This window comes from Neopsephotus bourkii, unplaced genomic scaffold (genome assembly GCF_033783945.1).
Source record: "Neopsephotus bourkii isolate Nb327-2 ecotype Australia unplaced genomic scaffold, CSIRO-AGI_Nbou_v1 NB_549, whole genome shotgun sequence".
Taxonomy (NCBI): Eukaryota; Metazoa; Chordata; class Aves; order Psittaciformes; family Psittacidae; genus Neopsephotus; species Neopsephotus bourkii.
Window position 1 is genome coordinate 752,348 of NW_026901050.1, and position 253,782 is coordinate 1,006,129.

The 253,782-nt window shown below is 41.0% G+C and overlaps 3 protein-coding genes across 6 annotated transcripts; all 3 read left to right on the forward strand.

The window, feature by feature from the left end:
* The first annotated feature begins 544 nt into the window (after positions 1-544).
* On the forward strand, positions 545-167,006 carry CHN2 (chimerin 2). 3 transcript variants are annotated; one of them, XM_061351016.1, is made up of 13 exons: positions 545-1,286; positions 72,154-72,192; positions 79,479-79,534; positions 94,968-94,999; positions 98,051-98,164; positions 100,152-100,437; positions 141,761-141,838; positions 148,519-148,603; positions 151,020-151,193; positions 152,912-152,989; positions 159,751-159,888; positions 161,471-161,576; positions 165,161-167,006. In XM_061351016.1, the coding sequence occupies exons 1-13, from the start codon at positions 1,238-1,240 to the stop codon at positions 165,330-165,332; spliced, it is 1,407 nt and encodes a 468-aa protein (XP_061207000.1). In that variant the 5' UTR covers positions 545-1,237; the 3' UTR covers positions 165,333-167,006. The 3 variants fall into 3 exon arrangements, with proteins under 3 accessions (XP_061207000.1, XP_061207001.1, XP_061207002.1); XM_061351017.1 differs by lacking the exon at positions 545-1,286 and adding an exon at positions 69,138-69,177; XM_061351018.1 differs by lacking the exons at positions 545-1,286; positions 72,154-72,192 and adding an exon at positions 75,573-75,591.
* Positions 167,007-173,969: 6,963 nt separating this feature from the next.
* PRR15 (proline rich 15) lies at positions 173,970-175,022 on the forward strand. Its single transcript, XM_061351023.1, has 2 exons — positions 173,970-174,150; positions 174,597-175,022. Exon 2 carries the CDS (start codon positions 174,606-174,608, stop codon positions 174,978-174,980), a length of 375 nt encoding a protein of 124 aa, XP_061207007.1. The 5' UTR covers positions 173,970-174,150; positions 174,597-174,605; the 3' UTR covers positions 174,981-175,022.
* Positions 175,023-226,509: 51,487 nt separating this feature from the next.
* WIPF3 (WAS/WASL interacting protein family member 3) lies at positions 226,510-252,544 on the forward strand. Of its 2 annotated transcripts, XM_061351019.1 has the most exons (8): positions 226,510-226,743; positions 231,032-231,173; positions 244,482-244,614; positions 245,235-245,363; positions 246,842-247,576; positions 249,087-249,233; positions 249,904-250,005; positions 250,953-252,544. In XM_061351019.1, exons 2-8 carry the CDS (start codon positions 231,087-231,089, stop codon positions 250,991-250,993), a joined length of 1,374 nt encoding a protein of 457 aa, XP_061207003.1. In that variant the 5' UTR covers positions 226,510-226,743; positions 231,032-231,086; the 3' UTR covers positions 250,994-252,544. The 2 variants fall into 2 exon arrangements, with proteins under 2 accessions (XP_061207003.1, XP_061207005.1); XM_061351021.1 differs by lacking the exons at positions 226,510-226,743; positions 231,032-231,173 and adding an exon at positions 240,407-243,716.
* The last annotated feature ends 1,238 nt before the right edge of the window (positions 252,545-253,782 follow it).

The window sequence follows — 253,782 nt, forward strand, 5'->3', positions numbered from 1 at the left end:
ACGGAGGCTTTGGCTGGTGATAAAGCACTGTGAAAGGAGCACGAAGGACAGTCAACAGGAGGAAGCCTCCAAGTGATGCTTTCTCCGCTCTTTCTCTTTTCCCACTTGCCCATTACGACGCGGGGCAGTGGCCCAGGCTGTCACAAATCCCCTCTGCACGCTGGCAGCCTGCCCGGAGGGTTCCCTCCCAATTCCCCCAGAGCCGCCAGGCCCCGGAACACTGCAGAAGGGGATAGCGGGGTTGAACCTACCTGTGGCCGGACCGGGGCCCCGCAGCGCACCTGGCGGGGGGTTGGTGTTGGCCTGTTTATTTAAGAAAACAGGAAGGAGGGAGGTGAAAAAATAAAGGACAGAAAAGTGGAGGTGGGAACGTGTTAGGTGGAAGAGGAGACCCGCGAGAAAGGAGGGCAACCCGCTAGGGGAAGGCGGTGGACAAAGGGCGGCGAGGGGCAAAGCCCTGCCCCAGGTGTGAGGCCGCGGTCCAGCCGTAGCTGAGCGGTACCGGGAGTCTCCGGGGGTATTGCCTTAGGGGCCAGGGAGTGGGAGCGGAGCCGAGCGCGGAGCCCACACTGCGGCACCGCCGAGGGGGGCGCCGGGACGAGGCGCTCAACAGGCGCTGCCACCCCGCCGGGACGGGCGCCGGTACATGGCAGGAGCCGCGCTCGCCGGCAGCCCCGTGCCAGGCGGCGGCGGCCGGAAAGGGGCTTGGCAGCGGCTTGGCAGGGCTCGCCCGCGCGGGACCCACCCTGCCCGCTGAGCCAGGGCCGGCAGCCCGGCCGGCAGCGCCGCCGCTTCCTTTGTGTGCGTGAGGGGAGCTGCGGCGGGCGGCGGCAGCGGGTCTCCCCGGCGGGCTGTCAGCGCTGCCCGCGAGGAGGCGGGGAAGGGACGGAAGGGAAGGGAGGAGGCGAGGGAAGGCGCTGGCAGGGCGGCTCTCCCTGCCCCGTCACAAGGTGAGCCCCGCTCGCCAGGCGCACAGAGGCAGCGGGAGCGCCGCGGGGCCCTTTCCCTGACCTGCCGAGCGGCTTCGCCCAGCCCCGGAGAGCAGCCGGTAGCGCCTCGGCGGGGCGCCGCCGCCACCCGCTCCCCGGTGGCGCGGGGAGCCCAGCGCGGGCTGCAGCGGCGGCTCGGCGCGGCGCGGCGCAGCTCCGGCACTTTGCGATGGGCTGGCGGCAGCGGCGGCCGGACAGCAGCGGCGGCCGACGCGGTGCTCGCAGCTAAGAGGCAAGGAGGAGGGACCATGGCAGCATCCAGTAACTCCAGTCTGTCCGGCTCGTCGGTTTCCTCCGGTAAGTTTCTCCGGAGGGCGCCGCATTTCCCCCCCTCCCTCCATTTTAGCAGGGAGCTACCTGTCTGCAGAGCTGCTCGCTGTCCCGCCTGCCCCTGCCAGGAGCCAGGACAGCCGGGAAGGGAGAGGCGACGTGGGGCCCGGCTCCCCTCCCCGCTGTGCCTTTGTGTGGGGAGGGAGCTAAGGGACCCCCTCGCCGGGAAAGCAGCATCCCTCCCGGCTCGGGAAGGGGCGCGCCCGCGGCTCCGCGGCCGGCACGTTACTGGGAGCGCCCGCCTCGAGGGTTGGGTGGCAGAGGGTGTTAAGAGACCACCTCGCCCTGCTGACGGGTGTCCTCTGCCGCGGTCCCCAAGGAACAGAAACGGCTCCGCATCGCTCCTCGGCGAGGGTTCTTGCGCGGGCCACTCGGTTGCCCCGCCGGTCAGGGGCTACCCGACGTGCCCCTTGGGGAGCATCGTGGCACACGGGGGGATTCTGGTACTGGAATGCCATCTTACTGCAGTACTGGGAACGATGAAATTCCCTGTCCGGGTACATAAATGCTCCAGGTGAAAAACTACCCCATGGTTTCTGCCACGGGGGCCGTGCGCGGGTTGTGCCACCTCTGGGTTTTGGGGTGCTGTGATGGGAGGTAGCGTGCGGCGTCTTCCTGCCCCTCCGGCTCTGCTGCGGACCTGCAGGAAGACAGAAAAGTTACGGTGCATTTCTAGGCAAGGCAGCCTGAAATTGAAAGCAGTGATAGAACGGTACCACCGGCTGCTGCTTAGCTCACGAGCAGTTATTTTGATATTTAAATTAGGAGAAATTGGCAGAGAGGAATACTATCCTGGCATTTTAGTGGGCTGACGGAGTAAATAGAAGGATGAACAACTTTGGGGTTCAAGGGATTTGTGACTCAGTGTTTTATTTGAGGTGCCAGATTGAGAATTTGTAAGAGTGCTTCTAAAACACAGCAATATGTGCTGTGAAAAGTAGGCAAGCTCCTTTGACTATCAATACAACTGTAGGAAAATAGAAATACATTTAAAAGGCAATGAGCAACTATGTTGTTTTGGGTTTTATTTAAAGATGGTGTATGTGACTTACATAACTTACTCTATTCTATGTCACTGTTCCAGCGTGCAGCACTTGCAGCCAGATCCAAACAAATAACTGGGTCCTAAAAGTAAATATTTATTCCAATTCTTTTAAAAAAATACAAACATTGTAAGCCCTGATTGCTTTAACTAGAAAGCACTTGAAAGAAGTAGGCATGAGAAATTCTGCCCTGTGTTCACGTTCACAATGCAAGAGTTGCAAGACCAGAATGAAAACAAGGAAGAGACAACCCAGCTCAATACTTTGCTAGTTAAGATACTCATTAAGGCAATGGGATTTTCATTTTATGGATCATTTGTATATTTTTACATCTAAGTTAGGTGATGAAACCAGAAACAACCCTAAAAGCCTAGACAGGATCCTGAGTCTCTCTTCCTTGGTGCTCTACCTATTAAGCTGCAGAAGCACGTTGCTCCATGCATAACTCCCTTGCTCCATGGATCTCAAGATCTTTCTTGCATACTGTTGCAGCGTCTGGAGAAGGGATGCTGAGTGCACACCATTGAATTCCCTCTGGCTCTACTTAATCTAGGTTCCAAGATCTGCCTCCAGAACTGACAGATGTGTCTCCTTTGCAGTCTTGGTTCAAATGCCTGAACTGCAGTGAAGGGTGGGAGCTGAGGCACATCCTTGGTATGAGCAGTGGATATTGGCTAACTCCAGATGGCCTCCTGCTCAGCAGGTAAATTTAGCACCAAACTTAACATCTAGCCAAGGAACTGAGCTCTGGGTTTTAGATGTAGATACTTAAAAGTCAGGGGTTTGGACACTTGACAGTACCCTGTGTTGTGTGAAGCCCTTAGCTACAGGCAGAAGCACTTCATGGTTTATCTTTTGTTTTGTATTTTTGCAAGGATGAGCACAGCTGAGCCTTGGCCCATGCTTGGGGCTCTTTGATGCCACAGTAATACAACTAATAAATATTGTCAAGTGCTTCATAAAATAACTGAGTGCCCTTGGCACTTACAACCTTGGAGTGGGTTTTGTTTTGGTTCCAGTGCATTCAGTCTGTATTTCTTCTATGCACATCCTAATCAAAAGTTAAATTTGCTGCAGCATGATGAAGTTTCCAGTGTTAGCAGACACACCATATCTGACTGTGTCCAGATGTATTTTGTCTGTCTGTGGTTTCAGTTCTCAGAACTTGGCAAGTCTTGCAGCATATTGTTTACATAATCTAACCAAACAGTCTTGCTGTTAGATTTAATTTGGTAGAATTTATATGTATGTTTAACTTACCAGTATGATGACTTCTAAATAGTCTAAGTATTTCTATTCCACAGAATAGGGAATGTTGTAGTACCACAATACATTTTACGGAAATACCACAATATGGAAAAGGAAGTGAAGTTTGTGGTTGATAGCAAACTACCACGCTGTAGAACTCAGATCTATCATTGACTGATGCTTGGCCTTGATCAAGCTGTGTAATGTATTGCCAGATCTTTTTCCCATCTTTAAGAGCAGTTTAGCATTTGTCCGTGCACAGAACAAATTTGGGTTCACTTCCTGTGTGTGACCACAAGTTGGACTGATGGGTACATTCTGGCCCATCTGAACACAATGTAATGCAGAGCATCTCTAGGTTCCTTCTGTTCACATCAAGTGCTTGATTAGCCTCTATTGCCTGTATAGAAAGGCAAGGGTTAACTAGAATCTGTCTTACAAGGAGTAAGGTTTGTTGTTGTAGTGAAAATTAGAGTTTGAGTGGCAGATGGGAATTTTTATTCACTTTTTTAAAGGGATGACTTCTCTATCTCTTACCCACCTTTCTTAAAATACTGATAGTTCTCCTGCCTTAGACAGTGTCCATCTCTACTCTTCTTTACAGCTGAGTACAGATGTGTTGTAGGAACAATGTAGTCACATTAGACGCAGGAGGGGGGTAAGTCAGCTCATGAATGCTGACTGCTGAAGCCTGAGAGTGTGTTACTGCAGACAACCGTTTGCAGTGTAGTGTTTCTGTTTCAATTCTTGCCAACTCATGTCAATGAGGAAAAAAAGATAAACGGTTCAAATATATTTAATGTGAGGAAGCTGCGCAGGAACTTTTTTGGTGTAGATGTTCTGCTTGCCCACTTACGTTTCCATAAATGTGCAAGTGGGATTTATAGTCTTTGCTTGATCTTTTGTCTGTACCAGAATTTGGTTCTGTTCTGGAGCAGTCATTTATAAGCACTGCCTGCACAGTGACAAGGCACTGTGGTTAGCTGTAGCTGTCGCACAGCTAATGTGCATGGAAAGCTATGACTTCAGCTATCAGGTAATGGTAAAGCAAGTGTTCGTACTTAGGCATTTGTTGCTCCTTTACCCGTCTGTCCTTCAGAGCTTGTGTCTGTGGTCTGTATACTCATTTCAACAGCCATTGGGAGGCTCCTAATTATAGGTTCAATAATATTGGGTGTTTGTGAAGGGCTCCATCTAACAGGAGCCTATGAAGGATGTTTTTCAGTAAGCTAGCATTCACTGGTAACAAAATCTACAGGAGAGGCATGGGTATTTGTACTGTATTACTTCATATATAGCTCTCTGCTTTTGGTGATAAAACTTAAGCTGCTCTGACTACCAACGGTCGTGTTTGAAGGTGGCTGGGGGAGAAAGGTATACTGCGCTGAGGGAAGAAAGTGGTCACGATAAGCAGTTAAATTAAGTATGTTTCTTTGGACCTTGGGTAAATCTGCACAGCATACGAAGTGCTGAAATTATAATTACTTCCATTGGGAATTCCACTTTACTTTCCTGTAATCTCTTCTATAGCACATGCCCAGGTGATCTATTAGTTGTATTTCTTGCAAGCACCTAAATTTTGTTCTTCTCCCTAGGCGATTAAGCCATAAGCAGCATTTTTTATTTCTCTCCTATCCTCTGAAGAGGGCTGTACATGTTTCTAAGTTTTTCTTCATGCTGCTTTCTCTTTATCATAGACATATTACCTCGATGCTCCCCATCTTAATATTGACCCTTATTCTCCCTCATTCTGATCTTTCTTTTTTTAAACTTTTTGCTGTTGTTGTTGAAACTTTTCAGTTTTTTCCTGGCAAACAATTCACCTCCCCTGATTCGTCACTAGCTGCCTCCAGTTTCCTCCACCCAGTAGCCAAATACTGATTGTACATGACTGATGAACTTGAGGCTCTGCTTTCTGGAATGTAAATACAGGCTTGAGCGGAAAGACCTTTGTGGATGTCCCTGCTCTACTTCTCTAAGGAGATTTTTATGGAGCAAATGATCCTAAGTAAGGTCATAAAGCACATTTTCCATGGGAAAATGGAGGGATCAGGCCCAGTCAGCATGGATTCATGAAGGGCAGGTCCTACTTGACCAACCTGATCTCCTTCTACCATAAGGTGACCTGCCTGGTTGATGAAGGAAGGGCTGTGGACGTTGTCTATTTGGGTTTAAGTAAAGCATTTGACAGTCTCCCACAGTTTTCTCCTGAAGAAACTGGCTGTTCATGGCCTGGAAAGGTGGATTCCTTGCTGAATTGGAAACTGGCTGGATGGCTGAACCCAAAGAGTGGTGGTAAATGGTATCACATCCAGTTGGCAACAGGTCACTACTGGTGTCCCTCAGGGCTTGGTGTTTGGGCCAGTGTTGTTTAATATCTTCATTGATGATCTGGATGAGAGGATTGAGTGCACCCCTGGTAAATTTGTGGATGATGCCAAGTTGGCTGGGAGTGTTGATCTGCTGAAGGATGGGGAGTCTCTGCAGGGGGATCTGGACAGGCTGGATAGATGGGATGTGGCCAGTGGTATAAGGTTTAACAAGGCAAAGTGCTGGGTCCTGCATTTGGACCGCAATAACCCCATGCAATGCTCCAGGCTTAGGGAAGAGTGGGTGAAAAGGTGCTTGGTGGAAAAGGCTCTGGTGGTGCTGACTGATGGCTGCTGAATACAAACCAGCTTGTGCCCAGACAGCTGGGAAGGCTAAGAGCATGCTGGCCTGTATCAGCAACAGTGTGGCCACCAGGGCCAGGCCAGTGATCATCCCCCTGTATTCAGCATTGGTGAGGTCGCACCTCAAATCCTGCTTTCAGTTCTGGGCCCCTCGCTACAAGAAAGACATTGAGGTGCTGGAGCAGGTCCAGAGAAGGGCAATGGATCTGCTGAAGGGTCTGGAGAACAAGTGTGATGAGGAAGAGCTGAGGGAACTGGGATTGTTTAAGCTGGAGAAGAGAAGGCTCATTATATGCTATAACTACCTAAAAAGAGGTTGTACTGAGATGTGGGTTAGTCTCTTCTCCTAAGGAACAAGTGATGAGACAAGAGGTGATGGCTTCAAGCTGCACCAGGGAAGGTTTAGACTGGATATTAGGAAAAACTTATTCATGGAGAGGGTGATAAGGCATTGGAACAGGCTGCCCAGGGAAGTGGTGGAATCACCATCCCTGGAAGTCTTCAAAAACTGTGTAGATGCAGCCCTCAGTGACTTGGTTTAGGGTTAGGGGTAGGGTTAGGCTAGTCCTGGGTTAATGATTGGACTTGATGATCTTAAACATCTTTTCCAACCTAGTTTATTCTATGATTCTGTGAAAAAAAATCAGCATGCTTCTCAGCTGGGCTCCACACAGCAGTATTCCTAGGCATCGAACATCTCTGCCTCTGTGCAGTTGTGCCATCTAAAGCCAGTATGAAGTGGCCAAAACTTCTGTGCTGTGAGATTGATAACACTAGGACAGTTTGGATGTCCCTAAGACCCAAGGCAAAAGTGTGTAAATGTATGTGCCAGTACTCTATTATCTTGTGTGCTCTGTAAGCTCCAGAGATAAATTTGCAGGTTTTAGGCTGAAAGGATAGCTCTGCACTTTTCTGCTTCCTGCCTGAACTGGTGGTTCTGCATGTGCTGTGTGCATTTCAAGTAATACCTGTTATTAGACCAGATGATAGATTTGAAATGCATAGGCAATTGCTGCTACAGGCCTGGAGGAGGATTTGTGTGTCTTGTCAAGGTTTTTTTACTTTTCAGCTGTGTCTGCTGCTCTAATAAAAGATACCACTTCTCCCCACATTCTCCTCCTTTTGTAAACTCAGATACCTGAGTAGTGGTATTCCATAGCAGTGTAGAAGACTGCTGTAAATTCATTTAAATAAATCACCAGTTATTGATGATTATTTCTTTTTAATTGAAAATCAAACCCTGGTTTTCTGTCCTAAAGCTCAGGGGAAAAGGCCTTTAAGTATCATTGAAGCAGTGATCCTCGTTTAAATAAGAATGAATTTTATAGCTAAAAAACTAATTCCTGTAATAAATTGAAAGGCAACAAAGTGTTGGGTTTTTTTTAATTAAACGAACAAAGACATCTTGTTTATGTTGTTTAAAGGCAGCATAATTCTCATCTGCATGTTTTCACACACACTCTGTATTTCACGAAGGGTGAAAAAATGCTTACTGAGGGAAGAAGAAAAATCTTTGATGGTTCCAGTAACTTAACAAGGTCAAAATAAAATATTAAAGGCTCATGACTGTCTAGGGGTCATGAAGGTGCTATGATGTGAAATAGACAGATGTATTGTAAAAATGAAAGTCAACATAGGCTGATTTTAATTAAGATGCAAGGAAGTGAAAAGAAATGAAATTACTATTGTACACAGATTCAGAGAGATTCTAATTGGGGAAAAAGATTAGTAAATGAAAATAGATGTTTATTCTCAATGATTTAATAGAAATAGTGGTATGAAAATGGCACATGAAAGCTCTTTATATAATGCTGCCATTATGCTGATAAGGTGCTACTTTTGATTTTTTTCAAAGAGCAATAAGAGTTCTTTATATTTCTGTTCCTCATGCCAAGCTTCTGTTCTTGGTCTAAATTAAAGCTGAAGTCTTTTGTACTTAGTGATTATAAAAGACTCGCCATTCTTATTAAAAATAATAAAAATTCAAAAAGGGAAAAAGGCCAAAGTACCCCATTTGGATGTAGTGATTGGTTCAACAGTTAGTTACTAAATGTGTAGGCTGTGATTACTGAGAATAAAACAGCCTGGAAACAGGTACAATGCAAGTCTGCATCACTATTTAGCTTATATTGGTACTCTGTAAAGCACGTGTCTTATTATTCTTGCAGATCAGCTTGTCTCAAAGACATATGTGGAGGATCAGGCAGTCTTTCATGCTGTCAGGATGATGACCTTTCTGGATACCAGTTCAACTGACAAGTTCTTGCCTTCTGTCTGATGGTTCTAAGGAGGCTTAGATATGCCAAATGCTGGGCATCTGTAGGCAAAAATAATTGAGTATTGTGCAAAGTCCTCTTGTATGCCTATGCTCGTGGCGTTTTACATCTTTTACATGATAATAATTTGGCTATTGTGGTACATAGATAAGTTTTAAACCTGGTGTTTTAGGCAAAGAATGTTGCTTTGGTTTTTTTTAAGTTGCTTTGTTTATGTGCATACCTTTGGCTAAAGAGCAACAGTGAGTGGATTCGCCTCACTTGCAACATTGAGTGCTGGCAGAAGGTGTTCCCATGCTGGGGAGCCAGTCTGTTGTCACTTGCTCTTCTTTTCTACCAAAAGAAGAGACACTTAGGAGATTAAATATTTGGAGAACTGTGTGTTAAGGAATGGCACATTAATATTGCATGAAAAAGCTTTTGTTATAGGGAAATGCAGCAGGATTTATACCAGAAGCTATAAATCCTTAGTTCTGTATATATCACATTCTTTACAGGTGTAGTCACAGTTTGTCTAAGAATTATATAAAGTAGCTAGTGTAAATGTGTAGTTTTAACTGCGATGAATAATGACCCATTCTTGCTGTCTCTTTCTGACCTTTGATTATGAGAATGTAAATTTGAATTTTATATTTGGAGGTGGTTATTACCAACTATGAATCATGAGCAATTCAGCAATAATAGTTTCACCACCCTGTTTTACTCAGCAATAATCCAAATCCCAGGGCTGGAGGGTGAGTGTATCCTGGTAGAAGGAAACTGATGTTGCAATAGTGTCCTTGTAACATAAACGTGCTTTAAAGTTTGCTGAGGAATAGGTTGGAACTTGACACCACAGGCTGATGTGTTTGGTAAGGTAAGGAGAGATTAAAGGGTTTTTTAAATTCAGAAGAATGTGCAAGTGTCGCACGCCTTGCTTCTGGTGTTATTGATCAATAATATCGACCAAGGTCATCACAAAAGAATTAGTTCCGTAAATAAGACATCTGTTCTGAGAATATCTTCATCAGGCAGTCCGATTCCCCCAAGACAAGGTGTCTCCAGTATGGTATTATTACTGACAGAGTAGAAAGTATTAGGTGGGCCCTTACTTATCATCAGTAAATCATGTGTCACCCGCTGCAACCTGTGTGTCATGTCACATTTCTCAGCTTCCTCTCACAGGCTTATCATGTAGCTGTTCTTCCCCTTTCTCCTCACCTTTGTGTTGGTAGTTGCCCTGGTTTCAGCTCTAACAGTTATTTTTTTCCTCCTTCCTAGTAGCTGCAGCATTGCTGTGTTTGGCTTTAGTCTGAGAACAATGCTGGTAACACACCAATGTTTTAGTTGTTGCTCAGTAGTGCTTACCCTGATCAAGGACTTTTCAGTCTCTCATGCTCTGTCAGTGAGGAGGGGCACAAGAAGCTGGGAGGAAGCAGAGACAGGACACCTAACCCAAACTAGCCAAAGGGGTATTCCATGCCACAGCACGTCATGCCCAGTATATAAACTGTGGGGAGTTACCCAGAAGGGATGGATGGCTGCTTGGGTTGGGCTGGGTATCAGTCGACAGGTGGTGAGCAATTGCATTGTGCATCACTTGTGTTTACTGAGGTTTTTTTCTTTCCCCTTTCAGTTTTTTATTATCTCCCCTTGTTATTTCCCTTATCATTATTATTATTAGTAGTAGTAGTAGTTTTATATTATTCTTGAGTTGTTGGATTGTTCTTATCTCAACCCATGGGGATTACATTCTTCCAGTTCTTCTCCACATCCTGTTCGGAGCAGAGGGAAAGGAGAGGTGGGTGTGAGCGAACAGCCTCGTGGTTCTGAGTTACCAGCTGGGCTTAAACCATGGCTTCTGTTTCAAACATTGCTTGTAGCTTTTAGAAAACCCAGCATGTTATGAAGTGAATTTGTGGTGTTAGCTTTTGATTTCATCAAAGAAGAAAACTGAATGTTAGAAGAGATGGGGACCTCGATTTGTAAATGAGGTTCAGTTGTTGAGCAGATGTTTAATTGCTAAAAAATTTTCTTATCTTGACAGATCAGTTGGTTAAATGTTTGGCTTCATGTTATGGCAAGGAAAAAATGGCAAGTACACATCATGTACGGGCATACTGGGCATAACCACTGCAAAAGCAGGGTAGGCAGAAGTTCCTGGTTGAAGATGGTTCTTCTGCTCCAGCAACATGTAGTGTGCCAGAGGGCCTGCTGTGTGTTCATAAGCAGAAAAAGTCCAACAGCTTTTTCAGCATTAAGTTTTCCATGACATGGAGTATCTGTTGTAGTATTTTTGTACTGCATGAAGCTGCACTGATTATGCCTTAATTCCCCAATAAATTACATCAAAGTGCCTAAATGAAAGAGAGGATGAGTGTATCATGACAGACCCAGACAGATCCTTCATTTCAATCTTTTCCAGGGCATCTGTATGGTTTCTGTTAAAGGCATTAGCATTTTTTTGTGTGTGTGGCTGAGCCCTACCTACCTTTGTGTGCAGGTAGCACTATACTATTTCTGCATATTACACAGTGCTGTGGTCCCACAGATGGTGGCAGCCCTTATATCTCCCATTTCAAAGCGCTTCTACTGTGTAATGAGCATGTGTAACTTAATAGTGACCCATACCCTATCCTGGCCAGGAGTTTAGGGTTAGTTACTTCCTAGAACATAGACATACAGAAACTGTGGATCTTGCTGGCATGGAAAATAAGGGATGCTAGTGGCTGATGCAAGCTATTAGTATGTTTAGATAATTTTACAGGAGGAAGATCCATCCCTGCTGTTAACACACAGTCATATCACCTCTGTCTGAAATCCCTGAGCCATATGTAGGCTGGGAAGCTGGTGAAATATATATGCTATATGCTTGTTGTGTCCTTTTGCACTTTAGGTATCCACTGATAGTCACTGTGTGAGATAATCTACCGACTTGATATGTCTTTGCTGTACTTACTGGTAGAGCTGGCAGAGTTACTGCTGGGGCAGCACACTGTGACTTACAGGTCCTGCTTTCTATAGCCAAGAGCTCCTAAAAGAGAGCAAAAAATTGGGGTTGGTTTGAAATATGGGATGTTGACATTGTGTGTTGCAGGTTAAAAACAAAAAACCCACACCTGTGTCACAAGGAGACCTGATAGGAAGATTTTTCTAATAGCATGCTGTATAGATCAGTGTATAGATTTGTCTCAAATTCTCATTATTCCTTTGATTGAAAAGCTCCTTCTCTTTTGCTTTATGGACATCTGACCCAGCTTGATTTATTATCTGGCTACAGCTGGATCACATTTCATTTTTTTTATTCCAATATTAAGGCTAGCCATTAATGAACTTTCAAGAGCTGGGCCACAGTTTTTCTTATGAGGTTCCTCAAAGTTCCAAGACTTAGGCCTTTACAAAAAGCTGAATGTTGCCATCAAACTTGTGTAATGCACAGAAGTGTCATAAACCTGATTTAATTATTTGCAAAAGATTTTGTTTTTTTTTTAAGTGCAGCACCCTTTATCAGTGCAAGGTATTAAGGCCTGACCCTTCGAGCTGCTTGGTACCTTCTGTTCCCACTGCATTGAGGTAGTAAATCAGCCACTTGCAGGACTGAGCAGTTGCTTGTCTGAATGTTTTTATGCAGTTTCCATTAAAGCAACATCTGCTGTTAGGATGGGGCAAATTCTGATAGGCTACATAGTAAACCTCTCCTCCTCCAAGTACTGATATATAAAGTATTTAATATTCAGTGTATTTACATCATTCATATATATACATATGAGAATATATATACACACATGAGAATATATATATATATAAAAATTTCAAATCATTGGTGTTAAATTTCCAAGGATTATGTACAAGTCTTAAATTATACCTAATTTGTATAAATGCCTGCTTCTGGAGACAGCATACTTTTCATAACTCCTGATCTCCTGCCAGGCAAAGCATGATGATGGACAGCTTTTAGCATCATGCTGTGATAGCTCTGTATTTGTTTTATTTTGCAATCTGAATCATGTAGTTAGATGGCTTTATGTTGATGAACTTATTTACTGAAAGAATATTAAACCCTTTGACATCTTAACAAAAACGGAAAGACAAATTTTGGTTCTAAGCTTCCTCGTGCTCATTTGTGTCTAACATATTGGTGTATGTTGGAAATTTTGCTGAAGTTTAGAGAATAATGGTAAATAATGGCTTAAATAGAACTGGCTGTCATGGATGAAACTTAAGTGCTCCTGAGTGAATGCTTGAGGCTGGGAGACAATGTAAGCTATGGAAATAGTGATTGACAGACGTGCTTTTTCTCCCCTTCCATTATGACACTAAAAACAGCATTAAATAGGTAAATCATCAAGAAATAAAACAGATGAACTGGAGGATGGAGGTAAGTAGATGTCAGATTGGTAAGAATTTACAAAATTATGTAGACAAGAAAAAGAGATGTTTTTATTCAGGTTATATAATGGGAAGAATACAGGATCCTGAACTCTATTTCCAAAGTATGTTGCAGTATCAGACTGTTATTTAATAGAGGGAGAATTTGATAGGGTTTTTAATGCTGAACCTCTGGTCATTTTGGTAGTAGATGAACATGTCTAAGCATGTGCAAGAGAAAAGCTTAAGGTCTGATACAAAATGTTGAATGTTGGGCTCATCTGGTGTTTCTGAGTGAGTGCACAAGCAGGGGAGCTCTAAGGCATACCTGAAAGCATCAGTCACTGTCCATGAAAAATTAGGTAATAACTGTATTTGCTCCTATTGAACCAACAGTTGGCTGTCAAAGTGAAGAAGTATCCTTATGCTGCAGTAGCATTTTAGGGACACACATGATACAGTATGATTTCTAGGATAGGAGGTTTCAGGGGTTTATGGAACTCTGAGAGCTGTGTTTCCATCGACACAGTGCCTGGAGTGACCAGTATGGTGCCTTTCCATATTACTCAACTCCTGCCTGAGTGATTTCTCCTGCAATTTGAACAAATATCATGAATGTAACACAAAGAGGTTCTCTGGGCATGCTGTTGGGTAGCATTGCTTGGTAGTGTGCTATTGTGCATTGGTAAACAGGTGTTTTATTTCCTTTCAGAAGTGATGGATTAGTTCATTCAATAAGCTTCAAGAAAGAAAACCCAAGAAATTTCCTCTGAAATCCATTAAATTGCCTTATACCATTGATTTTAAAAATAAACCTGGAAAAGTTAAGTTTAAGTGCAAAACCAAAGAGTTAAGTGTATTATTTTTAATGATTAATGTAACAGTAAATCTTTAAGCATTGACAACTTAAGAAATCAGCATATACTTTGTGGTTTAATCTTGAAATACAAAATTTGGCAGATGTCCTCAGGTTATATGTTGGCTTTTTTGCTCATAAAAATAAAAAAAAAGCCAACAAAAGTCTAAGGAGCTATAATGGAGAAAAAAAATGTTCAGACATGGAAACATTGTGGAATAGTTATTCTGGAACAGCTATTCCTGAACACTATTCAGTTAAGTTATAGTAATATATATCACTGACTCGAAAGATGTAGAAATATAGCATTAATTGCCCTCATTTGTCAAGTGATGCTAAGCTCCTCTCTTTCTTTTTTTTCCTTTCTGCTTGATGTATTCTTGAAAGCTCATTTCTCCCTTTTTCTCAGAGACATAATGCATTCTTGACATCAGAAACTGTTGTGTCTCAACCCTTCATACCCCATATTGGGTGCCAGAAAGGACTGTCATGGTTTAACCCCAGTCAGTAGCTAAGTACCATGCAGTCTCTCACTCACTTTGTGTCCCCTCCCCAGGTGGGATGAGGAGAGGATAGGAAGAAGGTAAAAGCCAAGGGTTGAGATAAGAACAGTTTCATAATTCAAATGAAGTAAAATATAATAATAATAGAAGTAATAACAACAGCAATAATAATAATAATAGGAAAGAAGAGAGAAGGAGGAATAAAATTCAGGAAACACAAGTGAGGCACAATTGCTCACTGAGCACTGACTGATACCCAGCCTGACCCAAGCAGCGACTGGTCCCTTCTGGGTGACTCCTTGCAGTTTGTATACTAATCATGATGTGCTGTGGTATGGAATACCCCTTTGGCTAGTCCAGATCAGGTGCTCTGTCTCTGCTTCCTCCCAGCTTCTTGTGCCCCTCCTCACTGGCAGGAAAAAGTCCTTGATTTAGAGTAAGCACTACTGCACAACAACTACTGCACAACAACTACTGCACAACAACTACTTCACAACAACTGCTTCACAACTACTTCACAACTGGTGTGTTATCAACATTATTCTCACGCTAAATCCAGAACATGGCACTGTGCCAGCGACTAGGAAGAAAATTAACTGTATCCCAGCTAAAACCAGAACAGGAACTTAAACCTGAACCCACCATTTTCAAGGTTTTTTCCTTCTTGTATTTAGTTTTGTGTTGTTCAGGTGGAGCTGATCCTAGGATGGTTAAACTGTAAAAGGGTAAACCAACATGAAGACAAACATGATTCATTTCTAAACTTTGCTAAACAGAACAGGTTGTTATTAGTTAGAAGCATTCATCTCACACATGTAAGAGGTGCAGTCAGGTCTGGAGGTCTACTTTGCTGAATGTTGTTGAACAGGATATTATAATTACTGTTGTTCATTTCTGCTGACACACATTTATAGAGAGATTGCATGGAAAGGCCACAGGGAGGTTGGTAACTATATTAATACAGAATAATAGGCAGCTTGGGCCCCAAAAATCTCATAACTTGAAGAATGCTAGAGCATGAGTGAGTGTAAAATACAGTCAAGACGGTGAAAAATTGGCACACTGCTATTAATTACATGTATCAAAACGTATATTTTAAAGAAAATAACAGGAACAAGAATGTTTAGGAAAATAGCAGGAATTTGCCCCCCACCCCCTAAGAACTGTTTCTCCTTTAATTCTGTTAACTTAGAGAGAAGAGACACATTGTCTTCAAAGAATTGCTGCAGAGGGCTTTGGCTCATGAAAGCCTTTTCTGTCTTGTATTTGTTTCAGACCTTTTGATCTCTTTTGGTTTGATGAGTATGTGTCATCACTTGGTATTACAGTCGCTTCCTCTTGCTCAGATATGACAGTAATAAATATATTCACTGAAAAGTGCAATTTAAAATGTATATTATTCACAGTTACTGGCAAGTACAGCAGCCTAAATGGTGCAAATGAGGGGGAGGCTGGTTCAGGTGGATTTTTTTTTAAACTAATTGATCTGTCTTATCAATATGCATAATAAGCTTATCAAAACAGACTTTTCAAAAATTAAGGAAGAAAAAACTCAATATAGAATGATTGTGAGTGTAATTGAGGAGTGTAATTTACTTTCACTTTACAGGAAAAGGCTTTCAGCTTCACCCCTTAAGCAGCTTTAGAAAACTACACATTGACTCCTGGCAGTAGTGTATTGATCGAAAGCATCCAAAGTGCCTAGAAAACATAAGTGTACACAATTTCATCTGAAAGGCATGTGTTTTATAGAAAGAAACTCCATCACTCTCTAGGGTTTGAAAGAAGTATGTTAACTTCAAAAGTACGGGATATACTATATAATAAAGAGCTTAATAATAGCATGATTAAAAAAAATAATTCTCTACATACTTAACTAATCTTCACAGCATCTGTTTAATAAATGGGAAGAAATTAGGCAGAAAAATGGAACAACTCAGCTTCTACCAGGGACTAAAATTAAAATCGACATGGAGTAAAAGGAAAAGATTTTTCCGGAAGCATTCTCAGCTGGGGAATGAATTGAGGTGCCCCCTGGACCTCATTGGGAACTTTGCCCCATGTAAGAGACATACTTAGGATTATTTTTTTTCCCCTTAGTATTGTTTACCTTATTTTTGTTTTATATAATACTGTGTCACGAAGTTGTCTTGGACGTTTTTGGTTATTTTTGTAAAATTAGTTTAGGACATGCTTTGTCTCAGTAAAATTTAGGTTTCTTTTTGGTTTTTTCCTTTCTCATATATATACACTCTCTTCCTCCAAATGTAAAGCTTTGCTACGCTTAGGCTTGTGATTAGGTAGACTTACAATTAAACCACTTAAGTAACGACAAGTAATGTCAATGATATGAACAGTCTTATCCTGGATTTGTGTTCTGACAGTTTCTTAGTCTTACACAGACTTTCCTCATCCTTGATGATCAGACTGTTCCCTAGTAAACATTTCAGAACAGATTTATTCACTGCTATGTACTTGAAGAAGTTGGTGCTGTTCATTTCTGGGATTTCAAACGAGCACCATTTGGAATAGCAGCTGCTGAGGTAACAATTTGGACGTGTCCCCTGCCACCCTTGAAAGGAGAAGCATCGTGGGCGCACAAAACCTTTCCAAAATATCAGCGACATGAAAGCCTGAAAGCATTTGCATATTTTATTTTAACAGATTTTTTCCCACCATGAATGTTTTTGTCGCTTGCAGATACTGAGTCTGACTGTGTGATGTCAAGCAGGAATGACTGGGGGATTTTTTGTCTATCTAAGCCTCCTGTAAGTGCATGAGCAAGGGCATTTTCTTTCTGATTACCTGCCAGGTTGTGACAAACTTAAAGAAATATGATCTTATGGGTTAGACTCGGTCGTCAGCTTGGTTTACTGTAGCCTGTGATTTATCGGAGCCTGCAGCCCATGTAATGGGAGATGCCAGCTCTCATTTGAGGGAGCTTTACAAAAGAATGAGAAACTCGCCTTCAGGCCTGGACCAGCTATCTGAAATACTGAGAGAGTTGTATAGTGAGGCTATTAACTTGAAGCCAAACCAGATTTTAGGCTAGTCTGTCTTCATCTCGCTCTCACTGCTCCTCCAAGACAGCCAAAACTCCACCCTTCTGTCTAGTAAACACATCGGTCTTTGTAACCCTAAGGAACCAAACTTTGGGGAAATTTAGCTGGGTCCCACCATCAGAGGATCTTGCTTTAAGTTTTCTGTGAGAACTTAAATTCTAGAGCTAGTTGACCTATCAGAGCAGTGTAAAGTTCCCATTAGTGCAAATAGGAATCAAAACAAATGTGCTACTAAATGTCCAAATCTATAGTATTTACTGTTGTGCTTATATTGTCAGGGATAATTTTTCTTTGGACAGGCCTAGTAAGAGGAAAATAGAAATCAGCCTTACAATGGTACAAGTAGGAGGAGGCTACATCTTACCCTTAGCACCACTTTCTTGTAACATCGTGCTGGTTCTGGTCCTTGTTTTCCCCTGCCTTTGGAAACAGTAGAATAAATGTAGCAGAAGGTAGGTGAGCTGAAAAAGTATGCAGGGGAACAAACAGTATTCCTTTAAGGTGACTGTGGCCATTACATTTTCCCTTTTCTTGGTCACTTTGCAAGATACTTGCATGTGCTGGGCAGCTGGCTAAAGCATGCTCCCAGAACAGTGGCCTGAGCATGTTTGTATAGGAAGAGCTGTACAGAACTGGTCATAAGCTTAGCTATAGCCCCCTGTCTTCCTCTCACCTGCAACCAACATCAGGTCTCCTGATGAGAAGAGAGTGTAAGAATAGGACAAATGTGTGGACAAATGCAGAATATTCTGTTGGCATCCAGAAATCTGTGGCTTGGGAGCTTCCTGACATGAAGAGCTGGACTCTTGAGTTTAACAGATTCTTCTATTTAATTTCATTAATTTGGTTAGTTGTTCTGTGGTTCCTGTGTAAACTCGAACATCCTGTTTCAAAGAGCTCCAGAGTTTGAATGTGTTATGGAAAAAAAGTACCTTTTTCACTTGCTTTTTAGATTAATTTCATACGCCCTACCTCTATTATTGGAAGAAATAGAGAATATTAATTTTTTATACGTGTGTGAAATCTTAAGTGGCATAGAGCCCTCCATCACAGTGTCAGTCAACTCTTTTCCAACCTGAAGATTTGCCAAGAGGCAGTTGCTTGACCGATGTTTGTATGGGCTAGCCAACATATCTTTGGTCATCCACATTATCTTCTATTAGTCTTTTCCAGTCCTCATGTACTCCTATAAAAACAGATCAGAAATGAAAGCAGTCATCAAGGAATCTATGCATCTTGTACTTTATTGCACTGGAATTTGGGTGTTTTTGTTTTGTTCTCTGTTCCTTAATTCTGCTTTTTTTCATGGTATTTTCAAGCTTTTATGAAAGCTGTGTTCACTTGCCTAATACAACATTATCAGGTGTCTGCTGATATTGTTCTTTTTAATAGTTTCTACCAATTTGCCCAGTGCAGATGTCAGGCTATCTGAAATTTCTTGGCTTTCCCTTGGGGCCGTTTATAAAGCTGGCATGATGTCAGCTATTTTGCAGTCCTCTGATACTGAGGTAGCTTTAAAAGAGTCAGTCATGCTGCTTTTTCATCTATGAGCTCCTTAAGAACACTTTTATAAGTATCATCTGATCTGTACAAATTGTCGTCATTCAGATGTTCATTCTGCAGCTTTGTCCACTGAAACCTCTGTTTGAAATGGATGATCCAAGCAGTCCCTCGTAAAGAAATGTACTGATGTGGCAGCTTCTCCAGCCTTTAAGTTCTTTGTATGCAGAGCTCAAAATACTGGATTATTTTCTGCTGTAAGTGCTGCTTTTATCCCTTGATCATTTATAAGCCAGATTGGCAGGCTTTGCATCTGTACATGGAAAAGGGGTTGTTAATTCTTATGTCTTCTGCTAGTCATTTCTCAGGCTGTCTTTTGGCTTGCCTCGTTGTGGTTTGAGTTTGCTTTAGTTTTGGTTTTAGTTATTTATTTACTTAACCTGCAGTAGGTCATGAGTCTTTCTACTTCCTTCATTTAGACATGACTCCAGCTTTCAGAAGGATGTTGCCTTGCTTCTGATAACCTCTTGCACCCTGCTGTTCAGCTATGCTTCCTCTTCCACTTTCTTAAATCCTTTTTTGCTGTGTGGCATGTATTTGCTCTCAGCCCCCAGTGTGGTATCTCTATTTACCATACTGCCTGGGAAGGTTTAACTCTCTTAGCTTCCCCATTTAGATAGCTTCCTTTTAGCAAGATTTAATGTATCCTCCAGGGTGACTTAAAAATCAGATTTTGAAGGTTTTATCAGTCCTGTCAAAATTTCGTAGTATGTGTATCAACACTACCTACAGTTACAAACCCATTAAAAATGTCCAAACTGTAAAAACTATGTGTGAATGTGTAAGCACGTGTGTCTGTTCATCACAGATAGGGAGTAGATAATCATTCTTGACAGGAAGAATAATTCTAAATGTAGAACCTAGGCAGTCAAAGCTGTTTTTTGTTTGTTTTTATCAGGCTCTAAGCTAGCAGAAACTGTCCCTTCAGCTGCAATGACACCATCTCCAGACCCTGTAACTGCCTGGGAGCCAGCCAAGCTGCCTTTGCACCCAAGGAATCTGGAAAGTGAGGTCTCAAGGGTTTGAGCTATTGTGGTTTAGAGTTTGGATCTAGATGTTTTAGAAAGATAACTTACACAGTTAGACACTTTTTTTTTTTAAGAGCCAAAGTAGGCAAACTTTATTCCTGGAAGAAGCTGGAGCACTCCCCTAAAATTGTCTGTGTCACAGCCGACTGTGATAGATCCAGCTGAGGAGTCAGTAAGTGTTAATGAAGGGCCTTAATAAGTGTGGACTGATGTGGTCTAAACAAGCTTAGTAAAGTCCTGTCACTCAGCTGTGGTATTGTTTTTAATGAAAAAGCTTTTTAGTCAGAAAATGTAAGGGTAATTGGATTGCATCATAGGGCATCACTGACACTGCTGCTTAAAGGGAATTAAAACTGAGCGGGATTGGTGGTTTTTAAATATTGTAATAAAAGAAGGTAAAAGAATTTTAGAGAAGATGAAACAACGAAAAGACATTCTAGCTTTAGACCAAAATGATGCCGTTTGTTTGAATTTATTAGAGTCAGTATACATATATATGTACACAAAAGCTGTCATATTACCCAGCCATTAATCTTGATCTGACCTGTTCCAGGCAAGAAGAATTGTGCTCCGAGAACTTTTTTATTTAAACTTCAAACGTCAGCTCTTTTTATGATAATACAATATTTTTCTGTGCTGTCTTTCTGAACCTTCTTCTATGTGTTTGAAATTTACACCATTGAGCTTTATCTGAAAGTGAATTTATTTTTAGACCTTGCAAAGGAACAGTTCAGCTGCATCAGTAAGATGCAAAGACTGAATGGCCTGGAAATACTGCTCTTTGAGGAGCACCTCTTCTTGGCTGGTCACGCTTGATTTCAGTTTGCCCATGACATGAACAGGTACAGGGTGTGTGCCAAAGTCCTGGCTTGGTTTCAGGTTGTTTAGAGTTTATTAATATTTGTAATATGAGTTTTAAGGTGAGTGGCTCTATGTTAATTGGGTAAGGAAAAGCTTGCACTGAAATCTGTTCCTGTTAATGGCTAGGGAGCTAGGGTTCCCAGAAGCAGCAGAGGCGCCACCCCAGAGGCTTTAGTCTGACTGGGATTATGTGTTCTCACCTCTCCCTTTCCTGCGGCATATCCCTGGGGAGTATGTTCCTCCTGAGTGCACCTGCCCCTCTTTGTGTGGCTTTCCTCTGCTTTAGCAAGCCCAGCACCCTCGCCCACCATTTCCATTGTGCTCACGGTAATCCCCAGTGCTAGAGAAGATGTGTAGGAAAACAGAGAGAGGGTTTAATAAGCCTGATTTAGAGTAAAGGGCGAAGAACCAGGCGGCAGCTTGAACAGACTGAATGGCTTGCTGCTGCTGGAGAGTGGGGTGTCCCAGCCTGCTGCCTGCTCCGGGTCCCTGCTTGTGCTGCCGCCACACGCAGCTCTGGCACTCATCTCGTCCTTCTGTGAGGTGGCAGCTGGCACTGTTTGAGAGACAGGGCTGAAAGAAAAGCAGAAATCTCATTCTAGCATTTGCTTAGCAAGGTTCTGCTCTCCTCATCTCAGTAGGTATCACCCCAAACCTGAACTTTTCTTTCCCTTAAAGTACATGGCATGTCGATCACCTCTTACAGCTTTGCTGCTCAGAGGTGTTCCAAAGTGCCCATGCCTTTCTCTTCAGCTCCTCCTCTTGCTGCCCCTCGGTCACAACTGTAAAATCTTTTGGTGCCTGTCTCGTTCCTTTCATGTAGGAAGCAGTGCTCATTTCATTAACTGTACATGGATTTTGTTAGTATCTGAGCCATTCTTACCTTTTGATAAAGCATCTGTGGATATTTTATTTTAGCACAGCTGACCATACTGGGAGCTTTCTGAGAAAAAAGGACAATAATCCGGTATTGCAAGCAAAACAAAAATGATGCTAAGGAGAGCTTATTACCAAATTACGAGAAGCCATAAAATTCCAAAGTTGAGAGTCTAGGTGCACATTTTCATGGGCTGCTGTCGACATCAATACTAAAATGTAATTGTCAAGCATATGATGAAATGATTCTTTAAAAAAATAAAATATAATTGCAGTCTGTGCTTACAATGTTGGAGCGTCTCTGAAACACTGTGTTTAATTACGTATGTGAGCTGGAGCTCGACTGTTTAGATGAAATGTGCTTATTGAACAGAGATAGCAATACCCTATGCCTAAGGATTATAAGAAAAAGGGAAGAGGGGAGAAGTGTACTCGTAAATGAACATTTCAGAGTCCTATTTTGCTGTTTACATGGAAAGACTTATTTGTCTCTTCTAAGGATGCCGTCTTTTTTCTATCATATTTTCCCCATTCTTTGAAACAGTGGACTGGAAACAGCTATGTTCTGTGACCTATTGTATTAACTTGGGCTACTGCCAAGAAAACTTTTCTGCCTGGAGAAACAGTGCCAATTTTCAGGTTCAATATTTCATCCTACCTGGGTTATAAAAAGACAGTGAATTTCTGTGCAGCTGATGGCTTGTCTTTCCTATTCGATAAAGCAGTTACTAGCAACCGGTTAATTATTAATCCTTGGATTCAGAGTTTTCTGATTGTTTTGCTTTCTTTTTTTAACCCAAGCTGTCCTCTTGAGCAGCTCTAGATAAATAACATCTACAGATGATGAAATATTGCACAGCTGAAACTAAGATAACCTTAAAACCAGGTTATTTTAGGAAACAAATTCCTGTAACTTAAACATGTTCTACAGGTTTTTTTAATCTGTCAATAACTCAGTAAGTTTAAATTTTCAGATGCACGATCTTAAGTGACATGATAAAAAATAAAGAATATGAAATTTTTATTTACATGAAACTTTGGTCCCATTGAATCTTGGGAAACAGCTCATTATACATTAAATAGCTGTGTGGGGAATTTCAGAGATGACACAGATGTTAATTTAAGCTTTTTGGGAAAACAGTTCGAAAAACATAAAACTTCTAAATCTTTGCAACAGGCAGTAAATGCCCATTATACTTAAATATCTGGAACCTTTTTGGTGGAACAGTAGAAAAGCTTTGGAGAGCAGTAAAAGTGGAATTGGCTCCATAGTTCAGAATATTAGATCCTGCAAATGCTCAATAACAGATAATGAGCATAAGTGAGAAATCCAACCAGGAGTGTAAAGAGAGGCTCATTCTTGCAATGAGCTCCATATGGATAGACATTTCTGCCTTTGCAGAGCATCACTTTTATCAGCAGGTCCCCACATAGTGCATGGATCAACCGTGTAGAGCTGATTGCATCATCAAAATGGAGCGACAGCATGTCTCAACCAGTTGGCTAAATGTTGTGTGGTATTCTTGGATCATGAGGATAAAGCCTGTGATTACTTTGTTTTCCATAAGCTGTTTCAATAGCGTGTTTCATCCAGCTATTCTTACAGTCTTTATTTGCTGTCTGGGATAACACAGGCATAGGCTTTGGTTGGATTGAAACCACATACTTCTAATAGGAATTTCTGGGGAAATTTCAGGTGGACAACTTGGAGGATGGGGACTAAAATAACAAATTCTGTGAATAGAGGGTCATCTGAACCCTGTTTACCCTGAGCCATCTAAACCATGCAAACTACTCACTGCCATGACACCAGGTCCCAGTTACATCCTGTGGAAACCACAGCTGTAATGCTCCAGTTGCTGTCCCTGTCTGCCTTCCGCTCACATAGGGGCGTATATTTTTCCCTTTATCCAATGCCCTGCAGCCCTCTCTGTTTTCTTCCACCTCCTCCCAAAACTTTAAGCTGCTTCTTTCAGTACCCTCTATATTTTGGGGCTTAGTTGGACAAAAGCCTGTCCTTTATTAGTTTCTAGTTATACGTGCTCTTACTCACTGGTCAGGAACGGTGTGTTTACCCATCAGGTAAGCAAAAGGGGCATCTGTCCACCTTCAGAATGATGTCTCTGGTGAGGTTCTTCCCTCTAACACAGTTGGGTTGAAGCTTTTGAGTTCTCTGGGTCTTTCACTGAGTCTCTGCCTAGGTGTGTAAATTCATCAAACCTAGTGGAACTTTATGTCTTTAAGATCTTTCACTCTCTACTAAACTGGGTGACAAGTTACGGTAAGTCTCACTTGCCTGTGAGAAAAGCAGGGACTGTCATTTTGTAACTGGTACCAAGTTGAAACTCAGCTTTCTAGAGATGTGAAACCTGGTTTATTATGTCTTTATGAGTGACTGAATGTGATCGCTTTCAGTCTGATTAGTTACATACATTGAAAAAAGGGGGGATAAAATGTATCCATTAGAATTTGAAGTATGTCTGGCTGGGTTGGACAGGGCCTTGGGTGATGTGGTTTAGTGTGAGCCATCCCTACCCATGGCAGGGGGGTTGGAACTAGATAATCTTAAGGTCCTTTCCAACCCTAACTGTTCTATGGTTCTGTGAATTAATATCAGTGTTAAAGTCAGTGAATAAAGCACTGAGAAACTTCATATTCCTGTGACTTTAAGTCAGAATTTTTCCAGTTCATCTTGAGGCTTACCCTAGCGATAATAAAGTGTCTATATTTTAGATAGATCAAAATTAAAGTATTTATAATTTAAAGTACCTTTGAATTATATCTGTTTACCAAAGTGATTGGTTGTTAAAGCCGTCCATTCATCCCCAAGAGAGTGCCAGTTTTGAGGCCAGGTCAGACACTACTAGCTGGTTTGATTGATGATGCTGATACCTTGTGTTCATGGAAGGCATTTAATTAGTCAGAAAATTAAGGCACTTCACTGCCTCAAATACATTAGAAGAAGAATTTGGGTTAACTGCTGCCAAAGCCTTACACCACACAGCGAGGTCAAGTCGACAGAGGAAGTTAGGAAGCATCTACTGCTGCAAAGGAGTCTGTAGCTGACCGGGCTGCAAGCACCCCAGGGGGAACTCAGTACCAATACTGAAGTCAATGCCACCACTGGTGTAAAATGAACCATCCAGTGTGCTGGTTTATGGCTTTCTCCAAAAACTGCCACAGACAACATGTGGACTTTGCACACTGTGCTGCAAGATCAGGTCAGTGCAAATCCAGAAGATGATGTTATTGTTACCCTTAAACTGAGGGCCTTGAACACAGACTTGGCACTTATTACAGGGGTTTTGTGAGCAGCTGTGATTATCATCAAAGTCTATCACACGGTAGCTATGTTTTAAGACTAGAGAATGCACTGACTTAAATGGTGGAGGTAGAATCTGCCACATTTTTCTGTCTAGACATGCTTTTAGTTTCAGTGTCTTGAAATAACAGAACATAGATTTGTAAAAGTTGTAACACAGCAGATAGTGTCTTGATATCATGGTGGGAAGTAACTGTATTTGATCATGACAGGAACACAAGAAACCAGAACCTGGTAGCTGATGCTAATGCATGGACTGACGCCTTCTTCACCCACAGCAAAGCTGTGTTTTTACTTCTTAGTTGTAAGATACATTTGAATGATAAATATGGGCAATGAAGCTCCCAGTTACTGTTTTGCATACATTTCTTAACTCTTAATACTTTGCAAATGCACTCAGAGCATGAAGAGTGATTTATAAAATATTAGACTTTGACCATTATAAGATTTACGTTCAATAAAAATGTCATTCAGTCTCCAAGCTGAAAAAGGTACAGAGAGATGATGGTTGCATTTTACAATACCATTTGTTTGCATCCCAGTCAATGATTGTTGCAAGGCTGAGGTAAGTTTCACACATTAGTTTTTCCTTTTGCAGATGTTAAGAGGACCATACCTGACAAACACAGGTTCAAACTGCTAATAAGAATTATAATCTGTCTCAAGGGACAATTTCTGTTAAGAACCAGGATTTCTGCAAAACAGAGTGAGCGACGTTTAAAACTTCTTCACTGGAGATGTTAGAAGCAAGATGGGATCAGTCCTTCCAAGCGTTGCAAGCTGGGAGGCGAAGTGTCAGTCTCCCCAGGTAACAAGTGATAGGACAGGAGAAAATGGCCTCAAGTTGTGCCAGGGGCAGTTTATACTGGCTATTATGAAAACTTTCTCCACCTAAAGGGCTGTCAAGTGTTGGAACAGGCTGCCCAGGGAAGTGGTGGAATCACCATCCCTGGAGGTATTTAAAATATGTGTAGATGTGGTGCTTAGGGACATGGTTTAGCAGTGGAATTGGCAGTGCTTGGTTAATGGTTGGACGTGATGATTTTTAAAGGTCTTTTCCACCCTAAATGATTCTATGTAATGTATTCCTGAGAGGTATTATTTGTTCTGAAAACAATTTGATGTACATTAGTTAGGATTTTTCGTTCCTCTTCCTACCCCCACTCCTCCCCCCAGTTTCTGTAAAGCACTCTGGAAGTTTTCACTAACAACTTCTGTCGTCTTAACTGACATATGGAGAAGTCACGATGTTGGCATGAAGTTATCTCCCAGTAATAGTGCTAGCAGCGTGTTATTTTGCAGCATTGTTTAAAACAGGAAACTGGTTTTGTGTTTTGCCTGTAATTTCAGCTTTTCTCAATGTTTGTTTTTCGATTCATAATGTTAATATTGACAGTTTCTTTTGCATTCTAAAATGCCTAATAAAAGGGATAATGATGCCATGAAATATTTCTTTATGATCTTGGGGGGGGGGTAATTTCGTCTTCTTTATGTGTCTATAATGAATTCTCTGTGGCTGATATTGGAGAATAGCTATTCTAGGAAAAATTGCAATATAGTAATGCCAACTTTTTATGTCTGAAAGCCTTAAGGTTCCATGTGTATTTTTTCTAGATAATTCTTTGCAGTTTTCTATTAGTGCTAACATGAAGAACTGTCTTAGCTCCGTAACAATGAAATTGGTGCTTCTCTGTTAACACAGAAAGCTAAAGTGTCAGTTTGGGTCAAATCCTGAGCTCAAGGCAGGAAAAAGGGAGTGGTATTTCCACATCCTTGCTTGTTTTCTGATTTACAGTATGAGCAAATTTGGTCTGGGAAGTAACTGAGTATAAAAACTTTAAAGTCCTTTTAAATAATAACAGCCAACATTTCATAGCAAATTTTGGATAAAATCCTGGTGCTGTTGAAGTCAGCATTAAAAGTTCCATTGGCTTGAGCAGAACCAGGATTTCACATGCAGTGTTCGAAGCACCGTTAAGACATGGATTGATTCCCTGTTACCCTGTCTAAAAGAGGTATCATTGATTTTAATCTGCAGACCAAGACTGCAAGATGAAATAACTTGGTCCTTCCTTCACAGAGGGTCTTTTAGCCCTAGGACAGTAATTTGGGGTTTCCTTGATCTCAACAGTCAGTTCATGCCTGGCACCATCTTTTACAGAACATTTTTGCACAGTATCCCTGCATGCTAATTTGATACTCAGTTCTTTGGTCTTGTTTTTGCTTGCCCATCTTTTTATTAACCATTTCCTTTATCTTGTGCTTCTCTAGTATTTTTTTTTCCCCTGGTTAATTTACAGTGGTTCTATTTCTGGCCATCAGATTTCCTCTCCTCCTTTTATGGTTATAACAGAGAACGCTTGTAAATCATCCTTCAGACTGCATGCACTGGCTGCCTTCTTGCTGCAGTTGTGAGCAGCTCTACCCCATCACTATTATGCACTGACATTTAGCAGATCTGTTGCTGTTGTTCCAGAAGTACTATTTTCTTTGCATTTTTAAATTGTTTCAAAATAACTTTACTAGCCTTCAGTGTATCTTCATAAACTTAATAGATGCATTCTAATATGTGTAAATATTTGTTGAAGTGTTTGGAAACAATCTGTACAAGCCTAATTTTTATATTACTGCCGCTTGCAGACAAGTCAGCTGGGTGATGTAGAATTCAGTTATCTGCCCTGGATTGTATATTATATTCTACACAAAAACTTACATTACTTTCATAACAAAGACATCATTTGAACAATGGTAGACATGTCTGTTGTATCCAACATCTTATGCTGTGCTTTTGGAAGCAAATAATATGCTATCTTTTTAAATTTCCTATTCATTTCCCCAGTCTGTTCCTTGCTGTACTTGTTCTCAGTTTAATGCTGGCTTTTTTCCCCTATCAAATGAGATCTTTTGAAGTACCTTGGCATGTACTGTGATTTAATAGTCATTAGCTGGGTTTTCTCTATGGACAAAGAAAAGCTGGCACAGCCAGAATTCCCAGGATCCCTCTCTCCTTTCTCTTCTCCCCCTGAGCCTCAGGTTCTGGCTTTTTAATAGCTGGGGTCTCGTCCATGTTCCCTGGTATTTGACGTGAGAGTTCATCACTCTGTAAAAGACAGTACTAGTTTCTTTAAGAGCTGTATTCAATGATTTTGTAGCAGCGTCAGATGGCTCAGGGTAAGTGAGCTGAATCCGAGTCTGAGCACAAATTATCATAGATAAAGCACACTTGCTACGGTTGGTAGTCCTTACTGTTTTGTTTTTCACATGTACAGCGAAGTTATGCTGAAATTTGCAAGTTTAATTCTTTGTAACAAAATGTTAAAATGTGGCAGCTTGGTAAGTGAATTTCCACTTGCTTTCTGCTAAGCATAATAATCAGGTTTGGCCCAAACTGAAACTTTTTTCCCTTTTTTCTGCATTTTGATCTGGGACAAATCCAAAATCCACTGAGTATATCTCTCTCTCTTGATTTTGGTTCGGAAGGCATCAGGCTTTGCCAAGAGCAGTGATTTTTTCATTTTATTTTTTTTTTATCAAGTTGCAATGCAAGAGGTGACAACATCTTTGGAACAAATAATTCTGTGAGATTTCTGCTAATGCGGTGGCAGGTGGTTTTCGGAGTTATCACCTTTCCTAGCACCTTGGCTTGCTCTTGCTGCCAAAGCAGTTGCTTGATCCGTGCCTAAACTCTAGTATAAAGCTTGCCACTGTATCCAAACTACTGCTTCTCAGTGTACCTTTGCCTGTGTTATCACATCACAATTGATCTCTCATATTTCCAAAGTGCAGGGAAGGGGAGAGGAGGAACTGCTATCAGTGTGACCAGCTTAATTCAGTATATGCTCAATAATGCATTCTGTGACTGTAGCAGGCTATTTATTTTAAATGTTATTATGGTTGTTCATGGAGGCATAGCTGAAATACTAACTTCAGCATTATTAAGTGTTAATAGTTGTAATTATTATTAAATGCTAATAGTTGCAAAAAAATGGTAAGCACTTGCTGGCTGTATAATTTTTTTACTGGGAGGATAGTATGCATCAGTATTATTTCCTATGTGTTTGAATAATCCATAGGTTGCTCTAACTAAAAGAATAGGAATAGATGTTTGCAACCTAAGTATGCCTAGGGGAATGCCAGTATTCCTCCAGAAATTTTGCACATGTATCCAGACAGACTCAAACTCTAATATTCATTGATTCTTCAGGTCCCTGAAATATTGACTGATACGTAACAGAAGATAGTAGGGTTTGTTCAGAAATCTTGAGTATTTATTTAAATCTGAGAGTGCTTGATTCTGTGAGTAATTATTGAAATCCAAGTGTCCTTGGTTTTTTTTATGGAGGAATTCAGCATTACTAGAAAACCATTGACATCAGCTCTCACTCTTCCTGCATTGTGCCTGCATTGTGAACAGGCCAGATGGTGCTTTGCTGCATGTGAGCACAGCAATAATTGCAGTTCTTAAAGAGAATGACTACATTTTGCAGCATGACACCAATTTTAGATGAAAATGAGGCCTGGTGTATTGACAGACACAAGCGGAGTGAAGCCATGCCCCACAGAGGGGGAGTGGACTTGCTTGCTGGCTATTCCCTCCTATTATTCCTTATGTTCATTAACAAATTTCTATGTAAATTAGGGCTGTTTGAAGAGATGTTTGTGTGAGGTGAAGTTGCAGAAATTATTTCCCATCCTCGCCAAGGCTGTGTGTTTCTGACAAATTTCTTATAGTATTATGAAAAGGTGTTAAACATAATAGATAAAAAAGTCTGTGCTTTGAAATAAAAAGGTTTGATTGGTAGGACTGGAGATCATTTTGCTGCCACTTACCCTTTATCACTTAGTCAAAAATGTTTGTTTCTTAACTCTACACAAAGTTGTTTCTAGTCTCCAAATAATTTGACCAACTTTACTGTTAGGTGCATTTCCACTGTCCTACTCTGCCAGAAATCTCATTCGTCTCCTGGTCTGCTCAGAAATTAGTAAGCATCCATTTTTGCCTCCCTAGCTTGCTCTTCACTTTCCACTTTATCCCTCTTGCCAGGATGCCTTTTCTCCTCTCTCCCTTCTGCTTGAAATCATAGTGTTCAGCTGCACGGTCCCTCTGCCTCCCCTGGCCTCTCTTGAGGTCCCAGACCTGGCCTTTGTGGATGGGAAGGGAGGAAATGTTGGAGATAGGTTGTCAGTTTTAGCAGACCTTAATAGGAAAGGGATGGAGAACTGGGGAGGGGAAGGGGACTGGGGTGGGAGAAGGTTGCTAGGGATTAAGATTCCATCTGCCACTCTGTCATCTCTCCTTACCCTGGTCCTGGGCTGCCAGGGCTCCCCTTCTTTTCTGCTGTTGAAAAGAAGGAAGAAAGCATGGGCTTTTGTTTGTTTAAAAGTACAAAAGAAAGAGGGAATTAAGCTCATTAGGCCTTCCTTATTAGTCACTATTGACTGTGGGGAGTAAGCTTGAGTAAATGGAGGCTTGCAAAAAAGGGTAAAATCATTCAATAGCAGCAGTTAAGGGGAAGCTGAAAGTCTGTCTTTTCCACAGATTTGAAAAATAATCAAAGTAGATGATTTTACATCAGAGTATCAAAATTAAAATCTGACATATGAACAATTAATTGTATCACCAGTTGCTTGTTTCCCTCTTACTGATTGTCAAAAGAATCAAAATGCTTTTGAAACAAGTTTGAGTCATGCTTGGGTTGGCTTTGTAGTATGCGTTACAGACTGAGATTGTATATTGCAGTATGAATTCTAAGAGTAAATGTCTTCCTTTATGTGAGTGCTCTGAAGTAATATATATGAATACATATATCTGAAGTACATGTGTTTAGTAGGATGTTGCTTTATTTGAGAGCCAAGTTTCTGTTTTCTTGCTCCTGGCTTTATCTTTGAGCAATGCTGTGATAGAAAATAGACCCAATTCTGTGTTATCTGCTCTGATTAAAAAAAAAAATAAATCTTGATTTTAATCATAGAAAAAGAATTCCTATTGACAAATTACTGGGTTGACCATACTTAGAAATTGGATGGGTACTGAGGGTGCTTGTTAACATAATCTTTATGATACAGAATGCCTTGATGCAGGACATAAGTGATTTGTTAGGATATTTTGGATGTACCAAATAGGCAGCATTTGACAATGAAATGGTACAGGTTTTCAGACAAATGCAGAAAACAGGTATAGGTAGCCTGAAAATTCACAGGCAAACTGCTCACACCTGTTACTGCTGCTGTTTTGGCAGCTGCTGCTGCTAGTGACCACTGTGCAAACTGAAGATATTAACAGGAAGAATTGTCTTGGGAAAGCAGTATTTAGTACATTCTTAGCACATTAACATGTTTGATGAATACAAGTGATGTAGCAACCAGAGTGATGTATTACTAGCTTTCCTCTGCCCCTCACCATGCCTACATGCACAGGATGACAAGTCCATGAGTGTTTGAAGGGATGGGAACACCTTCAAACCACAATCCCTCTGTTTGCCCTGGCCATTAGATTAGAAAAGTGACTGTGCAGCTTATACAATCTCAAGCAGCAACTCATGTAGGCCTGGTACGATGCCCAGCAAGTACAAGAGTCGTGATGCTGGGTCACCATCACTAATAGCTCTAGTGCTGTCATTCTGTGTCTGATGGTGTCTTACAAGCTGCTGGCAAGATTTTCTCTGGTGTGTATGTGGGAGCCTTATTTCCATAAAAAATTCTGTTAACCTGGGATGGCAGTGGCAGGTCTCTTGCAAGTAGGAGATGTAAAAAAAGAAAATGGGCACTAGATTTCGTCCCATAGGCAGCATTATGTTTTTCCTCTTATTTTGAAACTAATCACTTTTAAAAATTTAATATGAGTTAATTGGCTCTGATATTCTTTGAAATTATGAGCATGAGTGCGGATCATTAGTATGTCTCTATGAGCTTTATTGTATTTTTACACAATTTGCTTGTTTCTGAAGGAACCAGTTTTAGTGAAAACATTTTCACACAGGGCTTCAAGACAGATGAGAGAAAACAGACAGTTGTTTACAGTACTTGTAACAACACCTTCACTGATATGTCTCATTTTTTAGTATCCTTTTATGTACATGTCTAAAATTAAATTAGGTCTCCATTACTAAAATTAGAGTCATTGGATTAGAAGTGCTTTTTTTTCTGATCCTTAACTGAATGAAAGGAGCTTCTTTTGATAAAACTATAATAGAATTAAATGCTCTACAGCTCATCTCCTGAAATCTTATGGATGCAGTATTAACTTTATTATATGCACCAGACTGAAAACACCTTAAAAGGTGGGACAGAATTACCTTAACAGGCAAATAAGGTTTATCTGAATAGGAAAGATTATGCATTCATTCCCAGTATTACCCTCACATACTGGATTTTATTTTTTGGGGGGGGGGGGGGGCTAGCCTTTCCTCTGTGTGTCACAAACAGAACTCCTATTGTGTTCAACACAAGTTTTGCTTGTTTGAGGCAACATGCTTGTCATAAACTTTAGTGGATTACACTGGTACTTACTACAAAGCTTGTGCGTATTTTTACTAGCTGGGGCCACAGCATTCAGTATCACTGAGCTCTAGAATCTTAAGGGCTTCAGGAATAAATCTACTTCTCAGCACTACTGCTCAATATATGCAGTTCATATGATAAAGTATTTGCATGTTTCTAAAATGCTTTCTTTTCCAATCCATAAATTATTCATAAATGAATCACAGACAGGTTCTTCTCTTCTGAGGTTTCTGGATCGGAGATATTGACTGAGTCTTTAGTAGAAATGGTGTAGGGGAAGAGCAACTATCCCAAAAGCATATATGCCTTTAACTGGTTTGAGTTTGAGGGTTGAACAGAAACATCAGAAAACAGTATTCAAACTTCACATTTTGCTATGAGATATGTACTGTTAGCTGGCAAGCAATTATTCTAGTATTGAAAACCAGTTTCCTCTTACTTAAAACAACAATAAATGGCTAAGTTTTCCCATGACTTAAAAGTAGCGAGACCAAATGCCTTCAGAGCAGTTTAGTGTAGCTTACTTTTAGGAATCTGTCAAGGTTGTTACAGACTGTGAGTTCATTTGGTGTGAAATGGACTCTTTATGAGGCCTTCTGTCTGCAGCTGGGAGACCCCTGCAAAAGTGACCTTTTTTTGAGCTCTTTGTCTCACAGTCTATGCTAGTCCCATGCTCTGAGGTTATTGAGGGGCTGTGATGGTGTAGCAGAACATAGAATGGAAAGGGCTTCTCTTTGGAAACAACTTATTTCCTTATCTATGGGTAATGGCATGGGACCACTGTTGGTCCCAGTGGAGTTTCATCTGGACAAGGTATGTTCAAAAAGTTCCTGAGTTCTCCCCACTTTTTACAAATGGGAGAGCACTGCTGTGGAGTGCCAGACCTCACTTCTAAACTATTCATCTAATCCTGCCAGAGAGCTAGGGATCAAGCTAAGAGGACTACCCTTATATGTAGATAAGCCTATTATGTAGCTGTATCTGCCAAATTCTGCATGTCCCTTAACATTCGAAAACTGAAAGAGAATAAAAAGTCATTTTATTGACACCATTTCAATTGGTGAATATTTGTTGGGTTGTGAAATTTATACATCTTTGAATTTATCTGTAAGCTTGTCTTTGAGAAACACAAGTGTAGTCAGCATTCGCTCTTCTCAGAAACGAAGTGGCATAGGAGGGAAAGCTGGTGTTTACATTTCTTTCCTAAATTGGATCTTTTATTCATGAAGAAATTTTCTGACTGCGCTGAGGTTACTTTAGCATGATGCAATGTATTCTGTAATGTGGGGAAGTCTCTTTTATGTCTGATGTGTCACTTCAGAAACAGAACTGGAGAGGAGTATCTTTGAAAAATGCTAAGGTGATACTTGCAGGTTATGTGACCTTCTTTTATTAGTGCCTGTTCAAGCTGATATATCTTGTATGTCAGCAGTTCTCAAACTTACCTATTCTTGACTCTTTCCTGCCTTCCGGCCTTGAAGTGCAGGTGCAGACTGTGTAATGGTGTCAGTCTCCTATGGAAGAAGCCCAGAAGAGAGCAAGGAGCAGGAGCTTTGAGATAAAGGCCTCATTTGCAGCAGGATAAGTGAGCCATGACCCGCTGACCAGGAGCAAGTGGGGCTGTAGAAGTCATGCTTCAGAGATTACATAAAGGAAGTCTTCAGGAGGGCTGGTGAGAACACACTTGTAGTGGAAAATGTGTTTAACGTGAAAAGCAGGCAGACCTAAACATAGCTCAATCAAGTGTAGCACTCGGATTGTGTAGGTGGAGTGTAGTTTTAGACTGAGTCTGTCTTATTCTAATTTTACATATGGTTTTAATAAATAAGCTAGGTTATGGTTTAAAGCTTAGGCAAACTGCTAATAACAGAAAGTGAAGTTGTTCCTATCATTTCTTTTTAGGTTGGAAGACTCTTGAAGTGGTAAAGGCTAGTCAAGTTCACAGAGGGGGATGTGACTGGAAGCATTTCCTTCTGTGCAGTGAAGCACTGAACTGAAGAGGAAGTGTTTGAAGGGTGGATAAATGTGTGCGTGTATATTTAGCCAAAACCTCCGTGACAGAGGGAAGCAGGGACTGGAAGGATTGCCAGGATCTTTGCACACAGCAGTGGTGGTGGAGGAGTCAGCTGCCTAGAATAGGTAGCACTCAGACTTCTGTCCAGGGAACAGAACTTCTGTACTGAGAGTAGGGTCTGACATTAAAAAAAAAATCTTTTATGTACCCAGAGGCATTTAAACATCAGTACAAATTAACAATTTAAATAGTACTATTTTTCACTTATATGTCGTAAAGCTAGCAAAGCTTTTGCAAATACAGCATTTTAACTGACCTGCAAAATCTGTGAGGTCTGTAGCATTACACTTGCTTTTCTCAGTCACTGAGGGACATAGGCTCATAGAATCAACTAGGTTGGAAGACCTTTAAGATCGTAAGTCCAACCTTTACCCCACAACTGCAAAGTCCACCACTAAAGCATACCACTGAGGGCCTCATCTGCATGGTTTGTGAACACTTCCAGGGATGGTGATTCCACAACTTTCCTGGGCAGCCTGTTCCAATGCCGGACTACCCTCTTTTTGAAGAAATTTTTCCTAACATCCAGTCTAAACCTCCCCTGGTGCAGCTTGAGGCTGTTACCTCTTGTCCTATCACTTGTTACCTGGGAGAAGAGACCAGCCATCTCCTCTCTCCATCCTCCTTTCAGATAGTTGTAGAGAGGAATAACATCCCCCGAGCCTCCTTTTCTCCACACTAAACAACCCCAGTTCCTCATTGGACTTATTCTCCAGACCCTTTACCATCTTCATTGCCCTTCTCCGGATCTGCTCCAGCAATGTCTTCGAGGTGAGGGGCCCAGAACTGAACACAGGATTTGAGGTGCAGCCTCACCAGTGCTGAGTACAGGGGGATGATCACTGCCCTCATCCTGCTGGCCACATTATTGCTGATACAAGCCAGGATGCTGCTGGCCTTGGCTGCGTAGGCAGAAGCTGGCTCATGTTCAGTGCCTGTCAATCAGCACCCCCAGGTCCTTTTCCACCAAACAACTTTCTGGCCATTCCTCCGCAAATATGTAATTGATCAATGTTATTATGATCAGTTTTTGAGGGAAATGAGTGTTGGAGCTGCAGGAGGAATTTAAAATCCAAATTCAATTTTGTTAATTCGGGTATATAAATAGGGCTTCCCAAGACAAAGGGGTTGAAAAGGTAGCCTGTGAACTTAAAAACGCTGTTTACAAATATAGCATTCTGTTTATTATATATGGAATAAATTTATAAAGAAAACTTTCTGACTTGTTGGGTTGTTTATTTGAGGGGAAAAAAGCTCACTAGCTTCTAAGGAAATGCAGTGTTTCTGGAATGCTTGGTTCAGCATATATGAAACTGTTTTTCAAGAAATTCATGCCACTTAACTCCATTAAAAGAAATCTGAGCATCTGGCGGTGTACTAGCAAATCTGTAGTGCATTTCTCTTCAAAATGCAGCTGAACGCAATCTTCCCCCTGATATGTGTGATGAGTATGTGGTAGCTGTATCACCTATTTCTACATTACTCATTTTGACAGATTAACTTTTTGATGTGAATTTTCTGTGGAAGGAGTCTTTTTGTAAACATGTCCTTAATAAATTAGAAGTTGACTAACAGGCACTGATGACTAAATTACAAGGTAGAAAATACTAATATGACAAGAATTCACACACCTTAAGAGTGATTGGAGTTTGTCATCTGTTTGCATATGTTGCTGTTAGCAGCAAACCAGCCAAAGAACAAACAATCCATCTCCTAAGTATATTTTTGCTAGTTTCCAGAGTAAGTGATGTCAAGTGAAGAACTGCACAGTTCTGTTTTCTAAAAGCAGCTTTGCCCTCACATAGGAAAAAATCCCATTTAATGTAATTGATATATCACAAAAGCAAAACCCCCAATATATATATGTGTATATATATATATATATCCATCAGTATTTTTGTTAGTTCTTGTTATTTGGATTTTAAGTCATTTGTTGTTTTTCAAGTATCATTTACCCCATATGTAGATTGTTTCCTCTCTTACAGCACCAAGCACATATATATATGCTAAAGGCAATATTTGACATATAAAAATTAATGTAAGAATAAAAAAAACTTAAACCAGCAAGTTAAACCAGGGCTCAAAAAAATGCAAAGGGATGACAGGGTGTTGCATTGCACTTCAGAAAGCAAAGAGGTTTGGCTTTTTGTTTGTTTTTTTTCCTTTAATAATGAACATATGTCAGACAAGGCTTTTTTCCTGTTAAAACCTATAGTAGGATTAGCAGGAAAGGTGGTGCCATTCGAGCAATGTATATGCTAATTTCTGGGCACTTGAAGTTTATTCCTTTTTCCTCTTTGCTGTGTCTTCTCAGTTGATTAGTAATAAATTACTTTTAAGCCACGGCACAGGGGACTATGGCACAGAATAAAATGCAGGGTTGACAGGCTCATTTATTGGCTTAGCACACAAACATGTTGGGCATATTGCCATTAGTCATCTTGAGTTTGGAGTTCAGATTAAAGAGATGCTTGTCAATGCATTTCTAAAAGGATGCGCTATTCATTTCCATAACGATGTTGGTGGTGATGGCATGCTCAGTAGAAGCTATGAAGAAATTGGAACTTTCTCTTTGTTCTTTTTTTGACATGGGATATATGGTTTACGCAAACTAGGTCCTATGGTATTAAAATTAATGAATAATTGTATATTGTTTTCTAGCTAGAAGCCAGTAGAAAGCACACTTTTCAAAACACCCAGCTCTGCCCAGGCTTTATTGAGTGCATTACTGAGGGGGACATACGATATGTTGAGCCTCATCTGAATGGGCTTTCTGTGGCCACAACTGGTCATAATAGGATGAGGAAACTGGTATGCTGAGGAAGTACTGGGCCCCTGTAGATGACACCATCTGTCCATCATCCTTAGTGCTCTCCTTTTAGAGATGGGCAGAGTCAATGAATTGTTATTGAATGATGACCCTGAGTAAGCCTTGACTAGGTGACAGTATCAGAGAAGTTCCATAATAATTCCCAAAATGTATGTAAATGTATGTCATAGGGGAGAATCTGAAGCCCCAGAAAATTTATTTCATCCTCTTCCCCCAACCTCAAGAGAAAATGTTCTAGCTCCTTTTCTGTCCTGTTTGCCAGCATCAAGTGTTCTGACCATCCTGCAGAAGTTTTTATGGTCAGTGGCAGGAAATGGTGATGCCATCAGAAAGCATTTAGTATGTGCTCTTTCAGGAAAAAAAAGACCAAAACTTTAATATCTCAGAAGAAAGATTTCTTGCCAAGGGAGAGGAAGGAATGGCTGTAGATAGACTGAGATAGACTGAGGAGGAAGAATCCTCATAAAACCCCCACAGTGTTTTGTTAAGAGTTAAAAGGTCTGATTCAGCAGCTTCTCAGTGGCCACAAGGCTCACCTGGAGTTTACCTTTGGGGCCTTAAATATTGTTGTGAGTTAGAGCTGAGCAGGCTTGTATATGCACTTTACCTGACCTGTGTACCGTAGATTATACTTTATCAGTTTTATTTGACTTGCAAAAAACCCCTGGCTACATGAAGTAAACTTATTAATACACTTTCAAATATATAAAATTAATTCTGTCAAAATCAAACTCTCTTTAGGTAAAATTCTTTGTGAAGTCTTTTTTCAAACTGTTTGAAAATCATATCAAATTCTTTCTTCTCCTGATCTTTGTATTTAGCACTTTGTATCTTAGTTTATTTGTTTTCATGTCAACATTTGACTACTACTGAGCCCACAAAAATTTTCAACTAACAAAATTAGTTTTTTCTAATAATGAAAGCTTTTTTTTTCCTCCCCTGTAGAAGCACATAATCAAATATTGATTCTACAAAACCAACTACAAATTTCCATGGGAGCTTGAATCTGAAGAATTCCCAATACAGAGAATGGAAATCAGGTGCAGACAGATCAATGTGATTCCTGTTTGTAGGTATTTATACAAGTAACAGGAACTAGGCTATGCTAATAAGCAAGTCAGCCTTTGAAGTACAAAGCATATGCAAATGTGTTAGCCAAAATTTGGAGCTTGGAATGTAATTGAGTAAGCAGGAGAAATACTAAAGAGGCAGAAAAGTTAGAGGACTATGGCCCACTTTCCAAGTGGAGTTTATTAAGTTTTCTGAAGTCCATCTCTATGTCCCAAATCTTTTTTCATTCTTCTGATTGTAATTTCAGTTGATAAGCAATATTGTAAGCTATTGGAGTTCATGGATAGTTGTTTTGCATGTTAATGCTCATACATTCTTCCTGCTGTTTATGTAAATAAGGGACTTTTGCATTTACCTTTGCATTACTTAGATCTTAACAAGCACAGCATTTCTACATTTTTAGGAATGCTTAAACATCTAATTTTGCTCCTTAATTTCTCTTAACTTCTTTCCAGCAGCAGCACTGAGCCAATATGCTCACTAGCTTTAAGGGGAATTTAAAGGGAAAGGCTGGTACAAACCTAGGGGTATGGAGAAATGAAAGATGAACATATGGAGTCTGAATATTAGGAAAACGGAAAAAATTACTTGTGAATGGATGTAGAAGAATACACCAATAGAGTAGAAAAAAAGCAAAAATAGCAGGGCAAGAAGTGGAATTTTGGACAGAAAGGAGTAAATGAAATTAAAGAAGAAACTTACTATTTTAGTGGTAGGAAGCTGGTATTTACTTTCAAAGCATCCCAAGCCCATGCTGTTTTTTTTCTGTTTGTTCGGGGGCTTTCTGCGTTTTAGTTTTCCTTTAAAATCTACAAGTGCTTTGGCTGAAAGTTGTATGTTTCCTTGTGCCCAAATCTGAAGTTTTAGGGAACATGCTGCAGGAGGTAGTTGCAGAGCAGCCCTGCTCCCATAAATAATGGAAGTTAATGAAGGTGAATGCTCTGTAATGTGGGATAGAGTTCATTGTTCACTATCCAGAAGATGAAAGAAGTTATTCTGGAAAAACAATGTTTGTAATACGCAAACCCACTAATGGTGTTGTTCACATAAAAAGCTGTTGCAGCTGTAGACTGTGTATGTGTAAAACCAAAGATTGGGTTTGAAGTAGCATTCTGACAGCAGTACCAGACTGGGTCAGAATAGGTGCTCGAGTGCTGACATACTGATTCAGGTTTCTTTAGTGCTTTGGCCCATTCACTGCTGATAGAATTTAGTGACAGATTTTAAAGCAACATTTGACTGCAGTGAAGGGAATGGCTGAGGAGCTATGCCTTTGATATATTAGTCACCTTAGTTTTGCAAGACTGTTGATGACAAAATAGTGGTGTTTTGTTTTACGCTATAAAGTTTAAAGTTTCTTATAACACATATGGGGAGGAAAAAAAAGGAAAAGAAAAAGATAACAATAATAGCACCGTATCCAAGAGGAAACGGAATACCTTGGCCCTTCTCAAGATGATCGCTATTTCTTGTTAAAAAGCAGGAAGATTTCAAAACAAATTTGAAAGCATGGATTAGGATGTGTGTCCCATGTGCATATCTCCTACTTGTTTAGCAGGATAATATATAATACTAGTAATAGTATATATAGTAGTAATTGTACAATGCAAATTGCAGATTGCAGTCTAAAGGGAGAATCCTCCATATGAAACGAATCTTCAAAGACATATTCAATTTACTGAAATTCTAATTATGAGATTAAAATCTTTTTTAGCTCCAGAGGAGTCAAATGTTCCAAATTCATAATTTTTCGAAAGACTTAAATAGGTATAGAAATCATATAAAACCAGAAACCTCAGGTAGTAGAAAACCATAAATTTTTAATAACATAGAGAGTAATTTACAAAACAGTGTAATCCAAGAGAGCTACTTTGGCTTTGGTATTTATTGCTAAAAATCTGCTTTGACTTCTGCATCGTGGAAAAGTTCTTGGCATTTCCTACTGGTTCTTGCTTAGCGTGGGTCACAGAAGTAGCTGGTGAAGCCCAACAGGAAATGATCATGTGCAGCCCTGCATGCTTTAACTCTCCTCATAAGTTTTGTTTGCATCCTGTTTTTTAAGGTTAATGCTTAAATGTCTCACAGGAAAACAGAACTGGGAAGATGCAGTATTTTAACTTCACTTAAAAATATTTTAACATGGACGTCTCTTTTGGGACTGGCGATGGTTTTGACTAGCCCTCTCTTACAGTCTAATGTTTAATGTTTTACTGTCATACTGCCCAGAGTGTTCGATCTGGGATTAGGAACCTTGTGAGATAATCACTGCATAAACCACCATTTACTGCTTCCAAAAGCCTAATTCGTTCTTAATCTGTATCCTGTGTTATACCAAAGACTTTAGTTGGCAGAAATGATTGTCAGACTTCAGGATATTAAAACGCCATCTTTAAAGATTGCCCTTTATATGCAATTTCTTGCTGCCATTTGCACTCTGCTCAGCAAAACCACCTTGCTGTGAACTGTACAGTGTGGCTTAAGTCAGTGACAATTTTTTCTGCTGAAGAAAGAGATTATTTAGCGACTTCTGTAGGTTTTTCAATAATGTGACTGAAACCAAAGAATATGTTGAGATTTCTGGTCATATGCACAATATGCATATTATTCCCCCATGGAAAACATGATTTTTGTGTGTTAAGATGCTATTTAGAAATGGCTCCTGTGTTTTCTGTGTTGCCAGCAGTGACTGTATATAGCAGCAGGAGGTTTGGGAGTGCAGGGAATACACATCAGAAGCATCCTGCATAGGTCTTATTGCAAAAAAAAAGTCTGTAAAACATTGAATCAGATCTCCACTGACAAAAGGTCAAGATAAGTTGTAATCATTGTCTAGACAGAGGTTATTAGAGCATTGTGGACCCTGGGGCACTCGAGAAGTCTCTATGCTGAAGCAGCCTTCCCTTATGTGGTCTAGCTCGACCTACAGTTGTTGAAGAGATGAGCAGTTGAGATGGGAGCCAGTGGGATGTGAAGAAGAGTTTGTCTTGTTTTGGAAAGGAGATGATTCTAGAGACATTGCAAAGAAGTAGCACTGCATGAGCACTGCTTGGATAGGAGAATAAACAGAAAGTGTCTGCAGCTTTTTGAACTTAATTAGTAGAGTGGTGGGTGACACAGGGAAATGGACAAAAGTACAGAGCAATGACAGTTTAAGAGACAAGGAGTTTTACATTTCAAAACAGAAAGGTCCTTTCTAAAGATTAACTGCCTTTTAGGACCTGTTAGAACTGGGTGTGTTAAAGACTCTATCTTTCTTTTAACTAAGAAAGACCTGAATATTTTATACAGTAGCATACATTTGCATGCTATGAAAAATGGGTTTTGTTACATGTATTTCAGACAAATGCCTTAAGGAATGAGGCAAGTATCATCAACGTCAATATTAATATTAAGCTACATTTATTATTAAGCTTTATTTATTAATTACATTTATTATTATTATTATCAATATTAATATTAAGCTACATTTTCATCAGGGAAGGGCTGCTAATAGAAGGTTAAAATGACAATTTAGAACTTTTTAGTAAGAATTCAGAATTCATCACATAGATCATACTCCACGTGTTGCAAGAAAGATAGTTCAGTGTATACTGCCATAATTAAAAACTGTGCAGAAAGAAACTGTGGTTGCCTATCTCTGAGCAGATGCCTTAGCACCACTCCCAGCTTGATCAGGCATTCCAGATTCAATAATCCAACTTGGAACAGTTTGGCACAGACTCATCCTGTGTTTAGGGATGATTTACTGATGGATTTGCTTACTGTTTTGGGATATGTGAAGCCGTAATAGTGTAACTACCATGGGTCTCTTGCACAAGGTACCAAGACAATGACAAATTCACTATTTGCTATTAAGTAATTTCTTTCTAAGGTTTTTTTTTTTTTTTAAGCAGCATTTTATTAAGCTGCTATAAACTTAGTTTCTTTTATTGGACATAAGAAGTGGAAATAAATGCTTCATTCTTGGTTTAAAAATTAAAATCTAATGTGTGATCTACATTATAATAATTTGCCAAAACTGGGTCACACAAATTCTGTTTTACTCCTTCATATGGTGTTACTGCAGGAGTTAAGTTTTTGTTTCCATGCTTGCAATGCAGTCAGGAGCACACTTTTTATAATAGATTCACTTCTAGTTCCATGTGCCTGTGCAACTGTCATTTACATGTCAGTCAAATACATGTAATTTATTCTCTAATGCCTAATATAAGGAAGCAAGACATGACTTTAAGAGATCAGAAGTGTGAAGTGTTATGAAATAACCAACCCAGAGATACTAATTGTATTTCTTTATATCATGTTTCCTATATTTTTTGTTTATGCTACACATGAGTTTTTTTGATAGGAAGCTTGATTCTGAAAGCAGTAGAGCGTATCAACAACAAAATAATTCTTTTAAAAGGAACCATAAAGGCTGATAGTCTCAAATTTTACCTGCATGTTTTTTGTTTACTTTATGGGTTTGATGCTAGTCTAGACCTGCCCCTAATGCTGCTAGCTTCAAAGCTTCTTAGGTACAAGAGGAGCCTCCCTCTGCCTTTTTTTCCCCTGGCACTGTGGGTGTTTGAAGCTGCTCTTTGTTTTCAGTCTGTAACAGCATAATCTTAGTCTGCATAAAACACAGCTATTCAAGTTCTTTCAACTCTGTGTAGTAATCACATTTACGAGAATGTTGTTAGGATTATAGTCAAAATGTTCATTGACAGTGTAAGAGAATGTTGTTACCTTACCTGTAACTTTCAAATCACCTTTCTTTGAGAGACTTGAATAGTGGAGAGTGTTTCCAGTAATTCAAAATGCCTGAAATGCAGGGTTGAAAAGAATCAAAGCCAAATACAGAATGCATTTTGAAGACGGTAATTGAGTATACTTTGATAGCATGAAACATCCAAGGTGAGGCAGTTGGTGAGCTAGTGAGGCAGTGAGTGAATCTGTTGCACAGGTATTTTGAATAAGCAATTGAACTTTTAGGGTTATAGAATCATAGACTAGCTAGAGTTGGAAAGGACCTTAAGATCATCTAGCTCCAAACCCACTGCCATGCCCAGAGATACCTCACACTAGACTATGCTGCCCAAGGCTGTGTCCAATGCAGTGAAGAACTGTGCTAAGCACTGAATATATGTGGGGATTTTCCCTTAACAAAAAGGAGATGAAAATTTGACATAAAGCAGTGACTTCAAGAACAACTGACGATTAATGTATCCTGATTTTAGGTGAACAGCTTGATGCTCTGAGTATACTTGGCTGGAAGTCTCTGAAGTGATAAAGTTAGGACTCAGAATCTATTTTGAACAGGGATGAAATCACAGCTAACATCAAATTTCCAGGGCTAAGTCCTTCATAGTTGAGAAATATGAACAATTAGCATTATGCTGATGCTGATAGGAAGAGAGAACCTGTAGAATAGAATGCTTCATTTATAATGCTTTATACCTGAACACAAGTATTTACATGTATTTTGCTAAGTAAACAATTATGCTTTATAATGCAAGCTTTTGGTGAAAGATTTGCATGTTGCTTTTCCTTTTATTTCGTTCCAAGTTTTAATTAGTTCTTAAATGTCTTTTAGTGTCTGATTCAGAGAGGCTGTTCTGTCATAGGATGTTGACTTCGAGTGTGATAAGAATCACTTGCTGTTAATAATAAGGTGTAGGCTAGATATTATGTAGAATACCATTTAAATTGATATTTATTTACTGTATCTTCACTGCCCAAGCAAAAATAAATAAATAATAAGGAAGGAACCTAGCAATTTCTAACCATGAGTAACATGGCTGGATGGTTAATTGCAAGCTTGGGCATGAATATGCAAAGGCGGAGATGATTCACAATTGCAGGAATAAAAGGACAATGAATGAAGTTTTTGGCTAGATGTACAGTTATGCCAGTGAGGTCTGGCACCAGAGAGAATGAATATAATACTTCCTTGATTGAGCAATCATGATGATCAAGAACGAGTTGTTCCATGAACAGAACTGTAATGAAACCTGGTTTCATATGGGCTTGTAACATACCCACTGAGCTGCATGACTTCACCTCCTCACCGTGTGCTTTACCCCAATATCTGCCGCTGCAGTACTTGTGGTCTTCAGTGCTCCTTTGCCGCAAAGCAATCTCCTGTGCTCTTCCTCCACCCCTCATGCTTCTTTAACTGCCAGCTAGGCTGGAGGCAGTATACATTGTTTTTAAATTTAATAAACCAAATTCTTAAATCCCTGCTTTGGCCTTTTTCACATGGGTAAGTCGCAAATTTTACCGTCGTTCTTGAGAATGCAGCTGGCAGAATGTAAGGCTAACCTTAAGACACTAGTTGGGAGAAAAACATTGAGATATTCAATGTCTGACTTCAGACTGATATTTTGCAGCTTGAAACCATATTTCATATCAGTTGGACTGTAGGATCTCAGTGGCTTTTAAAACTGTGTAGTCCTTAAGATGCAAAGAGGCTCTTGACTAACTCCTGATTAACTCCCACCAATTTAGGAGAAAAATGAAGATTTATCCTTTCTACCAATTATATATTTGGTGAGCATTTAGGTTTTACTGCTTCTTTGGTAACTTGTTTCCTTCACTACACAGTTGGTTAAGAAAGTTCTTCTAATATGCCTGTATTGGATAATAGGAGTGGTGCACTCTTGTGGTTTTGTGACCATGAGGATTTGCAAAATGCTCATTTGCAGGGTGACAGAGTACTAAGATGAATCTGGACAATCTTCTTGCACAACATGTTTTTAGCTGCAGTAGTACTTCACAGTAAATCTATCATTAAAAGTATGGCTCTGGCATTATTTGCTGTTATTTCAGTGCAGTATAATTGCATTTCTCTTTCCCCCTGGTTTTGCTCTATATGCTCCATGACAGTTAAATTGCTTATTGAGTGTCAATGAACTCTGATAGGTTTGGGGTTTTTTTTTGTGGCTTTTCAAATAGCCTGAGCAATGAAAAGAGCTGGAACAAAGCAGGATATTGGCCCTAGTTTTGCTTCTTTGCTGATTTTCTTCAGATTTTTTTTTTTTATTTTAGTATGAAACAGGTTTTAATGTGGTGATCCAAATAAGTTTGGAAAGTAATAAGACATTTACCACAAAATACTTGTGAGGAATAAAGACTGAACTGGGTTTATGACTGTTTGGGTTATAGAGAAATGAAGCTTTGATCAGTAATCTTGAAGCAGACAAAATTGCTGCTGATTTCTTTCATGGCTATATGTAATGAGGAAGACAGGACAGTGGAATGGAGCTCATCTGGACAATCTGAGCCAATCCAAAAGCCCCCTGAAGTAGTTTCTACTTTAAAGGAAGCTCTCTGACTGACTGTGTCAGAATGGGCTACAGTGTCGCAGGAAGCAGGGAATGGGGCTTTTTTGAAGGGTCATGGTGAAAAAGCTTGAGAGAGGCTTTGGCAAGTTGAGCTCATAAACTCTGAGAAAAAGTAAGTAGGGCAGTAACCATCAGAAGCAGACTTGTGGTATGTGTGTCACTGACGAAATTTGTACTAGAGTACTGAGTCAGTCCTCATATCCTTTGAAAAGGAATCTGTAAAGGATAGCAGCAAATGAGACAGACACCAGCATGGTATGAGGCCTGGGTAATGAATGCATCTTATGCAGTGTGAAAAACACATCAGGCTCACTTGATCAAGAAGGAGTCTGAAGGAGAGCTTGATTACAGTGTACAAATTCCTCCACAGAGAGGAGATAGGGAGTGCTAAAGGCTGTTTTTAATTTAGTGAGAAATGAGTAATAGTCAGAAACAGAAACCAGATAAAGTAGAAGTAAAGTACTCAGTTTAATGTGAGAAAGCACAAATGAGTGAGGGAGATGGTGCAGACTAGCCCTTGATTTCTTTCAGTCAACACTGGATGCTTTTCAAAAAGGTGCATTTTCATAAAACATTAGTGAAAATAAGGGTGTGATATATATGACATTATATAGTCTCAGGCCTGGTGTCCTGTGAAATTTAGTAAAATGGCCAGATCCCTTTGGCTGAAGACAGTAATATAGGGGTTAATGCACAAGAAGCCTTTATGTAAGTAAAGGTGCCTGTTTTACACTCTGTCCTATTTCACTGCTGAAATACTTCAGCGGTTAAGTTATGGTGAGAGTTAGATAAAAACTTATTTCAGAGTAACAGTTTCTGTCTGTCTTTTAAACCTCTCACCATCTCACAACACTTATTTGTAGAGCAGCATTACTAATTAGTATACATGTGATAGCGAAAGCACTGGTAAGCAAACAGTGCTGAAGAGCCAAGAGAGGAAAGGTAAAATACCAATTGATTTGCAATTCACAATAATTACTTGCTTTTTTAAAAATTGAACAAATGGCAGTGGCCTTGTGTGTGTGATGCTATTTTCCTCTAAGTTTATGGCTGTAAGAGTATCTCAGGATTGGAGAAGCAGGAGCAGGAGGAAGATCGGCTTTTCAAAAGCATTAGACAAAAATACTGCAAACCGTATTTTAGGGTTACATGCTTACACAGTTCATACTGATGGTTGTTAGACCAACCAACTGCAAGAACTTTTTGAAATTTCACTAGTCTGATTTTATTTTCTTCTGAAGGAGGTTTTCAGAAAAGATTATAGGACCTTGAGGTGTAAATGGATAAAATTTACTGTACTATTTTTAGGAGTGAGGAAGCTTCTTCAGTAGCTGTGCTGAGGTCAGAGTGATTTTTTTAAATGTAATTTAACTTTTTGTCACTGGTATGTTTTTTTCTTGCTTAGCTGTGTGGCCTTTTCCTTGCTTCAAAAGGAGCTGCAAGGAAGTGTCAGTTGAGGGAGTACAGCTAATGCCTGTTAGGAGGGGAGCATAGGTTGGCATACAAAATCCCTGGACATTAGGACCCCCCCCAGAAAGATCTGAGTGCTGCAATTAAAAGCAGAGCTGTATTTTTATACGCAGCTTCAGTTCTGATAAGTGCTAAGTACCCTCAATTTTAACCGTAGTCAATTCTGAAAATGATCAGTCATGGGAGCAATTCATGGTCTTACATGTTCTGGACACTGTACATTGTTATGCTTTTAATGACATTTAGTCTGTGTCTTGACCTCTACCCCTTGCACACTAATCTCTACAAAAAGGGCTAAAAGGCTGCTCTATTTAATACAAAGCACATAGCAAAAAGCACTTAAATGGGTCTGAAAGAAGAGAGCTGTCAGTAATACATGGGATTTGATTCAAGATCAGGTACAATGCTCTAGTATTTTATTTTTCTCTATTTCTTTCTTCCTCCAGATGTTGCACTGTGTTAAGTGCCAAGTGAAGCAGCAAGTTATTGTTATTGCTTTAGCCATCCTAACCAATTAAAGCTAAGTTTGGGTCAGGAATGTGAATAAGCTTCTCTTTCCTTCCCTGTCATTAGCGGGTCTTTGACCGCTGAATGGGTTTTTAGGAGAGTTATGCATTTTCCTTTTGTTTTCCTCCCTGGTGGAGCAGAATGACCTACAGGCTGGTGAACTTTATTTCACTGAAGTGTTCCTCTTGGAAAATGAAAGGAAAGCTATGCCACAAATCTGTCCCCAGTTATCTAGCCTGAAGAAAGGCCTATGTTAAGGCTTTTGCGGGATCTAATGGGTGGTGTGGCAGTTCCTTTTGGCTAAAGCCATCTTTGTGATGGTAGCCCGACCTTCTGCAGACCTGGGAATGGATAGAACATATTCAGTAAATGAAAGGAAAATGTGAAATTCATTTAAGGAAAAAAAAATTCTGGTATCAAAATCAGTGTTGCGATTTCTCATTTAGTGTCACTCTGTTCAACTTTGTTGAAGCATGTGCCCACTAAAAATTCACTTCCTCATGAAGGGAACTTCTTAAACTCAGGATTTAGAAACTAAAACAGTGATTTCCTGTCTCTCTGTCAGAAGAAATAATTTTAATTATTTACCATTCTGTTCCCATTTCCTACCTTTGTTTTAAAAAATGGCTGAAAGAATTCTTAGTTGAAATAAGTACTGATACAGATAACTTTTGAGCAGAGGTACACAACAGCCAACATCCAATTTATAAAACACAGATAGTGGGGCTTTTGGGGGTTTTCTTTATGGTAGGTATGTTAAATTCCTTTGGCGTGTTTTGTGGAGATCCCAATATTAATAGGAATTTTGACTGTATAGCAACAACAAAATATGCAGCAAAATTTTATATTATGGGTTGGAAATTAATTTCCTGTGGTAATTTCACATAAATTAGAACTCTTGGGGGGCAAATTTTGCACTCCCCTGAAATCAGTTTGATGTGTGTGTTTTCATCCAGGGATTGAAATTGACCCCATGAGATCTTTTCTCTGAGCTTATTCTCTTAATTCATGTGGGCAATAGGATTCAGTTGTAGACAACTGAAAGCGCAGCCTTATTCTGAGCTGTATAGATAAAGTCGTGCATATGCATATATGTGTTGTGCATCTGCTTTGTGCACAGACACGTTCAGAACCTCTTTATAACCTTGCATGAGAAATTCTTGACTTCAGAATAATTGCCCTTTCAAAATTTAGTTAAGCAATATGTTTCCTAATATTTCTCTTTTATATTATCTCCTAGCACTCAGTCACATAGGAGATTCTGTGCTGTAGAGGTAGAGATGAAAATCCCCTCAAAACCTTCCCCATGGCAGACCACTTGTCATACTGTTCTGGAATGACTTTTTTCCCTATGGTAGGAGTGGGAAGATGCAGCTGCCTTTTGGGGAGGGGAAGGGAGCAAAAGAGGGGGTTTATTCCATCCATCTTACACTGGACTGAAACACATCTGGAAATATCTCTCTAGACTGATTATTAAAGTATCCTAAATGACTAGCTGAGAGTAGATGCACAACTTCTAGATGGCTAAGTTGAAACAAATCCCTAGAAACATTTCATTATGCCTTCTCTGACTGGGCTCAGTCTTTGCACAGTGCAAAGCCTGATGGAATGATCAAACCAGTCTGTGTCAGCAGCTTACCAGTAACTAGTGGATTTGTGTCCAGATGTTCCAAAGCACAGGTATGTCTTAGCTGTGGCAGAGCCTGTATCAGATTAATCTCTTTTAAGTATAAAAGACAAACCAATCTGACCCATCATTTCTGTGGCAGATTCCAGCAGAAGAAGATAATGTTGATTTTATCTTCTTTGGGAAGAATGTACCAAGCACTGCATCCCATGGTATCCCTGACTTATTCTTCGTGGCTTTTGACAGGCTTTCTGTCACTGTATTATCTCTGCCAGTGCCACACCATTAGAAGCTATTAGCTAAAGTTTAGGCTGTTCTTGCCTCTTCATCCACTATCATGACACCATTGCACTTTGTATACCTATGTGCATTGGATCTTGACTAATCAGATAACTGGATCTTGTTAATCAGCTTCTAAATTGCATTTATAGGAGACTTCTGGCTGAGATGTTAAGACTGTGTTCAGCATAGTTGCCATTTCTGCTTGAATGAAGTGTGATAAATTTTGAACTTCAAATCTGATGAGTTTTCACTGTTTGTGAAATGTGATGTGTGCCAGTGAGCTGGACCTGCCTGTTTGGCTGGAAATCAGGAAAATAAGAGGACAAGATATGAAACTTTAGAGCCACTGCTGGGAGGTGTGGAAGGTATACAGTTCTTGGCATGCTCAGGGAGCAATCCTGGCAGAAGCTAAGAAGCGTGCAGCTACTTATATAGCAGCTATTGCCAACACTGAAACATGTTGCAGCTGTTTTTCCAGCCCGTCCTCAATTGCTTATCATGTCTGGCTTGCTGGAAGTAACCATTTTCTCAGATCTTCCCACAGATATGCTTGTTTAAGATGTTTCCTGACCTTGTTCCATCCGAAACAAGCTTGGTTAATTTATGCTGCTTTAAAAACAGAGCTTTGTTTAACCCTATTTGCTGTACTTGGGGAGCTAAGACATCTGGCAGGAGGGCTGTGCAAGGGAACTGGGCAATAATCTTTTCTTTGAATCATAGAATAATTGGTTGGAAGGGGCCTGTGGAGTTCATGGCTTTGTCCACATTAGTTTAGAAAACCTGTTCCACTGCTGCCCAGAGAGATGGATTCTTTTGAATGGAATTTTGTTTAATTGTGTTTGTCCAATCTGAACCATCCAAGCTGTAGTTTGCGATGTTTGCCACTTGTTGCATTGTCTGCTACTACCAAGAAGAGTTTGGGTCTGTCATCACTCCAGCTGCTCTTTAAGCAATTGTAGGCTCCTGTTAGTTTGCCTTTTCACCTTCTTCTTGCCACACTAACAAAGCCCAGCTCCTTTAACCTCTCATTGTAGGTAATGTGCCTTTTCCTATGGTGCTTGTATTATTTGTAAAGAAAGCATGCTGTTGATTTGTATCTGTGAGACCCCACTTGGATTACTGTTTGCAGTTCTTGTGTACTGAACGTTAAGAAGGACATGGAAGTGTTGGAGCAAGTCCAGAGGAGGGCCATGAGAATAATAATGGGGCTGAAGCACCTCGTGTATGAAGACGGGCTGAGAAAGCTGTGGCTGTTCAGCATGGAGAAGAGAAGAAGCCTTCCAGTAGATGAAGGGAGCCTACTAGGATGCTGGAGAGGGACTCTTCATCAAGGACTGTAGTGATAGGACAAGGGGTGGTGGGTTCAAACTTAAACAGGGGAAGTTCAGGTTAGATATAAGGAAGAAGTTCTTTACTGTGAGGGTGGTGAGTCACTGGAACAGGTTGCCCAAGGCAGTTTGAATGCTCCATCCCTGGCAGTGTTGAAGGCCAGGTTGGACAGAGCCTTGGGCAACATGGTCTAGTGGAAGGCATCACTACCCATGGCAGGGGGGTTGGAACTTGATGATCTTAAGGTCCTTTCTAACCCTAACTATTCTATGATTCTATGACCCCCAGGTCATTTCAGCAAGGCTGCTACAAAACCAGTCAATTCTTAGCCTTCAGTGACATATGGAGTTAGTATGCCTCAGAGACCAAACTTTGCACTTCTTGTTGAACATCAACAAGCTTCTGTTGTCCCAGTCCTCATTTTATAAAGGTCATTCTGGAATATCTCCGGGAGGTGTTAAGCTAAATGGTAATTTACTATCCCCCGCAAAGTTGCTGAGGGGACTGTCTTATCACTCAAATAGTTGATGAAGGTAATGAGCAATAGCAGCTTGCTATTGATTTTGGGGTACTCTACTCATTGCCATCTGCAAAGCAGTTATACAGCCATCGATTATTACCCTTCAGGACTGGCAATCCAACCAACCAATTTTCAACTGACCTAAGAGCTTATTCTAGCTCTTACTTCCTCAACTCCCAAATGAGTATGAGAGGGTCATAGTGTGAAGAACCCCAGTAAGTCAGGGTATACTGCATCCACCTCTCTCATCCACATAGCAGGTAATTTTGTTAGAGCAGTCAGCTCAGTCAGGCACTGGTTTTGATTGTCTTCTTGTCCTTCATGTGTCTGGAAGTGGACTCCAAGGAGCATGTTCCCTGCTGTCATGGTTTAAGCCGAGGTGGTAACTCAAAACCATGCAGCCATTTTCTCACCCACCCTCCAGCCCCCTGCCTTCCCTCCCATTTCAGGAAGGTTGGAGAGGAGAATCAAAAGAATGTAAACCCCATGGGTTGAGATAAGAACAGTCCAATAACTGAAGTATAATATAAAAGGACTATTACTACTACTAATAATCATAAGGGAGATAACATGGGGAGAGAATATAAAACTAAAAGGGAAAAGAAAAAACCCAACAACAAACACAAGTGATGCACAATACAATTGCTCACCACCCATGAACTGAAACCCATGCCAACCTGAGCAGTGTTATGGACCCCAGTTTCTATGCTGGGCATGACATGCTTAACCCTTTGGCTAGTTTGGGTCAGGTGTCCTGTCTCTGCTTTCTCCCAGCTTCTTGTGCCCCTCCTCATTAGCAGAGTATGAGGGACTGAAAAGTCCTTGATCAGGGTAAGCACTACTGAGCAACAACTAAAGCATCGGTGTGTTGTCAGCATTGTTCTCAGACTAAAGCCAAATACAGCGCTTCACCAGCTATTAGGAAGGATTAAAATAACTGTTACATATGAAACCAGGGTACCTGTCCTGTCCAGGGACAGGCCTGGCTCACTCGCTTGGTCCTCCTTCTTGCCTTTCTCAAAAGAAGCGTACTGTCAGAGTTTTTCCAACTGCTGGGGACTTACCCTGTTTGTGTGCATTTTTTCGCACATAATGGCTAGATAATCACATTAGCCAACTCTTTGGCACCCTTGGATGAATGCCATCCAGCCCTAGGTAATTCAATAAATATGTATAGTTTTAATGATGAGTCCATACCCAGTTACTTCCCAACTGTCAACTGCCCATCCTTTTCCCAAACTGTAGAGTTACATGCAGAGTTCTAGAAGCAGTCCTTTCCAAACTGCCTGTCAGTGGGTTGTCTGTCCCATTGATCTCTGGACCTGCATTTTGACTGAACTTCCTTTTGCTGCTGGCATTGCTTGCAGAAGCTCTTCTTGTTTCCCTTTGCATAGGTGGCTAATTAAGCTGTAGCTGGCCTTTGACCTTCCTGATGTTATCCCCTAGTGACCAAGCACTAAGTTCCTTCTCTGTTGCCTTTTTAACCAGCAGAACTACTTGGAGAGGATATGTATCTGAAGCTTGCATCTTCCAGCTTCCCCTAGCACAGGGAAGCTGGAATTGCAGACAGTATTTCCGTCGCTCTCCCCCCAGGGCAGAGGAGTGCCTGCTAGAGATACCATCTTAATATTTACATCATTTCAGTCACCTGCTTTTGCACACATGTAGCAGGTCATGAGAAACTATTACCTTCCATATCCCTGGTGGCTATTTACAGTATGACTAATTTATCTTACCAGGCACTCTATTATAAATACGTACTGTATTAGGATACTGGTGTAAAATGCCATGTTGTTCAGAAGAATTGCTCTGGTTCAACATAATGTTTTTACGGTTATACTACAGTGTTACTGCTTTTGAATTCAGTGCAGTTAAAGCATCATAAAATTGAAATATAGGATGTGAACCTGTCTGCAGCTTGCGTATTTTTCACTTCAGAGACCAAATAATGGCAGCTGGCTGCATTCTGTATTTTATAGTTAAGAAAAAGCAATTTGTATGTAAGACTTTCCCTGTGGTTATTCCTTGTGAGTACTAATGTATGCCATAGGATTGTTTATGTCCAAAGCACTCCAGAGTCAATAGGTATGATGTAGCTCTGATGGTGTCATGTGGGAAGGAGCCCCCTTTGGCTTGGTAGTCCTCTCCCTCTTCCCCTGAGCCAGTGTTGTTGGTCATTGTTGGAAATAATGTGTTGGGGGAAACGGGCACTTGGTCTTCCTTTGCTATTGACACTTTTTTGTTATTATGACTTTTATATCTTGATACTTTAAATTTTCTCTTATACATATTTAGTTCAAGTGAATGTGTTTTATAGTACATTTTATTAGTAAGTGGAATTTGTCGATAGGAAGGATAAATAAATAATGCTGTGAAAGCTTTTTCAAATCAAACTTTCAGCACATCTGTTTGTTTTGTAATGCATTAATGGCAGCACACATGCCCACTATTTCATGAATAGTATTTTTTATTCAAGCTGAAATAGCTTATTTCTGGGTTAGTTTCTAGTACCACAAAGTAACAAAAGAGCGGTTGACTTAGACCTTAATTCAGTTTACTCAGTGAGACATCAGTGTGCAAGGTCTGCTGCACAATTGCGTTTCAGAATTATGTTTCTTTTAAGAAGACATCTCAAAGGTCACAAGAGACACTTCTCGAAAGATTTTCAATAGCAGCTTGTTTGCAAGATGAAATTCCAAATTGGTAAATGAATAATGAATAGAGCTGGAATTGAATATATAACAATAACTTCTGGAAGTGGGTGAGGCAAACATGACCTAGTGCAGTTTGACCAAGAAAAAAAGAGTACACAACTTGCAATCGGAAGAGATACCTGAACCGTGCAGCTGTTTGAAATTTGTTTTTTTCCTGGATAATTCCATTTGTCCCACCATACTTGGAATTTTCTTTTCTTTTTTTTGGTTTTGTTTTGTTTTGTTTTTCCTCTGGTAACTTTTGTCTCAGTACTTCAGTTACTTCCTGCACTTATCTGCTTCTTTGCCGACTTAGGGAGTACTTTGTTATTCATGAGGAGCTAAATCAGTCATCACTTTCTCATGTCATCTTGCATTGCATCAGCTTCCTTTTTCAGATGAAATGGATGGGTGTAGCTCTCTGAAGTCTAGCAGAGCTGTTTGCTGGCAGTGGTTGCTCAATAGGAGCTTAAACATTTAAACATTGCAGTTAATTTATGTTTATCCATGCAGTGCAAGGCTTGGGGTTTAAGCACCATTGAAGTAAATGGGCATTTTTACTGCAATGGTGATGTACCATTATCCCTACAGTCATAATTGTAAAGATTTGCATTTTCAGTGGAGCTGGGTAAGGATTAAGAGCATAAGCAGGAGAGAGGTGGGTTGTAGAGATATAACTGAGAGCATAATTTGTCCTGCCAGCATCCTATAATTGCTAATAATGCCTTAGAAGAAGTAAAATAACTTGGGATTTTTGTTGGCAAGATTGCCAATTAATTTGTTTACTAGTGGGTTGAAGGAATGGTATATGGAGTATGAGAGCTGCCATGTAGCAAAAAATACCTTAACATTTCAGGTTTACTTTTCAATCTGGAGCTACATTCAGGTTTGAGTAGAACTGAAATTCTAATGAAACAGAAAAACAGACTTTCTCCCATGCACTGTATGGTCTGCTCCACTTTGATTTAGTTCCCCAATGGCGTAAGAGTCCACTACCTATGTTAATCCATTAATATTCATTGGGTGGATCAGTATGGCACTGTTAGAGCCAATAAATTTTGGTTTGGTTTAAAATCAGAGATGATATTTTATACATTATGTTAGCATACAATTTTTATTAGCATATCAGACTGTGAAAGAGTGATGCATTGCAGTAAAAAGCCAAGTATGTCAAGTTAATTGCTATTCTATTAAGTAGAAGTGGTGGTTCCAGCTTATAAGAGTGGAGAGAAATGTTTGGCTAATGAAAAGAGTGCTCAGAGTGATAATAACTGTTTGATGTAGTGAAGCTGCTGGCTGAAAACACCTCAGCGGTCAGAAGTGAAGGCCCTCAGAAGCAGGTGGTGAGATGAGACTAGTCCAGCATGCAGAAGCACTTGTGGGATGAGCCCAAGAGGCAGCAGTGCCCGCCGAGGCCCCATTGCACTACTCAAACTAAAGCAAGCAATAATCAGCCGCCAAGATAAAACATTCAACAGCAGGTTTGTCTGACCTGACCTGACCTGCTCTTTTTGTCCGTAACAGGTAGTGTGAGAGAGCAGCAACCACATTAAAGCACTGGGTTAGAGGGTAGCTGGTAGGTGCACGTATGATCCAGCAAATTGCTGGAGCTGTGCTCTGCCAGCATGCTGCCAGCCTGCTTGGGCAAGCAGCATTTCTCACAGGGGCCACAGTGAGGGCAGGGAATTAAGGCAGGCTGTTTTCTTGGCTGCTTTCCTTCTCTCCTGCTTAGACTCCCTGCTTTGGGATAGGTGTGGAGCCATCACTTTTTGGGACATGCCACCAAGTGCAAGCACAGCCACATAAGTTTCTTCTTGTTTTCCTTCTGCACACACTACAGCTTCATAGTTCCTTCTGCATGGAGAGGTTGCAGCTGAAATCACAGTGGAGGGCAGGAATTCAGCTTCCACTGCCTGCTACAGAGATCTCTGTTTGGAAATGTTGAAGGAAAGCTCCTGAGACTCGTTTTGACTGAAAACTAAACAGCAGTTTTCTTCCCCTTACCCTTCTTCAGAGATGCTCTCAACAGCTGCCGCTGATTTCTGTGTCCCCTGGTAGATCACTGCAGCACTACAGGGCAGTTTTTGCTGGATTAGAAATATGTACTCCACTGAACTCTGCGCTGAAGATTGGATTTGTTTACTTCTATCTCTCTGTCTTCCTACCTTGTCTCTGCTTTGTTCCAGCACACAGGGCTGCTTGATTTTGAAATGTGCTCTGTTATTTGAGGCAGCAGAAGTATTTGTAGTTCATTTTATGATGATGTCTAAAGGTCAGTTTTGAACTGAGATTCTGCTGCTGCACAAAGTTCAGGGCAGGGTGGCTTCATCCCCAGGAAAGCTCAGAGAGCCTGAGAGAAAGACTGTGCTGCTTTTCTCCATCGTATAGGGATGGAGAGTAAAACAGGGAGCATTGGGAAGAGCTAGAAATTAACCTCCATGTCTGACTTTTAAGTACTGTCCTTTAATTACAAACCCATCCTTTATAATTTTCAGATGTCAGTGTTCTCAATCAGTATGTCCCTGAGCTGTGTCAGAGCATCCATGGTTTACTTTCATGTAGGTAAAGATTCAGGGTTCAGTTCTGAAGTAAGGTTATCTTCACAACATTTATGGATGAAGGAACTGGACTTAAACTGGATCTGAGTTTAAAAGTGTTTGATACTGCTTCTAGCCTCAGACTGTGGTAGGTTTTTAGCTTAGCTTTTAAAGAGGCTTTTACTAGTGCCTTTTTTCACCATTAAGTAAATACTTAAGATGAAGCTAAATACTTACTTCAGTGATTATCAGAATCTGTGTTCATCCAGGGTAGTCTGGGGAATATATTTCTGTAGTTCTGTAGGTCATCTTAATCTTTACTGAATTAGCAGTCCATGTAAATTCTGTCATAGGAGAATACTTCTGTAGATCTGGTCATGGGTGCCAAGACTGAGTGCCATTTCAGTGGCAAGAGTTCTGGGCTGTAAGGGATAAATCAGAGTGTCTGGCTCTGTCTACTGTTACATGGTGCATGAATAAAATTATAATAATTGATAAATGTAAGTTCTTCATACTTCAGTGTAGAATATATTCTAATCATTGGTACTGATCTGTTAACACCATGCCACTTGGATTTCTGAGCCTACGGTGCTTATATATAATTCTGGACAGCTTGTTGGCTGAAATAAATCACTCCCACCCTACTGAAATCAATGGAGCAATTGTAAGCTTAATAAATCAATGTTTGGCACACTCTGATATAAAAATCTTTATTGAATTAGAATATCATGGGGGTTTCACTCCGTTGTAGACTGCCTTCATTTTCTACCTCCTAGGCGGTATTTCCTTAGTGCTGATTATGCTACTTTATTCCCACTTACACTCACAGAATCACAGAATCATTAGGGTTGATCTGGAGATCATCCGGTCCAACCCCCTTGCCAAGGCAGGGCCGCCTAGAGCAGGTTACAGAGGAACGTGTCCTGCAGAGGGAGACTGCACCACCCCCCTGGGCAGCCTGTTCCAGTGCTCTGCCATCCTCAGTGCAAAGAAGTTCTCCTCATGTTGAGGTGAAACTTCTTGTGATCTATTTTATGGCCATTGCTCTTCATCCTGCCACTGGCCACCACAGAGTCTGGCACCATCCTTCTGGCACCCACCTTTGAGATATTGGTCTGCATTAATGAGATCCCTTCTCAGACTCCTTTCAACTAAATAGGCCCAGCTCCCATAATCTCTCCTTATAAGAGAGATGCTCCAGACCCCAATCATCCTTGTGGCCTCTGCTGGACCCTCTCCAGTAGCTCTGTGTCTTTCTTCACTTTTTGATTAATTTAAAGCTAATACATATTTTGTAGCCCTTCTTAATTAAACCGTGCAAGTATTTGTCAGCTATTGTTCAGAAGACAATAAAGATAGTAATTTAGATGCAGAATAAGTGGTGCAGGAATGTAGCACACCAGTCTAGGATATGCAAAACGTAGTACGCCTACAGCAGCAGCAGCAGTCAGGGAACAGCTATGAAATCCCAGCTGGATCTGGTGCAAAAAGACACCTGTACTTTGAAGGACACTGTAAGTTAAAGTTGATCCTATTTTAAGTGAAATTGTAAGAGTTTCAAGGCTTTCTTCAGAGCTGACATCAAACTGTTCTGGCACCTAATCAGTCATCTCTTCCATTGTTATAAAACCAATGGAGCATTTTCAAGTGAGTGTTTTGACATTAGCACTTGTACAGGGCTCTCCTGCTATATTAAAAGCACCTGCAATGCATCTCTTGGGGAGGTGTGATTTGCAGCATGAAGCACAACCTCACGTTGACTTTTTGTCAGTGCTTTTGCGCACGGCCACTGGTTGGTTAGATGGAAGCTCACATTTCACAGCTCCTTTTAGCCAAGGGTTATGTCATCGTAAATTGTCTGCAGCAGAACTTGGCATTCTCCTGAATTTCACTGTCTAATGGCACCAATCATGTGTATTGTGGACTTCATCAGATACACATGACTGCTCTCAAATCTGGCCTCCTCACTTCGGTGGGGACTGAGTTTTGGACCCTAATGAGCGAGAAGCTGGGAGGAAATGTGATTCTTCTAGGCAATAAATTAGTTTCAGAAAAGAAGCATTTCTCTATTGAAAATGTTTACCACTTGGGGACTTCGGACCAGACTTTGCACAGCAGTGGTGAAAGCAGATTGGCATTGGATAAAATGATGCACTGAAAACAAACTGCTGAGCAAAAGGATATAGGCGTATCTTTGAAAATACAGTTAAGTCAGGTGCTGTTCTCTGGTGCACCGTAAGCAAGGAAGGATATGCTCAGGGTGAGCTGCAGTTTGCTTTAGAATAATACACTCTGGTAGAAATAAGTTATTACAAAACTTTAATCTAGAATAATGTTATTCTTTATGTGATGTGCCACTTCAGTAAAAATTTAACATAAATATATTAAGGTTGTTTTCTCTTATGGTCTCAGAAGGAGCTAAATCTCCACCGATTTTCTCAACATTTACAAGCAAAGCTTCCTAATGTATTAATAAATCAGCCAAAGTTATCCCTAGTGTGTTTTAGTGATGCTCCATGGTTTTAAAATTAGTTTCACTTCTTTTTAATTCCATCTTGTTCTGTTTTCTAACTATCTTTGTGCAACATTCAGATAAAACTGTTCTCTTAATAGCTGGGAGGATGCTGTGACTGGTACTTATGACTCTGACATGGATAGCCCTCCTGCTACCCTTTTGCTTTGCCTTTTATCTGTTGGATGCTTGCCGCACACTATAATCACAAGCACTTTTAGGTCAGCAACTGCTGTGTTTTATTTTTAAACTGTACTTGTTAGCAGTTGGACATAGCACCAAACCTGATTTGGGGTTCTAAACGCGGCCATAATGTGAATATTTAATGATAATAAAATGCTTTGCTTCTGCCTCATTTGGACTTCCACCTGATCTGACTAAACAATCAGCAGTTAGTAGGCAGTTCTCAACGAAATTTTATTACTCTATAAAAGTGTTTAAATTTCAATAGCCTTTTATTTAAGATGCATAAGCATTTTTCCAACATTTGGTCTGTTAGGCAAAGTATATGCTGTGAAAGAAGCATTTATTGCTCACTTATAAAAATAAAATATAATATTGGTAAGTTAGCTGGAAGCCTGTATATATTCTAAAGTGATGACAAGGTAAGATAAGCAGTAGAGCTAAGCCAAAATTGCTCTAGAGGTCTTTCTGAATAGCTGTCAGTTTTATGTTCTCCTAACACAATAATGGGCACTCCCAGGAGGTGGGAGTCTCATGGGATAATTATTCTTCTGAGGTTTAGACTGGTTTTGCTATGCCTTTTCCACAGATGGGTAAGACTGCCTTATAATTATTCTCCTCCTCTTTCAGTAGATTTTTCAAATGTAGAAATTAATAGAATTAATTTTGTATACATGCACTGTACTTACATTAGCTAGCATATTAATGAGTTTCAAGCTATATTGAATGCTATCAGATGGCAATAGTAAGTGGTCCAGTTAAGCTTTTATCTTACAAATTGGATTTAACTTTCACTATGCTTGCCTTCTGAGATGTGTTTCTTTTTAATATTCAGGTCTATTTTCTGCTCTCATAAGCAAGTATATTTAATCTCTCAGCCTGGTTTACCTTTAACTATTCTTGAAAATAACAAGCACAAGCAGTAAGAGTTTAAAATAAGTGTACATTTCATAATTGTTGAAGATTTTTATAGTTCCTGGTGTACGAAGCTGACACAGTTGCTCACTGTCTCTCTGTGAGCATCAAATAATGTTGATGAAATGAAGCAAAAACTTGGCAAGAACTCAGCTTTATTGGGGGTGGCTTGTAGTGCAGCACACTGGCTTAGTCATTAGTTACAAACCTTAAGTGTTGCCAATAAACCCACAGACAACCAGCAACCTCAGCCTCAGGATTCTCAAGGAAATCTATGTTTTGGGAGGTGTAGCTACTAGAATGATCTGACAAGCTCTGACAGGCTTTCCTGTATCATATACAAACATATTGGAAAAGCAGGAAGATCTTAAATAAATGTTTCACGTGAATCAATGTCTTTACAAGGTTAAGTATGCGTCCTAGTTCTGAAGGTTTGGAGATGAGAGCATTAGCTCATCTTTTTACCCAGCTTTCGTGTCTTCCAAGATGGGAGAAGAACTGAAGAGTAGTGGTTGATACTGAGACTTGCAGTTCTTGCTCAGCACAAACCCTTCCCTTTAGCCTAAAAAAATTGGATCATATAGCTTTGGAGATTTGCCAGATCTTTCCAGAGGAAAGGCTTGAAGTTGTTTTGTTCTTCCTTATCTGTGTTCTAAAGTAACATTAGTCAGTTTTGAGTCTCAGAGCATGTAGACACACGTTCTTTCTTTGGGAGTCATTTTTGACTTGAACATGAACCTTGTTTTGTTAGATGAGGACTGGTGTGTTATCAGAGGAACAAAGCTCTCCTTGGATTCATTACTAGGAAGCAATTGATGGAAAGCTTTTATTTTCTGTCCATAGTTATTGATCCGCCAGCATACTGGTACCTCCATACATGCCCTGTGAACTGAGGCACAGGAATTAAATGGCTCCTATAATTCTGCAGTGCTTTTAGTCAGGTTTCATTGTCAAGGCCATGATTATGTCACAGCATTTAAAGAATTGACTCATTTGCTGTTTAAAGAGGAGGCTGTGCTAGGTCATAAAATAGGCTGCTGATTTTAGCCCACAGAAAAAGATCAGGATATCTGATGTCTCAACTTTTTGTCTTTCAGAGTATAAATCGCAGTAAAAAGTGTGCTTGCTTACTGATATTGTGCAGAATATTGGTTATTGTTTAACTGCTGGAAGCTTAAAGCAAATGTATTTGCTAAGCTTTTGATGGCTATTGCTTCTTTTCTCTGTGTCTCTGCCATGAAATATATTAAATATTATTGTGCCAAAACCATAACCTTATTCATAATTAATTGACATTACACAAAGTGTTTTAGTGGAATGAGTTAGAGGGTTTGTTCAAAATTCTGGCACCTGTGTGTATCTATCTGTAAAAATAACTCCTAGGAAGATGGTATTTTTTCCTTAACATACCAATTGTTTCATCACTGATATGATGGATGAGCTTTTAAATACTGGCTCGACTGTCTTCTGAGTGCATCTGCAAGATAAGTAGCATAAGAAACAAACCTGTGATTTCTACAAGGGTGAAAAAAAAAAATCCAGAAAAGTTACAGGAAAAAAAAGGGTGCTTTCCTTTTCCTTTGTTATTTATGTAAGAAAAACCAGCCTCTCTCTGATAATGTAGAAGCAAAATCCATGTTTACATGGGAATTGCTGCTTTCACTGTATTTGATTTACTTACCACACATAAAGAAGCTTTGTGTGTTATGAGACACTTAAATCTGTTATTATTGTGTTGTATGCATTTTAAAAATTGCAGAGTAGGAAATCAGGATATTAGCCAGGCTGTAGTCGCATTTTCCCCTACACCTCAGTGTGACTAAATTCTGTTCTCACACTCAGTGCCACTGGAGGCACTCCTACAGCTGTCCTATGAGCACTGGTTTGGATTTGTTTTGATGATGAAAATATTAGAGAACGATGGGATTTGCCTTATATGACATGCCATTAACCAGTGGATCTCTAGGGAAAATGCCATCAGCGTTGCCAGTTGCAAAGTGAAATTGTCACTCACGCCCAGGCATCGGGTTGTTTTGCACAGCCCTGTTGGTTAGTTTGATAAAACTTGTGGAAGACATAAGTGTATTTTAAGTTTTATAGTGTCATACATGGTATTTTGCAAATATATGGTACTGTAAGAACTCATTATCAACTGTAAAAACACTAGGCTGCATTAAAAAGCTCTTGGAAGAGTTACAGACTTCCACTGAGCAATTAAATTTCCTCCTGAGTAAGGAAACAATACACAAACCATATTCTTCTGAGGAGAAATAGTCCATGATTGTTTTCTGGTGATTTTAAATATTGATAGTAACTCTTTTATTGCTAAGATTGCAGGGAGGAAAGTGTAGTTACATAGGCATAAGGCATTACAAGACATAATCTTGTCAGCATAAACATACTATTATAGGACCGAATTTTAGATCCAAAATAACAGCTGTAGGAACAACAATAGTTGGTGAGCAGTTAAATGGTTGGTGGTGGTATATTAGAAGATGCTTGTGAAATGTTTGTCCATTTCTACAACACAGTTAAACAGAAAGTGGGTCACTCAGTAATAGCTGATATTGATTAATCAAAACTAACTTTTAAAAAGAGATAAACTGAAGATCCAAGAAGCTTCACATAAAATAATAATTCAAGTGGCATGGAATGGAATTTACACACTTAAAACTGTTCACCAAAGAAGGTAATTAAAAGAAAAATAACATGGTTTTGTAATAGAGGAAGTAGACAGATAGAGTACTGTCTCTTATCCTAGGAGAGCCCTGATTATTCAGAGTTTTATCAGAGAGCTGTGGGAATGATGAGTATGTTTTGCAGGTGGGTGGTGTTTTTCCTGTTTTTCATGTTTTAATGTATAGAAGCAAATACTGCAGCAATACTACAGGACCTGTAAAGGAAGCCAAAGAAAGGTCTAATTATTTGCTAAACTTCTATTCTCCTGCAGGTCATTATGCTTGCACTGGATGGCAGAGTAGTTCTCATCTCTTATGTCTGAGGCTTGAAATTGTGTTTAGGCTGCAGAGTTCAGTAAGGTCCCCAGTGTATGTGAGTAGCCCCTGTGCTGAGTACAACACATTTTGTGATTTTTATACGTTACCAATGTAAATTATCTGAATCACACGATGAGTGAGATGAACTACCATGTTTCCACTTGCTTCAGTTAGGCTACAGTTTCAGCCTTTAAAAGTACTTCTATTTCTATATCCAGAGAAGAGCAAATGTGGGGCTAGATAGGGAAGATCAAAATGATCTCTGAAAAGCTGTAGAACAGCCTCCATAGTCAACTGCAGGACTAGGACCACACCATACCCTTGGATAGTCAAAAGGAAACACTTGTGCCCTTGCTTAGAGGGATGATAAAATGACACATGTCAAAAATAACAGAGTTACCAAAAGCAACGATTTGGATTTTGCTGAAGGTTAATAAGTTTTCAGGGAATATGCTGGCTCCTTTGACAAGCCAGATAAACAGGCATCATGTCAATGTGTGAGTGCATTTCTGGAACAGGGAATGTGCTGACACTGCTTCAATGTAAATACTCTAATTGAAATACTTCATGGTGACCCTTTTAATGCCATATTTTTTGGCATTATTATGGTTATTTCAGTCCCATGCTTTTTCATACAATGCCTGGACTGCTCCACTGAGTACAGGGATCATTGACTAGAGGTTTAAGGGAGGGGATTAGAATGCAATAAGCAAATGACTGGAAATGCATTGCCACATTCTGCACAGTCATAAAATAGCTGAGCTGTTCTCTTATATGCCATCTGATTATCTGGTCTTGATTTTTAGCCAGGAACTAGCTGGTCCTTAGTTAGAAGCTAAAGTATATCTGTATAAGATAGGAGGTCTGCTAATGTGATGCGATTTAATTTATGTCATGTGTTTATTCCTACCAAAGAAATGTCAATTTCTGAGTCATGCAGAGCCCTGATTGTGTCATTTTAATGTCTTGATACTTCTGGTTTATAGATCTAAAACATGAAAATGTGAAAATAACTGTTACAGTTTAATTACACTGACATTAGTATTAAAATGGAGAATGATAGCAAGCATTGGGGTGTAATTTTTAGTGACCAGATTAAATTTAATGGCAGCTATTAATTTAAACAGATTTTTGTCAATCAAACATAAAGGAGATTTTTTTTTTATATTTTTATTGTCTACTTTTCTGGTTTTTAGACATAAACCTTTAATGACTTGCATGAGGAAATTCTTCATTGTTGTTCCATGAATAAAATATTTCAAAGCACCTAAATCATGGGGGCTTTTAAATGCCATCCAAGATCAAATAGATTCAGTGGGATTCAGCATTAAAAAGGAGCTACCTGGCTAAGATTAGGCAGTGGGAATACCCGTGTGCACTATGAAATCTTACATAGTTCCCAAGAAATATGTCAAGCATTGGGAATATCTGCATCAGCTTGCTTAGACGCCTATCACATTCTTTGCTCATTGGAAGAGCTTATTTAGTTCTATTTCTTGAGCCCCACACAGTAGCCCTAAGAAAGTTTAGTCTCCTAAAGAGACATCTAAAACTGGAATTGTACAAAATACCTTCCCCTCTTACACTTCTCCTATTGCGATTAAGAACCCTGTTATTCGTTCTCTACATTTCTAAATTTTGAACAGTATTTTCAACACTTTTAAATCTGTGCAAAATAAGCAGATTTATTAGTTAAGTGTGATATTGCTCCAAATGGATGGTCTTATCTAGCTGAAAAGCACTTACAAACTGCAGAACATGGGTCCTTAAGGTTTTATTCTAGAAGTTTAGCCATGGATTCAAATGATGTCTCCTGTTATCTGTTGGAAGAGGTCCCTAATAATTCACATATTTCACAGATGTATTTTATTTGATACCTGGTAATTCTTCTAAATTATTAGATTTACTTATTTGCATGGTCTTTCATCTGCACTGTAGTAAACGAACAGTATGTGTGGACTGACCACCTGCCTATTAGTGGAAAGATACGCTTTAGAAACAGGAAGCAAAAGCAGGAGAGAGTAATTTGTAAAGACTCTGATCTGTAGAACAGACTAAATGAGCTACCTTTACACCAGTATCTTCTAATAGAAAGTTTATGGTAGGCAAAAGCAAAAGATACAAAGTAGCTGTCAATTTATATTGTGGTTATTAAAAGCTTACTGTTTCAGTCTAATTGCTGTGCAAGAGAGAACTCCAGCCCTTTTGTGAGCATTTTTTGACATTTTAAATTACACAATATTGCAGGGTTGTTTTTTTTTTAAAAAAGAGAATATCATAGTGGGAAGCACCCATCATCTGAATTAATTCACCAACTATAAACTGTGTTGCAAATAAACAACTTGATCATTTCGTTTCTGTGCCTTATGCTGGAAGTTGAAGTGTCTCATTAAAACAAGAGCTGAATTCTCATTCCATATTTTAGCTGTCCCTGTACTGATGATGAGAAAGTTCAGCAATAGAACTGGCAACTACAGGCTCCTCCGTGGGCAACTGTGCGCTCTGAATGAAACATTAAACAGAGCTTTTGACACACTGAAATGTTTCAACAGCTTCATCTCTAATTATTATCTGCAAGAGAATTAATTTTGCTCTTCAAAGGAGCAGTGACTTTTCAGGAGTTAGAGAGGGGTGCTCATCTGACAGTTTGATTATTTGCGACTTAAAAAATAAGAGCGTTCTTTCTCAAAGTGTAGTCAGATGTGCCTGCAAGGACAGTTACTTTATGTAGTGGTAGTAATCATAACGCCCAAACATATATACCAAGTGACAATCAAACCTAGAAAAAAGTGACTGTTTCAAACAGTTTGCAAAACGACTGCAACATGAGATAGCTGTGTATGCATATGTATTAATTGGTGACAGGGCAAAATAAATGAAAATATCCACTCTTCATCCACAAGGTTAGCCATTAGGGGTTCAGATAAGATGAAAATGAGCTTCTATAATTGGTAAGTTTTAAGCACAGAGTGGAAATTAAATAATGCAGTGATGTTTAATGTGTTGAAGTAGAACTGACCTTATCAAAGAAGCCCCCTTATTACTCTTTCACTCTAATCTCCATACACTAACATATGCTGAGGACCACCCAGCTAGAAAATTGCTTGTCAGAAAAGGACCTGGGGGCCCTGGTGTACACCAGGCTGCAGATGAGCCAGCAGTGTGCCCTTCCCTCAAAGAAGGATGATGGCATCTTAGACTGCATTAGGGGGAGTGTTGCCAGCAGGATGAGGGAGGTGATCCTTACCCTCTACTCAGCACTGGTGAGGCCATACCTGGAGTTCTGTGTCCACTTCAGGGCTCCTCAGTACAAAAGGTATGGACATGCTGAAGGGTCCTGTAAAGGGCCACTAAAGTGATGCAGGGATTGAAGCATCTCTCCTATGAAGAAAGGCTGAGAGAGCTGAGATTGTTCAGCTTTGAGATGGGAAGGCTCAGGGAAGTCTTATCAAAGTGTATAAATACCTGAAGAGAGGATGCAAAGAAGTCAGAGCTAGCCTGTGCCCAGTGACATGGCAAATGGCGATGGGCACAAAAACGAAACACAGGAGGCTCTGTGTGAACATCAGGAAACATTTCTTTGCTGTGAGGGTGACTGAACACTGACTCAGGTTGCTCTCGGAGGTTATGGAGTCTCCATCCTTGGAGATAGTAAAAAGCCATTTGGACACAGTCCTGGGCAGCCTGCTGTAGGTGACCCTGCTTGAGCAGGGGGATTGGACCAGGTAACTGCCAGAGGTGCCTTTCAGCCTCACCCATTCTGTGATTCTGTGATGTCTGTTCCCAATATCATCAATTGTATACTGTAATTCTGGCTGTATGAAGAAAAATATAAGAATATTATATATGCCTAAAGAGTACAAACACTTCATCATTCACATGTCCTTTTACTGAACAGTTATATGTTATTATTATATATGTAATAATATATAAATTAAAAATTGAATTAATAATATACTTAAATATTTTGGAAGCAAAACTATAAATATGAAACTGTATATAGTAAAACTGAAAAATATCTTTAAAGGAAATACACAAAAGGCATTTGAATACTAATAATTATTAGTCTTGGTCCTGAAAATAACAATAGAAGATAAAAAAATTAGTAACTAGGCTTGTTCATCCTGTGTATTATTTATCTGCACACTGCCAGTAAGCCAACTGGCTTTTCCTCATACACAGGTGTCTTTTCTTGCACATGTAGGTCATAGTTTTAAAAGAAGTTGTTACTGGAAAGGAAGTCTGAACTTCACACAATGGTGGCAGGGCATCCAAACTGCAGCAGTTCTTCCAAGGTGAGCTGCAGAATAGATTTTAGAAACCTTTAGGAAGAACAAAGGCAAAAAACCCGAAAAAATCTTTTCCTCTTTCACAGTGGCTATGAAGAAATTGGCAAAGAATGGTGGTCCCCCTTTGGTAGCTGTCCTGCTACTAGTCCACATAACTCTCTACTAGGACAGAAATCATTGATACTTAGAATATCTAGAACTGGGCATGGCATATAGGTACAGTATGTGTATTTGTTACTGTTCCACTTAGAAATCGCTTTTATAAATTGGAAATATTTGATTCACGTGACATAATCTGTGATCCTTCCTGTAAAACAGTTTCTTTTTTCCTCTTAGCAGTCTTGGTAGTGAAAAGAGTCAAAGTTTTAGCTTAGTTGATATCTTACTAGACCTGCTTTAGCTAGGTCAGTGCTATCAGAACAGCAAGCGTTGACATTACATCATCATCTTCACAAAGTACAAGGAAGTAGTAAAAAGCAATTCAGTCATTCCAGTGTCTTTCACAACTACATCCAGAAAGGTGTCACTTTGGTACAGTGCCAGGCACAGTGAAGAACAAGGTTTGAAGTCCATGGATAACTTAACTTACTATATAATTAATGCAAGCATATTTCTCAGAAATTGCTTAAGAATTTCTCTGAGTAATGCATTAACCATTTACCATCCATTATTTAAAGAAATGCTGTCTTCTGTCTTCATGTTTCTTTAAAAAAATATCTTATGTAGTTTTACTTTTTATCTGGATGCTTAAATCTTTGCCAGCTTTTCGTACTCCCTTTACTGTAGTCTTTTTACACTTATTCAGCTTTACTGTGCTCCATCAGCTTTATGGAAATATTTTATTCCTAAAATGCTTTTCATCCTCTACTATGTGAAGAGTAAAGCAAATAAAGTGAAGAGCTAACCTGCTTTTCCTTACTCCCACTTCCAGTTCCAGTTGGCTTGACATTTTTCTCCAGTATCTTTTCATGTCAATTATGCACGCAGTGAGAAACCTTCTGGTAGCTGTAATATTACCCAAGAGTCAGCATTCACCATTCTTTGTGCCTTTCTGTTGATCACGCAACTAATTTCTAGTTACTTTTTTGGTCTAATAAATACTAACCTTCTCAACTTTCAGTTAACAGGATCACCTGTACTATTATTTGTGGAATTCTGTCATGGTTTTTTGCCAGTTCTAGTCTTTCCAGTGAGTACTCCTTTTTCTAAGGTCATTTCTGATACAGTATTGGTAAGAGTCAAAATAATATAAAAGACCTAAACTAGACATTCTGTAGTTCTTTTTGGTGGATCTCTCTAGACGTAGACATAGATGGCCCTTGGACATTTTGTTGAGTTTTTCGGAACTGATACTCATTTTGTGCTCTGAATTTCTCCTTTGACAACTGCTTTCAACCTCAGCTGTCTCAGTTTCTGAATTTAGACAGGAAGTCACTGACAAAAGCGTGAACCCTTCAAGAAAACAGCAATTGAAGAGACCCTGTCTTATCACCTGAGAGTCCTTCAGTGAACCCTTTTGCCCATGCTGCCAATCACAGTTGTGCTAGGTATTATGATCAAAGTTTGTACTAAGAATATCATTTAATGAGAGATTGATTGTGGGCATTTGTCATTTTTGCCAAGTCTGACTGATTTGTTAGTTAATTGATAGATTTTTGCTAAATGGCTTCAAAACTGAGGTCTGAGACCATTGCCATGTGCAGGACTGCAGGCAGAAGCTGTGGGAGTTCAGGTGTCACATAGTAACTGATCCAACCACCCAAACTATTATTGGCAACTTCTGTGAACCTGCTGTGTTAAACCTTGTGGTAGAGAGTGAAGTGTGATTTAATGAGTAGAGCTAGCGTATAGTAAGAGAGGACTAATAAAAAAAAGAAGCAAAACAGAAATCCCAGAAAAGGGCAAATAATAGTAAACCAGTCTGCTAAAGCAGGATTTGCCTCATGTGACCTCTGATTTAGGAAGGGCAGGAGTTTAGTCTAATCTAGTCCAGTCAGGGAGTCTTAAGGTTGTATCATTCAAGGAGGAGACTCAGTGTATTTCTGTGGTGACTCAGACATGGTAATTGCTGTTCTGAAGCTAATTTCCATGCCAACGGCCATGTAGAATGGCATCTTTGACTGTACATGTCCCATGCGTAGACAGGCCCAGTGTCCTCCTTCCACAAGGAGCAAGAGGTCTGTATCAGGGCTCCATTAAACATCTTCCTGATTCTTAAGCACAACCTCTGTCTCTAGGTTGTACTTAAACTAATTACCCTATGGATGCAATGAAGTGTCATGAATGATAGCTTGACGATAAACAGTATTATACTATTACTTCTATGGGTTTTCTTTTCCCTGTGATTTAGGGTCATGTTATCAGTTGAAGGGATTGCAGAGGAGGTTGCAGGGTGAATGTGGAGCCAGTGACCCATGGTTTTCCTCTAAGTGTGCTGCCCTTAAGAATGATTTTAACTATTGAGGAATTGTTCTGTGTGTTCTTCCCTGGGCTGACAGATTCATAACCATGACAGATCTAACATAGTCATTGGGAGTTTTGTATGACTGTTTCCTGGATGATTGTTCTCCACCTAGGCTGCAGTGTTTCCACACTACCAGTCAGTCTCAAGTTAATGAAGCACTTTATGGCCACTTGTAGATCAGCTTGCACTGTTCAATTTACTGTGCTCTTTCTAAAAATTCAAAAGACTAAAGCAACCACTGACACCTGTTCGGTTTTCCTTGTTTCTCCCACTATTATTTTCTTTTCTGAAGTCACGAGTGTAGATAATTGGATATTTGCATTATATCAATGTTTCTCCTATTGGAAAAAATCTATTGTGAACAAGCAAATCCAGAAATTCTCTTGCAGAAGTGTGACAGAGGAATTTAATACACAATATTATGGTGTTATGGTAAATATATGTGGAGCAACAGATGTATAGGGAGGAAAAAAAAAGTAATATATTACCATTATAATGTGAGAAGAGAAAAAAATTAGTCAGCTTTTGCATGAATAAATTTCACTGGTCTCATGAATAGCTTCATATTAATTTAAAATATTCCTTCTGTATAATGAACATACAAGCTAATTACTCTGGGATTGCCACAGTACAGTATAACTCTGTCGGTCTGGGAGTGCTCTGAATTTTGCCAAAGTTGTGAAGTGTATACAGTTGAAACTGGAATTGAATGGATTTCCAAATCAACATATTTGCAAAGTGTCACAGGGTATTATTCCAGGCAGTAACTGTGACCATTGCTTGATTTACCCTCCTTTAAAACAATTGAGTTAAAAGTGGTAGATGGTGGTTACTGATTAACGTTTGTAGTAAACAGACTTTTGCAGGGATATATTTAAAGCGGTTGTGTGTATATAAATAGACAAGGAGCATGAACCATGCAACTATAATTGAATTACATTAGCATAACTTAAGTAGAAGTTCAGTAAATACCAAACACCTTAATTAACTTGCACAGTATTAGGAGGTTAATGACATAACCCCCGTAAATGACTCTTCAAAGTGTTTGGCAACATGGCAGTTCAGAGCCAAACTAGTACCCAGTACCCCACCCTTAGTGGCTGGTGTGTGTTAACTCCTGCTGCTCAAGCTTGGCCTCTGCTGGGATTTCTGGAAGTTGAAGCAACAGCCTTTGTTGCAGAGAGCTGGAAAAACCTCCCTGTGGAGCAGGATCATACACTCACCATGCCCTCCAGCTGAGCCTGTCTGCTTCCCAGCCTGGAAACCCCTTTGCTTGCTGGGCTTTTAACTTGGGGAAACGGGGAGTTAGCTGAGGCTCCAGAAACTTACACTTATAAACACAGAAGCTCTATTCCCTCTGCCAAAAAATTGCCCATGAGCATCATACAACTCTTACACTAACAGGAGACACCAACTCCCTTTGTGCCTCTTCAACTGATATGGGCAGTAATTGTCTGTTTCCAGTTGCAGGGTTTGCAGCCTTTGATAACTTCTTTATTACTATTTTTGCTGATGCAGTTTCTGGAAAATGTGCCAATTACATATTCTAGTGGGTTCAAGAAGCATAATGGAATCTTGGTTTTGGAACTGTTGGGTTTGTGCATTAGCGTCCAGCCTGGGCTGTGCATCTTTTTAGCTAAGGCATATGTTATTCATTGATGCTCATTCTGAAATCTTAACAGTGGGGTTAGAAGCCTGATTGAAAAGCAGTAGTGATTTGTTGGTTTACTGTGCCAAGAAAAGTAAATAAATAATGTAGTTACTAGTCTAGGTAATTATTTTTAAAATACTGGTGAGTCAGGAAACTATATGCAAATCGGTAAGAAATTAATTGCTGTTACATTTGAATAATTTGGAAAAAGCACATTGCATCCACGGTTGAAGATTATATTTTTCTTGCACATAGGAAACAGTACTGTAAATGAGCTAGCATGTCTCTTGGGAAAGAAATGTGAATTTTGCTGACAAGCTGAGGTCTCTCAGCAGAAAAATGCATGCTGACACTTTGACCCAGTGGCCAATTGACTGATTTCTTTCCTTCTTTTTACTTCTATTTCAGATGCTGAAGAATACCAGCCTCCAATATGGAAATCGTACTGTGAGTATGCAAGAATTTTTAATAACCTTAGTACCTTAGCAAGGTGTCACTGTTAGGTCCTTTCCCTTTCTTTGTTTAGAAAAAAAAAAAGACATAAATGTACTAGGTGGTTGTAGAAGTTACTGTATGAGATAGCATCAAAACCTGAGCTTTTCTGATTCTCTGTGGAGCGAGTACAACAGGATTATGAGTGCCAGACTCTCTGGGTTGCCTTAACAAGTGTTCAAATCCTGGGTTTCATTGTTTCTCTGCTGAGATTTTCAGGAAGGATTGCAGAGGTAGAGGTTAATGCTTCATGTGTTTACTAAAGGTCAGGCTTGAGAATACTTGTCTTTTTACATGGGTCACCAGATTACTCTAAGACAATAATATTTTTGATCCCTAGCAATAGAGGCCAATTTTTGAAGTGATGGTTTACAAGTTGGAGGCACCGCTATCAGTTCTTTGAACCTTCCTGTCTGCTTTTAGAAAAATTATTTACATAGACTGCAGTGCAGAAGTGTATATTTTATGCTCTTTTTGCTTTGTTCCAAATGTATTTTCTAGTAAAGTTGCATAGATCTAAGGCAAAACGTAGGTTTTTAAAACCCTTATTAAAGATGGCCTTTTAATTTGATCATTTTATTTTAAACCCTCACTTGAAATTTAATGGAACGGTATCTTTGGGTTTTGAGTTTTTTGGTTTGGGGGTGGTGGTGGTTGCTGTTTTCAGATATAGAACGATCCTAAACAAAATTCATCTCTTTTATTGTGGCAACTTCAAATTCAATACAGTGCCATTACCAAAATGGAACTACAAAAAGACAAGGATCACAGTAGTTACATGCATGTACATGTATAATTTTAGACTGGAATAAACTTGTTGACTTCACTTATATGCACATTAAACAACCATGCTGACTTCAAAGACATAACCTCTATGTTACCCGAGAATGATATTCTGCCTTAAAATGGACTGGGATTTTTTCAACCAGTATTTGATTATACCATTGAATTATAAAAATTGCTTCTCGGAACACTGTTTTCTAGAGGCTTTTTGCTGTTATTGTTATTGAGATATTTGGAATGTATAAGTCCAAAGTCAGCAAAAGTGTATTGATTTGAGTTGGACCATTACAGGGTACTTTGCTGGGTACTTGTAAAGAAGCAGGCACTTGAGCAGGTTTTTTTTAGCAGAGAAATCTGGCTTACTCAGAATCGGTGGAAAAGCTCCCATTGACTCTGCTGAGACCAGGATTTGAAATGACAGATGTTTCCTTTTTGAAGGAAGCTTTTGTTAAAAAGCCAGGGAATAGCACAAGCCTGTACTTACCTTCTCTTAGTTGCCCCACTGGTGCAGCAGAGATCACTGGTACGCAGTGAAAAAGTTGGTTACTTTTGCCTGAGAGCTTGCACATAGTCCAAGAAAACTTTTTTAAAATTAAAAAATAAAACCCCAGAATGAACTAATAGAATATGATATATAATTTCCTGTTCAGATATACATAGGATGCCAATATTGTGGTAATGAAAAAGTATGGCCTCAGCATCTGAGCCCCATGCATGAATGACCTTGGAAAAATTGAAGCAGCTCCAAAATGCAGAAAATAGTTTAAGGTTACAGAGGTTTACTGCTGAGATTACTAAGCCACAGACATACGTTTTTCATTGCAGTATTAGGTAACGTATGCTTCTTTACTCTCCTAGAAAAATGCCACTCTGGTAAATTAATTATAGAGGTTACATCCAACTATAGCATTAGTCTATGATGTAATCTAACTGTCCTCTCCCATCACAGTTTTAGTGTATTATTTCTCTCTTAGCAGCTTGTGTTTGCTGCCTATTTAACAGTTATTTTCAGTGTATTTTAGGTAGTAACTTTACAAGTTTGATAACATACTAGTAAGACACTTTGCATATAGTTTTGATTTCTTTTTTAAGTCCTGGATAAATTTAGGTGCACTATATTGCTTTGTATTGACATCACAATCAAGGCTTCAATCCTTCTAGCTTCTCAACAAAGGCAGATTTTCCTGCTTATGCAGGCAAAATATTCAACTAAAGCGTTGCACATACCCATGGGCAAATGCCGATCAAAGTGGAACAGCTTTCAGAATCCAAGCCTTATTACCCTTTGGTATAATGTACAAGCTTGTTTCAGCTGTATTTGGAAAAGACGGACACTTCTAATTCAGAAGATCCTCACTTGCTTGTGAAGAATTGTTAGAAGGTGCATAGGTTTCATAGATTACAAGGTTTTTCAGACTTTTTCTGATACCCCTGGGACACAGAGAATGAAAGAAATGGCAAGAATGATTTTGTATTACCAGGAAGGGACTTGGGGAAGAAATCTGGAAAGGTACTAGCAGCCAGCAGTCTAGGTAGTGGATTTAATTGCATTTATACCTGAGTGACAGATCAACAAATAAATACCCAATAACAGATTTGGTTTTGTACTCTGCTGCATGTTAGGAATATCGCATGAAACGGCATTTTGCCTATTTACTATCACTGATGTATGAAAGAAAGGAAGATAAGAATCATGGACATGTGGGTTGTTAGGGCGAGCTGATCCAGCTTCCGACTCAAACCATGACTGCTGTCAGCTCTAGAGCAGAACAGCCGTGGCTTTATCTAGCTGAGTCCTGAAAACCTTCAGGGGTGGAGCCTCTGCCACCTTTGCAGGTAACCTGTTCTAGTGCTGCACTGCTCTCAGAACAGAACCAAATATCTTACCTGCTTCATGTGATGAGCAAGCAATTTGTTTGAGTGCTGAAACAGTGCAGTCATTTTGACTTCCAGCTGCAGTGTGTACGTGCTTGGGTTTTGAAGAGATGTAAAACCACTTTTTTTCTCCTTTTACCACTGTTGAGATTGGCATGTGCTAAGCAAATCGTATGTCAATGCCACTTCAATGTTTATTTGCATTATTTAAAATTGGTTCGCTGGCGTGAAGCAATGTGGCAAGGTACAGAGCATCAGCTGATGCCGTGCTTCAGCTCCTCACAAAGGTTCTCTGCCTTCTGCCCTTCACCAAATAATAGGCATAGTGTCTGAAACTCAGTTTTGCTAGAAATTAAAGCTGTATTTCAGCCAGGCACTTAGGTTCCTAATTAAGCATGTGAGTAATCCAGCAGAAATAGGACAGCTCATATTGTTCAAGCTCAGCACATGGATAAATGCCCGAAGTGAGGACAAGGAGGAAAAACTAGGGAACTCTGTGAAGTGTTCCCAGAGACAAGACAGTATGTTTCTTTGCTGCTTTATGAAAGTGATGATACGAATTTTTCCTCTCCACTGAAGCATCACTGAACACTGGTCATAGGTGAGTTAATGGAGAAAGCTTGAGTTCCTGGCACACTACAGAACGAAAAAAGTATGAAGAAATTGGTGATAGCCTTCTTCTCTGGCAGAGAAGGAGTAAGTGTTCGTTTTTGTACATCATCTGTTTGTTTCTTAGAGCAGATTTCAGAATTAGAGAGTTCTTTCTGAAACTGATTGTAGAATTTCCTTTATTTATCCCATGAGACAAGAGTCATCCTCTAGCAGGAACAAGAGATCCATATTCTAACTGGTTACTTTGCATCTCAAATTAATGTTCCCCTAGAAATTAAAAAATAAATTAAAGTTTTGTTAACTTTCTAAGTTCCCAGGTGGTTATGATACTGTGGATTCTGGCAAACTACCTGAATTATGAAACTGATAAAGATGTTAAAAGGCCAATTACATGTTACTGTGTTTTTCTATTGCAGCATATTGCTGCATTTTGGTCTCAGATTTACTGTGTAGCATTACCACACATTTCATTTGCATCTGATGTTGAACAAAAAGCTACTGCAGACTGATGCTGTTCTCCTAAGCAGCAGTTATACATTTTCTTTTTGCATGAAGTTGACTTTTTATAAGGTTAATTTTCTCAGGGCTAAAATAATAATTTATCATTATGTTCAAGCCTCGTATTTTTTATGATCAGAGTGGGTTTGTCTCTAACCTGCCTGTCAGTTCTAAATGCTGGAATAGACTGGGTCAGATGTTGATCACTGCTTACCACTGTCCTAAATAAGTGTGATTTTTTAATTATTTCCGTTAACCTTATCTTTATACATTGGATTCTGGTTTAAGGTTTTCAAGAGTGGAAGGGGGGAGACAGGAAGGCAAGGCTTGCTTGTCATTTGAGCAAGTAAATGAAGGGCCCTGGCTTTCTGAACTTCTGGCTATCCCCTGGACCCTGCTGGGGTCTCACTGATGTCAGCCAGTGCCCAGCACTTTGGCTAAAGTGTATAATGAAATCAGGCAGAGCTGCAGGATGTTCAGCACTTCTGAAAATGAGGTCATTTAATGAAGTGTCTATGCTCATTGGAACTTAGCTGTAGGGCACGTTTTTCTCAAGTCACCTTAGCCATAATATTGCACTTGTATTCATAGCCTATTAGCAGGCTTTCATACAGCAGTTATTTGAAGTAGAAACAGGAGAGAACCTTTCTAGAGAAGAACACAGCTTTTGGTAGGGTCACATTTGCTTTGCTCCTTAATACCTTTGTCTGTGAGGTACTGCCTTTTCCTAGTTTTTCTCTTAACTGCATTTTCACTGCCGTTTTATCTCTGCCACCTTTGCCTTGCTGTGTGCCTTTTCTGGGTACCTTGGTCACTGTATGCCATGTCTTTACTCTGTTGTTTGTCTCCTTGACCTGCTTGGCATCCCTTACCACAAAGGCACTGGTGGTTCTCAGTCATTTCTTCCTGCTCCCAATCTGTCTTCTCTCCCTCTGCCTAATGGTTCTGCATCTCTCTCCAGTAGTTCCACTGGGTTGTCTTTCTGTCAGTTTAATGTCTTTCAATTTAAAGCTAATATGGCCAAATCTGAATTCTTTATCTTTCCCAGGAAACCATTTCACGTTCAGGGTGTTTTCTGTGATTACCACCATTCACAATCTCAATCATGCTTGTTACTTGGGGACATTTTCTTATCCTGCACATTTAGAGTTGCATATAATTTATTATTACTATTATTTATTTGTATAGTAATAATCTTACTGCATTTTTCTCTGATGTATTTCTAAATCAGATAGATTTCTCAGTTTGGATTATTGTGCAGATTAATTACCCCTGCCTCTCTGAGAACGACAGCAACCTTTCCCAGTCTATTCAAAATACAGTTGTTAAGATGATTTGTCTTCCTTGCATTCATCACGAATCCCTGCACTGATTCATCCCACTGCATCCTATCAGCATCCAGGTTTTTGTATTTGCTTTCAAGTCTTTCATATATCTGCCCTCTCCTATTAGTCATTCCTTCCTTTGTTTTATGAAACGCTGACTCTTCTCTCCACCCTTGCTTCCCCAGTGCTATCGGCTTCAGAGATCCTTTTGGTCATTTCAGAGAGGTCTTTGCTCTTCTCATTTCTTACAAATGTAGCCCATCACAATGTGATCTTCAGACCAACTTGTTTTGCATCAGGCAATGAAGGTTATCTTAGAAACAGCTCTACTAGCTTAATTTGCTATGTCAGTTACTATTTAACAGGTTTGATTATTGAAAAAAGGATTTTTATGACGTATGGTTTTTTAATTACAATTTATATAAATAAACTGGGGAAATAGATCTTTTACTTTAAATGGGAAGCAATAATAGTCTTACAATATTTTGAATCTTTACAGTTCGTTCTCTCTACTGAAAATGTATGGGAGAAAAAAAAAAGGTACTATTTTCCTCTTGGATATGTTTAGTATTAAGCATCAGTAACCTTCTGAATCAGTGGTTATGCTGATTTCAGGCATTCAGAGCTGGACTATAAAATCATAACATTAGACTCCAGAATAATCAGGTTTAAAAGGCAATCTGTGATTTTCGAAGCAAAAAAAAAAATCACACTTTTCTTGGCAACTTTTATGGATACACAAGTCATTTGATCACAGAAAAGTAGAAGGAAGGTTTTGAATCTTAGTCACCGAATTGTAAGAGGTAAGAAAGACCACAAGTTATCAGGAAAAGTAGTGTGAGATCTGGCAATGATGAATGATCCAGGTTAAATCCAAAGCCTTAGTATGAATTCAGAACTGGATCGCATTCATATGCATTAAAACTATAGGGCATATAAGAAACCATGAACTCTTTCTGTTTCCCTCTGACAAACCAGAGATGAAGGTTGAGTTGGGAAACGGAAAGATTATGTTTTTTTCCACTTTTTCATTAGCAGAGAACAGAAGCCCCCAAAAGTTTTCACATCCGCTCAGTGACAAACCTGGGAGCAAGCTGAAGACTTCACTTTTCAAATTTCACTGCTCCTAGCCCCATTTAAAGAAAAGGTGCAGCAGGTGGGAGAAGGTGTCGAAAAGTAACACATCGTTTCAATTCATTTTATGCAACAGGGCTTCTGTGTTTGTAAAAACCTACAGGCATTTATATTCCTGCCATAATCTACCACCTTTCAGGGTATAATTTTGAGCTTCACAAACCTTGTGAAGAGCCCTGTCCTAGAAACTCGGTCTTTTAAAAGAATTCATAGGCACGACATGATCTTTCCAAACACAAGAAGGTCAGCGTACAGAAGGCCTTTCTCGAGGGAGGCAAGCCAAACCTCTGGGATTTTTACTGGAGTTACAGAGAGACAGTCTGTCTGTGCTGGAATTGATTACTGTCATTGCATGTCAGCTTCTTCTCACGACTCTGGAGTGGAAAGGAAGGAGAGGATCTCATTAAATACATGCAGTGAAGAGGCTAGGGGCCAGGATTCAGCGACTACCTCTAGCCTCAGGTCTCTCTCTTCCAGCCCTCAGAAGATTTGCAGAATTGATCCAGGGCCATTTGAATAGGGCATAATTGCTTTGAAAGGAATGTTTGCTTGCAGTCAGTAATTGCCAGCAGATCTTGAAATAAATTATGAAATTGTGGTGAACCCTTGCAAACATGCTGAACTTTTTCATGGCCTATCCAAAAAAATACTGGTGTTGCTGGTACGCAGTCTGTTCTTGAGTTGTTACAGCGTGGTATATGCAAAAGTAAGGTTTTATCCTGAGATACACCTAATAAATCTTTCTATCTGGTCTTCCCTGTTACAGAGATGTAATAACAAGTACAAAATGAGATAACACTTCTAAAAATTAAACTAGCAATCAGTTTGGTTAGTGTGCAGGTCAACAACCAATTTTCATATAAATGACTTAGCTACACTGAAATCCCTCCGTTTTCTGCCCTTTTCTTTACATTTGCATTTTCCTTTGCAGCCTCTGGCTAAAAAGACTCATCTGAATAAAAGTTTATGCGTGTTGCCATCTTCTAATGATCTGTACATTTTTGTGTTTGACAGTGTATCAGTTGCAACAAGAGGCACCACGTCCCAAGAGAATCATCTGTCCTCGGGAGGTCAGTTCTTCTTTCTCTCTACCTTGTTAAAGCTGATGAATTGTCAGCAGCATATGATTACCAAAAAATCTTTTGTATAGTCTGCGGGTAGTATTTGCTTTATTTTTTCTAAGCCATTATTTTATAGAATCATTTTTCTTACAGTTGATTAATTAAAGCAGATTAATATTTGCTAATTAGGCATGGAGGCCTCATTCTACCCCTAGAAGCCGTTTCATTAGGCAAATGCTCATTAATCATTGCTTGGTGTGCTTTTCTATATGCCAACTAAAGTTTTGTGTTTCCTTGTCAAAAGGAAGGTGGATTTTTTCCTGCAATAGGATCAGCTAGGTTGGAAAAGACCTTCAAGATCATCAAGTCCAACCATTACCCCACCACTCCTAAGTCCATCTCTAAAGCATATCACTGAGGGCCTCATCTACCCTTTTTGAACATGATACACATAGCTCCAGTTTGTTGACTGCATTCTGCTAAGGACTGTGTTCAAGTGAAAATACTGAAGTGATAGCCTTAGGGCTCGGTTCTGTCATACAAACTTTAAAGATTATAGGATATCTAGAAATTTGCAGGGCTGCAGATTTGGCTGAATCATTTTCTTTTCCTGTTTTCTTTTTCTGTATTTCTCCATTTCTACTAAGTTAAATCTGTCAATTCCTCAGCCTGCATGGCATAATAGTAATGGAAAATGTATGTAGATGTCTGCTCAATCAATAGAACTGTGATAGCTTTATCTTTTCTAATGTCAGGGACAAATTTTGTGCAAATAGACATGTAATACTAGTAATAGAAATACTAAACGCATGAACAGATTGCACAAGGTATAAAAGATGATGTGAAAGAAGATAGAAACTACGGTTCATCAGCGTGATATATAGCTCTTCTCTCAAACATCATCATGAGCTCTGACCTGCTTCCTGCACTGTGTACTTATAGAAGTGATGCCTTAGCATAGCATCTATCAAATATTAACACATACAGTCTCAAAACAGGTTTGTGTGGGGCAGAAGGTTTTGTACCAAGGCATAGGTGGTTGCTCAGGGTGGTGAAAAGGATCCATTGGAAGCCAGGAATTTAATCTGATTTTCCTTAGTCCACCAAGTGCCTTAACAAAGAGGCCATTGCATTTTTCCAAGCGCTGTCTACCAGTTGTTTTAGGGCAGGGAGGGCCCAAGTCTTCAAGCTGTCAGTTCAGGATGGTCCCAAGACATATAATGCAGGATGCTGAGAAGGACAAGCAAAACACCAGTGTGGGTAAATCCTCATGTCATCCTTTCTCCCTGTCAAAGAGAAGGCTCAGGGAGAAGGAGCTTGCTGTAGTCCTGTGGGACTTCAGTGCACATGTGCTGAAGGGGTTTTAGCAAGACCTTCCTCTCTGAAATTCTTACGCAAAACTAATGTCAGGTAGGTATCTGAGGCTGGTACTCTCTAAAGAAGAGGACATTAAGGTTTTTACCAAATGAATATCACATGACAGGTATTAAACTAGTAGTGATATAGCTCAAAATAGTTCAGGTAAATAATTTATTTCTGGTTCGGCATTACGTGAGTTTCTCAGTTTGTGTGAGATAACAATTTACCTAATATTTTATTTATATATTTCACACTGGCACTATGTTGAGGAACAATTTGTCTTGAGAAAATCTGATTAATAAGCATTAAATGCTTAGGAACCCTTGTCTACAATTTGAACTCATCTTTGTTGGGATACAAGTGACTTAGTCTGAATAAGTCTGATCCAAATTTATTTTGCTAACTCAAAGCATTTTTATCTTGCCTCCATCAGTGAAAATTTGAATCAAGGTGAAATGTGCTTTTAAGGTGGAGTAGCAGTCATATTCCTGTGCTAGAAACATGTTTATCTACACAAGTAAGTGGAGTAAATGTGAAGCTGTGAACTCTTTACCAGTGTGCTGTTCTAAACTTACTTCCTTAGATTTAGGAACATGTTAGGTACAACTGAACTTACCCTTTGCTCCCTTTGCCTGATGTTTGAAGGCCTATTCAGGTATTTTCCAAAGATCTGCAGAAAGAAGATAAGACCACATTATATTAACTAAATTAATATGTGATTGGCAAAGCAGTACATAACAAAGTAAGTTAAAAATGTCTAATTCACATAACCTGGGTTTGATTCTGACTAATAAGCCTTTTTTAGTGGCTCACCTCACTGACTGAAGAGTCCTATTTTGATTTGTTTTTATTTTATTTTATTTTTTAGTTTAATTAAACAGCTGAAAATAAGAGACTTTATTCAGGGGTACGTATATAAAGCAGTATGAACTCCCACAGATGCAGTCTTTGTTTGGGTTCATTACTTGGATTTTGAATCTTTGTGCAGCTTAACTATATGTGTTCACAACCTGATTGCTAGAAACTCAGATTAGCTGACCCAAGAGCAAAAAAACATTACAGCACTGATGATGTATTTTATTTTTACATACAGCTGGGGAGGTGGGGTGGGTGAGATGTCCTGATACCTACATTGTTCCTTGTGGTTCATATTATCAATTTTATATAAAGTAGAAATGCAGACTGGTTTTATAGAGCATCACAGATTGTTAGAGACAAAATTCAGGACCATGTTCCTATGGCATCTATTAACTTTTCCTTAGCACACAGACTGTAAGGTGTTTTGGATGTTTTGTTTTTCTTGATTCATTTGACTTCAGTGTAATCTGGTGATTGTATAGGCTTGCCTCACTAAAGATGGTGCCTTACTAATCCTAAATTTCTGCCAGTTATGTAGAAAGATAGATCTCAAAATCTAATTTTGTGTTATATATGTGAAAATGTATTAATTGGCAATATGATAGTTATTTAGTATGCAACATGATGCTCATCCAACATCTGGAGAGCAGGTGTCAGCAGGATGCGTGACTGACAGGGGAAAGATTTATCTCTCCATGTGCATATCATAGGAACTGGACTTTATGGAGGGTGTTCTCTTGTATAATTTAGGATTCAAACTGCTTCAGACAAATGTAAAGATTGCAAATAATTTAAAATCCTTCATGCTATGGCAAGATGTCTTTCATTCATGACTGCCAAATTCTGCACTGTTTGCAAGAAAATTGAAGCATCTGCTGTGAACAAAATCTGTAACACCAACAGATAAACTTGTGAAGGGTTGGAGGATTGGGTTTTTTCTCTCACCACTTGGCATTTTCATCATTCCTCAATCTTTTCCATTGCTGTCTTCCAGATTCTCTGCATTCATTTGCTTTTCCATTACCTCTCTGTTACTCCATAGTCACAGGGGTTTTAGCCTCAGATCTCTGCAGTTCCACCATCTGATTTGTGTGGATTTCTTGATTAGCTATACTTTGGAGACAGGAATCACCTCTCCTGATATGCAAACCACAAGACTAAAAGCTGGGACTGTAAATAAAACATGAGCATTTCTATCTTTGTCTCTTTGAGCTTTGCTATTATGATTTTCATTTTCCTTTTTGTTTTTCCTTTCCCCACATAAATATCTTGTCAGCAAAAGCAGGTCATTCCTGCAATGGGAATCATATTGAATGAACTGTTAGTGCTTCAGGTATCTAACGGCTTTTAATTAATCACCACTGGCAGCGGGACTAGTGTGAATATCCTACCTTCCCAATAACATTGGATTTCTGCCAATATCCTCATTTGTAACCATATTCCTTCCAGCAATGTTTTAATGATTTATTTTTTAAATAGAGAAAATTTAGTTTAAAAGCACCACTCAGATGGAGGAGTAGCTTTTAAATATTGTGCAACTGTGATGACAGGCACCAAAAAATCAGATTTGTGTTGTGAGAAATTCATATTATAGAGCATCTTTTAGGGTACATTTACAGTAATGCTGATTAAAAAAATACATTCTCAGAAAATAATTCGAGCATTCAACTTCCTGGTTTTATTCAAAAATAATATTTTAAAGGATTCTTGATTGTAAGAAACATTTCAGGAGTAGACTAATCAAAGTTAAAATATTTTTTAAAGAAATGGAGGCTTTAATGAAGTGAAAGAATTAAGGAAAGATAGTGACATTATCTGGCATATTTTTGGTTAAGCAGTTGGCTTGTTAAATATTTCCTTCAAAGAGGGAGTGAGTCTTACCCATGAGTTTTTAAATTACTTGTGTAGGGATATTCATGCCTATGAATGCTCTTCCTGTTCTGTTCCAAGCCTTAATTGCTGACAGCAATTTTTGAGGCTGGTGAGTTTGTCTGCATTAGACCTTGAATATTCCTATCAGTGCCTTGGCCAAGCCAGTGTCAGCAACGGTGAGAAGCTCGACTAAATTTCCCTAGTGTAGACAAAGCCTTAGAGCCCTAACTTATATTATTATGTAGAAAAATGTCAGTTAATTGCCTTCCTAGTCATTCTGAATTCCAAATAGGTTTTGTCAGAAGTGGTAGAAATTATTGTCTTTGCCTTTAAAGCATAAAAATTACAGTTTCTTGATTAAAAGCAAATGATAACAAAAGGGAGACTTCATTTAGAAAAAAAACCAAAACAAAACAAAACAAAAAAACAACCAAACCCACCATATATATCCATTTTTGCTTAAGTGATTGTAGGAGACTAAAATAAAGATGGCATATTCATACTGTACTGCTGAGAGTCTTTAACCATCTGGAGGGTCGGGAAATGTTTTGATCCTCTGGGTATCCATTCCCCAGATTTACAGAAACAAGTGTATAGATAGTGGCATTTCATAGAGCGTAACTGTTGAAATGGTCACTAGCAGGTTTATAATGATATTGCTATCTTGCACATTACTAACAGAGAATATACAGAATCATTGCAGGCATCCAAAACTGAAGCGCTGCAAATTATTCTTTAGCCAGTTATTCTCAAAGTTTCTTCTGAAGCATAGGATTCAAGCTAAGAACAAAGCAATTAGCAGAGTATCATGTAAACAACAGCAATATTGAAAAGTCCTTTCAAAATGCTGCTTACTTTTGTCAGCTCTTCTTTCAGTATTTGTACATATGAGAAAGCTTGTGATTAGCTAAGCTTGATCAAGGTTGGTAAAATGAAGCCTTAGTAAAATGTTTGCTGAGAGTACACCTGACTGGATAATAACTATTTAATCATTTCAGTAAGTCTTCCATGAATTCCCTTATTCTGCTCACTTAGTGACCTTTACAAGCCAAATATTTTATCTTTTCCTCTGCCCTCATCTTTCTAAGAAAGTTATCTATACTGTGGTAGTCCTAGAGAGCTGTAATAGGGCATTGAAATTGGCCATAAAATTGTTGGTGAGTAATGGGAGTAAATGGGAATTTTCATTGCACTTGTTCAAACCACTCTACTGCAGAAAGTCAGACACTACCACGAGAAGGTGTCTCTGTCAGTCCTGAGAGCTTCTCTAAGATAATTCAGAATGTTATATTATCTTTTCTGCAGAAAGAAACCTTGGAACACATAGAGTGATGCACCAAGAGATCCCATTAGCCAGCAATTAAGTGAAAATAAGTAGAATTGTTCCGAAACCTATTTTCATTAATGAAAATGTTTGTACATGTAAGACTTAATGGAGCCTATATTTTCAAATTCTTATAATATTGCTGCTTTAATTGTGTTTTTATAATCCTGACTTTATGATAGAAACAAAAAGAAACAAGGAGCACACAGCAGTAGTCTGTGGGTTACAAATGAAGCTGAAGAGCAATTTTGAATAGACATTGATAAAAGGAGGAAAGTTCTTCAGCTGAAACTCACAGTGAAATTAGAAAGCCTGGTTGCTCTGAAGAGGGCTGAAAACAGTGGAAGAGCAGGAAGTGTCTTCAGTTACATTGTTGCAGAGGACCTGTGGAATGTCAAAATGTACTGTATCCGGCATTCCTATAAACTGGCCATAGGCAGGTTTTCCTGTTAGGTTTAAAAATGTGGGGTTACACCCAATGTCATTTTAATCTTTATCTCCATAATGGATGTTGTCCCACAGAGTGCCTGAGATTTGCAGCAGTAGGTGAAAGGAAGAAGAGAATCTGGAATATTGCTTGCCCAAAATTCCTTTGTATCTATCACATCAGAGAAAGTTGTCAATGTTGTTTTTTTTCCGGGCACACTAAGTACTGACAGGAAATATCTCTCCTAGAGTCCATGAAGTGTCACCCTGCTGCAGTAGTAAGGTGGTGGAACGCTAAGAGAAAGCCACATTATTCTCATTTTAATGGTCCATTGACTACTGAAGGGAAGAGAAAGCTTCCTAATTATTCTGCAGACATGATAGTAAATATTTCATTTAAGTATATGCAGCTAAACAAAACTGGAAGACGTTTTTCTGTTCCACTTGAATTTCATCAAGTTTGATATCTAATGTCCTAGGTTATAATTTGCAAATTAGACTGGTGTTCATGTTTGTCAGAGGAATCTGGTATGAACCAGTTGGTGCGCTTATAGATCACTGTGACATGGAAAAGTTAAAGCCATCTTTTTAGAAGACAAGATGGCAACTTCTGACTAATGAGCAGAAACTGTATGTAGCTGTCTTTATTGACTGATGAACTTCCTAATTATCCCTCTGGCTTTGTTTGAAAGCTTCTTTGGGAAGCCTCACCCTTCCTCTCCATTTCCCCTTCAAAGTGGGGGATATGTGTGTGTGTGTGTGTGTGTGTCTGTGTTTGCTATTCTCCTAATTTTTTCCTTCCTTTTATCCTTGTTACATATCACTCTTTTCATCTAGTTCTTTTTATTTTGACATCATGTTGAATGTAAGTAGCTTTCAAGCCAAAATAAATGAAAGCCTGTTTCATACCTCAACCTAGATAAAGTTTATGAATACGCCTGTGTGTAGGTGAAAATGCTGTGTGCTTTTATAGATTTACATATCTGTTCCAACTTAGGACGGTATTCCTTGTGTCTGGTTCAATAATATGTAGAAGGGGATCTTACTGTCTCTGCTCCATGACTGATACTTTGTGAGGTGTCTGATGTCTTTTTTTAAGACCAGAAACAGAATATTGAGCAGTTGATGATTTTGTATTTTCTAATATGGATAAATATAGAAACTTTACATATCTATCTTGCTTCCTACACTTCTTGTATATGTATTTATATTAGCTACACACACACAGAATGATCAAACCATCCAATTGCATGTCTTTTTACACTGACACATTTTAAATACCCTGAACAAATCAGCATGTGTGTGTGTGATAGAGATGTTTTTGTGAGCAGTATGTCTTATAGTTATCAGAACAGTCAGCTTTGTTGAAATGAAAGCATCTGTAAGTTACCATATTGTTCAGCATTTGGGAAATAAATATTTTCCTACTTAGTATTTTGCAGAGGAGTTAATAGGATCTCTCCAGATTCTGGAAGATAGCTAGCACTACCAAAGGTCTCTTACTCCATTCAGACTTTGCAGATATCCTGACTTAACAGAAACATCCGTGGTTCCCAAGCACAGAGCAGAAGTATTCATAAAATCAGCAACAGGAGATAAACTGAATTAATATTGTTATTCTTCCTTGTATTTTTGCTTTCACCCTTTCCCTCTCCCTACGCAGTAATGTTCTCCTAGTGTAAAGTGGTAGTGCATCTCACCCATAATGCTACACTGAGGTTTATCCAAGGTCCTCTCCTCATTTTCCACACACTGCATCCACTCTCAGTTCTGATGGGTTGTTTCCTGATTTTCCTTCCATGCCTTCAGCTCATATTTGATTCTATAACCATTCTCCCAGCAGAACGGTTATAAACATTTGTTTGGCATTTCACAAGCAGATTCACTAGGGAACCTTGCTAAAGGGCTACATGTTTGTATCAAATAGCAGCAGTGAGCTGGTTAGGAAGCGTGACTTTCAAGGGTGCTTTAAGGTGGGTGACACAACACCAATAATTTTGTGCAGATGCATTGTGGGCTGTTGTGGCATGTGTCATAGGGATGTTTTAGTGCTTCTCACTGGTTGCAGAATTGTGAAGAGCATTTAGAGCATTGATGTGGCTTACTGCATTTATCTGCTGCTCCTGGGGATATTTTTCCTCCCATTTAAATGACTCAACACATCATCCTTGAAAAAAAGAAGAGTTTAAATGCTATATTCAAATTTTTCATCTTACATTCAAGGCAACATTGATATTCCCTCTTACATTTAATGATGCCCTTACTATGTGAATGCAAGATGCATAATAAAATAGATGACTCCTGCTTTTGCAGTTGAAGTTGTTTGAACCTGACCCTCACCCTGACTATTTAGCAGCAGCCTTCTTGATTATTTTAGCTCATGTTCAGGAGCACATTGTTTTCTTTACTAGGTGAGAAGATACCTTGCTCAGTCTTGATCTCTTCTGCTAGAGCTGAATATATACAAAAATATATTCCGGTTTAGTAGCAATAGCAGATGTCCATGTGGGGGAGTTTTCTGTTGCCTTCTGAAGTTTATAGTGTTTTGTCTGACATATTGATTATTGGCTGCTGGACAGTTTGGTCAGGGTCCTAGATAGGAAGTAAACCTGAGTTAGAAATACCCTCATAAAGGGTGTCTTAAAGCAGCAATATTGAGAGTTTGGTACAAGCAAGTGAGCAGACCCAATTCCTTTTAAATTCTTTGTTTTTAAAAATGAAATGATAGAAAAAACTTTTACTGAGTTTCAACCAGCCTGCAGGAAGTGCCACAGTAACAGCCAGAGCTGCTAAGCTTTGTATGTTTCTTTGCAATGTGTTAGCCTGTGAACAGGTCGTTATGCATTTTACCTTCTCTGTGGGTTACAGCATGCTATCAGAGCAGAGAAGCTGTGCAGCTTTGAGCAGCAGTTAATAAAAGCATTCTTTGTGTTCTTCACTTTTGTCTTTCCTTTTGTATTCTTTCTTCCCTGTAGTGAACTCCACTCCTACGATCTACCCAGTGCTCTAGATTTTACTGCAGACTATTTTGTTAGAAGATATCAAACACAATTTGGTACGTTGCTATGCCAACAGATTTAAATTGAGTTTTGTTATTTAGAGAAGCAGTGACCAGTTTATCACTTGAAGGTTCAGTTTTCTCCTCTAGAACAGTTCAGTCAATCCACTGCCTTCCCCCTGCTGCCTTCTCTCCTGAGTGCCTTAGACAAGTGGTTAGAGACATGGAATTATTGTGGTTTTGTATGTAATTTATACAACCTATTCAGTCTGCTTCCTGTTAATCCTTATTTCATGAGAGGAGTCCAGGGACAGAATAGGCTGGATCATGGTCTCTCGGGGCCAGAAGAAACTCAAGAGGTCATCATCACTGTGTCAGGAGGTACTTGCCTAGCCTCTTCTTGAAGCCTTCCAAGACTGAAGATTTCATGACCATCTCTGCTTATTTACTTACTGTTAATTGTTTTTAACACTTTCTTAAGGTCTAAACCCTATCTTCTCTTTTTTGCAGTTTAAGCCTATTACTTGTTGCTGTGTCTAGTGAGCCTCTTGAAAGTGCTTTTTTTTCCTACCTGTCTGCTACAGCCTCTCTCTTGCTTCTATTTTTTTTAGGCCAACCTATTTTCATGTCTTTCACAATTTCTAAATCCCTGCCATTTGCTCCAGTCTTTCTTGAGATGTGGTACCCAAATCCACACTCAGTGTTCCAGAGAAGGGCTTTCTGAGTGGACACTGCAAGGAGAAGATTGCTCTAAGTGTCTTGTTGACTGCAGTCTTGTTTTTATACCCTGGTATGACATTCTGGTTTTGGCAGTTTTTGCATGACAGTGTCAATGACTTATATTCATTTTATGATCTGTAAGAATGCCAGGATCCTTTTCTGTAGGAACCTGTCTAGTCATTGCCCCTCTGGTATTCTGAATGATTTTGACATCTTGCTTCTAGCTACTTTCTTGAAGGCACCATAGTGCCATGGTGGAAAGTGCATCCATTGAGTGGCTGTAATGCTGGCATCCCTGTGGCTCTGTGACTGCATGACAAAAGGAGGTACAGACTTCCAAAAGTATTCATGTCACCTTTCTATCTGGAGAGCCTTTGAAACACAGGCAGCACAGGTGGAATGTGTTCTGGGGCCTTGTGCATTGCCAGTTTCTTTCTGAGGAATGTCTTTGCTCCTCCCGCATCATGTAGCCAAGGTACATAAACATACTTGTGAAGTAAAGTTACATGTTCTGGATGGGCTTGCCAAATGAAGCCTGTCCCATCAGTCATGCTGAATGCCATTGACTGAAAATCATAGGGGAGAAGACCATCTTTTCATTCTGTGTGTACACAGGGGGTGTCTATAATTGGCCTGTCCTTGCCTGGGGAGTACAGATGTTACATTGCTGCTACTGCTACTAACAAAATTAGCAGCAAGCATTATGATATACTTTCCACAAAACCAAGAGTTGCTTCTCTTTGAAAACATTGGTGACAGAAAGCCTCATAGGTAATGGTAAGAAAGTCAAAGGCAGTAAAATAGGTAGATAAATATTTTCTTTCAGAGAGAATGTTCTCCCAATTTAAATTGCTAAAGAATGTGATGTGAAATGTGTCCTGTGTGGAGGGCAAGTTAGACATACTAATTGATCTAAGTATTTATTTCCTTAAGAAAAATTTGGAGGCAAAAAAAATACAGAAGTAATGAAATGCAACACAGTTTTTTACTTTGTTACATTTAATGGAGGCTTACAATCTTCCTTAATCCTTTTTGGTTGTTGATTGTAAACGCTAAAGTTTACAGTTGGATTATGACAATTCTGCCAAAAGCTGAATGTTTCAGACAATAAACTTCCATATAGTCTGTTTTTACCGGGCTTGTCTTGAAAGCTTCTCTTCCAGCTCTTCTATTTCTCTTTATGTCAAACTGAGCTAAAAAACAAATTTATTTCTAGTCAACTAGAATTACTGAAAAATAATTAGGATTGTTCAAAACAGAAAATACATCAGATGAAACTTCCTTTGGGAAAATGCCTCACTGCCTGCCCTAAGTGAACACACTCACATTATTAACTCTTGGATCTTGTTTCTCTGCAATTTCTGTGTACTGCAGAGAACAGAGAGCCAGGTGCAGCTACCCACCTTATTGTTTCCCTTCCCCTTTAATATACCGTTCATGGATGTGTGAAGGCAGTGGTTGAAATAGGTAGCTATACGATGTTATGCTAGGCTGGCCCTTCTGAATTACAGACAGATTGCTGTCCTAGAGGGATTTCTAAATTTTCATTCCAACATTTCTAGATTTCAGCTTTGGCCACTGCATAAGGAAATATGTCCAGTTCAATGAAGCTGAAGAGAAATTTTCTGAAATTAGGGTTATCTTATTTCTGTGGCAGAACTTAGGCAGAAAGAATTCTTCAGGGTATCCTCAAATCTTCATTACAGTGTGGCTTGGATGTCAGTGCTTGTGATGAAAATCTATCACATTAGGGGATGCTCACCTCCTGCCTGCATGATTCCCAGTAGTTTTGTGATGAGTTATCTTTCAGGGTGGTGTATGATTTAATATAATAATCTGTACATTAACAGGAGTATGTCATGCCAGGGCTAAGCCATTCTGGCCAAAAGAGGAGCCACAAATCCCATGGCATTAAAATTCAGTAAACTTCAAAATTATGTAAACGTATATATTGAATTAGCTTAGATAACTAGTGTATGTTTTGAAGAAGATTTATTTCCTTCTCAGTGTTCACTTCAAACCCCAGTTCAACTAACTCCACACCTTGAAGAATATGCTATAGCATTGTAAAAAAACACGTAGAACTAGACTAAGTGTACAAGTGAGGGGACTTTTTGGGGGTGCAAAGAGGCAATCAGGTTTGGCAGGCTGAGAGTCAAGGCTGGAGTATGTAGAGTCTCTCAAACACAGGTTTCCAAAAGCTTTTGGAGAGTGCCAGGAGAGCTGTGCTGAGTTTCATTCTCTTTGAGCATGCTTAAAGACTAGAAGTCATTGAATCATTGGCTTTGAAGAGTACTGGATTCGTAGTGATTTAGGCTGCTTCACCATACATCTTATTTCCTAATCAACTTCACTTTATTTTTCAACAGTTTTGGCATTCATTGCTATTCACAATTTGTACTACTATGAATTTCAGTAGTAATTTTCAGGGTTTTCCCCATGGTTTCTGGGACGATGGTCAGAAATGCCTGCTCTGCAACATTTTGATCTGAAATTTGCAATAAGACCTTTTTCGGAGCCAGGGAATTACCATCTCACATTTGAATTGAAAGCTGCCACTTACTTTCAGTGGAGCGAGAGAACCCATTTAATTTATCCTCTACATGGGAGTAGTAAAACCAAGCTGTGGGGGTCTTTAAGACAAAATATATTTTCACTATTATTTGCTTTATGTAATTTTTCTCAGTTTTGTACTTTGTTTATGTCTATTAGCTGAAGAGTCCTAAATGGTTCACGCCTCTGATCTCTTCCATTGCTCATTGTCTAGGGACATGGGCCAGAGTGATGGATAAAACCAGCTGGTGACCTGGGAACAGTGGCCAGTGTTTGAACAAGGAAATTGTGAAGGCTATACAGAAAGTGATCAAAGCGTTCTTCATAGCCAAGATCTGTGAAAAATAACTAAGTGTATGTGTCCTCAGAATAAAGCTGGTTATTCTGGCCTCCTACCACTGGGAAACAGTCACTTTTCTACCTGTGGATTTTCTGTTCTTTCCACCGCTAAGAATTCTCTTAGGCAGATCTGCCTGACTTTGTGTGTGCAAGCCTATTTATAGCAGGAGAGAGAAAGCTAATCCCAACTGAATTGCAGTCACCTTTGCCTTCTGGGATATATAGAATTTCCCTTGAAGTTTGTACAGAGTCTGCTCCTTTGATACTTTTAAGCCCGTGCTCCATCAATAGTGCAGGCTTTTGGTTTATTTCCAAGTTCAGTCCAACATTCTGGTTTTGATCTAGAGACCCTGATGTTATTTTGATCTTTTATCTCGCTTTAACTTTGTTTCCTTGTATTTCTTCCTATTGGTGAAGTTGGTTAGGAGCAAAATGATTATTTCAGGTTAAAGGTTGCAGTGAGCACAAGAGAGGATTTTTAGATTCTGGGGCAGTTGGATGGGTTGGTGGATCTGGAGCTTCATTTTGGGAAATACTACAGTGTCTTTCTTGCATAAAGCCAAGAGCTGAAGTTGTGACTATTTTAGACACATGGATACTAAAAGATGTTGGAATAAAGGTTTCTGTTTTATGGAAGAAGATGAAGAATATGGGATTTGATGGGCTTTGTGTGGATTCTCAGAAGAGCAAATCTTTTAGCTTATGACCAGGAGGAAAAAAATGAAAATCACAGTGTTCAGGGCAATTCAGTCAGTTGCTAGAGTAATGATAAAAATTTCACAGATAAATTTCTTGGTTTGTATAAATTATGTTGTGAGAAGGATACAAAATGTGCCTCCATTTACACAAGGAGTTATTTCCAGATTGATTTTATAGTTACATATACACAATAGTGGAGAAACTTGCGCTTGTAGGTAATTTTGAGGGTGAGTGCCAGTACTGTTAATTCGTTCTGAAGTAGATCAAAAGCGTTGGGATTTATTCTCTGTACACATACGATCGAGAAAAATCTGTATTTTTAAGTAGAAGCATATTCTGAATGCTAGGTGAAAATCACACTTTATCTTCTGTGGTGTAAGGGTTTTATTTGGCTTTCTGTGGGAATGAAAGTTTATCTGTTTATTCCTTGTAACCATTTTCAACGTACTGAGTGGCCTTTTTGGTGGTCTTACTTAGCCCAACATCTGATACCCATTTTTTAATTAAGTTGACAGCTAAATATATGCTTGAGGGGTCATTAAGGTCTATCAGGAGGACAGGAATCTGACCTGCCATATATGCATATAGAAACACAGCACTTGCACTTGGCAGTTCCTCTGATTTTTGCTCTCTTCACTTCTTTGTTTGCTTTTTCCTCTTATTCCTGCCCCTCAGAGCTCAAAAATACTTGTATCAAGGTATTATTCCTAGGCAGGATTTTCAAGGGTGTGACACTGCTATTGTTAGTTGCCGTGCTGGGAAAGAAGCGCAGTCAGGACTTTATTGAACTCCCATGGGTCTTCCATTGAAGATTCTCATTATCTTGTGCAGACTTCGTTCATCTTGCTCTGTGTTGTAGCCCTAGTGACTGCAGGGTAGAAAGTCGGCTGCTCTGGTTTAGTGTACGGCGTTAGATTATTGAACCAAAAATGTAACTTCTGTGCATTTGCTATGAAGAAATACAGAAACCTTCATCAATTTGAAGTTTTTATATGTTAAATACTGTGGTATAATCAAAGCAAGAAGAAGAATGCTTGTTTCCGGTCAGATAAAATGGTGAAAACTCATTGGTTTTACACTAAAGGATGAAAGTCTTAAAGCTACAATTTTTCTACATCTGTGCCAATATGTATGAAGTAGTAATTCCATTGGTTTGTACAGCTTTACTCAGGTATGCACTCACTCAGGTGCCTTTTTTTAATAATCAGGAGACTTTATGTAAATCTTGCATTAGTTCTCTCATGCTTACGCATGAAATGCTGGCCAAAGTTGCCACTACTGACAAGCACCATAGCTGGACAGAGAGAGAGAGCATCTCTTTACAAAGACACTTTAGAGTGGATGTATTAGTGAATACACCTGAAGACCACCTGAAAACTCATTGCGGGTAGGGTGACACTACCGACAAGCACCATAGCTGGGCAGACAGACAGCATCTTTTTATAAAGACACTTAAATGGGTTGATTATATCTATGGATACGTCTGAAAACTACCGGAAAACGCGTTTGTGGTGACCAGATGTGTAACAGCAGCCTGAGCCCCGACGGCGGAGAGGAAACGTGTACCAGCCCCAGCGCAAAGGCCTGGGGCTCCCCCTGCCGGGAAGGCCTGCCTGATAGAGGGGAAGGCTGAGGAAATCCCTCACTTCTTGAGAACTTGCCTTAAAACTGGGGTCTGAGATCCGTCTCCAAGCGCCAGAAGCAGCCAGAGTTCCTCGGTAACAGCGGGACGTTCATGAATCTTGGTTCAAAGCTCTTTAAAATGTTCGGGTGTCCTTCCAGCAGCCTTAAGCATACTTTGGATCTGCCCTGCAAGTACTTGGTACTTGAAGGAATTCAAGATGAGGTCTAAATCCAGAAACCTTGTTTTTTTCCCAAGAATGGTAAACTTTTTATCCTCAGACAGTTATCTTATATAGGCAAAAAAAGGTTTTTAAGAGGCTAAAGGGAGTATAGCAAAAGTACTCTTGCTTTATAAATACTAGTTTAGCAAAACTGTAGTAAATTATTCTTTATCTGTTTGTTCAGGTTTTATACAGTAATGTGTAGTTCTATTTTTCCACCATTGATACATGTTATTCTTCCCAGAAATCCATCAATAACACTAGCTCTTGTGTTTTGATTTTTCTGCTCTACTATGTACTCATGTTCCTGTCAGAGTTTTGAATCTGCAGAGTTTTGTCACTTAGATGGGTGCAGTAATTCTCATTAGTAGCCAAACACAATTGATTTTTATGTAGTTTATTTAAAATTAAGTATGTTTTTAATTTTTTTTCCTTTGTTTCAAAATTTAGGTGGAGAACAGACCAAAGTATTACGGAAGAGAGTAAGTATTTTCCTCTTCAAAGTATGTTGGGTGTATGCAGAAGTAGTTGTTTTCTGAACAAAAAAAAAAAAGACACAATGAAGGCCTAATAAAATATTTTATATCACCTTTCACGTCAACTAGGAGTGAAATATACCAAAGCCTAATAATCTAACTGTGTTAGATAGAGTCCAGTACTGCTGCTCACAATCCTCGGACTGTGCTGCTCTGTGAGCTTGCGTGTTTATTTTGCTTTTCTCAGGGCAGTTTGGTAAAAAAAGCAATGTCTGGAATATTTCTTCCTTTTATTTTGGTTGTTGCTTAAACCTCCCATTCATCCTGCAGTGGTCCAGGGAGGAGAGAAGCGTGGCAATTTTCTCTCACCATTTCTCTTACCATTTTGTGTGACTTCCTATACATTCACCACCCTACAAGGTTGTGGAAATATGCATATGTGCTACTGCATGTGCAAATGCTATCCTCCCTGCTAAAGTTATGAGGGCCAAAATATCTAAAGAAGAGGTGTGTTTCTGTTGTGAGGAAAATAATGGACCTCTGTGCTTAGTAGTCTTCTTGCCAGTAAAACAGCTTGAAAGGGGATGGATCCTGCATTGGCATAAAAATTCGGGCAGGTGAAGTTAAAGGGCACAGCCACTGCAGGAACCACCCAGATCTGTCATTTGGCCTTTACTAGAGTAATCTGCTGAGGCCCTACCCCTTATAGCTAGCTAAATTACTTGGATTACATATTCTATTTTTCCTTCCATCACAGACACTTCATCTGTGTTTAATGATCCTTTTCTACCACCAAAAACGTCAAGAGCCAGTAGCTTTGCCCATAATTACTGAAGTTTCATTTTTAAGTATTATCTTTGACAGCAAGGATTTCAGATATAGCCACTAGAGTACCGCAGAGTTGGATAGTACCTAGCTGAGTAACCCATCACACTTCCTGAAACAGAACGTGTAAAACCATTACCACAGTCTTATCCAGGAACCTGCCTGGCTGTTGACATACTGGAGCAGCAGGGCTGGCAGGAACTGCAAGAAGTCACCTTAGTGAACCTGCCTAGGCAAGATCACATTGGTTATTATTGTTCAGAAAGATTTCAGAACCACAGAGACAGTACTCTAAAAGCAACTGACTTGGTGATCAGTAGTGCTTGGAAAGAGGATCAAGGATTTCAAGGGAAAGAAATGGAACAACCCATAATTATATTACTATATGAATCTGTGATGTGACTTCATTTTAAATAGTGCATATAGCTCTGGTCCCTCTTTATTCCTTCCTCCTCCCTCCTTTTTAGAAAGGTTATAGAAGAAATGAATGGTACAGCAAAGTGCAACAGTGGAGCAAAGGGATGCAGCTCTTAACATAGGAGGAAAATGAACAGATCTTCCTTAGTGGGTGTCCAATAGAAGGACATGCACAGTGTTCATTGCAACTGAGTGATGTGAAGGCTAAAAGCATAAAGATACCAAAGGATTTACAAGTGAGTTTCATGAAGGGTAAGGTCACAGCTGATCGTACACAACTTCTGGCTAAACCAGTGATGGATGGACAGGGATGTGAAGTGAAAGAAATATGTCACTGCTCCATGTACTCTTTCCATAAGCATTTCTTCTTGACTGCTGTCAGAGGCAGGCATCTGAGTTCAGGGGATCTTGTACCATGTACAAGCTGGTTTTATATCCTTATATAAATGTACCAAACATATCCCTGAGAAATCTTGGATTACCCAGTGGTTATCCAACCATGGTTAAACAAATTTCACAGTTGCCCCATCTATCCTGTCCCAGTGATTTCTTAAACTGATCACCAGGAGAGCTTTTTCCCTAGTATCTAACCTAAAACCTGTTATATTTTATGTTGAGCTTCTGATGGCAAATAACTTTATGCTCATTGTTTTTAACTAAAGTTACAAATTGCCATGAGTTTACTGGTAAAGACATGCTTAAATTATGTTATCTAGGGGATGCTCATTTCAATTTGGATGTGGCAATAAATGAGGGTGTCCCCACCAATACAGACAGAAAGTATGAGTTAATTTACATCATTTTGACTAGAAAGTCAAGATCACCTAAACCTAATACTTCTAACATGTATTACTTGAAAAGACATTGTAAAGAGAATGGAACAATTGCATTTGCATCCAACGTGTTTTTCTTCTCTTTCACTGCCGAGCCAGAGGCAGTGTTAGAATGTGCCACTTCATATGTTTCGTCAGAAAAGAGAAAATGCTGAAGGCCAGTATGTTTTAGTTCTATTTTTTTTCAGACAGCAGCAAAAATAGGAGCTTTCAGAACCTCTGAGGAGACCCTTGGAGACTTACCAGATAACAAAATGTGCATAGGAGTTAAGACTTAAACTGCTGTAAAGACTGCATTTGTACTTATGGAAAGATCACCACTAAATATTGATTATTGTAAGGTTAATTGTGTATCCTACGGCCTCTTTTCTTTCTTAAATAGCAATGACAGAAGAATCAGAGAAGTATTGCTTTTTTCCAGTGCTGAATGCAGAACTCACTGAAATGAAGAAAGCAGTATTTTTCTTAAGGCTACTCTGATTCTTTTACTTTAATATATGCAGAATAGAATTTCGAATAATTGTTGCCATTTTTTGTCTCATTTTCCCTTATAAATTTGAGGAAGCAATGTTAATATAAAAATAAAGCACACTGATAGTAAGAATCACCTCTCATTTTGATTTTAAGTCACCTCCATTTAAAAATACAATGTCTTCATGCCTAGTTTTCAATTTTGTTGTGTGGCCTGTAGAAAGGAAGCAAGGAAGAGGGACATAGACTGCTAGAGGAGAATAGCTGTGAAAATGTGTGTCATTTACAGAACATAATCTTTGGGTGCAGTTGAGCATTTTGCTGACTGAACCTGCATACATAGAGTAATTCTTGTTTTGTCTCAATGCTGCTGCCAATGCTGGATGGCTGTGCTGGCACTTTTAGACCATGATGCTCCACAGTGCAGAAGTTTTGAAATGGTTTCTTGGGGTGGAGGAGGAGGTGTTTCTGGTTGGTTTGTTCTATAAATCACTGAGATATCTTCCCTTAGGTTTCATGGGATCATTTCTCGGGAGCAAGCAGATGAAATACTTGCTGGTGTTGAAGGAGCATATATACTTAGAGAAAGCCAGCGGCAACCCGGCTGCTATACTCTTGCTCTCAGGTAAATGATGTTTTAATGAAGGCTTATAGTTCAAATGTAAATGTGTTTGATGGAGGGGATTATACCAGTCCCTTTTGAGCAAGGTCTATGTCCACTCTTATTTATTTCATGATATCAGAAGGATTTTACACCCTTTTGGCAGCAGTTTGACCATCACAGTACTGCAGCAATTCAGCCACTCCATCAGCGCTTGGCTAGGAAGTCCCTTTTCAGAAGCAGACTGTATTCATTTTCAAAATCTTTGCTACCTAGAGTGAGGGTTGTTAAGATGGAGCTTCTCCTTTAAAACTGAGTAAGAGATGAGTGAGAACAGAACAGGAGAGTGCGCCAGCAGATGAGACAGCCAAGTTGTCCTCTGAGCTCAGTGATGTGTTGTACACCAAAAAATTCCTGGACAGACCTGGAAAATCATGAAGTCCAGTGGCTGAGCAGCTGTCATAGGCAGCATACTGCACTTCAGTTTTCTTCCCTATCTGGTATTCAAGCTTGCTGTATACAATACAGTGTAAAGCACGGGAAGCTGCTGTTCAAAGAAATAAGTCTGCTATTCAACTGAACGAAGAATTCTGTGGGAGCCCAAACTACAACCTCACTGCCCCACACAGGTGCCCCTCCTCAAAGATACAGCCACTCTTGGCTTTAGATGTGCCATTCAAAACCTGCCCATGCAACAGTCTTAGAGCTGCTGTGGGTTAGTGGCAAGAGGACAAGCTATTCTATTGGGCTTTGACAAAACAATCTCCCTGGCAATAGTTTGCAGGTTTTGTAGCATGATTACTTCTGTAAGATATGCACAAAATAAAAGTCTGTGTATTTTATCCTTCTGCTGGAAAGCCAGAAGGAAAAATTCTTTAAGGAGTTACTCCAAGTAGCTGTGACACAGTGCTGAAACCATTCTCAGGATTTGTATTGATGTGCAGATGGTAGAGCTGGAAAAGCTGGTGAGTCATGCCAAATAAAAAGTGGTGTAAACTAAAAGCAACTTTTGTCAGCTGAAAAAGAACAAATACAATTTTTTAGAGTCTTAGCAAGAAATTTCAAAATAAAGAATAAAAAGAACTACTGAAAGATGGGGATTATGGCAAAGAGCCTGTTGTTTTGACACAACAGCATGGTTTCTAAATCCTTTTTATAGAATCAAAAACTGAATTTGATTATAAATTGGGAATTCATATGAAAACTGTGGGAAAAAAAATAAGAGGCTTAAACAGTTTTATTTGAATGCTTAACAAAGTATGCAGAGACAGGCACATTTGATGCACTATAAGGACCATTTAACTCAATGTTGTATCTTTGAATCTGTTAATCAAGAATGAGATTCCAACCTTGGTGTTATAAACTGAATGTGCTACTACAGCACTTTACTTTTTAAAACACTTTAGAAAAAAAACATAGATTACACCTGCCACGAATAGGGCCAGACTTATCCCACAGTACTTTGGGTGTTTAATCGGGCCCCTGAATTAGGAGCTCAGTCTCCCTGACTTCCTTCCAAGGGAGTGATTTGACCCTTAGGATTTGAATGACTTGCTAGAGATTCTTGTCTGTCTCTTCATTGACTGTAAATATGCCCATGGTGGTTAAGTATCCACTTTCTGCGCTTCAAAAATGTTTCTGGATGGAAGAGCCCTTAACATGGTTATACATCCAGCTATAATATCTTATCGATGCAAACATACCTTTCCAGTCACTGCAGCAGTCCCTTTAGGATTTAGATTTAAGCCACATACATCTGGGTCACATAACTTGTTGCAAGGACTTAGCCTCAGTTCTGTAGCCCAGTCCATGTGATGCAGTGAGGTTTGGGACTGGGTTTGAACTTGAGGTAGTCTCTCCACAGAGATCCAGTTGCAGCCATATGCATATTCAATATGTAATGCAGACATAGACTTGCCAGCAAAGTTAACCTCCTGAGAGTTTTGCCAGTATTAATGCTCACTCTTCCCCTCTTTTTTTTTCTTTTTTTTTTTTTTCTTGGTATTTTCAGATTTGGCAATCAGACCTTGAACTATAGGTTGTTCTATGATGGGAAGCACTTTGTTGGAGAGAAAAGATTCGAATCAATCCACGATCTGGTTACAGATGGCTTGATAACATTGTATATAGAAACAAAGGCTTCTGAGTATATTTCCAAAATGACAACAAACCCCATCTATGAACACATTGGATATGCCACTTTGCTTAGAGAAAAAGTGTCCCGGAGGCTGAGTAGAACAAAAAACGAATCAAGAAAAGCAAGTGTAATGAGTGAAGAAAATACCCCTGTTGAAAAGGTAAGTACTGAGCTTAAAATTTTGATAATTAATACCAGTCTTTCTATCAAATCTGAGACGAAAGAAATGTTTTGTCCAAAGACCTGTTTCTATTTTTCTATACTGCATTAAGTATTACTATCCCACTGAAAAGTTTGCATCCTGTTAATGCAGTCTTGGCTCCAAACTAATGTTTGACTGGAGCTTATGATGAAAGCTTTGTAATAAGTACCAAATGCAAATGTTTTCATTGTGTAAATATAGGTATGTATACCATCTAATTTAGGAACTGCATCTAAAATTTTTCACAACTTGTGTTTCTTTGTCCATGTATCCTGAAGCATATTATAGAGTAAGATGATGAAATTGGTTCCCACTGACCCTTCACCACAGCTCAAGTTTGTTATCTTTCAATTCACAGTGCAAAGCATCTCTTTTTTACCAAGTCTTTGGTGGATGGGTCTCAAACTGCAATATTGTGTGTTTTCTTTCCTTTCTTCTCATGGGTCTGAAATTGGGATATTATGTGTTTGCTTCCCTTTCTTCTCGCTCTTCTCATTTGAAGTGGGCTTTCCTTGATCTCTTTCTCTCATGCATCCATATCCCATAGCAATGTATGGGCTAGGACTTACTTACATGATCATAACTTGAGAATTTTGTGCAGTTAGCAGCCATTTGCATAAATGAAAATTCTTTTGCATAAGAGAAACAGTCTTGTAAGCAGTGACATGTGGATATTTTCATTTCCTAGGTGGTAAGGCAGTAAGAAGTGTCAAAGAAAACTTTTTTTGAGTCTGGTGTTTGTACTAAATTGACTTACTGACATCTGTAAGCATACCACTGCAGTGTTCTAGTGTTCAGTGTGCTGGCTAGCTAACTGGGAACTAGAGGTAGCTTGTATTTGGGAAGCAGGGAGTGAATTTGCTGTCATATAGTGATATTGAGCATGAAAAGACATCAGCTTTTTTGTGTGTACCCTCATTACTCTAGGACATTTTTAGCATAATTATCTGTTGGGTTCACATATCCGATTACATACTGGTTTGGATTTCTCAGTAATAAAAATTGCTTGAGTAACTGACCTGACATAGAAACCTATTCATCCTCTAATAAATTAATTCCATTAACAATGACATTTTTTAGGGAAGGCGTATTGCCACAGGGAAGTCCTTTGGAGAGTGGCACAGCAACAAGTTGGCCATTCAGGTTTTATTTCAGAATGAATCCATTGATGACAATAGGTTTTGATTCAATTGGATGGTGCTGTAATATCCAAGAGGAGCGAATGCCATTGAGACAGGCTTTGTGCTTGTTCAGTTGATTCCCGTAATTGGACTCCGGTTGATTTTGTATGTAATAGGCATCAGAAAGTGAATTTTTACTTTATTTGAGGCACAATAAAAATTAAACATGGTGCAGTGTGGCAGATACCTTTGTTTAGGTAGGAGAATGGTCCAGAGGATGTTCTGGGAAAGTTTCTTTTGTATCAAGAAAATACTGGACTGTATTGGGATGACTGTAAATATTATTACATGACTGTAGTGAAATAATGCAGTCATGATAGTTGAAAATCATGAGAAATCAGGAAAAATTTAGATTTTTTTTGTACAAGGAATGATTTCTCCGAATCAGGAAAAAACCACAGTTTCAGAATTGTGTTCAGATTTACTCACAGTTCTTGCAGTTGAGGAGCAATGGTCCTTTGTACCTCTCACGGTGCTCTGAAAGGCTTCAGAGGTGTTTTTTCTAGTACCATGTATTTCCTAGCAGATTGTGTTTTCTGTTGTGCTTGGGGTTGGATCTTGTTTTTCAGGCTGGGCAGTTCTGAGTAATTACTGTAAAAACTCTTTTACACCAAAAGAAGGCAAACTGTAGCTGAAAGGACCCCTGCCCTCTATCCTTCACCACCTCCTTTTTGTTGACATAAGGTTTTATGCAGCTATAGAGTAGGTGACACTAGAAAATGGCTCCAGATTAAAACTAACTCAGCCAGAAGAAAAAATGCCTGGATTTTCAGTCAAATCTCATATGTGATCCACCTCATATGAGTGGAAAACAGAACAATGGAGAGGGCAAGACTTTTTTCTGAAGACAGCTCAAAAAATGATGAAATGTTTGCACTTGATGTAACTTGCTGTCAATAGTGAAAATATATCCCTGGACCTCTTCAGTGATTAGACTAGATCTTTTGTTTTGTAGCTGAATGAAATTTAATTGTTTAGAGTATTACTTACCTCCAAGGTGGCTCATGGTGCTAAAGGCAGCATCGCAGGTCCTTACCCTGCAAGGATTAGTGTTCATCGAGATTTCCATATGTGAAGGCAGTTGCAGCCTGCAAGACTGGGCTGCATGACTGCACTGTTGTGTAAAAATAGCTGGCTTCAGCTAAGCCATTACACTGTTGGCAACTCTTTCTGCCTTTCTCCCACTGAGGGGAAGCAGCAGAAGGAGGAATAGCTGCTGTTTCTAACATATTTTCCTTGCCAGGAGGAGTAGAAACAATCCCAGCTACAAGAGGAGGAGGGCTAAAAAGGCAAGGTACTCTGCTCACAGGCTGAAGACCTGCTGTAGCAAATGAAGCCTTACTATTGATGCTTAGGACTCCTGATGGGTTTCTCTACTGGTAGTGGTGGTTTTCCATCAACTCATGCAAATCCATGTGATGAAAGATTATGTCAACTAAATTATTAGCACCTGAAAAAAAAAATCACCAAAATCTATATGGAAAAGCCTACTATGTCTGGTTTTGATTCTTGTGTTCCTGGGGGAAGCTCATGAGAGGTTTTAGTAGAAGACAAAGACTCAAGGGTCATCATTCGCATTTGCTCCTCACAGTAACCTCAGGCAAAGTATGGTCTGGGCTTTGGAATAAACTGGTGAAATATTGAGCATTTGTCAGCACACAGGAACAAAGGAGGATAAAGGGAATTTGATGTTTGCTTTTTATATAAACTTTAGAAGTCCTCTAGAATATAAAAATAATTTGGGCAGTGGTAGAGAGAGAGCTGTATCAGATGTTTTGCTTGAGGCCATCATGTGTTGTACAGGATTTTAGACAAAGGCCATGGTTTGCCCACAGACCAAAACCTTCACCCACTTCAATTACTCCAATAAATTTCAGACCTTTAGAAATAAGTGAATGAATATTCAGAATGACGTTTTTCTGCAAAGTGAATTCTTTGCTGCATGTGTGAAAAACCATTGAGTTTTTTTACGGTGTTTTTCCTCTGCCCAGTTGAACCACTTAAATGTCATTTTTTGATAACTGAGCTGGTTTATTTGAAAGTGCTGGCTGGAATATTTTGACTGTTTGAGAAACAATGGGAGGAAAGCCATACATGCAGGACAGAAACTTCCATTATTTCTTGCGAGGAAGGTGAGAATTCAGTGCTCTAAAGTTAAGCATCCTCTTACAGATTAGGCTTTTTACAACTGAGATTTTGTTTTATACTGAAACCAATTCCGGGGTGTGAAAGTGCAGCTGAAGGCGTTTGTCTCCTTAGCGGGTTTGTTAACACCATTCAGGGAGTCTGCTCATTCTGTCGCCTCCTACGTTGGCAGCAGATTATCCCATGTCTCAATCACTCGAGCACCGCTGCTCCCCGTCGGGTAGGTCGATGGAAGGGGGCCACCAAGGCATGGGCTGGCACAAGGGGCCAGCATTCGGACTGAGTGTCTTGGTATTGCCTCAGGTACCTGTCTGTTCCCATAATGATAATTCCTTTGAGGTTGTAATTAGTGGAGTCATGCCCATTCCAGAAGGGGGGTGTAATACAAGGGCTGGATTAAGCTGTTGTTGTTCATGCCTTTTTGTCTAACATTTTTTTGTAGTAGGCCTAAGAAAGTGTTTATGCTTTGAGATTCTTAATGCCGATGTTTCATCCAAAAGCTATTTCTGTCTGACTTTAAAGAGGTGCTAGTTTTGTAGACAGAGTCCAAATTTTAGACCAGATAATTTAACAGATCTTTAATCTGAAAGGAGCTACAGTGATTTTTAGGAATGAAGTGTTGTGAAAGAACAGCATGCTGCAAATATATTTCTTAGCAGTGTAGGCAACTGTCATTGTAACAGGATCCAGCTTCAAAAGGATTCTGGATAGAGAAACAGGGGTTTTGTGCAAAGAACATTTGAAAATGGCATGTTGTCTGCCTAGATAGTGATTTAAACTTGGGCAAGTTGTGATCACCTGCTTCGTGTTTACTCTGCTTATGGAATGCTGTACTTGGGGCAAATGAACACATACTAGAAGATGTAGGGCAGATAAGTACCTGGTACTGGTATGTATTGTAATTAATCACATTGCTGCTGAACGCAGAAGTGGAACTTGCGTAAGCAATTAATCTTCACATGTAGGGGAAAAAAATGCAGTAGTCTTGTCAGTAAAATATGTAGTTCTGGAACATTTATTGCTATCACATATCATGTTATCCCTCAACTGCTGCCCTTACTGCATCAGTGATCTTTGTGTCCCAGCAAGGAGAAAAAAATCTTCCTTTCTAATCCTATCCCAGTGAGTGTAATTTGGGAAAATACATTCAAAGAATTGAAATGTGGAAGTAAATGCAGCCTGGGCCTTCATGACTGCTTGGATTGGGTAAAAGCTGTCACGGTTGCTGATGAGAAGCTGAGAAGCCATCTCAAAGAGTTCCCTGCTCTTTCACTGTCATTCCCACTCCTGTGACCTGCCCTGTGCACTAGCACAGACACAGCATGCCTTGAGTGGGACTGGATTGCTCTGAAACTGTACCCTGTGTCAGGCAAAAGCTGTGCCCTACACTTAGTTTCTTTACTATGCTGGTCATACACAGGAGCAGTTCCTTGGTTTGGGTTGCCTTATAGCTTCTTGAGTATTCATGTTGTCATGGGGGACGTGATGAGAACGGCAGACTGGAGTTAAAGAATATCTTTGGCAGTGGTTGAGCTTAAAGTATTTGCTAAAAGGATATTCTTAACCTATCTGACAGAGTGCAAACTGTTGGTAAACACAGTAAAGATTAAGGAAGGTTTTGTCAGTGCCAGTTCTCCACTTGGATTTGGCAAAGCTCCCATCAACTTCTCTCCAAGTAGGATCAGGCTCAGTCAGTTCAAACATACATTCAAGTTGTACATGAAATATGAGTTTTCTTGGAGTGCTTTTTCTACTCCTTGATTGCAAGTACAAGCCGGAAGCAGCAAGAGGCATTTAACCATGCTGGTCTGTAAAGAATGATGTAGCAGTTTGAGCTAAACCGGATGGAGCTGTGTGTGGACTCTTCACTTAACAGCAGGACAGCACAGAAAACTGTGTTGCCGCTTGACATGGTAATCTTTATCTGTTTTGCTGGAACTCATTAAATGTTTGCATTTAAGTGCAAACAACAGGGCCCACAGTTAATACTGCATCTAGAACTAAAGACCTGACATGATAAGCATATTGCAGACTGGAAGGTTGTAGATTTCCTCAGCAGAAAATCCTCCACAAATAATAGAGAGATAAGAAAGCTATTCCTATTAAGGCAAAGGTGACAGAAAAGGAAGAATAACTTTGTTAGAAGTTGTAGTTGGTATGACTGTCCTCATTAGTCATGCTGCTCACACACAGTTTCCCACAAAAGAAAATATAGGACTTCCAGGAAAGACTGTTTTCTAACATCCTTTAATTGAAGATGTAATCTAGTTATGGAACTAAATTTTTTAAGGGCACTGCAATTTTCCTTACATCAGAAGTGCACAGGAGGCAGCCAGTTTAAAGAGAACCTCTGGTTTGGTTCGATTTTTATAAGTATTTACACTTCTACATTGTTATTCACATCATGTCTCTTTCTGAAGGCCTTTTAGCCTCATCTTACCACTCCATTTTTGTCTCTTCATTGAATTTTCTACAGGTACTGCTGTTAGCCAATGATAAAGAAATCTCCTCAGTCTTAAGTCTATTCATTATTCCTTCCATTCCGCAACTCCTCTAAACCTCTAATGATCCCATTACAGGTTGGTAGCTAGTGTTTAATTCTCTGCTGGGATGTCCATCCAGATGTTGATCATTTCCTTTCACATGAGGGCTGCAGGGCACTGCCCTGTCCCAGCAGCAGATCATGGGGTTAAGAAGATGGTGGGCAGAAACATCTGTTCCTGCAGACTCTGAACTGGATCCACACTGATGGTTCGACTTGGTGTGGTTTAGATTGCCTTCAGCTCCCTGGTTTTTGCATCATGCTTGGTCAGAACAAATTAAAGTGGCAGGGACATTAACAACCCGCCACCTTCTTTTATTAGGGGTTACAGTCTCATTCCTATATTCATAGCCACAGAATTCATAGGGGACCTCTGCCTGGCAATACTGATTTTGCCTGGAAGAGGCTCAGACACCACATGGGTAAACAGTAATAGATAAAGCCTATGCAGGAAGGTGGCCTTTATCTGCACATTTCAGCAGTGCTTGCAGTGATAAAAGGTGTGTGGCATTTTGCGGCTAGAAGCAACAAACTTATACATCAAAATGACTTTGGAAGTAATTAATTCCTTTCATCAGTCACTCAGGTTTGTTCTGCAAGAGTTGTATTCTGCACGCAGGTTACTACATGTACGTACTTAATTGTTGCATGCCCTGACATGACTACTTAACTACATATCCAGCTGTCTTCTTTAAATAACTGTTAGCAATTCAGTAGTGGATTTCATCCAGAATATTCTTTGGTGTTATACCATAGTGAGGGGGATTTTATATGAATACCGCAAATCTACCAATACATATATTTTAGTAAACAATTTTATATTTTGAAGTGACAAATACCATCTTACTGAAAATATAGCCAGCTGATCATTTTCGTTTGCCTTTCAGTGTTGGCTTTCTTTTGTATTTTCCAGTTGTGTCTCTTTATAGCTCCTTTTTTGTTTTAAAGCATCATAAATATGAAATAGGCATTATATAAGAAATAAAAATAAGAAAGCTACCAAAGTAAAATAATGGGAAGTATCTTTTCTAATTTCTTCCCTCTGGCTGTGTACGTTTGTGCACAGGGAAAGGGACACCCTTCTGTGGTTGACTGTGTCATTCTTAACTATTACCTAGTGTTTTGCCTGATCAGGCAAGGATTTCCAAGAGGAATAATTTGGGTTCATTTTTACAAGAGAATCAAGAGAAAAAGAGGTTCCATTGCAAAGTATTTGCTTACATTGCTTCCCTAAGCTGTTAGCAGCTCTCCAGGTTCCTGGTTTATGTTATGTTATTACCATCAGCTTAGGATTCATGAGTTTTGCCTTAAGCAGAAAAAGTGATATGATTATGCCTGAAGAGAGTTTGTGAGTTAGAAGCAACACTGATTTATTTGCACAGATGACATGAGGTGATGGATGTGATCTGATCCAAATGCTACTGAAATTAATGGGAAGACTCCCAGTGGTTTCACCGGGTTTTGGAGTAGGTCAGGGCACTGCTAATGGAACTGAGGTGAATATAAAGTTTGTTGCTACCAAGATGTCTCACAATGCAGTGTTTTAGAAGTGATGCAAAAACTTCATACCTGAATACTGCAACTGCAGATTGAAATTATCTCAAATGAAGAGTGTCAGATTAGTACTAAAAGTGATCTGATACACCTGAAGTACTATAGCCGTCCTAAGGCAAATGCCACTTGGCTCTTCAAGTACAGTATTGTACCTGCAGCTAGGCTCTGCTGAAAATATTGATTAATCTTTGGGGTATTTTCCTGATGTGAGCATATTAATAATTCTGATAAAGCTAAATGACTGTTGCATGAAAACCTTAGTTTGATGTATTAAAAATAAAAGCCTTATATGGTTTTGTTTTGGCTTTTATACTTTTTACATAGTTTGGTGGTATTAAATTAGTAGCATTAGGGATAGAGGTGGAGCCTTCAGCATAAACATTTCATTTGTCTAGTCACTGGAAAATGAAAACCCCTTTTTTAAGTAAAAATCTATATTTGATTGTCTCATGTGAAGTGTAGGAATAGGCACCAAAATTTTACAAACACCTCTAAACTGCTGTGTTTTATCTTGGAAGACAAGCGTTGAGAATAAGAGAGAAACTTACTTCTGTTAGAGGAGGACTTGGAGCTGGTGTCAAAAGGAAAGTGTTTAAGTAGTGACTAACATTTGTGCTTTGTGTTTTGTTTAGGAAATAATTATTTTTATTGACATGTTTGTTTAGGTCATATGTTTGCTTGGCTAATTATAAGATAAAAAATAACCTGTCCTGTGTCTTAGTGCTGGACAGGACAAGAGATGATAAGCCTGAAATACAGTGATGAACATTGCAGGCTAGCTATTAAGAGAAGAAAAAGGAAGAGCAATAAAACACTGGGATGGAGAGCTTGAAGGAGTGACAAAATCTCCTTTGTCATAAGGCATAAAAACACATTAGGAAACATCTAAAAGAAGCAGGACAGGTAGCACTGATACCTGAGGCAGGCTGGAGAAAAACCTCCTAAAGTACCTTCTAGTCCTATTTCTCCACGGTTTGCTGTGCCTGAAAAATTATTACTTGGGCTCTGATTCATCTTGTCTAGATGTATACATCCTACTAATGTAGCTAAGGAGCCATTATTTGATTTCCTGCCTTTGGACCAGGGTGCATTCCACCTTCAATTCAGAATTGCTGCTTCACTACTGACAAATTAACTGCAACCATGATCCTGATTCGGAGGTTTCCATGGAATGCTTAATGCTAGCTAAAATGCACTAAGTTTTTCAATTTCCATAGACTGCAGACCCACCAAGGAAGGTCTTGCCTGGCTTCCTATGTCTCTACACACTGACTGGCACTTGTTCCATCACCCTCAAGGATGTTATCCTTTCTGAGCATAAAACATGTATGGCATATCCACTAAGTATCTTCTTCCACACCCAGGGTGCAGTGGGTCTCACCTCTTAGGCATCTGGTCACTTGAGTGATGTCAAGTGCAGGGCCAAGCAAATATCCTCTGTTTGATCACCACGGGGAGCTGACTCAGCAGCCTGCATCCTCCCCTGCAGCTGGAATACTGGGAATCCAGGTGTGGGATGCCCTTTGGGCTGGCTCAGAAGCTATTAGTCTCAGCTGCGGGACTGGCAGAGCTGCCAGGCAGGGGAAGGCAGCAGCCTGGGCAGGGTGACAGCTAGTAATGGCCACAGTGAAGCACATGCTGTTTACAGTGTTCTCTGCTGAGGCTTGACTACAGAGGAACCAGTAGTTTTTATAACTGCTCATATTTGGAAAAGAACACACTGTGGTGTGAAAAGTACAAATTGTAACAATGGGCTTTTTCTTGTAATGTATTCTCAGCCCTGGAGAACAGTGGGACTGCTCATGGTCATCAGCGCGAGTTACAAAGAATGAATGCTGCCAGTTAGACTTGATTGCCTTTTTGATAGATTTACAAAAGTACTGAATGAAAAGAATGCAGCAGATGCAGAATAATTGGATTTTTAGCAGAGTAGTACAATGTCTCATGAAATCATACTCTTGACATTAATTCAAATCGGTTGGCGCAGGAACACAGTCACATGGACCAAAAATAGGTAGAGGAATTTCAAGCAAATAAAGATAGGCAGCAACTTGATAAGCTGGGGAAAGGTGGCTGATGAAGTACTGCAGGGACAGGAGCTTACCTTCAGATTTTTATTGATCTGTAAAAAGTGTAACGAAGACATTACCAAAAACTCCAGGCGGTTTATGCTATAATGTGACTCGGTATAGGAATGTAATCCTTAGAAATACAATCAGTGTCCATGACAGAAGCATCAAGACAGTCTCAGTTAGAAAATGTAAGAAGACAACTAATGGCTTGTTTTAAGCACGTGAAAGGAGCCAAGCCACATATGTGGAGTCTCTGTTCTGTCGAGAGCAAGGGGATTATTTATATTTAAGCCAGGTGTGCCACTATTAAGCAGGGGCTAGAGGTGAAGAAGGAGAATATTGCCGCAGATGCTGAAGAAATTGTCTCCACTGCTTGTCAAGAGCGGAGATGTTACACTTCGAAAGCCTCTTTCCGTGATTTTTTGCTTGTTCACCAGCAAAACAATAGCTATCACTGTGGTAACTCATCCCATTTTGGCAACATGTGAGCCAGGAATAAATAGTGCTTCTGCTTCCTGGAATGATTGTGCCCAGTACCTGCAGGCAGGGAGGTGCACTCCTTGCCTTATGTGCTGGTCCAGGTATCATGTGTACAAAGTGGCTTTTCTGAGATCATCAGGCATATTTGGGATCTTAACAGTGGGGTGACCCTCCTGTGTCAGTTCTTGCTGCCTTCTGCACTGCTTGCAGCAGTCTGAGGTGTGGGTTTCTCAAACAAAAAAGATGGGCTGGGAGTGTAGCTTGGCCATTTGTCAGAGTCCATCAGGAGCAAGAGGAGGAAAATACTTCTTCAATGAGAATGCTGTAGAGTGAGGGGTTTTCAGGGGAGAAGAAGGGGACAAAGGTGGAAAGGCATATCCAGATGCCTCTGCCAGATTCTATATGATCTAGACTTGCAGGGAAGAGCTTGAGAGGGATTGATCAAGATGATTTATGACTGAAATTGTCTCAATTAAACGCTAGGTGGCATATTTACTTAAGAGTTTCTAGGGACTGTATTAGGGTATCATACACTGCTGACACCCATTTATGCTTGTGTGATGAGTGTAGTTTCATGCGAACATGACCACCTGATGCCTTTTTATAACAAGCAGCATTCATCTTGTTCTTTAAAGTCTTGATATGGACACCATTGCTTATTTCAGCCTTAAAGTTATCTTTAGGCTTAAAGTCATAACTATATGAATGCATATTATTAAATGTGCAATAAGGAATAGGTGAAAATGGCAATGATCCTACAGAGTCCAGTATCAGAGGACTTGTGTAAATAGTGAGAGGGGTCAATATGCAAAGGCATAGTATGATTTACTCGTTTCACTTGTCTGAAAGGCTGAATGTAAGAATATATAATGCACTGAAAAAATCGAACTAAGAAAACCTATCATTTCTCCTTATGTGAATGCAGAACACAGCTTTTGATTTCAGAGCTGGTTTTTTTTAAGTAGTAGCATCCAGTGGTTAGGACAAAATAGCCAAAAGCAGAAAATATGCTTTTATTCCGTGTCTGTGTGACAGCTGTTAACTCAGCCAGGCTCCAGTTTTTCCATATGCTTCTGCTTCTCCATCAGTGAAAGAATAAATACAACTGTCTTACAGAAATGCCTTTTTACATGGTTCATCCTGGAGAAAACCCAGTACCACAGCCATCACCAGGGCAGAGCACTTAGTCTCTACCAAAAAAAACCCATGTTTAGTATGTCTGCTCTAAAAATTCTTCATTCTTCCTATGGATGTTTTCAGAAGACAAATAGATACTTTGGACTAACTGCAGATACTGCAAATATAATCTTCCTTAGGGCAGGAGATAATCCATGCTGCTTGTTGCACAGGTTATTGCAGCTCTCCCTGGGGGCTGTAGGTCCCCATCCACCAGCAGCCAAATTTCTGGCATGACTCCTGTCATCCAAGAGGATGACAGCTCTGCTGTAACTCATGTATGTAACTCATGTAACCCCATGACATGGTGGTTGGAAGTAGATCATCTTAAGGTCCTTTCCAACCCTAACCATTCTATGATTCTGTGTGTGGACCTCCGAGTCAACAGAATTGGTTATAGCTGCTCAGTGCAAGCTCTTACAAACAAAGCAGGGTGCGTAACAAGGGAGCTAAGTACATAGGTCTGAATTGGAATGTGCTCATTATGCCAGGGCTGAGGAGAGTGGAAAATAGACCTTGCTATGAGAACAGGATTATGGGAATAAATCCTTTCCTTGTCTGACACTGGCTGTGCCTCAGACATGCCTGTCCTCTTCAAGGGGGAAAGAAAGTCTCATTCTCTTTTCCATCCTCTCCTGACCCACAGGAAGTAGGCTGTAGCTGTTGAATTATCTGATGCCAGGGAATGTGGTGGGGCAAAAGCTGAACATCTTACAGTTTGCCTTAGGACATCAAAAATGTATCCAAAACATCTTTGCTCTGTCATCAGGAGACTCTACTCAGGTTTATACCACAGAGATGAATTTATGCCTATTTTCATTTTCAGTAGTGTCTTTTGAATCCCATATTATGTAAAGTTTTTTAAGCCTCTAATTTTCCCAGCTGTCAGGAAAATACTAGTAGACCAGTGTGTCATTCAGACAGCGAACTGAGGTCTGCTGTCCTGCACACTGGCTGGCTCCCTTGCTGCTTCTGGGCTGCATTCACAAAGCTGTGGTTTACAATATAAGTACATAGAGAGACATCTGGGCAACTCTTTAAAATAAATGAATTCCATTTATTTATGTATTTTAGGAAATAAAGGAAAAAATTATTTCCTTGTATTTCCCTCTTCCTCTCCCTTTAATTTGATTAATCCAGTCAGTACATTTTCCTAAATCCGTCTGATCTATAATGCATTGCTGAATGTCAGGCAAAGTGAATTTGCAGACAAAGCTTAAGGCACTTCCAGAATGGCTGAAAATGAAGTATACTGGCAGAGATTGGACTAAAAAGAATGTGTTTTCAAGGACATTGTTCACATCATTTGATTTCTTGTAGTTCTCAAAGAACTAGGAATTAAGGGAAAAGGCTGGATTGTGGTTTCTTTGTGGCCTGGCAGAATCCTAGTTGAATAAAGTCAAGTCATCATTTGATATAACTTACTTCTTATGAGACACTGTGTTCAGTGCAGGATGCATATAACTTCCATGTGATGCTTTGTAAGGAAATTTTCCGTGAGTGTTTTTTTAATAAGCTCTCAATTCAGTGGTTTAAGTTTCCTTCTCCACATGTGAGCAGTGTACAAGCTCTGTAGCATCTAGCCATAGACACTGAGTTTCATGAGAAAATAAAAAAATCTTATGACATTTCCTTTGTTCTATTTCTTACTAAATTTCATGTTGCAAATTTAATAAAAACAAAAATGTAGTTAGAAGTAGTTAGGGTACACATAGCCTTTTCCTCCTTTGTAGGTCACAGTGTATGCTTACAATGAAGGCATGATGCTGCCCGTGTTGAAATGTGAGCAGGCCTGCATAGCACAGGTCAAGGTATGTAGGTTTCCCATTAGAACTGCCCAGAACTAAAATGTGGACAAGTATGCTGTGATACACATCTACAGAGTCCATCCAGTGCCTTGGGGCTGTGTTGAGCCAGCCTACTGGACAGGTACAGTGTAGACAGCTCATACAGCCCTTTCAGATGGCTTGGTCGTACATCAGCTCAAGTGCAGTTCACAGAGCATGTGGGCTAGTGCTGTCACCAGGTTACCTGGAGATCTTGGTACATGCATCTTACTGGGTGACAGTCAGAGGGAGATTAAAGTGCCACACCTTAGCTCACAGATGGAGTTCAGACATCTACCACAGTGTCTTTTAAGTAGACTTTTGTAATGGGAATAAATCAGTATTTAGTTCAATTTAGTATCTAGTATCTTTCTACTGCACAAGCAGAACATCTTGCAGCAGAATTCAAAATCAGACTTGGGGACAGAGTACCATGTTGGCTAGTGTGTGAACTATCTATGGAGTACTAAATATTCGTATCTTCTCTAACTCAGGACAACCCTCTTTGGTGCAAACAGGTGGGGATGGTGAATTCGATTGTTCTGCAAATTATATTTGAGGTAGAAGATTTCAAATAAAGGTGCAGTGACTGAAATGTTAATGATTTTCCGTTTTATTGCCTATTTTAATTTTAAAACATGAGTTTAAATTCTTGAATAAAGGTAAGAATCATGACATTAATAAGAAAGAGGAGATTAAAAATTTTAGCCATCAGCAGCCTTTCTGACTGTATGTAGAATGAGTTAGCGGTTGTCAAGGTTTGCACTCTAACACCACAACCTATTTTTACCTTGCCAGGTGTTGCTAGGAATAATTTTACTTCAAAAAAATGCAAATGCTCAAGTTCTGCATCATCTCAGAAAAAACAGCACCAAATACTGTAGAATTCAGAAACAGAATAACAAAGTACTTACTGCAACAGGGGAGACGTATTTTTCACAAGACTTCAAATACAAAAATTATACTAAAAATGGCAGGGGGAAGGGAGAACATGCTTATCCCTGAAAAAGAGAAATAATCAAATAGGAAACAGTTCTATAATTATGCATGTGGGACTATGGAGCATTTTGGCTATGCACCGTGGGTAATCCTAGCTTATCTTTTTATTATTGTTGTTCTGTTCACAGTTCAGTGTATTTTCAGAAGTTATCCATGGCCTTTTGGGGAATAATTATGTTTTTCACTTGATCTGTAATTTAGTAGCTGGAGCAAGAAGACAAAAGGTTATTTGGAATCAGACCTGACAGCCAGGAAGCTGAAGTGATGACATTAGTCTGCTGCCTGACAGGTCTATGCCTCATGATTCATCTCTGTGTGTGATATAGTTAAAAAGCAAGAAACCTAGCAGAAAGGATTTTCAGCCCACACATAGGTGCAGGCAAAATATGCAATAATGAACCTCAAACTATCCGTTTTATTTTCAGCAGGATGCCTTGTTGGGGGTTTTTGGCTGGCTTCCACTGTACCTAATGAAAACAGTTGTCACACAGAGCATCAGAGGATGCCTTTCTGCTCCCAGAAAGAATGTTGTTGCTCTTTGTCCTCAGTTTTCCTTCTGTTAGCAGCACATATTCTGTTGAACTGGAGTCCAGGATTTTGAGCTGGTTTCTGCCTCACCATTTTTACATAGAGCAGTTCACCTGTCAGTGGTCATGTTGCCCAGTGTACTGAAAACCTGTTGTTTGGCATTTGCTAGCCAAAATAACTGGACGTTCTTCACTATCTGCTCTTTATCACTGTAGGGTTAAATGCTGTACCCAGCTGAATTAATGTTAGTAACCCAGCAGCTGGTGAAGTCCCCTCTCCTGGCTTCCACCACGTCTTTATCTCTGCCACCATTGCACATATGGCTTTATAGGCAGATACTTTCTTCCATTCACAGATAGGAAGGCAAAAGTGCACAGTGAGTTTAGGACAGAATTACAGCTCTGTCTTGTTTGAGAATGACATGTCACTGAGGTGGCTATGGTAAGAGGGTAGTTTTCTAAATACTTTCTCATAGTAGTTTATCTGGAATAGTAATATTGTTGCATGATGTATTTTATGTATCTGCCTTCAAAAGTCACTTTGTAAAGGAGGGGGTCTGGTGGGAGGATGTTAAGTGGGCATACTTGTACTAGTGGGACTGTCACTGAAGGCCAGGGTTGTATCTGAGCATGTGTCCATGACAAGACAAGACTAGGCCTAGTCTAGCATTGTAGTCAGGGCCAGTAAGGTGTTGCAGGCAGGGCATCCTTTTCCGTCAAACACTTTGCAGCTTTCTCACCTATGACTTTGCTAACTCCTCACGGGTGTATCTCCGGTAATGGTGCTTTAAGCTTTAACTTCCTTAGCATTGGGCCCTTCCATTCAGTCTAATTATTTGCTTTTGCAGGTCTTTACTTTTCCTCTCAAAATCAAGCTTGAGAACTTTTGGTGGTGTAATAAAGGAGTCCAGGGAACTTGTTCTGGCAAAAGAGACTGTCCAAGCCAGAAGCTGAGGAAATGTAGCCTCTCAAAAATTAAAAACATTGCTGTGGTTATATTTCATGTCTGAAGGAGACACTTCAAAACAAAGAAGTATTGCTGAATCTGAACGTGATCTGTATAAAAATGTATGTCCTACTTCAGTAACCATTTTTTTCTCTATTTTAAATCTGTGCTGCTGACTTTCTAAAAATGCAGGTGCTGTGCTGTCACTTCAGGAGAGGCTCTGCTGCTCTGGTCAAAGGGAGCAGAAATAAAACTTAGTGGGTTTTTTTCCAATATTATTTCCAGAGAAGTTATGGATGCCCCATCCCTGGCAGTGTTCAAGGCCAGGTTGGACAGGGCTCGAAGCAACCTTGTCTAGTGGAAGGTGTCCCTGCCCATGACAGGGGGGTTGGAACTAGATCTTTAAGGTGCCATCCAACCCAAACCATTCTATGATTCTACAGTCAGCCTATTCCACTGGGCAAGAGGGATAGGAGAGGCAGTGATTTGTAACTAGCCTGTATTCCTGTACTGTGTCCATCACCAGTTTTCCCCAGGGTAAGAGACATTAAATTACTGACATGACCACCCTTCAGTGAAGGGGAAACTCCAACAACAGGCCATTGCTGAAAGCAGAATAAATTCAAGTACCTGGACCTTGGCAAGCGACAACCCCAAACTGTGTCCTACTGCCTCAGCCTTTGCTTGTCTGTGGAATGACCAGACTTGATAAAAATCATAGCTGTGTTGTGGCATCTATTGTAATCCCACAGAAGAAAGAGGGTGTAGCACCAGCTCTTATCTATACCTCTTCCTATTCAATACTTGCAAATCTTCCCCACCCATTGAATACCACTCTGAAAGGCAGGAGGTCAGCCTCAGTCCTGGTTCTGCAACATAAATCTCTCGCACAGGATGAAATGGCAGATAATTTTGGCAAGAATGAGACTTGAGGTTTATCCAGATTCTGTTGCAAAGAGAAGCACGTGGTAAGAAATGAGGCTTCCTATTGCTGCTGCTAAAGAACAGAGTATTATTAATTTCTTCTGACAAGTGACATCCCTTCCAAAGAAGCAAAGAGGGAAGAAGGCAAGCTCAAAAATATGAAATAAAGATCTGTCCATTGGGAGATCTTAGTTCCATTGACTTCTCTCTTCGTTAAAGATGTAGACACATTCCTAAGCAAACTATTCAACAAAGTTGTGAATTATTAAAGATTTACAGAAATTGCCTTCTTACCTGTCTTAAGTCACCTTGAAGGCACAGGCAGAAGAGGAAAGAAGTCTTCAAATTCAGAAGAAAATTGCCATATTTTAGAAATATATACATAATATGTAATAAAGGGTTGGATCCAGCTAATATGTCATACCAAGCTATAGTATTAATTTTCAAGAACAGTCCCTTTAATACATCTAGGAATGGTAACAAATGCTCCACTTGCTATCATTTAAAGGAACAAGGTTACAAGGAAATAAAACTATTTTTGGCCCCAAATGTATAGCGTAACTATTATGTGAGTACTGAATGTCGGTAATATGTGAACGTGAAAATTACATTAAGCAAAAGAAGTTCTGTATTAAGAAACTGTTGGATCTGGCTCTCCAACAGCTTGCATCAGCTTGAGGCTGGTGTAAGACTTGCCTGCCAAAAAAAAAATCATTGCAGAATTCAAAGCATCATTTTTAGGGTCATGATATATATGTGTATATATATATATGCATACAAATTTTTTTCTTACAATAACATTTAAGGAATTCTGTGTCCATAACATTTATCTTTTTCTAGAAAAACAACCTTTTTTTAAAAAATAAAAGTGTATTCATATACACAGGTAGTCAGGGGAAAAAGACAAAAAACCGGCTGCCATTGTCAATATCGCCCTTTTTTAGCTTCCCCAGCAAGGTCATCCAGACCGTGTGTGCAAACCCCTCATTAAGTGAGTATTTTAGTATTTTGCATCAAGTGTGTTGCAATCTCAGCTTTTCCCTTATTAGCAAAGGGGGCTTTGGACATCACACTGTGTTGGCCATAGCAGGATTAATCAGAGCAACGTCAGAACAGACAGTCTCTACAAGGTTGCTCAGCCCTTGGTACCTTCTTTCAGATGTCCCAGTGGAAATGGGAGCTCTTCAGAGAATCTGGAGAGAAGAATCCCCTGGGGAGGTATATGAAAGACCTAGTACTTTGTTGAGTCTCCTTCCCTGAAGCTGAGGCTCATGAGGCAGCATGCCTGGCTGCCTCCATGCTCTTCTACTTGCAGCTTTTTTTGGAAGAGGATCATGTAAGGTAGAGGAGGAGTACAGCTGACAGCAGGGATCTGGATGAGAAGAAGGCAATTCAGAGCTGCTCCATTAAGAAAAATAAACGCGCCTGTTCTCTGGCAGCTGAATTGTCATGACTGGGAACACTGCTTTGTGCTTCTCCTCAGTCTTCCCCATGCATAGGCAGCAACCAAACATATTGAATCCCAACATACCTGGTCTTTCAAGCAGGGTCCTACACTGGGATTCTGCCTGCAAAGTTCTCAGGAGTTGCTCTGAGAAATCTTGGAGAAAATGACACTGAAGACAACTTTTGCCCCAGTCAGCAAAAGTTGCAAATTCAATTGCTACATAAAATTGTCTCTCAAAAGCACCTCCCCCCCAGTAAGAACTTTGCCTTAACACACTTAGCCTTCTTTTTAAATTCTTCAATAAAAATGTCACTTGAGAAACCAACAAACTCTTCTCCAGTCTGAGGCACCGGAGATCCTCCACCTCCCTGCTGCAATTTTTCCTTCAATTATTTTTTTTTTTCCTTTTACTTAAGCTAGCATCCTAAAAACCATTGTGTGCCACCTTTATTTTTCCTCATTATTTCCCCTCTTGCCTTCCCAGGACAAGAAAAAGACTTTCTTTTGGCTTTTTCCCACTTTATGCTTCAGAAACCCCAACACAGATACCCTGGTTTCTACCTATGGAGCACCGGTACAGCAAAGGAAAACAGTCACGTTCTGCCGCAGCACAGAAGATGCAAGAAGGACCAGCAGCAAAGGGGTTAAAGGGAGTCCCATAGCAAAGATATGCAATGCCTTGAAATTTTAAGCACTAAAATCTGTGACTATATAAGAGAATAAATCTTTGCAATTCCAGGTATTTGTGGTTGACACAAAACACTTAAAGGGGTTTGGTTTTTAATGTGAGCTCTGGAACTGGTGATATTGAATTTTCTATTAATTTATACTCTACCTTCCTGTACACCTTACTCCCACTTCGGTAGGAAGCCTAGCCATCCCTCCAGAACTTTCACATATCTCTTCCTCACCCCCATTCCTTCTCCTACCTTCTTCTCCCCTCAACTCTTCCTTTTTGCTACCTGCAATGGAGACAGAAACCATTGTTACCAGGTTGGGCAGGAGAGAGCGCAGGAGCTCACAGTGCATCTCTCACCTCCATCCAACTATGGAATTTCATGAAACTCAGTTGTCTGTTGCTCCATCAACTTCAGCTAAAATTAGCCAGCTGGTTCAGAAGACAGGGCAAGCAGCAAGACAGGTTGACATGCACTGCCACTACAATCACATTTCTATAGGCAACCAAGCTGATTTGAGGCTGATATTACCTTTTGTAAGTTCCATTGGTACGGTTTTCACACATGCTCTTTACCACCCTGTAAGTGTAAATGCAGTGATAAGAACCACCTGTTCTTCTTTCTCCCTTCACCCATCTTTGTAATACGTCTTCTGCAAAACACCTGGCTGCAGGAGCTCCTCTGTTTTCCACCACTGCCACACAGACTCCTTCTGAATGTTTTATAGAGAGCTAGCCACATACCTTGCAACTTGCATACTTACAATATCCGACAGATTGGCTTCAGGTTGCTTTAAAAAAAACCAACAGATTTTACCTTTCCCTGATGACACAGCTGTAGTTGACTGCAATTTCTACTGCTTGATGGCTGCTGGGAGATGTTGTGGCTGTGGATGAGTTGAGCACCTCGCTGATAGTGTCTGAGATCTGTTCATTTGAATCTGTGATGTGGCTGACTCCTGCCTCTCCAGAAAATGGCTGATGGTTTTGTATGGGATGGAGAAAAAAAGGTTTTACTGTGCTTGTTCTTTATGCTCTTGAATAGCATGTGGCTCCCAGCCTTCTCCTCCTGTTCGGGTGGACTGAAGGGAGGAGAGCATTTGCTGCTGTCTTTAACACCTGGGAGTAGCAGCTTTGAAAGTCGCTAAGTGCCCTTATCTTTACCCACAGAGGATAAAACAGAGAGAATCTTTTACCTTGTCCTCCTTTAGCAGATATCCCAGTGAAACTGCCCATTTTTACCTCCATCCTTCAAAGTAAAGGCTCTGGGGGGTGACAAGGGGCATCACCCTTATGTGATACAGTTAGGTCCCTAGCTGAGAAGCCCACATTGTGTCCTTACTGCAGTGGTAAGAAGGGCCTTCAGAGTGTGTCTTATCTTTGTAGCTGAGTAATCACTGTATCATTCAGGGGAACTTGTTTTGTGAATCACCTGAAGTAAATCTTTGACTTCTTTAATGAGACTGTTCCTAGTGAGTTACCGTCTTGATTGTGCAGAGGTTAATGTCTGGTTTTCTCCCTTTGAGAAAGACCCCAGAAATGCCATTTGGCTGGGAGGTTTCCACGTCACATGTCAAGCTGGCTTTTCTTCTCTGACTGCAGAAAACTGCTCAGATTAAGTTGCGGGGAAGTACAGGGTTTTGACAGAAGGTGAAAGATCGCAGCTACATCAGTTCAATGGGAATTTCTCTACATGGGGTGTTTTTCTGTTGAAAAATGCCAACCCCTCTGGAGGAGAGTCAGTTCCAACAAATGACTCACTTTAACAGAGTTAGCCTGAAGGTAGAAGAGGCTGGGCTCAGGCTGGTGCCCGCAGGGTGGTGTTTGTACCCTGTGACTCTCTCCCTCACAGGGCTTAAAAATTCTGGGTCCAAAGTCTCATCATTGTCCTGCTGTCAGCAAAAAGTAGTGAAAATTCATTGATGCCTCATGCTCATGGTGTCTCGTGACTGACCCACCCACAAAGTCATCGCCTGCTCCTGGCTGGCAGTCACTGTGCTGGCTCGTACTGCAGATGTCTGTCCTTGGGTTTTTAAGCTTTGGTCCAGTCTGGGTGATTAACCAGGTTAATGTTGGGGTCATTGGGTTTCCACGGTTCACATTTTTAGCTTGAGAAAGGGGTTCACGTTGCTGCAGAAGCCCAAAGAATTTAGGAAAAATAGTCACCATTAAAAGAGATTTGAAGGCACAAAGTATTGGAAGCTAGGGAAGGCCAAACGAAGGCTCTCCAGTACAAGCCTATGTGTGTGTTTACATGATGGTAGAGTTTTTAGTTACTCATTTGTTTGCTGTGTGGCTTCTGCCTCGTTCGGTGCGCTTTGCTCAGCATGGTTATGTAGTTAAACATTCTGCTGCCCCTGGTTTGGATTCAAGTGGTTTAAAACCAGGAAGAATTTCCAAAGTTTGCTTTCCCTGAATTACACAGCTGTAGCTGACGACAATTTCTACTGTTTCCTCTCCTTGATGACTGTTAGGTCATGGCTGTGGGTCCGTGGGTGACTGTGGGCGGCTTTGCCTTGCTCTTTATGGAAGTGAAAGGCATGTGACGAGAAGGAAAGAAGTCTACTGCAGTGATGAAACTGGTTCAAAGTTGCACAATGGGCTGGATTACATCCCTGCCCAGAGCCTTCATTTCATTTTGGCAAGTAGCTCAAACATGTTCAGAGGCTAATGAGGCTACTTCTGTTACTGAGTGCACAAATTAGATTCTGCAGGAGTATTGAGTAAATGCAGGTGAAACTAATGGGATCTGTTATCTGAATATAGAAAATAATATACCCTATTAAATGTTATTAAAAAAGAAGTGCAAGCTGCAACTCCAATTAGGTGCCAAAAAGAAGAAAAGATTTACATAACAAGTCAGACTTTTGCCAGTGAAATGGGAATAATACCAGCCTTTTGATGAGAATTGTCATGCAGCATCCAGACTACAGAGCTTCCTGATTCCCTGGAGAGCTGGGGAATGAAGCAGGGACATTGACATTCAGGTTCATTCTATGATACTATGACTTAGAAGAGAGTTTGAGAGGAACATGCATGATGAGAACTGGCTTGAAAAAAATAGGCTGTGCTCATGTAAACACAGACAGCATCGTAAGACCTTAAGGGTCAGAGCACAGCTTGAATTAAGACAGATCTCTCTTCTTTAATATTTAGTGTTGGGAAGATGAAAGAAACACTGCCCTAGAAAAATCAGTTTTAAAGTTCTGCTGGATGCTGGAATTTCACTTCAGATGTAAATAGGGACATTCCTTTCTTTGCTTATCACTTCAAAGATTTACATGCGCGATAGTGAGTAATCAGCTGTTCACTGAGTGCAAGTCAGTGTGATGGAAAAATAGCCACCAGTTTGTTCCATAAAGTCATGGGAAGAAACAAATAAAACAAATGACACAGGGAGTATTTGATGTGTTTTTAAGAACATAATGTGGCTGAATAGAGCGTTTCTTACCTCTGTGGGTAAGGCAGCGGTCTGCCAGCATTGTGGTTGCAGCAAAGTTTTTACTCACAATATTGTAATAAAAAGAAAGGAAAATGAATCAGCTTTTTCAGAAAATGCTTTGGAGGCTTTCTCCCTAGACCGAGCTCAGTTGTCACTTGCTTTTCGTCACCCAGAAGCAAGTATCTGCTCATTTCACAGATATCCTGAGTATTACTGTTAATATTTTCCCTTGTTCTTAATATCTATTTTCTATAAGAGCACCGGTGTGTACTATGCACTTTATAGACAAATAAGGAAGCGAGTTATTTTTCCTAGAAACTTGCAATCAATAGGAATTTGCCTGAAGTAGTGTAGAATGAATCTCTCTGAGCTGTATTTATTAATCTATTGCTTGTAACAATTTATCTTGCGTGCCTGGCTGTGACAGCTCTTGTTCTACAGAAACTAAGATGCAGTGGGTGATCCACAGTGGAATCAAAGCATGACCTGCAGCTGGAATGATATTTTAAGGGGAAAAAACAAATCCCCCCAAAAAAGACATTCACAGATCAATCTTCCCTGCTTCGTTTTCTTCCTGTTCAGCCTCCAAAATGTAGCCATTTCAAGCTCAGCCAAGCAGATGTTTCTTAAGCCTGCCAAATGTATATGTTAGAAGGAAATGGGAGAAGCAAAGTTCCCGGTGCTGACAGAGAACCACTGGAGAGAAGTAAATAGCAGAGAGCTCAGCACAGATGATGGGTGCTCTGAGCATCCTGTCCCTGCCAAGGAGGGTGGTGGCTGCAACCTGTGTCCTGCAGATTCTCTGGTGGGGGCTCCAGGTTTGATCCTAAACAAATGACATGTTTAGGAGCAAACCTAAACACGTTTTCAGGGCTTCACCCTGAAAGTGGGTAAAGCAAGGAAGTCTCTTGCAAAGTTTACATGAGAGAGAAAAGAATTCGCTTCTTCGCTGGCATTTTAAGTGATGTAAGACGCTACTCTTCCCTGATGGCTGAGAAGGGGTAGCTCTAATAAATTCTGCTAATTGCTGATATCATTTTAAGGGAAGATAATTTCTTTTCCTTTGATAGGCAGCTCAGGCTTTTATTTAGTGAACACACTCGCTGACAGTAAATGTATGCAGCTGCTCAAGATAGAAAGCTATTTTAATAGTATACTTCCTAGCACTGTCTTTATTTCAACAATAACATTTGAGTGGTATGCAGGAAGAGGAGCAGGTGACATGTTTTGCTTAGAATAAAAGCTTTATTTTAATTTGGCTATGAACTTCAATCCCTATAAAAAAATGTGTGCGATCTTTCTAACTGCTGTACTTTATCCCTATATATCCACTACTAAAAATACAGTTGTATGGGATGGTAATATGTAAAACTGTGATTCCAAAAGTCTAAATGTTTTGCATATTTCTGATGAAATATTGTGATAATTGTATTTTACCTGTACACATTTTAGCACAATAATGTCTGGTTTAGAGACAGACTCAGGGTACATGAGGGTGGTGTTTACTGTGCATGGCTCCAGTCGGCGTGCCGAGGCTTTGCCTCTAGTATGTTTTTCAAATATCACGAACTAATTAAATTTAGATACAGAGATGCTTCTATGCTGATATGCATGTTACATGCATATATATTGTATGTGCTTAGCATATCAAAAGGTATATATGTATGCAGCTGTATTAAAGAAAAATAGAGTAATGTTATATTACATGAGTATAATGGATTCATAAATATAAAAATGCTCCCACTGTTCTTTGGTTTCCATGCAGATTTATGGTCTATCAAATGGATTAAGGCCTCTGGTCGCTGCATAGTGAAGTAGGCAGCTGCTCAATATTTATTTTTACCTTCACTGCTGAAAAAGTAGACCCACTGCTCGTTAAATTGATCCTGGTTCTTCCAGTAAGCACAGTCTATCTATCTCCTTCAGCAGGAATCCAGGTTAGATACATTTGGAAATTTTCCAGCAACACCTAGGGTTTTTTTTCTTTTTTTTATTTTTCAGGAAATGTATGTTTGAGCCTGAAATATTTTGTTCAAAACAAAAAATATACTCCATCCAAGTGACCATATGTATTCACACATCACACCTCCAACTTCAGCACTCGCACCTCACCACTTCCTTGGATTTCTTTAGGTGTCCTCAGCCTTGGTGTAACCTGCCTGATAGATTGGCTAATTATGTTGGAAGTTAATGATCCCTGGGCCTTAGGCAGTCAGCCATTAAGCTGAGAACCCAAACCACAGTCTGGCTGGCAGATCTTCCCCAGACACGGCAGACCTGAAACTGCGTAAATTTTGCCATAGAACTCCTTCCACCAGAAGCGCACCATTTCCCCTGGGGTTTAACGTTTTGGAAAACAAAGATGAGAGATTTTACACAGAAGAAACCACCTTGCTTTTCAGCCAAGTCTAATCCACTCACACTCTTTGATAAACTATCACCTTTATCTTAATATTTGCCACTTTCCTATTATGCCATGGAATTACAGACTCTATAAGTACATATAGATGTGTATATATATATATACACACACACACACACACACTAAATTAGACAAAATATGTTGTCTGGAAGTTGGTAGATTCATGTTGTACCCAGAAGGGCAGTACTGGAATTCTTCAGATAATTCTTAGCTTGGTATTTCTTGGCTCCAATATGTTTTAGTTTGCAGTCTATTTATATACTTAGGAAGTTATTTTAAAGATTTATTTTAATGGAAAGTCTAAGAGAAGCTCATTTAGAACTGAGATACTTGTGATTTTTCAGTAGATGTTCTAAAAATAGTTTAGTTGTGTATGTGTTGTTGACAGCAGACTTTTGCAATAGCAAGGGTTGGTTCTCAGGCAGATTTGGGTTTGTTAGGGATTGCAAACTGAAGTATCAGGTTGTAAAACAATCTGCATCCCATTATAATTTTCAAGGAGAGCTCAAGACTTTTATAAAAGTTCAATAAATTGACTGGCCTTTGTTGTACACATTTCTCTCCTGAACTTGTACAGATTTATTCTCCAAAGAAATAAGGGATCTGGTTATTCTGGGACAGCAAGGAGAAAAAGCTGTGAATTAAAATGGGGTTTCTACTTCCCTCCTCCTCTTCATTTGGATGTTAATCAGAAATTCAGCACTTAAGCGAAGGAGAGACAGGATCTTTGCCTGGGGTGTAATTTATAGTGCACTTTTAAAACACACTGGTAATTTGCTGTTAGGTCCTTGCTCCAATATTTGCAATTTCTTTTTCACAGGCTTAAACATGAATGTCTTTGTCTGTTGTGGTTATGTTTCATTTCATATTTTTTTCTTGTGTGAAAAAAAGCCTTTGTTACACAGGTGGGGCAGCTTTCTAGACTGTAAGCTCTTCAGGGCAGGGAACGGTCTCTTACTCCGTGTTTGTACAGCATCGCTGTTGCCTTGGCCTGGTCAAAGGCTCAAGCTCCTGTGCACTATTGCAATGCAAATAATAAACACTACTGAAAAATAGTCTGTTAAGTCAATTGGAGTCTTGCCCAAGTATGAACACAAGGAAATTAGGTGTCAAAATCAATGCTCTCCGTTACGGGTTGTTCAGCACATAGCAACGATTTAAAACAGTAATGAGTTTCATAAATTAGCTGTGCAGCTAGTTGCTATTTTGCAGACTTTAGAAGATTTACTGATGATAAATATGATGACAGTTTCTTCTGAACAATAAATAGCAAGACTGTACACATTACCAAATAAACAAAGGAAATTTCTTCTTACTCTGTGACCCTGCCATTTAAAAAGCCCTTGAATCCTAAAGGGCTTCTGTAAATATAAATCACTGCAGAATTGCTAAAGCATACATTAAAGTATTTCTGTACTTTACTAGATTGTCTGATTATTCAATTCACTGCATGAATTACTGCATAGTTAACCACAGAAGACGTTTCATTTTTTCTAAAAAATAAAAAGAAAATAAGTTTCTGTAGTTCACCTTAGAGCATAAAAATGAAACTTTACCAATGGAATTAGCTCAGTGTTTTTCTCATTTGATGTTTCATGTGGTTATGGGACCATCTCAGCTGAATATGAGCAGAAAATGACAAGAATATCAGTAGTACGTAAAAGTGCATTAAAAATAGTGGCCTAAAAGTGTTCAGGAGGATGGACGGCCCGCTTCTAATGTCAGACAGGCAATTACAAAAGGGCAAGAAGCAGAAGGTGAAAAATGCACAGGATGAAAGTCTGTCATTATGAAATGGCAGAGATCCTGTTTAGAGCTGGTGCTGACCTGTGGAAGAGTCTTGGCAGAAAATTCATTGAATTTTTCTTCCTTTCAAGTGGAACTTTTTGTCATTCAAAAGCAAGAAATGAAAGTACTGCAGTTGTAAGTTGTCTTTGATGCACTGCTTTTGTAGGAGGAGTGTTTCGGTCATATTGCTCTGGCTGCTCAGGATAACTTTCTGATTCCCTAGCTGATCTGCCAGAATCACCACTGTTCTTCCTCACCTGTAGCCTAAACTTCCCATGACACTGGCCCATGGGAAACCATGGAGCTAATCTCCTTGCCCCTGAGTGATCTCCTTATCCCTTCTGATCTCATTTGGCGCTTAGCACTGCTATAGTTTTTGAGAAGTGATGCCTCCCCTCATCCCTTCCCTTTGCACACAGTGTGCCAAAACCTGGTACCTAGCCCTTACTGGCTAGGGGTAGAGCGCTGGAACCCAGACAGTTCTTAACTCTTCCTCTTATGAGTAAATAGATATGTTTTTCATACCATTGAGACCGTCATGGATTGGACTGCCAGGGGAAACAGCTGGGGAAAAAGCTATAATTGCTTTTTAGTGGCTTTGTTGTTTCTGAGAGCAACCACTCGTTCATTTCCAGGGGTTGGTTCTTTGTAGCAGGGGCCTCCTGGGACAGATGCTCCTCGTTGCCTCTGCCCCACAGAGTCCATGCAGTTGAGGCGATACAAAGGTGCAGGGCTTCATCTCACCGACATTCAGTGCATCACGTGGATAGAGGCAGCAGTGTGGCAGTCAGTGGCAAAGTCAAGCTCTAGTCTTGGAAGCTAATCTAGGTGATGTGATGAAGCAACCTGTAAGTCTATGGGGGATTACTGCTGCTCCTTCAAGCGCTGGTGTCTGCTTGGCGTGTGTTACTAGAGCCTGCAGCTGGGGGTATTACTACACCCTCCACTGCTCTTTGGCATTTATAAGCAGTAGTATCTAGTAAGGACATTTTGGTTTTTTAACCTGCATCTACCTGTGGATTGCAGTGGTTTTCTTTAGAAGATTTCCTTGCCACCACGGGCTGTTCCATTGCTGCTACAAGCTGCTTGCTCCTAAAAACCAAGCTAGGAACCGGTGCTAGAGCAACAACCTCTTCAGTGGTTTGAGCATTGCAGAGCAAGTGGTGCATGTCTTGTAAGGCACGTTTAGCCTGTTAACTTGCAAACAAATTTAGGATGTTGAGGTTTGGCCTGTAAAGCTTGAGGTGATTTGTGAGCTCTTGCCTGTGAAAATAACCTTTCTCTTTGTAACATTTTGCCACTGCTGAAGTTAATGAAGAAGATGAGTAAGAAAGCATAAATCCCCTCATCCTATACATCAAGAAAGTCTCCAGGTCTGGTGCCTTGCATGTGCTGTGCAGTACTGAAAGCTGTGAAACTGGGGTGCGAAGGAAATGCGGAGCACAGGGGAAATGAAAGCGACTGGCTTGCGTTCCATGCCGATCTTGTACTTCTGTTAAATTACTAAGAATGCATGTTGGCAAGTTGCAAAAAATTGCTATAAATTAAAATGAAACGAGGGCAGCGTGTAATCATGATGATGCTGATAGAAGATGGCAGGACGTTTAATGAAATCTCCCTGTATTAGAGCAATAGTAAACCAAATTGTTAAACTTCTAAAAGAAAATAGATGGTTTTAAAATGAAGTGAAAATGCATTTAAGTGATAAATTAACTTACTTTGTCTGAATGGGCAATTCAGTGCTCAGCCTATTTTTCAAAATGTAGAGCCGACAAGCTGTTATTTTTAATGTTGCAATGAAAAAAAGAAAAAGAAAAAAAAAGAAAGTTTTGTCTAATTTGGAAATGAACTTGCTGTAAGTGGAGGCAATTAATGCAGTGTGAAAATGTGCCACCAAAAAGACGTGTGGAGCTATAGGTTTCTTTCACTACAGTTTAATCTGATTTATTTGTTGTCTTGTGCTTTGGCAAGTCTTTGACTAGTTTGTGTAAACATGAGGCTTAAAATGCTGCATTGTCTACTCCTGACTGAATAAATCCTTCGTTAATGCCTTCTATATTAAGTGTGTCTGTCCCCTCCACTGGGGCTGAAGTGTGATACTTTACAAACAGCTGAGGGTCTTTCTAAGGCATTCCTTCACGGGTGCTTCTTGTCAACAGGCCTTTGCAAGGGCATGGCTGCAGTGTGGTTCCTTCTTCCTGGGATGGCTAGATTAAGTCAGTTGGAGTCCCAAGAGAGCAAAACTGAAAACAGAAGAAGGCTGTGGTTCAGATCAGCCTGCTCAGACATGAGCCTTTTGTTACTGCGTTCTTCAATCAAAACACTTCTCTGCTTGGAATTAATAACGTATTAGAGACGTGCCTTTTGTTTTAGTAGCAGAAAAGGTGTTCTCAGTGGGACTGAGGCTGTCACTGCAGACTAAAAGAGCCCTGAGGAGCAACAGGTTAACAGAAAAGAAAAGAAAGAAAAGCCCCTGTGCCTCTGTATTGAGCTGATGCAGGGGAATAGAGCTTTGCTCGGGTAGAGGATCACCTTTGAAACTAACATTTTGTGAAAGGACTGTAGTGGAGGGTTATAACAGTAACGGGTGATTTCTGCACTTTTGTTCTTACTTTGTTCTGAGTTGTGATAAAACACTCAGCTTCTCATGACTGAGCACTGAGGAAGCAGGATTAAAGGCAGAAAAATATTTAAATGACATTGACTGAAACTGTTCCAAGTGTTTTTAATGTTTTATTAACTGTTTCTAACAAAATGTTTCAAGCTGTAAGCAGAAAGCTGCTTTTCAAATATTTCAAACTTAAATGTTTCCACAGTTTAAAAAAAAAATGGAATTTGGGTCTTGGTTAGAACTTTTGGAAAAAAAATGGAATTTGGGTCTTGGTTAGAACTTTTGGAAAAAAAATGGAATTTGGGTCCTGGTTAGAACTTTTGAAAAAAAAAAGGAATTTGGGTCTTGGTTAGAACTCCCCTGTGTAAAGTTCCTGGTCTGATGAGTCATGTATTCTGTAACAAAAAACATTTCCTTGAAAAATCCCCCTCCAAGCTCAAGTGTACTGACTGATTGATAGGCTGTTCTACTCTTCACATTAGCAAAGTAAAAAATGATGATACTTTATAAAGCAAAGAGTCCTCCCTCTTTTTTTATCATAACCTCTGGTCTAACTCTATGGTGTGATGAATGCTTTCAGGTATGAATTAGTGGAAGATGTGCAGTGCATTGTTGGTTCGAGCCCTTCTAGTGTATGCTGATGCTGCCATCAGCGTTGCTGAGACAGTAAAACTCAGAGCACATTTGACTGGAGCTGTTACTTCTCTTGTCTCATCAACATCATGGTTTTCTGTACTCCTATCCGGTGGCCACAGCTGTGCAAACCCATGGGTTTGCTCCAGCAGTCTCTCAGAGATAGCTGGTTTCTACAGCTGTGCCCAAGGGGATAATCTGAACCTCACTCTGTGTGGTTACACGCAGGAAGAAGGAGGCTCAGCTTGGTTCTTTGGGCTAAACCACAGACAGTGACATCTCCCACGGATGCTGATCTGCTCTTAGGAGTAAAGCTATCCTTAATCTGAGCCTGGTTCAGCCATGGAGGCTGTGGCAGGGGCTGCGGTGTGGTGCTGTAGGGTGGCAGGTCCCAGCCCCAGCTCAGCCTGAGTGCAGGAGTATGTCTCTGCTCTTCCCAGTCACTCAAGGAAAGAAGAAATTGCTTCCTTTTTTTTCCTTAAAGGAAAACAAACAAACAAATAAAACCAAAACAAAACCCTACACAACCAAAGCCACCTTGAAGGAGCTTTTTATTCTTTGTGGAATGGGGTCATCTTCACACGGCACCATTCCTGCATATCTAGTACTGTAAGTGACATCTAGTACTGTAAGTAACATAAAGAGGGTCATAGCAGCTATATGGCCACTTTGATGAGTGTCTTCAGTGAGACATGTTGAAAAGCAAAATTCTCTGCTCTGCAGAAAAACTTTGGTACAGATGGTGCCAAGTACCATGCATACACAGAGGCCAAATTCCTCTGTCCCAAGCACTGATCAAGTAATATACTAAAGATAAAACATAAATTCAGATAAACACTAGCTGCAGAAAATACTTTAGCTGGACAAGATTGCTGTATACACAGTCCATTGAAGGTATTTGTAGTTCCCCAGAGAATTCACTGTGGAGTACCACAGTGGTTGCTGTCCTTTGTTGTCCAGAAGGGAAGAATCAAGAGTGGTTTTGTAGATCTGGCGGTGAATTCAAGGCAGAAAAGTGACTACAAAGCTAACTACTTCCAGAACTCGAACTTTGTGCTGTTTAGTTCCATTGACTGAAGTGGGGCTATGAGATACGCATGAAATGTTTTACCTACAAAATGTCTTAGCAGAATTGGTGCAACTCCTTGTGCTTCCTGTTTCCCCAACCATTTCTTATTAACTCCTCATCACAAATGAAACAAAATAAATAAGCTTTAAATCATGTTACTGCAGTTGAGCTACAGGCCTGTTTAGCAGTAGGGTACAGTATCAGTCTTGCTTTCAGAATACTTTGTGTGTGCTGCTGCTGATAGGGCAGTGTCCGTTCAGCTTGGCTTGAGAGCTGTTAAAGAATATAAATATTAGGGTGGTGGAAACAACATTCTCAAAAGCAATGTCTTGCATTCTGCAAAACACAAACTTTCTTCTTTCTGTGGGCAGAGCCAACTGCAGTTTGAGTTCATGCTGGTGGTATCCCCATAGCCCCTGTGAATTAAGTCCCAGGGGGCATAGTGATGTCATTTGCTCAGTTCTGTTTTAATCTCCTTTTTGTGCTGAGAACAGCCATCTGTCCCCCTCCAAACAATGATGGAAGCAGCTGTGCCTGGTGTGCCAGCAGGAACAAAAGCCGCTGTTTCAGACCAGAGGGCAGAGGGCTGCAGGTCATAGGGAGCTATAAGGATATCAGGGTCAAATGACACCTGTACAGAAAAATAAGACACGGATTATGCAGCCTTTATGTGTTTATTCACTAGCAGAGAAGCGGGGTCAGTCTTTGAGTTTCTCTCCTGGCCGTGGGAATGCATGTATGTTTTCAAGGCTAGCCACACTGCTACTTACCCACAGAGTAATGGAGTAACAGAACCAGCTTCAAGCAGCAGGCAAAGCAAACATGACACAAAACAGTGCTTTCAAAGAGAAAATAAACCAACTTGGATTCATTCTGGTACTTTATACAAGTTCAAAGAGTGTAATCTCAAGCGCATATCCTATAACACACTCTTGTAAAAGCACAGTGAACCATGCATTTCACGTGCAGCCTGCAGCACACAGTAGTTCCCTAGCTCCTCTGTGGGAAAAGGGAAGCTGAGTGTGGCTCAGAAGCCACATCCAGGAGAAGTTGGTTAAGCTCTGAGCTGCTTTTTCTGCATGGTAAGTTGGAGGAGGGTACATACCCCACAGGATGAAATTGCCCATTCCTGCATTTAGCTTTCTACTTTTCAACAAGTGGTACTAGTCCTGTCCCAGCTATTCTTTTTCTTTGCTGGGTCCATAAGGAGAACAGAAGCTGATAGAAACCTTTCTAAGGGGAAACATAAAATATGAGGTAAAATTCACACATATAATGAAATAGGTAATGATCATAGTTGAGTACACACCCTCCTATCTTTGCATTAACACCACACCACTTTTGTCTGCATGGATTCCTGCTCTGTTTCTAAGCAAACGTGCATTTTGGAGCCATTAGTCAGAGATATACCAGGGGTCATATTTCTTTCGGGATGACAATCTGGGATTTGACCCTGTCTCTCATGGACAGGGTGACATTCCTTGAAGCTTGATGGGACAGAAGCACATACTTCATAAGTGGGTAAGCTGTAAACACTGCATGCTCCCACCTCAGGGGAACACATTCTGGGATGCAGAGGCATTCATGGATATACAGCTTAGCTCAGACAAGCCATAAGACAGCCATGGCTGGCTCAGCACCAAAGCCAGTGATCCCTTCCATTCCACAGTTCCTCTTACGCACATGGAAAATGGTTCCCTATTGCCCTCTCTCTTTTTTTGCTACGCAGTTCATAAAGGATACTGAAATAGAAGTTCACAGACATAAAGTACAGTATTTTTGGTAAAGTACAATGGCTCAGGCTTGTTAAAAAGTATGCTTTCAAACTGAAAGCTTGTGTTCTTGTTTGCTAATTGCCTACTTTGTGTCCTCAATGACATGAATAATTCCTTTCACCGTTGATTGTCTACCTAGTTTATGTGTTTTTACAGGAAGAAGTCACAAGACGCTGCAGTAAAAGGGAACAGAAATATTACTGATGACGGAAAACACATGCCTAGATTTCTAGGTCTTTATTGTGCATTTTACCGAAAGTGTCCTGCCTGCTGAGCAGCAGTGTAACTCAGTCCCATTGTTTATAAGTTTGAAAAGCTTTAGAGTTCTTTCACACCACACAGAAACTGCCAAAACTGGGAAAAAATCCTGTTTGCTGCTTGATGCTTTGCATGCTTGATGCTCACTTGATTGCACTGTCCTCCCTTCAGATTGCTTATTATTCCCATGTCCCTGTGAGTGTTAAATGAACAGAGCATCACACCATTGAAACTCCACTCCTGAACAGTTACTGTCCAGGAACAACTGTATAGATTTCTATTGTAACAAGACAAGATGATCACTGGTTCATGAATTGCCAGTTCAAAAATTATTTGTTCTCTTTCACTTACATAAATGTCTTCTTTAGCTCACATTAAATTCCCTTGTTTTAAGGTCTCTTGAGCTGGAGCAAAACTTAGGGCACTGCTGTTGGTTCCCAAGGCTTCCACAGCATACTTTACATTCTGGCAGTTTTCTTGGTGTTGCTTTACAGCCCCCCCTGAGATCAGCTGGCTCTGCTGAGTGGTTAGTGGCTCTAAACATAAATCCCATTGCTGTCTGAGTCTGTGGTTTCTGGGAAACTTTCCTGAAGCCTGTTTTTCTCCATGTTTTGTCACAGTCTGAGGAGGGGAGGATTTTTGTTTCTCTGTATGAACAGAAACTCTGACTATGGTCCATAAGATTCAGCCTGGAGCATACGCTGCAAGGTTGAACTGGTCTCACTCTGACAGAATTTTACTCCCACCAGCACAGGGTATCAGAACTTGAAGTGAGGAAAAAAAAAAGAAATTTATGTGGTTTATTTTTTGTATGGTATTTATATTTGTTAAGTTTTACTGTGCACAGAGCAGATAGGTGGTTACTGTATTGCTTTGGGGTAATACCTGCCTGTAGGGTGTAGTAGCGTTTGAGGCAGAGAAATGAGAATTATCCTGAATATGAGGATGTAGGTGTTTGTGTACAGTGTTCCATGTGTGTGTTGAGGTGTGTAATGAGGCATACAGTCAAACATGCAGGCCTTATGCCTACCGGCTATAGCACTGGGATTTATTATCAAGCTCATTCATTTGCTGCCCTGACACGAAACAGACTTAATGCAGTTTCACAAAACATGGTCTTCAGTTTAACCCTGTGATCGAGCATGGCACCCAACCAGCTCGTTCAGTGCACAAGCAGTTATGGTTAATGACAACACCACAGAGCCAGCTGAAAGGGCCCCGAGGGCAGGACTGCTGCACTTACAGTGCTCCTAGCCCCATTCCCATCCTTTCAAGGGTGCTGCACAGCACTCGGAGGCATCACCTTTCTTACTGGGGACATTCTTGCCTTCCTCTCTCTTCCCAGACCAGGAAGTAAGCACATTAACTGCTCCAGTTCTTTCTGGTAGCTCAGCAGGTTTGGCTCTAGTTCAAGCTCTGCAGTCTCCTTGCAGGGCAATGACAGTTTTGATCAATGGCAAGCTGGCTTTCCTAAACAAAGTGCTATTTCTTCAGAAAGCAGAAGTTTCATAGCAAAAACATAAAAAGATGAAGACATCATATACATGTATAGCTTACATGGTGCTAGGCCAGCACCCACTGGGGTCTGGATAAAAACTATGATGTTTAGGATATTTTTTTAAATCTCTGTCTCTTGACTAATAGTCCCATATATTGCAGAGAGCATGAGTCACTTCCCTCCTAATTCAGGGAGGCCACTGTATATCCTATTAAGTTCATTACGTTGCTAGGCTATTTCCTCTGTGGGTGAAATGTCGAAATACTGGCTACCTATATAGTCAGCATCAGAAATCTGTATTAATTACAGACTGATTCCACTATAGTTATACTTCTTGTGCAAGTTCATCCAATGAGCCCAGATAAACCTATAGAATTACATGCAGTGTAACAAATTATACGGTAAACCAGGTATTCCATGTTACCAGAGCATGAGTCTTAGCCAGGTCTGAAGTATGGGAAGTACTGATAACCAAAACAAAATACAATTACTCTATAATTACTTATAGGTGTATTCGAAGCTGATGAAATAAATGATCCCTTATTTAATCTATACTGAATATATAATAGAAATGGAAAAAGTTTGGAGAGACATTAATCTTAGCTAATTTTTGATATCTTAAGGTAAGCTATCTGTTTCTACTTGAGTCATCTAATTTCTTTGTAAGATCCATAAGAGAGCTGCAAGGAGGCAATGTGTGCTCACCCATTTTAAACTTGATCTGTCATATAAAAGGATGAACCACTGTCTGGAGGTTTCTGTTTTTTCTCCTTTGGTTATAAAGAGAGTCTGGGTTACTGTTTTAGATCAGACATCTGCCATCCATCCATCCATCCATCCATCCATCCATCCATCCATCCATCCATCCATCCTATCCTTAAATGGCTATACTGTTAGAAAAATACTCTGTTTTATTGCCAGCAAAAGTAACTTCATTGACAGAATAGTGGGATCACTGCTGATTTTTTTACAAATACCAGGATAAAAATTGTTTGAATTTTTGTTTGCCTACGGACCAGATGTTATTATAGGCACATTGTCATTTAGAAGTGTGATAACAGAACTGATTCACATGCATTGCAGTCAACTGCCTGCTGTATCCACACAGAGACCAAGAAGTAAGTCGGAAGTAAATTCGGTGCAGTTTCCCTGAGAAAGTCCTATTTGCAGATGAAGTGGTTCCTGCCAGCCCTACCGCAGGGGACCTGGTGTGTCTCTTCTGCTGTGGCAGCCACAGTGGCAGTGGTGTCCATCTCTGCTCTCATCTGCCCTGCTTAGCATTCATGCACTCACTCTTTCATTCCTCTGCTCCCATTTGGGTCATTAATATTAAGCACAGAAGAGAGGATCATGAACTTCGCCAGGAAAATGTCATTAATAACCTTGACAAGTATGGAGATGGATTGGGAAGGATAAAAGAGAGAGTGGGAGGAAAGGAAGTCAAGGCAACCAATAGGCTAGACCTGCTGTTACCATGTTAATCTCTACAGGGTTATTTGAGGGAATTGCTGAATTAGTTCATACTATACCTAGATCCTTCCCTTAATTCTGGACTAGTTCTTCCTTGAGACTGACATTGCATTTGTAACAGAATCCGTATTTATAATAGTTCATAAAAACAAGAAATCAAAATACTATTTCAGGCATATTAAATACAGTGGTGGATGTGAAATACACAACACATTAAATGATACAGTTGCCTGACATCACGAGAGGTTTTAGTCCACCCATTATTTTTTAATTGGAGATGACTGTGTCATTGCATACCACTCAATGTAACCTCCAGTTGTTGTTCCAAAATAGACAATAGTTTATTATATTAATACACTATAAGAGGCTTACAGCAACTACTATTTTTAATAATAGTCTCGCCAGTGCATTGCTGGTTCTACAGCATTTAACGTTTTAGTTCACTACATTGTTTTGGGAAAAATAATGATGATGCATACAGAAAAATCTTTTTGAGGAGGATTTAGAATGGGGATCTGAAGTTTAAGAGAGATTATGTTTCCATTTGCTGTAGGTAAATTATGTCTTTTATCATCAGGAGGGGGGACCGAATACTCTATCAGAAAGAAGTACATATAAATGAGAGCTGGTCACTGTGAAGCTAATAAACAGTCAATCATATTGGTATAGGAGAGGTTAAAAGCCAAGGTTAAAATTTAATAACTTCAGCTGCAGAGCATTTGCTGCAGGAGTCCTCCTAAATGGGCAGTTCCTATTGCTCTGAAGTGTGTTATCCTCAAAAGGTAAGTGTGATTGGCACTGGTGGTGATGGCTCGCAAGAATGGCTCAGTGTAGATAATCTGCTGCCACAAGCACTGATGAATATTCTTGGTAGCTCCTCAGACTCATGATTTGCAGAGTATGAGGTGGTTATTAGAAAAAAGAAAGTTGAAACTCAGTGGAGGAAAAGTCAAAATCATAGTTATGTCTTAATCCATTAAAAATACAGCTATAAGTTGTTTTTAATGACAGTGTACAGTTTACTGAGCACCAGCACACCTGAAAGGAAGTTTTGTGCTGGGAACAAGAGACTGTTGGGTTTTCAGTGGGAAAGACTGGAGAAGTCCTGGCAGAAGCTTCCTGGCCCTGCTCACCTCTGCAGTCTCTGTTCACCTAATTGATGTCAAGAGCCTTCCCGCCAGAGGAAGGGTTTCTTAGGAAAGTGGGTTTTGCAAGGTCAGGTTGGCAAGCGCCACTCTGCAGGCTTTGTGCTCTGCTTCATGTACACTGCGTTTTCTGCTTGCAGTTTGTTTCCTCCCACTGTTTCAGCAGCACAGAAGCCTTTTACTGGCAGTGGGAGGCATAGGCTGGAGGCACTGTGGTATGGCAAAGGTCTTTATCTGACCAGCCTCCGCTACCATTTCCCCTCTGTGCCCTATGTTTTCCTAAGAGACAGCTTCTTCTTTGGCATTGTCTCCTGAGTACATTGTGGGAAGAGCTCGTGGGAGAAAACCGGGAAAATACCAATAGCTGGGAGATTCCTGCATCGTGTGTCATCTCCACAGTGTGTTTGCATAATCTGTCTGGCAGATTACTGAGTACACCGTGCCTGCAAGGAAACAGGCCTCTCTTTGACCTGTGACTGTATCTATGTGCAGTGTTATGTGTATATAGTTAGTGAGCAGTCACTGATTTGTCAAAATGCCTCATCATGGAGCAAACTCCTTTTTGCTTTTGGTGTTGTCCCAGGAGACATGCACACGCTGCTCCCATCTGCAATTCTTGTGCCCTTCGGCAGGTAGAGCAGTGAGCCAAGGACATGTCATTTAATACTCCTTCTCTGCCAGCCCTGGGCTGGCACAACAGTGGCTGCAGGAGAAGAGCCATTGCTCCTCCAGCATCTTTTCCTGACATGGTGATGCTGGCATGGAGGAGCCGGGCAGCATTTGAAGATCCCCCATGGCTTGCTTCCAGTGAGTTCTCAGTGCTGCCCACACAACTACAACAGAAATCGTGCCACATGTACAAAACCGAAAGCTTTTCATACTGCAATTTGTTCTTGCCTACCCCGAGGCCTTTGTTAGCAAACAAGACGCCAGTCTTTGAGGGGAGAGACAATGGTGTGGTTCAGCTCACTCTGTGAAAGCATGCTGGAAATGGCCAACAGCTGAGTCGCCCTTCTCCCCCCACTTTATTTTTATTATTCTGGTTCAGTGACATTTATTTTGCTGCAAATGCCCAATTTGCTACGCAGTGCATGTGTTTTACAGAGAGACTAGTAAATTAGAATCATACGTTATGCAGAAATCCTTTGGTCTGAAAATGCAGGCAACCCATATTTGCCTTTCAGCCTTCACTAGCTTAGACACTCAGTGACAACCAGCAAGAATATTTTTAGCCACTGGTATTCTTCTCCTTAGCTGCAGGCTAACTTGCTAACTTGATCAAGAGATGCTCTTTAAGTGAGTTGACACCATGTGCAGTAAATTTTGTATTCAGATGAAAAGATGGATAAAGGAGAGCACTGGGGTTGGTTGGCCTATGGCATCAGTACATTGGAACTGGTTGCTGCTGAGAATTTGTCATTGCTGCTGTTTACATTATATTTAGAGAGGGAAGGGGTTATATATGTGGTCCAGCTCATCTCAGTTTTACGGCAACATTTGAGACACCAAACCTGGTAGGGCTTTGTATAGAATCATGGAATGTTTTGGGTTGGAAGGGACCTTAAAGCTCATCCAGTTCCAACCCCCTGCCATGGGCAGGGACACCTTCCACTAGACCAGGTTTCTCCAAACCTGTCCAACCTGGCCTTGCACACTGCCACGGATGGGGCAGCCACAGCTTCTCTGGGCAACCTATGCCAGTGCCTCACCATCCAAAACAGGGAAGAAATTTTTCCTAATATCTAATCTCAATCTACCCTCTTCCAGTCGTATGATTAAGCTACTTAAGAGGAAGCACTCACTGTGGCTTTCTGTACACATCCTGTGTTTGCAAGGGATCCCATTAAACAGCTATCTAAACAGGGCCCAAGCAGGGCAGAAAAAGCAATCCAGGGGATAAATATAATTTCATATATGATAAACAGTAAATACTGATCTGCCTTAGTCATATGAACTGGTTTGGCTGAGTTGTCCTTGCCAAGTCTATTGAGTTTAATGCTTTTGTGTGAACACTCAGAGTTTCCATTAAGTATAGTACTGAACGTCTGATCTCAGGATGACACTGATATTCCAAAAATAGTTTAATAAATAGAAATTCCAAAATGTATCATCATAAGCCTGTAGTTTGAGTATCAAATCTGCCATGTTGCGTAATATATGTTGGTTATATAATGGGATTTTAACCAGTCTAGTGCCATAAGTGCAAATATTAGAGCATTATTAGGAAACCAACCTCTCTCTGACTTTGAATCTGTTATGCCGGAAGTCAGAGAGAAAGTAGCTTATGTATATACAAGGATTTAGATGCTACAGCTTCAGAGGTATCTTAACAACTCAGAGATAGTTTGGAGATTTTGTTCCTGGCAAATGTAAATACATTTTAAATGGTACTGGGGAAAGAAATTGGAGTGCGGTAAGAACTTCAAGCTGCTCTAAAGTATCCTTTGTGGTGGACCAAATTGAAGCCTTTGGAGACAGAGAGATCCCTAAAGCCAGCGATTCTCATTTCTTGATATACACTGAGAGAGAACTGGGGAGCAATAGTCTTTCTGCTGGAAAGCAGGTAAAGCTCCTGAGCTAGCAGAAATCAGGACTCACTAGTGGGAAGACATATGGGAAGAGCAGCAGGGATTTTATCCAGGCAGAGCAATGTTCATACATAACATCACAACCAGTTGTCACAGTGTCAGGTAACAGTGCCAAGCCCTGGGGAAAGGCCAGGCAGCAAATGCTTGGAAAGCAATGGTGTTGTATAGAAGTCCTCCCTGTCAGGGAGCAAAAGCTTTGGAGATGGGAGCACATAAAAAGAGCTGCTGTGAGTTACCTGAAAATGAAAGGAATTTAGTGTGCTATACATAGAACTAAGTGCATCATTTTATAGCCTAGAAGCTGATTTTGCAGGTTGCACAACTTCTTGAAAGCCCTAAGTAGGGCACTATATGAAATTGCATGGCCTGATGTTACTGACGGCCAACCATCTGTCCCCACGGGCTTTCAAATCAGGAAAACATCACTTTTACTAAGAGCAGGCAGTCTATATGGTGGAGTAAGTGAATTAGATGAACCTTCTGACTTTTTAGCCTGAGGTAAAAAATAGAGTCAAGTTCAACTCCGCAAGTTAGCATAAGTGAATTAAATGCTTTAATTTCACATGTTTTCTGGGTAAGTTGAAGTGGGGCAGACTCTAGAAGGCTGATATGGTCTCTAGTGTCTCTAGTTCAGACACAGTTTTCCCAGAAGCACTAGTAACTCCATACTTTGTCCTGTTGCAGCATCTCAAGCATTAGACACACATTAGAGAATTAAACCCCAGAGTGCTCTGCTGAGGAGGTAACCCCTATCTTCCTCTTATGGGTGGAGAACTGGCATACTCACTAAGGGAGCAGGAGAGGGGAGCTGGCAGGGTGGGGCCACTGAATGTGCTTCCCATGGGATGCTCAGTCTCTCCCATCTTCTGTGTCCTGGGATGGGGAGCTATCTGCCCACAAAGAAGTGAAATCAGGTGATCAGAGTAACACTAAAAGCTGTAGTGCAGACTGGTCAGGGTCCAGATTCCTCCTGTCTCAGGGCTTTAATTAGAAATCAGTTTCTCCCCCAACCCCTGCCCCCAAATCTATAGAGCACATAACCAGAGCAAAGGACAACTGCTCTTGCTACCTTGCAGACCCCGTTCTGCAAACAGGGCTGTGCACATGGGCTTCTCCAATCCATGTGAGGCTCCCCTGCTGCCTTTGCTTGGGAGCTGCACAGGGCTCAGGGGCTTCCTAACCTGCTGGGTTTTCAACTTCCCCTGACAGTGAGCTGACTGCCTGCTGCCAAGTGCACACTGAGAAAATGCTGTAGTTTAAAACATGGCATAAAAGTGCTGTTAATGCTTGGAGTGCTGCTGGATTTTTTCCCCTTGTACAGGATATGAAAAGTAAAGGGAAAAGATTTTTTAGCCCTATAAGATTAAACAGTCATCATGGTTTTAAGGGCTTAATCTGCTGGCATGCAGACTGCTGGCTGATAAGTCTGAGTGTAATTGGATGCAGCATTGGATTCATTTCTGTGGGCTTTCCTGGGGCTTTTTGTTTGTCTCTTCATTTTGAACACACTGCAGAGTTGAAGTGATCTGTCCCTGGAAATGCCTTTGGGTGTGAAGCTGTAATGTTATCATCCCCCCCCAGCCTGTATTTTGGCAGCACCTAGCTGGAGACCACTGCTCGGGGAGGGGAGGTGGGGAGGAAAGTTGCTCAGTGTATGAATTCAGGCTATTGTTCAAGGCACACATCTGCCTTAAGAAATCGCACGGCACAGGCCGTTACTTATTCAGATGCAGAAGCTCCTTCCGTCCCACAAGACAGCCCATTCAAGTCACATGCCAGAGGTCTCAGCAGAATGGGCTGCAGCTGCTTCAAATCTGCTGTCTAACATCAGAAGCAGTTGGACAAACTGTGCTGTACTGACTACAGTCAGGCTCCCCGGCGCCGAGGAAGACAGGGAAAAGATTTGGGATCCCAGCGCTATGTTCTCAGAGGATCTGTGGCTGGAAAATGAGAAAAACTGTGCTGTTGTTCACAAGTCGAAGCGAGCAAGGAAGCGCCAAGAGCTCCTGGCTGTAGCCCTGGGGGTGAAGGTGGGAGTCAAGGGGGCACTTTTGTGGCAACCTCTGAAACTCTTTGCCTATTCACAGATCACCTCCTTGGTCAGAAGAGCAGCCTTAACCCAAAACGACAACCACTTCAACTATGAAAAAGCACACAATTTTAAGGTAAGCACAACTTCCTATTTTTGGCTAAAAAGTTCTGTTTAGATGCCTCACATTTGGATTTTTACTGCGATGGGATTTTCATGCACCCATCTATATTAGCTCTGAGAAAAGTCTTGAAAAAAAATCATTCTTCTTTCTGCTTTAAGTCCCCTTGACTGCATTCTTAATATGTCTTTACATAGGCACTTAATCCAACTAACAGATTTGCTACTCATTTCACTACTTGACTGGCATTTTAGCTTTTTGCCCAGCTTCTTCTTTCTTTTTTGTTCAGAAACAAAGTACTTGATATTGATAGTTTTTATCTTAAAGTGTAACTATTTTCACATGAGAAAAGGGCCCCTTTCCAAAACCTAGCAGCTGTCAGAAGCCAGTAGCATTTTACCTGCAAGCATTTTGATTGTTTCTGTTTTCAGAAGTTGAGGGAGCTGGGGTGCTCCCCAACAATAAAGCAGAGCACAGCAGTGGTATTGTTTCCTAGCTTTTGTTCCACCACCATATGCTAAGGAAATGCTCTCAGAGTCCCACTGAGCTATAGGATCTGAGCTTGTGTTTGCTTGTCAAACTAAACCAAATAGCTGGACAAACACAGGGATGCTTAAATGGATCATGTTTTGACTGTCTTATACATACAAAATCAGATTCTTGGGGCTTTTTGCCCCAAGTGCTCTGTCTGGCATGCTGCAGCAGGGAAGTGACTCAGCTTTGGAAACAGACCTTCCAGGCAGCTTGTGCTAAAATGTTTTGCCAAAAGGACTGTGCTGGTTTCGGAGTGTGCCAGCCAGTTACTGTATCTAATGCTGTCAAATTGTGCTTTGATGCTTATCGGGATGGACACAGAGAGAGTAAGAGGCTGTAGCAAGACAAGAAAGGAATGCATCTCAGCTTTGAAACCTCAGTTTACTTAATGCTCCTTGAGGATGCTGATCTGGGTCACGGTCAGGATAATTCAACTCATTAGCAGAAAGAGAATTTTCTGGTATTTATTGTGGCCTGTCAAAAAAAAAAAAAAATAAAAGGAGAAAAAAGAGGAGAAGCACTGATTAAAATGATTTCACTGATTTCTGGTTTCGCAAAAGAGCTTCACTTCTTATTTTTTTATGTACTCCACTGTGCAGACATTTCCCTCCTCTGCAGTGCTTCTGCTGTAGTTGGTAAATCAATAATTTAATATCAGTGAGAAAAGCAAATAATAGCATCCTTCTTCTTATTCTCCCTCCTTGACTCAGTCTACTGAAAAGTCAATATTTATCTCACTGATTGGCACTGAAGGAAATAGGGGAAATACTCTGAGTTTTCTTGCTTGATTAAACCAGTTTTCATTTTTTCTGGGTTTTGCCCTCATTATCATTTAATATCAAAACTATTTTAGTTTAACGAGAAAATATTTTCTCATGACTGAGACTTTTTTCCACTTTGACCCATGCATTCTTTCCTCTTCAAAATTCCCCTGTTTTGGCTTTGATTTATAGTTGGACACGTGCCCAGTTAACTTTGCGTTTGCACAATCTAGCTGTTGTATAGTGTCTGTTCCCTTCTGTTTCAAAAGAGTCATAGTTCAACTGGAAAATCACATGATTCATGTATATATGTATTCAAAGGCTTGACAGGAGAAAATTATTGTTTTATCCTAGTAAAGGCAATAAAAACTTAGGGAAGAAACATTGTCCAGAAAGGCAAGTCAAAAGTGTTACATTTACCTAATGAACAAATACGTTCACTATGCAAATACCATTAGTTTTCCAAAGGAATATACGAAAACATGGATTAGAACAAACAAATATATTAAAAAAATCTGTAGAACAACAAATGTGGATAGAATCTTAGAGTAGAATTTTTCAGATAAACTCAAGTCTAATATCTTTAATATATTCATTACATTAAAGGGTTAAGAAATCATGAAGAGTGGCTTCATGGGTCCTGGGGCAAAATTCTTAATGGCTTTTGACAGCACTCAGGCCATGACGATATGGGATTTATCTGAAGGAGAAAGCTATTTTGCAGACATTCAATGAGTTGTCTTCCCCATTTTTAAGTGAATACTGACGTGTATTGTATCATTCATTTAACTCTGTAGGAACAAAGGTTATGCGTCAGTGTCCCTCATAATCTTGTCATAGGCAATTCTTCATGAACAGACACTTTTTAGCTCTTGTTCTTTAGTCTTAAAAATGTAGGTCACATTTTTAGCGAAGCTGATGAGACTTTTGTAGATCATAGAATAGTTGGGTTTGGAAAGGACCTTAAGATCATCAAGTTCCAACCCCCCTGCCATGGGCAGGGACACCTCACACTAAACCATGCCACCCAAGGCATACATATCATAGATCATACAGTGAAGATCCTACCTACTGCACAAGAGAAGGAACAATAGAAAGAAATAGACTCAAGGCACAAATTCAGAGCAAGGACAGTTCTCCCTCCGTCCTTTCCAAGCTAATACAAAACAAAGAGTTGGAGTTTGAAGCATGAGGGTACCACATTATGCCCCTCTGAGCATCTGCTTCCTCATTCAGCCTCTCTTCCGAATTTCAAGGTACTCGTGGCAAATGAACAAAAAAAAAAGATTAGTATCCAGACTGATTTGTTAAGCTGGGTTCATCCTGCATACAACGCAATCACATGGATTTAAGTTTGGAACTGGCGTCTGTCTGGCAGGACAACTTCGCATAAGCCAGCATAGACACACCGTAACTCAGGAAAGAAAATAAATCTCTGAAGCCCTGCTTAGAGCAAACACACCGGTATTTCTGTAACATTGTGGGCGTCAGCCTAACCGGATAAACCAGGTCCTCCTGCGCCTCATTACAGATAGGATCCAGCAGAGTCATTGGGTTGTGCTTTACCTGACAACTTCAGTGGGGTCCCAGCTGGTGGTGAGGCCAGCCTCATGCCTGAGGACAGCAGTGTGGGGTTTGGGAATGCTCCATGCATTTTGTTCTAAGCTGAGAATCCATGAGAGGGCCTCTGTGCTGAATAATACGCATTTACCACAGTATTGTGCCTGTTTGCTGATATAGTGTGGGCAAATCCCATTTGCAGGCAGGCCAGCAGAGTAAAGGCAGCTGATTACATGCAAGTCAGAAGATCTGCTGGGAGAAAGGATACTTCGGGATAAAATTCCCCTTGTGTTAATCACTGCAGATCAACACTGCTTCTGGGAAACAAAGGCTTTGGGTGAGGCATTTTTACAGACATCGTGTGTATGCATTTAGACAAAAATAACAGCAGAGTCAGCTATTCCTTGCAAACAGCTCAGGTTCAGCAGGAGTCCACAGGAGAGCACAAATGTGCATATATTCAGGTGAAAGTATGAAAAAAACTTGTTTTCTTTGGAGCCAAATAGAAAAGTTTTCAAACCCAGGTCATGTAAATAATAAAATTGTCTCAGAACCAGCACTATATAATGGCAATAAAACCCACGCATTTCAATTGAAGGCAATGTTTTAGTTTGTTTCTGCAATTTTGCTTTAAGGGATTATTCTTTTTTTCCCCAATATATCGGCATTCCTTAACTTTGGACTCAGTTTCTCTCCTCTGTGAAAATGGCTCAGACAAACTAAAAATCAACAAGATAGCACCTATGGCATGAGTGGGGAATTCTGCTATTTGGAAGCAAAAGCACCAGATGGCCAAAGGGCCAAGGTGAGAGCATGGGAAGGCAATAGGAGTCAGGAAGTGCAGTATGGGGTTTGTCCCACGGAGAACAGAGGATGAATGTGAGCAACACTTTTTCATTGAAAGAGCTGGAAAAGAGTGAAGGAGTTAGACATTGTGGAAAGAAGATAAAAGAGTGAACAAGAGAAGTACAACGTATAGTCTGAAACATCATGCTTTGGCTTACATGAAGAAATACTTCCCTGTAAATTCTTTTCAAAGTCAGAATGATGTATCAGCTGTAGCCCAAGCAGCCTGAGCCATGGTCTGTATACACAGAGAGGTCTCCTGAGACTGCAGGATGGGGTAGGGACCAGTAATAAATAGATCTTCATCGTGTTTCCAGAACACCTCAGCCCAGCCCATTTGTAATGATGTGGTTACAAAGGATGGGGCAAAATCTAAAAACCCATCTCACAGACCTAAGACCAGCTGCTTCCTCTCCTTGTTTAATATAGAAATGAGGCCAGTCTTGCAGGCAAAATTCCTATTTACCACTCAAAGTGTTGCGTGCAAGCTGTGGGCTGCGTTTGAGTGTTGTGTTCATAAGAGTCTTCCTCATTATTTCATTAAAATTAATGGCAAGCTTAAGAGATTTTTTGCACCTTTATTAAAAACTTTTGAAGATCTCCCTTTTTCAGTTACAGATAGTGAGTATTTCCCTCTTCAACTTGACCAGAAGCCACCAAGACTAGCTTTTCACAGGACATTTCAGCTGGGAACCAGCCATTTGAGCTAAAATGCAGATCAGTGAAAAACTGAAGTGCATGAATAAAGAGAGCTAAACCTTTGAGGGCCACCAAGCAGAAGGGAACAAGGGAAGGATGTGCAGTCAGCACTTCTCAGGTGGAGCCCTCAGCCAGAGCTGATGACTTTCACGTTAATGACAGCAGAGATCAAGGCATAATCAGCTGGTATTTTCTAAATATGCTGCAGTGAGATCAGCTGAAATAAGCTTTATGTATAGTGAGCAAGTAGGCCCCAAATATCCTAGCAACTGTGATGGACATTAAATGTGAAATGCAGTGGCTTTAAAAATCCTGAATGAGCGTTTACAGCTCCTCTCACAAGGCTGGCTTTCGTAAGCTGCTGCAAAGCAGAAGACAGTTAGAGAACTTCCCACAGCAGATGATTTTCACCCACAATTAAATGCAGGTGCAGACCTACTAATTATGTGGTTAACAGTCTAAAAATGGTAAAGATGCAGGCATAATTATTTGTATCCATAGTTTTGCATCCACTGAAGGTCGCATAAAGCATGTACCTGAAACTCAGGTCATCAGCTGATGGTAGGTATGAATGCTTACCCCCACAAAAAGCCATGTCTGAAAATTCATGCTACCCACCCTGAAAAATAAGATAAAATGCAAAAGAAGTATGTGTCTGTATCTATCAATCTATCTCAAACTTTACTGCAAAGTGTTCCTTCCCAGGACTACACATTTTTCTTAGGGTTAAAATACCATTTCAGAAAGTAAATATGATCAGTCAGACGTTCCAGTTTTGACCTTTTACTATCACAAGAGAGGAAGAATTATTATTGATTTAAGCTTATTCATGCAGTTCAATTATTGATTGTGAGTAGTTGGTCAGGAGTCATTTGTGGTCACACTCACATTTTTACCTTTAATCAGAAAGAGAGGTCTGTATTAAAATCATTCTTGGGGAAGGGACTCAAGAGTACAGTCTCGTATAGGTGTGATCCTGCAGACAAACGGGGCCAAAACATTAGCAAGCCAAATGCTTGGCTTACAACTTCACAAAGTTTGCCTGAAAAGGGCAATGACCATTTCTTTTAAGTCTATGAAAAGAAAAGAGCAGCTCTCCCCAGCCCAGGGGGTGGAAGTGGCCTTTCAGCCATCCACCTGACGGGTAAACAAGAGCAGAGAGAAGGAAAAGAAAGCATTAGCAACCAGAGTGCGCATGATTTATGTTTTGTTAAGCTCAGTTAAGTCTCTGGCCAGCACTAGCTCATACCATGTCCATTCACACGGGTGTAGACCTCACTATTTACTCTTGGTTTCAATGAAAATGAAATGCTTACTTTACCAGAACATGTGTCTTAAATAAAAGAGTCTCCCACTGTAGCCTTGGAAAAGCAGTGGAGTAAGCAGTGGTAGTATGTAAAACCTGGCCAGGGAGCTGTGGGTTCTGTCAGCACACAGGTCATTTTATTCCTCCTTATTTACTTATGTTTAGACTGTAGCAAAAAGTAAATTTGGTCTATTGAAAAAAAGCCTACTGACATCTTTCTGCTCTGTGAGTTCAGTTCACTCCCTAGAGTGGGGAAGAGTATCATTTGCTTTTACCACTAAAGGATTCCAGTGTGCAAAGATCATTACTCAACTGCTGCCTGGAGTGGCTGCACAAATCATTCATCCCTGGTACATATTTACAGCCATCACCTCAAGTTTTTTTCAGTGTTGGTGCATAGAAATGCACATGTGACACCATAGTCGTATTGTGTTCAAACCTGAGCAGTGCTCTTAGAACATGGGTCTCACGGCAGATCTGTGGTCACACATGGTTATGGCGAACCAAAGCATGATGCATTCAAAGGGACTTTCTGTCACTGCGTGTCCCCTACTTTCAAGTGATCAGCTGAAAAGCATTTGAGTCTCAGAAACATTCCTATTTTGTTTGAGCTACTCAGATAAAAGCACCGACTGCAGTTCCTTGGCTTATTAGTTTTACTTTTCTCTCCTTTGCCTAGTAAACCTGGTTTCCTGCCCTTTGCTATAGCTAAAATGTCAGCTAGCAGAAATGATTTGTTTTCAATGTTGTACACAGCCCAGTTCTCTGTTATGTTAAGCCTATTGAAAGATAAACTTAAAGATCAAAGCAAATTTATGTTCCCATGGTTTATTTCATCTAGACTTTGGAAAGATGTGGGCACTGTGTGCTAAAGATTTACTCCTCTCAAGTCTTCTGTTGTTTATCTGTTTCAGCTGTTCCATCTGTCAGACCATCTGCCTCCCAGTGACCCCATTTCTTCTTCTTTTCCCCTCCTGTTTGTATTACAGGTCCATACGTTTCGAGGTCCACACTGGTGTGAATACTGCGCCAACTTCATGTGGGGTCTCATCGCTCAGGGAGTGAGGTGTTCAGGTAGCCCTTCAACATCTTCTGTCATTCTCTTGAAATGCTCAGACATCTCTCCCACCCCCAGCCTGCACTCCCTGCTGGAGGCAGGGCAGGGATTACTTTACAGAACAAGGGATGAAATCCTCCTGTGTAACTTACACTGTTGTCATTTGCCCCATTAGCTGGTTTAGAAATGAAGCCACCAGTCACTGGTCACTGAGGATGACATCCTTTCGGTAGTACCTTGGTCACGTGTGTGCCTTGGTGTATTGATCTTTATTGATAACTTAAACATAAAGGATTGATCTTTATGGTCAAGTTATCCCTGAATGTCTTAAGAAACAAACCCTGGAAATGGCAGACCCACCCAGCACACTAGGCTTCGTAACTCATCATTTTGCCACCAATTGCTGAGAAGTGCCTTTGTCTGCAAAAAGACTGTCACCTGTTTCCTATTAAAATACCATGCATTGCTGCAAGCCTGAAGAATCCCACCTTGAGCGAAAGCAAAAAATGTAACCTTCATTTTCACAGAAGGAATAGTTTTCTGGTGCCACTATAACTGCATTTTAATCATGCTTTAATTATTTGAAATTTGTTTGTTCTTTTGTGGAAAATAATCATCTTGATAAAGTGCAATAATCATCACACCATGAGATTTTTGGATTCAGCAAGGAAAAGTATTCAGTGCACTGCAAATGGGGTTTCATTCTTTCTACGGACCTTCAATCCTTCCATGTCTCACCTGAACATGCTTCTGTCTTACCTCTCCCTGCCCTGACCTCCAGGCATTCCTGATTTCAAATTGGCACTGAACATATCCAATCCTAACATCTGCCTGTCTTGGGTAGAGGAGTTGGTTGTTACATAAAATTTAGACCACAGTTTGAAGGATCAAAATACCTTTTACAGATGCACAGTTTTAATAAGTGCAGTCTCAGCTACTGCTATGTCTTGTCTGCCTGTAGATGAATAATGGTAACACAAAGAATATGAGGACATTATAAAAGAGGAAGAGGAATAGTAGTTTGCTTTTCAAGCTAGTTGATCTTAAACACATGTGCAAAATCTCACCTCACTAATGCAGAGTGCTGGTTTTGTTCACATGCATAAAATATTAAACTTATGAAAAGGCTTATTTATTTAGTATGGAACATAACACTCTCCCTCATTAAATTGTAAACATTTAACTCTAAGTAGACAGATGCATTTGTATTTAACTTTACATGCTTGGAGAACAGCACTGAAAACAATAAAGGGAGGCTCCTGACTGCAGCTGCTCACATTTGTTTAGATTTCACAGAACAATAATGTATTATGCAGTAATAACTGTATGGAAAAACACACAAACACCAGTGCAATTCCATTAAATGTGTAGGTGTGTTTGTAGTGATTATATTATTTTGCTCAATTAATATTTTATAGAGAATAATACTGAAATGTGCTGCAAGGAATAGTATCATGTTTACATTTTTAATAGCTCAGGTAAGAAATCTACATGAAAAAATAGTAAGTCACTTGCTAGTGATGATACTAGTTGTGTGAAGTTATCCCAAAGGGTACTGTCAATGACGAGCATGACTGGGAAGCCATTAAATTAGGAATCAGAGTTATGTGAGATAATGTAACTCACAGTGCTAACGTTTGCTTTACTAAGGCTTATAAATCCATTTGGCTGAATATTGGAATCTATTAGAAAAATTCAATTTGTGGAGGTGAAGCAGTGATCTTTAAGTTAATAGAAACATACTAGTGTGACCAAGATTAGGATTTGACGCTGTAGTAAGATACCAAGAACCATTTGTAAAGTGAATCACTTTTTTATATTGTGCCTTTCAAAGCATTTTATATTCTTAAACTGACCTCCAGACTAAACATAGGGGACACTTTAGTCACCAGTGAAGTGATGAGACAGGGATGGGAAGGCTGCTGATGTGGCTAAGGGAACCAAAATGCAACACTGCAGGAATGGGGAAGGGAGGCGCCCCATCTCAAAGCACTGTCCCAGCCTGAGTGCTCAAGTGAATTTTGGGTCCTTCATCCATTAGCAGCACTAAGCCGCAAGCTGGCCAGCAGAAGACAATCACTACTGTGCTAATCTTATAAAAGGCTAAACTATAATACCCAGTAGTTAAGTCCCACGGGTTCAAATGCAACACCTAGAGCTATGTGTCTGGCAGTGAACTGACCCAGACAGCACAAAGGGGTGTGAGGGACATCCAAAGCTTTTACAGCTTTTCAACAGCTCTGCTGGAGCTCGCTTTACCCACCATAGGTTTTTTACAGATTCTCATGCTCATCTTTCTCATCTCCATTTTGTTTTTTCTAGTTTTGTTGACTGATGGGGAAGTTATGCCTCTTGGTTGATATGGCCCAAGGAAATAAATTCTTAAGACCTATCAGCATTAGTATTAATTAACCTTGCTAATTTTGCTTGCAGACTGTGGGTTGAACGTACATAAGCAGTGCTCCAAATACGTGCCCAACGACTGCCAACCAGACCTTAAGAGGATAAAGCGAGTCTACTGCTGTGATCTCACCACACTTGTGAAAGCCCACAATACCCAGAGGCCAATGGTTGTGGACTCATGCATTCGAGAGATTGAAGCAAGAGGTTTGTGTACTTAAGTTAAATGAATGATTAAATGAAGATGACTTAAGTGATAAGCTAAGGACAGGGTAGTGTGTTCATGCCCACTAAAGACAGGATGAAAGGATGGTTTTCTTAGTGTAGGTGATACATTGCTTTCCATTAGGTAGTAAAATTAAATCATGACATTTCATAATGCAATTTCCTGAAATGCTTTCTGAAACATGTCAAAACACGTATTATGTTATACTTCTGAAAGGGGTGAACTTTAAAGTGAACTTTAAGTTCATGTCTGTCTGTCTTTTTTCATTATTTTCTTTTAACATACCTAGGGACACTTCCAATTTCAGAGTAATCAGTTTAAATCAAATTCTTATTAATAACCTCTCCAGACATTATGGGCAAGAGAACAGAAGTGATCAGATAAGTGAGGTCGCAGGCAGTGGCATTTTGTGGTATGTCACAAACTGCACAGGGTTTCTCATGATACTCAGCTGCTGACTGATAGATACCGTAGATCAGGTGTTATGTCACAGCCAAAACTCCATCCTGTGACAGGTTTTTGGTACACAGATGAGTGGCAGATTGAAGAAATGCTATACCCCTTCCAACACAACACAGTAATGATCCCTTTGGAAAGCAAATGTCTATGTCGTGCTGCCTAAATTTTCCTGTTAGTTATAGCTTCAGCACAGGTATCCTATAATGTTGAACTCATGGCATCCCAGTAATCTGCATGGCAACATGCTGATACTAGCCGTAGGGATTTCAAAGCCATGCATCATCTACTGAAATGAATCAAAGATTTACAAGTAAATCCCCTGCACCGCTCCGTAAAGCTCTACCAGGATTATATCATCATTGCAGGAACAAATAGAATAGTTTTGACTAAAATGGAAGAGCTTCACTCCAGTGATATAGCAGGAAGCTATGTTGTATTTGAGATCTAATCACTTGTACATTTATTAAGATAAAATCTGTGGCTGCTTCGGGTTTTTTAACATCTTTAAATTTCTTTCTTTAATTGCCATAGAACTATGTAGGATACAGATTTTGTTCTTAAGAAAACAAAGTGTATTGAATCTTTTAAGTAGGTTTTCACTGTGCACAGTCACAATTAGGAGTTCTGGGTTTAAAATAAATCATGTATGTGTAACTTTGCTTGCCTTGCTCTGCCTGCTCTGCTGGGCTGCCCTGCATTTAATGTTGGTCTAGAACAATGAGGGGAGAGTTGTGCAAGTAGAAGGGACATACTGAGGTGGAGAAGAATGATATCCATCACATCTATCAATTTGTGTGGAAGTAAAAGCTGACAGCTAAACTGGGAACAAATGTGCTTATAGGGAAAGACAGTCTGTTACTTGCATTGCTATTTATTATTAAGCAACTGGTAAAAGGAAAGGCGACCTCTAAAGCGCTGTTAATTGTAGCCAAATCCAGGAAAATCTCCCATGTGAAATGAATAAATCATGATAATATCACATGCCCCACCATTAGCAAATTGCAGTATTTTCCTCTAACATAATCAACCATGTAACTAATAAAATCAGGAAGCATAAATTCTAAAATTCTTTAAAAAGTTATTTAAAATTATCTTGGTCATTCCTTAAATGCTCCAGAGTTTCACATTATAATTAATATTTTGTTGCACTTAGTAGATCTCTTGTTCTTGCTTTATTGTTTTTAAGCCTAAGTATATGTTAGTTACAGAAATGAAGTTAACCAAGAACTTTTTGTTTCAGGTTTAAAGTCCGAGGGCCTCTATAGAGTCTCTGGCTTCACTGAGCACATTGAAGATGTGAAAATGGCCTTTGATCGAGGTATACCATTTTTTAATCTTGTATGATTTTAATCTAAGCTTTCAGTCTTAGGACTTTTTAGTTCTTCTGAGGTTTATATAAGTACCATTGCAACAAAACAGGCATATAAGCATTAGTACAGAAAGCATCCTGTCTTTTCTGAGTTCTTAAATTAATCTGTAGTCCTTCTGATAAGAAGAAATCATATTTCATCATTGGAAGGAATAATTAAACAGTAAGTAATGGTAGGTGGAAGGCTAAGTGCTCAGGGGACTGGATGATTGCTCAACTCAGCAGTGCAGCCTGGGCTCCTAGTTCAGGTATGAGCCTAGATAGTACCAGGGGAAAAATTCTTAGTCCTATCTTTAGTAGATTTAGTAGTGCATTACAATACAATAATCTAGTTATGAGAACCAGGAACTTCAGCTGGAAAATCATTCTGTATGCAGCCTTGTAGAAAGCACCATACCACTGTGCATGTGATTGCATCTGCACACAAATGAGAGGAGCATTAAGGAGATTAATTGTACACCATGTTGAAAATCTAATAATTAAAACACTGCCTGATTACCATCCGAGTAGCCCTTCTGAAATTATTTAGCTCATTACACTGGTTCTGGTTATGCACACAATCTCTGCTCACGTGTAAGTACACATTTAAGTATACGTGTAAGTGGGTGCAGAGTATGGATCATCAACAGAAGCACATTTTCAAGTACATTTAAGAAGTTACATACGCTTCTCCTTTCCCATAAATAGTGTTTTCCTTCCTACTTGATTTTTTTTAGTTATTACTGTAACATGTTTAAGGAGACTGACATAGTCCAATGATCATAACCCCGTGGGATTGAGGGAGGTCCAGGTCAAGCCAGAGTGTCAGCCTGTGGGTGAGGGGACTGACCAGGAGGGTGAATGGCCAGGCACGGGTATGGCCATGGTGCAGCTGAAGACAGCTACATGTTACTCAGGCAGGGACTGGGGTCCCACAGGCAAGAGGTGGGAGAGCTCCAGGGGAGTCTGGGCAGGACCAGCAAGGTCTATGTGTGGCACATGTTACACTTACTGTGCCTGAATACTTCTTTGTTTGGAGACAGTTTGTCATGCATACATCACTCGAAATTCCAACTAGGGATTTCCAAAGTGACTGTTTTCCTGCTGTATTGAAACATCCTTTAAAAAATAATACATATTTGAAAATATCTTGGATGATGCAGTTATGAACATAAACACATATACACACATAGGCGAAAGAGATGCACACTGATATATGACTTCTGTCATGGGAAGATACATTTTGCAGATGTGCCACTTGAAGCAGTGCTTCTGAGAGGGTCACAATCCCCATAGGTCCCACTCTAGTCTCTGCAGTTAGACCTGGCCTGGCAAACCCTTTTGTTCTGTGTGTTAATTCTCCTCTAAGTATCTAACCTGAATAAACCCAAGAGAAGCACAGGTTGGAGAGGAAAGAGTTAGAAGAAAGCAAATGGAGATTTATGTCTAAGCATGACTTTAATACTGCTGCAGCTGTACTTCCTTTGCAAATGCTTTGAACCACTGGAGTCAGTTCAGTTTTACAGACAACATATCTTTTGTTATTGCCTCTACTCATGGCATAATCTGGCAATGCACACTTGAATTAGACCCACAGCAAGGAAGAAAGTGTGATTTACTGGCAAAGAAGGCAACACCTAGAAACAGAAATAGTAATGTCAGCAGCAGTATCAGATTTCCAAAGGAAAAAGACAATGGATAGATGTGGAAGCAGAAAAAGCAAGAACCAAGTTGCATACAAAGGCCGTGGGGAAAACCATTGAGCATAAGTTGATAAAAATCTGTGTCTTAATTTTCTTTAAACAGTCTCATGAGGGAAAAGGGATAAGAAAGGAGAGTGTTGCCGTGAATAATGCTAAAATCAGTGGAACAGGGTACCTTGTTATGAGAGTTGCATGACTAGAGAGCAGAAGCTCAGAACTTTCAAAACCTTGCAGTTTTGAAAATGCTTTTTTTCCCCCTGAACAGAGATGGAAAAGCAGAAAGAGTTGAGGGGTTTAGGTTTTTTTTTAGCAGGAAGGGGTTAAAGAAAGCCAAACTACGCTTTTTAATCTGACTTGAGGGCTGTGCAGATAGAAGGTGGATGTCAGCTTGCAGAAGGTTGAATTGGCAAGATGCTTCCACCCTGACAGCTCAGGGCTTGCTTCCCTCTCAGATCCAAGTTTACAGAGACAAGCACCCCCTGCTCCTTTGCATCCCAGCCCGATGGGTAGGAGGATCACTTTTCTGCTGCCTCGTTAGCCCTGCTTAGCTCTAAAAGCCAGAGCAGCAGTGAGTGGACTGTCCCAAGGATGTGGAGTATCCCAGATCTCTGAACCAGCTGACAGAGCTGGGACATTAGGGAGCTGAGAGCCAAGTAGCAGGTCTCACCTCCAGCAATTCCTGGGAGGCTTTTGCTCAAATTTCACTTTCTGCCCAGAAGGTGAATTTTCTGGGAGATTCAGAGCTGTTGTTTCCACATTCATCATGGGAAATTAACGTATTTTTTGCGAAAGTAAAAAAAAGGCAAAATAAAGGGAAAACTGTGTCTGAAATATCCAGTGGAAAATTCCTGATCAGTTCTGATTAATAGACACTGCATCAGAAATAGCTATATCTGTGGCCACGTCACTATCTCATCTCAGACATCTCTGGAGCACGCTACGTAGCAGAAGGTAAATATGTTTCAACAGAGCTTGGGATAGTTGCTGTCAAAGGAGAAGCTGAAAGCAGGGGTATGAACCAGAAAAGAGAACTCTTTTAATCTAATGGATAGTCTTGGCACAACACTAGAGGATGTACTCTGGCCAGGAATAGATTTAGTTTGACAATTGAAAGACCATTTTTAACCATCTGAAAGCAAGGCTCTGAAACAACCTTGTAATAAGAGTAGGGATAAAAACCTTAACTAGTTTTGAAATGGAAGTTGAGGGGTTTATGAGAAGGATTATATGGCGTGGTGCCTGCAATAGCAGAGCACTCTGCCATTACATAGGTCCCTCCCAGCCCATTCTTTCTGAGTCAGTCGCCAGGCACCTGGCTGGAATGCCAGTGTGCTTTTGCATCTCTGGAAATACAGCTTTTAATAAATGGGTTTCAAAATAAACAAGCAAGGAATCCTCTCATTTTAACATGCAGGGTGCACCCTTCAAATAATGCCATCAAGCTTTCTGGTTTCCCAAGCTCTTTGTCAAGCCACAGCAGCCAGAAGACAGTACGATTCAGGGATGATGCAGGGCTGACTTGGCCACAGGGTACCCACCTCTCCTACTGGTTTCATGTGCAGCTGAAGGGGCACAGTGAAGAGAAACCAGCCTTCCCTCTGACTAATTCTGCTCTGCCAAAGGGACACTCACTTGTTGCTTCCAAAGAATTATAGCAAGAACAAAAAAGCAAAGGCAGTTTTGAAAGTTAACATTGCAGGAAGAGAACGGGATCCCACATAATGTTATTTGGGCTCAATAAAGCTGTGATAGTTTTAAAACTGGGAGCTCTAAACTAGGACTCCCTTCCAAAGCCTAAGCAGTGTAAATACCCTTACTGTAAATTAGCATTAGGCTCTCTGAGGCACTGACAATGTTCCATTTTAGTGATTTTTTGTAATGAGAAGGAGGGGAATAATGTGGATTTATTTAATCTGGTGAATGTTGGTGCTGTAGAATGACAGTTGCTCTCTGTCAGCATTGTTGAGCTGTGGTGCTGTAGCATCCAGAAAACCCTCATTGTGCACTTTATCCACACAGCTGCCATTGTCACCAACGCATTCTGTCCTCTCACTTTTGTGACTGGCTGGTACAATACACTTGCTAAAAATATGATGCTGTTAAATATTACATGAGTACTTAGAGGCATCCTAACTCATACGCACTTTTTTTGCCAGTGTAGCTGAAAACCTGTCAAATGCAAGGAAAAAAAAACCCACAAAGCAGCACGTTAACATGGCAAAGGCTCTGCCATGAAAACAAAGCATTAAGGAAAAAGGAACTTATATAGAAATGTAATTCAGTATTCAGAAAGCATAGCTGAGGCTTTAAGAATGTAATACTCTGCTTTGTTCTCTAATAAAAGTATTGATATATATTTCTTTAGCATCCAAAATCAGCTGAATCTTCTAAGGAACAGAATAAAGACTTTCTTTGTCTTGAGCTGTTCAAACTTCAACATAATGCAACAAAATACGTTGAGAGTCAAAGTAACAGGGAAAGAGAAATGACAGGGTTTGAGTAGAACTACATTTGTAAAGCTGAAAATGAACAAAAAATCCAAAATTTTATAAAAATTGTATGAACATATGGTCACAACAATGGTACTGAAAATACAAATCACAATTGGAGTTACTGTACTGAAAGGTGTAAACAAATGGTTGTGTTAATGCAGAAGGTACCACGTGAAATAGACGTAGCTCATACAGTATGCTACTGCAGAAGATCCTCTGCAAAACCTGTCATGACTTTACTGACAATGAATTTCAAAGGCTTTCAATTGCTGAAACTGAAAGGGAGAAGAAAAGAAAAACTAAAATCTACCAAACTATGATTCTATGAAAATAAAAGTCCCCCTCCCCCTACATACCCACTACAGAAACATCTAGCAATATTTCAGCAGCCGCATTGTTACACTCACTTTAAAATAATCTTCACCGCATTTCCAATAGCTATATATTTGTCTCTGAAGTGAAGAGAAAAATCTCTGACTCGGGAATTAATGCATTTTTCCTGCAGTAAGCAAATATGTAAGTAAGAGGGATGCTAGAAGTACACTGTAGTTTGAAGTACCTCTAGCTGAAGTACCCCTTTAAGGAAGCTTGCTGGGCTGCTTTGTAAAGTACTAAATAAATAACACTTCCATTTAGTATACTGGTGACCTGGATAATAGATGCAACCTTCTGCTTTTCTGTATCTGTTCTGATGCAGCTGCTGGCTCCTTAGAGGTATCTGTTTTCAGTGGAGCATTTTGATGTGCTCAGTGTCCATCAATTAAATAGAGCTCTCCACACAAAGCTTTACAAGACTAATGCTACCGTGCCTGGAACGTGTGGATTAAACAAAAGATTGGGGCAGTGTAAACATCCTCCTAGGGCTTATTGATGCTGTATTAAATTAAATGCTGATGGATGTATTCAGACTGCTCAGCTGCATCAAGAAAGGCTGTTTGTTTTAAACACTTAAGCATATAATCTCCTCTTGATGAGAACATGTAGTGCTATTAGTCTTAATGAGAATTATGTGCATACATCGGACGGGACATGTCCCTTCAAGATTAATGCCATAGGTTTCTATAAAATGTCTACAATCAATATAAACTCTTTTACCCTGCTGTGAAAGTCTTTATCACTATCTTAGACACCGTCTATCAAGCATACCCACTCATCTGTCTGTATCAGGGCATGTCTACAAGTACTACTGAGAGACAAGCAAGGCGATGGGTTTACTGCATGTCAGCACCTTGGTGGTGGCAGCCAAAGCTTGTGCTTCACCTCCTGGGAGATACATAACAAACTCCTCTCTGGTGTTCAAGCAATCAGAACCTCACATCACCCTACTCACTGTATGCTCCTGATCTTCACCACCCCCTGTGAGGAAAGAGCTTATACCTTTACTTGAAAGGTGGGAAATAAGGACTACAGGGAATAACTGATGTCAAAGAAACCTGAAAAAAAGTTGGGGGTTAAATCCAAACAGCCCCAACCCCTGCCTGACCAGTGTCCTATCCCGCCTTCCTACTGGAAGGGCCAGGAAGGGAGGACAGCAGAATTTCTTGGTCTGGAGAAAAATGTGGGCATGAGGGTACTTAGGTAGCTCAGAACAGATGTAGTCATTTGAAATTGAAAAATAACAGTGATCAGCCTCACTGCTAGTTCTTGTAATGTCACTCACTGCAAGCCATGCGTTGGTCAAGGGTTTACCAGCAACACTTGTAAATGTTAAGCTCATGGGATTAAAAGTGCTTCATAATGAAGTTCTGACTGTGTTACAGTATGCGGCAAACAAAATGTATCTCTTTTCAGTTGCATAATTCATTTATTTAACTCTTCATGCATTACAAGCATCCATATTCATTTAACAAATTCTGATCCACATTTCAGAATAAATTGTACAGCTAAATGCCATAGCATGTCTATTTAAATTCAAATCCTTGCAATAAGTAAGTCAAATATTAAGAGATTAGAGGACATCCAGAAAATAAGGCAGCTTTCTTCCTAGCTAATCAGTATAGATTGGTGCAGATTTACAAGATTTGGATGTTTACTCTGACTTTACCCACTGATCTCCTGAGGATCACTGAAAATTTATGTTATTTCTCTGTGCCTCTGTTTCCCTGAGTGAAAAATGAAAAGAGTGGTTCATACTCCTGTGCATTGATCTGCAGATACAAAATACAACATCAGAACCAGTTATTGATAGCTTACTTTCAGTGAATGAGCTAAATTCAATAAATACATTATTAACACGATTTTTCATCTGACATTGAAACCTTATGTGTGAGACGGTAAACTGCAGATATTGTTGATGTAATCATCAGCCCCTCCAAAAGATGTAAGCAAATAAATTGTTTGCTAAAAGATAAAGAACCTACCATTCCTCATTCATATACAGTAAATTTTGTAGCAATATATTTTCATTTAAGCCTTCCAAATGCTATCAGGTTGTTTTTTCCTGTCAGATTGGACACAATAAATCTATATTAGAAGCCTTGCCTTGCTTCAGTCAAAATTAGCCTGGTTTCAGAAAGATTTCTTCCTCCTCTTCCAGATGGTGACAAGGCTGATATTTCTGCCAGTATTTATCCAGACATAAACATCATTGCTGGAGCACTGAAGCTATACTTCAGAGACTTACCCATTCCTGTGATCACCTACGACACCTACTCCAAGTTCATCGAGGCAGCAAGTAAGTATTGCACAGTAATTTGTACCAATCTTTAATTACATTTCCCATCCATAAAGCTGTCCATGTTAAAGAAAAGGAAGACAGGTAACAAACTGGAAGCAAGGGCATTGTTCTGTTCATTGCTTCTCTGCTATTCCCATCTTACACAAGAAACTTGCTTAATTGCTAATCAGATGGGACACCATGCAGGTTAAAAAAATGAAAAGTTAATGTAGGGTATCAAAATAACTGACCAGTTACAGAAAGTGTGGTTTCAGTACCAGTCAGTGAAGCCAAGGCATGCCCTCGGATAGGGTTTTTCTTGCAAATGACCCGAATTCTATGCCAAGAGGGAAACATCCACTGCCATTGCAAGGACTGCATCTGACACTGGGAGGATCCAGGGACTGGTGTCATGGTCACAGTTCTGGCTGACAGTGCAAGACCGAGTAATGAGTGATGGGTAAGGGTTGAGTGGACAGTGTGAGCCTTGAGTGTATGTCCCATTTCCCCACCATTTTGCCTCAAATTCTGCTCTCCAGGGCACAGCCTTCTACTTAATGATAGTCCTTAATGAAAACTCACCAGATGGATTGCATCAAACTCGGTTTATTAGCAAAAATGTCAAAGACCTGAAGTACCTAAGAAGTAAAATGCTTTCTTCTTTAAAAAAGTATCCTTAACAATTTAGAAATGGTACCCTGTGTGTCAATATGCAGCAGGAAGAGTGGTCTGTCTGTGTGACTGTGCTGCCTTGCCTTCCCCTCTGGCTTACCCCACCTGCAACCACAAGTACCTCTCTCCTGCACTGTCCTCTCCCTCCTTGACAGAGAAAATATTGTTTCTTGTCACTTGTCCAACAAAGAACTTGCCCAGAGGAAGCAGTTCCTATCATGTCAATACAACAATCTCTCAAAAACAGGATATAGAGATTCTTAATTTTCTAGAATTTTGGGGTCCTGGTGCCATTTGTATGAAAAGTCATGCAGCAAATATCTCTGACTCAGTTCACAGCTTAGGAATCTATACTTTTCATGTAAAACACTTGTAAATCCTGATCAGATTTTTAGAAAGATTGACAAACATTCTTAAACGAGCACTGATGCTTTCCCATCACTGATACCTACATATTTAAATATGGTCAGAAATCTTTGTTTATGCAGGTCCATGTCATTCCAATCTCCAGCTAAACTTACATATTGAAGCATAGTCTCCAAAGGCATATAGCCACACTCTCATCTGGTTTTGAAGCTTAATGGAAGCAATCTTACATAAGATTTTAGAGAGTCAGTTCTGGGCAGAGTATTATGAAGCACTTAACAAAGCTCAGGTATTGTACCTATACAAGCCTGTAGGTAGAGCTACACACCATAAAGATAACTATTGGGTGGTCTTTGTTGCTGGTTTCTTTGTAAAGCTTTTTTTTTTCTTTGAGGATTCTGCAGTTGCTGATAAGCTCCATGTTTATGAGTTTAATATTTATCCCTCTAAGCACACTCAATGGCTTGTAAATGACTCCATAATAATAAGTTCGCTTCCTGAAATATGGCTGTTTACAAATGGAAAGCCCTATTAACATTAATCCTGTTTGGTGTTTTAACAGAAATCTCCAATCCTGATGAACGACTAGAAGCAATACATGAAGTGTTGATGTTACTCCCTGCTGCTCACTACGAGACACTTAGATACCTAATGATTCATCTCAAAAAGTAAGTTAATTGGCATGCAGGATAATTCTTGAAGAGCTTAACAATTTTCTGCTTCGAAAGAGAGAATTACAGAAAGTGCCAATAAAGCTTCCATTACAGCACTGCCACTAGAACAATAATGTTATAAATCAGCAGACAAGCTATGTTTGTGTAAATGCATAGAAGCTATGCACATATACAGCATAGATCCTTTTGCTGGCAGATCAGTGCAAATCTTTGAAGAGTTAATTGAGTTAAAGAGTTAATTGTCGCACTTTTCTGAGACAGATAACATCTGAAAAATACTGGAATGGTAGGTACTAGATGTGCTGCAGTAAGTCACTAGATCATGCTTTGCTTCTGCTTCCCCTTACCTCCTGATTTGTCTTCTTGAATGATAACCCTAAAAGGAAAGAGCTGTCTCTTGCGAGTTGTTTGCTCACATCACAGTTAAGCCAAGAATCAAACAGGGCCCATTTTTATATGACTAGTAAAAGAAATACAGGCCCTTACCCATTGTATTTGTTTTAGTTTTAAACACACTCTGCCTCATTCACTTTACAAAGCTGCTTTAGGCATACATAACTCATACACACAGATTCATAAGACCTGTATTTCGTTTTCTGAAGTAACTTGGGAGTGTACTGCTGAGTTTTCTAAGTTTTCAGCACCCAGGAAAACTAGGAAGTGCTCCAAAGAGGATGCCCCACTTTCACTAATTTCAAGCAGAACTATTTTGCAAAACCATGCTGACTCCACTTTGCTGCTTTGGGTATTTACATGCCCCAGGAAGTCTTCTTTGTAAGCTTTCAAAAATCTAAGCTAAGTAAGGACTAGCACTGTCATCTCAAAGCAGGCCTTCATTTAAAGATGCATTGCCTAAGATGACCCTTGTCTCTGGTTAAAGTTTATAGTGCTACTTGGAATCAACAGAAAAGGGGATAAGGCAGGAATAGAATACTTACCCTTTATACAGCAAATCCTTGATCTTTGCTTAGTGGTCCCACCACTTGCAACACAGTTGCAAATTTGAAGTATTTTCTGGGTTTGATCTGCACCATTCTGCACTGTTAATGCCAACCTACAAAGAAAAAGGCCTCAAGTCACGTAAAATTTCATCAGAGAGCTTGTGTGAAGTGCATTTCATGCACAATCGGGCTCTCATTATGCAGAGACTTTTCCTCATTTTGAGTCAGCTCAGGTCATTACAACTGAGTAATTTTTCCTTTTGATGAGACATTACTGGGGCATGCTGGAACTTCTTCGGACTCTGCAGAAATGGGATGTGCAAATATAAACCCTTGTCAGCACGCACACATGGACAACTAGGGATGAACCATGTTGGCCTTTAAGAAAGCCCATGGAGGCTGCAGACTTGCACACAGAATCAGTAACAGGCAAGTATTAACTTGCCTTCCTTCTTTTTCATGAACTGCAGCAGAGGCTTTGGTTCAGCTGTTGAGCTGAGCTATGGATGAGACAGAAATAGTCCAAACAGCTGATCAAGCTTCTCTCTCAAATACCTTCAAGTCACACAAAGTTTTTCCTCTCCCAGACCATACCGTTCAGTGTCTGCAAAGAAATCAAGTTTGTTTGCTCACATCACAGCTAAGCCAAGAATCAAGCAGAGCCTACTTTTTTACACATATTAGTTCCTATAGAGAATTTGTTTGAGAGATCTGAATATGAAAGAGGAAAGTATCCTTTAGGTTCAGCCTATCCTCTTCTGTAGATTAAACATAGAGTCCCAACTCCAGCCCCATAGGGCTCTTCATGCATGGAGAAAACACATGCCCATTCAAGGAGTCTATGTAAAGACTGCAGGATCACAGCCTCTATACCAGCACTGTTTCTCAACAGAAAAGAAACTGCACTGAGTTGTTGTTAAAAGCGCGGAGAAATCCAGCAAAGGACAATGTCAGCCATGAAAATGGAGTTTGTCAGTCAATGGCTTAATTGCTTATTTTCACTTATCTCTGTGATAACCTTTTGCTCAAAACTGAAGGGAATACGATAGCACGAGCAGTCCCCCATGTGGTGAAATACGTACAGCTTCATCCACAGTGACACTGAAGTGAAGCTGTGAATCTCCGGTCTTCTCCCTATGCCAGCAAGTACTCCTGCACAGAGATGCTAGGAAGATGTATGTGGCACTGAATAGCTGTTCAACATCTGTGCTGCATACATCCACAGACAGAAAGCAGAATGTTACACATACACTTGCACAGAGGTGGAAGCCTTGGTTTGCCTTTTCTCCTTGCAAAGCTCAACCAATATATCTGTGCTAGAAGATTAGGATGCATCTGTGAGTAGGGGCACTAATGCACTTCTGTCCTGAAGGCAAAGAGGAACAACAGTGTTTTTCTGTGACAGAGCCACTCCTTGCAGAAAGCCAATAGTAGGAGCAGGACCTAGTCATCTAAAGACCTTGCAGTCAAGGGAAGACCAGATTACTTCTGGTTTCAGCCTGTTCATCCCCTTATGGAACGAGTGAATCCACTGCTGCCCAGCTTGGAATTGCCATGGCCGGGGCAGTATCAGCTGTTCCCAGGAGAGCTGGCTCCAATACCAGAAGTGGTCAACCCTGGCAGAGGAATTCCACAGAGAACTTTTGCTGGACTTAGTAATAGCAAGTATCTGGTGCAGGAGGGACAGTGACCATTCAAGGGACTGTGGCTGTGTCTACACTGCAGTGCAAAAGTGCTCTCAGAACCAAACTTGAGTGCCAAAGGCTTGCTGGGACAACACTGATGTGGCCCAGCTCTGTTACCTGGAGGAAAACCTTGAGCACACTTTCCAGCAGCCCTGACTGATTTTCCAATCAGGGCTGACTTCTCTGCAGCTTGGCCAATCCTTGGTGCTCTCTGCTCCAGTCACACAGTCTACTTATTCTTGTATTCTTACATTGTGTGACCCATGTCAGGGAACAAAACAGCGTGGACTCCTTCCTAGAAGTGCCCCTTTTTTCTGTCAAGGATTAATGGCATTTATAGCAGCCTGACTTCAGCAAGCCCCCTCTCCAAGCTGCTCCAGGATTGAACCTGGTCCTCAAGTATAACAAGTAATCACTCAGATGCTAGTTGGCCTGAGGCAGTCAGCAAGGCAGAAATGTGGGAAGGGGTAGGTTCCTGCATGCTGGAATCATGTCTGGAAGCACAGGGGGGCAATGGTAATCAATATAAAATCTGTGTTTGTATTTGGGAAGCCCACCAACACCTCTGGTGTGATGCACACCAAGCGCAAAGTGCCAGAGAGCTGCAGTCCTGTAGCATAGGGGACTGCTTCCACACATCATCATTTATACCATGATTATACTTTTCAAAAAAGCAATTGCCACTAATTCTTATACCCTAATGGTGGAAAAATCACTTAAGAGTCACATGAGGGAAGTTTCAAGGCACTGGAAATCTCAGCTCCACCATAGCTGCATTGGGCTTGCTGTGGAAACAGTCACTATAATGAATGAAAATAAAAATTGTTACTGAAAAGTGTCCTTACCTACCACTGCCTGATGTGAAGCAGGACTGCACATGAAGATGCATATATCCTTTTCTTCTGGAAGTAAACAACTCCTTACCTTTCCTTTCTTTTCCCTTGTATTTTAGGGTTACCTTGCATGAAAAGGATAATTTTATGAATGCTGAAAACCTGGGAATAGTGTTTGGGCCTACTTTAATGAGACCTCCAGAGGACAGTACCCTTGCGACGCTGAATGACATGCGGTACCAGAAGTTAATTGTGCAGATCTTAATAGAAAACGAAGATGTTCTCTTTTAGACAGGGAGAGGCAAATCTCCAAAGCCATTTGTTTCGATACAATTCGTTTGAAGGAGAAACAGTTCTTTAATTTTTTTTTAAACAGAAAGGAGAAAGTTCCTTGACTGCACTTCAATTTCTGCAAAGTTGCAGATGGATGCCAAAATGGTTAGGGAAAGCCTATGTCTCATAGACATATGCCTCTTTGTAGAAGGGAAAAAAAAAAGGTCAGAAAAAATCCTCTTATCTTGTGTCTTTTGCCTTGCCTCAGATGTATATTTGTTTTGAGAAGTTGCAAACAATTTTATTGTTAACTTATTAAGAAACACAAAACGTATTTTAATATGGCTAGAGAAGCAAAAAGGTACTTAATCAGTGTTACTTGTATACACCTATACATTTCCCTATCCACGAGACATAATTATATATGTCAATTGTGAAACAGAACCTATATTATAAAGATATTTGTACTTTACCTAGCTGAAAAAACAGCATTTTGTTTTAGCAAACTATAAATCAATGCGGTGCATTGATTATTTTCCACATAATTTTTCTTGCATTTTTGCTACGATATAATGAAAACAATTACTACTATTGCAGTATTATCCTGACATACCTCTTGTATTATGAGTTTTTTGTTTTCTTGTGTGTATTCCAGCTTTCCTTAAGTTTCTTTGCATTTAGGCACTAGCATCCTAAGACTGTACACTTTTAGTCATTTGCTGTTTCCCAAAACACACAGTATTTTCTCTCCTTTTTTTTTTTAACTCCCATGTAAAATACAGTATTGAGAATTTCTGAAAAATCCTGGTGGTAGAATCAGTTTCACATGCCAGATTTTTCTTGGATTACAGAAATATGTAAGTGAAGTGATGCTGGGACACTGGATATTTTCTGGCCTTGTTGAAAAGTTAGCACTTTTGGGGGTTCAATATGAAGGATTTGGTTTTTCTGTAAAAAGTGAGTTCTGTTTTGTCATGTTTCTGTATTTATAAATGTACAGTAAATCTGCTAAAAATGTAGGTATTTATCTTGAATGTGTTTCCCAATGATTTGTTAAAAAAAAAAAAAGGAAAAAAAAAAGTAGGAAACATGGGGGTTGGTAAATTTAATTATTACCAAATTTCACTATTTTTCGCCCCTCACACATTGACCTATGGAGTTCATAGTCTAACTGAAACTTATTCCTAATGTTACAACTGTTTCTCAGCATGAGATTTTTCTGCAAGCATAGAAACTCAACATATACTTCACTACCAAACTCAATTTTCAGTACAAAAAAATACCTAACAACCCTTCATCTTGATCATTTGTATCATATGCTTGGTAACTCAGTGATGCCATTTCCTGAATTATTTCAGGGAGCACATGTTTCTATTCAAATTGAAAAATACGTGTAACTATGATAATGCAGGGAGGTGGAGGGTATGGCTGTAAACTTGTCGTCTCCTAGAGAAATAACTAAGGGCTAGATAGATTAACCCAGATTGCAGAGTAAATGCTAAATAGTCTGAGTTCCCAATACTTCCATAGATCCTCCTGCCTTGTACAGGACTATTTGTTGTAGGTTATGTACTACTTAATACTGTCATAAAAATGATCTGGAAATGGTTTTATTTTGTGAAGTGAAATATGCTTTGTAATTTATGATAGTGTAAATGGAAGGAGAAATCCCATTAAATGTGTTAAAGAGTTCTGGTGTCTGTCGCTCTGACCACATGGCAAGCTGCCAGATGAAAATCAATCGCTAATTATGATCCTGACATTGCTGGGAACTTTCCTACTGGGAAAACTTAGAGCAGTTTTACTGAATGTCAGCAGTTCCAGACTGGCACTTGGATGCCCACACTACCACAGCCAAGCCTATGCACACATTTGTTTTGTGCGACCATCCTGAAACGCCTCTGTGTAAAACTTCAAGTGAGCGATGAATCACAGTATCAATCCAACCAATACCCCAAAATGCCATCGGAGCACTTTTCCACTCCCTTGAACACAAACATTTGTGTTCAATATTTATTGAATTGCCTATGATTTTCTTTATTTTTTCTGGTCAGTTCAATAATGAGTTGGGGTTTTTTTTAAGGCAGGAGCAGTATTTTAGAACCCTTTTATTTATTTTTTGTAGGAAGACAAGCAAGCCATTCTGCTTCTCCCTTTCCCTCTACTATGAGCATACTGGTAGCTTTGAAATGTCTCACCATCTGGGGTTTTCCACACACATCTCATCCTAAGGATTCACTGACAGTACAAACCTGTGTGTTTAAAAATACCCATGCTTAGTGTCTTCAGAGAGCAGACATTCTGATCTGTTGGACAGAGGGAAAGGTATGATTATGCATCTTCAAACACAAATATCTCATGAACTGTTCATGTTTGTCTGGCTAACTGATTTAACAATGTCCAGCATCCTCAGCAACATATTGAGCATGGAGGTGAAGGGACCTTGTCCCCTCCATACCTCATTAGTGCCACCTTGTGCTCACGCTTCATCTCATGTCAGACTTCTTGTAGCCGTCACTGCTGCGTTTGGGGCCAAGCAGGACCTCTGATATCGGATTGTCTATGTTCCAGATCCACCATTTAAAGAAATAAAAAGGCAGCAGACTTACTTCTGTAAAACTCACTGCTAAAACAGAAGAAAAAGGATATTTATGGAAGCCTATACTCCAGTACACAGGAAAAAAATTAATTACACCAAAACCTTTCCTTTGCTTCAAAGCATTCAGTTAGAGCATAACTTCTCTCACATGTGGCACTACGAGAGAGTAGTAAGAATCATTTGAGAGAGGCTCCATGAGGCTATGTTCAAGCTGATGTAACTTCCCTGCTAGGTCATTTCATCTTGAGTGGAACCAGCTCTGCTCCTCTGGAAGCAGGTGAGATACCTGCATCTGACTGCACTGGAGCCTGCCTGCAGCTCGATGTTGGGCAGTAACCTTCTTCCACTCCAGGTACTTGGTGGAGTGCTTCAGGTGCAGCAGCAGTGCCCTACTGCAGGCATCCACCCATGAATCCCACCTGCCATTCAGCTGGCCCCACCTTCTGATGTGATGGAGGCAACTCTGCACCCCCTTACAGCTCATCCTTGGAGCTGCAGGGTGAGACAACTTGACTCCATAAAGCAGAGGTGTCTTTGCCACAATTACTAAAATACACCCTGACATTAATCATTTGTAAGGTGGTAACTTCCCTGAGTGCTGAGGAAGAGCTGAAATCTCTTCCTTATACCTGTCTTTGCAAGATTCATTGCTGCTACGTTTAAATATTGCAGACCTTCCAGGGCAGCTGAGTGAAGGAATTGTTTCCTGAGAACACTACGGTGGAGACAAGGCACCATGTACTCTGTCTGACTCCAAAGTGTACTGAAAAGGCAGCTAGCAGTCAAAACCAAACAGGGAACTAACTGTTGAAGGGTTTCCCTAACTGAGACACCGATCTGGGGCTCCTCTACCCAGAGACCAGTGTTATGAAACTTAATGATCTCTCTCCTGCTGTCAAATGCCACTAGAATTAGACAAAGGACGTCGAAATTTCTGAGGAAGAATTTGCAAAACAAGAGAAACAAAGAGTGCAAGTGCAGATACTGTTTCCTCAGGAAGACTTCCTAAAAATGAAGCTACAAAGCAGACAGAGCTTTGCTCTCAACTCACCGTTCTCCAAGCTGATGTCAGATTAAGCTGCACAATGGGTCTAACAGAGCACAAAACTGAGTGAACTGGTACCACATTCATTTTATTTCTAAATAATTTTTTTTCTAAGCAAAAGGTAAGACTACACTTTGCTATACATTTAACAGACTCAAAGCTCACACAATGTTTATGCTTAATGAAGGAGACAGGGCTGCAGGGGCACTTGGCCTTAGACTCTCGGGAGGAATGTATCAGGTTTGGGATCTCTTATGAAATAAGTTGCTTGAAAGACCTGAGCTGGGCATTACTGTCAAATTTAGGATACAGGAGGGACTGTGTGTGCAGTGTTGGGCAAAACTGATTTTAGTGAGACCTTGGAGAGGTGGTGGGAGTAAACAGCTGGGCTAGAGGAAGGCTCAAAGTCACACTGTGAGGAGGTGAAAGTGAAGGTAGGTACTGAGAGTGGTTTGCAGAGTATATGGAACAGCTGTGTCTTTTATGATAAGCTCAAACACTGCACAGTGCAGTACAAATGAGACACTGTGAGATGATTAACTGTGTTTGCACAGGGCCCTGTCTGCACTCGTACCCAGAGGGAGAGCATTTTCCTAACCTGTCTAGGCTGCTGCTCTCTCCCTGTTCCTCCTACCTGAAGACAGAGAGAGCCAACAGCCTCTCCTGCTCTACCTTCAGCTGCTGGCAGCATCACACTCCGGCATGCAGAGTACAGAGGGCAAGGGTAGCCTGCTCCCCTGATGCTGCTAGTGGCGGGGGCAGAGTGGGCAGATAAGGAGATGGGGCTGGGAGGAAGGCTCACAGAAAGGTCCACAAGTGGGCATTTCAGCTGTTCAGGCTGCTCAGAGTATCACCAGCTGGAGAGGTTACATCATTTCCCCTTGATCCTGCACTCTCCCCAAATCTTGCTCTACACATGAACCTGTGTGGCCACAAATCTATTCCAATGCTCCATCACCTCTGTGGTAAAGAAGTTCTTCCTCATGTTCAGGTGGAACTTCCTGTGTTTTAGTTCACGCCCATTGTCTCTTGTGCTATCACTTGGCATCACTGAAAAGAATCTGGCCTCATCCTTTTGACACCCTCCCATCAGATACTTACACACATAGACCAGATCCCACTCTTCTCAAGGCTGAACAGGCCCAGCTCCCGTTTATTTCTTTATTGACAAGCACAGAGTCAAGGTCTGCAGAAAAGGGAGGATGATTTGAGTGCCAACAGACCCCCCTGCCAATAACCAAGAACTGATGAAAACTCTGAGTAGGAAGGTAATTCACAAACACACAAGGAGAAGAATGCCATCTAACTGGATCTTCAAAGCAGAATTATATTGCTATATCCCCTACAGCTATCTAAAGGCAATGAAGAGACTATAGGGCTCGTGTATTGATGCTCTCAATCTTATCTTCATTTTATGTTCTTTAGCTGTAGAGATTAATTCCTTGATTAAAGATCATGGCTAAGATTCAGAAAGCTGAACCTTAGGGGACTATGATTATAGCTGAATGCTCTGGGGCTTGCAGATTCAGGACATCAATGGATCTTGCATGGGGGCCATACTTTACATTATCTTTCTCTGAAGGCATGGTATTCTGGATATAATTATGCTGATGCTACAGCTAGAGCCAGGACTGGGAGTTCAAAGCCTCAAGGCCCTGGATTATTGCAGGATGTTTTAAGGACTGCAAGTAGGAAGAAAGGTTGTGCCAGCTGGAACCAGTGCTTTATAAGCTACAACAGAAATGAGAAGCTGGTTATAAGTGGAGAAGCTACTTACAACCAGTTCAGTTCACTTATAACCAGTCAGGGTTCAGTTTGCAGTAGACTTGGGGATAGCAGGATCCAAGCTCATCAAAGCTCTGCAAGGCCTGACGAGGCGAGGGTCCGAGTATTCTCTCTTTCTTGAAAGCATGAGCCATCTGTTATTCATACAAAGGTTAGAATGAGGAGTAGGGTTGGCTCCAGGACTTTAAACTGTAGATAGTGAAGAACATAAACTGCTATTGGTAATATTTGGCGATACCTTATTTTCTGTTCTACTGTATGGCAGGCATAGGTATGACCAGTGTGCATGAAGATCCATATTATTTACCACATGCTGCTGCCCAAGAACATTAAGAGATTGGGGTTCCATAGGTATGCATAACAAGGTAACAGGTTAGGTACCTAAATACTGAGGAACCTGTGTTATTACTACTGCATGCTGCCCAGTTCTCAGTATTAGGAGGGCCAGTGTCAGTACAGTTAATATATAGTGAGGTTTTCTGTTGTTACAGACATCATCTTCACAGTTAGGGTAGGGATCAGGGACAGACGTTGGAAATCTAAAGCCTAAAGAACCGAGTTGTTACTGAAGTTGCAGAAACTGCAGCATGCTGGTCTCAGTAATGATCAGCTCTGTCTCCCTATTCACTGTGTGGGTTCTCTGCTCAGGAGTGTGGATATTGGATGAATTGGGTTTTTTTACAGGGCCTGCAGAGCTAGGAATGAAGGGTACTGGTGTCAACAACCACAAATACCCATATTCTGCTCTGCTGTGGGAACAAGACCTTAGTTTTATCTTCAGATACCATGATAGAGGACCAATTTTATTAATGAGTATAGTAGCTGACTTCCATGCATTGAAAAGAGTGGATTGTTTTACCTTCCTTTTTATATCAACACTGTAAATTTATGCCTAGTGAAGGAACGCACTGAGCGCTGTTGCAGCAAGAAAAGGGCAGGACATACATTTTCACTGTCAGAGCTGTTTTCATATAAACACTAACCTTAGTGACAATCTTGCAGAACAGCATGTTGTGACTGATTCCCAGCAGTGACTTTGAAATGCAGAGCAGGTTTTGTTGTCCTTCTGCACCACCACATACACACACACAGGCAGCACCCTCCCACACGCACGTCTCACAAAGCTTTCCAACCTGCCTGTCTCTTTTCAGTAGACCCTGCTTTCAGCAGTGTCGAAAAGGACAAACCTCTCTCACTGGGAGACTCTTTGAAACAGGCTTGACTGGGAAAAAATGCACCAATTTGATGCAAGTCTGGCTTTATGTAAGCTAAGAGGTCAGGTCTATGGTAATCAAAATAATATATACAAGTAATACAGCAGTGAATGTTCTGTGTAAGCTTGTAACCAGAATGGAAGCTATAAATGTCAAACAATAACATTGTGAAAAGCATTTAAAAATAATAATTACCTTTATTTCTCTGTAAATTCCCTTTTTCCTAGGCAGTCCCCTGGAGCACAAGATGAGGAGAGATGCTGGTGCTCTCTTTCTCTACAGGTACAAATAAGTAGCAAAGGAGTAGGTCATATTCAGTAGGGGAAACCTGACCTTATGATCTGTTACTGTCCTTAGCCCAAGAAAGCCCAATGCCCTGGTGCTACGCATCTTAGAAAATATTAGTTGCATATGGGTTAGGAGGGAATGTAAAGGCTGTTTTTTCTCACTGAAAGTTACTGTTTTATTCTGTAGGACAGACTTTTTGCTGCTGCTATTAGTACAATAGACAGTTTAGAGCACTTTCAAGTGGTGTGTGCATCCATATCCAAAAGCCTTTGGGTTTGAAGAGAGCAATCTAGAGAGTAATGTAAGTGCACACCCCAGGCTCCTCTCCCTCAGTAGCCTGCAGTCACCAATTTCCTACATCTTTATGGGCTATTCAGGAAAGCTGCAAGTAGCAGAAGGTGATCTGCAGACGATGAAGGTGGAACACCACTGCTCGCAGAAACTCCTCCATGTGATCACAGACATCCCTGAGTAACTGTGTAGGTCACGGGAGGGGTGTTAGGCATCAAATGTGTGTTACAGGGCAGGGCTCTCCAAAGAACAAATCACCATTTCTAACACATGGTGTGGTACCAGCAAATCTTCCTCCTCCTTTCTGGATGAACAAAGAAAGGTAAAAACATTTGTATGGCCATATCATAGAATCATAGAACCATAGAATGTGTTGGGTTGGAAGGGACCTTAAAGATCATCTAGTTCAACACTTCTGCCAATGCCCATTAGACCAGGTTGCTCAAAGCCCCTGTGTCCAACCTGGTCTTGAACACTGCCAGGGATGGGGCAGCCACAGCTTCTCTGGGCAACCTGTGCCAGGGCCTCACCACCCACACAGTGAAGAATTTCTTCCTACTATCTAATCTAAATCTCCTCTCTTTCAGTTTAAAGCTGTTCCCCCTTGTCCTATCATTACATGCTCTTGTAAAAAGATTTCTTATAGGCCCCCTTGAGGTACTGGTAAATTGTTATAAGGTCTCCCTGAAGCCTTCTCTTCCCCAGGCTGAACATGCCCAACTCTCTCAGCCTGTCTTCATACGGGAGGTGCTCCAGCCCTTGGATCATCTTCATGGCCACCTCTGGACTTGTTCCAACAGATCCATGTCCTTTTTATGTTGGGGACACCAGAACCGCACACAATACTCCAGGTGACGTCTCATGAGAGCAGAGCAGAAGGGCAGGATCACCTCCTTCGACCTGCTGGTCACGCTCCTTTCGATGCAGCCCAGGATACGGTTGGCTTTCTGGGCTGAGCACAAACTGCCGGCTCATGTTCAGTTTCCACTCAACAACACCCCCAAGTCCTTCTCCGCAGGGCTGCTCTCAATCTATCACCACACAGAAATTCAAATCCCAATTTTGAGACAGTTCAAGTAAAGACATGATATGGCATTGCCTCTCTTAGTGGGTCAGCTACATTCTCCTTGGGTTTTTCACAGAGGCAACTGAAGACAATTCTATTTTCTCTAATGCTGTGAAACCCTCACCTGTGCACGCACAGAACGTGTCACCGTGTCAGCCACGCAGGCTGACCCCACCGCCTCCGCTGCTCAGCCCGGGGTTTCGCTATGCCCTCGCCCTCACCCACACGGAACCCCCCTCAACCCCAAACCAATCCCGGCCTCTTCACGGCCGGGCGTCCCTTTAGGGGGTCACAGACCCTCCTGCAGCCCAGCCCCGCCCCGCCCCGGAGGAGCCGCGCAGGTGAGCGGGAGCCGCCCGGGCACCGGGGCCGGCCACGCTGCCGCCCCGCCCATAGGGACGAGCCGGGGGCCGGCCGACACCTGCCGCGGCCGCAGAGCCGCCGCTCCCGCCGGCCTCTTGCGTCTTTCCCGGCCGTGGCGATGGAGCCGTAGGAGCGGCCGCGCTTCCCCGGGGGGTAAGGAGAGCGCTCCCGCAGGCGGCGGGCAGGTCAGTGTTACCTCCTGTACCTGTTGCGCCAGGAACCGGCGGGAGGGAAGGAAGAAAGGAAGGAGGGAGGGAGCGAGCGAGGCCCCATTGCAGGAGATCCACGGGGTCCCGGCGGGAGGCAGCAGCCCCAAGATACCGGACTTCGGAGTCCGCTCCTGGGGCTGGGGGGCGGTAAGCGCAGGGAGCGTGTCCCCCGGCTCGGCTCCGGGGCTTGATTTAACTGTCCGCCGCGCACGGGGAAGCGGGCAGCCCTTCAGAACCCGTCACCGGGGCTCGGCCGGGGGCACAGCCCGACATCCCCCCCCTCCTCCCCGGCTGCCGGTGCCAGACCCGCGCCTCCCCCGGAAGCGTTGCCCGCCTCTCCTGTGCTGGGTAACAGCGGCGGAGGGGCCCGGTGCGCGGCGTGCCCGAGTGCCAGCCCGCCCTCTCCCTCTTCCTCCCTGCAGGAGCCCGAGATGGCGGACAGCGCCGCGGCCACCGCCGCCCCCCGCGCCGGCGTCAAGGGCGGCTCGGCGGGGCCCTGGTGGAAGTCGCTGACCAGCAAGAAGAAGCACAAGGAAGCGGCGGCCGGGCCGCCTCCCCCCGCCGCCGCCGCCGCCAGCGAGGCCCCCGCCGAGCCCCCCAACCCCGGCGGCCGGGAGGAGCAGTCGGTCCCGTTCGGCAGCGGTGAGGCCGCGGCTGCGGGCGGCGGCAACCGGCGGAGTCTCCGCGTCTCGCACTCGGGCCGCTTCAAGGAGAGGCGGAAGGTGCGCACCTCACTGCTGGCCGACAGCCCCGACGTGTTCGACGGCGGCGGTGCCGCGGGCCATGCCGCCCAAGGGGGCGAGTAGCCCAGGAGGGTTTCGCCCCGGAACAGTCACTGGACAGGGGGCCGGAGCCCGCGGTTGCCCCACAGCCTAGGTTGGCCTCGCTTGGCCCCATTGGCAACGTGGAGCAGCCCCCCCCGGCCTGACCAAACATTGTGGGAAGCCCGGCACCTCATACGGACAAGTGAATCGCGTGCAGTGTCACGCCAACACCGCCAAGACCAAAGCCCCAGGTGACGGGATGCTGTGATTGTCTTAAAATAACACCAATAAACACCCCACTCCCTGCACTGTGGTGAGCGGACTCGAAGGTGCTATCCCAGGGCCGATGCTGGGGTCCCTTTACCTTCCCCCAGCCCTTGCCAGGAGCCAACATGCTGATGCCTCAGGCCTGTAAGCCAGCTCCTCTCGGCTCTCGGGCCGGGGAGACGCTTTGCTGCTCTCATCTCACACGCTGTCTTATCGAAGGAGGGGGAACAAAGTGCTCTTAATCTGATTTCAGGGCTGAGGATCTCTGGTGGGGGCTTCTGCCCTGCGTTCGCTGACACACCAGGAGCCCATCCTCTTTGCCATGTAGGGGTCGAAAGAGAGGTATTGTGAGGGGCAGGTGCTTCCATTGCCCATGGCCCACACCACATTGTATTTAAATATGCAAAAAGCAGGACTGTGCTGGTATTCTCCCTCTCCTTATTGTGTAATGGTAAGCGGGTTTTCAGAGGCTGGTCTCCCAATAGTTCTATTACAGAGGGAGGCAGCTTGTTGTCAAGCAATTCATGCTATTTACCTAGGGAACACATGATTTTTGCATAATGAAGAAATTGTGTGATAAAATGTAAATTCTCTTTTGGGGGATGAGGCTAGCACAGGTAGGGTTGTACTAATGTGGAAATAGGCTTGGGCACCACTGGAAATGTTCTTTACTGTTTACCATGTCCAAGGCTTGTGAAGCAAGATTAAAGATTCCCAAGATTTCTTTTGATAGCAAAATAATGTGCTTTAACTCTGGTAACTGCTTCTTTTGACAGCTCCTGGATTTTTTGACAAAGTAAACTATAAACCAGATTTGTACTGGTGGTGTGCCTTACAGAGCAAACTCTGCTAAAAACACTCAGCTATTACACATTTCTGGATAGTAGGTGATGTAGCAACAACTGACTTATTTATTTTAAATGCATTCCCAATACACTTTGTATTTTTTAGACCTTTTCTGAATGTGAGATAAGATACTCCATAGTGGCAGAGACTGAAAATCATTTCCTAGGAGTCAGGTATTACACAGTTATGATTTTGTTTGGCTGTAACTAATGATTCAAGGTCAATTAAAAATAAAAAGTGAATCAAAAGAAACACGAGCTGAGTTCCAGGTGAAAATACCAAGTAAAACAGTCACTGACAATCTGGGCAAGTGCCCTGTGGTTCAATGTGTGTGATAATACATAATGGACTTTGAAAGCTCCTGTGTGATAAAACACAACCTAGTTGGCTTAGGTACTTACTGGTCTGTCACTCAGCTGTTCCTCCAGACTCTGAAACCCAAGGACAGAGGGATGGTAGCATCAAATCTGTTTCCATGAAAGCTTTTTATCTACCTAATGTATGGACATACGCTCTTCCTATTTAGTAAAACCACAAGGTTCTGGGTCTGGACTGCCTTTTTGATGTTCCTGACTGCATGCTGACCAAGGAAAGAGCTGGGGGGTTGTGCGGGGAGCTCATAAATGTTTCTCCTTGGAGATGCTTTTCTTCCATGGAGCCTTTTCATTCAAGGGGCATCTGAAATCCTTCTGTTGAGAAGCAGCAGCTGGAGCAAATGCAGCCTCAGATGAAGTGGTGCAAGAGAGAAGGAGGGAAGTTTAAAACCTGGGAACAGAGGGAGAGATGAAGAAGAGCCTGTACTTCAGCTACAGCTAGCCTGAGGCTAGGGCAAAGGAGGTGGAAAGGGGTTGCTTTGCTGCCAGGGTTGTCATACTGCCTTTTGGAAGGCAACATTTATTTCAGGTGAACAAATCTGCCTGTGTTTATGTATTCTAGGGCCCAAAGAACCTTTGCTGTATGTGTGTATTCAAAATGGAAGAACAAGTAAGCAGATCCTGCACTGGTGCATTTCTTACTCCTGTGTTTGGTGCGACCTCTGTGTGGGTCAGATCTTCAGAGGCATGAGTGACCAGACTAGTGCTTTGCACATCTCATGCTGATGCTTTTCTGCATTTTTAATCCTACACTACTATGAAAATACAATTTCCTCTCTTCTGCACCTCCCAGTACCTCTTTCTACAGTGAACATCCATTTGCTCTTTGTAAACGTTTCAGGTTTATTAGTGGGAAGTCTTTACCAAGGCACAAGATACCTCCCAGTTCGGGTTTTGTTTGAGAAGTCTGGTATGCTGTTGAGATGGCTGCTTTTAAGTTTTTATATCAATACCAGTTAATTTGTGACTAAATATTCACTGTGTCTTAATCCTTTCATCTTGGAAATTTGGTCAGAATACCAAATCAATAAATGCACATAAAATGACTTGCAGCCATCCTCCATCTTTATCCTGACCTTGAGCTGTGGGAAGGAGACGTAATTCTATCTTCCTGCTCAGTCAAATCCTTGCTTCAATGAATTTGATAGCAGCCACTGAAAAACTAGATCCATGAGAAAATGGGCTGACTGCCTCGTCTCACTTTCCCCACCCTCCAAGCAAGGGCCACACAGCAGTATCTTTAGGTTAGTGGTGACCCGTGTACCCCAGCGAGGAGTGAGAAGCCCTGTTGGCCATAACCAGCTTGCAGTGCAGAAACAGTCCTCTTTTTTTCTCAGTCTGAGCATCAGATAAAGTTTTAATTAATCTATACACATGTAAATGAATTAAGCTGATCCCAAAAAAGATGGCATTTCATGGAGCACCTGAATTACGTATTTTTTTTAACCCTTAGAGTGGAGAAAGTTTAACCTTTCTTTTGTGTTGGGGAATACCTGCTCAGTTATAACAATAGTGCAGTTCTGTGCATTGAATTATTAAAAGCCTCTTGGCATTCTTAATATAGGTATTTTCCTCATCTCCTTTATAAAGATCATGCACCACAAAGTAAGTGTAGGAAACAGGGCAGCTGAGAAAGTAGTTGCTGTTTGTTTTGAAAAGCAAGCTGTGGCATATTGACAAAATAAATGGAAATAAGCAGACAAGGTTCAACCTCAGCTACGTCAGCTGTAGTGCAATTTTCTTAATATTATTCTAGATACTACCAAGGACTGCAGGGTTGGGGCAAAAAAATAGACATTCAGTAAATAGAGTGAACTTTTCAAATACACTTGCAAAGTATATGCCTGCTTATTCCTGCTCTTGCTAAGACTAAATATACATCTCTAAGTTAGCTGCCTGGTGAATCATTCCCTGCTATTGTAGGCTGGTCAGTCTGGACCTCAACAAAGATTATAGGGAACACTGGCAGAAAATGATCCTAAATTGGAAACGCTGGAATAAATGCCTTGAAAGCGTCAAGACTTTTAACCTCAGATGTTATGTCAGGGTATGACTTAAACTGAACTGAAAGAATGGAGAGGGGTATCCACTTGTTTGGGTTTGTTTTGTTGTTGGGTTTTTTTGTTTGTTTGTTTGGTTTTATTTCTGTTTTCACTATAGTACAGCCAATGATAATCTCATATTTGAAATATCAAGTCACCTGTCCATTAGCAAGATAGCTTCATACAAGGGCTGCAATCTGAAGGACAGAACTCCCAGCCTTAGCCTGGCCAGCACAGCAGCATGCTGCATGCTAAAGCCAGTGTTTAATTTAGCTTATTCAAGCATCTTATATTTAATTGGAAGAAAAGCTGTTTCAAGTGCAGGTACAAACTGGAAGCTCATTTTGTTGCCTTTTGGGATCCTATCTGGTAGGGCAAAAGAAAGAAAGAAACACAAACCTGGTATTTTCTAAGATGTCTTTAAAAAGCTGGGGTGAGAGAGGGTTGGTTATAGAATTATATTTGAAACCATATAATTACACCATTTTGAAAATCAAACCTTTCCCCTTCATCACTTTTATTGTAAGTTAGATGGGAGACCTGCTGGCTCTGATTTTTCATTTCAGAATAAACCAAAAGGGATAAAGTTGCTCAATTTTATAAACACCAGAAGTAATGAAGTAGTCTCTTTTTATCTGTTTTATCCTTGATGACACATCTGCAATCCACAAATAGCTCTAAGAAACAATATTTGGATGTAGTCTTCAACTAAAGCATATTGATTAGCAGCTGCAGCTTACAAAACTGACTTAGTGCCCATCCCTCTAGATAAAGCAATATAACATCAGGTAATGCGTGTCTTGGGGATAGCAAACAGTTTTCCATGATAGCTGTAAGGCATGATTTTAAATGAAAAATTTACTCTGGTGAGTAATCATCAGATTTGAACATCATGTTTCGTGTGAGTAAGAATGAGTTAGAATGTTTTTCAGGGTATTAGTTACCAGACTATCAGATGGTTTGGGATGCGTGAAGTAGGCTCGATTCTCAGGTGCAAGCCTGTATGTGCTGTGAATATTCTGCCACCTGTTTGCAATGCTTAAGGTCTTTATCCAAAGTTACTATTATGGTAGCTCCTTTTACACTAAGGAGGTAAAAAGCATGCCTCTCTGCATTACTGAAGGTAAGAACCATACCTATGTATTGTCTGTTAGAATGAAAAATGAGAGGTACCAGGCACTTGAAATTTGTTGGCTTACTCTTTTTGTTTCCTGCTGACAAGTTCATTTTGCTATCCAGGTCTTTGTTTTATCCCCAGCCTGTGAATGTGTGAGCAGATAAAGTATCCGCTCATCTCACAAGAATTGCTCAGTGATGGGAGAGTGGCCAAGGAAAAAGGAAAAGTTGTAATAGATCCATTTCTGCATGTGCTTCTGGGCACATTCCTACTCAATTTTGTCAACAGGAGCAGAACTGAGCCTTAGTCTTGATTCTGGAAACACAGCTACCTGGGAACAGAAGGAGCCTCATAGCTTGCACGTCCTTAGTTGTGTTTATCTTGGCATGCATTTTCAGTGACAGGTTTCCAAAAATCAGAGCTGGTTTACCTGTTTTAACATCATTGGGTTCAGGACTAGGAGCATGGTGTAAACTTAAAAGAGACATCCTACCAACGGTACTTCTAGAAATTACATAGCTTAGACCTCTGTGAGGAGGACAAAAATCTGTTTTCTGGTTCCTCTATTTTTTGGTTCTTTTCTTGGCATACCAATAGTAGAGCAGTCTCCTTGCTGGACCCTAAAGAAACTACAGAAGTAGAATTGATGAAATAGTCAGGCTAGCATAATACACATGAACAGCATTTTGCAATGGCATTCTCTTGAGGAAGAGACAAATCAATAACTAGACATTACACTGGGCATTTAAAGGTAGTTTAATTCTTCCTGCAAGGCTGGGAAGCTATGGTCTGTTCTCACCTGGCTAACAGTAGATATGAAAAATGCCTCTAGGTAATGTATTAGCTATTGCAGGTATTAATTCACATCTACTGAATTGGATCTGAAATGGAAAACAGTGAGAAAGTGAGGAGTCACATTAGAACAGCAAACATTGCTGACCATGATTGAAACCGCCATGAGCATTGGAAAGCTGCAGCCCCATTTTAAATGATCAGTTGAAGCACTTAAAAAATTATCTGTTTCTGTTATAGACAGATGTTTTTCCTTCATTTGTATGTTTTTATTTTACTGCTGTAATAGTTTACCACCAATTACCTTTTCAGTGAGGAATCATAATCACTATATACTATATAAACTATATACACTATATTAAATACGCTATATACTATATATGCTATATTACCTTTCTAGTTTCATTTATTGGGGTTTTTTGTTGGTTTTTTTTTTTGTGCTAAAAAACAAATTCTGCTGGTCTTGTCCCCTGTAAAACATTTGCACAAAATGATACTCCTATGACCTATGCCTAAACCTAAGCTCAAGTTAATAACAATACCTTGGAGTGGTGGAGAGCTCTGCAGAAGTGAGCTCACCACTGAAGACTGTTCCTTTCACCTTCCTGAAAAGAAGCATGCATCGCCTCTGCTTTAAAGAAAGGAAATTCAAGATACAGGGCTAAAGTAAAGCTTGTAAGTACCTGAACAGAATGATGCATGTAGTCTGAGACCATGCTATGCCAAAAGTGCCTAAGAAAACCAATCTGCAGGTGGTAGCAAGAGGTTCAAATGGACTTTCTAAGGTTTTAGATCCCTGAGAGGAACCTTTGGATATGCAGGAGTTTTAACATCATTTAAACTTAGACGTCATTGCAGAGCTATCTCCAGGATAGTGGTACTGTGCGCTGTAAACTATGGCTAGGATTTTAATGAGAACCTCAGAGACAGGCAGAAATGGAACTGTAGTTTTATTTGTAGCATTGACATCCCACTTATACACGTAGGAAAAACAATTTAGTTATAATCTGAGAAGTGTATTTGAACTAGAGGGGTTGTGTGAGTATATATCTCCCCTCATTCTGCTGCAGATTTCCAGTGTGGTCAAAGGGTCATGTTGACAAAAACGTTGAGGTGTCTGATTCTACTTGCTTCAGTGATGCCTCAGTACCTTTGTGGATCTAAGCTTCAGTAAAACCTCTTAGAAGAGGGAGCGTAGTTACACAAAACTGTCAAAACTGTACTGAGGTGAGGCAGTTATAAAGGTACATTTCTGGTTTATTTACCAAGGCAAATAGAGTTAACAACTCAAAGGAGCTGCCTAATTACACATGGGGGTTTTATTCTGTTACTTTCAGCTGTTTGCACTAAAGCAGTGTAGCTCCTCTCTCCTCTCTTCCCTGGTATATTCTTGCTTTCCAGCTGCTATTTGATCTTTGCCAGTCTTGACTCAAAATTAGTCCTTACAGAGCCTCTCAGTGAGATGGTTTCAGCTCAGCCCCGTGTAGCATTTCGGCAGAGCCATTGTTCTTTTGTCCTTTGCGTGTAGATCAGCTTTTACTGCTAAACCACTTCTTTAGAAACCCCAGTGAAATCTCCTCTTGTGCTTTTTGTCTTCGCTGAGAACAAGACCAAAGGTTGAAGATTACTTTAAGTCCTGAGGTGTGGGGAGCCCCCCATCCCTCCCTGTGTTTCGGTGTTAGTTACGGCTTTGGCCTTTACCTGTTTTGCTTTGCCGGCCAGCGTGGGCACACCCTCAGCCAGCACAATACAAACCCATTTCATTAAGAGCTATTCGAGCTCTTTTTAAAAACGTTTACTTCAACAAATGCCATGTCAAGCAGCAGTCATACGACACCTTTCCAAACCCTGCAGTCCACAGCAGAAACCAGCTATACAATTTCAACTTGCTTTTAGGTCTGAACCATCACCCTATACATCCTCAGCTTGTTCCCAAGGCTGGGGAAAGGTCACTTGCCAAGGCTTGGCAGGTCCTTTATGGAATTTGCATGCTCTGTCGTGGTTTCTGGAAGTGATACCAAGAAAAGTCTGCTCTCTGGAGACAAGCAAAACCAGCAGTACAAACTGGGCTTCCTGAGACTGATAACTTATGTATGTGAATGCCCAGTGTGCACTAGCAAGTGGAGCATTCCTAGGAGGTATCAGACACCCAGCCTTTGGTATCTGCTCGTAAGATGCCACCTGCCAATACGTGTGAAGGATTTGCATTTAGGTGTGGACCTGTGCAAATCAGCATAGCCTGTTACCTGCAGGAAGCATTTTGAAAATGCTGTCCTTCCCATCTTGCCTGGGAATAGTGGCATTGGCTGGAGCATCCCTGCACACCCCGTGTGACTCCACAATGGCGCTGTTCTGGGAAGGCTTGGAGTCTACCACACCTCTCCTGGAGCACCCTGCTAGTCCCTTGGGAGGAAGCAAGGCTTGCTAAACCAGCAAAACGGAAAGTAAAAGCTGCTGCTAGAGGAGTTAGTGCCACAGGGATTCTGGAGGAGCAGATCTTAATAAATCCTCTTTGCCAAATCAAAGCCACTTGTGCTTTGGCTTGTGGGAGCTGTGTTGCTGCTGCCTTTTGCTGTGACAGCCTCCCTGCCTGCTTTCATCTGCCTTTAAGTAGTGTGGTAATATTATCATGTGGATATGTTTGACAGATTTGGGAAGAGGTGTGGTTCACTGAAAGCTTGGCTAAAGAGCTCGGAGAGAAGTCCTTTTTATGTGATAAAATAAAACTACATTTTTAGGGAGAGTTCCCCCTCTCTAAGGTCCTTATCTGTTAATGAACCACCAGTGAAATTCTTGTGGATGAGAGCTGCGGTATCTTACCTGAAGATGCAGCTGATCTAAATGCTCTTTCAGTCCAGTAGAAGCTGTACATGTTCTGAGGGACCTTAAAACTGAGACTCATTTTCCTTGCTAATGGATTAGATCCCACCCTGTAGGAAACTTCTCACTCAAATGATTGGTTTAAGAAAGTGCATTGATAGTCCTTTTTTATTCTGATGGCAACGTAACTTCGCTGTTAGATTAGTCTTGCTGTGGTGTTTGCTCATGAGGCCAGCTGATGGCTCTGCTTTGGACAGCTGCTCTGTTACTCTGTGCTGTTTATCTTCACTCTGAATATGCCTAGAGGCTATTAAAAGTGTGCCTGAGGAGGAAAGATGCTTTGCTCTATCAGGTAGTTAGAGAAACCTGCCCATCCAACAGACTGGGAATATCTGCAGCCTCAGGTAACTCTCCTGACAGAGGTAGATTTGAGTCCCCTCAGGCATGAGGGAAACACAGTTGAGGTAGACAGGTTCCTTGATAAGTGCTTTATATGTCAGGCTAGCTATCTCAGTGCTGTTGATGGGGCTCAAAAACTATTAGGTAAATTCCAGTGAGAAAGGTCCCTGGAGAGCTATTAACACAGAAATGGGGTTATAACCCCCTGATGGGAACTTCACAAACAGAAAGCCTTGATCTCTTGTCAGAAGTGGGAGAGCATAGCAGAAGAGTTATGCTGTGTTCATCCTGTTCAAGAAATGAGAATATGAGACATGGGACTATTTGCAGTCAGTTGCTGTCAGAGGGTACTGAACTAGGTGAACTTAGGTTTGACCTGGTAAAAATCTGTCTTGTTACGGCAAAATAATAGTAAGCCTTATGAAGTTCTATGGAAGCAATGGTGCTGGCCCTTGAGCTCAGGAGGGATCCTGATCTCTGGAGCATGCCTTGATGAAAGCATGTCCCAGCAGAAAGAGAGGACACAAAAATGTCATGTCTGTCCCCAGGACTTTCACCTGAGCCCAGCATGGGAACTTTGAGGAGTCCAAGCCTGGACTGGAGTCCCAAAAGCAAAGCTCCTTAGAGAACCTGGGATTTGCTAGCAGGTCAGAAGTCATGCATTTTACTTGCACCAGAGCCAGGACCCTTTACACAAAGTACAGTAAGGTCTGCACTTGTGAGTGCTGATTCCTCTCTGGTTCAAGCCTAGCAAGCACCTTTGCAACTGCTGTGATGAGCTATATCATTGCTATTGTTTAATGTGCCTGTACTTTTGCACATCGTGTACTAATTTGTAGGCCGATAATATTCGCTAAATGCTTTTGAATGCCTCTGCATGGGAGCTGCATGAGCAGAAGGGATGGCTTTCTGCTCCTAGGGGTGAATGAGTACTTGGCAGGAGTACCTGTGCCTTTACTGGAACATGAAGTATCTTCAAAATGACTTGTCTTATTCAACAGTAAAAAGAAAGCAAGCCAGCTCCAGGCGCCCACAGGGTGACATGACATGCTGGTTTTTATAGCAGCTAAACTGTCCAATGTTCAAACAATAAAATATTCACAATTACACAGCAATAGACAATGTCCTTCCTGCTGCAGGGAGGGGCTGATGTGAAAAGCTTTTCACCCACATCCTTTGGGAGGATCTCGCATCCTCAACCTCCTTCCCAACGGAGACACCCAAGCCTGTCAGCTCCAGGAGCTTTCCTTTTGCAGTAGATGACAGCTCTTACACTCATGTACTCTTTCTAGTGACTCTCTACATTTTAAACCTACGTTCCAGGGAAAGTATTTTTTGTACCAGCTATGGTGTAACCTTATGATGGTCTGGAGTGCCCTGGTAGAAGTTTAATCTGTGAGAAGAGTGAGACTTTTACCTGTACAACCCCAGCTGCGTAAGGCTGCCCATTGCATAGTCCCTTTTGTGTGTACATAAAATGGCTTAAGATTGATCATTTCCTGAGCTGGCAATCTTGTAATTGATGGTCTCCAGCAACAGCCTCAGTTAGTCTCATGGAAACTGGCTGTCTTTCTGAACCACTGTAATGAACCCAGGGGAAAAAAGTCACTGATAATACTTTTTTTTTTTTGTCATCGCTACTTCAGGATCTGTTTTTTTAAAAAAAAAAAAGGAAAAACATTAAATCCAAGTTTTTTTTTAAAAAAGACATCGACGAGTTCCTGTGCAGCAGGAGCTGTTGCAAGCTGCCTGACTAACTTCAGGCAAGGTGATCAGACCACCGACTTTTAGTAACTACTGAGGTTTTATCCTGTATGGATTATGAATCCCAGGCTCAAGCTACTGCTCACACGAGTGTTTTCTCACCCTCTTACGCAGTTCACAATCTTTGTGTTGGGCGTTGATAATAGCTGCTGTTATTGATTCTGGCTCTCTGTCAGGAGTGATCCTGTGAGGAGGATTTAAGCTTTCCATAACATTTAAAGCTTTTGCTCTTTGATGTATTAGTCTCAACACTCACTTTGTCCTCCAAGGTTCTGAGAGGCATGCTGAAATTGCAGATTAGAACTTCAAGGGAAAATATATCCATAAGATTCCAAGAGGTTTTAATCAGGCTTTTAATTACTTTAAACGTAAATATCCTAAAGCTTTATTCATTAGGAACAGCCATATAAAAGGTAATATTTAGTGTTTGTAGGCCTTCTTTCTGACACTGATGACCCAGGTAAAGACACAGCTTTCAGAGGTTTCTAAAGCTGTCTCCTATCCACAACTAATACACTATAGGAATAGCTTAACTTAGCTTAAAATTAGAGTACTGTGTATAACTAAATCAGGAATCAGATGGACGTATAATTTTATTAGATTCCTTGGGGAGGGAGAGTTGATCTGATGTTCTTAACACTCGTGCAGAAGATGTCTGGGTGCTCAAGGCACTACTAGGGACAAACAGTTCACTCTGCCAAATGTGGCAGGAGCAGAGCTTTAAGAAATAGCACACAGGACTCTCTCCAGTTCAGTGTATCAGCCTTGTTTTGTCTTGGGCCTGGAGCAATCTCTTTGAGCACCAAAATAGTTTTTAATCCCTGCTCTGTCACCTCCTCTGGTATCTCCATTCACGTCATGTGGTGGCTGCTGTCCTCTGCTCAGCTGTATGTAGCTGCCAAGTAAGGTAAAGGTAAAAGATGCTTCGTTCTCACGCTCTCCAATTCCTGAATTTTCTACATCATCTACATTTTAATTTCCCATCTTTATATGTGAGAGGAGTTGACTCTTTCATGTGTTAACCAACTCTGCTTTTTACTGGTCTAAGAAAGCTGATCAATGGATGTCTCCCACAGTGTGTTTGCACACACTGCCAGCTCCACAGAAAGTGATGTCGGGCTGCACAAGGCCAGTATCTGATTGATAGTCTGCTTCTGAAACTACCCGAGAAGGCACCTTGAGCTAATCCCCCTTCTTTCCCCTACCCATAGCATGAGGAGTAAAGTTAAATCTTTGTGCCTTTGCTATGATTGCTGCAAATGCTGGTGACTTTGAACTGTAAATTGCACCAGGGATAAAAGGTAGGAGCAGGTCTTCCAGCAGCTAAGGAGTAGAACATAAATGCTCTGTGTTGGTTATAGATGCAGCAGGGTAATCTGCCAGAACAGAATAAGGCATGATGGTATGTCTTCAGAAGTGACATACATTATAAAACAGGTTTGGATGTGAGTATTTATGCATGTTGTATGCTCTGTGATGGGCAAGCAATCTCATTTGGTACAGTCAGAGAAAACAGCCCAATAATGAATCAGGGTAGGGTTGACAGCCTGTGTTTATTGTTTTCTGCATTATAAGCATGACTCAACACCTATTAACAAATCCTACATTGGCGTTTTAAGTAGTAATGTACTAAAGTTGATCCTGATCCATGGCTGGTGGATGAAAGAACATTTAACTTCCCAATTGAGAAAATCTCCTGAGGATGGAAAAGCTTTCTTATTGTACTGCTGATATCTAATATTCAGTGGAGTATAACCAATGGTTCCTGCTGGTCTCAGCCACTGTATAGCAACTTTGAGGTTTTTCTGCTTTTATTCTCCAAGTTTTATATGCATGAAAGTCTATATTTCCTGTTACTCCTGGAAAACACATAATTACTGGTATATACAGTGATAGCTTTATTGTGCTTTCAGACTGTGGTATCATTAGACCATAGGACTATACAGCCAAAACAATGCTTTACGTTGAGTGTGCAGCCGCCACTACGTGTATTATAAAATGATGCAGATTTGACTGCAGGAACCAGAGATGTTAAGTTTAAGAAAAGACACTTCCTTTTAATTCTGGGTGTGAAGAATGAGGCTGTAAATGTATAAAGGGCATGGGATTAAAAAGTTGTGTCTTCCACAGCAACCAGATCTAAAGAGAATGACTCCCTTGTTACTTGGGAAATAAATTATTAAATTGGACAAAAGAAATAGTCCTCTCATGGATCAATAGTCATTCAAAAGACAAAGCAAAGACATCCAAAGGGTAATGAATGGTCAGTTTCCCAAGTGCAGGAAGTGGCTCTCAGTGAAAAGGCAGTGGAGGTCAAGGTGAAAGTCTATTGATTATTCAGAAAAGGCAGAGTTTACACAACAGTCTCAAGACTTGGCAAATAAAACGGCAGATAAAAGTCAAAATCAGTGCAGTAATGGATCCAGGGAAGACAATCCTTACAATGGTAAACTCTCCAGAAGTTATAACTGTTCAGTAAAGAGCTTGAAACTGTTGTGGTGGCTATTTCAGCATGAATGCCAACTCAGTAGTCCATGGTAGTCCAGAAAGATAAATAAAATGTGAAGATTCATCAGTAAAGGAACAGAGAGCAAAACTGAAAACTGCAAGCTCATGATTTGACCACAGTCTGACTTTTTTTGAAGGCAATTCTGGTCCTTATTTGAGGGAACATGGTAAGGCTAGAAAAGGTTTAGAAAAAGGTGAAAAGATGATCAGAGGTTTGGAAAGGTTTTTGTTCAAGATGAGATTAGACAGATTTGGTTGGGAAAAAGTGCAGTAAAGAGTAACACAGCTATTCAAGATCATGAACAGCAAAGAAGGGTGAGCAGGACACCACTGTTTTCTCCCTCTATGAAAAAGCTTTGAGAAAGCTGTTTCTTTAAAGCAATCTGAATGTATTCTTCATGGCCAATGAGTTAAACTGTGAAACTCCTCATCATAGGGTGTTGTGGAAACAAAGCATATAAGTAGGTTGAGAAAAGTGTTATGAATAAATTTGCAGGTAAAAATAATCCATCAAAAACTATTAAATACAAAGATATGGGTTAGATCTCTGTCTCAGGTAGTGCTCAGCAAAATTTTTAGGGTCTGTAGAGGGTATAGTGCAGGAATATAATTGTGCACTCACTTTATTCTTCATAAACATCTGCTACTGAGTGCCACAGAGGCTGGCTACTGGCCTGGATGGACCTTTGCTCGGATCAGTGTGACTGCATGTGGGCACCATAAACCTGACTGTTTGACAGGCAAATACACTGAAATTAAGTTTATGCATCAGATAGTGCTGGATGATACATGCTATCTTATGAGAGTCCTATAAAAAGTATACAAGCAGTTTATCATTCTCTTGCAAATACATTGCAGGGAGCTATTATAAACTGGCATGATGTGCTTGTTATCTATGCTCTTATCAGACTTATCAGCACTAACTCAGTACTGTTGTATTGATGCAGATTATATTATTTTCATAACACAGGCCATGGCAGAATCTTGGCGCCAGAGCTTATGATAGTTTAAAAGGTTATTTCTCTGTTAAAGTCAAAGGGTTGCTTTGAGATCAAGGTCTTGTTACCAATCGGTCTGGTTTAACAATAAATTGAAATATGTAACATCTCAAAAGTTAAGATATGCTTAAACTGTGGGTATGAGATGCATTAGAGTTCATAGTTTTAGATGAATCCCTGAAAACAAAACATGACTTCAAAGAGCTGAGAGTTTACAAAATACTGCAAACCTGAATGAATTAATATCCTGAACCCATGTGTTAAAGAGGGCTGAGAAAAGGATTTTTTTTTTTCCATGATTATAGGGATATCCAGTCTAAGGAGTAGTTTATCTTTAATAGAGATCAACCACATTTTCACATTCACGTGGTACCATTCGTTATCTGAGGAACTCCAAGTGTTTTACAAACGTGAACTAGCTAAGACCTGATGTAGGCAGACACCAGACTAACCTCCTTTTCAGAATGAGAAGACTTCACTACGGAAAATACATGTGGTTTAAAACATTTCCCCTGGCAAAAGGCACCAAAAGTGCCTTCCTCTCATAAGGGGCAGGTGAAGACACCTTTCTTTTATGTCCATGCCTCTGCTGTGTTACATATTCACATTATTTTAATACATTGCACTTTGTAATAACAACATACCGATTATTTGCTAAAGGGATATTTGGCAGTCCAGTAGAATTCTGTGTTTTGTCACAAAAAAAACACCTTTTATAGCTGTGGTTGAGTTCAGCTGAACTTCCCTCTTTACAATCCTGTTCCTGTTGGCAAACACCACTTCTGCAATTGAATTTCCAGTGAGCTCGTGACTCACACAGTGCCGCCTTCTGCAATCCTGAGTGCTAGCTTAGAAATCACTCCTTTCTCTAGAATATTCCCTGCAGGTGGAGTTCACAAACTTGCAACAGCAAAGCCATTGTTCACTGATCAACTTACATACCCCTTTTTAAAAGGGGGGAGAGTGAGTATGGCATTTCGGGCAAGCTGGAAGCTGACATTTGAGGTGAGCAAGGCTGGTGGCTGCTGCTGCCCTTCGCTACTCTGAGCTACTGAAAATGGATGTTTGGGTTCACCTAGAGGATCAGTAACTGGAGATGTTTTAGCAAACAGGCTTTGGGGTTGGAGACGATGAATCACTCCACTTTAAACAAAAATAACCCACAAAACCAAATATCCCCATGACCAAAAGTTCAGTTTGTGCCCCTGCCAAATGCCTTGTGAATGTAAACTGTAAAGGAAGGGCAAGGAGTGAAAGCTGCAGGAGAGCATGGGAGTAAGGCTAGTCCTGGTCAGCCATATAACTTCACCTCTGCCCTGCAGAGTTTTGCAGTGTGTGGTAGGCTTCCTAGGAAATGGATGAGAAGTTTCCAAAGGAAATTAAAAGGCGGGTGAAAACAAACCTGGATCTCAACCAAGCTCAGAGCTGGCTAAAATGGTAAATTCTGCCTCTCCTTTGGCAGTTGTGGTTTTCAGGGAAAGCTGAGCTTCTCCTTGAAAATTCAGTCCTTTTGTATTACTTTTCGAGTTGAGTACCCAAGTCATGAGTCACCGCTTCTTGCATTAGCTAGTGATCAGCTCATGTCTGTGTATCTGTTTAAATGCCTTAATGTTTTCTGTGCAGTATTTTCCACAGAGTACTGAGGTATGTTTAAACATCTTCTATTTTAAATGAAGGACATTTCAATGAAGAAAATGAATAGAAGAAAGGCTCTCTCAGAGTGAGATGGAACAAAGAATTAGCCTATCTTGCTTTTCTTTTCCTTTCATGGTGACACTGCTTTATGCTCTCTGTAAAATGAAATGTGGAATTATTCATGCAAGTAGGCAAAACAATCAGAAATCAATCACAGTTTTTTTCAGGGCGTTACAAACAGCAGCCTTTAGGATTAAACATCTGTTATAAATAACGACTGATCACTTAGCTTAAAACCTTTCACATAGTCCGGAGACCAATGGCTGCCTTGCAACTGAGCTTTAAAGGATTCTTATGTAATTCTGTGCAATTTTCAACAGGTTTTAGCCACACAACTTCTGCTGTTTTCCAGGGAAATTCCCTCAGCCATTCTTGAAGTGTCCTTTCTAGGTTCCTAATCCATCCAGTTCACCTCAAATGAAGCATCCTGATGATTTGAATGAACTGAAGGAAAACAAGGGGGAGGGTAGTTGTTGATTTACAGGGATATCACCATTCAGGACCATGGGAATATGGCTGTTACGAAGAACTTTGCTTTAGTATGGAACTTACCAGGAAAGTAGTGCAAAGACTTCATACAAATGACAGGATGCGGTAGCAGAACAACTAGGGCAGCAAGAATTGCTGCAGTCTGGGTGAACTGCATTACAGAAGTAAGTCAATGAAAGTGAAGAATGACAGTAATTTACCAAAGAGTCTATATCCTTAAAGAGCATAAGATCCCTGTAATTTTACTGACAATGCATTTGATGTACTGTTCTCCAGTTCATTGCAGAGACAGCAGGAAGTCTCTTTGAAAACAAAACAAGAAAACTACAGAGAAGTAATGATGTCTTCTGTGTCAAGGCCTCTGAGTTCTTTTCTTCTTTAAGTTGTATTCTGACCCCCATCTCCAGGAATGCCATGTTGATACTTGGATTCCCTTAAACACTGTGTCTCATTTTTTACCCACCAACAGTGCCTTGAAGCTGTTGCAGAAAAAGCATTGAATCAAGAGTAGCGTGGCCTAGAAAACAATACTTCAAGTCTGTTCTGCATTGATGAGATGGCAAATGGAGCATGCACCCAGGTTTGAATCCTTCAGGCATTAATAAAGAGGGAGGGTAAGTAAAGGGAGTCTGCAGGAGGTACTTGATATGCATGAGCAGAAGCCTAGAAAGCATGATATATGAGGACAGACTGAAGAAATTATCAGGTTTTAACCTAGAATGGAAAAGAAAGAGCAGGAAACGTAATGGTCTTGAAACACCTACAAAATCGCTGCAAGAAAGAATAATCTGCTTCCTGTGTCCTTGGTAGCTAATTCAAGGAGTAGTAGGTCTTGACTACAAAAAGGGAGCTTAGATCTGACATTTTAAAAAGCAGAGCTTGGAAAGTTTGCTTTTGCCATACACAGCTTTAAGATAAGAGCCTCCCTGAAATACAGCTGACACTGCCTTAGGGCAGCAGGCTGGAGCCAGGGATCTCTTTGGATTCCTTCCAGCCTTCCAAGCAGTTGGTTGTAAAGGGAGAAATAATGGCTATTTGTCTCTACTGGCTGTTTTATGGACACAGGAGGAGCAATCCCACTGAGGAAAGAAATTTATACCAAGTTGATCTTTCCGAGAGCATTTATTGGGTCCTGGGAAACATACCGGATGACTGCAATCCCTGTATGGACCTAGGGTAATTTTGACACCAGCAAAGACCATAACCACCTTCACCATACCTGGCATGTACTACAGGAAGGTAGAGTAACACAGAGGAAAGCCTCTTTCTGGGGATGATGCAGGATCTTTCTCAGCAGTAAGATTTGTAAGGGGTTGTAGATGCCAAAACCCAGCCCTATCCAGAATGACTCTGAGGAGTGCAGCCATCTGGCCTTAGGGAAGCTGGAGCTATAAATGACTTCTGCAAAGTTCATGTTAAAGGAATTAGTGGCTTTGATGAAGAAGCAGTAGATAAAAGCTCTCTGTAAGAAGTGGCCATTGCAGGTGTTTCCAGGGTCTGGAACAAACCAGTGTGGGAGGATTCCAAATCTCACAGCAGCGTGTGTGCTTTACTCACAGTGTGCCCACAAACATTTACCTTTTCCAGCCTGAGCAGAAGCCAGTCATTTCCTAACCAAGCAAAAATGCTGTTCAGATAGTTTGCAGCTATAGAAGCCTTAAAGAGGCATGAATCAACATGAAGGAATGCCTTAGCTTAGCCCCTTGCAGCAGTCCTTGGATGTTTCCTTTACACAGTGGGCAACACAGTGCCCACCCTCAAGCTGCCCATATCTGAGGAGAAATCAAATGTTCACATTCACATCTGTCAGCAGCAAGCAGAGCCTTGGAGCAGTAAATCTGCCAACTCAGATTAGCAATTAGCAATAAAAAAATCAATTATTAAATAGCAGCAAAATCTGTAGCTGAGAAGTTTTAGATCATGGAGCAAGAACTAGCATTTACTGTCTGCACATTCAGTTCAGAGGTTCAGCTGTGGCTGGGTCTCCTTACAGCAAGATGAGGAGAGGCTCCCACTGCTTACTTGTAAACAGGTTTCACAGATTTCTCACTTGTTCATGGAAAAAGGAGAGCAGGTTAAAAGCTGCCTGGGTAAACCTATGGTGTCCTGTCTGAACACCAGAACACCGGTATCTGCAAATAAGATGAAAAAATGGAGAGGAGCTGGTTACAGTAATAGTGACAGTCCAAGGGCAAGCCAAAACTGTCAGGTTGGAGGGAGGCTTCAGAGTCCTTGAAGAAGGGAGACCTAGGTGAGGATGCGTGCTCCTCTGGGAGAACAACCTCTACAAGGAGAGCCTGCTCCCAGCTACCCTTGCTGTTGCTGGTGTGGAGCTGGTCTGGCTTGCCTCTAGGCAGAAGGATTTGGGCACTGTCTTGGTGCTTACTGAACTATACCGCTGCCCCCTTACAGCACAATGGAGACTGGGTATAGTTTCTCCCTTCCAAATGTGTTTAGATTTCAGTTTTCAGCACAGGATGGAGAAATTGCAGGGGGAAAAAAATGATCCTTAAATACATTTACTATAGAGTATGGCCTATAAGGCATAAAAAAAAGTTTATGCCCAGAAACATTCATGGAAAGACACTAGGGTTTTTATTAAAATAATTTTTGTTTTAAAAAGTACATATTTTTAGTAGTTACAACTTGACAGGTCCAGAATTCCAGTGTCAGTGGGAGATTTGCATGGTTACATTATCAGTAAAATCTCACATGAATTGGCTCTTACTTTCATGTCATTTCATGTTTTCCATCAGTGACATGGAAGAAAAAATAATTCCCAGTCTTAATGATTGCTGGAAGCTTGAGCTGATGCAAAAACTGGAGGTAGCGGGTAAAAAATGAGGAAGATATGTTATGGATAGAGACCAGTCTTGGTCTTCTGGTCACATCAGTGTGTCCAAGCAAAAATTAGTTCCTATGGAGATGACAGGGCAAGCAGACCATGAAGGGCAAGCTTTTGCAAGCTTCCAGTGGCCAAAATATCTACTATAAACCTTGATGTGTGAGCAGGAGAAAGGTGAGAATGACAGGGGAAGTCATATTGCCTCCCTCAATCCACTGGTGTAGCCACTTCTAAAAGAACATTTAGTTCATTTATCTGGTAATGATTAGAGAGAAGACTGATCATACAAGATCATACAAGAATGATTAAAGCACTGCAAAATATACCTCATAGGGTAAGACAAGAGGAGTTCAATCTATTTAGTTTGTCAAAGGAGTCACAGCATGGCAAAACTTTGATCTCAGGCTCCTTGATCTAATAGACAAAGATATAACAAGATCTGGGAAGGGATGGCAGCAAACTGAGATTATAAATAAGATGTAATTTTTTATAAAATCATTTTCAATTTTAAGCTGGTAATAGAATTATTTATGGAAAAGAGGCTCTAATTCAAACAAGAAATTGCTCATGAAAACCTCCTAATTCAGGTATATACGAAGTCAGATTCAATAACCAAAATAATCCCTCAAGCCAGATAATCTAGGGGTTACTAAGAAATTTTCCCATGACTGCTGCAGTATTATTTAATTATATGTTACAGGCATGTCAAGAGACTCAATAAAATCCAGCATTCTTGGTAGTCAGTACTACACAGCTCTGGCCCAGACAAAAGGTCTCTGCCCCAGAGGAGTCCTAAAAGGAATTATTTTATGCCCTTTTTTGCAGATTTAAGTAATTTGTCACAAATCAGACAGGAAGCTTGTGGCAGAAAATTGTTTCGGATCTACATAGACCTTAGCCCTATCTGAACTAAAATGTCATCCACACCTGACACATCCACATCCACTGTGACATCTGCGGATGCTATGTGCTCCCACAGTGAGTGTTCTTCTTCAGCTCTTTGCAGTGCCCATTTGCTACAGGAGCTCATCCCTTATGCTGCAAAATGGAGGATGCAGATGGAAAGGGGTGAGGAATACTGGCATGTGCGCATGGTTCACAGGGACGTCATCTTGACTGTTACTGATGGGTCAATACTGATGGGATTTCTGGATCAGTGTTTCTTCTTTTCATTAGAGCCTGCAGAGGACAGTCAAATAAGACTCACATAATGTGGATTAGCTGTTAACCTGTCAGTACCAGATAGAGATACAGAGTAGGGGAATGGGAAAGGCAGGTCTACGCTCCTAATGTGCACAAAGCTGAGAACACTCTCAGGATTTCTACTGCTCTGAAAGCACTGGAAGTGCAGCCCAGGAGCTACCTCTCAGCTCACTGTAACCACAACCACACTTTACTCCTGGGAGCACATTGCATCAGACTGACTGTCTAGGCTTTGGATGTACGTTGTAGGCTGCCCTATGGTCCTGGTCCCATTACCTCCCCCAGCTCTCTCTGTGTATGCTGTTCCCTGTGCATTGACCACAGTGCAAGGGGATGGAGGCAGAGGGGCTTAGTACACAGAGAGGTCACACCAGCTTGCCCCCAGAATATCCAATACATTCCCAAGGAATGGTCTTTAACCCATCCTGAGCTTATGACTGCTCCAGGTCTGTCCTCTGTGTGTGGATGGCCTGATACATAGAAGCCCTCAGCAAGGCAGGCAGAGATCCAGTGACAAGAAAGATTTTTCATGGAAAAATGAGCATTCTTCAAGAGCTGAAGGGAGCTGTTTTTTGTTGACAGCTATTCCTAAAAACACTGACTCTCCAGGTTTTAATTAGTTCCCTGTCTTCCTTGTTCTCTGCATTTACAGAAGAGGAACTGATTCTTCCCTGCCTTTGTTTTAATTTTCTTTTGTCATGCTGCATTTTCAGACTGCATTTCCAGTGAAGCCGAACAGTTTGAGCAGGGTGTTTCTGGATGGGGGAGGAAGCAAAACCCAGGATTTTCACTTAAAAAAATGGAGGCCCATTGTCAGAGAGCTCTGTATACATCCTTTGGGAACATTAAGTCTGTAGGAAAGAGCCACTCAGTTGGTGGCTATTCCTTTGGAAGGGACATCCATATGTAAGGGACATCCATATGGAGAGGACACACATACTTCATGCCTGTGTGTCATGCAACGTGGGGAAAGGAGCCCTTCTTATTTGCACTGCCCCCAAACATGCACATGAACACACATACATGTGCACCCAGACACACTATGCATTTTAAAGAGCTGGCTGGTGCTTTTGAGTATTTATGTAGCACCATCATTGCTAGTTAATGCATTGGGAATGCTGAACAGCAATTAAATAGCAATTAGTAAGCTGAACACTTTATTGTGGTCATAATTCCTTTCCATTTTGCTTAGCAAAGGCAAGAATGTCTTGGCTGCAAGCCAAGTGATTGCTCAGAAGGGTGATTATGCATTTTCACAGCATCCAGAGGGTTAAGTTTCCCAGTGAAATCCAAAAGCCATCAAGAAAGAAGAAAGTCTGTGAGATGCCTTGCACCAGTTACTACTATCCTAATGACGTGTTACATATGGACAAACATTTTGCAAACAGTCCCTGGTACAGGAGCTGCAGTCTTGTAGCTAAGGACTTTTTCTCCCCTTTTATGATATTGCTTTTTTATTGTTTCATACTTTGAACACTGTCTTATGAACTCAAAAAATTACAGCACTTATTTTCTTATCGTGTTCGGATAAGCAGTAGATGAAAGATTCTGGAGATCCAAAACCACCCTTGTCCATTTGGTCCTGTGACCTCTGCAGCACGCCCTGTGACTGCAAGAAGGCATATCACAAGCTGTTCAGCTGTAACTAAGCTGACTAAATGAAAATAAAAGAGGTAGAGGTAGCTGGGTGTGGTGCCAACCTTTGCTCATGTGCTTTTGTTTGCAGTTGGCAGAGTCCAGGTTCAATTTATTTATCTTATTCACTGAAAACCATATCTCTATATTTAGTTGTTGTCAAAAGGAAATGGGCATGTCTTGTGGCTCCTGATTGGGTTGGGAAAAGGTAGTGGTCACCTTATATTAAATCTAGGTTTTTGTCTGCAGGACTGTGGGGCCATTCAGGCCAAATGTGGAGCTCATTATTGCTGGAGTTTTTAAAGAGTCCTGAAAAACTTTAAGAGAAGGATAGCTATATATAAAAGACTTCTCCAGTCATATTTCAACATGAATCAGAATTATCCTTGAACTACAAGTACCTTTCCAACTAGAAGCAGTACGATAACTCATGCATCTATGAGATATCACTTTTGTAAACTTTCTTAAACCTGTCTCATCTAGGGATGCAAGACTGGATGCTAATTTTGTACCTAACCTACACCTAACTCTCATTTGAAAAACTTGATAGTTCAACTAGGTAAGTGAACTCAGAGTATTCAGAAGGCTCCTATATAGACAGTGGTGTTTTAAGGCTACATGTTATACTCATCATTCTGTGATTCTGTGAAGCCTGAAAACCTAATTGCTAGGCTTTGTGGAGTTATAGAATGGTTTGGGTTGAAGAGGACCTTAAAGATCGTCTAGTTCCAACCCCCTGCCATGGGCAGGGATATCTTCCAGTAGACCAGGTTGCTCAAAGACCTATCCAACCTGGCCTTGAATACCTAAAACATTTCTCCAAATCTGTGAGTTATATCTGGCTGTGTTGAAATCCCTTTGCTTCTTCTAAGTCATAATAAACTTTGCAGCTTTTGAATACTTTGGCACAGGTGACATTATAAAATGGTTTTGTTTTCAGTGTAGCCACATCTGCTGCAATGTCTTATGCTCAGAAAGCAGACTTCTAGATATTTTTTCCTTTAGAATTACTTTGCCTCTGCTGTTCAGAGGTATTAAAGTCTGACTTTCTTTAGTTGTACCGGAATTAAAAGATCAGGCATCATGCTTCCAGCCTCTATAATTTTTAAGAGGTCGCCACCCAGTGGTAAAAGAGAGTTAGTGTCATTTTTCAGCCCCTGTAGGTAGCAGCCGTGTGTGTAGAGCAAAGCTTAGAAACTACGGTGCGGATCAAAATACCACCATAATAACACATGCAAAGTAAATATTAAGGATCATGCAATCAAATGATTTTTTATTTTGGGCAGATTAATCGAGGAGGTAAACCATTTGAGATGTAGATGTCATAATTTCCATACCATGCCCTGCTATACAAGAAACAGCCCTAGGTAGGTAACTTATTATTTGAACTACTGACATTGGTTATTATGAAGGCAGGAACCTCCTGGACTCCACAACTCTTACTTATCACCATTCACAAAACTCAATAGAAATGATTGCATTAACACGTTGACTTTTTTAGCTGGCTGGGTTTCAAGTAGCTAAGTCTCTGAAAAATTAGTGTGCTATTATTTAGTCACAGTTCTTCTGGACTGATAAATGTTACTTGTAAGCTGCATGATTGCCATAGAGGTAGGATTATTTGGAGGGAGTCCTGGACAATGAGTTGGACATAAGCCAGCAGTGTGGCTTTGCAGAAAGAGTCCAGCAGTATCCTGGCCTGGAGCATCTCCCATAAGAGGAAAGGCTGAGAGAGCTTACACGTGGAGAAGAGAAGGCTTGGAGTGGGTTCTTATCAATGTGTACAGATATCTGAATGGAGGATACATAGAAGATGGAGGTCTTTTCAGTGGTGTCCAGAGACAGGACATTAAACTGGAACACAGGAGGCTCTGTCAGAACATCAGGAAACACTTTTCACAGTATCATAGAATAGTTTGGGATGGAAGAGACCTCTAAAGGTCATCTAGCCCAACCCCTGCTGTAGGCAGGAACAATTTTCTCTAGCTCAGGTTGCTACAAGCCCCATGACTGTGGACATTTCCATAGAACCACAGAATGGTTTGGGTTGGAAGGGACCTTTAAAGGTATCTAGTTCAGACATCGCTGTGATGGTGACGGAGCACTGGCACAGGCTGCCCAGGAATATTGTGGAGTCTTGATCTCTTGAGACATTCAAAATCTGTCTGGGCATGGTCCTAGGTAAGTGGCTCTAAGTGACCCTGTGTGAGTAGGAGAGCTGGGCAGATGACCTTCAGAGGTGCCTTCCAACCTCAGCCATTCTGTGACTCTGTGGTGGGATAGTGATCTGGTTTGTTTACATTTACCACACCTAGCTTACCAGAGCTATTGCTTAAAAGTTAAGTTCTTGATTCAAAAAAAAGAAGTTGTTAACTTGAAAGTGATAAAAGACGGGAGAATGGGAACTTCATAAGCTACATATCTTATGTAGCTTATGTAGTGGTTGATGTATTTTCTCCACTGAATATGACTTTTCAATTACTTCATTCATTCTTTTTGCTTGCCATTTCAAAAATGTTTTCTGTATTCTATGACAAAAGTCAGAAAAGTACACAAATCCAGCATCATGGAGTCTTCTGTAAAGCTGACATACCTCATGTCACTTTTAGGTTATGTTAATGCTTGGGATCAAAACTAGCAACTTCTTCAAAGCAAAGTCATCTTAAAATAGTATTTTTAGACCAACTTGATTCTGTGTTCCACAGTACTGCTGGAGGGCTCTGCGATCATAGGGCCTTATCTCTTTCCACATTATTTATTGATCGTAAAAGCCAATTATGCAGAAGGAAAATACGATCTTCAGGACCCTATGGTCCACATGGTATGCTCAGGTGCAGCCACAGAATTCAGTATAAGTGGTGGCCAGCTCCCAGCCCCTAGTGTTTCCCTCCTGTGTTTCTGGATTTCATGAGAATTAATTTCACCCAGGACTTTGCAGATTTTGATCTGCTACCTAACAAAAGCGAGGGTGTTTGGGATCCTGCCCTCTGTGAAATGCAGTGCTTGCATAATCATTAATCCTCTCCTGTTTAGCCCAGAGTTTTAAAATGTCACTTATACAGTGGGAGACAAGTCTCTAGTTTCACGTGATTTATTCAAGGAAAAATAAAATTGCCAGACAGCAACTTCTTTCTGGGCACTTAAACAAAGAAAGTCTTTTGTGTCTCCAGTGATCCATGAACCTTATCGCCATGAAATGTTCGTGTTGGTAATTCACTGTGGGGTGACCAACCACATACACCACCTAATGCAATCAGCTCCAAAGATGGAAAAACACACACACACACAAGATGACTTTTCCTTCATTCTCTGGAATAAAGAGCCTCCTGCAGCTCCATTGTGCCCTGTTTTGAGGCAGTGATCCAACACAGACAACCTTGGCCAGGGAATCCTGGCTTGTGTTTCAGCAAAGGCATTCTCCAAACTGCTGATACCAACAGGCTTCCTCTTGAGCAGCTGTCTCTCAGGAGCATACCCAAAGGGAATTTTACATAAAGATTGCTGCTTTGTGAAATAACTTTATCTTTCACGGCAGAATGCACACTTAAGTCCAACTCCTGGCAGTTGCATTGGAACTCAAACCTGAAAGCAAGCTCCAGCTCCAGTCACTCCCTGGGTATTAGAGCAAACTGCTCAGGATGCAGCCACTACCAGTGTCACAATCACACTGCTATGGCATAAACAATTCGTGTCCTGAACATACTGTGACAAACCTAAAATACCCAATGCTTTATCATGCATGTAGTTATACAAATGTTACTCGTAGTTGGAATTCATTAAACTGTGTAGCTAGGTATGTGTTTGCTTAAGACCTGGGAGGAACACCACAGTTGTATTTTCCTGCTTCCTGCTGCTCAAAGGAGCAGGGTGCTGTTGAAATTCGTTGTGATTCGGAGAAAACTCCAGGAACAAACTTGCCAACAAAGTTTTCAAGCTGACAAGCAGGTATTCTTTATTGCGGCGCCGGGAGACACGGGGGATAAATCCTCCTAACGTGTGTCCCCGTATTGCTATACAAGCCATCCTTATATAGTCCCTGGGCATACGTACATATTAATGAGGCTACGTATGGATTACATCATTTTCCAGAGAGTTCCCCGCATGCGTACAGAATTGTGGTGCTGGTTTCTGAGGGTCGTTTACTTCTTCCAACAGTCTTCATCACTTCTGGCAGCCTTTGAAGCACGCGCAGTAGGTGCTCATACCAGTTTAATTGGTTCGTTAGCACCAGAGACATCATAATCCTCCTATCCTCCTACTTATCAGTTAGTTTAACTGTAGCCCATCCTGGACACCTGTGGTTCCCAGATACCCCTTATCCCTGTGTCCTGTTCTTCTAGACTGTTTTTCTTAAAACTAGGCCAACTATAACGATTTATCTTGTGAGAATTCTAAGTATGTTCTCTAGCTGTACTCTATTTTTTTTTCTCTATGTATCAAGCACCTCAGTAATTTTCCATTGCTACTGTTACAAAGCCATCAAACTTAACATTACTTAAAACTACTTATACAGGTTTCTATATCCCATTTTGTGATTTTGTGCCCCTTTGTCTCAGTTGTGTACTGGGCAGGATGCAGGCCTAAAGAGTGCAGGAGATGAAAGGCTCCTCCACTCATGCATGCATACAAACCAGTGAGGATATTGTAGTGTGACACTGGTCTTGGTGCACAAGAACACTAGCTAGAAATGAATTCTAAATTGAAGGGACTAGGTCATCCTTGTTTTAGCAGAATGATGATTAGCATGTTAATTGTACTTGGTTTTAAGATGATATAGCTTAAATAGTATAAAAACTACAGGGAAACTGGGCAGCAGTAGGAAATAAAGATGTAAAGACTTCCATATCAGTGTATTATCTGTCCTCTACTCATGTAGCTGTTGCTGGACTAAACTGCCTAATTTGTGCACCTTGTAATAATTATGCCTCCAAATTTATCACACAATTGCAATTTCTTGATTAGTATAAAGCTTTACTCGGTGAAGGTACCATTGAAAGTTAATGCCTCAGTCCACTATGTGGACAGCTTATACATCAAAAGCTGCTGATGCTGACTGCCGAAGATGTGGTGTTGTCTAATCATATTTGCTAGGCTATCTTCTCAATCATATCAAGGTCCCACACACAATTTCTTTTTTTCAGTGGAAGCTCATGTGCAGGCTGCTGCCTTGACTGGTACATTGAGGAATGAACCATGGACCTTGGGGTAAACGAACCTTGAGGATCTATGTGCTGCTGCAGTTTGAGCTGAAGAGCAGCTGTGGGCTGTATAATGCCTGTGTGAATCAGCACAGATGGGATTTGTATTGCATACCATGAGGCATTTGCACTCCATCTGAGCCTAGATACCTCAAGCACATGATATTTGGCCAGGGGTTGAACAATGAACTTGTGTGTTTAAAATTCTACTGGTTTAATGAATAAAGAGCTATGAAGAACACGATCTCTTCATCTCTTCGCTTTTATTCTCATTCCTGCAGTTATTGCAATAGAAGCAGTGTCAATTTGTGACTTCTAACCTCTGTGATGTGACAAGGTTATTAATCCTTTTGTCAGCTTAAGCCATGTTGAGAGGCTGAAGCAGAAAATGAGTATCGGCTTTCTTTACCAGCATCCTCCTGTGTTTGGGTATGTGTATACTTAAGCTGTAATAATGACAACCATATTTATGTCAAACCAAACCCTTTTTCTTTTTACATACTCATACACATTAATGGAAATTTAACATATTTAGCAGAGATTTTATTTCTCTGTGTAGAAGAGTATGATGAAAATAGTCACAATTTTGGCAACTGTCTCAGAATATAAAGATCTGTTCATGGGTCTAAGTCAATGTTTGGCTGTTTCCATCTAATCTGTACAACTCTCTTGATTATAATGTGTTTATACAATTTCATTAATATTAAAGTAATGAAATAGTGCAGTAGGCCAACTGTCTTCTCTTCACAGACCCAATGCTGCAATGAACAATCTGCCAAAGAGATAAAAACTCTTACAGAAGGTAATCACCTGACCTTGCCAGTCACAATCCATGACAATGGTTACACCAGAAAAATCTCACTAATTCCTGTCTCTGTGACTGCTGTCAGTGCCAGAATTTGGGGGTTTTGACCACAGGCCAGTTTATACAGCAGCAGTGGTGGAATGATTCACACGATTGGAGTGCTGCAATGGATGGCGACAGGCTCTTCCAAAGGGATAGGCAAGGAAAAAGAGGTGGTTGGGTTGCGTTGTATGTCACGGGGTGCATTGACTGCCTGAACTCAATGTTGTGAGTGAGAAGGCTGAATGTTTGTGAGTAAAGATCAGGGAGAAGGCCAACCAAGCTGATATCCTGATAGGAGTATGTTATATACCGCCCAGTCAGGGTGAAACTACAGTTGATGTGTTCTTCACTTGCTCTTGTTCTCGTGGGGGACTTCAACCTACCTGATATCTGCTGGAAGCCAACACGTCAGAGAAGAAATAACCCAGGAGGTTCTTGGAGGATGTGGAAGATCACTTCCTAACCCAGCTGGTGAGTGAGCCAGCTAGGAGAGATGCCTGGCTAAATGTGCTGTTCACAGCAGAGAAGGACTCATGGGTGATGTGATGGCTGGAGGCCGTCATGGGCAAAGGAATCACAAAATGATTGAATTTGCAGTCCTTGGAGAAGTCAGGAAGAAGGTCAGCAAAACTTCCACCTTGGACTTCTGAAGGGTTGACTTTGGCCTGTTTAGGATGCAGAATTCCTTGGGAAACATTACTGAAGGACAAAGGGAGCCAGGAAGGCTGGACACTTCAAGAATGAAATCCTGAAGGTGCAGGTGCAGGCAATCCCTATGTGCCAAAAATCAAGCCAGTGGCGAAGAAGACCAGCCTGGCTGAATGGGGAGATAGTGCTGGAACTCAGGGTAAAAAAGAGAATTTATCACCTGTGGAAAAAGGAAGTGTTACCCTATGAAAAGTACAAGGATGTTGTTAGGTTATGTAGAAAGTTAGAAAGGGGAAGGCACAGATGAGACTAAATCTGGCCACTGCCATAAAAGATAATAAAAATTACTTTTACAAATACATTAGCAATAAAAGGAGGACCAAGGATAACTTCCATCCTCTGCTGGATACTAGGGGAAACTTAGTGAGTGAAGATGAGGAAAAGGCGAAGTTACTTAATGCTGCCTAGAGTTTGAACCCTACTGGGACTTGGATGTCAGGATTGCTTTAGTTCCACTTCTGTGTGTTAGCAGGGTAAGCCAAGGCCCCAGAAGTTGAAAACATGGATAAGAAGACATTTGTCCAAAAACAGTTCTGTTCATTGTTTTCAGACCTGTTGTGTTTCATGCTATAAGAACAAAGTGCACTCAACTGAATTCATTCCACAGGCTCCCAATGCACTGGCTTTTCCCTGAAGGTCCCCCTCACTCATGTTCCTCTCTCTCCAGGGTGCAGCTGCTTAACTACAATTGGCTATCCTAAATTGATTTCAAATCCTATTTTTTTTCCAGGAAATTCACTCACAGCCATGCTCAGCCACAGCACCCAACTTGACACCAGATTTATCACTAGGCTTACTTTATTAAGACAGGATGACAAACAGCAATGGTTTACTGTCAATCACGTAGTAGTCAGTTGTTCAGCTATCCAAATCCTATTACCCTCAAGCAGTAAGTCTCTTTTGTATACATTTATTTAGTTCCTTATACCTTAGAATCATAGAATAGTTAGGGTTGGAAAGGACCTTAAGATCATCAAGTTCCAACCCCCCTGCCATGGGCAGGGACACCTCACACTAAACCATGTCACACAAGACTCTGTCCAGCCTGGCCTTGAACACTGCCAGAGATGGGGTTATCATTCTCATGGCCTCCTCTGGACTTGCTCCAACAATGATACAAGACATTTCTTTTCATATAAACACATTTTAGACTCATGTAGCATATTGTTGGTTATTATCTTTTATCATGCCCTTTCTATATGGTTACATACTTAACCCCTAAGGAGGCACACAAGCCCCACGCCTCAGCAGTGATGGGTACTCAGATCAGGCTATGTTTCTTTGAATGCTGTAGCTGGACTTGTCCCAGTCTGCAGACACAATAACACAAGTATCTTCTGTAGATCATTCTTAGTCCCTGTATGGGCTACAGACATTCTGCTTATTTGTCTGGTATCTGAGCCCTTAGCAGTCACACTTTCCTCTTCAGTTGCACAACTGAAATAATTAGACTTGCTGTTTTCCAGCCCTTTTTTGCATTCCATTAACCTGTGCCTCACTGCGAACTCTGCATCTCTACCATTTGCAATACTAATGCACCTGATGTGTGGCCTGAAGCCCCAGCAGTGACTCCAAGGGTTGCCCCATAACCAAAGGAGGACTACACCAGTCTTGCATCTGTCAGGCTGCCTCCTGTTCTTGGGTGCATATTTCTCTCTTCATCCATCATTTTTTATGAGACCTTTGGAGTCTCAGGCATCAGCAGCCAGGTAAGATGAGAGGTCTGATATACAGCAGGAATTCATTTGGAAAGGGATTCTCTGCCTTTGTGTACAGACTTGTTTGCATCCACTCCTGTTCTTTCTTTCCTCTGTACTGAAAACCTTCCTCTAACCAGCCAATAATGTTGAGTACAGACTTCTACATAAGAGCAGAGTACGATAAGGTATCTGCAGCAACAGATGATTAAAGTGAATTAAAAAAGGAAAAATTCTGAAGGTTAAATGTATAGCAGGAGGTGATTTAATTACTTACAGGTTAGGGGGATAAAAAACCCAAACAGACGAATCAGTGCAGCTGGAATAATGACACCCAGCAGCTTCCCAGGGAAGTAAAGAGGAGAGATAAGTCCATCATGAAAGAGGCTTAAGATAACTCACATTACATTGCATTTGCTGTGGGCTAAGCCTGAACGCAGCACAGTTGCCATGGCTTAGCTGATTTGCAGTAACTTAAGCTCTCATACCTCAATCATGTGTGTGCACCCTAAGGTTGCAGAAACACACACTAGATCAGATTGGCAGAGTTCCATTAAAAATGCAGAATTAAAAACTAAGAAAGGAAAACTGGATTTGATTCAGAAACAGAGAAAACTGCTTTTTTCTCTCTTTTGTAGGTGCAGTTCAAATTTTTGCAACACCTTAACCTTACAGTAATGTGATATGTAAAAAGTGAACCACTACAAGAAGGGTGGAAGTCAATGAGGTGAAATCATGTTGTAGTTAAAATAATGTAAAACTAAACATAAATTTCAGTTTGGTGATTAACTGAATGAAAACCGGGATGTGGACATGGATATTTAGGTGAGAATCAAGAACAGGTCCATGCTTTGGGCAAAAGGAACAACATCCAGGTTTAGTGCCAGAGTCATGGAAACAAAACAGTTTTATCAGTGTCTTTCCCACAGGAGCTGTTCGTACACTTCAGATGTTCTTTGGGTCAGAAAGGAAGAAACTGTGCAGTTCACAGCACCTGTGTGAATTCCAGGGCCAGTTCCAATGACTGGAGTTAAACAAAGTGGACAGATTCAAGAGATGTTCAAATGCTTGCTGAATCAATGACCAAGGTACTCTCCTATAGTATCAGACATAAATATAATTCCTTGTTCCAAATCAGTCAAGGAAGGGATCTGAGCACCATCTTCCTGTACTCTTGAGTGAAAGCTGGATACATAGGTAGGCCCAGTACAAGCAGCAGAGACAAGAGCTCCCTGGGCAGCAGAAACCCATGGCCTTGTTTTGCACTTTGTCAAAGCCAGAGCCTGAAAACCCAGTCAGGGCTGCTGCTTAAGCCAGGGAATGAGCCATTTCAAAGTAAGTAGGTGTCATCCTCACCCATTCCTGTGGCAGCAGCGAGTCTCTCTCTCCTGAACTGTCCTCTCCACTCATCGTCACAGCTTTGCCCTTCCCCTCCCTCCCTTCCTCCTTTCCTGTGGTAGGCAGAACCTAGACCTCTTCTCCAAAGAGCAAAATTCATTTTTGCTGATGTTGCTAAGATGCCTTAAGCTGAACCCTGTGTAAGCACAACATTTTTGCATAATTAATCTCATTTTATTCCAAATTGTATATACTTTTATCAAAACTCAGAAAGACATTATTTCTTTAAAATTAGTTTTGTTTAATTCACAGAATATTTATGAACTGTAAATTAAAAAATAAACTTTTTTTGTCTTTGTTTCAAATACAAAGTTAAAAATTTGGATATCTTAAAAATGAGTGAAATAAAGGCACAATCCTTTATAAATCAGAATGAAAGGGACATACGTGACTTCAGAGGTGAGTAAAGTAAAAGATCTGTGAGAGATCACTAACGTATTAAATGCAATAGCTGTGGTAGAAGCCACATGGTGTGAAACCACTGATTTCAGCAAGTCAAAATCCCTTCTTTTTTAGTGGGGACTCCAGAACTAGCTCCCAGCTGGAGATGAGGGTGGTATTCAATATGCTGTAAAGTACTAGAAGGCAAAGAAAAAGCAGAAGTTAGCTGTTAAGGCAAAGTACCTGCCTGCTGTGTAAAAAGCAAATGGCATAACTGGTGAAGATTTGGTGACCTTGTTGCCTGGAAACAAAGTGAGTTCAGTGACCTTCTGGTTGGCTGGTGTAGACTTGGCAGCCCAGTACAACCCAGAGGTGTTGTTTGATTGCTAACTGTGTACTGCTGGCTCGTTTTCTACAGGGTCATTCTGCCCTTTGTATTGAGGCTAATTCAGCTGGTGAAAGGAGCTGCACGAAGCTGGCTGCTGCAGGGCAACTGTGGAGTTTGGCACCCAGCCTGCTGCAGACTTCTCTACAGGGAAAGGGAGCCGAAAGCTACCTGCATGGCTTCAGAGGAAGACTAGCATTCTGCAGCTCTCTGGTGCTAAACACTGAACGCCAGAATAAACAACCTGATTAGTGCTCAGCTGCTCCTCTGCACAGTGTGTCTTTGTTAATATTGGAAACTCAATTAGAAATTATTTCACCTGGGCTTGTTCTGTTTACTTATTCATTTAGGGTTTGAGCTGAAGTGCACACCATGCTTATGAGATGAGCTGATTGGGCAGTTCTGGATACTGCAACACTTTGTAAGGGAATAAATACTCTTGCATCTTTATACCGTTGCTATATCTAGGATCCTCAGATAGCCTTCTCTGAACCTACCATAAACAGCACACTCTAACCTCAGAATAAACATTTCATTTCCCAGTATTTCCTAAGAATGTGTTCAGCTTTGGCCTGTTTTAGCTCATATTTAGGTAAATTATTTATGAGAATTTATCTGTGGATGAACATAGTGACTTGATAAATATATTATCAAAAGCAAATGAAAAAGCGCAATAAAAGCACTAAATAAAGGGGAATTTGATGGCAAGTCTGTAATAGAGAAAGTGAAAAAGAAAGATCTTGCCCCAAATTCTGTTCATAGATTTTCCACCTGTGGGATTTCTACAGTTTCATAAGTTACCATCTCCTTTGCAAAAGATTATTAATCTAAGTATTCCTAAAGAGAGATTAAAGTTGCAGTGTTTAGCATGTTGCCTTCTAAGGGGCAATGGGTGTAAACTGGAGCATAGAAGGTTCCACGTTAACATCAGGAAGAACTTCTTTACTGTGAGAGTGACAGAGCACTGGAACAGGTTGCCCAGGGGGGTTGTGGAGTCTCCCACATTGGAGATATTCAAGGCCCGCCTGGACAAGTTCCTGTGTGATGTACTCTAGGTTACCCTGCTCTTGCAGGGGGGTTGGACCAGATGATCTCTTGAGGTCCCTTCCAACCCTTGGGATTCTGTGATTCTGTGAGAAGTACTAATGCTTGTGGGTATGTGGGTTAGGTTGCCACAGGTGGAGAAATCAGAGAATGAAAGCTGGGCTGTTTTCTTTGTGTTTTGTCTTCTCAAACAGGATGGTAGCAAATCTCACAACAGCAATTTTTGCTTGCCAAAGAGGGTGAGGCATCTTTGTCCGCATCAGTAAGAACTGTAGTGGGTCTCTCTCAAGCTCACAAAAACTCAAAGCAATCCTGCTGCTCCAAGTAACCACATTCCACTTGCCTTTCCATGCTTTAAGATCATTCACGACTAGACAAACCCCACGATTTTATTTTTGTCACAGTATCTAGAAAAAATTAATTGACAACTAAGCCTCTTCTGTGCCCTACAGGGGAAGTGGATGTAAATGAGAACTTAAAAAAGAGGCCTTTTACAACACTTCCAGGACAGTTACTGCAAGGCAATTGAACTCCTTCTCTTGAGAGTTTTATCCCAGATACTTAAACATCTGGCTTTTAATGAAGAATTCATTAGCACCTTAAGTCATAATTAATAATGGAAAGTGCATTGAGATTCTGAAAGAAAAACAATTGTTATTGCAAAGTATTAAACATTGAGAAAAAGAAGCAGCTCCTTGGTGGCATGTAATAGTTACAGCTCTTACTCCACAAATCACTTAAAACCACTTATAACTACTATTATTATCTATAAAAGCCCACTTGGGTTTTATGAACACTGCAGAACTGAGACAAAAAGACAGCTTTGAAAAGAATGGTGCCTTGGTCATCGTAAGTCTTTTGGCCTTAAAACTGAGATTATACCAGTCCACTAACCTAGAAAAGCATCCAAAGACTTAAGTGCAATGTATTCTAGGAAGATTTCATTTTAATTAGAACATAGCAGAATAACAGCAGCAACCTGCAGTGATATCATCAAATCAAGGCTGTTTCTATGGTAACACCACCAACTCCCAGAAATTATCCTGTCAGTTTGCCATAAATAGAAAGAAAAAAAAAGAGAAAAAAAAAAAAAGAAAGGAAAAGGATTACTGGAGAAAGAAAATGAAGAGGAGAATCCAGTCCTCTCCTTTTGATGATTATTGTCAATACGTTATCAAGTTTTATTCTGCAAAAAAAATGTAATGAGATAAAAACCTAAGTCAAATTTACACTGCTCCTGCCACACATGAGGCCTTGAACACATTTTCTGAAGCTTTTAAAGTGATTTTATGGGGAAAAAAAATAAAGCATGCAGTGCACTATTCTATACTGATCTCCATCCTTTAAGTGCTGTCTACAACATGAGTGAGCTCAAGACTGGTGTGGGAGAAATACTTTTGGTCATAGACACTTGCTGTATTTCCTCATTTCCATTTTTCTGTTAGCTCTACACTTTGAAAGTTCAGTCTGAAAGGGATACAGCTACAGAGAAAGAAAAGTAAGCAGTGAATATCACAAACAGAAGCTATTCTTTCCCTCCATACACTTACCTTATTGCTTTCATTCTGGTGCCTTCAGAAACCACACAAACATAAGGGAAACCACTCAAGTTCCTCCCAGGAATATCTGGAGGTGTCCTATCCCTTTGAGGTGCAAGTCCAGCAGCATTTCTGCACTCTGGCACTTGGCAAGCTTGTTTCTCTGGCTCTCCTCACCACTGCAACGCACTCCCTTCTATGGAGACAGTGCCCTTCCAGTGAACCAATTTTCCCCTCTCCAGCCATTCCTCCTGAAATTATCCATTATAATATTTTTGAGCCCTGGCATATCATGGCTAGTAATAGTACCTGAATGTCACATCATTACCTGTATCATTTGCTTCATGTCATTTGCTTCATATGTACTGAGACAAGGAGGCACAAAATTAAATACAAACCTTTGTAAATAAGTAGAATCAGTTCTAAGTAATGTTAAGTTTGATGGCTTTGTAACAGTAGTAATGGAAAATAACTGAGGTACATGTTTCACAGAAGGAAAAAAAATGTGTAGTCAGAGTGCAGTTAGAGAACATAATGAGAATCTTGTATAAGATAAACTGTTGTAGTTGATGTAGTTTTAGGTCTTTATGACCTTAGTACAAAAGTAAGTGTAAGAAAACAGGACAGAAAAACAGGACGTGTAGATGAAGAGCATCTGAAACTAGCAGATATCCAGGATGGGCTGCAGCTAAACTAACTGATAAGTAGAAGGACAGGATGATTATGTCTGCAGCGTTACCGAACCAATTAAGCTGGTGTAAGCATTATCTACTGTGCAGGCTTCAAAGGCTGCCAGAAGTGCTGAAGATTGTTGGAAGAAGTAAACGACCCCCAAAGACCACCACCACATTTCTGTACACATACAGGGAAACTTTCTGGAAGAATGATGTATTACATCCGCAGCCTCATGAATATGAAGGTATGTACATAATGAATATGTATGCCTAGCCACTATACAAGGACGGCTTGTTTAGCAACTGGGGGACACCCGCTAGGTGGAGCTATCACCCGTGTCTCCTGTCGCCGCAATAAAGAATACCTGATTGTCAGTTTAAACTATATTGGCGAGTTCCTGGAAATTTCTCCAAATCAGTACTGAGAAGAAAATCTCCACTTAGAAGTAGTCCATGATAATAAATTATTATTGAATTTTATCTCATTGAATGACTGAAAATAATAATGTCACTTTGAACAAAACCAGATGGTGATACTAGCAGTAACTGCTGCTGAGAATATTGACCATGAATGTGATGGTAGTCCTTCAAGTGCCATCTTTCCTCTTTAACAACTTGATTGAAAGTCCTATCTGCATATAGCACAGCAGAGGGCACTCCTTTCTTCAGGTCCCTACAATGAGTCTAGCGTACTTCAAGTGCTCTCATGAGCTGGAAGAGATAGCAACTACATTCAAAGGGGAAAATGCCTTTAAACATCTGTTAAAATGTTGATACCATCACTTGCAAAGTATATGTGTGAGCCCATTTGTTTCAACAGGACTGACGTGAATATTTTTCCTATCAGCAGCCCATAAAACATTTCAGGTTTTGGTGTTAAGTGCTGGAAAGCTGAGCAGGCATTTACTAATACATATTTAAATCTTGGTTTCAAATGAGGCTGTACCTTTCTTTAGACATAAAGGGCCAATTATTATTTCAAATAAAATCTGGAGTATTTGCAGCTTTACCCACATGGTAGTGGTGAACTAGATAGAGAAGAGGAGCGGTTCAGAGGCAGAGTATAAGGGAAGTACAATAATTCGCTAAGAAAACTCTGTGCCTGAGTTACTGTCAGGAGCAGTAAGGACTATCTGGGCACTTGTACTCAAGGTGACAAAACAGAGACTTACCCTTCTCTTTGATTATGCTTGTGCTTAAGCTGCACATGCAGTGTTAATAGCTGTGTTTGCCATGATGTAGGAGACTCTTTTTCTGTTCATCATCCCCTTCTAGGTAAACTCTGAGCTAAATCTTGTATTTGACACATCAATGCTTGAAAAAAGAAGTGTTCAGAATACTATGTTCAAAGCCCAGGATGTAGAAAAACAGTCATACTGCTTCTTTGCTATAATGTGATAGCTGAAGCAAAAGGAATTTTGTGGGAGGAAATTGTTCACAAAGATCACAAAGTACCTTTCTATTTCAAGAAAGTGGCAAAGGAAACCGTCCTCTTGAAACAGGCTATTAGTCCTTACTAATTACTATCTCCAAGTACACTCCCCCTGGTGGGGATGAAAAGGTTATACTCTGAAAAGTGAGATTCAAAAATGGTATTCTGATTCTCGCCGTATTTCACTTTTCACCCTAATTGCAGGCTAGCATCAGGCATGCTTTCAACCCATTATTCTTTACAGAGGCCTGCTAATGGTATTTCATCTACTGCCTAATTCTACAGCTTTAACATGGAAAAATTCCTTTCAAATTCAATGCCAATGGAGAGCAAAGAGTAGGTCTGCCTTTCTGCTTTTTGTTTAGCTGTTCAGTAACTGGATAAACATTAACCAGCTGGGTAGTGCAATTATAATTTTTTTAAGGTACTGTAAATGCTTGCAACAGCATATTATCTGGCAGCCTCACAAATATTAATGAATGCATTCTTGTTCCACTCACGCTATTAAGAGCGATTAAGTACTTTCACAGAGGTCATGCAGAAAATGAATGTCAGAACCAAGCACTGAAGAAAAATCCAAACCTTTTTTACTAAGAAATACTTTTAAGACATCCCACAGCACAAACAGAAATAAGAAGAAATACAATTAGCCGAGGAGTTGACATTAAGTACTAATTATTTACTATGAGCCTGAATGTATTTAGACATCATTTCCAATGAACTCAGCAAACAGCTTGCTCAACAAAATCAGGAGTAAGGGTTTAGGATTTGGATTTAAAACACTGGAAAAAAGTAAACACTGATATTCTCCTCTAGGGAAATCATCTCTACTAATTATTTGTCTGCAGCTTTCCTCAGTATTGCAGTCTCAACTGCATTTGTAAACATGGCTCCATTGTTCCGTAGCAAGCAACTCAGCCACTTCTAGGAATTTCTTACTAAAATATATTAGAGCAAAATTAAAGTTCTGAGTTATTATTAACTCTCTATGGAAAGCACAGAATTTATACAGACAACAAGGAAAAGGTCAATATTTGGAGACAAACATAAGGCAATATTGCTGTTCATACTTGGGAATGTCTCGTTAATTGTGGGGTTAGCTAAAAACTCATCAAACACAATGGCTGACACTGTTATTGCAACAGAATTTTCAGCTGTTGAAAGCTATTCAGAAGTGTAATCAAATGGCATGCTAAAAGCAAGAAACTCTTTTCTTTCTCCTCTTAAGCTTCTAAGTTTTATGCATTTTTATACAAAAAATATTTTTTACATTATGCTTAAATGCCTTGACCTATTTACAGTTTTAACATGCCGTCTGAGTACACATGTCAGATTGTTCTACTCAAAATGAGTAACGATATGCCAAATAGGAGATGTGGTTCTTCTTCCTCTGTTTGGGACACTCTTTATCTCCTCTTAAATTGCTTCATTTTCATTTTCTTGGGTTTTTTTCATTTTCTTGGGTGGGATTTTGAGGGTCTTGAAGATTACAGTACCATTAAAATGCTCTTAGTGGAGAAGGATATTTTTAAAGAGGAAAAGGTCAATTATATATTTGCTTAATTATATATTTGCTGAGAATGATTATCTAGTATTGAAAAAGTTATGAATGGGAAGAATTACCTATTTAGTAATTCTTTGAATTTGGTTTGGTTTTCTTAAATATTTGTTTGTAGTAAAAACAGACTAATCAAAATGAAGTTTCTCTTGCTACAAAGAATCACTCTCCCACCAGACACTATGGCAGGCCACCACAGGCCATTCACATCTCTCCCGCCTAATGGCTTCTTGGTATACAGAAGAGAGATTCTGTTTCCTCCTGGTTTATGTTAGGTTAGACTACACAATTGTAATATCTTAGAAATGATAGGCTCTTCATTAATTCAGCTTTCCACAGAAAGGCTAAGACCAGAAATGGAAGGCTGAAGGTCTGAGCTGGGGTTCAGCTGTGCAAAATACAGCAAGAGAATTAACTGTAGGAGAAAGATACCGAGTATAGCTGTTATGTCACTCAGCGCAGCCACTCAGAAGGTACTCTCCACATTGACCTGAGAGACACGTTCCCAACCTGTGGCAAAACCCAAAATAAGTCTTGCAATTGCTTGCAACATGGTACCAAGGAACCACAGAGTACATCACACTGGTAGCCTGCGTCTCAGACAAGATGCAGAGGTCGACCTTTTCTGAAGAAATGGATATATTGTTCAATCCATGTTAAAATGTATTTGTCAAGAGTAAAAACATAATTTCTGTATAAAAAATATTAATAATTACGCAGAAAAAAGATATGGAAAATAAATTCATATTTATGCTTTGTAAAATGTGTCAATGTTAGCTACAAATGTTTGAGGCAGGTTTTCTGTATTTGAAACACTTCAAAAAGCCTTAAACTGGTAGATAATAAAACCCAGGAAAAGCACATCCTATATATTAATTTGGGGTCAGTTTTGTCCCTGCTGCATTACCCTTCCTGTGATCTTGGATGCAGCTGTGAGGAGGAAGATTTCATATGAGAAACCAGAAGAAATGGGGGTTTCAGTGCACTAGCCTTCACAGATCTCCTTGCAGTTTGTACAGAATTTGTTGGCCTCTTCCACTATCATTGTGTGTTCCAGAAGTGCCTTCATACCAATTCAGCATTGGAAAAGGAGCACTTCTTTTCACCTATGCCTTTCAAGAATGAAACTTATAATTCCTTGGCATGCAGCCCTGTAGTAATCATTTAATAACATCTAATTCTCTACAGGTTTCTATAGCCAGCTACCACCATGCCAAGAGGCAAGTATTGTACACTTCTGTATACTAAATGTATGGAAACCGTGTACCATGGTTAAAGCTGATTATTTTAAACTAGGTCAGTGCATAAACTTTGTACCAGCTGCACAGTTGAAAGTGATCACTGTTGCACCGTACAAATTCTGCTGGCATTATGTGGACCTCATTGGGAAGTGAAAGGAAGTGAAAGAAAAGTCATAGGAACAGGACAAAACCAATTTTTTCCTGCACTTTTGCAGCTTGTTCCCCTGAAGTTCATTTTTATCTAAAGCAAAAGGTGGACAAAGTCCATTTCAGCATTAGCAATCTAACAGCAGATCTCAGCTGAGATTAATTTGCATGAACAATGAAAGCTGTTTTCAAATGTGGGGGGTTGTTGGGTTTTTTTGTGGGTTTTGGTTTTTTTTCTTTAATAAATGCTTACTGTTTTTCCCCTGGGGCACTACCTATGGCACATTTGGCTTTGCTTTGTGCTTTGGAGTTGAAACCAGCGACCAGATGGAAATGGGTTTAAAGCTCCCTGACCACTGTGGAAGCAACTGGGGCAGATACTTAGGACTGAGAATAATTTAGTCTGACAAGCAATCAGGAGGCCATTTACAGAATAATAAATCAAACTCACACCTCTGGACAAACAGGACAGAGATCCTGGTTTTATGTCCCAGAAATTGGATTTTATGTCCCTGCCCTGATGAGCAGAGGTGTCTCAGCCCATCAGTGACCTCCAACAGCCTCAGAGGCTGATGTTGCATTGTTGGGATCCCAGATAACAGTGATTTGTCCTGACTGCTTTATAATCAAGCAAGGCAATGAAAAAAATTTGATTTTACATTTCTACAACTAAGCAGGTTTTCCCAAGAAGATGGACTTGCCTCTCAGCCACCTGGAAGCACCATCCGAAGGCCACCAGGCAGACAAGAACACGCACTATGATCTTCAAGTTATTCAGCAGCATCCCCATTCCTGGGGCGTTTGCTGCATGACAAAATGGGGATGTCTCATTCTTCCAGCTGGCTGGAAGACCACTCAGCAGCAGCTCCCTCAGCCTGACAAGGAAGGCTCGCTAATGTGAGGCCTTAACATTTCCATATGCAAACTGCCTTGAAAAAATACAGAAGAAAACAGGATAGTTTTTTTCTTATCCTTTTGCAAATGCTTTTAAGTGCATAATCTGGGGCACAAGAAACAAGGGCACCCAGGCAGCTCCAAGGGCAGGCCTTCAGAAGGCTGCTGGGCAGGAGCAGTTTGGCAGGTGGATGGCCTTTGGCAGGGGGACGGGGTAGTAACACCTACCTGCCTATGAGGCAGCATTTTGGCTTCCACATGGGCTTTTAAAGACAGCCAGCTCCACCAAGGCACCTGCCTGCGGCAGGGCGTGCCAGGCAGCAGCCGGGCTTCACCCACAAGCCGAGGGTGAAGTTGGAACTTCATCAAGGGTGAAGATGGAACACGGGGCCCGAGGGTGGACGCTCTGGCAGCGCCTCCTCTCCAAGGGATAGCCCCGCGGAGGCACCGCCAGGCCCGGGGCCGTGGTGCTGCCGCCCGCGGGCGCTGTAGGGCGGCGCCGGCTCCAGGCGCTGGGGTGCTGCGGCTGCCGCCCGCCCCGGCCGGATGCGGCCGGCGGTCACCTGCCTCCCTGCGCCCTCCGCTCTCGCTCGGGCCGGTCTCTGTGTTAAAGTATTACTTAAAGAAAACACAACTGTTACTGCCCCGAGGATCGGAACCGGCTTTTTTCCCCTCAAAATCTTAAGATCCTTTCCCCCGCCTCCCAGCCAACTCCCACCTCCCCTGAGGGGAGGCAGGCGGGCGGGCTGGCGGCCGCCATACCTGGCGCCCTCTGCCCGGGGAGGAGCGCGCTGCATCGCCCCGGCCCCACGGCACCGGCCGTTGAGCAGGTGGGCACGGAGCGGCTGAGGCTGGGGCTGGGTCTGGGGCTGGGAGGGTTCCGGTGCCTGCGACCGGCCTCGCAGCAGCAGTCAGCCGGGGTGAGGGCGGGCAGGGGTCCGCGGTGGGCGAGTCGGGCCGGAGGCTGGAGCTCCGCGGGGGGCGAGACAACTCCGCGGACAAACTTGCTGCCGCTGCGGTTCGTAACCGGGCACGGCCGCGTCCCCCGGGCTCTGCTGCCCCTCCGGGCAGGGCTCTGCCCCAGGCTGCGGCGGGGGGAGGAGGGCACGGGGATACCCCCGCCTATGGGGATGCGGTTACTCAGCGGTGGAGGAAGCGTGGCTGCTGCTAGGTACGGGGAGTGCGTGGTGCTGCTCGCCGGGCTCACCAAGTGAAGGGGAACGGGCTGTTTGCAGGCGGCGGGGGATAGGAAGAACTTTTCTCCCGAGCTCTCGCCCTTGAAATAGGTGTGCTGGAATAGGTCAGCTGAGAAACCGGGGTTGTGTAATTGGAAAAGCTACTGTGTGTCAAATGCTGATATACCTGTTGCAGGGGGAATGCTGGAGAAGTGTTGGAAAGAAGTTCTTAAAGGTTTAATAGCAATTAACATGGGTAAAAATAAAGCTAAAACCTCACTTTTCCATCAGCCTGTTGGTGCTCATACGGAGAGGGAAGGAATGTGTTGGTAAAGGGTAGGTAGGAAGAGGGTTTTCTGTTATTATTCTTAGAATACGCTCTATCAAAGGTATTGCAGCGGTAGGCTATTTCACAGCATCTCTGCCCGTGCAGGGAGGAGTGGAGGAAGGGGTGTTTGTGTCCCATAAGGAGTTCAGGAGTTCTAGGAACAGGAAGGCTGCATTCAGCCATCATGCTTTTTTTCATCTGTTACCGAAAGTAACAAACTTACTTGGTAACAATCTTACTAAGTGGGATTTCTGGAAGGTAGCAAAATAAATCTGATGTGCGAGAGAAGACACTGAGATTCGCTGACACTGAGATAAAGGTCGATGATTTCAACACAGAACTATCTTGGGACAGTATGTGGCTAAAATTTACAAGTCCTTCTGCTGATTCAGGTAGTGAAACATAACTGAAATTGTGATAACAGTGATAACTGTTATAATGCATGCTGCATGATTGTTGAACTGCTTCCTCATACAATTAGTCTCTTCAGGTTCTCCATCTGTATATCCAGTACAAATGCCCGTTTATCTAACCACATGTGCTTAATCATTGTTGAAGTCTTCAATTTGCATCCTTTCTACTGAAAGACAAGCCACAGGGAAGATGATCAAGGAAATGAATACATCTTTATTCTGTGGTGGCATCTTGACCTGGGGCACTAGTTAAGTATGTGTGCATGGTATGTATATATGCATGGTATGTGTGCATGAGGATGGCTCCGTTCACTGCGTGGACCTGTGACCCAAAGCAGTGTCCCGGCTGGAATGCGCGGGCGGTGCAAACGCTGCTGCCACCCACAGCTCCTAAGGGACATTGCCGGCGTGAGGCACAAAGATTGAGTCTGCTTTGCTGTCAGCTACCAGCTTCCACGTACAAGGTAACATACCAGAAGTTCAGTGTGGGACCCTTAAAGAGGATTGTGTAAGTGCGTTTTGTTTCACTGATAGAATGCTTTGGATGTTTTGCCATAGGTGATGATGACAAAACGTGGGTTAGACTCGTAAGTTGATTCTTTTCCTGTAGAAGATCCTGGTCAAGGAATGGGGCTTAACAACCAACACACGACCCCTCTTGATGTTACAATGACACTGTTATTAAACATTTTTCAGTGTTGTCTACAACATCTTACAAAGATTTAAGCTCCAGTAGGCTAAGTGGTGTACAAAATTGCCTGAAAGTGCAGGTGTCTGTGCCAGCTTGCAATATGAAGCTTGATTCATTGATTGATTTTTAAATTAAGGATATAAATTCTGTGAAGACAGGTGTATAAATAGTTTGATCAATAGTTTGCATACAGACTTTGGTTGCTTAGGGGCAGATGCAAAGCTCAATTCATTAGCTGCAGTGCTCAAGTCATTGCTGGTTAAGATTCTGTTCCTGAAAATGATTGAGATGCACTAGAGTCTCAGATTCTATGATTGCACTGCACTGGAAAGAGTAACATATGACTGTATTTATCAAATCATATAGTATAATACAAAGGCAATTGATTCCTTTGCTTCTCTCTGTCTCCATCAGTACCTCCAAAAGGAAACACAAATAAAGATCCTGTAATATGTCAGTTTCTGTTCCTGCAGTACTTCAGGAAGGGCCATGCTGGGACTGTGTACATAATGATGGCTAAATCTGAATTCGCAGAAAGTACTTAGGTAATTGTTTTAGCAGTAAATTAAAACATGGTAGTGTCACATCACAGTAATCACACCATAAAAGTCAGCAGTATTTGCTGAATGTCTTAACAGAACGTAGCATAGATCTTAATAGATGCTGTTTATACTTTTAAAAAGTAATTTTGTTGCCTGATGAGGTTAGTATTTTGGGGAATTCTTTGTCCTCTGAAAAGAAGACCTTGAACTGAAACCAGTAACTTAGTCATAACAAATAGAAAAGTATTTGTACATTGTAAGAGATAGATGTTAAAGGCTTCAAAAGTGAATGACATGATTTACTATTTTATATTACATGTAAAATAAATATTAAGTATTAAATAGTCTGATATTAATATTTTTAAATATGTGAAGAGAAGCAGAGCAGTAAAAGGATTGGCATCAAATTTCTTTGTGTATTTGTTAGTCATAACTTGCCTATAAGAATTACATGATCTTTTCAGAAACATTTGCTTCTGTGGAAGCTTTACTCCTCAAGTAAAGACAAGTTCTGTTCAGTTATGAAAAATAGGTGAGACTGGACTAGCTCAGTTCAGCTCTTACCTTTTCCACAACTTACTGATCCTGGATGTGTGTGAGTATCTGCTGCATTATTATGTGGGTGTTTTATGCCATTCATTTTAAGGTCTAATAGTTGAGATCACAGATGAAAAATTGAAGCTGGTGATTGCTTTGGAATATGATACTGGGCTCTGTTGTGCCAGAATAAAGATTCCTCGCTTCTTACAAGTATATGTAAAAACTAATATCTAAACAAATGTAATAACTGTAATAGCCCATAAATTCTTTTTTCTACAGTCTTCAGTACTCACACAGAATTACTAGTGACTGCTATGCAGTTGTGAGGTACAGCTTTCTGGAATGCCTTTACCCCTGTTACTGTAGATCTTCTCACACAGAGTAGTTGCTCTCTTTAAAAGGCTGAAGCTTTCTGAAAATTAGCCCATAGTAGCGAAACCTTAATGTGACTTCACAGTTGCTTTTTCATCTTTGGTCATTCTGCACCAGGATTGTTCAGTGGCTTCATAGCCACACTGAATAGTGATGTAAGCAGTGCTATAGTTGCAAACAGGAAAGAAAAATGCCCTTGGGACTTCCAGATAAGATAGAAGATTGTTTTTTTTTTTTACAAAATTGTATTGAGTCTGCCCACCTTAATTTGACTTCTGAGTATTGTCAAATGGACTTACTTAGTGTTGCATACTTCATAGCTGTGAAGCTGCCTTTGGATTGCTTTGAAGGTCTGTGAAGCAACTATAGAATTTTCATAGGGTGTGAAAAGTGTGCCTTCATGCCTTGGTAATTCAGACAACAGCTGAAATGGATTTCTTTTAGACTACCAGAAATATCTCTCAAGTAAGATAGGGAGGTGGATTCTTTGCAATGACCCTGTGTCGTCTTACACCACTGTTATGAATAGATATATAACCCTCTGTGATGAGAATGGTGTCATTCTGTAGCCAGCTCAGGCAGAAGAGAGCAATGGTAACTGCCACACTATTGCTACAGTATAAGTGATAATGCAAAGTGAAAAGCAGAGGAAAACTGGACCAAAAAGTCCCTACAAGATGAAATTCACTAAACAAGAGAACAGAAAATTCCACATAAAAGCATGTGCTCAGTCATGACACTGCTCTTACAAATGTCTAAGAAACCTACCTACTGCAGCTTCTATGTGATGGATATGCTATATCCTTCATTTACACTGTTGGCAACTGCAGTGTCTGCCTCGATAAATTAAAGCATTGGCTAGAAATTACAGTGCTTCTCCTTGATTCATAAGATAGGGGTAATATGCTTCCTTCTAGATGAACAAAGTGAACTAATGGGTTTAGAGATAGTAACCCCTTTGTGTTGGTCTCTTTATGCACAGCTCTGTAAGTGACTGCTGTATCATTTAACTTTTTCTAGTTACTATATCATGTTTTACCTTCTTCATTATAAGTAACAAAAACAGAAAAAGAGGAGAGCATGATATGGTACTGGATCATAAGGGAGGTCTTGAGATCTTTTGTTCCTCTTTTGTATCCTCTTGTTTGAAAGGTATTATGTTATTGCTTTCCTAGCTGGCATAGTTTTGTGCAGTGAAAAATACACATGCACCAGCCCTACTGACAGCATGTAAAATAGCCCTAGCAGGCTTTGGGCTTATGTCCAAATCAGTTACACTTTTGTTGCATGCTAAAGAAGAAAAGAAATAACACTGTATCTGTACAAAATCTACGGAACTGCTGTGTTAGTTGAGTAGACACAAAGAAAATCATAAGGTGCAGTAAAGGCAAGCCAGGCTTACATAGACTTCTTTTTTCAGCAACCTCTTTTCAGAGGGCACGTTTACTCCTCCTGGGGATGCATGAATCACTGCAGAAATACCTGTCAAATTCTGCCTAGGATGTGGACTAAGAGTTGCTTTGATGGATCAGCTGTGTGAGTGCAAACAGCTGAACGTGTTAGTGATGTCACTTGTGTTGCTGCAGCTTGTATTTGCTGGAGTATTTTCAGAATTAAACGCTAAAGAACTGATCTCACTTCTATTAAAAATAAAGGAAAATTTAACTAAAAAAAGATGAGTTAGTCTCCACCCCCTCTGTCAATTTACTAATTTAGGGGCTAACTTCATACTGTCCCACACTAACTCAGTTGTGTACTGTGTGAGTGACAGATACAAAGCCCAACAGGGCATTTGATGCAGAATGAATGCCTTTTTTAGCCGTGAAACGACTATATAGCAGGGGAATTATGCAAAAAATGGGTTGTTCAAAATATTCTTGGATCAAGTGATCATGAGTTTACATTGACTAAACAGTGAGACTAAATGATGCACCACTACGTGGGATACTTGAGCTTGCTCTCAAGAAGCTGTACCAGGAGCTGCAAAGGCCTGGTGTAGCTGCAGAATGTGTATACTGTGGTTGCTTTGCTGCTTTCTTCTGGCCATTTTATTTTATCTGGTTGTTTTTCTCCAATATTTAAATCTTTTATACAGTCCATCAGGTGAGGCTTTGTACATTGGTGCTAATACTTCCCAGCTCCAGTCAGGATGTATCTGCCTCTTGGTACCTCCTAGAATCACATTTAATTTTTTCCAGAGCTGGATCAGCCTGGTTCTGCATCTCTTCTGTTTTTCTCAATACTAGCAACCTGTGCTGATCCTCTAGTGTCATCATGCAGAGTTACTTACTTTTGCACCATCTGCAGTGTTTTTACCCCCATCGCAGACAACTCCACCTTTAAAATTAATTGGGTCTGTTTGTCTTGCCTTCCTTGTGTCAGCAGCAGACAACAGGTGAGGTGAATGGTGAAAAGAGCAAAGTAGAGGGGGGGGGGGGAATGGAGAGACTGATAAACCACTTGAAAAGGAGAGAAAATTTCACAGAAGTAAATAAAGAAAGAAAAGGGCCTGATCCAGCATAACACTTGACACCAGAGTTGGTGGAAATGAGTGAATTCTCATCTTCCCCCCGCTTTTCTGACGGTAGCAGATACTGGCTGTGCTGGCAGTATTCCTGGGAGCTGATTTTGATCTACTTGTTGCAAGACGGAAAGTTGTAGAAAACCATTTTGCTGTTTTATATCGATGATAGACACAAACTCAAAAAAAATCTGCTATTGCCAGTTAATCCCTAGAACTACTTTCCTTCTTCAGCAGAAGTTAGTTGAGTATTTTTGGATTCTTAGTGTTAGAATTGCTTATTCTTTGTGAACAGGGATAGGTACAACCACAGTCCTCTCTGAATGTAACGACTTTCACAAAGAATTGCAACTGAAGTCCCTTGATAAGGCAAAGGGCTTAATCTTCAGTTTCATAAAACTCATATTGTTTTCTCTGAGAACATATTTTTACCACCAATTCAGAACTAGGCCTACAAACCAAAACGCCTTTTGTCAGGGATGCTTTTTATGCAGTTGTAAATGACTTTGTGATTTGTTGCTCATTCTATAAAGTGAAATCATTGTCCTGAGTAAACGGATTTAAGTTTGGAGCTTCAAAATTTTGTCCATTGCCTTTAAAAACAAGAAAGCATATTTACACTTTTATGCGCATAAGAAATTTTATAAATGTATGAGCTATGACATTTAAGGGGCAACAAGTCACTTCGCATTTTTTTTAGGACAATGAATTAGTTAATATACGAAAAATCCAATATATGGTAGCATTGTGAGGCTTCCTGAATAATATAGGGTTTTAGATACCTTTTACTTGCAAGTATGGAAGGTTTACCCTGTGTAAAGAACATCTAAGATGAAGTTATCAACTATGTAATTGAAAAGGAGCAGTAGTTTCAACAGGACTGACAGATAAAAGTATGAAAGTCAGAATGCACATTCAGAAGTTACAGTTGAATTTGTCAGGACATTAGGGATAGGATTTTTACCTTTTGAAATAGATTTGGAAGGGGAATTAAGTAATCACAACTTCACTGAAAACCAGGATCAAAGCTTCCCGTTCTTTCTTTGAGGTGAGGATTTCCCTGGCAACTTATTCCTGCAGGTCACCGGATCATCACATTTTACATCCTTTATGAAAGACAATTCTTCTTACAGCACTCAGTGACCACAACCCATGCTGGGGCATGGTGCTGATACTGCACTGTAGGGAAGAATAGTTCATGTTGAACTGACAGATTTCTTTTCCTTGCATTGCATTAGACTGTGTTTCTTAAGCTGGTAGATATTAGCCTGTTGTGGCACGCATACACATTTCTATCAATTTATATTTTACAGATGGAAAGCTATGAAAACAGGATCTCTGATGAAACATCATGTGTTTGGAAGTGAAAATGTTAGAATTGAGATATGGATTTTGAAAGTCCTGTAGTCTTCTGATGCTGATTGCAAATTTACATTTGCAAATTCTTTTCACTTGACTGGCATTTGAAAGCAGACATTTGTTGAGCTGTGTATAGCAAATATAAAAAGCTCGATACTGAATACTGCCTTGTTTGGCTTTTCTCTTTCGATGCTAGCTACTTAATTGAAAGCAAAACTTTCTTCTGTTGGGGCAATCAATTAAACAACTTTAGGAATTTCTTTGGTGGAAACCATTCTGTGTACTGGTACACTTTTCAAATATCTCTGTATTATACGAATGATATAAAGAAATATGTGAATGCCTATAAAGAAATATGTTGCTGATAATTATATGAAAACATGCCGTTTACTTCTCTGCAGAGGTTGCAAAACTTGTGTTAACTTGTAACATCAGATTGCCTTACTAAGAGAGCTCAAGTGCTGTTCACACTGGAACTCTGGAGGAGCCTGAAAGTAAACAGCCATATCCAGAATGCGGCAGCGACCTTGAACTTCCACTGAGCTGCACTTTCTTTATTTAGCCTAGGCCAATGGTTAACTTTGCTAACGACTGTATATAGAATTCACTATTGTTAATGTATCTAGCAGTGAAAGATACCTATGGATGATACGGTATATTTAAAAGAAACCCTTTGTATAAATTGTTCCCTTTTCAAAGTTATGTCTTTGTGCAAGTCCTAATTGCTTCTCATTTACCTCATTTGCCTTAGGCTCCTTAACTTCAGGTTAACACTACATTAGGCATAATATATTTCTTATTATGTGTCGTTCTTTCCTCTTCCTCCTTATTTAAAAGAGGATGACGAATTCTACTATTCTGCGCCCTTGCAGCAATTAGTCTTCTACTGCAGATCCCCATACAGCAGAGGAAGTTACACCCTGAAATAGTCATGTACAGGGACATGAAGTCATCTGTACAGCTTTGCCTCTGAAGGGAGTTTTGTCAAGACGTAGCACTTGAATTTCTAGCCTCAGCACTGTGGGGAACCCAGCAGAGATCTGCCCACAACACACATGGAAGCAAGGCGTCTCCAAATTCCTGTAATCTGTGCTAGGTCAGCCCTGGCCAATTTGTTGCAGTGTTATCAGGCTCCTGACAGAATAAGAGTCATGCTGTTTTTTTCAGGCAGAAAAGAGATGCAGCCCTTAGTTGGATTGAGCCTAGTGGAAGTAGTCCAAACCGGGGAGAATTTATATTCTTTGGCTTAAGTACAGGATACTGTTACGTGCTGGGAGGCGATCCCACAGACCCTCTGTAGACAAATGCTGCTTAAGCATTTAATCACATCTTAAATGGAGGAAGAGCCCTCAAGGTTTGTACGTTTCAACTGAATTGCAAAAAACAGATTCTGTCTTTAATTGCAGTGATGTACACAGAGACTGAGAGCAGAAATTTCTCTCTTTAAGTTGCATACAATCCAGGTACCATCTGTTAGGAAATGATGAAAGACTAGAGTTTTCTGAGTCAGCTGTAGGATTATACATGTGAATGTCTTAAAATACATATAATAAGATGGATATGTATATGAGTGTTTGCCTTTCTTCTGTAAAAGAAGGTTGTAACAGTTTAACACTTCTGCACTGTTTTTAAATCTCTCGTATACAGCAGAGATTGTAAAGGGTTTGTGGATGGGGTAGTTTTTGCAGAGAAGACTTTCTAGAAGCACTACCTTGATTTTTCCTTCTGTTCTCTAAACACAAGAAGTCATTCATACTGAAAATAGTAGAAAGAAATATAACATCCGATGCTTGAATTTATGTGGTTTAATTCTGCTATAATTAAAATATAAACTGGTTCATTCCAAACAGAAGTTTTTCCCAAGTCGTTTTCAGTTGTGCGACAGAGACAGCAGAAAACTTTATCTGTGTAACACACATCTACTCTTCTCTATTTTTTTTTCTCTTCTCTGCCTCTGCACGTGTTCTACTGTCTCCAAAAGATCTGTGATATGCTTGTTCCAGTGATTTCAGCTGTTCTTTGGTGATGTTTCACAGGAGCAAATGGGGACACAATTAAGCTCACTGTCTACTTTTCAGATTATGAAAGTTGAGCAGATGCTGTTTCTCCTGTGTAATTTTGAAATTCTTTTAGTTTTCTATTGAAATAGAAGGACTTAAAAGCTATAACTCTGAACAGGATAATTAATGGGGAAATCACACTTGATTATATAAAAGCTGATTAAAAGTTAAAACCAGATTTTGTGGTCTACTTTTTTCCTTCAGTTTTTAATTAGGAAAATAAGACCAATGTTTTAAATAAGCTTTCCTGCACACCTTTAAAATGTGTACCCCAGCCTTCTCTTTGAAGCACAAAAAGACCTGTTAATTTCCCCAAAGCTGAATTAGCTGCCTCAGAATGTGCAGTTGCAGTGATTGCAAATCCAGTAATAATGAATCCGTTATTTTGCAGTCCTTTCACCAAATTAATTAGAAGGGTTGCATTTTCAATTCCAATCATGTCGCTTTGTATTAATGGCTATGCCACTTAAAGACCTAAGGACTGTAGCCATTTAAACAAGTATGCTACTACTTAAGAAATGTTTTTGTGTATAAATGCATATTATGTGCTTTTAAATAATTGTGATTTTTTTCTCTCTCTTGTCTTTTTCCCTTGTAGACATTGAAGGTTTCATGCCTTCTCTTTCCGTGATGGATGAAGGCATTTCAGCATAGTCTTTGCAGACAGACCTGGGGTAGTTCTGCTGAGCGTCAGTGTGGAGATGTGTCAGCTGCTGCCCAAAACCTGCATTATTTCTTAGTGTGGCTCTGTGCTGCCAGCAGGACTCTGGCTTAGCTGTAAGCCCAGCACTGTGGCAGTGACACTTCAGGAGGAAACCTTTGGGGAGTGCTTGGATCAGAGCTTGTGTACATCTGGTGGCTGGGCAAGGTAAGACCAAATCTGCATAGAAGCCTAGGCAGAGGTATTGAGTTTCCCACAGGTGAATTCAGCACAGGACTGAGAGACCAGAGCATAAAGAAGAATGATCTGCACCTACTCTGCTTGTCTGTGCTCAAAATCAGAGTCTGGGTGAAGACTTTATTTAAGCCTTCAGAAATTTGGAACTAGAGTTCTACATCGAGGACTGCACTGTGGTTCTTAAACCCATCTGCTGTTCAGGCAGGCACTATGAGAAGAAGCAAGGAACAATCTGTGACACCTAAATTGCCAGTTTTAGAATTACCCTTACCAAGAGTACAAAGAGGCTGATTGTTTTGAGATCAGTTCACTGACTGATGGAATGACTTGTGAGAAGTAGAACAGCTCAAAAAGTATAACTAGTCCTTGTAAATGTACTTCTGAATTATAATTCTTCAATTCCACAAAGCTGATGCTGAGGGGTAGGAGAAACTTTTGCTTGATATAAGGTAGAGTCATCTGCAGTGGAGTGCAAATGGGATCAAACTAAGAAAAGGAGAAATTAGGCTGAATGTCAGGAAAACTGAACTATGAGACTTATTTGACTGTGAAAGAGCTTCCCAAGGGAAGTAATACAAGCCACGTTATTTGGGACACCTAAAATTAGACTTCAGAAAGCACTAAAAATAATGTACAACCTTGCTTTGGAAGGCAGGTGGACTAGAAAAGGCAGGGTTTGGGATTTTCCTGAGGGTTTTTTTTGCAATAAATTCTGCAATTGTTGGGCCTCATTCTGTTCCATGATATGGAAATCAAGGGAAGATTTACAATACTTTTTGCCTGAGAAAACTGAGGCTAAACATGCAGGCTTCTCTCCTCCACCTATTGCCAACTTTTTAAACTGTATCTTTTCATTTCTGTCCTTCAGGGATAGTTCAGACCCCTCTTCCAGTTACAAATATGTATGTTTAGAGGAGAGGAGAAAGGATCTGCGTGCCTTAAGGACCCTTCATGGCATTTCCCTCTTTTCTGGCTCTTAACAGACACTAGAACTGATCAACAGGATACTCCTATTTTGGTTTTAATTCATAGAATCATATCGTAGAACCATAGAATAGTTAGGGTTGGAAAGGACCTTAAGATCATCAAGTTCCAACCCCCCTGCCATGGGTAGGCATGACTCACACTAAACCATATCACCCAAGGCTCTGTCCAACCTGGCCTTGAACACTGCCAGGGATGGAGCATTCACAACTTCCCTGAGCAACCCATTCTAGTGCCTCACCACCCTCACAGTGAAAAACTTCTTCCTTATATCCAATCTAAACTTCCCCGTTTAAGTTTTAACCCCTTACCCCTTGTCCTGTCGCTACAGTTCCTAGTGAAGAGTCCCTCCCCAGCATCCTTGTAGGCACCATGTTCTGAAACTATTGTCTGAAATTGCCAGTCATATTTTAACTAGCAGCTTCATGGCTGAGGAGCTGGGTGTGGAGAGAAAGAAGAAGAAAGTGAAATACAGCCTTTAACCAAGGAATAGAGGCCTCCAAATAACATGTGTCGACATATTAAGAATGTTGTAGGCATCCATGATTTTCTTTAAATACCATGCAAGATAGATGCAGTAATATGAAAGAGGTTCTCCAAGCCAGTCTTACATATTCCAGTGTGTAGATTGTGCACTTATGACTAAATTTTAATACCCTTTTTATTATTATTGTAAGTTAGATTGAAGATGCCTACTTTCATCTACATACAGTCCTTCTCTGCTGTCATTGTCTGCTTCTGTGAATGACAGCACTCCTCCTTCCAAAGCTTGAACAAATAGAACCTCTCTGTGGAAAATGGTTCTTCATTGTGTAGGCATGAGATGTGATCACCTTCACACTGTAACAGTAGTTCTATAAAAGACTTAGTAATTTGTGTACACAGGACATCAAGCCTCTGAGTTTGTGATAAGAAAAAGAAAGACACATGTGCAGAGTTTTCTGAAAGCTAGTTCATTTGTAGAGAATTTGAAACAGCATGGGAGGAAAGCTATAGTGTGTCTCCAGTATTTCATTCAAGGGCTGTGTACTATAGCCCCCCAAAATGCATTCTCCTGTGGAGAAGATTCAGGGGGGTTCAGGATAGGGGATGGGAATACATGATAAAGTGAACACTACCTCTGCACTGAATTTTGGGTTGCAGATCACACAGTTTCTGTTCTGGAACTTAGGCTGGAGGCATGGGCACTGGGGCAGGGACTGGTAAGGGAGGCAGCTAGAGAAGTCATTTGGTTGTGTTTCAGACTGTGACTTCTAATTACTAAGAGCTGATTCCCATTTCCTTTCTCCCACTGCTGCTCGCCTCCAGTGTGCTGTACCTCCTGCTGCCACGCATGTGGTCTGCCACAGAAGTGTGGGTTGTATTTTTTTTTCGATTTGACTAAGAGCATATTTCCTAATCTAAACCCTTAATGAAGACAAAAGGTCTGTATTGCAGGGTAGGAAGATACTAACCAGAAACATGTTATTAGCAGGGAAGAGTCATTCTCCTTATGTCCATGTTTTTGAATGACTTGAGGAGAAGAGCTCTCTTCTGATAATAGCTTTTTGCACAGGGCGACAATGAGGGTGGAATGGTGGAGGTGCTGTGATGCCTGCTTTCTTGGAAAGCTTCATTAAGCCATTATCAAAGTGATTGTAGCCAATTCTGTTACAGATCCAGGGTGCTTTGATATGCTAGCCCTTTGCATGGCAATCTCTCAAGGGAGAAAGCAAGTGTTGCAGAGGCTCTGTGTATTTAATTTTTGATTGATCTTCCATAGAATTTTACAAGATACAGCAGAGTGGAAAATACTCAGATATTACCTGGGTGTTGTTCATGTACACTAAGTAGGAAATGGACCAGGCCGCATATATGTTTCAACTTTATTGCCTCTTCTAATCTGTCCCTAGCAAAACAGCCAAGTATTCCCCTAAAGGTTGTCTTGTCTTCTCTCCTGAAGTTCTCCAGATTTAACTGTCTCATGACTCCTGCTTACACAGGTGATTCTAAAATTTCTTGACCAAAAGGTTTCAGACAGCTGGAAAAGCACAGAGTGCCTGCTTTTAAAAAAGGAGGGATGAGGGAAATAGAGCCTGGGAACTGTGGTCCATTCAACTTGACAACAATTTCTAAGAAAACACCAAAATGAGTAACATGTTTCTAAATGCTTGGAGGAGACAAGAAAACAAATTATCATCTAAAGAGATGTATAAAGAGTAAATGTGTCAAATCAATGTAATTTCCTGCTAAGGTAAGGCCTTGCAGAAAGGAAAGAAATAGTGGATGTCATATTTTGCTTAATTGTAGGGTTTTGGCACTGTTTCACATGACATTGTGAAGAGTCTCAGAAGACAGTCATGACATGGTGGGAATAAAACTAAATGTAAAACCATGTTTGGAGCATTTATCCAAGAATCGATATCAAAATAAAAGAAGTTGTGAAGTGTGGCTTGCAGAGGGCTCTCTTTAGCACTACCTAGTACTTTTATTTGCAGTTTTACTGATGAAATACAGCAGTTGCATGTTAACTTCACAGATGACCTCAGATTGAGAGGGTATGCAGTCATCCCGGCAGCTGGGTTAGAGATGAAAATCAGTGAGTGATGCACTGTTATTCTGCAGGAGACACTTTAGGGTTAAAAAATGGATATGGCTTTTGTTGGCAGATCTGTGTCTTTTTCATCAGTGTATTACAGAAGAATTGTGAAAAGTTAACATTTAAAATGGCAGGAAAGACTCATGTGCCTCGAATTCTTGAAATGTCTGGTACTTACATGTCATTTGGTAATAGAAGCTTCAATTTGTAGAATTGTTTCTTCAGTTATTATTCTCTTTTCTTTCTTTTTAACATTGGAGCAAGTCCAGTGTACCTTACAAAGTTCCTTACTCTGCCTTTAGAACATCAAACTTCTGGCTTAAATTCAACAGAGTTTTTATTCCAGCAGAAATGTCTACATGTGATTTGTTCTCCACTGACTTGCATTTCAGGGCTATGAGGTAGATTAAGGCAAGGTGCAACAGTTAAATCTGGACAGGCTGGCATCTATGCATTTGGTATTAGTGGCAGTTGTCCAGATCTGTGAGCTTGCTCTTTAGATGAATGCTGTCATCAGATAACCATAATGAGGCTGTTCCTACTGTAGGGTTGGAAGTAGCGGAGTATGAAATTCTTCAGTCTGCTGAGAGCTAGAAATTTGGCTGATCTGCAGCTTACAGGGTATAAACACGTTCTTTTTTTTTTTTCCCTCCCTTTTTTCCTATTTCTCCTTCTCCTCTCTCCCTTCCCCTCAAGGACATAGACTTTGGCTGTATTTTTCATAACCGCTTGAAGCTAGAAATCTGAAAGGATGCCCGTGCCACCGCCACCACCACCACCACCACCTCCTCCACCACCTCCACCTCCTTCTGGAGGGCCCCCTCCACCACCGCCTCTGGTAAGACTGACTTTTCATCTCTACTAGAAAAAGCTTAGCTGTAGGAGCCCATTCAGTTCATTTATGACTGAGCATATATTGGGATGCATACTTAAAATGTTTCTACTGCTGGGGGTGCAGGATCAAAAAGTTCAGAGGTGATTGCATTAGAGTGCACATGGTGAGACTTCAGCATTTGTGAACACTTCTCCAGCCACAGGGAACTCATTTATGTATTGGTAACATGCAGGTGGTAAATGTTAATTTCTTCATCCTCTTTCTTACAGCTTCTATTAAGACTCACAGTGTTCAGCTGTAGGTGTTGCTTTTTCTAGCACATGCTGTCTTCCCGGGGATACAGCACAATATGCTTTTATACATGTGCAGGAACAATTACTGCTTGTAACAGATCATTACTTTGTTGTGTTATGAAGTAGAACATGTGCCCTGCCAACATGTTTGCTGTAAGTGGAGGATGCTCTGAGTGGAGTTTCAGGGCATTACTTTTTCCTACAATCACAACTATTGTACCTATGGTAAAACATGCTTAAGTAAGTCTTTGTATTCTGCTCTCATTTGTTCATAGCCTATATCTGCATTGAAATTCTTAGAACATTTTTGAAGTAGCGAAGCCTGGCATGGTTGTGTTTAAGATATCAAATCCTTTCTGGCTTCTTTTTTTCATACGTTTTTGTGTCACTGCTGTACTACTTGTGGTAAACATTAGTCCCTGTAGCAAAGTATGTGGTACTTCAAATGTACTTCAGTTTTGGGGTATTTTTAAAGAGCCTTATTTCTCCCTTTCATTCTCTGGCATTTTTGCCTGTTCTGTTCCCATGATGATCTGTTGATTTTGTTTGATACTGTTCTTATGTTATCTTCTTCCAGAAGGAGGTTTCCTTGCCTGTTCCTCTCTGCTGCTTTGCAGCAGAACCATTTTGTAAGACTCTCCATGAGTTGTGGAGATGAAGAGGAGGAAGATAAAGACAGCACATGAAATAAGCAGTGCTTGACTCCTTTTACCATTCTGGTTTGACTTTGGGCACCATGAGCAGAGATAGCAGCTCTTCTGGATTGGTACACAACCTATAGTTAGATAATGAAATATGTGGGCTGAATTTTGTGAGCAACTTAATGCCCAGCAATTAACGTCAACAGAAGCTGCAAGTGTTCTTATCCTAATAAATTTAGCTCAGTAAAGTATCTGGAAACATTTTTAGACTCCTCTAACATATGGTAGTTGTAAATGACTTGGGAAAGTTAAGAGGATGCCTAGGGACCAGTATGACCAAGTTTGGGATTTTCTGTTTCCCCTTCTTTTCTAATGGCTAAAACCACTACTGTGATAAGGTTTTGATAGAAGAAGGCTTACACTGTATTTCTGTGGTTTAGTTAGATCAATCTATTTCAGATGTGATCTTCTATGCATAAGACATGCAGAATTTAGGGAGTTTTATCTTGGTGATATGGTGCAAACTAGGCATATTTTTAATGTCTTTATTTAAGCCTTCTTCTTGGTAAGTGTTGACGCCAAAAAGAGCACATGAACTAATAATAAAGGATTAGTAAAGTAACATGGCAGAATGTTGTTTTTTCTGCAATAGTGTAAGGCCTTTTCCCTGTCAAAACTGAATGAGAGAGGGCTGACTGATAGGATCTGTAGTCTGTTTGGTGTGTTCAGCAGAAGCACAGTGTAAGTCAGCTCTTCAGCTGGTGCCAAGTTGCAGAGTAAAATCTTATAATTGAGGAAATAATGAAAAGTTGCTCCAGACCCTATTTTCTTTTACTAAGAAACTGTTTCCTAGGTGCGGGCATCTGTCTTTTACAGCTGCTAAACTGCCCAGCTGTTGTTAACACTTCCTGCATCTACAGCTGGAGGACGGAAGAAGAAAACAATTCTAACAGGCATGTAGCTTTAAGGAACACCTGCAAAACAGATAAGTTTTATTTGGTCAACACCTGGAAATGTTCCAAAGTAAAAGCACTGTGATTAAATCAGAGCATTGTTTACATATTAGCAATTAAAAGTTAGGTTTTAATTTCGTTGTTGATATGCGGGCAAGCCACTGGTTTTAACTTACTTCATTTATGTTAAAGAGAAAAACATCTGTGAGTAGGCTGAGGTTTTAGAATCCTGTCATTTTGACTGACGCCATTCCATGGGTACCATAGACTTGTCTTGCTTTTCTAATTATATGGATAATAGAAACATAGAATGGTTTGGGTTGGAAGGGACCTTAAAGGCCGTCTGATTCCAACCCCTCTACCAGGGTCAGGGACACCTTCCACTAGATCAGGTTGCTCAAAGCCCCATCCAACCTGGCCTTGATATTTTCCTCTTGATTTCATTATTACAAGATTTTTAGCAGTGGCAGTCAATACATTATGTATTTTTATAAGTATTTTCTTAGTGAATATCGTGAGTCATGGTCCCCAAGGATACTACAGTGCTTACTTCACTGAAATACTAAGCACTGTTGGCACTTGATTTTTTTGTACTGTTAACTCCCTCTTACAGCAGAAGAAAGTTAGGTTCTTCCCTACTGTTTTCAAAGATCTTGGATATGCAGATATTGTGTAAGTACTCATACTGAATTCTGGTCACAAAAGTTGTTGCAAGGCAATATTAAAGTGATTTGGAGATGGTATTTAAGACATGCTAGGAGCCACCTGTGCCAAGCAGCTGAAAAGTACTGGCTGTTAGAGTGTACTTAAAAGGAAACAAAATAGATTTTTCAGGAGGGAATGGTAGGGTATCAGCAGTAGCAGATGTAGGTGTCTGAGTCAAACGTAAATATAGCTGATTGGATTAATTGAGCATGACTTCAAATGCCTGCCTTCTGGGGGTCATAGATAAAGATGAGAGGGATGAGTAGGCAGAATAAAACTGTGCCCCAGTATAGTTTCTGGTACTGGCTTATAGAATTCAGATCTTCTCTCTTTCCCCCTCCACCTCAATAAAGAAATCTTAGAAAGGAGACATTAGGATGTTTGCTCTAAACCTTTTCCAATTTTATAGGCATAAGTACATCACATAAGGAAGGGTTTTTTTAATAGGTTTTTGTATTTATTGGGGTGGGGGGGATTATGTTTTTGTGGTTTGGGGGATTTTAAAAAAGCTTTCTGCTCCTGAAAAGGTGTTTTTTTTTAATTCACCTTTTGTTTCTTTTACCCCTTTTGCCTTTTAGTTTGGCATATCATAGAATCATTATGGTTGGAAGGGACATCTGGAGATCATCTAGTCCAAACCCCCTGCCAAGGCACAGTCACCTAGAGCAGGTTACACAGGAATGTGTCCAGACAAGTTTTGAATGTCTCCAGAGAAGGGAGACTGCACAGCCCCCCTGGGCAGCCTGTTCCAGGGCTCTGCCACCCTCAGCCTAAAGAAGTTCTTTCTCATGTTGAGGTGAAACTTCCTGTGTTTTAGTTTATGGCCATTGCTCCTTGTCCTTTGCTGAGCACCACTGAAAGAGTCTGGTACCATCCTCCTCACACCCACCTTTGAGATATTTATATGCATTAATGAGATCTACTCTCAATCTCCTCTCGACTAAATGGGACCAGCTCCTGCAATCTCTCCTTGTAAGAGAGATGCTCCAGACCCCGATCATCCCTGTGGCCTCCACTGGACCCTCTCCAGAAGCTGCTTATCTTTCTTGTACTGAGAAGCCCAGAACTGGACACAGTGCTCCAGATGTGGCCTCACCAGGGTCGAGTGGAGGGGGAGGATCTTTCTCAGCTGAACTGCTGGGAGCCATTTTGGTTAACTTTGGTTTGTTGTGTTTCCTGGAGTAGATACCACCACTGGAACTGACTAAAAGTCTTCTTTACCTAATCTCCCAAGAGAGGATTGAGAGAGAATTTTGCTTTGATAAACCACGTTCACTTTCTACATGCAGTGGTGGCTTGCTCACTGCTGTGCAGCCTTTGTACATTTGAATTCCTAGCGTTACAATCAGTCATCACCTATTAAAATGTTAATATTGAAGGAAGTGTGGATGTGTAGCAGCCCTGCTGGGTAATGCCTTATTCAATGATGTTTGTTTAATGATTCATATGTTTGTGGAGTTTAAGAAAATCATTATCATTAAAGTCTTAGCATAGAAATTAACCCCCAAAGTTGCAAGGATTGGGTGATTAAAGCCAGTAAAGTAGCACCAGAATTTTATTCACCTTATTGGCATAATGTAAACTAGGAGAGCAGCAGAAGAAAGGAATATGGTTACTTTAGTGAAAGAAGTGTGAAACTTGAAATAATACTGAATGCTGGATGGCACGTGCATGAATCTTAACGACTACCTCACTCTTATGTAGTCTAAAATAAACAAAAATAAAAAGATAAACCTATGTAGACAAACATATGTAGATAAACAGGGTTTACCACATTATCCTGACCTTATTTTCTACCCCTCAGAAAAGCAATTCCTCATGGTATAACACTACAATAAATGTACAATTTACAGAGGTGGATTTCCAAGGTTAAGAAAAACATCAACTGCTAGTTTTCCTTGGGGGAATGCTCTTTTCTGCTCCTCCACACAGTTGTCAGAGTGTAAACCTTGTTGAGCTGTTTCCTTCAGCCTTCCGAACAAATTCAGAGCTGCAGTACTTATCTGAAGTTTGTGGGAGCTGGGCTTGCCCCCATGACATTTAGCACTACTGTTGTTTGGAAGAAGAAAAAACAACATATACAAAACAGCTTGGCTAAAGGTAATGATGATTTATGGTGTTTTGATTTGGTCTTACCAAATATAAGAGAATGTGTGCTTGTAAGTGTACATGCATAATGTGTGTGCATGCTTGCTAGTCATTTACTGTGAAAATTAAGGTAATTCTGCAGTTTTCATTCAGACCCTTAGATGTGCAAGCATAACACTGGAAGAACAGAATCATGCATAGTGCAAACTACAAAAGATGAAGGAATGTGTTTATTAAAATTTAATGTGAGCTGTAAGATGACATTTAGTACTTTGTCATGAATTCCCTAAGTCAGGAGATACTAGATCATATTTATTGCAGATTGAGTGCATCCTGTTGATGACTGGCCATCGTGCAAGACTGTGCTAAGGGCTGGGCTAAGTGCAGCTGAAATCTTTGAGAATGCTTTGTTCCAGCTAAAATAAAGGAAACTGGTTTGTAGTGTTTTAATAATGTATCACGTCTCATACCAGTCTGCTGTCATAAAGAAGTGAGAGGCAATTATACAGAAAAAAATGGTGTGCCTTTGTGTGGTTTATGTCACTTAATTTTCAGGTAGTGGAAAGTGTGGGATTGCTTAGCTATGGCATCTTAAAGTGTTGCTGCTTTAGCCTTCTATTCTTGTAGTCAACAAATGCAGGAGGGGTAAGTGAGAGATAGGAAAGGTTTGGAAGGTGTAAAGAAAACCTAAATACTACTATTGCTCTGTCTGTTTCACGTCGACAGATATAAGAGCATGTGTGTTCATATGTGCTAATCTTGAATGCTTTACTTGAGATCTCTGAGGTGAGCACATTTATAATGTATTTAGGTGGTGATTTCAGTTTTGCAGGTTTCTTCATAATGTTGTGTGTTGTTCATGTCTGCATGGAATGGAAAGCATTTAAATATATTTTTCTTATTTTTGCTTTCACGTGTATAATTTTCATATGAAAGTATAGAAATTGCAGCATGTCCCAGAGGTACCAGTGTAAACGATCAAACCCATGCAGTAGAAGCAGCCTAGCTGCAGAGAGCTAATAGGTTAATTTACCATTCTAACCACAAGGTAATATTGCCCTGGAAAAGCAATACGCAGTGGCCACATATTAAATTCCATCTGTCAATTAATGCTACACTTGTAGCCTTTTAATTAAAAGAGAACCCAGAATTATAGCAGTACTTGAGTTGGACTTCCCCTGCATGGCTAGAAGGTGACATTGCAAGAAATGTTATTTACCACTCTTTTCCTATCTTGGGCTGACCACAATTTTGCATAGATGTTGAAAGGCATTTCAGAAAGATCAGTAGCTTCTATACAGGTAACTGGGTGGGGAAAATGCCCTACTGTTCTTAGAATGTGATACAATTTGTGATACATGTAGGTTGTGACATGTTGACTATTTTGTTATCAATACTCAAAGTAGTCATTGTGGGGACCCACCACTTCTAGACAGAGAGAACAAACAGCGGTAGCATCACCAGCTCTCCCAACAGTATATTCAGCTTCGTGCTGCATGATCTTTCCATTGCAATGCCAGGGTCTCAGTTTTCCTGTTTATACAAGAATTTTTACTTCTGTTGTCATTAATGCAGAGGAAAACTTGGGAATTTGAATAAAAAAGGAATCAGAAATCAAAAGGTGAAATTCAGATTTATTTTTGAAGGCAGTCTCAGAGTATTTTTGGTATCTGACTTAGGATCTTTCTGAACTGCTGGGAAACACTTCTAGAGTAGTTTTTATTTCACACTGCCCCCATTTTCATGGCTTCTGTTAATGCATACTTTCTTTTAGTGAAAGAACAGCCAGAATTTGTATTTAAAATGTGTGTGTCAGAAGGTTAAATACCCACAGAAAAGCCAAATGGCTCAGCTGGTATAAACCATCATATTGCTTCTGTTGTGCTTCTCATTCAGGCACAGAAATTTAGGAACCCACACTAGAGAACTTGAGGTACACCCTTGTTAATAAGCCCACTACTCCATTACTAACAGGACCGGTGGAACCTTTGACTAGACAAAATTTTACATTGTTTGATGGAGTGATGCTAACATAAATTGAAGCGGGCTTTATTGGGCACAGTGGTGTTTGAAATGAGCACTGGAATGCAGGTGTAGAGGAGAGAAACTCCTGCTATGCTATTCTGTCATCTTTTGCTCCTGCCACTGTTTCTGCTGGTACACTTCGAGCAGGTCGATGCTAGAGCAGAGCAGGCACTGGGCTCTGCTCACACTGAAACGCCTCAGCATCTGGGACTAATGCCAGGACTAGGCGGCTGCTAAAACCCCAGGAAGAGGTCTGCAACAACTCCTGCACGGCACTTCCCTTGCTAGAAGTTGAGGAACAAGGCTAATGTAGGCACAGCCTATCTAAGTACACACATTGCTCGATGACCTTTTCAACCTGGCAGGTTCAGATTGCAGAACTTTGTGCGATGGAGACTGAGATCACAGTTAATCATTATTGAGCTGGGTGTAGATGGGATTGCGAAATGCTGGTCCTGTCATTCTCTTGAAACAATGCCTTTATTGGCTGCCAGGAAGCTATTTGGCAGGTCCCCTTGCATGGTTTACCTCAGAAAAGTTGGCTGGAGGGTGACCGCTCGCATGGGAAGCGTCTGAAGCTGAGCTTGCTCGAAGGCTGAGAGGCTGCCGTGTTTAACCATGTAGACAAAGTGCCAAGAATTAATTAGTTTCATCCTATGCTACACAGCAGAAACACAAGAAGCAGCTCTGATGTTGCGATTGACTGTGCAGGTGGCAAGGTTTCCCATCATTAAAAAGCTTTAAATCAGAGGTCAGGGTTCTATTGTGAAGAGATGAACCCAAACTCTCACGTACCAGATCTCACAAGCTTCTTTATGAGCAAACAGGTTAACATACTTCAAATGAAAGCAGACACATGCTTTGTTGTTGAGACTTGTTGGGTTTTTCCTTAAGCTGGATGGGGAGACTGTTTTGATTATTTTACTTTGCATTTGACAGTACATGCATGAAACCACACCTGATGCATATTTAAAGTAACTTTAAGAGGGATGACAATACTCTATTGTACTTCTGTTTGTGACTTCCTGGAAACTGGGTTTATTTTGTTATTTTAATAAGCTTTCTGTTGCAGTTGCGTTTCTAGGCACATTCTCGGGGGAGGCTTTGGCTGCTGCTCTGAGAATTCATTGTAAAAGCAATGCTCCTGCCTGCTGGGCAAACTGCTGCTGCTGCATATACAGAATCATGAATTCTTGGCATAATTCTAATCTATTAATTTCACCTTGGGAAAACAAGTTCCTCTGGCGTTTCAGATTTCATGTTGGGCCACAAAAGCATAGATGACTTCTATAATCCTATGCAATGTCAAGGAAGATATCCTGGCTACCTAGCATAGAATCATAGAATCATAGAATAGTTAGAGTTGGAAAGGACCTTAAGATCATCCAGTTCCAACCCCCCTGCCATGAGCAGGGACACCTCACACTAAACCATCTCATCCAAGGCTTCATCCAACCTGGCCTTGAGATTCCTGGTCATCTTCCATATTCTACCTTGTTCCAAAACAACCTCATTATTATATTAAAAGATTATGACATTGTAGCTTGTTAGAATGTTCTGGCATCTTCCTGTCAATGTATTCTTTTGCTGTTAGTTCTTGTTTGGAAAAGGGTGCAATCTTTAAAGACTTTAATTCATGTAAAAACATTAGTCCTGACGGTTAGAGATTTCTTTATGGAGCATTTGTGGTCAGGAGCTTGTGGCTAAGTGGAAGGAAGTTATAGAGTAAGTTGCTTGCAAGCAGGTCTTCCCTGTTCTTAGTCCACTCATTTTCATCACCAGTGTTCCCAGAAGGGTATTTTAGCTGGACATTGCCCCTTAAGGACCCTCACTGTATGTCTGTGCCCTCCAAGACTGTTATGAGCACCAGCCCTGTGCCTGGCTTTCCTTCAAAGGAGCTGGAGCCTTATGGCTGGATGGGGACGCAGTCATCCTCTCTCCCTCCGTTCTCTCCTACTTGGAGAGCCTTGCTGTGCCATATGGGTGCTGAGAACACCCATCATCCTTCCTCAGATGATTTACCAACCCCCAGCAAGCTGTGTTTTCCTCTCTATATTCCTTCTGACATGACTCATGTACAGTGTCACACAGCTACCTTCACCTTTTTTCCTGATCAATCTAGATATGTCTACACCAGAATTCTACTTATTGTTAATATAGGAGTAATATTTGGACGGGGGCGTTTACTATATTTCCAGTTGTTCAGGATCTTCCTTGACGGTTTGCAGGTCCTTGAATGAAGGTTTAGGTGTTTCAGTTGCCTCTCTCTATTGATGGATGATTTCTTTGGCCAGACTTGGCACTGTCACATTACTGACCATATTGTCTATGCAATTGTTGCTGCTTTTGCCCTGTCTGCTGTTCTACATGCTGATTTTAATTGTCCATTGCCACGTTTGTACACTTCTGCATTTCTTAATGTAAGTTTGTCATCTGAATCATGTTGGACTGGATGCCAAGGAGGGCCATGGATGCCAAGGAGGGCCAGCACTGGCCCAGGAACTCTTGTTTCCATGAAAGTGTGCTGTGATCCAGTATCCCTCACCCTAGAGCTTTCTGTTCATCCTTCTTTCATAGAATCATAGAATGGTTAGTGTTGGAAAGGACTTCAAGGTCATTTCATTCCAACCCCCTCATCTGGTTCCAATTCCCATCTTTATCTTGCTGCAACGTCTTTCCCTTCTTCAAAAGCCAAACCTGGGGTGTTGCACACTGCAGTGGTGAAGATGCCTTGGCTCAGCCCCTGTCTGTGTGGGTTTGGCCAAGCATGGCAGAGAAAGAAACTAATACAAAGGCAAGGGTTTGTTAACGGGTATCCTCAAACCCTTCTTTTACCAAAATACGTGCTGCTTATGCCTTGTGCCAGCACCTGTGAACTGCAATACCTGCCTGGAGTCCAGAGGATTTCCCCTCCTCTGTTTGCAGGGGTGCTCTTTAAAATCTGAAAGATGATAGTTAGCACTACTATAAACTTCTTCAAATGCCTGGTGCCTTCTGCATTTACATCAGTTTAGTATCTGAGCACGTATACCTCTTAAATATTTTAAGTATCATGGGAGCCCAGAGGGTAGGTTGATGCTCCCGTCTGCCTTGCAAGATGTAAGGTGACTTTCCCAAGGTGATGCAAGTACCTCAGCAGTCATACAGCCAGAAATGGAGCTCATTGCCGTGGATTTCAGTCCATTTTTCTTAAAAACAAAAGTCTCTCAGCAAGTAATTTGCCTGACACAATCCAGTTTGGGGTGTTAAGGTTGTGATTAATCAGAGCCAGACCTTGTGTGGTCTGTATATACAGCATAAACAGAGCTGTTCTCTTAAACAAAATGATTCATTTTCACAGAATTTGTAAATGAAAGAAACTGTTATGAACTATGGGCTTCCTACCCACTGCAAGGTACTGCATGTCAGGAAGTGGCTCTGCATGGGGCATAATGACTTGTGCTTCACAAAACCCACTTCTGCAAGAGAGGATCCAGCCCTGATCTGAAGCCCAAGGAACTGATAGTCTGCTGCCACCCGCAGCCCTTTGCTGCAGGGAACTGTCAGTCTCACTGCTCCCATACTTGCTGCTTTCTCATCAGAGCTTCCCTGGCTGTGTCTTCCATTAATTCACCAAATCCCTGTCTCTGCTGAGTCCTCACCAGCATTTCCCTGTGAAGGTCAGTGTGTTGTGCAGGCAGACCACCCTCAGGTAGAGTTTGGGGCTGGTGGACCACACTGAGCTGCTAAAACCTGAACTGTTTCCTCTATCCTATTTGAGTATCACTTTGGCTGTTTCCTGTGCAGCTCCAGTTTTCCAACGTTATTTTAAAGATCTGCAGACCAGAACTGAACCTGTCATTTCATTTTTGCTCACATGTTCTTTTCTGAAAGGGTGAAACATCTCAGAGCGGTGTGCTATTCCTCCTTGCCACAGTACTGTGCTAGGAGGTCTGGCACGCTGCTGGAGCCCATTGCCAGGTTCAGGCTTGTGGCTCTCTGGATGCAGGCTTTCCTTTCAGATGTATGGCCAGAACTTTTCATCCAGCCATTTTCAGATTTAAATTTATGTATTATGCATCTTCTGGGGTTTTGTTATCATTTTCCCCTCATTATTTTCTTCCTCAGTGGTGGGGGAACATGTTTTGATTTGTCCTTTTTCTCAGCTCCCCGAGCTGCAGTGGTTTGGATCTCTGTATAATCATGCTGTCCTCATCCCTTTCTCTGCCAATCTCAGTTATCAGCTGCAAATTTTGAAATGCTTATTTCCATCACTGGTGATTTACACTCTGGAATGTCACTCTAGATATTGTGATTTGATGGTATTTTCCTGTTTACAGGTACAATGCTCAAGCATTGACCTTATACCTTACTCAAGGGCAAAGCTGAGTATGTAATTTAGGACACTGAAGACAGAACTAATGGAGTCTTGTGAGGTGAAAAGGGAGGAGTTCACTTACATCCAGGCTATTTACATGTGTGGTTTGATCTGTTCTATTTCCAAGCATGTATTGAATGTGCCATTCTTTGTGCCTGAAATAGTAGCGGAATAACCTAGTGGTTACTAAGGTAATGAGAACCCGTTGTTCTCTAACCAATTCATGTAAATAAAGTATGGAATTTAATTTCACCCTGTGTTACCTGAGGCAGCCCTGGCATCTGATAAAACAACTGATCTTCACATTCTCCTCCTCTTCCCTCCTGATTTTCACTGAAAGATTGAGATGTTTCTCTTTGTGTAGATAAATGTGGCTGCCCTGCAGATGGCAGGGTAGAAAGCAGCCTCAGGATTACATCTTTTGTCTTGCAGCTGGATTTCCTCAGTGACTCAAAATGTACTTGTGTTCATGCTAAAACGCTTCTAGTGCATGTGATTAGGACTGAGGATTTGGCACCCATAGAGTTCCTCTTTTTTTCTCTTGATACACAACTTACACGTTTGGTATCCGTTCTTGTGCTATGGATTGCAGGCATAGCATGAGTGCCATCCCAGATTAATTTCTTAATCAACAGGAGGAAGGTTCCTTTCTGATTGTGTATCACAAAGCAATATGGTGAAAACATGGGTTTGCAAACACTGGACACTGGTAGGTGAATGGGTAAGAGACTTACCTGGAAAAATGGTTATTGACAGGGACTGTCACTGGCCTTGGGAGTGCAGGCAGCAAGCAACAAATCCGAAGGAACTCTGATCGCTGTGCAACCAGGCAACACTACACCTAGAGCATCTTGTCTTTGTAATGGAAAAAGAGAATCCATATCAAGCTACTCAGCAGCTAATCAATCACCCGAGTCCACCAGGCTGGGCACGGAAGATTGTATCTCTCACGTACACAAGGGGGAAGAAGAAGCAGCTGGGGCACGGGGTGGAGTTGTGCTTGAAGTAAGCGGATCTATTGAAAGAGAAAGGCATCTTGTTTGCTCCATTATGGGCTTGCAGAATAGCGCTGCTGTTTTCATATGCTACAGATTGTGAACAAATTAATCTCTTAACCATGTTACAGTGATGTCAAGTCATGGGTCAGTCATGAATACAACCTGTCACATGTTGGGTATTTTAGCCTAATAGCTATTGGCATATGAAGACTTCATGTTCCAGTAGCCTATCTGCTCAGAGAAGAGGATCAGGGAAATGAAGTGGACAGCTGGCATAATATACGGACACTTGAACCCGGAAACAAAAAGACAGCTGCTGGATCTAATTTTAAACAAGTCTTGATCAGATCCATCTGGATCTCGGTTGTCCTGATACAGCAAAGTCACTAGTGAGAGCAGAGAGGTGTGAAGTTGAAGACACAGGTAGAAAGGATTTGTGAGAAGGGGAATCGTCCTCTTGCAGTTATGGTATTTCCATTTCTCACAGTGAGTATTGTCAGCTTACAGAAAATGTGAGTGGAAAGAGTTCCTGGCTGGTCTAACGCTGTCTGCACTAGCAGCTTCTGGGCTGGCTTAATGGGCAGTGGGACAGGCTGTCCCGTGGGCACAAGGGCAGGCAGTGCTGCTTCAGATTAGGAAACCGTGCGATAGTGTGGGGGGGTTCTAATATTTTAAAATAATATAGGTTACAGCCTCGGCCAGGTTTTAATTCTGAGTTTTACCTCAGGTGTCAGGAATGCGGCGGGCATTAGCAGCGGCCTGGAGTGCCATCTAGTGGGGCTCTGCGAAGCTAGCTTGGTTTTGGTTTGGTTTTGTCAGGTACAAAAATAACAAGTGAAGATGCATTGGTTTAATTCTTCACGTTCCAACCCCCCTGGCATGGACAGGGACACCTCCCACTAAACCGTGTCACACAAGGCTCTGTCCAACCTAGCCTTGAACACCGCCAGGGATGGAGCATTCAGAACTTCCCTTGGCAGCCTATTCCAGTGCCTCACCACCCTTACAGTAAAGAACTTCTTCCTTATAGCCAATCTAAACTTATCCTATTTAAGTTTCTGTGTTGAACTTTCAGCTTTCCTGCCTTCTGTACAACTGCATCCTGTTCTTGCTGATTCAACACAAAGGCCTTGAATTGATGGCTACCAAGGATGGTTTATTTCTAATATTCTACTCTGTGTTTGCTTATGTGTCCTTTCGAAGCACCCATTTCTGTGTGTGCCTCCCATCTAATGCTCTTATTGTTCACAGGCAAGTTCAGAGGTACCAAAGCTGCGAAAGGAAGACCAAAAGGCACGGAATGCACTCTTAGCTGATATCCAGCAGGGAACTCGCTTAAGAAAAGTGACTCAAATCAATGACCGCAGCGCACCACAGATTGAGAGTAAGTGTGTGCTCCTGAGCAAGGTCCTGGGTGAGCTGCCTTCAGTTGTGCAGGTCAGATGGAGGGTGTTCAAACTGAAGGGCAGGTCTGAAGTTCAGCAAAGGGCTGCGTCTTCACAGGGCTTTAGGGTGCAGAGAGGGGACACTTTCTAAATGTGCATCCTGCTCAAAGATCAGTAACTATCAACACTTCATAATAGCTCTGTAACTGATCACCTCAACAGCGATTCCTCATCCCAAAAAAAACACAAATGATGAAATCTTTGAGAGTTTCTCAATAAAATGTTTAAGTGGGAATTGCTGGCTCCAGCAGAAATGTTGCTCTTTACTAATAAGAACAAAAAAATACCAAGGAAATCTGGAAGCATAAATGTAATGTTGGCTAACACAACTTTTCTGGTGTCATTACTGATGTGAGATTAAAAAGCACCAAACAGTACTTTCTCCAAGATATGGGTCAGAGAGTAATTAATGGCAGTTTATTGTATTACCAGTAACTTTCCTTGCTGAGTGCTTAAAGAGGTAAAAGTCTGGCCTTGCCTATGTTTGGTGCCAAGTTTAGCAGTGTGAGGATGAAGTGACTTCCTGATATACCCTGGGTATTTTTGTTCTTTTTAACAGAACCCAAAGGAACTAACAGAGATGGAGTTAACCCAGCTGTTAACAAAAGTGGCCCTCAGCAGCCCCTGGGAGGCTTATTTGCAGGTGGCTTTCCTGTCCTCAGACCAGCAGGCCAGAGGGACATGTCAGGTAAGGGCTTCATTTGTATCTAAGAATAGCTGGGGGGAAGTGTGATTTGGGGTATAAGTGCTTTGGTGTGAGATTTATTGATTGATTTCTATTGGGGCTTTTTCTGAACCCTTAATTCATCATGTACCCCTGGAAGGCTCAATTAATAATGTGCTAAAAATCATCTTTCTAGACCTCAGCTGCCTTATTCCTTAAAGCACAAATAATGAGCTGTCTCTACATGGGGTAGGAGATTGAATAGATTGTACAGAGTTCTGAGACTTTTTATATTAGTTTAATGAAAACTTCTAACTGTGCCTCGAATAGAGTATTGAAATCCGAGCTTATCAACTTCAGCATAAATGGTAAAGCAGTCCTATTTCCCTCCTTCCATTAGTGTGCATTTCTATGTTATTACAGGCTTGTGCGTTACTTTAAAGATCTGCATTTAAGATTTTTGCCCTCTGGCTTTTATAAAGCACAGCTTTGAGCCAGAAAGGTAGCTTACTGACCTGACAGAGAAGGTTCTTGCTTCACAAAGGCAGGAGGGAGGCATGTCTGGGAGCCCTAATGCTGCTTTCACCTCAAGAAGCTCCAGCATCAGTGAGGGGTGACTTGTAGAGTGGCAGGCAATGGCCCCTGGCACTGCTGGGCAGCTGGTGCCTGCTCAGGCAGCACAGAGCAAAGCAGGTACGTGCACGGAAAGACAGATCCCAGCTCCTACATCCAGGGTTGCTTGTTTCTTCCTGGAAGGCAAACCCAGGATGCACAGCACTGCTTGTGCTAGGGCTTCCTCATATAGCATCAGCTGCAGTAGCTGCTGTGTTGTTGAATAGTTTCAATGACCATGCCTATCAGACTATGTGAATATAGAATTGATGCCTTTTATCACATCTTGCTTTGTGAAAAATCCTTGACATTTAATCAGCAAAATGCATTTTGTGAGGTCATTTTGGACATTTGCTGCTGAAAAGGAAACATCTGAACCTGTGCATTATGGGAAGCCTTTGGGCCCTGCTTTTAAGACCTTGGCTTTTATCCGTGGGATTGAGAGTCATGTAAAGTTGGTGTGAAGTTTTTAATCGTAAGTGAGCACTTCAAGGGTGCAAGCTGATGCATGTCAGTCTGCTTGTGCTCTTTGAGGCCTTTTTGCTAGGACCCTCAATTCCTTCAAGCAAGACAGCCCATCCACGTTCAGCAGGCTGGACCAGGCGCATGGGGCTGGTATGAAGATCCAGGCCTCTGCAGAAAAGCCACTTCTTACTGATCCATTTTGCAGAAACTGACAAGCAGGGAGGAGAGCAGAGTCCCTGGTGCTCACTGGAAGCCACCACCTCCTAAACCCCATTACACCAGAGGCAACATGTTGGATTATGAGGTGGTTTGGGAGAATTAGTCACTCGGGGTCACCACTAGGGAGGGGAAGACGAAGAGCTTGCCCTGTGCAGTGTTTGGCCTGAGGAGCAGGACCAATGTATAACGTGCTACCTGTTTTCCAGCCGGGAAGCCCGGGCAGCTCCCTGGGCTCCGTCCCGCCGTTCCCAAGCCCGCTGCCCCACCGAACAGCAGCGCTGCCAAGGCGAGCAGCGCCCCCCCGCATCCCACCGAAGGCCCCAGGGCAGCTGCCCCACCAGATCCCCCCAGCGCCCCTCGAGGACCCGGCACGGTTCCCGGGCGGCCCAGCCTGCCGGCCCCCCCTCCACCGCCTCCTGCTTCCGGCAAACCCTCCCTCACCTTCCCCCCTCCTCCCGCTGTGCCCCCCCCAGCAGAGCGCCCTCCCAAGGGGGTGCCCCCCAGCGCGGCCCCTCCTCAGCCTGACAAACTCACTAAGCCGCAGGCAGGTGCTCCACATGCACCACCCCCTCCTCCTCCTCCCCCCCCTCCCCTGCCCTTTGTGCCCCCCTGCGGCTTTCCAAGCAGGACAACCGATGTCTCGGCTGCTGCTCCCACCCCAGCTGAAGGCAGGGATTGTCTGCCCCCCACCCCGCCTCCCCCTCCGCCCCACGCGCACCCCCTTACCCCCAACAGGCTCTCCTTCCCGCCCTCCCCAGCCTTCAACAGCGCTCCGGGCAGCGCTGACGTGCCCCCGCCGCTGCCCCCCAAGTCTCCCAACCTGCTGTCCCAGCTCCACAAGCCAAGCAGCATCCAGTCCTTGCCGCTCCCGCCCACCCCCAGCCTCCATCAGCCCGTAGCACCACCCGAGACCAGGAAGAAGAGGCCCGGCCGAGGCGCAGGTGAGAGCGGCATGCTGGAATGATGGAAGATAGCAGGGCTTTTCCTTCCCTTTGGCCAGTCATGGAATTGCACTGGTGGGTGGGGAGCTTGGAGGGGTGGTGAGGTGAGGAGCTGGGACAGCTGAAAGATGAGGTCTATGGCATGGGAGGAACACCGGTAGCTTGCATGGCGTGCATGCGAGACATCAGGTTCTTCTTAGCCCTGGGCACATGTGCCATGTAGTTTAACTGTGATTCCTGGAAGCAACATGCTGATCAGTGAAAGCAACGTCTGAGGACCGCTGGGCTGCTTCTTGCCTTTGTGTTGGCATTGCTGCATCTCCAGCAGTCTCCTGACACTCTTAGGTAGGGCAGTGGAGTGCACACCACCGTGTCTGCCCCATCTGCAGTTGCTCAAGCACCAGCCTAGCCATGACATCCATCTAGTGCTGTACCCCTGCAGTCTGGAGCAGTATCGGCAATGGCAGGGAATGTCACAGGAGAGACCAAAACAGATGGGGCAGCTCCAGCCATAGATGAGCGAAGGCAACATAGGTGCAGTCCTCTGCTTTTCAGCAGAGGAGCAGGCAGTGCCTCCTGTGATGAAGGCAATGGGGCCAAAGGTTTCTCTGACTACTTGGGAGCAGGGATATGAGCTGGAGTGTGCCCTTGAGCAGATGGAGGGCATTGATCAGACTTCTCTGATCTAATGAAGATAATTTAAAAAAATATGAGGCTAGATCTGTGTGGGTTTGAGAAAAGGAGACAGAGCCTTAATAAGGCACATCTGAGCAGAATGTTCTGTACCCCGTGCTTCAGCAGCCATATGTGGAGGGAGAGATTACTGGTTCCCTTTGACAGCCCTGGGAAAGGCTGTGTGCAGGTCAGAGGCTTCCTGATGGGGGTTAATGCTGCTCAGGAACTGTCTGATGAGCCATTATTTTATTGAGCTATCTGTACCACATAGTGGCTCAACTGTCAAGGTTTCCATCAAATTAGCCTGCCTGTCTCCTGGCTGCCCAGGGGGAGCAGCAGGTTGGAGAGGCCTTGGGCTCCTTCCCCCTTACACAGTGCCCGTGGTAGGTGTGCCCAGAAAATACAAACTTTGATGGCTCTTGCAACTGGTCAGTGAAATGCACAAGAACAATGGTAGTATGGCTGCCAGGGTGTCAGGAAATTGTTTTCTTTTAGAAATACCATTCAGCATGGTTGGATTGGCTTGGGTTTGTTGTTTTTTTTCATGAAAAACTGCATTGTTTCATTAAGAACTGCTTCTTCTTGTGAAAGTGGAATGATAGTCTTCGCCTCCAAACAGGACTAAACCATACTGCAGAATGTTGGACTTTCCTTAGAACTAGAACTAGCACAGTGACTTTAATACTTCATGCTCTAAATCCATGGTCAGGCTTGACAAACAACAGCTATGAAGTGTTGTGTTCCTTCTACACTTCCCCTCCTCTTCTGCAAAGCTTATGCTCGCTTTGTTAAGTCACGATGATGTTTATGCACTGGTCTGCTACTGCTTTTTCAGGAACTGGTGCTGGGAAGCTAGCCACACCTCCACAGCCACCAGCAAGGTCACCTACAACTGAGCTTACCAGCAAGCCTGGAGTCTCAGCCTGGGCTGCAGCTCATGACCCCTACCCACCACTTAAAAATGGAAACATGCACATCATCGGTAATATCCTCTAAATTAGATCTCTTAGCCTTAGTTAACAACTTCAGTACAAAAGCCTGTGTGTCTCAGACCTCAGAAAGTCAGTCAAGACTTTCTTACAGCATTAACAGGGTCGTATAGCCAGAGCCATTAGAAACATTTTTGTACAACCTTATATAATGAGAGAAAACATGCAGGCTTTGAATCATCCAGTAGATGAGAAAAGCATGAGCTACCTGCAGAATTATTTAAGACTGTGAAAAGTTGCCATAATGTCCTTATATTACTATTCTTAAAACCAGTTTGTGGGTATTTAGCAGCTTCGATACTATAGAGCAAAGACTGCACAGAATTATTTTTGTGGTCTAATGAACTGGCCATTCATTCACAGCTAAATGGCTTGAAAACCGCCTAGGAATTACCTCTATACCACAATATCATCAATGCAGGAAACTGCAACTGCAGCCAGGAGCTTAACTTCAGTTAGTAGCAGGCAGTATTTGCAATTAAGCCAGAAAACTTGGATGGCTCACAGAAGTACTCACCAAGATTGGTTATACAGAATGAGCCGCTATCAATTCAGGGGAAAGCAAGTCAGCATTGTAAATTGAAATGACTTGTGGCATTTCTATTATTGTTTTTAAGTCTGTCTCTAACAGTGATTGATGTCTATTTCTCTGAAACTTCCCAGATGACTTTGAATCTAAGTTTACTTTCCATTCTGTGGAAGATTTTCCCCCACCTGACGAATTCAAGCCATTTCAGAAAATCTATCCCAGCAAGATAGCTAGAGGTAAGTGTGTAAACAGGAGGATATCTGATAATTATCCAGTAAGACTAGAAGCAGGGAGTGAAAATAAAGAACAGAAAGCAGCATTAACTTGAAGAATTGGGCTGCCAGCATAGGCACAGAGAGTAATGGGATTTGTTACAGTGGTAGCAGGGACCAAAGATATAATGAAAAGCTCTTAATTAATTAAAGTCTTAGGAGCTAAAAATAAAATCTTGTGGCTTTACATGCAGGCTGTGTTCTGTGGAGTGCTGAATTTGCAGAGCCCTTAATGTTAAGAACAGTGGTGTCACATAAGCAGACTTAGGCAGATACTGAATTGGGTTTTTTGGTTCACAAACTTGTAAAATCACAAAAGAAAGGTGACTTGATCAGTGTCTTCCATCATGTGTTTTGAGTTAAATCCTGCACATGGTGTTTTACATACCTGAGTAACAAAAGGACTTAGTTCCTGAGCCTTGTTGGGAAAGTAATGAATGATTGAACCTTGCTTCTCCTTTAATTAAAAACTGGCTATCAGGTCACTGTGGTAAGAGCAGAAGTTCACCTATCCAGCTTTGAAAACTGGTAGTTAAAGGTGCTGAAAGATCTCATGCCTATATTCTGCTTTTTATAAACCCCCGCCATTTCCATATTGTTAGCTCCAACTATTTACTTTGACTTTAAAGTTGAAGGGGATTTTTCTCTTTCCATGTCAAGGTACTTTGCATGACTTTTCATAGCAGCCTCTGTCAGTCTAAATTGTCTGCTGTATGATCAGATCAGAGACTTTTCACTGAAGGGCTACAGAGCATAAGCAATATATGTCTGTTTTTATATATATATATCGATATGTATCAGTTCAAGGATTAGACATAAATGCAGCATCCCTGCTGTAGAACTGTGTCCAAAATACATACCCCAAAAATGTATCTATCTCCTCTGATTAAACCTCTCCTATCTATTTACAGATCCCTCCAAAAATCCTCCATTAAGAACACACGTTAGATGAGAAGAGTCTTTTGATGCTCTCTGGATTAGTATTCAAAAAAGAACATCAAGATAATATCTGAAACAGAGGGGTTCCCACTACAGTGATAAGGATTGTATTTGAATTGCAAGTGCTGCACTGTTAACATTCTATAGACTGGAACAGCAATGTATATGATGCTTTTTGAACTGGACTACAGCCTACAGGAGTGTTAGTACTGGCTTTTAAATTACTGTATATAGGTGGATATTTTTTAAGCAAAGCAGCATAAAATTGAAATTCTTTGTAGTGTTGAAACAATTCTCAATCATGCTGACATGTTACCTCAGGATACTTTTTTGCATTACATGCCTGGAGTTAATTTTTCCCCTTCCATCATAATTTTAAAGTATCTTGGAAATTCTCCAGTTATTATTCAGCCACTTTTCAATGAACTGCCAGAAACTAACGTGCTACCTTTAATCTCTGTATGGTCCTTTATTTCTTCCATTCTGCCTACCCTCAGATTGCAGCAGAATGTCACTTTCATGAACAGATGGGCCCATAATCCTCTTCTCATCAAGCATGAAGAGGACAGAGATGACCAGGAGCTGTGGCTGCTGTTGAGCCTACCTCCTATTGAGTACAGATCCTTATAGGATAATGTCTGAAGAAGCCCAGCTGGGTAGGGTGGTCATGAACTTGACTTGAGAAGGAAGATGGAACTTTTCCAAACTGGAAGAAAAGAGAAGTTGTTCTACTGTAAGCAAAAAATAAAAAACCCAATGGTGTGTGTGAATACACATGCCATGAAGTATGTATGTAAGGGCAAGTGTCCTGTATTTTCCAGCTGGCCAAGTGGTTATTTACCATTTTGTGTGAGGGATTGTCTTTACCCAGCAATTAGGAGGCCTTTGGATGAGTGGTCCAAAGCCTACATTTTAAACAGGCAACTAGAGCTACTATTGTTCACACAAGGCAGTGAGGATTCATTGTCCAAAATACACCATGTGGAGCAAGCACTCCCCAAGAACAGAGTTGGCTGAAAAAAGGTAACAACCTAGTGCAAAAACATGAGCTTCTGCTTTTCATATGCAGCCTGGGGTAAGGTCTTTGGATCACAGATGTTCAGGTCTGGTCAAAAGAGATCTATTCCCAGCACAAATTACTGTTGTGCATTTCACTGCCTTAGGAGGAGTGCTGCCAGCAGCTTAAAGGCAGTGATCCTTACCCTTCACTCAGCACTGGTGAGACCACATCTGAACTTCTGTGTTCAGTTCTGGGCTCCTCAGTACAAGAGATATGGACATGCTGGAGAAAGTCCTACAAAGGGCACTAAGGTGATGCAGGGATTGGAGCATCTCTCCTATGAGGAAAGGCTGAGAGAGCTGGGACTGTTTAACCTGGAGAAGGCTCAGGAGAATCTCATCAAAGTGCATAAATACCTGAAGGGAAAGTATAAAGGTGAATCCAGGCTATTTTCAGTGGTGCCAAGTGGCAGGACCAGAGGCAATGGGCACAAAATTGAAACACAGGAGGCTCTGCCTGAACATCGGGAAACACTTTGTGATCGTGAGGGTGACTGAGCACTGGCTCTGGAGTCTTCATCCTTGGAAATACTCAAAAGCCATTTGGACAAAGTCCTCGGCTGCCTGCTCTAGGTGACCCTGCTTGAGCAGGAGGGTTGGATCAGATGACCTCCAGCCATCCCTTCCATCCTCAACCATTCTTTGATTCCCCTTCTTACAGAAGTTGCTGCACTTGGGTTACAACAACCCCATGCAGGCTTGGGGAAGAGTGGCTGTGGCTGGAAGTTTACTTGGTCCTGGTCAGGCTGCACCCTGAATAACATGTTCAGGTTTGGGCCCCTCACTACAAGAAAGAAACTGAAGTGCTGGAGTGGGTCCATAGAAGGGCAATGAAGCTGACGAAGGGTCTGGAGCACAAGTCTGATGAGGAATAGGTGAGAGAACTGGGGTTGTTTAGTCTGGACAAGAGAAGGCGGGGGGGACACGACACACCTTATCACTCCCTACAACTACCTGAAAGGAGGTTGTAGTGAGGTGCGGGTCGGTCTCTTCTCCCAAGTAACAATCAACAGGACAAGAGGAAATAGCCTCAAGCCGCATCAGGGGAGGTTTAGACTGGATATTAGGAAAAATTTCTTCACTGAAAGGGTATTGTAATAGGCTCCCCAGGGAAGTGACTGTACTCAAAAGAGGTGCAGATGTGGCACCCAGGGACATGGTTTAGTGTGAGACCTGGCAGTGCTGGTTAACAGACTTGATGATTTTAAAGCTCTTTTCCTATCTAAACAATTATGATTCACAAGCCTTAAAAGGGCATTGCTGTTCCAGGGTGAGCCTGGTGCTAGCAGTCAGGCTATTTACAGTTATGGAATTAATTTATATAATTGCTATAAATTCCCCTCAGTTACAACTGTAATAACATTACAGATCACAGGTAAAGATATTCCCTGTGGCCATGCCTTTGAACAAAACTACTGGGAAAAGACAGGTAACTGTCTTCACATATCTCTGCTTTTCTCTTAGTTCTTGTGGCAGCTCATCTGTGCTCCATCTCTTACATATATGTGCATGCTCATAGGGTGGAGATGGTGTAAGGGTAAGCAGCTCTTCACCTGCAGGCCTCTAAGAAAGCATCATTAGTCTTTTCCTAGCCTATTATGATACCTTACTGTACATCATGTGAAAAGAAAAAGTGATGCTTTGATCAATACTTATTGTCGCTCTCATTATTATAGTTACTGGATAAATATGCATGCATATAGTAATAAGCAGGGGCCAGCACATACACTGCTGCTCAAACAC

Coding starts and splice junctions, on each gene's coding strand:
- CHN2 (XM_061351016.1), top strand. CDS start 1,238: ATGGCAGCATCCAGTAACTCCAGTCTGTCCGGCTCGTCGGTTTCCTCC. Junction 152,990..159,750: donor GAAAATGGCCTTTGATCGAG/GTATACCATTTT, acceptor CTCCTCTTCCAG/ATGGTGACAAGGCTGATATT. Junction 161,577..165,160: donor CTAATGATTCATCTCAAAAA/GTAAGTTAATTG, acceptor CTTGTATTTTAG/GGTTACCTTGCATGAAAAGG.
- PRR15 (XM_061351023.1), top strand. CDS start 174,606: ATGGCGGACAGCGCCGCGGCCACCGCCGCCCCCCGCGCCGGCGTCAAG.
- WIPF3 (XM_061351019.1), top strand. CDS start 231,087: ATGCCCGTGCCACCGCCACCACCACCACCACCACCTCCTCCACCACCT. Junction 244,615..245,234: donor CAGCGCACCACAGATTGAGA/GTAAGTGTGTGC, acceptor TCTTTTTAACAG/AACCCAAAGGAACTAACAGA. Junction 245,364..246,841: donor AGGCCAGAGGGACATGTCAG/GTAAGGGCTTCA, acceptor CCTGTTTTCCAG/CCGGGAAGCCCGGGCAGCTC.